This window comes from Python bivittatus, unplaced genomic scaffold (assembly GCF_059951505.1).
Source record: "Python bivittatus isolate LINGU-HERP-01145 unplaced genomic scaffold, Pbiv_v1 ctg000020_np1212, whole genome shotgun sequence".
Taxonomy (NCBI): domain Eukaryota; kingdom Metazoa; phylum Chordata; class Lepidosauria; order Squamata; family Pythonidae; genus Python; species Python bivittatus.
Genome location: NW_028277030.1, coordinates 113,342,239 through 113,592,253, shown reverse-complemented (window position 1 = coordinate 113,592,253; position 250,015 = coordinate 113,342,239). Strand labels below are relative to the sequence as shown.

Below are 250,015 nucleotides of genomic sequence, written 5' to 3'. Positions count from 1 at the left end.
GCAAAGAGGCAGGCCCAAGAAGGTGCCCCAAAGTTTACAAACATTTATACTTTAGGAAAACGCTAAAATGGGATATTCTGCAACAGTTAAGTGAGGAATTAGCATGTACCGACAGTTGTTTGGGGCCATAATACAAGGACATTCCGAAAGAGGCACAACTAGCTGGAAACCTGAATACATTCTGTATTACAGTCTTAATTTTTTATGTGTGAGTCCATATGTAACCAAAACAACATACTTGCATGATATTCTGGGACCATGATTAATTGAACTAAAAGCATCTTATGCAACATGGCCACTGTTTTACATTTATATTTTCTTATGAGAAATTGGGAGATGAAAAATCAGAGAGTGGCTGAATTAAGGTGGTATGCATACAATGGCGCATAAAGAAAATCAAAAGCAGGGATGCAGATTTTCTGTTTCTTCATGCCAGGACCTGAAAGAAGTGAACAAGACAAATTTTATTCAAATTAATTTACATACATTAGAAAATTAAAGTTAATATAAAGACTCCACTTGTATTTAATATTTTCCCTCTATCAGATTCAAATTAAATTTGTGGCAACTTTTGGAGGGGCTCTGTGGTTTCACCTAAGGCTTCCAAGAGCACACGTGACTCTGGAGTGTCAAACTATACATCCTTGTATTAGAATATATTAAAATTCTTAAGTCAGTTATTTAGGTGCATAGTATTGTATTAATTTGGCCAGGTGTACTTTGTAAAATTATTATTTAAGTCATGATTTATATAGCATTTTAGCAAAGTTAAATGTTTAATGCTTCACTCTTTGATAATCATTTGGACTGGGTCTGTTATATCATTGGAATTTCAAAATATGTTTAAGATCAACACCACATGCTGCTAAAACTTTTCAATTTCATATTAGATAGTTTGGACAAATATCATAAACTTCGTAACCAAACTCCTTGATTTGTTCAGAATGTTATAGACAAATATGTGATTGATGTTTGTCCACGAGTTCTAGCTAATGTAAAAATTATTAATCTGCTTTTGATAGGATGATGAATCACATCATGATGCTAAATCACTGTTATACTATGGTGTCAACCTCCACAGTGACTAGGTTATCACATCACAATTTGTTGGTTATTAAATAAACTACAGTTGACTGGGATTGAGCAATTTGTTGAGCAGTAAACAATTATTTACAGTCACAGCAACTGAGTTTACACAGCATACTAAACCGTAAGTAAACTGGCCACATTACATCTAATGGTTATGTATGAACCATTAGATGTAAGCCCAATCATTATTCAGTAAGACCTGGCTAAAATAAACCATAACTTAATACTTTATGCAAGTTCATCCATCTTTGTGATTCCCATAGTCAGTCAAGAATTATCTGTCAATAATAATCTTTATTCAGCAAATCTAAATGCCACAGAACATAAACATTTTTAGTAGGCATCCATAACAAAGCACTATGACATCAAAACAATGGTGTGTTTACATAAGCAATGCAATTATGTACTTCCATCCCAACATGACTATCATGATTCCATGCAAAACTCTTAGATTCAATCCTTGTGTTTCTAGAAAGGTTTGTTCAAACAATATTCCTAAGTACAAACTTGGAACCATTACTGATCAGTATAGTCAGTACTGGGCTAGGTTAATTGATTGTCTGAGTTTGTATAAGGTACAGTACTAATAGAAATGCTACTGTATGATTAAGTAAACAGTTTGCTCCACCACTGGGAACTTCCAGTACTAAAACATCAGTGAAACTTTCTTCTCCTTCTATGGTTATTTTACACACATTTAAATGACAATTTTCAGTTACAGCTATGGGTTTCAACGTTATGTTGCACAACACTGATCTTAACAGGCCTCGTATACACAATACTTCAATTATTTTTAAATTGAAAATAAGATGATGATGATGATGATGATGATGATGATGATGATGATGATGATTACATAGAGTAAAATCTTTCATTTGTATCATGTAAGATAATGTGTTAATTACTCCCTTCTACATTTCAGCTTCCAGTAAGTGAGGATATTTACTTCTGAAGAAGACAGACATTGTGGGACATCATTTGACGTGAACATTGCTCATCTATGGCCCATCTGTCAGTTAATATGTTTCAGGTTATTTAGTATTTGACAGTTAATATTTAACTTAATTTTTCTAGTATCTTGGATCAAATCATGCTATTCAAGAAATTTCTGATTACAGTACAGTACACTACACATAGCATGTTTAATACTTTTCTATTGGCATCTTTCCAGTCAAAACTTCCCCTTCCCAAATTGATCACATCTGATGAAAGTATAACTATCAGAATTCTCATCTGTCATGGAAATTTCTAATATATCTGAAGGTCCCCAGTTGGGAAAAGCTGATCTATATAGATTGGCAGTAGCTGTCCAGAAATTCAGACAAGCAACATTCTAATCCCACTTGAAGATGATGATCTTGTCCACTAGCTCAGTTTCTCCATTATGCCATTGAAAAAAAAAAGTGATTTATTTTGCTATAAATAATCAGACACCAACTTGAGCCAGTGAGTCAAAATGTGAACATGGAAGAACTAAGTCCAGACCCTTGTCTACCTGTATGTGTAATGCAAGATTGTGGATAAACTTCTCAGTTGCTCTCAGTCCCAGCTCCCAATGCATAAAATAAGAGCTAAACATTACCTAATTATATACTCATGAAATTTGCCCTTTGTGTTGTGCACTTCCCTATTCAAGTTCTACATCATTAGCTGCAGGAGGGGTGGCAGAGAAAGAAAAAAACTTGATGCCATACTAAGAGTTTCATTTCTGCAAATTGCATGAGAAAAGAGGGAAATTAAATACAAAATAGCTTTTCAGCAACAGCCCTAAATTTTCAGTAAAATTTAATTCAGAATTTTCCAAGTGACTGCACTCCAGATTTACTGAACTTCCCAAAATTTCCAGCCAGTGTAGGTATCAGGAAATCATCTTTCTTAATCTGGAAGGAAGTAAGTTGGGAAAGGTTGGTCTAGTTTAATTCATTGGGTTGGTATGAGAATAGATAAAAACTAATTAAAAGGATAAATAGAGACAGTTTTAAAAATCTGATATGTCTGTAAGCAGGAAAATAGAAATATAGAATTCCATAATTAGAAACCCATTAATGAAATATCAGATAAGTGTTCAAATTTACTGATGATAATACAGAAGACTTCAGTTGGTATTGGTCAAATTTGGCACAAAGCGTACGCTAAGACTTACTTCAGGAAACAATTTTATTCAATGAGCAAAATACCAGCATGAAACAATTATCAGATTTGTTTACTGCAAGTTAATTGTACAGCTGCTGAAGTACAAGTTCCAGCTTGCTAATCTTTTAAAAAGAGAATGAGAAAGAGAGAGTGCATAATGCAAAAGTACTCAAGTAGTCATTTGTATGTAGATTAAATCTAAATCTCACTCAAACTTTGTGGAAATCCCAGTCAGAGTGGCTAGTGTATGACTTCCTTTGTTTTTGCATTTCTGAATGGTGCAGGCCTATTAAAATGAAGGGGAAGAGTCAGCACTTACCACGTGTCTGTTAATTACTCACTATGGTTATTGAGAGTTAGTACTTATTAACCAGGGAGCAAATCATTATTTATATATAATTATTTCCTCAGATTTTACCCTCTTTTCTTGTATAAATAAGACTGTTAAGTCAAATGGGATGACAAATAATAATAATGACACTAAAAACAGTGTAAGGTTCCACCAATAAAACAGCTTTATGACTCAGAAAAACATGTATTTGAAAGACAGAAACTTAACTCCTTCAACAAGGAAATGCTTTTTCAGTCTATTTTTAGAATAGTCTACAAACTGAAGCAGGGTGTTTCATGAGAGAGTCATAAAAAAGGCAAGATGGCAGCCATGAGTGAAGAATTGAAGCCCCACCCTTTTTTATGTGGCTCACATCAATGCTATCATTCTGATACTGTGGAGGGAAGAAGGAATGGCCTTGAGGGACAGGAGAAAGAGCTGCTACCAAGACAACAATCAGATAAAAGAGGACCAAGTCCAGGCAGGAATGTAACCTGAGTAAATGTCTCAGACAAGACTGTCCCTCATTCTCACAAAAATAAAAAAGGGGGGAGCCCATTCAAACTTGCAAGATTCTGTTATTGTAGCTTTGCAATAAGAGTAGTATGCACCTGCATGATATTGGATTCCTAGTCTGATCTATTATGAAGGGCTGACAGATACCAAGAGATAGTGCAGAGGTACAAAAGTTTCACAAACTCGTCATATTTAATACTTTCAAAAAGTCATGGAATTCCATTTCTCTAAAAAAAAAAAACCCAGTGAAGACTAAAGGCATAGGGAACAGTACAGAATATTGCCTTTAAGGAAAAAATGTACAACTGGATATGGGAGAGGGAATTGCTGGCATCCTGAATAGGGAGTATCTGTCTGTCTGTCTGTCTATCTATCTAACTATCCATCAAATTTGTCACCGCCCATCTCACTGAAATGACTCTGGGTGGTTTACAAAATGGTTAAAATCAATTATAATTACAACATATAATAATCTTAAATAAATAGAAAATAAATAGATACAAGGATAAATATAAAATTGGCAGTCACTTGGGGAGCATCATCAAGGTGTCAGCCGCCCCCAGGATTGGGTAAGATTGTTGTCGCCCCACGTAAGCTGGCAGAGCCAGGTCTTTAATCCTTTCTGGAAAGCCGGGAGGGTAGGGGCCTGTTGCATCTCTGGGGGAAGAATATTCCAAAGGGTGGGGGCAATGGCAGAGAAGGCTCTCCTCCTGGGCCCTGCCAGTTGACATTCTCTCGCTGATGAGGTCTGCAACACACCCTCTCTGCCTGACCGGGTGAGACTGGTCGATGTATTTATGTTGCAGTATTTTGTTGTATACCACACTGGTAAGTATTAAATATGCTGTGTGATGCTGATTTATTCATAGCTGTTCCTACAGGCTCTAAAATCAATTGATCTTGACTTCAGCCACTGAAGCTCTGTACTCTAGTAGAAGTCATTGTCCTAAGGTTTTCACAAATATACAAATCACATTTCAGAAAAGTCCCACACAGGGTCCCACACAGGAACACAAAAGTCCCACACAGGAACACAGCTCCTACAAGGTGGCAACAATATCTCAAGAGTTTTTATGAATGATTTTTGGAAAACCCTGGCTTTTCCACACTCCTCTGTCACTGTGACATCAACTGACTGCTAATCTCCCATGTGGGATGTTGGAATAGTAGCCTTCCCAGTGGCATTGAAATTTGGCTTGAGTTCAGAAGTTTGAAGGATGGGATGTCAACAATTGCTATGCTTGCTGGCAAAGAACCATTGCCCCAAATGATTCCTTTTGAGGAACAAAACAGTAATAGCAATAATAGTAGCCAGATTTTATTTCAGGTGAGACTACAGTGCATCACATGATGGAATCTACATAATGCACAACTGAAGAACGTTTTAAAAGACATCATCACTTCTTTTTGGTAACTAGTTTTCCTAGCTTGCAAGTCCAGATTAATTCAGGGATAAGCAACTTGGAACGCCTTAGACATAAGTACCATTCAGCCCCATACAGCATACCTAAAGGTAGGAGATGGTGAGATTACCTACCCCTACTCTCAAGTAAATCAGGTTACTCTTGTCTACATCTCTCCCTGGTCTTTTTCTCTCTTTTTTTTTCTTACAATGAGATGCTTCTAAGTCCAGTTTGCTACAGAAAAAGGGAGGCAGATAGATAGGAGATGTCACAACTGCTGAGTGCCAAACTAAATATGATAAGATAGTCAGTTTCTACACATGCTTAATATTGGGCTGTTCTTGTAAATAAAAGACTAGGTGATGAAGCAAGTACCAACAATTCTGGGCTATTTCATTAAGAAAGAGAAGGTAGATTGCAAAACTCTAAATAGTCATATGCTAGCTAGCTACACTCCTTACAGCAAAATTAAATCTAAATTAAGTTTAGAGGATGACTTAATTTTCAGTGCAGGAATAATACTAATAAAAACAGGGTCTTTTTATTAGTATTATATATAAAAGTAACTCTTATAACTATATATATAGGCAATGATTGTTTTTATATATTTATTGTTTTGTTTTATTGTACACCACCCAGAGTCACTTTGCGTGAGATGGGTGGCTATATAAATGTGATAAATAAATAAATAAATAAATAAATCCTGTAATCTTTACCTTTAAGCATTTCCAGTAACCTTTACCATTAACCATTAACCAGGAGTTTCTAACCCCTGAACTTTGCGTGCCATCCAATTTCATTTTGAGCAACTAAGTGCATAGTATCTCAACTATGACAGAAAGCACATGCTTCTGCACCCTCTGATTCTGACCCTGTGATACTCTTATCATCTGCAAAGCTGTTTATCTGCATTCCCTTCTTCCTGATTAATTAAAAAAATAATTTTGAACCGTATCTTTGCATTTCAAAGTACACAAGAAATATGTTCCTAGGAACTCCGATTTGCTAGCTAATTAGTCTCTCTGCACATGTTTCAGATATGCAAAGGTGTTTTGGCTACATCCAAATGGAATGGAAATAAAAATATGGAAGGCCACCCTCTATTGCAACATGCAGAGTGGTCCCAACTACCTAAGGCCAACTATGGAAAGCCAGAACACTAAGACTCCTTTTGCTGCATGCCCAAGAGCAGAGCCAGACATCTTGACCTATACCAGTGTTTCTCAGCCTTAGCAACTTGAAGATGTGCAGACTTCAATTCCCAGAATTCTGGCTAGGGACTTCTGGGAATTGAAGTCCACACATCTTAAAGTTGCCAAGGCTGAGAAACACTGACCTAGACAGTTATATCGTGCCTTACTTCTAACTAATAGGTTGAAAAAATGCGTTTGGCATGATTTTGATCTGAAACATTCTTGTCTAGGGCAATATATCTGAATATGATTATCCTGTTATACGTTTAATAATCCTTTCTTTAGTACCTCTAAGCTTTTTAATTTCAATGGTATTTTAAGGAGCCTTTTTTTTTTTTTACATGTTCCATTTGCTTTAAAGAACCCGCCCCCCAGGCAGCACACATTAAGGCTACCTATTCTCAAAAATGATTTGGAAGCAATGCTTCTGACCTCACATAAAAGTAGCACCTCTCTGCTATTCATTTGTTCCCTGTATTTCCAGTACATGGTTTGGAAACCCAGAAAATAGATTTGTGTAGCACTCCACCTAAATACTCTTTAGTTGTCTGGACTTTAAATCCCAGAATTCCACAGCATAGTCATTGCTGAGAATCCTGGGATCTGAAGTCTACATGTGGTGGATTTTCAGGAAAGGGAAGCCTGCTTAAAAATGTATGTGGAATTGGGCACATGCGTGTCTATATAGCCAGCTGGGGTTGGGGGAACAATCTCAAGAAATGGAGAAAATCCTTCAAGCAATTGGAATGCTGAATGGAGTACTTCACATTCAACATTTTGTAGAGGGCCCTGCTCATATAAACTATTTGTGAATGCAATTATTTAAATGTCTAGCCTCCGGCAGTTAAAACAAGACCATCCCAACCCAAGAAGAAGGTTGAAGAGAAGTTCTGCCAGATTCAAACATTTACTCACAACTTTTTGAAATGTTGGGTAATTTTTAAAAACAGTATTGCTTGGTGGCTAAATCTTGTTTGGTGGTATAAGCCCTGTTTCTCTATTTTCTCTCCAAAAATAGCCACATACAAGCTTTACATCTGAAGGTGTAAAATATTGTCTGTGCTTTTATCAGAACTCTCTAATTTCAATGCCTTAAACTACCCTCCAGCCCCACCATCCACAAGGTGTGTAACTTATAGTAGGTTCAAAGAAGGAGCAAAAGTAGGTTTGAACAAATGTGTCAGACTGGCCGGCCTTTTAATGTTTTGTATTGTTTGTATGGGTGTTTTATTTTTTGGATTTTTACATTGCTTATGTTTTAATTGGAAGCCTCCCAGAGTCACGAATGTGAGATGGGCAGCTATATACATTGAATTCATCATCATCATCATCATCATCATTATCATCATCTTAGAATCCAGGAGACCATAAATTCTAGTCCCACCTTAGGCACGAAGCCACCTGGGTGACCTTGGGCCAGTCACTCTCTCTCAGCCCTAGGAAGCAGGCAATGGCAAGCCACTTCCGAAAAAACCTTGCCAAGAAAACTGCAGGGACTAGTCCAGGTAGTCGGCAGGAGTCAAAAACTGATTCAAAGGCACACACAGATAAACATTACTTTGATGTGTCCTGAGGTACAAAAGATCAGATGACTCCTGCATCTTTAACTGTTGTAGTAAGTAAAAGATAATGACTTGCCTTTTTAATTCTGAGTTAGCATTAAGCCATAATATATTCTTGCAATGTAGGAAGCTGGAAAGATAAAACAAAATGTGCCTTCTGTTTCTATGTGTGAAATACCTAGAGAGCTAAGGCACATGCAAGTTGCAACTGCAAGAAGATAGCCTGCTTTATTTATAGAAACGGTTGAATGTATTTCTAAAAGTTGCCCATGTACTGAATCTGCAGCAAAGACCATTCCCCCACATACCATACAGTTGTCTTTCCAGAAAGATCAAGGCAAACGGGGATTAGGAACTTGAGTTCATATTAGAAAATGTAACAAAAAATAAAGATGTACAGTAGTGGGTAAAAATAGACGTAATCCAACAAAATATTAACCTGAGTTAATAAGCAAACATCTATCAGATGATGCACCCTTTGAATTTAGTTATCTGTACAAAGATAGACCTGTTAATTGGGAAAGTAGAAAGAAGCTTTGAGTCCAGTTGTGCTTTTCATTCTCACTGTAGGTTTTCAAAGCTCTGAATATTTCCAATCGTGCCAAAGTAAAAAGAGGAGATTAGTCTTTTCTAGCATGGGACTCATAATCAAAAAGCAGTCTAATTTCAAGCTCAGGCATTCTCCAGGTGTTTTGGGCCTCCATCATCACTGCAAAGCTATCATTGGGGCGTTATAGGAGGTATAGCCTAACACTTTGAGGAAGCAGTCCTGTTCTGATTGATGACCGAGAAGGAAAAAAGAGAGAAAGGCTATATCTTGGTAACAGATGACTGTTTCAGTAACATCAGGTGCATGGGACTGGCAGGTTTAGGGGTAGCCCACCTCTGAATGTTAGGTGCTGAGCTTATGATACTCCAGTGGCCGTCACCTTCATAAGCATTTGGCTAGCAAGGAATGGGAAGGGTGAGTTAGGTAAGCCTTTGGTATGATCCATCAAGGCTCTTCTTAAAATAATATTATGGGGTTTTGCGTTAATGGACATCATTCTTTATCTTCCCATTATTGATTTCAGTTGAAAAGTCACTTATGTTAATTTTTATTTCATTATGTATAGTTGGCTTCAATATCAAGACCTTTTGGCCATGGCAAAGTTTAAGCACTCTAATGTCAAACAGCTTTTCACCACTGTCTTTTTCTAAAAACTTCAAACCTCCCCCCCTCCCCCCAGAACGGAAGAAGGGATCCATGGGCCAACTTCAAACCATCTCTGAGCCAGCTCTTCCCAGCCTTAAGCTACCCAGATGTGTTGAATTGCCTTAATTCCCAGCCAATACAGCCACAGGCTATAGGAGCCACAGAACAGCTTGAAGACAGTATTGTACTGTCAGTATGAGATGCAACATTTTTGTTTTTGATTATCTTTTTCTTCTTTCCCTCTTCTGCTCAGCCAGAATGTAAACTGTAAGCCCTTTGGATCTCTCTTTTTTCATATACTCATTCAACAAACTACCATATATTGATGGTGATTAGTAAAAAAACCCAAAAAACAAAAAACCATACCCTTCCCCAAACCATATAAAAAATCTCACAAATACATATCCTAAAACTGAAACTGAAAAATATTCAGGAAGAACGAAACATTTTTATAAAATTGCTTGGTAATTAGGTAGCCGTAGAGGGAGGGAGGGAGGGAGGGAGGAAGGAAGGAAGGAAGGAAGGAAGGAAGGAAGGAAGGAAGGAAGGAAGGAAGGAAGGTTTTCAACTGTGTAGTAATGTAGGGTAAAAATGCTGATCTACAAAAACCAGTAAATTAATTACATTGATTGTAATCCTTATCCACAAGCATCAATAACTGGTCATTATTATTCATGGTAGAACCTGATAATAATTTTATTTATTTATTTAACAGTTTTTAGAGTCTGTCAAAATCAAAAGACTCTGGGTGAGTTACAATACATTGCAATATAAAAGCAACAAAAATTATAAATGAAATTATTTTTAAAAATTGCAATAAATCAACTGATAGTAAACGAAATAATAGATTAACTTTCCCCCAAGTTGGACATCAGTCAACTTAATTAGGTTTGAAGATCTGGTGAAATAAAACTGTCTTTAAAGATCTTCTGATAACCATGCAGCACGGGGTTACATGGACCTCTGGGATAAAAAGTTCCTAAGTGTGGGGGCCATCATCGAGAAGATATTTCATCCATGCTCTCCTGAAACCCAATAAAAGGGACAGCTCTTAGCAAGTCTAAGAGATGTTCTCACCAGATATTTTTAACAGATGGGCAGATTCAATTCTTGCAAGGCAGTGCTAACTCAGTGCTATACCATGGAACTTTATAGGTTGTTATCAGCACTTAGAATTGGGCCCAGAAGTCTAGTCGTAACAGGATTTGAGGAGAGATGTACCCCTACAATGACAGGATTGACCTAGCAATAATCTCATTGCTGCATTCTGGAGAGTTCTACCTTCTGGATCATCATCCAAGGCTGTCCCACTAAAGCATATAACAGTAATTCAACTGCATGGTGATCAAGGCATGAGTTATTGATAGTAAAGTATCCTGGTCCAGTTAGGGCCATAATTGGCATACCAGCTGAAACTGAGCAAAGGCCCCCATGGCCACAGCCTCCACTTGCTGCTTAAGTGATAGCTGTGAGTCCAGAAGAACCCCTAACTCACACAACTCCTTCAGAAGAAACACAACTCCTTTCGGAGTAAATACTGGAACTGATGTTCCTGGATATTTACTAATATACAACAACTCCATCTTGGAAGGATTTACAGTAGTTTGTTTTTTTCCCATTGTAACCCTGCCAACTTCCAGACCCCAATTCAAGCTTTCCATGGCATCTCCAGCTTGGTCTAGGGCATCAGTATACAAATGAGTGTTACCAATAAACTGCTGAGAACTCACTCCAAAATGACTGATGACACCACCCACCAGCACCTTCATATAGATCTTAAATACCATGAGGAAAAGCACAGGTCCCTGAGTAATTCTGCACTGGGGTAACCAAGGCCTTGAATGCTGTTCTTCCATAATTGCAACCTGAAACTGCCCATTCAGGTGGGAAGAGTACTACTGCAAAACAGTCCCTTCAGCTGGTTATTGTTGTAAGCCAGCAAGTGTTTAATACCTCCACACAAACTGATTTGGGTTTCTTGCCTAATTTATCCTTACTGGGTACTACTAGTTACTCCTATTCCTAAGACATATAGTATGCTTAAAAGAGGAAGGTATTCATCTTACCATTGATAAAATCTGTAGGGCAAGTAGCTTTATCCATCCTTTGAACTGATCCTTGCAGAGGTTACAATAACTGGATTCATACATTGCACTAAGCCATAATTTAGCTTGGTTTTAGCTTAGTGTAAATATATGAACCCAACCATTATGGTTTATGGAGTGTATTATATAATCATATAGTTCATTCAACAAGCAATGGTATATTTAATCATGCAGTGCACAACCTGAAGCCTCCCCAAAGCACAGTGTCTTCAGAAGATGCCACCAAATTGTAATGTTTAATGTGACAAAAAGGGAAATTATTAAACATGTGGGGAGTAACTGTATTAGCTGCATTTAATTAAGTCAGATTCTTTTTTTGGTCTTGCCCTACTTAGTTTTTGGAGTCTAATACTTGGACTGGAGAAAGTTATATAGCCTTGGGTTAGTATAATGTGTGAATCTAGTCTAAGTGTTCACTTTCCCATTTAAAATTAAAATTATAGATAATTCATTGTTATCTGAGGGACTGCCTCTCCCCAATTTCATCTGCCTGTCCTACCAAATCCAGCAGAGAGGGCATGTTATGGGTTCCATTGCCTAGTGTGATAGAATGTATCTACGAGGAGAATGATGTGGGAGATCAAGGCTATCGGGAAGGAGGGGGTGGATTCCAGGAGAGAGGAGGAGGCAAGAGCCAGTTGAGTCTGCAACAGGAGCATGGGAAGTGAAAGAGGTTCAGGATAGCCACTCCCTAGAATCTCAGAGGGTTATATCCACTAGTTGCTGTAGTATAGATTTAGTTTGGCAAAATTCTGTCTATAAGGTGTAAGCTAATAAAGGAACTGGACTGGACTGGCCTGTTTCATCGTTGTTCTTGGGTTGGGCCTGACACCTGGGTAGCTACATCTGGTGGACCCTAGGTGGCGGGCCTTTCTGCTGAGGTGAGGTTGGCCTCATCACTGTTGAGCTTTTGGAGGTCCCTCAAGACCTGGTTACACCAGCGGGCCTGGGGACCCCAGGGGATGGGGGAATTAGTGAGGTGGTTCCCTTATTTTTAACATCCTTTTATTCTTGCCCTATTTTGATTTTTTACATTCTTAATGTATTTATTTATTGTTTTTAGCTTTGTTGTACGCCGCCCAAAGTCGCCTGTGGTGAGATGGGCGGCTATATAAATTGGTTTAATAAATAAATAAATAAATAAATAAATAAATAAATAGATAAATAAATAAATAAATGTCTAAGACTTAAGGGTGCTTAAGTTAGGTTATTTCAAGTTCAATAAAAGAGAATATCTGTAGCTCAGGGTTGAGCTGTGGAGTTCTTGGTGTTCTCTGAGCTTGGTTGTTTACTTGAAGACATTTTGTTACCTGACTAGGTAACATCTTCAGTGCTAGAAGGGTTTGCTCTCTGTTTATATACAGTAGCTGTTACCTAGTCGGGTAACGAAACATCTGCAAGAAAGCAACCAAGCTCAGAGAACACCAAGGACTCCCCATTTCAAGTTCAGCTGCTACCACAGTCACCAGATGGATTTCCTTGTGCGTATTCTTCAGAAACCTCACCTAGAGCAAATAAGAGAATTACTAAGGCTGTAAACAATCACCAGGGATTTCCATTACTTTCATTCCATGCCACAAAGCTGTTTGTACCTCAAAACATAATATTTTTGTTGGTTTGATTGAGTGACAATTACGGTCTGCTGACCTTATTGCTTATGAAAACAAAGACATGGATCAGATGCATGGAAGACCACCAATACCAAAGCAGTTCTCTGTTTGGGTTCAAATAGTGCTGCTATTATCTGATCACTGTACACTATTCCTTCTTTGATTTCATATAGCACTGACTGAGTAATTGTAGCACTGTTTGGCATCTCAGGTTTCTGAAAACTATACCAGGCTTGTCACTGATATCCCTTCAAGGCTTTAATATTGCATAGGGGTACAAATGAGTCATAAGTCGAAGCCCCATTCTGTCCTTTGGACATAAATTATGCACTTGTTTTGTTTAATGTGAAATAAAATAAAAGGGACCAGTTTTGCAATCTATTGAATCATTTTGCTGTCATGTTAAAACTACAGGAATTGATAAATTATATATTTAAAAATTTCAAGTTATTGTTTTTATTTATATACTACTCTTGCTCCCAAAGGGAGCCCTGTTTTGAATTCCATAAAGGAAAGTTTATTTTTTCCTTGTAAATAGACATTTTTCCCCAATTTTTTTACATTTTCTTATATTATAGGTAATCTGCGAATGTGAGATAAAGATTAATTAATGAGTATACATGCAGATCCTTTGTAGAGAAAAAATAAAATGTCATTCAGATTAGTTCAATGGAATCAGTTCCCAGCGCTGGTGTCTGGAGGGGGGCTCAAAAAAGTCAAGATGGCAACTTCATTTATCCAATAGCAGCCAATATCTTTACTTTTTTGACACTCTTCCCCTCCTCCCCCAATAGGTTCTTAGGTAATTTTGTAGTCCATTAGGGAGTAGAAGACATGGGGGTCAAAGTATTAGTCAGAGCCCTTAGTGTGATTACTATTTGTTTAGTCTGATCTGGTTCTTCAGCTTCTCTTATACGTAATTTTAATTTTCCTCCAATCCAGTCCACTCATTTTCCTCCAATTCAGCTTCCCTTAATATATATATAGGTTGATTAAATAAGTGGATAGTATAGAGCCTTGTCTTGCTTATTTTCAGCCTGGAGCCAGTGTGTTTCGCTATATTCTTTCTGTACTGTGGCTTCCTGACCTGTATGTAAGTTTCTTATGAGGACAATGAGATGTTCTGAAATTCTCATTTTTCTAAGCACATTCCACAGCTTGACCTGACTGACACAACTGAAGACCTTTCTATAATCAATGAAGCATGTAGTGACTTCTTTTTCATATTCTTTGGCTTTTTCAATTATCCATAGGGCATCAGCCATAATGCCTCATATTTCTCAGCCTTTTCTAAAGCCAGCTAGAACATCTAGCATCTCCTTTTCTATGTAGTGCTCTAATGTTGGTTGGATGATCCTAAGCATTATTTTGCTAACATGTGAAATTAAGGATATTGTACAATAGTTGGTACATTCTGTTAAGTCTCCTTTTTTTGAATATTGAAATGTAGATCAATCTCTTCCAATCTATGGCCATTCTCCTCTTCTCCAAATTTGCTGGCATAGCTTGGTTAGAACCTTTACTGATTCCTCCTCTGTTGCTTGCCATATTTCTGTGGGTATTCCATCAATTCCTCTAGCCTTCTGACTTCATAATGACCAGAGTGCAAACCTAACTTCATCCTCTAGTACTAGAGGCTTTTGTAAGTAAGGCATATCTTGTAAGGTATCTTGGATGTTGACATCTCTATTGTATAGTATTTCTGTATACCCCTTCCATCTATGTTAGCTCTTCTTAGACTCAGTTACTATCTGTCCATTGGGGGTTTTTAGCATACCAATTTGAGGTTGGAATCTCCTTCTGAGTTCAGAAATCTTTTGGAAGTCTTTCCTTGTTTTCTTATATCTGTTTCCATCTTCAGTGTCTTTACATATGTTGTTGTAATACTGGTTCTTGTCTCTTCTAACAGCTCTCTGAAATTCTTTTGTTAAGTTCCTTCTTGAGATCTTTGTCCTTTTTGGGTGTTGGCTTCTCTTCTTGGCAATTTCCAACATTTTTTATGATATCCAGTTTACTTTCTTCTGTTTCTTGATCATTAGTCATCTCTTTTCACATTCATCCATAACAACGTATTTACGTTCATTCCACAAATAGACAATTGGCTTAACCATATGTGATTGAATAAACCACAATTGATTTAGCTTTGTTAGTTATATCATAGTAAAACCATAATATATCATGAAACATCTAAGCCATAAACAATGGATTACATACCATAACAACAGGTCTTATACAACATTTTATGCTATAATGTGATTTAGTTCTTTTTTGTTTAGGGTGATGGCATGAGCTATTGCCAAAAAAAGAGAGAAAGGATATAGTTTGGTTCTGCCCCAGTGTGTTGTGTGAACCCAGACACTATAATTTGTAATACATCACCTATGTCATAGCATGTTGAGGGAGCCCAGCAAATTGTGGTATATTCAGTAAGTCAGTGTGACTAAAAAATGTAGTTGTGTGTCATAGGCTGTTGTCTGGCCTTGGGCCAGAACTGCTTCTTTTAAAGACTTGAATGCCTTGTGGAGTCTTACACATACACAGTATGTGAGTGTAATGCACTCTACTATATATGAAATATATGTTATATATAATAGTACAAAAAGAGTCCTGATTGCCAACTGATTAAAGATACTACAAATTAACATACAGTACTATAATTCTACAGCAATAACAAGGCTTTATGAAGAGTGAAACTAATAATACTTATTTCAAATGCTAACAATTCCTACCCACTCTTATATGCTAATGAATATAGTGCTGGATATGATTCTGTTTTTCCATTCAGAAAGACATGAACTTTCTTTGTTACACAGGAGAAATGTGTCACTGGAGTCTTTAAAGAGAAAGCTCTCCAATACTAACTTATATTATATAGTTTCTTGCATTCATAAGTAAAAGCATTTTGTCTTCTTTTTTCATTCAAGAGGAGGCTAATGTACCTGACTTTATATTATAAAATATTAGACATACCATGACATACCATGGACCCCTGATAGGATATCTAAAAGAGATACATAAAACTTTTAAGGATGACACAAGGGTCAAAGTGGTATTTTTAAAAACACTAAATTATCACTGAGGTAATCTTTTTCCACTTTACCTGACTACAAACCGTGGGCATCTGTACATCTAGTTTTTCAGCTACTTTTCCAAATTAATTAGACAGCAATTATTGCTATAGCTCTTATTGGTCCTAATGCCACACTTAAATTTTAATGGTCTGCACTAGAAATGTGCAAAACTCACCATCCCAGAATCAAAACTTTCTGGAAAACACTGGAATTAATTTTTCTTCTGGACCATACCAGTCTGGCCATTCTGGACATGGATCATTTGTTTTCTGGAAGTAAATCTTTTAGAACCGGAAGTAATTTGCAGTTTTCTAGATATTGTCTGGCCCTGAAATGGATTACACAATTTACTTTGGATCCCAGGTATGCTGCTTCAGGGTGGACCACAACCAGCACACCACAAGCTACTTATTGTGGAAGATTTATTTCCAGAAAACAATGGAACTATGGTCAGAAGGAACAAATAGGAACATTCTGGAAGGAAAATGGTCTATATTAGTGTCCACTGGAATGTTCTTGTCCTGAAATGGTGAATTCTGCAGACAATTTGTCTCCACCATCAAGAAGGGGTTCTTATACTAATTTAAACTATGTAATCATCAGCAATGTGCACCTGACCTTGCTGCTTGGCTAAGTAAACCAGATAGATTTCTTGTCAGACTCTTGGCAGAATTAGAAGTAATTCTTACAAGCAAGGCTTTTACAGAGCCTTCTTTAACAGGATTTATTGAGATGAAAGGAATAGGATTACAAGATGTCATCAACTGAACTACTTCTAATTTAGAAAATAAAATATCCCCCAATGCATTACTGCAGAAACCTTTTCAGTTTCTTTCTACAGTAATGGCTTCTGTGAATGAAGAAGGAGGTGGTTCTTTTCACTGATAATAGAGGAGTTTGCAGGAGTTCACAAAACTGTCTCCTGAATCCTTATCAGTTTGTGAATTAACTTTTACATGTCCTCTAGTAATCAGTTGCAACTGAGGTAAAGCTGGTTGGTAATCTCCAAAATGATCTGTTTCTGGTGCATCTAAAAATCCAAATCTAAATTACATTTAGGGATAGCTAGTAATAATATGATTAAGTCATGGCTTACCACAATGTACAAGCCCATCCTTCTCTCCCTGCCATGGTCTAACAAAAATTACTTCTCTGAAACTCCTATTTGCATTTCAAAGGTAGCTGCCATTGATAGTAATGCAAAAAGGCTTAATAAGGATTAGATCAGAACCAGATTAGGGTAGAATACAAACTTACTTTTTAAAAATCAGATATTATTTTAACCATTTTTGCATTTATATCTGGCATTGTTCACAACAGTTTTCAAAATTCACATAGAACAGGCTTGTCCAACACCCAATTATTATTTATGGAAATCAAACTGAACAAAAGACAGTAGCAGGAAAGATACAGAGACAGACTAACTTGTCTAGCACAGGACAGTCCTAATCACCAACCATAGGATTAATGCAGAGGTGTGTCTCCACACATTTTTTTTGCTTATATTCAGCTGGCAACGTTTTGCTGTGCCCAACAAGTAGAGATTTGACTGAAGAAAATGGCTAGTGCTACCAGTTCTGAAGGTCAGTTACAGTACTAGCTAAACACAGACAAACCTATCATTGCAACATTTAGATCAGTGTTGCACAAAGGAATGTTTTGTAACAATTACACATGAAAGTGCATTTTAAAGGCTTTCCATTGGAACCAAGCAATGGTTGTAAGAGAAATGGGTCAGATGGATTGCTAAAATAAACAAATATACCATTCAACACCCTTTTATTTTATTTTATTTTATTTTATTTTATTTTATTTTACTGTTTGTTAGAAAGCAGAATGCCCATGTTTATCCTGTTGGGCAAGTCTCTGTTGAATACACTTCCAACTTATTTACTTACTCATTCTGCTTTCACTGTCCTTGTGCAACTTCAGGATTTTGTTTAATCAGTTGGGCTATATGTATGTGCATACAGCATTTGAGCCATTAATCCCATTAACTTTTGTCTCTCTTGTTCTTCCACATATAGAATTCAAAACCTCCACAGCCCTACCCTACCCCAAAAAAGGGAGGGAGGGAGGAAGGAGAGAAAGAAAGAGAAAGGGAGAGAGAAAGGGAGAGGGAGGGGGAAGGAAGGAAGGAAGGAAGGAAGGAAGGAAGGAAGGAAGGAAGGAAGGAAGGAAGGAAGGAAGGAAGGAAGGAAGGAAGGAAGGAAAGTCATACTGTGGTTTTGGGTTAGTGCATCGTGTGAACTTGGTCAGCAGAATTTTTTTAATAAACCAGAGTTAAGCAAACCAAGGTTTAGGCCAACTTGTGAATCCAGTAATTAAGTAACTGCTATATCATTTGAAATGTACATCCTGACCAGATAAATATGCAAATTTATATGTGGTAATACTGCCTCAGGCTTATTTGTGTTTCATGGAGGATTTGCCCTCCCCTTGTGCATAGAGCTTGACACTGATTGTGCAGCAAAACAGGCCTGTCTAGGCTGGGTGTCCTGAACTGCTCCTAGGAAACACGGAAATTAATTACTGATTCAAGAATGAATAACTTAATTAGTGAGGCAGTAATCATATAGCACAGAACTATATAGTGTTCAAAACTATTATGTCTTATTTTGTAAATGTTTGGACATATTGGCTGGGAATTCTGGGAGTTGTAGTTCCATCACAGAGAAGGATGCTCTAGGCTAGACTGTTTGCACAATGCATAGCATGGTTCATTCAATATCCTGGGTTCACACTAAACGATAAACAAAGCCATATGAGTTGTCTTTGTACAACGCTGCCTTGTGCCAGCAACAGCAACTGTAGGAAGTCAGAGTTCCTTATGGTGACTATAAATCTCACCACAATGCAGGAATGCAAGAGCTCTGGAAAACAATAAATCTTACTTCAGAAGCCAATGTTCCAGACAAATCCAAAATCCAGTGTGGTCTTATACCAGTCCAAAGGTCACCTAGGGAATCTACTTTAAGGAGGTCAGGTCCAAGGTTGGAAAGTTGTTTGGCAACAGAACTCAGACTCCCAAGACCATTTTTTATAGCACTGACTCAGACATGTGCATTTTTCTGAATCATGCTTTTTTATTTTGAGGAGCCTCATTGAACATCTGTTCTTCTCACTTGGTCTTTCATGCAAGGGCTGAGGATTTTTTCTGGCTCAGGTTCTAGGTCAGGTGACTCAGCCTGCTGCTATACTTCTGCAACAGGTGGCTGATTATCTGACTGCTCCAGACTTACAGGCTCATCTTCTGTCAGCCTTCCCAGGTAGGAACCACGACCAGATGAGCTAATTCTACTTTATTGTAAGGCTACATTAACAGAATCTTGCAAGTCTGAAAGTACAAATCTCCCGCCATCTCTTTTACAGCCTGATAAGTTAGGGAGGTTCCTTTCTGAGTTTGTTTCTCTTGCCATTATGCAGCTATGGGCTATGCCTCCTCTTATCTGATCATTCCCTAAGTAGCATCTCTTCTCCCCATCTCCCAAAGTCATTCCCACATACCGTTACATCTTCCAACAGGACCTGCTCTTTCTGAGCTTCATCTGCGAATACCTGAGAAGCATGCTATGCTAAAATGTGGTTGGCTTATGAGTTATATTCATTTAGCTATGGTTGACTATCATTCAACATGTTATAGGTTAATTAAGTGCCATCAAGTCAGTGTCAATTCTTAGCAGCCACACAAATAGATTCTTTCCAGGATGATTTATCTTCAACTTGGCCTTAATGCGTATCAAATATAAATTGCTGTAATAATTGAATCCATCCAACTTGCCACTTGCTGTCTTCCTTTTTCTTTCAACTTTTTTCAGGCATGATGGACGTCTCAAGGGAACTGGATCTCTGCATGTGTCCAAACTATGATGGTTGGAGCCTAGTCAATAGTTTGTCAGATGAGAATTCTCGCTTGGTTTGTGCTATGATCCATTTGTTTATGTTCCTGACTGACCATGATATCCTTGAAGTCTGTTCCAAGGCCAAAGTTCAAATGCATTGATATTCTTCCTATTTGCTACTTCTAAATCCAACTTTCACATCCATAGAGGGCAACAGAAAAAAGGTGGTTCTGCACAGCCTCTGCTTAGAGAGTACAGCTGGAGGTTTGCTTGCAAATATGCTAGCAATCACAAGTACTCAATGCAAATTAAATTTAGAATGAGGGTTGGCATCATTTTTCAGCAACAGAGATAATGGCACTAGCTTGCTCGAGAAATCTTCATTATATGCAGTGAGAATACATCTTATTTATTTACATAGCTTAAATCTTGCTCAAACTATTTATTTAAAAGATTTGTATGGCCGCCCACCTTAGAGCACCACTAAGATGTGGTTCAAGCTACATGAAACTGATGTGCAAAAAGCCTTGGCTCTTCTTTTCCAAAGGAAGTAAATTTCTAACCATAGGTGCTCTATGCCTCAGGTGTCTAGCACTAACAAAACACTTGTTATCAGGACAAGCTGGGCAGTGGAAAGATTGGAAAGATGATGGACAATTAAAAGTTGCATTGTATTAACACAGTGATCTATTCCAAATGAAAATGGTCATCCACATTTTCAAATAAAGGGTATTCCCGTCACCTAAGATTTCTTTCAGCTGATGATGGCAAGGACTGAATTTGCAACTTTCCCCAAGGATGAAAAAAGTATTTAACTACGTGGTATAGGCATGCCCCAAAATGAAGAAAGGAAGTTTGCAGGGCTAGCCCTACTATTAGGCAGTGTGAATGACTTCTAGAGGGCGCACGAGTGGGGAAGGTTGGTCTAGTCATGCCACTAGTGACTTCTTGTCCAGCTACAAATACTGTAGGTGGAGTTCACTAGAGCCAATCAATCCAGGAGGATAGAAAGTGAATTCCACGTGTGAGACTTACAGTAGCATGTTATTGGGTGATCATGTTGAACATTCCACTCAGCCATCCATGGCCTTTCCAAGCATGCTCCATTCATCTCTATCCAAGTTCTCTGCTTTTATACCTGAAGAGACTTCCGTATTCAATGATATCTGAGTGTGGTTCAGTCTCAATTAAACCTTTTCTTTCACTGGTGCTTTTCTCTCCCAACCCCCCAGTAATTTTTGTGCTTTTGCTAAATTTGTATATTTCAGGGGGTCATTTTGTACTGGTCAGTTTTGCCCAGTTTAGTCAATATATCACAATGTAATTTTACCCCAAGCATACTCTCAATATTCCATGCAAACTATTTTTAATCCAAGACTGCCTTGCAAGCCAACATAGTGCTGCCAGCATTCATCTGATTAGGGGGCATATGCAGTGCATTGATGAATACTTAGGTCACTCAGTGTACTGACATGCGCTCAGGCTATCACTATCTCTAATATATCCCTTTTTCTTTCTATAAAAGAAATGTATGAAAAGGGGGTAAATGTTTTCTTTCAGAGTTTATCTTTTGGACAGTCAGCATAATTATTCTGAAGGGTTTCTTTACAAAACATTTTGCAAGCTTCCTATAATAACATTCTTCTAATATTATGAAAAAGTAATCTTTGAACATGTTATACAATAAAATCACAATTCTAAAATTTGGTAATCCTCCTACGTATATTCATGAAGCAATACTTTCCTTCAGTGAGCTTGTAAAGAAACATTTAAATAGGTCTTTACACCTCTGCTAGATTTATCCCCCCGTCCATGACTAAGGATTAATAAGAGGATTGCCAGGATAAATCTGTCACAGGAAAGAGCTTCCATTTGTAGGTAAAGGTTTTCTTTCTAATCAAAGAGGATCTAGAACAATCTTGCTGAATCTAGTTCCCTATAGATGCACTGACTATAATTTCTACAGTATTATGTTCGAAGAGCAGTCTCATGGAGAGCAGAGATTTCAAAAATTATGTGTTCAAGACAAGGTACCTTGATGAGAACACAGTGAACAAGGATGGAGAAGTCTGGATCAGTTTACACCATGTGTGAAATAGCACATTAGGCAGAATTTTCCAGTGACTTATATATCATGTGCTTCTTTTGAGGCAATTTCCACATTTGGCAGTGAATCATCATGCTGAGGAATCAAGACTCGAAAAATAAAAAGAGACATATGTATCACAGGCAAGGTTATTAATGATCTTAAGCTGGTCAGATGGCAGCCTGGAATTTATAAGGATCAGCACTAGTAGCTCTGGGTCATCTGAAGGAGAAGTCAAAAAGATCAAGATGCCAGGCACAACAGTGCAGCTGAGGTCCCACCCTTTTGTACATGTGTGGGGCATCAAATGCATACAAATACCAGGGGAGTTAACAGGTGGGGAAGACCAACATAAAAATAATCACTTTTAAGACACCTAAAACACATCCGTTTTATTTCATACAGAAGGGAGGGAGTTTCATGGAACATGGGAGCCTAATGCAGTGGCTTGCCTCTGTGATGCCACCAGGTAACAATCTGCAAGTAATCAGTTCTACTGCCAAACTGCTCTTCCTGTTAGGAAGTTTTTGTTTTTTTTTAATTGGACTCTGCCTTCCCTTTCAACTTGCTGAAGCTCATCCAGTCCATCACTGCATTCAAGCAACTATTTAGGCATCACATAACCTTTCTTCTAATGTCAGAGCTGGTTGTCATCCACAAGTCTAGACCCAAATGCCCTCACCTAACAGTATGTACCGTTCTGCTGTAAAGGCACTGAAAGTGGTTTACCAATAATATATTAAGTTAGCAAATGTAGAGAATTTGCTTTGGAAATTTTCAGACAAGAATTTTAGTGAAAACCTCATGGGTAGAATGTGGTGTTCATGCCCTTATTTAATTACAACATGGCTAAGAGGTGTGTGAATGTTCTTCCTTCCGCTTAATCTCCCCAATGGCCTGTAGCCTCCCTTCCCACTCTTCAGTCACTCCCAAGGGAAGACTGCTTGGGGGAACCCCTTTGTTGGGTTTAAAAAAAAAGATTGTGCAAAAGCCTCCTCTTGCTGGGTTCATGGAAAAGGAGGCATGAAAGTCTTCCCGAAACACAGAATGGAACTCAATCTAACACTTTTTATTTTATGAACCATCAACAATGCTTTTCCATACACTAATATGCACACCCTGGGAGAAATGTGTTAGAGACAAGGAGAAAGGCAACCAATGGATCTAATATAGTGAATCAACATAGTATAATGGTTAAGGAGTTGGACTAGAACTGGTTGATCCAATTTCTAGTCCACCCTCATCCACAGAATCTCATTGACTTTGGGCCAGTCAGTGTCTTTCAGCTTAACCTACCCTACAGGGTTGTTGTGAGAAAAAGTAGGAGGGAGCACTATCTATGTGCTATAAGCTTCTGAATGAAAGGCAGGATATTAAATAAATAAATAAATAAATACATACATACATACATACATACATACTGGATTTCAAAGCAATCATACCAAAGCAGAGTTTTCCTGAAGCTATGAAGATTAGGACTGCATTGGTCCTGTCCAGACTCACAGTTCTTAGAACTGCAATATGTACCGGGATGCGATATTTATTGCATTATGATGGTGTATGTACAGATGTGTTGACTGGATAATGGGTACGTGTGTGTGTGATGCCTTTTTTCTTCCCAAAGAATTCCATATTTTATAACCAAATGAAAATTGAAAACAATTTAGTTTATTAGACTGGCATGTACATAAGAAAAGGCCATGTAATAATTTAATTAATAAAAACCTATTTGACTAATTTCCATACCATCAATATAAAAGAACCCCTCCCGCTAAAAAGCAACTACCACACAAACATACCCTAACTCACTTTAACTGAATTAGGCAGGGAGGATCTCCACAAGCATGCTTGTACTTTCCACAACTGAACAAATGATTGGCAGTTGAAAAGAGGTTTAGACGCATCGCAAGGGCAATTCCTCCTTTGTTACTATGACATACAGTCCCCAAACCATTTATGGTATATGCCCATCAGAATGGTTCAGAGCCACTGACTTCCTTTCATATCTATCAGCTAGTTTTTATTAATGAAGAAGCTAATGGGAGAATCTTCTCAACAGGATACTTACTGGGCCTGTATGAGGAAGGGACTAATAACAGCATGCAAAGTACATCCCTTTCAGATTACAGGTTACCAGTCATGCATTGTCCTTCTATCACTATTAGAATATATTCTCTCATTACAGCAGCAGTGCCACCTTCTCAGTGTGGATCTTTGTATCAGAATACTCCCATTTTTAGATGCATTATGTTATATATTAACTTTCAATCCAGGTAGTATTATTTTGAGGTATGGAGGAGTAAGTGTAACATTCAAAATCATAGTATAATATTCAAAATCATATTCAGCAGGAAGTGGGAACTGGTTGATTCAAAGAGCTACTATGACTGCAATCCAAACAAAAATCCTTACAGATCTCCTTGCTCACTCACCGAGAAGGATTTCTCACAGGCAGTGCAGATGAAGATGAATGAATTGGGATACCAATTAAAACTATCATTATCCCAGGCTCCACAGTGATCTTCATAAAGAACTAATTCAGATAAAGTTTTCTTTAAGTAGAACACAGCTTAAGAGAGAAGGGGATGAAACTAGACTAAAGCGATTGGCTGGGTTATGCAGTGCAACTAGACTCCAGCTCATCACATAAACTGAATCTTGGTTAGATGAGCTGGTTTGGCACAAAGCTACCAGTAAGCAGTTTCTAGATGAATTCAGTCCATCCCATTCTTCTAGTGACTGACAACCCTCTACATGAAAGACATCACATGAAACTGGGTTTTTTTTTTAAAAGGCCAACTAAGACTTATACTACACCACCAGGGCAAAATTTTAATGAAGTGAGATGAAGATGATAACTGGAACTTCAAGCAGAACCACTTTGCATAACCAGTTTGTCACATGAATTGCCTTAATCCACCGTCATATTAGTGATCCCACAGCATTTCAAAGATACAAATTGCACTTAAAGAAACAAAGAAGAATTAAGACTGCTGCTGTTACAGAGAAAGAAATGTGAACCCCGGGGAAAGGACAAATTTCCAAATAAACTGGAATGCTTTTGACATAGGCCCTTGATTGATATGTGAGAGCTAAAAACGGGAGTATGCTGTCCGTGGCTGTGGTTGCAGCTGCTGTGGTTGTTGAGACAGCTGCTGCCCCTGCTGTTGCTGAAGTCGAATCTGCTGGGAGTATGGATCTTCAAGAGATTTAATCAATAGTGTGGTTTTTGGCCCTGTCTTCCATATAATACCATTGAGATCTTGAACTGAGGACTCCACTGTGATGCTATGGGTACCAACAACAATGAAGTTCAAGAGGAATTGTGTGCTGAAGTAATCATTGTGAGGCTCCACCATCTGTTCCATCTCATTAGTTAGGTTGTCGATGGGCATCTGTGGAAGAAAACAAGCATCAGGCAACTGAGTGTTTAAAGGAATGCTGAATGCTTCATTTCACCTATAAATACAGACTAGGTTTTCTGAAGAGACTATTAACCAGAAGTGAATCAAATAAGCAACAAATACTCCCACATTCACTTAGCATGTCTAAGCAAAACATATGAAGCTATTTACCTATTTTTTCTGAGTTATAGTATTGCAAAATTGCTGAGCTGTCCCTACTTCTTCTTGCCCATCCCTAGTGAACAGCCCTCTTTCACTTGGCAAGATTTGTTTCTTGTTGTCAAACAGCTGCACATTCTTAAGCTTGTTGGAATACTAGGAACACTTCGATGTTCCTGCCAACAGAGCAAGTGAAGACAAGGATTATCTTCCCAGGGATGTGATGCTCATCATGGGGATATGAACTTAGTATCAGGATCAGCATCTTATTCAAGTGTCTCATTTTCAAAGGGACCAGAATCATCACAGAAGCTTGCACTCATGTTAAAAGACAAGCACGTACTTGAGGTGTAAAAAATTCTTGCAGCCTAGTGGAGTGAGATCCCAGTTCTAATTCTGTATGGGTTTCATGAAGCAGAAGAGTTGACAGTTCATGTTGTCATGCTTTTTCTTACCTTGTACTCTTGTCCAGGTTTGCTCTGCAGGGTTGATGATACATTTAGACAGATGGATTGAATTTTACGAAAAAGGCCTGGTTTAGAGCCATGTTGAACTACTCCCTCTATCTTTAAGGCCAGTTGTTGGTTATTCTGAACCACAATGGGCTCAGCAGGGTTACGTGGAGAGGGTGACAGGGCAAGCTGAAATAGGCAACATTTATATTTATTAATGGAAATTTTTCAGAGGAAAAGAAAACATACAAAGGCTACTACAAATTAACTAGAACAAGATGAAAGGAGAAGAGAAGAGAAGAGAAGAGAAGAGAAGAGAAGAGAAGAGAAGAGAAGAGAAGAGAAGAGAAGAGAAGAGAAGAGAAGAGAAGAGAAGAGAAGAGAAGAGAGGTATTGCAACAAGTATTGGTCAAGAAAAGGGCATTGGGGACCTGTTTTATTATCAGTGCATTCACTGCATGAGTAATGTCCTGTCTGAAAGAAACAGAAGACTCCAAACTGTCAAAACTTTAATCTGAATTTCAATAAGTTTCTCTATTTCACTGAACATTATCTCAGCCCACACAGATACTGGAGTTAATGGGATTTGTAATCTAGCATGGCTGAGGAGTACTAAGTTTGGAGAGGTCTGCAATAACTACTCCATAATTAATATAATCTGATCAAATCTATTTCATGAATCTTTTGTTGTAAGTCCATCAGGAGACCACTGTATATATCGAAAATTAGCATGACAGGGAAAAGTATCAAGGACATTCACTTTGGCTGAGATATGAAAAAGAAGGACCTTCATATCAAACTTAGTGTGGCCCTCTGATCTTGCCAATTTAAAAATTATTTTTTAGAAAGTGAGAATTTTGGAAAGAAAGGTATACAAGGCAAATATATTCAAATTTATGTTTCCATAAGTAAAGTATGTTATTATATCTTGTCTTAATTTTGTACAACTCAAGGCAGCATACATAATGCTCCAGCCTCCTCTTTTCCACACAAAAACAACCCTATAAGGTGGGTTGGGGTGAAACAGAGTGACCGACCCAAAATCACTCAGCCAGCTTTCATGCCTAAGAGGCAACTTGAACTCATGGCTTCCTAGTCCAGCACCTTCACCACTACTCCATCTTGATTTCCCCTTCGCCCCCCGCTTTTTTTGAACAAAGAATATATAACCTTAAGACAGATAAGCAACACAGGCTACTAGTGTCAATTTGTATGCTGTGGACAAAATAAGAAGTAAATCTATTGCCTTCTTCACATCTTTTCAAGAACCTAGCAAAGCTTTATGACACCAGCATGGGAATTGCATGTGCATGGATTCCTTCCACAGTATTTTAATGTTGAATCTTTTAAAAGCCCAGCACTACAAGGCTGGTCAACTGCATGGACCTCTCGTCACCTAATCTCCATCAGACAGGCCTATATGCATGTGAAATCTGACCTGTCCATATTGGAAGCTTTAAATATTAACTGCAGTAACACGGAATAAAGCAGGGAGGAAGCCAGTGTACTGCTTCTGCTCTGTATAAAGAGTACCTCAAGAATCTCAACTGCAGGAAAGACTTGTGCTCTTAAACATGGCGTTTGCAGCATTCTACAAGGTTTTAAGTAAGCTTCCTCAGTTGTCAAAAGCCCTTAGGTTTTGATTGCGATAATCTTAAGTAAACACATTCCAAGCAAATCTAAACAGACATGAACTGATTGCCTGAAAGAGGCCTAAAGATTTTCTTGCCTCCTGCAAGGAGAAACTTTTCTGCTTGCACCTGTGCTCTGGAATTATTTTCTTGAGAGATTTATCAGGTAAACTTCTGCAGCAGGGTGAGAAGAGCTGTCCATTTAGGGAATCAGTTTGAGGGAAATTCTGGATTTTTCTGCACACTGCTTGATTACTTTGTTTTGCATAATCTTTTCAGCATATGCACTGATTTATTTTAACTTTGATTCCATTTACAATACTGAAGTATTTGTACGTAACTATCATGCTATTCCCTTTCAGGGTAAGCAACATTATGCAAAACACAAAAAATGAATAGGAAGTCAAAAACAATAAATAAATAAAGGCATGAAGTAAGAAAAAGAAAAGGAAACATGACTAAAACTAGAGCACACAAATACTATTCACTGCACCTTTCCATTCCTTTCTATTGTTGCAAACCCTCATTGTTTCTACCATGTCCATATGCTGCTTCATACATCTCATCAATTCCATCCAACTTTCTCAGATCTCCTTTTCCTCTCAAACCATACAATTTTTCTTCAAGTATTTGCTTTGTGAATCGATCCTCATTCATTCTTTCTATGTAACCATACCACCTCAATTTACTATTTTCATATTGGTCAGTTGCTTTTGTATTCCATTCATATTCATTCATCATCCATTCATTCTTGACCATATCTCCTCCTATTTTAGCAAATATACTTCCAAATACCTCATTCTAGTGCATTCAACTTTCTTTTGTAACCTGCAAAATTACAAATAAATAGAACACAGGAAGATGTCCTTTGCCACCCAAACTCATTAACCATCCAATCTTATTCTCTACCTTGACTGGCAATGACTCTCCTGAGGGATATGCAGAAGTATTGTATACCATCTGCTACCTGTTAGGGAGCGAGCCTAGAACATTCTGCATGGAAAACTTGCCATCTACTACTGAGTTTATCTACTGCATAAATTAAACCAGTATGCAAAATGTATTACAAATGTTCCAAAACCAAACACTACACAGATTGTTTACACATAGTTTTTATGGGTATCAAAGATATCTGTTAGATCTGCTTTTAAAGAAACTTTTTGAATTCACAGGCAGTTGCTTTTAAAAACATAACTAAAAACATTCCTAAAGCGTCATCCTCTATGCAGCACCAACCCATGTGCAAGTGACCTATTTATTGAAATTGTAACAGAACCACAATAAAAGATATTTCTTTGAGAAGGCAAACAGTTTTGCTCCTGTCTGCTGTCTGCTATTTTTCCTTCACCATCCTAATGAGACCTGTACACTGCCACATTTCTCTCTCTACATATGCAAGCATCACAGGTACCACAAAATTTAGAAAGAAACTGAGAATAGGAGTCCTTAAACTGGATGTTAACATTTACTTACTTACTTACTAGTACACCTTTTATTTAGGAGAAAGATTGCACTGTTTTGCATTAGAAATAACTTATACCAAAGTCCAGTAGCACAGAGCAATATTCCGCTGTGTAATGTTGGTAAAATAAAGCGTGGAGAGTAAGCAGAACATGACTTCAGGATTTCTTTCCAAACCTTTGACACAGTGGCCATGAGTTTGTGTGTACGTGTACACTGGGAGGCAAAGGGTGGACTGCATATATTCTGCTCTGGGTCATATGACCAAAACAGAGGAGATGCTGCTTAGAATGGAGCAGCTGCCAACATTCCAAGCTGCTGGCCAACTGTCTCTTCCACAGGGATGCACTCTGGGAATTTTTCAAGAATTTTTTCTTCGTAGCCCCTGGCCTGATCTGGTCCCATTTTCAATATCAACCATTCTTTTGCCAGCCTCTCTCCCCACACCCATTTGGTCCTCTTTTGTTCAGTATTCAGAGAGGTATTGTGCTGACAGAGAGTTCTAACCCAACATACTTTTTGTGCAACCTCATGTTGGGTTGGGAAAAAAAAGCATATAACTGCATCTTTTGTATCAAACATTGTTCATAGAGAAAGATATGCTCTCTCTATGACAAAATTACAAGGTGGCTAAGGTCTCTACAGAATGTGGAAAACAAGCATACGTTGACATTGGGCAATAATTGGTAAACATTTTTGGCTATATTGTGTCCAGATGCTCTTCATCGATGAATGACTGCCTTTAATGTATGATCCATTTATAGAGAACATAAGTATATTTGTCTAGTAGCATAATTATTTTATAAGCAGGATATATGGTTAATAGACAAGAGGCATCTGAGGCCATCTTATACCAAATGGATAATCGATAAAGCAACCATTAACATGAAGCAGGAAAATAAAGCACAGTAAAAGAGACCACAAGAATTTAAGAGATTCAACACAAACTATTGAAATCTGTCAAGCATCTAAAAGATTGTACAGCAGGCAGAAACCAAAATCATCTCAGAAATGCTGCCAGAAACCTGTGGTACTCAAGGATCAGGGAGGGAGGGAGGGAGGGAGGAAAGCAACAGGAAGAAACTTTGATTTCCTCATGCATTGCCTTTAGATCCTCAACATGGATAGGAATACAGAATAAAGAGACATGATTCAACACCCAATATTAGTTCTGTCACTCCTAATTTCGCAGCAGTCACTACCACATTCCATCACTTTTTCTGCACACCTACTTTCTATCCTACCTCCTTCCCTCACCATAGTTTTCCTGCCATCATCAGCTTGGAATGACAAAAAGCAGAGAGAGAGAGAGAGAAAGCCAAAACAGTATTTCCAGTCTGGACAAAAGAGAAGCACAACACTACTGATGTCTCTCTTTCTCTCTGCTCAGCAGTGACACAGCCTGATTAGCCTTCTGAAACTATTATTTTCCCTTAAAATCTGCTACTAATTCTATGGGATAAATTATGAATATTATATTTTGCATAGACTTCATTCACTGTCTGCTGGCTATTACCAGAATTTTAAAAAACAAAAAACCACAGTAGGGCAACCCCACTGCTTAAAAAATCAAGTCAGAGAGGTGGGCTTGAGGTACTCATCCAAGCTAGAGAAATAAAGTTCCAAAGTGCCATATTGGTATATTTATGTAAGATAGTTTTATCCTGTTTTATCTCTCCATATAAAGCTGTCCAAATAAAAAAAATGATAAAATGCATTAATAAGCTAAAGGAAGCATTAAACAAAAACACCCCTCTACACACACATCAATACATAAAAGAAACAGCAAATACTTGCTTCAAAAGAAATACCTTTATTTGCTAGAAAATGTCTTTGTCCTTTAAGCCACGAGGCAACACTGAATTAAAAAAAGTAACCAAGGCTCTTCATAAAATTGTCTTACAACACAGAACAGAACACACACTGATTTAAAATTATTTTTTAAATCAAAACTTTATTTCAGATATGAATTTTAGCTCAGATACTTAATAAAAAATCTAATCTAACATCATTAATAAATCAGAGCTTAGGCAGCAATTGGCTGTCCCCACCTCACTTCAGCCAATTCTGGCAGCCTGCCTGTCTAGGAGTTATAAATAACATTTTTTCCCCCAAACTGCAATTATAATTCAATGCAAATATAGTTTACCTTAATACTAGTTGATTGTAGCTTCTGGAAAAAATACCTCTGAAATGACAAGGGGACTTTCAGCAAGGCAATGACTGCACTGCATAAACAAGCTGTATGCTAGAACAAAAGAATGGCAAGTCAGATCAGAATTAATAGTTTACAACAGGGATATGAAACAGCATGAACTTTGGGCATTAGCACTTCAGTTTGTTTGTTTATTTATTAAATTTATCTCCGCCCATCTCCCCCTAATGGGGGACTCTAGGCGGCTCACAACTCATTAAAACAATAAATAGATATACAATTACATAAAACCTAAAATCTGTACAAAGCAATTACTAAAAAACAAAGAGTCCAAGAGGCCGATGGTTCAGAGCAGCAGACGCCAGGCCTCTAAGGGGCTAGCCATCCCCATACTTGATGTCTACCCTCCCCACCCCAGGCCAGATGGCAGAGCCAGGTCCAAATCCCTCCAGAAGGCCAGGAGTAAGGGGGGCAATCTCACCTCTGGGGACAAGATATTCCAAAGGGTGGGGGCTACAGCAGAGAAGACCCACCTTCTGGACCCCACTAGACGGAGCTCTTTTACCGAGGGGGTCTGGAGCATGCCCTCTCTGAGTGATTGGGTGGGACGGGTTGAAGTCATGGGGAAGAGGCGGTCCCTCAGGTAAACCTGGTCCCATGCCATGTAGGGCTTTAAAGATGATAACCAACACCTTGAATTGGACCCGGAAGCAAACTGGTACCCAATGCAGCTTGTGGAGCAATGGTGTTATGTGGATCCTTCTTGGGGCTCCAAAAATAGCCCGCATGGCTGCATTCTGGACCAGCTGTAGCTTCTGGATACTCTTCAAGGGTAGCCCCATGTAGAGCGCATTGCAGTAGTCTATCTGGGAGATAACAAGGGCATGAGTGACTGTTCGAAGGGCATCCCGATCCAGGAAAGGGTTCAAGCACAAGTTCCTGGTGCTTAGGAAGCCAAGACACAACATACTAAGATCAAAACAGCTCCAGGATAGGAAACTGGAAATGGAAGAAATCTGGAAGGAAATTTACAACTCCTGAGAAGAACACCCTTGTCCCTATACCAGACTGGGTACACAAAGGACTATCTGATGTAACAGTCACCACCAATTTGGTGCTCATCTTGACTTAATTCTACTAATCCTCCAATTAGCAAAATCATTTTCTAGCGTGGCTGGAGTATTATAGGAGCTGAGGTCCAGCAGATCTGAAGGTAGCATTCTGGCAAAGGCTGCATTACAGTCAACAAAGTAGCCAGCAAGAGATGGACCTGAACAGAGACTAGCCCTGCTGGGTCAGACCAAAAGTCTAACTGGTCCAGCATCCTGTTTAATCAACCTGATGCCTTTGGAAAGTATGCAAACAAGCCTTGAGGCAATTGTCCTCTCTTCCTGCTGTTCACATGCTATTGTCATTTCAATTTTTCCTCAGAAGTGTATGCCCATTTCCATGCATATAAAAATTCAAGTCTATCTGTACAACATGCAAATAAATCTCAAAATCTATGCTATCTTTTCCAAGAGATCAAATAAAAATGGCTTGAAGTCAACAACTAAAATCTTGGTTTTGTTCCAAGTATGGACAATAGAATAAACTAAGTGCAACATGAATTGTTTGCTACTTTGTTTTTGGAGCAAGTATAAATGGCACTTGTATTCATGGATGATTGAGCCAATAAAAGAAATACTAGACTAGTGAAAAGCTGTGCTAAAACTCAGTCAGCATTACTGAATAAAGCAAAGACGGGAGAATTACATAAGGTCTCTACTATGTTCTACAGATAACTTTTTGCACAATGTCCACCACAGCATGAAAGCTTGAAGTGTATTTTAAAAATTTAAGTTCTGAAAAATGAGATAAAAGTAAGACAGAATAGAGAAACAGTTTCAGCTTTTCAGTTTGGGGATTCTGTTCTCTTATCTCAGGCCAAAAGCTGGAGTGTTTTATATGTAAGAAACAGACACTATATACTATTCAGCCTTAATGCAGTTTCTTCTCTAGTTTGTATCTTGAACTGAATATTAATCCTGATTCTTGACACTTTTCTAATCTACTTTGACTTGCCATTGTTAGAAATATAAAGTAAAAGTATCCCAGAAGCGTCCACAACAAGACAGATATTACTTGCCATGTAGGATACTGGTGCATATTTTCGGTTCAGCGATTCCACTTCTTCCAACACGTGGCCAAACACAGACATCATTCTCCTTTCATATTCACTTGCAGCATGTGCCACTCCAGCAGAGCCATATTCCTGAAAGCTGTAAAAGAATTTAGATATTTGGTGTGCAATTATTTTATCTTTCCTACACAGCACTGTGTGTACTTACACATGTTTGGAGCCTCCCAGCTGAAAGAGTAAGCAGAATAAGGAATACAGTATTAATAGTATTATTTATGCAAAATTAAATGTAGGAAACACAGTATATCAAACAGGAAGCTAACATAACTCATCAAATTTGCGGATGACACAAAGCTGGGGGGAATTGCTAACATTTCAGAAGATAGATTCAAGATTCAGAGGATCTTGACGGGCTTGAGCATTGGGCCCTATCCAACAAGATGCAGTTCAGTGGAGAGAAAAGTAAGGTCCTGCACTTAGGCAGGAAAAACCAGATGCACAGGTACAGGATGGGCAGTACCTGGCTCAACAGTAGTGCCTATGAGAGGAATCTAGGTGTCCTGGTGGACCATTGCTTAAGTAGAATCAGCAGTGTGCTGGAGCTGCCAAAAAAGCCAACACAGTCCTGGGCTGCATCAACAGATAGTATCAAGATCAAAGGAAGTGATAGTACTGCTCTACAGTGCACTGGTGAGGCCACATTTGGAATACTGTGTCCAGTTCTGGTCACCACAATACAAAAAAGATGTTGAGGCCCTAGAAAGAGTGCAGAGAAGAGCAACAAAGATGATAAGGGGTCTGGAGGCTAAATCCTATGAAGAACGGTTAAAGGAACTAGGTATGTTTAGCTTAACAAAGAGAAGAATGAGGGGAGACATGATAGCAGTCTTCCAATACATGAAGGGCTGCCACAGGAAAGAGGGCATTGATTTATTCTCCTTAGCACCTTAGGGCAAGAAGCAATGGGTGGAAGCTCATCAGAGGGAGAGCCAACCTGGAAATAAGGAGGAATTTCCTGACAGTAAGAACTATTAAGCAGTGGAACAGCTTGCCTCCTGTAGTTATGGGTGCTCCATCGCTGGAGGTTTTCAAGATCGGACAACCATTTGTCCAAGATGGTATGAGGACTCCTGCCTTGTAGGGGGTTGGACTAGAAGAGCTCCAAGGTCCCTTCCAACCCTATGATTCTATGATTCTTGGATAGTTTCTTCTATTCTCTCCAATACTGAAGCCATTACACTGCTTAAATCTTCATAACAGTTTTCTATTTCATAGTTAACATCTTAATTTTCCTGAATATATAAACATCTCCAAAATATCTGGGGTATATCTTCAAGTCCAGCCTTTTTAACAATGCATTGAATACATGGTGACTGTCCTCCAAAAAGACAGAAAAGGCCAGGAATATCTGCTTTTTCTAGTTTGGGGAGGATGGGTACAGGGGGAGTTTCTTCCATTTGTTTAATGATGCTGATTTTAGGTTTTATGTAATAGTTTTGGTATATATTTCTTGCTTTAAAATAGCAGAAATTGTGGTCCAAGGGGATTCTGGGGGCTAAAAAAGGTCTCAGCTCACCACATTTTAGGCTGAGCATTGGATTCATATGGACTGATGGTGAAGCCTAATAGGACTAAATCAATGCTGAATGTGGAGCCTCAAATGTGCTCCAGAACTCTTCATAATATTCAATAGGAAATATGCAAGCATTTGCTAGCAGAAGATAGTGTGAAAAGCATTTCCTGAAGGAAGACACTAGGGATATGCTGCTCTTTGGATTCAAAGCTGAAAAGTTGCTTGTATATGTATGCATTTAGGAAAAGACAAGGCCCTGGTCCACTCTAAAGCATCTGTATGGCTTTAGATTCAAAATGCAGCACGTCCCTAAAAGAAATATTCATGTAATGCAGCTGTTTTTCATAAGTGCAATATTTTCGCTGCTTTCATAAACAATTCAGGAAGTAGCTGATGTGAGCTCTTTTACAGCAACTTTGTATAGTTTTATTTTATACCAGAACTGCCTGGGTAAGCCTTCCCCAACCTGTTCCTTCCAGATATGCTGATTTTAGTCCCCAAAATGTCCAGCCAACATATGGAGGGAACATGCTTATTAGTGAAAATGTTAGCAAATAAAAGGATGATGAAAGGAAATCTGCATTACACATACCTTGCAGATTCAGGATCTAAAATCAGAGCTTCAATTGCATGTGATATTAATAAACAACTCTGCTGCTGCCTGAAGTAATGTTAAGGAATATTAACAAAGAAAAGCTGCAACATCTATTTTATATCATCTGATTCATAAAAGAATTTGAATAATGATGGGAAATGGAATTTGTTACACACACACGATATACTTTGTAACGTTACTGAGAAGTCAAACTATTTATTTGAACAAGCCACGGGTACTCTTAACCTGGGAGCATTTTTCTCTTGTAACTGTGCAACAAAACCTCAGAAGAAGCTGGCAGTTGGTGCTACAAGACATAAAAGGCCTGAAAGAACAGTTCGCAGGATATGGCTAGCAGCCCAGGGCAGACATATGTGCAGGCAAGAGAGATCTATGCACAGTTGGAACTTCACTTGTAGCAGCAGTTCCCATTGCGAAAAGAATAAATGGAGCAAATGAGAGTCTTAAACAACAGAGTGGGAGAAATGGGTAGAGTCCTGCTTTCCCGAAGCAAAATTAAACATGCAATCCTGTAGACACTGCCTACAAAAAAAGGTAATTTTACACTATATCCCATTGGGTAACAGAGAGCATATTTTGCCTATACAAATTTGCAAGTACAATTATTTGCATATGTAGCTAAGGAAAAAAAAAATCCTGGGTAGCAAAGCTAGGAAACATGTATCTGTGGCCTGCAACTAGGAGTGTGCACAAAACGAAAGGAAAAATTAGCCGTATTTATCGGCATATAATACACACGGGGTATAACACGCACCTTAATTTTAAGAAGGAAGTTTGAGTAAAAAAACTTAAATTTAAAATAAATGACTTGGAACCAAAATAAAGGGAGCTCTGAACTTTTTGTTTATTAATATTTATACCACTTATAGGGTAAATACATAATATGAAAGAAAAGCACTTCTTTGAATGAAGAAAACTGGCGCCCCCCATCGCTCGCGTGAACGCCTGAGCTCCACAAAGCAGGAGGTGAACGGCAAACGAGCAAAAACCAGCACTCCCCATCACTTGCATGAGCACCTGAGTAATGGGGAGCCCCAGTTTTCGCTCGCCCGCCCGCCCACCGCCTGCTCTGTGGAGCTGCCCCGGTTACAGCCCTGGTTCAAATGAAGGCTCCACTCTCCCAGCCCTGCCGCTTGAGTATCGGTGTATAACACGCATCTAAGGTTTCAGCCCCAATTTTTAAGGAAAAAAGTGCGTGTTATACGCCGATAAATACGGTAACGTCAAACATTACAATGGAATGTTCTGAGTCTTCCATGTTCTGACTGACTAAAATTCAAAACACTTTTGAGTATTCTTACATAAGGTATAATGGGAACTCTCTCATGCTCTCTTACTTTTTGTCCTGGGGCTACAACAGTACTTAGGATGGGAGCTATGCTATGTTGCCTATCAACTATGTGCAGAAAAGCTATCCAGAAGGCGACTTTCTAAAATAACTTCAACCTTTTTACAAAATATCCAGCCACAAAATGACAGATTTTTTCAGATTCCCATGCAAACAGTCACTGAGCTGAGCCATGAAATAAAGCAAGCAACAATAACGGATTCACTTTAACACGTCTGATAAACAACAGCAAAAATATACTTCCCTGGTTACTGGCTTGTGATTTTTCCCCAATGTGGTACATTCCCTGAGCATATTTCTTTCTTTTCATTTAGCAACTCATCTACAACCTATGCGCAACAGCACAGCAACAGGAACTATCTGTTAATGCCCAATTTTTCATTTGGTAACTTGTCATCAAAAACCCCAACACATAAATGAGCAGTGTGGTTTTTGTGTTTGGCAACCAAAAGGGAGAAGAGGTACATGGTTTGATATACATGCACAAAGCACATTTTTGCTTTCAGCAACTTATCTGAAAAAGAAAGCATGACTCACAGAGAAGATACAGCAAGAGCATTGCATTACAATCTATGAACTATTAACTTTTTCATATCAGTGATGGAATTTGTGTCTGCTGCTTTAATGGCTTATGCACTCTCCAACCTTTAGAGAAATGAAAACACAACAATATGGAACGGAATGTCTTGTTTGCTCCCAGCTTGGTACAAAGCTCTGAAGTACAGAGAATTTTGTTCCAGGCTTAGAACACTTACTTGTTTGCACAATCTTACCATAATTAATAGTGAGACAATGTGGGATGTACTATATTAAATAGGACAGAGCTTAAATTTGACTTAAAATAAAAGGCGTACTCTCAGTGATGAATTCTGGCACGCCAACCATAATTATGTTCTTAACTTTAAAAAGGAACTAGCGTGTTCAAACTATAAATGCCCAAGAACTCCCCGCACAAATTTTGCCCTTCCTAAGCTTCCACAATAGATTCAAGGCATCCTCCTTTGGGGAAAAAAAATCCAGGCTCTGTATTTGAAGAAGCAGGATAACCAAATTCAAACAATAATGACTTCCATACATACAACACATCATGAAGCGAGGCAAATACAAACACCTACACCTACAGCCAGCATGGCTGGCTGGGGAATTCTGGGAGTTGAAGTCCACACATCTTCAAGTCGCCAAGGTTGAGGAACCCTGACCTACAGTATGGTTTTAAGCGGGGGGGGTGTGTGTTAAATGTTTATAAACACCGCAAATTGGTCAGAGTACAGAGAAGGGAAAAGTTAAGGCACTAAATACCTATCTACTTTTTCCAAGCAGCTCTCTTTTTTCCCTCTTTTTAATATTCATAAATAATAATACAGTGGAGACTTTAGTATTAAGCTCAAAGATTTAAACTTTGTTTGTATTATAAGAAGCAGGATACAGCTCCACATTTCTCAGAGTTTCTGAGTCTGCATCAAAAGAAGACTGATAGAGCTCTCCATATCTTGCAGCAAGGTTTCTGAATTCTTCCATGGAGAGTTTCATCTGCAGCAGCAAAAAGTGGAGGGGAAGGAGAAAAAGGGAAACAGAAACAAGACCCTGGTCATAATTGAACATTATACATAGAGAATTCAACTAAGGTTTTTACAGTATATTGGCATGTCCTTTTTCCTATGCTTTCCTATTGCTTATTTACCATTCCAAATTCCATTTACGGGAGAATACCCAGCAGGGTTTTATTAAACAGATCTTTAAGTGGTGGTGGTGGTAGTGAAGTATCTGAAACAATAATACCTAAACAAGGATATGATAGCTTTCTTCAAGTACCTCAAGAGATGTATCACAGAAAACAACTAAGATCAGTTTTCTACACTCAAAAGTCTCGGATATAGAATACTGACCCTAGGTTACAGGAAGGCAGATCTCAGTTGACCTTAAGAAAAATCTTGCAAACAAAAAAAGGAATTTTATTACCCAACTACTCTTGAATGTGTTCAAGCAACAGCTAGCCAGCCATCTGTCCAGGATTCTTTACTGTGGATTCCTAGACTGAAACTGATAATCTGCAAAGCTCCTTCCAATTCTGTGATTCTATGAAAAAGAGCTGAATCCTCTGAATAATCACTATTAATAGCCAAAAACCTCATTTTAATACATGAATCTAAGCAAAAAAAAAAAAAAAGGATATTTATCTGGAACTACAGTTAAAAAGTGTTAATCTGTGGATTGCCTGCACAGAGCCTTGCTTGGAACCTTCTAAAACTTACAGAATTATCAAGAGCCCCAGACCCTCCCTGGTGCACCAAATGACTGGAAATGGTTCCTATAAAACTGCTTCCCAAAGCCAATAGTGAGGATCTAACGAGAGTGGGTTTATGAATCCATAAATGACAACATGAAGAACTTACAGGTAAGTAACTTCATTGTGGTTTCTGTGATTCACACATATGGGTGAATAGCAAGCTTCTTGTCTGGGGGACAGTTTGGTCACATCATATAGTGACTGAATAGAGGATGGCTCTCCTAAAGGTTGTACCTTTCAGGAAATAGAGATCCAGTCTATAGTACTGCATGAAGGTGGAAAATTGAGCCCACTTAGCAGCCAGCATAACTTCAGTGGGAATTAACTATGCTGCTCTGTCATTCTAATGAAATGATTGGAGATCAAAAGGGAGCAGCGCTGTTTCGCCATCTCAAGAAGGGTATGGAGTAATACGTGTAATGGATTGGCACGCTGTATCTTGGGATGTTCTTGTGAGTATAAGGTCCACTGAACTGGACTTTAAGAGAACCAATGATCTGCCCTAGAAGAGCAGGACAGCAAGAAACTGACTGAAATTGGGAAGTAGCATCTTCAGAAACAAAATGGGTGTAACCAACTACTCAGAGCTCTCAAGGGAACTGAAGAGAAAGGTCTCAGTTTCAACTATTTGGATGGATAAGAGAGGGTGGTCCAGATAGTAGATCTTAGGAGACATCTATCTTGGGTCCCCCCTTCTAGGATTGATTTCTACGACTGAAGAGAAGCTGATGAAGACTTAGACTCCAATAGTGGTGAAACTGGCAGTTACAGAGTTGGAGAATGCCATTGTGGGGAGGAACTTTATGCTGCTAGAGCTGGATTGGAGGAGTGATAGGCTTTTATCCCTTTTTTTTCATTTTTCCTTGGTCAGAATCAGGCAAAGCAGGCCTCTTGGAATGTTTTGAATCCTCAATGTGTCATTTCCTCAGTACCAATAATGACAGCACAGAGACCTAAAAATCTTCGGTGGGCAATGGAGCATTTATTTATTTATTACTAGTTTGATTTATATAGCCACCCATCTTGTGGGGTTAGGGTTAGGGTACTCTTGACTGATCTCTTGAAAAGGTATGGAAGCTGCCAAACAATTTCTGGGACATGGCAGGAAGATGAGGGGGTTACAATAGTTTTGATTCTGCTACCCTTAAGGCTTGGTCCCAGACAGTGGCTTACAAACTAGAAAAAAAATTATGATAACCTTTTTTAGTAAACAACTAGCAATGCTCAGGTAACTACAATATGACTTTCAGCATGGAAAAATACTGTTAAGCACACACCCAAGGAAGAGAATTAGTTCCCACAATGCGAACTTGTGAAATGGGACTCTTGGAGCCAATAGGGTCAAGGATTAGACAATTGCAATGGGAAGACACATTTTCCTTATGAATAACTCAAGGAACCAGAAGAAGAGTTAAGAAAAAAATAGGAAAAATAAAACAAAGACAATTTATTTTAACAGGTGTGCTAACACTGTTGTGATCTAAAATAAATTTAAGAGGTTTAGCAGGAACTATGACTAGTGATGTGAAACTTGTAGGGGTGGAGCTACCACTAAACACAGGCAGTCCTCGTTTAGTGACCACAATTAGGACTGACAACTTGGTTGTTAAGTAAGCAACTGCTAAGTGAAACCATGACTGTGCTTGCTTACTTCAGTTTTCCTTTGCTTTACAGACCTGCAAAGGTTGTAAATATGAGGATTGGTCGTAAAGTTACTTTTTCATCACTGTAGTAACTGTGACTAGTCACTAACGAGGCAGTCACTAAACGAGACTACCTGCAATTCTCTAGACTCTAGAAGGTTCGAAGAGGGCTCAATCCATGTGAGTAATCACAGAGATCATGATAAATTAGTATATTCACACAATGACAACACGGGCAAACTAGGACACTTGCCTGGTTGGAAATACGCCCACATCGCTGGAGATCACTACCTGAAGCCATGGCAATTGTTGTGGCAATAGCAGGTGGAGGACTAGTCTTCAGACTATTACAGGTGCAAATGAGCTGAGAGAAAGCCTGGAGAAGGTCAATCCTTAGTTTAACAAACCCACACTGAAAGCTCAAAGGGTTAAGTGGTGTGCTGGCAGCCTGGGAGGAAAAAAAAAATAACAATAAGGTAAAGGCATAATTTGGAGGCTGATAATCTGAGGCAAAAGTAAGTAAGTTAATAAATAACAATCTAGCAAATGGTTGGAAATAATTTTCCAAACAGGAAAGAAGAGCTTGTCTAGATAGTGAGGGATTATTTATTAAAAGCAGCAAACCACTTATACAAATGAATGTGCAGATGGTAGCTTCTGCTTATGTTTTGAGGTTGTTGCAATTTGTACTAGGGGGTGGATTATATTCAACATACAGATAACCACACAAATATCATTTGGATGCTTCCTTTGTAGGAGTTACACAATGCTCTGATCATGGTGACCTAGTGCAGTATCTTCAAACATTTCACCTACCTCACCGAACCAATTAAATCATCTCCGGAAGAGAAGAGGAGGGGGGAAACAGAGGCCATGTTTTCCAATAAGAAACCAGCAATCAGTGAATGTAAGATTTCAAGGATAGGATGGTACAATGGACTATTGTCCCACTGTTGTGAAATATGTTAAGATACTATGGTTTTGTAATATTGTTAAACTCCAAATACTTAATCTGTTTTTTTTAATTATCCTTTGAATTCAAGTTAAAGGAGGCAGGATAAAGGAAAGGGAACACAAGGAAGGAGAGAAAATGCCAAGAGGGCACTTGTAAAGAACACACAGGCAAACAGATAATGTGCTTTTTGCAGCCATAGCATTTTTCCATAGCTCTGTTGATGCTGATTACAAGGCTTTGTTTATTTGCCCAGTTTTTTAATATCCTCTCAAAGGGCAGAGCCAAAGACACGCAAAATAACCAAACAAACATTTGCCCAGCGAGATTAATAAATTATATCGCCACATTTTTACAACTTCATCAAATAAGAAGCTATTGCTAGGTTAATAAAGGTTCAACCTGAGGCATAGACATTTGTAAAAGCCTCAATTTTCATATATTCTGAGTTTTCTATTCAAATTGTCACATTTTCATAACATTAAGCAATTAAATACATTTTCCGCTCTATATAAACTCTTTTATTTCTGCTTGGCTGAGTTGGCAAATTGCCTTGTTCTGGGATCAGAAATGCCCATGTTCACATTGTATAACACAAGAGTACAGGAGTTCAGCAAAACTGGTAAGTAAGCCTTTTTACCCATCCTTTTCTTTTTATCACACCAAGTGACAAGATACAAACTTCTGTATTCAGAAAATCTGCAAAATAAGTATGGACAATCTATGTCCTATAATTACAAGCATCCCTTTTGTAAATGCTCAAAAGGAAATTCTGATGTTTGTATCTACAAAGATGCATTTGAATATTTAATCATCACATCATTTTTCTTTTAGGAAACTTAGCGCACAGTAAAATAGCAATATCACATTTTAACATCACAGTAAACCTGGGAAGCAAATAATAGGCCAATCCTCAGAGGTGAGACTTTGAACTTAGGATTCTCTCATTCAAGATCAATGTTCTAATTTATACCAAATTGGCTGATAAGTCACTTTATGAATGAAGCTTTAAAGAAATGTTAAAACCCAACTTCATTCCTTTTCCTCATCTCAGCTTCCTAACCCATCTCAAGGTTATGTGGCAAATATAGCATTTCTAAGATGAATAATTGGCTATTCTTGCCACCAAAATATAATTCAGTTGCAAATCCTCTGCCTCCTTATAATATATGCAGCAGGCAAGCTAATCTCTCTTTCTGAATACTTCAGGAATGTGGAATGTAGTTCTACTCCTGCAAAAGCCACATTTTAATTAATTAAAAATAAGAGAAGCATATGGGAAGAAGGGTCTCTCTTTCCAGAAGGGAACTTTGGCACTTGGCTGATTACACCAGGAACTCAAAGACTGCTCAAATTGCAGCCAAAATTGTTAGTGTTCAAACTTTGCCTCCTCCATACTCACTCTTGGAGAAAAGTTAATGGATGCATGAAAGCAATTCACAGTGAGCTCACACCTACACTCCATACAGCAGCATTTTATGGCTGAAATTACTGTGGGAGTAAACTAGCTACACAATAAATGAAGTTATTGCCAGAGTAACACTCCTCCCTTCCACATTGCCCACACTGCTAATTCAATGAAGGACACACCATTGAGTTTACTTCTGCAGAAATAAAGAATTTTATTGCCAAAGGTGCCAAGGTAGGGATTTTTTTTTAATCTTTTTTAAATAGTAGATGTATCTGGCCTTCAAATGATCAAGGTATAGATTACAGTCTCCAAACAGGCCATCAGGCTTCCTAGCTTGGCCAGGTTTTGGACTGGGGATAAAAAGGAGGGCCACAGGAGCAGAGTTGATTTTCACATGCACCGCTAGAATGCCCCACTAACTGTATCTGGGTCTTTTTCAGAAAAGGAGGAAGCTTATGGGAGCACCTGTCCAGCTCTAGGACTAGCAGAGGTCTAGGAAAGGATCCCCATCTCCTAAATAAGGGCACATTGAATCACTGGTGAAACCATAGTCCCAGGCATTCCTTTTTATGAACCATGAGATATAAACCCTCACTGGTTTTCCAAGGACACTGAAGACTATGGCTCAAAACAGAACAAATGAAAAAGACCGTTACTTTGACTTACAGCTCTGCAATAGAAAAAAAAAAAGCGCACTGACCGTTAAAGATGCTATTCCTTTGTGATACGATTTTAGTGACTCAGCAATGCAAGAAAGGGCAGAGCTGTAATCATCCTCTTGTAGCCCAGTTAGGCACTGCTCTGCATGGGAGAACTCCTTCAGACTGTTCAGCCAGAAGTAGAAGTGTTCTGAAGCTACCTGAGTCAGTAGGCTTTGATAAAGCTCTCTGGCCATGCCATGATTACCCTACAAAGGGCAAAAGAAAACAGAAGCAACTCACAGAGAGGCAGCAGAAGATTCTCTGTACTTAAACATATGGTGAAATAGTAATAAAGATGCATCTGAAATAAAATTCTAACAATTTCAGCAGCCTTGTAATATATAACTTGAATATAATTAAACTTGCTGGCAATCTTCCCTTCCATGCTGTAACAGTGCCCCTGCTCAGTATATATACATTCCAATCAAATACACATACATGATATTGCACTGTGCTCTCAGTAACACCACCTAAGTTTCACGAAAATAATTGATTTGCCAAGAAAAGGAATTTTGACTAACAGGCACTGTTGCCAGAATTTAATTTGGCACGTTTAAGTCAGAATAGCTTCTAATTGCTTAAAAAGAAGATGAGACAGTACAGCAATGTTGAATGAGACTTACATTCTTCCTTGAAAACTGTCTTCAGTTTGGACCTGCTTCTGAATGCAGCACTGAAACTGAATGCTAAGGTTTCAGCAAAGGTCAAGAGGGCATCTCCCCAGGGAAGAGTTAGAGTGCCAAATGTGTCTTTTCCAGGATATGTCAAATTTGGCCATGAGAGCACACGCCTTAGTTACATTTCAAGTGGATCACAGCTGGACTATCTATGTGAGATTGCCTCTGGAAACTATTTAGAAACTTCAGCACGTTCAAAGGCTCTGCTCACATTATTGCCTCACACTAACAATTTGTTTCCAGCCAGAGTTATTAAGATTTGTAAAACATTACAAAACATGGGACATGGCTGTAAAAAAAAAAATCATGCTCCTATACAGGCTTGCTCTGGGCCTGCTGTCATTAAAGGTATATCTGATGGAAATGTGAAACAGAACTGCTCTTCATGCTGTAGCTGCTCCCAGGCTCTGAAAGTCTCTATCATGTCTCTTTCAGGCCAGTTCTGTCTCTGTTGCATACTACCAGCAGACAATTTAGGTAGGTCTCTGACACTTACAAGTGGGTTTTAACTGATGAAGCTGAGAATGTGCACCGAGCTTCTGTTGTTTTTATCAAATATTTAAAGTGTGTTTATTGTGCTTTTAATTACATTGTTTTATTTATTTCTTAGCCCATTGAGCACTATCCATTGAAGGAAAAGAGGATTTACTTTATATAAACTATTTCACATATTTTAACTATTTTAAATCCTTTTTCTAAAATGAAGCAAGAGACCCCAATTCATCAAAAATGCAGCTACCTTACATCACAAGGGTGGGGCACCTGCCTCTGCTAAATGGCTTGCTCTATATGACTTGCTCTAAAAGCAACATTTTAAAAAGTTTAGCTATAAAGAATATAAAATAAAAAATAAAAAAACCTTAGTGTGTTAAAAAATCTGATTTATAACTATGGACCACATACCATTCTTGAAGCTTGCCTGGCTATCCTATAAGCTGTCCATCCATTCGAGACATTTTCAAGCTGTTGCTTGATAACAGTTTTCACTTCAGAAGATAACGTCTTTTGACTGGCAACAAATATCACAGTGGCAAGAGAGACCTAATGAGGGAAAAATCAAAAGCACAAGGCTGAATGAAAAGTAACCCACACAAAGGCTTGACAGAATGCTGAAGTGGATGAGCATCAGCAATCTGATTATCAATCCCTCCTTCAATCCCTATTAATACTTCTCTAATAGGCAATCCTCATTTTCAGAGAAACTATGATAGATGCAAACCACAATTTTGCTACCATAGATGAAGCAGAGCCAGATGCATTTGTTCATTGCACAAGAGGGGACAAAGTAGAGAAAGGGAAAACAGAGCCTTAATGACAGAGTTATTTGCAAAACTAACTTGCATGACCATGCTAAACCATGATATCTGAATGTACTATATTGACCTCATACATACATAAACTAAGCCAAAATGAATAAACCATGCTACATCTTAGTGCAATATATGAACACAATCTTTCTCTATGCATCATTTAAAGAGGTTCAGCCTTTTCTTTCAATTCTGAACGTTTTCTTGTAGAGAAACTATTTTACTCCCTTGATCATTTTGGCTGTTCTTGTCTACACTGGTTTTCAATTCTACTGTATATTTTTTGAAATACAGTGCCCTGTATAATTTTCAAAGTGTAGTCAAGCAGAAATCTGAATAAAATCATAATAATGGCAAACATATTACTATTTCCCCTAATGATTCCTAGCATAAAATTTCCCCACTTTACAGCTGTCATACATTAGGGCAATTTTTTAACTGAATAATCTCTTGCGATCCCAAGGTAGGACTGTCTGTACCAAATGTGCACTCCTTTACTTTGTGAATGAACCATATTATCATTTGTTATCCAGTAAAGTAACATTCTTTGTACCCTATTTTCATTTCCCACACACTGCACAGTTCAAACTTACAACCTAACTATTCATTCTTAAGCTAAGCCCTGAGGTAAAAATTTCCAAAGAATATGGGACCCAAGGAATAAAATCAGTTATAAAGGAACCTGTAACAGAGATGTGTATATTTTTAAGTCAGGGTCCACAGCATGTTGAGAAGAGATGGAAGAGTCAGCAACAGTGTAAAATTCTTATATTTTCCACTACATTTGCTGAGGCCAGCCCAGGCCAACCATGTAAAATAAGTGCCATCTACAGGGCAGAACAAGGACTGGGAACAGTGATACTGTTGCTCATCTTAGCAAAAATGTATACTGAAAAGGACTTCTATATTTCCACTGTTGGCTCAGTAAGGAAGTTCACTTAACTGTCATTTTCAACACGGGCATCACTTTGTTACCTTCGTTTTAAAATGCACTGCAGGATATTATTTTTATTTTAACCATATTCCTGATTACATTATTTATTTTCCCATTTGTAAAAACATTCTCAAGATTATTTTTTTTCTTACACTTTCTCAGATTGATTTTCTTACACTGGTTATCTCTTCTTGGGCTTCACTTTGCTCTCTCCTGCAGGCAGAGGCAATCTTCCAATGGCCAAGGCTATCTAATATGTGAGGGGTACAGAGGAGTGCTGCAAAATGGATGGGACCATGTTACATTTTTATTTATTTATTTGAATTTATTAGCTGGTCAGCTCCACTGGACATATGTTGGCAGGGCTGGGGTGTGTATGTCTCAGTTGTTTCCCAATGGTGATTTATTTCTTATAGGGATTGCACTATAATTTTCATCTGTTTTCCACCTCTAAAATGTAGGAAAATATGTTTTCAGTTTTCACTAATCACTGTCAAAGGAAGGGTTCTCAGGATGCAAAAAGGAGACTCAGGAGCTATAAGTAGCCTTTACACAGTGATATTCCTTCTCCTCATTTACTGCTTCCTCCCCCGTTATTCTCTTTCTTCCTATGCTGTAACTTTTTTTTTTAATTATGTGCCTCTGCATGTAGGACCTTTTGGTTTAGTTTGGTTTGGTTTGATTCAATCACAAAATCTCCAATCTGTAGTCACTATATAAATAATATAGCTTTTTCAGTGATCTTACTTACTTCATGGCATTTCAAAGCATCTAGTGATATCATTCGTTAATTTAAATAGCCACTGCATCTCCTATATTTTGTTTACTGACTAAGGGAGATGACCTCTGGACAGTTCAGCACAAAACAAGCTGGTAATGCAATTCTTTGCTGTTAGCCCCTCCACTCAGGTGGTAAGGATTGGTAGCTCTCCAGATAGCCCTAAGTTAAAACACCCTGTATCCCTTAGTTTCTTTGAATGGCTGTGCTGGAAGTTGTATCTGAAAAGCCCTAGATTCCTCATGCCTATCAGGTTTGGAAACAGAGGTTGTACTTTTGAAGCTCATGGTTTGTAGGAATCATTGGTTGATCTATAGATGTGCAGCATCACTGTTTTCATCAGCAAAGATCTCTCAATTTTCTCCTGGGAGAGCTGGGGAATAGAAACAACCCAGTAATGGAAAAGAGATGGTAAAAGACACCAATTTTATAAAGATGTCATGCTTTCCACTCCACTTACCAGTACAACAACTTAAGTGTTACATGCACTATCAGGCAGCAACTAGTTCTGCTGAATGTTCATTAAATGTTTATTCACTCTGAATCCAAACAGATTCACCTGTTATCCAGAAGAACTATTCTGAATCAGAGTTTCTTACCAAAAGCTCTTGCTGTTTATCAGAAGCAGAACGTCCAATCACTTTATAGAGCTCCATTAGGTCACCCAGCATTCCATCCCCTAAGACAGGTAACTGCATGGCAATGGCTGCCAAGCAATGGCACATGAGGATCCTAGCAGCATCCTGAGCACTATGCAGCTGCGTCAGCAAGGACTCCACAATGGATTGGCTCAGGTGGGGGCGACTCTTGGCCAGCTTCACCATGCAAGTGAGTGCTATCTGCATGAAAACAAAATGGCACTCCTTCAGCACCCGTGGCACACCAGCTGTTTTTTTCAAAGGTACTTATTTGTGGTCACAGTATTCATTATACAAAGAAAGCTGCAAGACATGCAGAAAGTACAGAGGACTTTTGCCAAATCAAAGCTTCTAAATCAAAGAACGTGCAACAGAGATTCACCAGAGTCATTCCTTCTACCATATCGTAATTTTTATAACTCATAAAATAGTCTGGAGCAAATTGCTCATTAATCCCTATGTAACTGGTATTTGGGTATCAACGTATCAATTTGGGTCTAATTTTAAACCAGAGTTTAGTGTTATGTTACTAGCTACAAATTGCTATTTCCCTTTTTCTCTTCTGGCTAGTCAAAAGGCGATTAGAAGAATCTACTTCTAATGTTGGTAGAGCAGATAGCAATGTCTCTGTAGATATTAATAGGTAGGAATGTCTCTGTAGACACCTCCTTGGGCATGCACAAACCACCTTTCTGATCTAATCTTTATTTTTTAAAAAGATTATTCCACATTTTAAAAATAAATGTGAAATTAGCACATTTATTATGCCAACTTTTAGCATCTCAGGTGCACAGAAACGTCCTAGTTATTCTTGGGGGGGGAAAAGGATTGGTGTCTGTTGTTTAGTGTTTTGTTTGGAAGTGGGCCTGCTTATTGAGAAAAAAATGCAACACTAAACTGGAAGCACTGAGAAAGAGGTGAGGTAGGAGGGGAGCCACTCCACCATTTGCTTTCTACTGAATGGATATTTTGTCATACCCACCATGGCAGCCTTGGAGGAAATCCCCTCTTATCTCTGACATCTGTTTTGTGAAAATGCCTATAACATGCCCACTGGCCTAAAGAAGCTGCCTCTTTTACAATAATCTTAAATATTTTACACCAACTTTCACTTTACTTCTGAATGTATAACAAAAAATTACAAATCCCAACTCCATTCTTTTCTCTATCTCCTTCATTTTTACGTGCGCCAGACTCAGATTACATATAGCCAAAGCACCAAACCTGACCTAATCATTGTATTCAATGCCTAAAGCAGACGAACATTCAATTACCGCCCTCTCATTTATTTGTCTTCCTGCCATCAGCCCTTGATTATATAGGCACGGCAAGGCAAATGCTGTGACAAAAGGAGCTACTGAAATATTGTCTTAGCCTATCAAAATTCCAAAAGATGGTGGCAGCTTTCATCGTTTTGTTATTTGGACTAGGAGCAGACCTGATCTGGAGGTTACTTCAATGGAAGAGCTTATTAAATGATATGCCCTGGCTTATTAAAGATTCATATCTGGTGGATTTTCTTTGGGTTTCTTCTTTGCACAGAACACATAGAAAATTCACCAGTCAAATTCTTCCTGAGCCCCTCTAAGGCTCTATATTCAAAGCTTAAATTCTTATATTGATTTTGTACTTATTAACATACATATAACTTGGGCAGGGTACAATAAGCAAAACTAACCAGAAAGAGTAATAGAACAAGAAAAACACAAGTTCAAAACCACAGATTCTGCAATTCAGTATTAATAGAATGTACACTGATGTCAAACTGTAAGACCCAAGAACTTGGATGAAGAGCCAGAACACTTCTTGGCACCAAAATAAAATCAATATTGGCACCAATCAGAGCATCACCACTAACAACGCTTACTCTTGTGTCTACATAGTATGCTACTCCCATTCGCAAGACCTGAAAAAGAACTTCCTTCGAAGATCCTAATGCTTGGGCCACTCCGTACAATAGGAAATGCACACTCTAATATCAAGGCCTCAAAAAGCCATATCTGAAATCTTTATCTGGAAGCATATTGGGAATAAATGCAGTTTCTAAATTTTGTTCCAAACAAGTGTCATTGCTCACTCGCTAGCTGCAGCTTTTGTGTAATCCAGGACAGCCCCAAATACAGCATATTGTAGTAGTCTTCACTTGCTGAGCACCTGAATCGTGGCATTGTCTATTTCCATTCTTAATGTGAACAGTAATCATAGTACAGTGGTATCTCTAGTTACGAACGCCCCTCCTTACGAATTTTTCAAGATACGACCAGCTCCGGCCCCAAAAATTTACCTCTACTTGCGAACTCTGCCTCTACTTACAAACCGGATCTACGGCCATTTTCTCTGCTGCCACGAGGTCGCGGCTTCCTGTGGGCGAGATCGCGGTAGCAAGGAGACGTTCGGTGAGGCTTGTGGTGTGTTTTGTGGCGTTTGGAAGGTATTTGAGGTTTAAAAATAAAATGCATATGTTTCAGAACTGTTTAGCCGTATTTACATTGAACCTTATGGGGGAAATTTACCTCGGGGTGCAACCAAATTCGGAGGGCGGATTAGCCGTATTTACATTGAACCTTATGGGGAAATTTGCCTCGTGGTGCGACCAAATTCAGAGGGCGGAATGGATTAACCGTATTTACATTGAACCTTATGGGAAACTTTACCTCGACTTGAGACCAACTCGAGTTGCAACCAGAGTCACGGAACGGATTAAGTTCGTAACTAGAGGTACCACTGTAGTGTTATTTAAACAAATCTCAAAGACAACATCTAAAATAACAAATAACAATTAAAATAACAGATAATAATAGTAAAACAAATAAACAGGAAAAACACCTAAACTCTGAAATCCTCTTACGTAAATTAGTATAAGAGACAAGATGAAGAAAAACTTACGATTTACCTTTAAGGTTGCTTCAGGAGATGAACTGTTTTCTTGGCTACAGAGAACAAGAAGGGATTCAAGGCCAAAGACTGCATCTTGCTCCAATGGCAAAAGTTCTATGGGGGGAGAGATTATTATTCCTTCTTCTTTAGATACTAATCACTCAAGTCACTATGATACTCCTGACTGTGGAAGATAACATTTACCACAATTGTTTATATTAAGGCTTTGCCCTGGAGTATTGAGCTCTTCTTATCACAGCAATAGAGCATAGCCAAAATCACTCCAAAAACAAATAAATTCTAATCTTATCAGACTTATAGTATCCATTGGCTTGTGTTTCTACCAAAACACAATCAATTCTAGTTTGTAAGTGTTTTATTGTTTGGCAGCCAGCCAAAGTGGTATTAGATTTGGTTATGAATTGGAAAGCAGCACCATCCTTTTGTGTCTTTTTGCTCAGGTTAGCAAAGGGAAAGAAGCAATAGAAAACAGTGGAACTTAAGATCATTTATACTGCACTCTCAAATGAGAACACAACATGTTACACTGAGTGTCAAAAGCTGCTCTGCAAACCCCACTCCATCCACACCTTTCAGAATTACCTTTTTCTTGATAAGAAGCAGCTATATTTGTCAGAACTCGTACTCCATGTGCTGCAATATTCTGATTATTGTGGTAGCAGCTCTCCTGGGCTAGCTTGACTAGATCAGATGACCTTGCTGTAGTAGATGTTATTCCTAAGTGAGAAAGGGAAACTTTTAAACAGCATGGTATCATTCATTACATGAAGCAGGTTTTTTTCCTGCAGTTTTCAGAGGAAAGGGAAAATTAAGATGTTGGTCATGTTAAAAATACTGGCAAATCTCTAGGGGTGAGTAGGTGGAAACACCCAAACTACAAAGAGTGTCTCATCTACAAAGAAGTGAGAACACTGTGTAACTTCCAAAGCAGCAAGAATGAGAAAAGACTGCAAGAGGATTTTCAAATGGCTGCTGTAGATTACACAGAGGATTTTGAGGGAAGATCCAGTATGAGTACAAATAATGCCAGCTAGTATCCCTGTATAATGGTACTAACCTGTTTCTTCAAAATAAATTTAATTAATAATAACAACTGTATCTAAAGAAATCTCTGTCGCTAAACAAGTTTTCTGGACACATCCTATCTCTCAACTATCAAAGCTTTGATCATTTGAATACATAATAGATTTACCCAACCTCTAGAGAACAGCTATTTTTCAATCTCTGTGGCCTTCCAAGCTTGCAAGGCTAAAATGATACTTGGTAGTTCTCTTAAACAGCATTCATTTAAAATCAACCAAGTGTCCCAATGATTAGTATATTGAAATCAATACATCTTCACATGAACTAGGTCAGGATTCAGAACATGATAATCCTTAGCACTCTGATGAAAGAAGACTTGGGAATTACATCTAGCTCACTCCCTCACACCACTTAAGTGGCGTCAGAGGTGAAGGTGGCTTAAGTGAGCTCTTTACACTGATGTGCTTGAAGAACATTACAAGCATGCAATGGTTGTATGTATATAAGAGATAGATACACATGCATCCTGAGTGTGTGTCAGTACTCTGCATCTACCACCTAAGTGGTAAAATGTAGATAACAATGTGGTGGCTTGCAGGATAGTCCCTAGATTAAAAATCCTAGCTTGTTTAGTATAGCATGGACTTACTTGGGGGGAAATTGGACTTGGATTGCATTTGAGTACACTGCCCAAAATTTGACAAAACTGACAGGTACAGTCCTCAGTGATAGCAGCAAGTACATGTGAAATGGGTACAACAAAGGGTGGTAACCTACTCTTGGTTACTGACATGAATATGAATTGAGGGAATGCTGGAAAAAGTATTTTAGAGATTTGTTTGGGAATAATACTGAACGTAGAAGAGTGGAAATAATGCTATCACTCTTAATGTCCAAGAAAAAATAGATAAAAAAAGAACATTGTGTTTTAAGAATATAGAAAAATGCTAATGGCACAAGTGTGGATGTTGTAACTGGAGAAATATTAAAATATGAATATGGCTTGCTTATGGATTAACTGTATAAGTAATGGGAATATGTGCATGAAGTCTTCTTCTATGCCTGGCAATTGGAAGAATGTTAATTTTTTTATTCTCCAATATAAAGGGAAAGATCACCACCTACGGGGAGCAGCTTGTTCAGAATGCCTGTTTGGTAAAATTCTGTCTGATAGGGTACAAGAAGTGCAGGGGGAACCGATCTGCTCAAAGAACATATTTCAATACACCCATAGCTTTTCCTATAGTTTGTTGACTGTGTTATTTCTAATAACAAACAGTGAACCAAAAACTCAGCTGAAAATTTCAGTCATGATCATGGCTGAAACACTCCAGTATGATTAAAATAAGCTGGACTGTTTCAGTACTTTTCAAGAAAAAGGACTGCTCACTAACAGTATGTTTCTTTTAAAAAGCACTACCTATGTTAATGCCAAAGATAAATACATAAATAAGAAAAGCACCCCAAGATTAGGCTGATACCTGGAGCAATGCTGAAGTACTGCTTGATGGCTATTGTACCTGACAGGGTAGAAAGTACAGATAGCATGCCTAGTTTCAAGCTGTCATAAGGAGTTTGAAGAGCACATTCACAGAGGGCCTAAAAGTCAGAAAAGAGGAAAAAATGGGTTTAAAGGAAATAAATTTTGTCTCAAATCCTGGATGACTTACATATACATATCTACCATCTGACAATTCACAGCTCAGTCAGTGAACTACCTCCACTGTGTTGACAAGCATTTTTATTACCCACCTTAAACAATACTACCCACCTAATTTCTACAATCTACCAAATGAAGGAATATACTTCTAACTTTGAGGTTATACAGCATCTGGTGATCAGAGCCCTTCCTGCACCTTTTAATTTTTTTTTACAGTTACCCTGAACAGCAAGGCAACATTGCAGTCACAGGCAAAAGTGAGCAGAGCAAGAAAGTATGAGTGTATTTGTTTGATAGGCATAATGTGTTCTTCTCCATCTTGGTCTCCTTCAGAGATATTGGATTACAACTCCCATTACAAGCTATATTCCATTACATCTGGAGTACAGGAAGCAGGTTACAAGAGACTGACATGCAGGGTACAGTCAGGGTTTTCAGCAAACCCTCCATTTCCAAATCTGAACTCTGCACAGGCACAGAACTCATAGGTGAAACTTTACTGAAACATGAAGAACTATATAGGCTGAAAGCAAGCCACAAATAAATACCCCATGGTTGCTGCATTTTGGCAGATTTTATGTGAACATTTCAACTTCTTTAGTGAAAAAGCTTTTAACAACACTAAAAAACCCAATTGGGTTTAAAAATCCCTAAACTCTCATAAAATTCTGGTGGTTTTTCATGCTCTGCTCATTCAAATGCCAGAGCACAAACTCTAACATTCTCAAGTACTGCATTTTATTGTATATTACTAATTATGACCTAATTTCTACAATCTATCAAATGAAGGAATATACTATCTTATTCTCCCTGTTCTCCAAATAAGGTAAGGTAAGATTTCCTTTCTCACTGCATGCAACTGGTCCTTTCAGGTACTTATTTTTCCAATCCTGGAAAGAATTGGTCTCAGAAGGTCAAGAGAAGGGTTCCAACAGTGGATACCTCCCTTCAAGGCCACAGCTTTCTCCAGTTTTGGAGTGGGAAGTAAGCCAATACTACTTCCAGGACCTTCAGAAGCCTTATGTTTTAATGATCAGCTGGATAGTTTTAATTTCTGCAGCAACATTCATTTCCACAGCCAAAATAAATCTCATGGGAAGCTTCAAGGTTTTCATTCATTTTATATCTTCCCTTCCCTTTGGTTTTATACCAGCAAACCACATTATAGATATTTTGCTAGAGGGCTATAAATACTTAATAAATCTTCAGTATAGTGCTCAAAAGGCACAAATTCTGAGGAATCTGAGTTACTGAGATGACCAAAATGAAGATGATACCAGATGGATGTGTTTTTTATAAAATTGATTCTGATCTACATAGTGATAACTTCCTGTTCCTCATTATTTATCGTCACAAGAAATCAATTTTCAGCTTTGTTCCAACAAGCATGCTTGCTTCAAAAATTGTTATCTAATTTGTAATCCTTTTCTGACAACATTTTCCTATTTGAAGCCCATTTGCCTGCAAATTGAAGTTACTGGAGACATATCACTCTGTTAGACAACACAAATGAACTGAAGAACTAACACAATGGACCGGCAAAAAGTTCTATTAAAAAAAAAATGACTAAATGATATTGGCTAAGGAACAGATTCTTGAACTAATGAAACCTTCTTGGATCTCTCTATGGATAAATTATGGGAAAACTATTTTAAACAATTGACTTCTAAAGAAAAAAAAAGGGAGGCAGTAAAGCATGCTAGGTAACCCTGCACTTTACTTCTAAGATCTGTTGGCTATGGTTGCTAAGTTATGGAAGAACAAGCCTATGAATTTGTGATGGAATGGAATTATGAAGGCCACACTCAGGGAGGGAAACATCCTCTTTCGTCTCCTGAGAGGCGAGGAAGAGATAAGAGGATGAGGCTGACACCTCCCTGAGGAATTCACTCTGTTTTCACTGGCTGACTGTGGGAACTAAATTTCACTCTGGGAAGATTCTTGCTAGAGGTCGTAGCTAATAAACATTGCTGAACTGAATCTGCATGGTCTCCTGGAGTTCCATGGGCTAGGCCTGACATCAATTATGTTTCCCTCCCTAGTGAATTCCTCAGGGAGGTGCCAGCCTCCTCCTCTTATCTCTTCCTCGTCCCTCAGGAGACGAAAAGAGGATGTTTTCCTCCCTGAGTGTGGCCTTCATAATTTCATTCCATCACAGAATCCTAGCTGAAATGCAATCTTAGGCAGCACTTTCAAATAAAGCAGGCCATACACATCTAGTAGACCAGCCCTAAGGTTTTTAGTCATCCATGATTTGCAACACCTAAATGTGTTGTATTGAGAAAGGTCACATTACATATTTTCCTCTAGTTATGAGCATAAAATAAATAAATATTCAATGGTTCTATGTTTCAATTTCAAATGCAATAATTAAATATACTACACAAACTATATTTAGCCTGCTCAGAGAGCTTAGGTAGAAGGAATTAGTGGCAATCTAAGTATACAGAACAGTCCCTCTCAATATCCCTAGCCTATCCAGGCACTTAAAACTTTCAGGTGCCAGCAATCTGGCAGTTCTGGATGGCCATAGCAAGGACACAAGGTCACCTGAGGAGTATCTTATCCTGAAGATTAAAAATAATAATAACAATTCAGTGCAACCATAATTCTCTTGGGTACCAAATTCAATCCATGGGTTTTGAGAATGCTCATATTAGCTATTCCTAATAACTCTTACTAATTGAATTAATTCGCACTTGCATACAAAATTTACGAAGCACACATTAGGACCTGCATGATGAAGTGTTTCTTTTCAGTGTTTTAACTGAACACATCTTCCTCCTCTATAATACATTTTCCACTATATTCTATTCTCTCTCCTGCTGCCCCCCAACAGGAGTCAATTTTCTGTAACTCGTGAACTAACTCTTTAGACTGTTTGACTGGGAATGTGCCACTTCAACTGTTTTCCCTTTAACTTTTTATAGTTCTGCAAATCTGGGGATTCCTCCACCCCAACCCCATCTTCTGATTATGATTCTTTTGTGTGCAGACAGCACCTTTTTTGTTACATGAGTCACAGTTCTTACAGCTTGAGCTGTGGAAATATTAAAAGCACATTCCACACTTAAGATTGTAACAGGTAAAAATAAAAAATCACTTCAGAGCATATAAGAGTTCAATCAAGGGGAAAGGAACTATCAAAAAGTTCTACATAATAGTCTCAGAGTTTATAGAATATTGTCAGGAGCAAGGGACCACAGAAGATAGCACATTTCTGATTATTGTTCTCTAAGTTTGCAACTCTACAGTGAAAAAAAATTAAAGATTTAAAATGGCACTATTTTTCTCAATCCCTAAATGTCTTAGTAGACCTTTTCAATGGAACATGGCTAAAACCATAAAGAAAACCACATACATAATACTGCAGCTAGAAAACACCTTTGATTCACATTACTAGCTATGAAAGAATTCAACACAATGAAAACACTTTGCAACAAGTAGTCTGGCTTAAAAATACTCTGATGTTTACTACTGTTTAGTTCAAATCATACATTCTGCAGCAATTCTTGATTCTGCTATCCCTATGGATCTTTGACCCAATGTTTCTCCAGCTTACAGAATTACCTTCAAGAAAACAACATTTACAATATTTTCTATGTTTACATTTATGCTATTTTATTCATTGATCTTTTCTACCTTCACATAAGATGCCACAGTACTTTTTTTTCTGAATTGATGATTTAGAATAAAAACTCATAAACCATTCAGGAGGTATCAGCTACTTTTAACTATTAATAATTTAAATATTCATTTAAACTTTTTTGTAGCTGTCGTTAGTGTCAACAGTCTGAGCGATCAGAAAGGTGAGCTATACCTAAAGAATGAAATGCCAGAAGGGAAACAACCTACACAATGAGGAGCTACTACTTTACAAGTGATGAAATGGTATATTACAGGTAGTCCTTGTTTAGCGACCACAATTGGGACCGGCACCTCGATTGTTAAGCAAAGCAGTTGCTAAGTGAAACCATGACTGTGCTTATGATCTTACTTCAGCTTTTCTTTGCTTTACAGACCTGTGAAGGTCGCAAATGTGAGGATTGGTTGTAAAGTTACTTCTTCATTACTGTTGTAATTGCAAACAGTTGCTAAGTGAGGCAGTCACTAAGCAAAGTCGACCTGTACTTTCATTCTACTAAAATAAATAAAGTGTTAATTGGACACTGAGCCCACCTACTCACAAAGTTGTTGTTGTGGGAAAAATGGGAGGAGAAAGCATTATGTACATCACCTTGAATTGTATGAAATAAAAGTGGAATAAAAACCTAAGAAAAGGTAGACACTTCCTTATACAGGTAGCCCTCATTCAACTGGGACTGGCAACTTGGTTGTTAATCGGAGTGGTGGCTAAGTGAAACCACAACTATGCTTATGATCTTACTTAAGCTTTCCTTTCCTTTATAGACCCGAAAAGGTTGTAAATGCGAGGATTGGTCACAAAGTTACTTTATCATCATGGTTGTAACTGCGAACAGTTGCTAAACAAGGCAGTTGGTAAATGAGGACTACTTGTAAGTCAGACAGGACAGAAAGCTAAGAGAACTTGGAAAGAGATTGGTGAAATGAGAGAAGAGAGGGACAGAGTTTTAAAAAAAGGGGGAAAGGAAAGGAACAGAACACAATTCATATACAGAAAAGAAAAAGAAAAAACAATGGTGATCATTCTGAAAAGAGTAAACCATCATTCTGTAAATAAGCATGGATTCTGAAACTTTAAACAGAAACAAGTTATATCCATATTACCTGTTCTTCCATTGTTATTGCTAAATAAAGTTTTAATATTTATAAACAACTGGTTCTCTGAGTAAATAAGGAACAAAATATAATACACCTGCCATGCCTCAGATATTACATTACGCAGAGAAAAACAATTGAGAAAGAAAACAAACAGAGCTCATGTATTGAAGTTATCATTTTTGGATGGCGCTAGCAAGATTTTAAACTGTATTTATTTACCCCCAAAATAAAACTGTGCCACTTTTGATCAAATAAACTCAGTTTCATATGCCATAGCAACGTTGAAGTTGTGCCATGCAGGACATCAGAAGCTTAATTGAACAACAATAAAATTTTAGCTATGGATCAGCCTGAATAAAAAAAATAAAAAGATATGTCTCTTTTTAAGAGAAGACCTACATCAAACATGGAAAAAGATATCTAGAATATGTTTATGTAGCAAGGCAAACCAAACCGCAACATGATGAAAGAGCACACAGATGTTTCAACATTTATATTGACTTGATATGTTAAGCAAAATTTCACAGACACAATTCTATGCATATTTACTTAGAAGTAAATCAAATCTAGTTTAATGGTCTTCCTACCCAATCCAAGTGCTTAGGACTGCAGCTTTTGTTGGTCAATTCCAAAGCCAACATGTGGGCCTTACTAAGTAGACCAGACAGGAAATACAGTGGTACCTCTAGTTATGAACGCCCTTCCTTACGAATTTTTTGAGATACGACCAGCTCCGGCCCCAAAAATTTACCTCGACTTGCGAACTCGCCTCGACTTACGAACTGGATCCGTGGCCATTTTCCGCCCATTCCACGTGGACCGCGGCCATTTTCCTGCCCGTGGCACGTGGTCCGCGGCCATTTTCCACCCGTTCCACGTGGTCCGCAGCCATTTTCCCGCCCGTGCCACGTGGTCCGCGGCCATTTTCCGCCCGTTCCACGTGGTCTGCGGCCATTTTTCCACCCATTCCACGTGGTCCGCAGCCGTTTTTCTGCCCCTGACGCGTGGTCTGCAGACGCCGGAACGGATTAACGGTAATTGCATCGAACCTTATGGGAAAATTTGCCTTGTGTTGTGACCAATTCGAGTTGCAACCAGAGTCACGGAACAGATTAAATTCGTAACTCGAGGTTCCACTGTACGACCAGATGAGCTAATTCTCCTTTATTGTAAAGCTACATTAACAGAATCTTGCAAGTCTGAAAGTACTTCTCTCCCACCATCCCCTTCACAGTCCAAAAACTAGGGAGGATCTCTTCTGAGATTCTTGCCCTGCCCACATTCCTGCTGTGGGTTCATCTGCCTTTTATCTGACCATGCCCTGGGTTGCATCTCTTTGACCTGTCTCCTAAGATCACTCCCACATACCATTACAAAACATGATGCTATTTGTATACCTCAATATTCTCGTTGCTCCAAGTATGTGGAGTTTTATTTGCAAGCAATTTTAAATCTTGGATAGCAAGCCTCTTTACAGCCTCTCTTGGGTCATTCTTCATGTACTGCAGTAAGAGTTCTATCTGTAAAAAAAGACTTTAAAATGAAATTTAATTTTCACTAGATTTCTTAATATAACTGCAAGTACAATCAATTAAAAAAAGAGGACTAAAAGTATATGTTGCGAAGAATAGATAAAATTTCTTCAACTTACCCAGGATAAATGAATTTCACTTATTTTGTGCATCTAAAAACTATGTGCTTTCAAAAGAAAAAACAATTCAGCAAAAATTGATGGCATTACCTGCTTGGGGATATCAACCAGAGAGGAGGCAGCAAGCAAGGTAAATGTGTGCAAAGTTACAATGACCATCTTAGTAGATGGATAAGATGTCACCAGTTGTTGGAGTAGTTGACGTGCACTGGAAGCCAGGCTGGCATCATGGTGCATATGCTGCAAAATGGGGATCAGCTTCAGTTTCAAGTCTACCGGAGTGGCTAAACCTAGTATGTTTAAAGAAAAGTAGCTTCCTGAGTAAATCAGAATCAAATTGGGGGATGGGGCATTCAGAGGTATTATAGCGTACACCATAAAAATTAGAGATGTGGGTAGTGCTATTAATTCAAGACAGCAACTACAGGGCAAAAACTATGCAGTTCAATTTTTCAACCCACTGCCTCCCTTCTACATTGGTGAAATTAGGACTACAGGGCTGAAACAACAGGTCTTCAAGGACATGACCTACATTGTTGCTTGTATCAAGCATAATGCACCATGTATATACATTTTGATATATAAAGCAATAATAATGAGTAATATAAACACCTAGTCTAAACTGAGGTGGCAGACTCAGCCACTCAAAAAATAATAGGTCAATGTTTAAACAAAATATTCTAGCTTCTATGAACCCAAGAAATTCAAATGAGAAAGCATTCCTCCTTGGATGCCCTCAGGCTGTGTTTGTATTTAAATACAAGATGAAGTTACCACATTCCTATTGCAAGATTTGTTATGCAGAGTGCAGCTATAACCACAGTTCATGCCAAAAATACACACCAGCGTTAGAGAGATTTAAAGAATGCAATGTCCTTATCTTGTTCTCCAAAGAAATCCAGCCAGAAGTTATAAAACATAACTGGTTGTTTATTGAGAAAAATGAAAACTACATAAAATACAAGTTTCATGCAAGACATAGAAAAAATCACTTCTCATATATGTGGCATCCAAGACTTATCCAATACACAAGTTTAACAAAGTCTCTAGCCAAACCACTCTCAGAGAAGAGGTACACTACTTAGTTATTAGTTACTACTACATAACCTATAAAACTGATTACATGATGACTAAAAATCCTACTAAGAAATGAGGCATACCATCACCCACAATTTATTGACACTATGCACCTCCCCTTAGGTAACTAGCATACAAACGCCAATAGGTGGCAATAAATAGCAGTATACGTGCAAACTACAAAAATAAATGCAGATGGCCTGACTTTTGCAGTCTAAACAATGTTTGGAGATAAGCGAGTTGCTTTTCTTCCCATGGGAATATCCTAACAAGATTATCCAATAATTATTTTATTGATGTGAAGCAATAAGGCACATGCCTTCAAAGAAACAATAATGTCCACCTAATTTACTTTTCCCTGGTGTGATGGTAGAGACAGATAATCTTATCTGTAATTTATTGAAAGAAGCCAGCTTCGTAAGCCATGCTTTGAAGTTTAAAATTAATCCCAGTTTGTTCAGATGAAGCAAGAACCTAAGCTTAATCAAAAATGGACAACCCTCCAATTTCTTCCTCATAGCCATATTGGAGGAAAAGTGAGCATGTGTGAGCTAATTTCCATTATAACTAATTTGTGGTGGCATCTATATCGTAGCAAAATCTCCTCCTTTTTCTATGTCATGAAACTAACTTTTGAAGCATTAATAAATATAGTTTTAAAAAAGGGTTCCAACTGTATACCTAACTAAGTGATGAGAAGGTTTGTGAATCTTTAGAACTATCAGTAATCAATATCACCATGACCAACAATGTCCTTGTCGGCCCAAAATACCTCCAAGCTGATGTGTGGGATTGAGTAACAGGTACAGGAAACATTTAGTTGAAACGCTGTGCTAAAGGAGGTGCCACAAGTTACTAAATCTAAAAATGTTGTTATAGTAAAGACAGTAAAAGTTGGCTCAATGGAGACAAAGTTGATAAATAAGATATGATACAGTATACTGTTTTTAATGTTCTTTGTTTAACCAGAATCTACCAGTTGATAGGATTTAGATGAAGATATGATCACATTGCAGGAACAGCACTGCAGGATTACAGTTTAGATTTATAGTTCTAAAGAGTTCACAAACCTTCTCTCACTATTGTCATCAACTTTGGCTGATTTCAAAAGACTAGCAAGGCTGGACTAGTTCGTGTTTGATTCCTGTTATATCAGCCTGCCCTACTCGGACTCCACTAGTCAAGGAATTTCGACTGGTGGGATCTAGGAAAAGGGCCTTTTCTGGCGTGAGCCCCGCTCTGTGGAACAACCTACTACTCGAAGTGCAATGTGCCCCCACTCTCATAGCCTTCAGGAAAAGCGTGAAATCTTGGCTATGACAGATGGCCTGGGGGCTGACACCAGTGGACGTGGCTTGGGGGGTAATTGATTTCACTCCTCTGTCATCTTGAATGTTTTTTAGTTTTTATGTATAGGGCTTGTTTTTGTAGTTTGACTTTTTAATTAATTAATTTTAATTAATTAATGGGGGTATTTATTTTTTAACTGTTTGTGGGTTTTACTTTCATTGTGAGCCGCCCACTGGGGGAGATGGGCGGCATACAAATTAAATAAATAGATAGATAGATAGATAGATAGATAGATAGATAGATAGATAGATAGATAGATAGATAGATAGATTGTAGGTTAGACTGAAAAGTTACAAAGACTTTCCAGAAGAATGCACTGCCAAACCACTTCTATTGTGGCCAAGAAAACTACTTGGATATGTCCACAAAGTCACCAAGAATTCAGCTCAACTTGAAAGAAACTATACTTTTTTGCCATCTTTTTGTAGCAATAAAATACAGATTCCCTTTAATCATAAGGAATCTTTTCAGACTAACATATTTCATTAAAATTTTATTCATTAATAAATGTATTTATTGATTTTATTAATTTATTTAAAATTTAATATTTTTAATCTGAAAAGGTGCTATCAGATTTCTGATTTTTGGTTACCATAGACTAGCATAGCTGTCCTCTCACAATATCTACAATGAGAAGCTCCCTTAAAATACCCAACCTCAGAAATACTGTGTGTTACAACCAAAGAAAACCCAACTATATGATTAGAATGTACAAAAACTTTTACCCAGCAAACCTTCACACTAAGTTTAATAAACCAGGCATTTCCAAAATTTTAGTTCAAAACTGAAATGTTTTAAATAATAGAATTACCACTTTTTAAAAAACGATTTCAAAGGCACTGACAGAAATATGCAAGAACAAAAACCAAAGGGCATATACCTTGAATCATTTCACTGATTTTGTTACATATTCCTCCTGCAAAATCTCTGTCAAGAAGGAGAAAAAATAGTGAATAAGAATAAACTGTAAAAACACTGGCAGCTTGATATTATTGGAACAAACTATTAGATCTGTTATTAATTATCTGACTGAAGTGTGTATCTTTCTTTACTAACAAAATCAGCGTATTGCTTTCATAAAACAATGGATACACCAAGAGCACTGAAGAAAATGGTAAGCCAACCACACAAAACTGTTGCATGAACTAGGCCTTTGCATGTAATGTTCCTACATTAAGGCTTAAAAAATAAACCAGTTGACTATTTAATTATATCATTTTCTCTTTCTCTCTCTCTTTCTGCTTGACCTGGAATAAAGATAGTCAGATATTACCAAGCTCCCAGGAACACTACCGTATTTCAAGATTTGTACTGTTCAACCCTGAGCTACATATATTCTCTTCTATTGAAACTACAACTTCTTTGTTCTAGAGTATAAACTTAATATGAACTATGCACATCTCTAAATGTCAGGTAAGAACTAGTGTTTTTCTAAGAAATTAATAAGACATATCTATTCCTGACTCATCAGAAATATGTTTCATGAAATTCAGTGGGCCTTAGTTTTAAGTAAGAATATGATTCAGGCAGAACCATAAGGTTCCTGGTTCATATCTTGTCCATTTCCTATGTGTGACTCAATCTTAATTAGCAGTGTAACTTACAGTAAAATATTTTAATCACAAAACAGTCTACAAAACAAAGCACTGGTGATATCCAACATATCACAATCTGTTAGTCCCCCCCGCCTCTAAAATACAGGGGATAATAGCAGTGAAAAATCAATACTGACATTTTTGCAAAAATTCCCAAAATAATGTAAGTAAAACCCTATTTAATTTAGGATTTAGGATTTAATTGCTTGCAAACTTGGGAACAATAAATACACATTAGGTGTTCTTACTTGGACTGGGCAGAAAAATTAGCTGCAGCAAAAATGGCAGCTTCAACTTCAACGTTGTCATGTGAGTCAAGGCTTTGGCGAATACTGTGATGAGCATTCTTCCTCTCAGGGATTATTGAAGCCATGCTGCCTAACATCCTGGAGAATAAAACAGAAGAATGTAGTATAAAACCTTTATAACACTGGCAATATTGGGAAAAAGGTCCTTTCTTGAAAAACAGACATACCTTAGTGTAATCGCTCGAGCAACTGGATCATTGCTGTGAATAACTGAGAAAATTCTTTTCACAAATTCATCTACGTTCAGAATTTTTTCCAAGTGCTTCTCACTCTGCTGGGTCACTTTCAGAACACAGAGCCTCAGGAAGTTATTACTGTTTTTAAAAAGATATTTAATGTGTTTAATTGACAATAACTGTACTGTTCCTTCCCTTATCAACTCCAAGTCAGATAGCAAACAGAATGAAGGGTGTGTGCATCAAATAAAACAGTTTCAGAATTAAATACCATATTTAAAAATAGTCAAAATTACAAATGCTCAAATGCGAAAAAACTGCATAATAAAGAAAGGGCTTTCTTCAGTTGCAAACACCTGCTTCCTCGTCCCATTCAAAAAAACAACACAGAAGTCCATGAGACATAGAACAGGACCTCCATTGATAATTTTAGTAAGTATGCAAGACTCAAAAGGAAGAAGCTAATCTTCCAGGAATCCTGATTCCAAAGGGCCTGGGAGAAGATCACCAGTAGTCGAATAGAAAACAGTGCAGTTACTAGGGCACTAAAATTAAGAAACAAAAAATATGTACTTACCCAACTCTGAAAACGTCAGCTAGCTTTAAAAATGCTGAATTAATTAAAATTGGGAATGGATATTTCTGAAAAAGTCTTGGAAAACGGACCACAGCCTCACATTGTTCTCCCAACTTGCCAGATCGAAGACCTATGACAAATAATGGGAGCACAGCACTATGCTACATTCTACAGAATCAACAAAAGGACCAAAGGAACCATAGAATGATACATAGCATACAAAACTATTTGCCCGAGGGACAACATATATGACCTGAGCACGCAATAAATTTATAAAGCAATATACTCAATTCATTTATTTTAAAAATTCCACACCATGCAGTTCATTCACTGAAGAATCCTGCACAGGACACAATTATCAGCCCCATCCCCACTGGAGAAGCCCCACTGGGGAAAATACTGCACCACAAAGACCCTTCTGCTACTCCTAGAGAGGCCTGGAAAGAGATTCAGTGTTTCTCCAACTGTTGCCCAACTGGATTGCTGCCATTAGCAGAAAGGATACAGATAACAGAGTTGCCTCTGAAGGGGTAATATCAAAAGGGGTTGCTCCTTTGGATGCTGCTAAGGCTGGGGGCATACCATTGTGATCAGTTTGTTCTAGTTGATGTGCATGTGTACTGTTGCTTGTTTGCTGTGTTACTGTTTATCCTGCTAATTTATTATTATTTATATAGCTATGAATTTTAGTCCAGCACAAGGGCATCCGCAGGGGGAGTCAAAATCTGCAGGTCAAAATCTACATATATGTGATATCACTGCACATCAAAAGGGGTGGAGCAATCACAATGCTGTGCCTGTCATCTTGCAGATTTTGATTCCCCCTTCCCCTGCTGATGTTGCTGCTCCATTGTATCCTGGGAATGGGAAAGAGAGAGAGAATTAAAATGAGGTGCTCCTAATGAAGTGATTTCCGATAGGGGTAGTACAACAATGGATAAGCACTGACCAGATATGGAAAAGTGGGGTTAGATGTTTGAAAACTATCCTGTTTATTGTTTATCCTTGGTGTGATGAAGGGGAAAGTCATTTCTTTATATATTTTTCTTTTCTTTACTATATTCTTATTTTTTATTTCTTTGCTATTTTTCTTTTTTAGTTTCTGCACTTTCTATTTTTTATTTTCATTGTTATTTTTCTTAGTTTGTATTAGTTTTTTATCTTTTTAATTGTAATGTTTAATAAAATTGTTATAAAAAAAGGATCCTGTTTATGTTCTATTTCATTTTAAAGACTGAAGCTTAAGACTTTTAAGAGTGAAGTTATGACTATAGAGAAGTAGTTCATAAACAGAAGAAGAGTATGTATCCATAATTCACTTATATAAATTTGGAGTAGCTCTGTCTCTCCCACACTGAACAGTGATCTTTTCTGCTACTCTCCATGCTCAAAGAATCTACAACTCTTTGTATAATGATAAATTCAAGTTTCTGGTCTTAGCCGGTCTGTAGCTCAAAAGGTCAAAAATATACTGATCTTCGTTATCTATATAACTAAAGTAGAGCTGGCAAGGAATGGTGTGGTAAATTAACTACTGCATCCAAATTTATTTATTTATTTATTTAAAACATTTGCAACACCCGGCCCCCCAGTCATGGCGGCCACCTGCTCAAATAGGAACTGTGAGCCTAGTAGTCAAATGTTGCCTGTTTATGCTCCCTAGTGCAAAAGATGGGGTGGAGAATGTAAGTACCTTCTGAGGTAAAAATATAAATACAGTCTTTGGGATAAGACGGCACCTGCTTAGTTTTAGCTATCAGTGGAACCGATTATGCATTTCAACGAATGTGTTCAAATACAGGCCAGATAACCGTCCAAGAAGTTTTAATCTAAATTCCGTAACTGAACAGGGGGGTTGGAGTTATTGGCTAAACAGCCCCTTGCTGCTTCATGGTTTTAAGAATTCAAACACTCAGGAAGACAGATGTGACCGAACGTCGCTTGGGTATTGCCTTGGAATAATGGGAATTGCTGTGATGGCGAGCGCTACGTTGAGAAAGTTGACAAAGAAGCGTGTGGCACCTTAAAATACACAATAAATCTGCTAATTTTAAGAAATCACAAGCCTTCCTCTGGCTCCAACCTAAAGCAACTCCATCCTTCAGCGAATCCACCCAACGCGCGGACACCGCCCACAGCAAAGCGAGGAGGTGGGACTTCCTTTCTTTTTTCCCCCTAACTGGAGTTAGTACATTATACGCGCATGCGTACATCGTGCCAGCGATTTTTTTTTTCTCTTTTGACTTACCTTTATCCAGTTCCATGAGTGCGGAGTTGGCATCCAATTCCTGCTCTCCATAGCCGGCATCGGCGAGGAAGGATTTGGAAACGGAGGCCATTCCCCGTTATACAAGAACTCTCTGACAGGAATTGGAGAATAACGCTTTATTACTTTTTATTTTGTTTTACACAAACACGAAAGCTCTTATCCTGCCTCTTTCCCGTTTCAAACGGTAATTAACTGCGCTTGTGCAGATGCCCCACGCTTAGGCGCCTGCGCGCTTGCGTTCCCACCGCAGCTTCTGGTACGCATGCGAACTACGCTTGCTGAAGGTCGGCTCTCGAACGACCAGGAGGTTGTTACGCATGCGCAATTCGAAAAAAATATGCACTTAGTTTGGTTTTATAATGGGAATCTGGAGGCATATGGGCGTGGCATCATCTTGCTGTGGGATAGGAGAAGCCAATGGAAAAGAGGGGGTGTGGCCCCTTGCGCCAGGCTAGCCAATAGCTGTAGTGAAGAAACTTTGGCGCGGACTTCGGGCTGGCGGGAGTTCTCGTGGAGAAGCTGTTCTTTCCCCCACGGGCTCAGCGCGCGGCGGCAACAGGGTTCTCAGCCGCCAGAGTTGTCGTGATGCTTTGTCGTTCTTTCGTCCGTCGCTGCCAGGCCGGGCCTCAGGGTGAGTGTTGGGTGGCCCCTCGTTCCTGGAAAGAGCCATTTTGGTGTAGCGGTTAAGGTGCTGGCCTAGAAAGCAAGAGACTGTGAGTTCCCGGCCTCCCTTAGGCATGAATGTTGGCTGGGTAACTTTGGGCCAGTCACTCTCTCTCAGCCCAACCCATCTCACAGGGTTGTTGTGGAGAAAATAGGAGGCAGGAGGTATATTCGCCGCCTTGAGTTATAGGTATAAGAAAGGCGGGATAAAAATATAATAATAGCAACAACAACCCTCATTGCTCTTCCACTGGCCTTTAAGTGGAGCTTTCTTTTAACTCTTACGCTTCCTCGAGGGAGTGAGGCTAGCGTATGTGGCTCTTTTTTGTCCTTTTTTTTCCCTTGCGGATATGCTGTCATAAACAAATAATCCCTGATCCGGGATCACTCGGCTAAATGGCTCAGCAGTTTAATGCTCACGCCCACCCCCTGCCCCACTGAAATGCAAGATAAATAGCAGGCCGAAATCTGTGTTGAAGCTTTCCTCTGCCACTTTCTTCTTTATGTTGATGTCTCAACCCAGATATATTGTACACCTTGTAAGGCATTCCAAAAATACTGTACAGTGTTTTAGAGATGGAGGAGCGTGGTGGCTGGATGGGGGGTGGATCAGAGGAATGTGCTGTTCAACAAAGTCATATTTGACTGAATAGTGGGTGAGCTAACTTGGCCCACTGGTGGTTTTCAAACACCTTAGACTACATTTACCATCATTTCCAGATGACATGAACAGTGGAGACTGAGAGTGATGGGAGCTACATAGCCAATATAATTAGAAGGCACCAGATGGTTTAGGAGACATATTCAGGGGGATATAATATCAAGTAGCGTTTAATGCTGATACATGAAGAAATGTTATAAACTTGTTTGCAGAATTCTGCTTCTTAGCTTTTCAAACATTTATCCCTTAAAAAATAAATTTGCCCTTTGGAACACCCTTTCCCCTGATATCCAGCTGACAACAACCCCCCCCCATAACCTTTTTCCTTCCAAAAAGCTGTAAAGACCTGGCTTTTCCCACAAGTCTTAGCGTAATGTGAGGCTGGAGTCCAGGGAAGCTGCACAGTTTGTTTGTACATGTGGATATGTGTGGTGTTGGGAGGGGCACTAGGAAGGTTCTTTGTTGGTTTTTATGCTTTTTACTGTTTTTATTGTTTTATTACTGTCTGTCAGCCGACTAGGGTTATGTTACATAAGATAGGCAGCTATACAAATCTTTTAAATAAAAATAAATAAATAAATTTTGTTGTGTCATAAACTTCTTTTTTTGATAGGTTTGGCACCAAGATTTTCCTTATACCATCTTTTAGGGCGCTATCAGTGTACTAAGGAAGATGACCATCATTCCTATGGAGAAATGGGAATTCCAGTTCCTCCTTTTGGCTGTAGCTTTTCAACAGGTAAAGGGATGTCTCATCTGTAAGATCTGTCATTATTTTGATTTAAAGGTAAACTTTTCTGATATGGTGACTTCTAGTTTTATTTTACTTCAGTTCCTGTAATGCAAAGCCATCACGGCCAATGGAAAAGTGGAAATTTTCTGAGTTGTAGTCCAAACAAACTGGCACATGCTAGGCTATGAAAGACTTCCTATACATAAGGATGAAACAAAACACACTGGTCAACTTTTGCTAACATTCAGATCATTTGGGCCTAATTTAGATGAAGGCTAGTCACTTTGTTGCATTAGGGAATTTAGGATGAGTAGTAAATTATATAGAGTTGATTACCTTTTGAGTGGAAAACATCCCTACAGTTTTCTTTGCAGCAGTACTGAAGTAGTTCATCATTACATTTCTCTGGGATGCTCTTTGATTTCTCAACTAGCCTGCAGACATCTATATATGTAAGTATTTCCATGACAAAATGGAGAAGATATACATCATCCACCATCCTCTCAAGTGACCTCCCAGACATGCAAACTGTACTTATGGATGTTAGTCTGAGTCTGGGAAAAGATTTGGATAAGGGGTTTTCACAGACTGAAAACCTGTCTCATGGTCTCATGGGGGGAAGGGGAGTTGAAGTGGACTAACAGGCTGGTAGGAAGTTGGTGAAGGAGAGAAAGAAGAAAAATGGCCAGCTAGCAAAGCCACCCAGTGTTGTTGAGAGTCAGGCACATACAAGTTTAATAAATTGTTATTTATTAATGGGAATTAGACAGTCATGAACTGCTGAAGAAATGTAAGTTCCAAAGTGGTTTAAGTTCACTGTGAGGAATTGGCACAAAAATCATTATGCAAGGAGGAGGATGTAGCATGGGATCTGTCTACTCTGCACAGATATTCAGAGGGAAAAGAGAATTTAAAGGGACAATAGGTTTTGCTAGCTGTGAGAGCTGACTAGTTAAGTTTTAGCTGGAGCCCTTGATTAACTCTTTGGGAAATTTAGTAGCAACTATATTGTATGATAGACACACTGTCATTTCAGCAGAGGCAGAAAGATAAAGCAATTAAGGCATAAAGAAACTGACTGCTCCATCCTCTTTTGAAGGCAGGTATCACAAGGATGCAGAGAGGGAGAACTTGTTTATGTTCATTAACTGAATTCCGTTTGCTTAGTTATCTGTCAATCTTTCAAAGTAGCTGATGTTTGTCTACTCTTGTTATGATAAGAATAAAGGAAAAAGTTAATATAGTTTACAAGAAGGCCCTTGTATGCTGTGTTTTGTTTGATTAATCCTGAGAATATATGACACAGTTTTCTGAAGCAGATAAATTGTAGAGTATTATCAAAAAGTATAAAAAGGTTTTAAAATACAAATATTACTGCATTATTTTTCAGCACCAGCTGTGCAGCATGTACTTGGTGTTGCCAACGAAGAAGGATTTGTTAGGCTGTATGATACTCACACACAATCAAGCAACAAGAAAGTTGTTAAAGGTAAAAAGTCTTGTATTTGAACTATGTAAATTGGATTATTTGATAAAAGCAGTAATCTGGAGGGTTTTTTTTTTTTTTACTATGTTTATACTATGTTTACAGTGTTGTGCTACTCTTGTTTTATATATTTGATGAAGATAATAGTCTTCATTTTTCATATGCGGATGTTTTATTACAAAGCAGTTGGTTTTATTTGGATCTAATATATTCTACTTTCACTTCAGAATGGCAGGCTCATTTAAATGCTGTATTTGATCTTGCATGGATGCCCTACGAACACAAAATTGTGAGTAAATCAACATTGTTTCATTAGATATGGATGCCATCCAACCTTGGGATAATGCTATCCCATCCCTCTTTAGCTATTTCTGTTACTTGTAATACATTTTCATGCTTTCTTTGGCTCTTAATACTCTAGCAAGATCATTAGTAGGCCTAGTAATATACTACAGCTCAGAAGATAAATGATATGACTAGAATCTAGGGTGTGCATGAAATACAAAAAAGGTTTTGTTTTCAGCTCAGGACAAACATTTTGTTGAAATATCTAGGTTCTCTGTGCTCCAGTGGAACAAAACATGAAATGCCTTGTGTTTTCTGAATTTAACACAGAAAAGTGTGATAGGGGACCAGTGGGAACTTGAAAGTAGCCACAGGCTTGCTTACTTTTCATGGAGGTTCACAAAAGCAGGTAGAGGGGTATTCCATGCTGAAAAAAAAGCCAGGAAATAATTAAAAAAAAATTGACAGTGTTTGAAATTTTAATACACAATAAAACAACAAATAAAGCACGCTTTTCTTAGTCTGCTTATATAGACAGAGAAGTGTAGCCAAGAACAACACAGAATGATTCGTTTCAACAAGTGTGTATATGTGTGTATACACACACATACATACATATGAGTTGTTTTATTTTTACTTTATTCCATTTTTAAAAAGAAATACAGAAAAACAATATACAAAAAGAAAAACAGTGATATCCAACAAATTAATTAGTTATTAAATTGTTATACCAAAACAAACATAAATAAAACTTAAACGTAGGAAAAAAGCACTAAAGGCATAGTAAATTAATATAAATCACCTAAATATATTACATATTCATTTAATCACGCAATAGCAATATATCAAATTATGCATAACAATTTTTCTATTCTTTTGGAGTTGAAATTTACTCAGGCTAAAATTGACTACAGACCTCCCTTTAGGAATTTTTTTTCAGCCTTAGGTTGCAGTCCATTGCACAAAACATTTTGTAGCAAAATAAGACCATAATTTTCCCTCTTTCAATGTACTCTTCTTTCCAAAGTATTCATTTCAATATCTTGATTTGTTTCCTTCTGGGGAGAATATTATTGTCTGATTGCAAAATTTAAAAAAAGCAGAAGACACATGTTGTTTTGTACAAGATGAGGGTTAAGTGGAAGTGGCTTCTAATTTTTGCTCCTTTTTGTGGGAGGGCTGGGAACAGCTTGGGTGCTGTCTTTGTTCAGCCCCCTGACAACTGATTGCCAAGCTCAAGTGCACATCTTCAGTCTTGGTGGTATGGTTAATTGCAGGTGCTTCCAAGCAGTGACTTTAGAAAGAAGTGAGTTAAGTGGGGATGCAGCTAGTGCTGTTCTGGCTGACAAAAGGAGTGGGTGGGTAGTATTCTCAGAGACACTTCTTGAGGTGCCCTCTACCTCTCCTTTCCCTGAATGCCTTAGGCATTGCTGCCAAGCTCTCCATTCACCACTGCCTCTCCTTTCACCTCTTTTGTTGTGCTTGGATTGATACCGCTTCTATGACTGCTTCAAGCTTGGGCTATATTGTTTGGATGGAGTATGGATGGAGGGGTTGGAGACTCATAGACAGAGCCCATCACCTGTCTGTTGTACCTGTTGATCTAATCTGTAGAAAGCGTCTGACAGATATGGAGGGGGAAGGAGAACTGGGTGATAAGTGCTGAGCTGCCTTGGGTTCTGCCCTTCTTTGCAGGCTGGCAGGGTTTTGTCTGACTAATGTGCCACTCTCTTGGGCTCCCACATGTCCAAGCTCTTTTAAACTTAAATATTTAAGGTAAGTGTACTTCTAACTCCTCTCCACTGAATACAAATGAACTCTTGCTAATCAGGATGGGGCTCTGTGTGTGTTTCCCTTCCTTACAAGTGGAACAATAGCTGGAAGGAAAGTGGTTTTGAAGGAGAAAAGCTGTGGGAAGTAGAGAGGAAAGGGGGAACCAGCATTTAATGGAGTGCTATGAGTGGCTAGCAATAGGACTAGCAATATCAGAGTTCATCCACAAAGAGATGTTGGAAATGAACATTCAATCTCTGAATGCCACCCTGCCACAAGATCAGGACAGTTTGGTTTTCCTGCCAGGAGGTGACACTGGGTGAGATGAGAAGGGATGGCTGGGAACCTCTCAGTTGCTGCCCTGAAAGTATCATGTTACATTCTCTGAGGGCAGCAACACTCCTAGCCTCCTTGCAGAGGTGTAGGAATCTCAGGGATGGGAAGACAGCACATTAATGTAGCTCTTGGATGAACTTAAAAGCTTTGCTCACATATCATGCTAAACCAAGGCTTGCTTTAGTCAAAGGTTATTGAATAAGCTGCAGTTGGCTGTATTCATATAAACGTTTAAGCCATAGACAGTGCTTTAGCAATAATAATGACTGTGTTGATACAATGTGTTAAAGCTAAAAAAAAATCACATTGTGGTTTGGTACTATACTATATATGAATTTAACCTAGATTTACATTATTTCTAATGCAAAAGGTAGAACTAAAACCAGCGGTCCATTTGGTGTAACAGTGAATTTGACTTCCTTGAGAGTTTATCAGCTTTCCTTCAGTTTAGCGAGAGAAGCAGTGGCTATAAACGAGCCTTTCTCAAACTTTTGACCCTGGAGGAACCCTTGAAATATTTTTCAGGCCTCAGGGAACCCCTGCACATTCAGGCTCAAATATCAGCAGAAGTTACAAATTTATTATATTTGTTTCGTGTGTAGGCCTGTATATGTGCATTAACAGTTTAACTAAAAGAATCAAACTTAGTTCTTTAATGTGAAGCCTGTGCTTGTTTTTTGCTGCACAAATACTCAATTCTGGGCCAAACTTGAGATAAGCACACACAGATTTCATCTTCAACTGAAATAAGATGATTTCTGTCTTTACTTTTGATGCTTGCTAAATAAAAAAAAAGCTTGCTCACACATGTAAAGTTGAAAACTGTAGCAAAATGTTCAGTGCCTTTCTATGAATGGCAGGATACTCTTCTATCACAGAAATCCAGAACTTGTCCATGGGCAGATCAGTGAATCTCATCTTGAGTGTACAATCAGACTCCAGCTCACAAAGTTCTTCCTCTTCCTTCAAAATGATGTTCTCAAGCTGAGCAGAAGATGCTGGGAAGGATCCTTCACCTAGTCATATATTTGTGTTGAAAGGGAGGGAAAGTACTGATCAATTTTGTTCTGCAGTACTTCCAGGTAGTTTTCAATTAGATTTGAGACTTTTTTGGTATCCTTCCTCACTCTCAAGTCCAAGCAGCAGTGGAAACATTTCAATATTTCCTTTTGCAACATGATTTTTCCAAACATTCAGTTTTCTTTTAAATCCAAGAATCTTGTCAGTTGAAGTCAAAACATTTTCTCCAGTGCCTTGCAGAGACTTGTTCAGCTGGTTCATGTGATGAAAGATGTCCACTATGTATGCTAGTTTCTGCAACCATTCTCCACCTTCACCCAGCAAAATGTGGAATACTATTTTCTTGAAAATATTCTTGCAATTCTGCCTTCATCTCAAACATCCTGTTGAGAACTCTTCCTCTGCTGAGCCACCATATTTCTGTGTGTAACAGGAGAATTATGTGCTGTTTGTCCAGTTTTTCACACATTCTTAAGTGAACTGGTCTTTGTTCAATAAAATTAACCATTTTTGTAGCATCATCCGGAACTTTTTTCATTTCATCTCCAAGAGTTTTTGACACCAACACCTCTCTGTGAAAAAAAGCAGTGTGTTGTGACAACATTAGGATTTTCTTTTCTTACAAGAGAAACAAAACCTCTCATGGAGCCAACCATTGATGGAGCACCATTGGTACAGATGCCAACACAGTTCCTCCAAGACAGACTTTTTGTTTACAGATATAAAGACAAAACATGAAATATATTTTTGCCTTTGCATGTTTCATTTAGTTCTTTGCAGCAGAAAAGGTTTTCTTGAATTTCACCACCATTTACAAATCTTACAAATGCCATAACATGACATTTATTGGTGAAATCTTGGATAGAAGATATTATCAACTTGGATAGAAAAGCTGCTTCAGTTTATGTGATAGAAGACTTGAGTGAGGAGGTCCAAGGTCATTGGGAGTCAGAGAGGAATCTCAAACATCTCCTCAGCCTGTAGCCTGAGCATGTGAAAAGTAAGAGGATAAGACTGGCATCACCCTAAGGAATGCAGAGTGTTTAGTTGCGGTTGTTGGGGGTTAAAGTTAGTCTGGCAAGATTCTGTCTAGTAGGTGTAAGCTAATAAAGTAACTGAACTGTTCCTGAATTGTCCTGCTAAGTTTCTTGGGCTGAACCTGACATCAATCTTGCCAGACTAACTCTAATTTGCAAAGCCTAAGAAACTCTGTAGTTGGCACCAGGTTTTCAGCGCTTCCCACGCAACTACGTCACGGACCTTGCTGGGGTCCATTTCTACCCCCCAACTAGAACTCCTATAGCCCAAATAGTCAATTTGTTCTTAGTGGAATTCACATTTCGACAGCTTTGCATACAACTGCTCCTCTAGCAACCTCTGCAATACCTTCCTCACTAATTGTACATGCTCATCCCATGTTTCAGTGTAAATCAAGATGTCATCCAAATATATCAGCACCCCCTTGTACAAATATTCATGTAACACCTCATTGATCAACTGCATAAAGACCCGGGTGCCCTCGATAATCTGAACGGCATCAACGCGGTACTGGAAACAATCTATGGGGCAACGAAATGCTGTTTTCCATTCATCCCCCTCTTTGATCCGTACTCTAAAATAACTGTCCCGCAAGTCCAGTTTTGTAAATATTTTGCCCTTTGCTAAATGAGCTAATAAGTCTTTCATCAGGGGAAGCAGATACTTGTTCTTTTTGCAAATGGCATTTAGTCCTCTATAATCAGTACACAGTCTTAACGATCTGTCTTTCTTTTCCTTGAACAGTACCAGGGCCGCTAGGAGGGATTTAGCAGGTTCTATCTCTGGCGCAGGTTTTTATCAATGAATTCCCAGAGCGCCGCCGTTTCCTTTTGAGTCATGGAATACATCTTCGAGGTGGGGTATTTCGCCCCTGGCTTTGGTTCAATTGCGCAGTTTGTCGGGTGGTGTGACAGCAGTTGGTCTGACTCGGCTTCGCTAAATGCTTTTGCCAAATCTTTATATTGCTCCGGGATCTGGGTGCTCTCTTCCCAGTTCCTGGAGTTGGGTGCTAATGGCTGCCAGTCCCGGTTCTACTGAGCTTAAGGTGTCAAACCGTTTTACGTCGCACACCCCGTCTGGGAAGGTTAGAGTCCTGGCACACCAGTCTACAGTGGGATTCCACAGTTCCAGCCAAGACATCCCCAGGATCAAGGAGTAACTCGTCAAAGGGGCCACTAGGCATTTTAAAGTCTCCCGGTGTGAGCCGACTCTTAATTCAAAAGCTTCCATATAATAGCACACACCTCCTCCTCCCGCTGTTGACCCATCAGTAGAAACTTTCAATTTCTTGTGCTGCATCTGGTCCTAGCATTTTTCCCACTATTATTTCACATGCTGACATGATTACTTTCTCACCCAAAGTGTAACTTTTCCTTTGTGGTGCAAACTTTGCAAGTTCTGCTACTAAATAACTTGTTTCTTGGGCTTTTTTATTGACTGTCATTTTATTAACAAAAGCTTTACTCTGTTCTGTGATTCCAATAGCCGTGTAAAATAATCAGAACGTTTACTTGTCAGCTGTGATTTGTAGTTAAGTGTCTTTTTAATTTTGCTGGAGCCATTACTGCATTTGTAAGTTGCTTGCCACAGAGGAAGCATAACAGAATAGGACAACTTGAATCACCAGTTCATGTAAAACCCATTGATAAATAGCTTTCATTGTAAAAATAGACTTTTTTTTGAGTCCGTTGATATACCACTGCAGGGAAATGCCTGAGAAGATTTAAATTCTTCATTATCATTATCATCATTAAACTTATTGGTATTGTCCGTTCTAGAATCCTCCTCTTCTCTCTCACACCTCCTTTTCAAAAATCACCACATTGGACTCTCAGACATAATTGAATAAACATGTATGAAATTTATTTTAAAAAGGGGGATAAAATGACTACAGGAAAACCACAGAGAAAAGATGCGGGAGGGAGAGACTGATGTCACAGACTAAGTTGGACAAGTCCATTAATTTCTTGAAAAATGCGCTTCTCCCTCCCCTTCCTTCAATATATTCCTCCCTTCCTGCAATATAGTGTTCACCTGTTATCAACAGTTTCCCCCATCTCCATCAAAAATTAAGACTGGATTTAACCAAATAAACACAACCCTACAGCGCACTACCAGAGAGCTCAGAAAGAGTTGTAACTAGATTTTTGTTTGGTCTCTGCTCATTACTGTGAAAGCACATTGCCCAAATCTGAAGTAATTTTTTAAATAAATCATGATCTCCCATGGAACCCCTAGTGACCTCTCACGGAACCCTAGGGTTCCACGGAACCCTGGTTGAGAAACACTTCTATAAACTATATATCTGCAACGTTGTAGTTGTAACTTACATTCCAGATCCTGCTTCAAAAAAGTTATTGAACCATATAATCTTCCTTCCAATTCTGATTCTTTAATATATTTGTTTCTGCCATATCAGTTGTTGGGACGCATTATTTATATTTTCAATCTTATATGTCTGTAACCATGTATGTATCTGATGCCTTCCAAAGCAGGAATCCTATGCACTTTAACTAGGGACTAAGTTTTACTGAACTTACTGGAGTTTATTTTTGAGCAAATAACGTAAGATTGAATTAGCACTTTGTTTCATGTATCTTTTGAACAATGCTTTGTCTCATAAACTTATGTTAAAGGTACCATAATTTTTTGTTTCCAGTGGTAAACTGTTGCATTTATTTTCTCTAAGGTTACTGCTTCAGGGGATCAAACAGCGAAAGTGTGGGATATAAAGACTGGTGAACTACTGGGAGTGTGCAAAGGACATCAGTGCAGTCTCAAGTCAGTTGCTTTTTCTAAATTTGAAAGAGGTAAACTTTAATATTCTGTTCTTTAATGAAAGTTTTAGGGGAAATTAGAAACAATGGAGCATAGGAATTTGGGACTTCCTATGTGCAAAATACATACCATCACAGTGTCATGGTTCTGCCAATGTTGATAGATCATACATTGTGAAAAAGCTGTGCTGCTGTCATTGGGGACCTTTTAATGTTTTTAGATGAACTAGCAAGAATAATTGAAGTAGAAATTCCAGTCTAACACTCCATCTTCATGTTTACAAAAACAATAATTTCTCAAGGTAAATTTTTGAAAAGCTCAAGGTACAACTGAAAAATCTCTTCTAAACTGCAGAGGAACGTGTTTAGGCTACTTTGAAATCTGGAACAGAATGTCTGCATTTATAAATGTAAAATATGCTTAGCACTTGAAATGGTGAGTGTTACAAAAAGGAGACAAAGAATTAGAACATGGTTTCTCAAACTTTCTTCAGTTGTGGAAAACTAAAGAAATATTAAGAAAATGAGGCAACCACCCACTTAAACAAATAACCCCTCCATGCTTTTGTCTTTAAGAGCGTGGGAATTAACATTTTTGGTGAGTAAGATAATTTCTTTCCATTCCTTCTCCTTTTAAAGATTTTCTAAATTAAATTTTGTACCAAAATGTTAATCCAACAATAAATATTAATATTTATTAAATTATTTTATGTACCCCAGGCCCTAGTAACTTTCATTTTTAATACAAGCATGTCAGTCAAGAATGTTCTTCATGAGAAATCTGTGGATCTGCAGCCCAATGAAATCCTTTTTTATATATAATTTTATTGCTTTTTAATTATTAAAAAAACAAAAATAATAATACACTATCAAGAAGAAGGAAAAAACATTAAAAAGTGCTATTGCAGAAAAATGACAAAAATACAACAAAGGAAATAAAAACTTGGCATAGTATATCATTATAACAGTAAATAGTTACAAATCTGTATATCTTTATCTAACGCAAATATTGTTCAGACGCATATATATTTCCAATACATTTGGAAAAATGACTCATTTTTTTTAACCTACTGTATTTTGTATAAAAGTCCCATATTTCATTATACTTGTCCATACAAAGTCTATGTCTGTAGGCAATCCACTCTTAAGTGGCAAGTGCAATCTGGTCTTCAATCCATCAAATAAATGAGGCCCTATATTTATCTTTCCAGTGCTGCAGTATCAGTCTTTGGGCCATAGTAAGGGCATGGAGAATCCATTTATGTTGTCCAGATGTCAAATTCCATGTACTAGTATATAGTTCAAAAGAATATTATCTTCTGAAAATGTTAACTTTTCTCACACAGTCATATTTATATAGTCTGCTACTTTCTCCCTAAACTTAGTAAGTATAGGACGTTGTGAAAACACATGCTTTAAAAAGGCGTTGTCCTTATTACATTTCCAACCAAATGCTGTTTTTGACAATTCTTTTCTATACAAATGTAGTGGAGTCCAATAAATTTTAAATATTATCTTTTGTTTTATAAGTTGTAGTTTAAGGTCCATTGACACTCTTGCTATAGAAGTTAAAATACTCTTACCATTGTCTAGGCAATATAGAAACCTCTAATTCTTTATTTCACTCATCCTTTAATATCTGCATATCAAAATGATTTATTGATAACAAATACCTATAAAAGCTAATCGTTTTTTTAGTTATAAAGGATTTAACAGATTGTTCTAGTATCTTGGGTGTCTTGGAAGCTGAAAATATTGCTGATCCAAATAATGTTGTTAACAAATATTGTAGCTATAGATATTGCCATTGGGATATATCTTATAGATGATATCTATCTCTTAGCACAGCATATGTTAAAAATTCATCTTCATCATGTATCAATTGGACCAAAGTCAATATCCCTGCTTCCATCCAACTTTTCCATATCACCATCTTTTTCCTGATTTTTAATGTTGGGTTTCCTCATAGAATCAATTCAGCATGGGAAATGAAATCCAATTTTTATACACTAATTGTATTTCTTATTCATGCTTTTCTTTTGGTGATCTTCATGTGAGATCACTGTTGTTTTTATTACAGCATACTGTAATAACTGCATTCAGGATCTGTTACTGTAGTTAGTTTGCTTAATTTTAGTAGTCATATTGCTATCTGTATTTGTACTAGGGATGTGCCAAACATTCCATGCATGGAACAGCTGACTTGGAGTGATATGTGCTCCAACTGAAAGATACGTGTTTTGGTCTGTACATGGAATAAACCAGTGTTATTCTCCTGTAAATGGACTAAAATGTAATTATTCTGCTTGGAAGTGAGGGAGAAGGGTATGAATGGGAAAAAGCCAATGCTAAGGGGGTCTTCCTTGGCAAATAGGTGTACAGATGTTAATGCACTAATGGTGAAGGAAGGGAAGGTTCTGAGAAGATCAGGGGCAGGTGGGCCAACAGACAGGTTGTGCAATGGAAGAAATGGCTGATCCAAAACAGTGTGGCAGCACTTCTGGAATGTAGTGGTTCTGGTTTGAAACAAAACAATTTTGTTTCATGCATACCCTTAACTTCTTTATTTCAATGAACCACTTTTCAGCCACTAGTTCATTCTTGCAAACCAGCTGATTGTCAGGGGATGCAAGAAGTCAAGGATGAGTAGGTTCTTCTCAGTGGACTGTCAGTGCCTGCAGGGAAGTGAGGCTAAGGTGGCAAGTGGGCTCTGGCCCATAAATGTATCAAGGCTGAGGTGGATTTCTGTGGACTGCTATTGGTCCAAGGAATGCATATTGAATGTTGTTGAAAGTTTAGGAATCACTGAACTAGGGCTTAATCTCTTTTTTCATGAAGTATTCTAATTCCTTATTTTATAGCTGTGTTCTGTACTGGAGGAAGGGATGGAAATATCATGATCTGGGACACTCGATGCAATAAAAAAGGTACGTGATATGTCTGTCTATTCTCTCAAATCATTGCAATGGTATTATGAGATAGCAGTGACCATTGGGTCTCCTTGTTTTAATTCAAGTGCTTTCCATTACATAATACTTACTAATACTAGGTAAGATATTCAGCTTTCATAAAGCTGGATGAATTTGCAGTATGACTGTAGGTCATTTATCATATATGAACACGTGACAAGGGAAGGTCCTTTAAATAGTGTTTCCTGAACCTGTCTTTCAGATGGATTTTACAGACAAGTTAAACAAATAAGTGGTGCCCACAACATCATAGATAAGACACCATCCAAACTGAAGAAGAAAAAGCAGAATGTGAAAGGACTTGCACCCTCAGTGGTAAGAATCTGGAATTTTAAGGCCATATTTTGTCATGTTCTGTCTTGGCAGCCGCACTAGCTTGAGGTCTATTAGGGAGGTGGTAGATATTGGCTATGTCATCAGGCCTGGGGGTCTCGGGATCAGTGAGATCTTGAGATGGCTCCCTTGCTGATCTAATCTCATGCATGTTTGTGTGTTTAATATGACTGTGTTTGACATGTTAATTGTTTTATATTTTTTGCTGTACACCACCCAGAGTCACTTCTTGTGAAATGGGCGGCCATATAAATTTGAGATAGATAGACAGACAGACGAGGGAAAAGAACTGAATGAATTATGTTAATTCATGTGAGCTTCTAGTAATATCTAGGAAGTTATTAGCACATAAAGGGAATGTGTGCATATACCCAGGCCTATTTTTTTAAACAAATATAACTTCTTTTCATATGCATTCTTCTGATAGAAATATTCCTATGTTGGGATACTTGTTCATCTTTGTTTATTTTGCTTTGTCTATTCTGATTGGTATTGTCTCTCTGGATTCTTAAGCAAAAGTGCTTTAACTCTAAGGTTTGAACCAGGTCTCTACTGCAGATGGTACAAATACGAAAGTAATAAGCTGCCTTAAACTGAGTTAGACCCTTGGTTAGTTCTATCATATCTGGGCCACAAAAATCTAGCCAGGTATCAGATGGCACCTGTGATTTAATGGTTTATATCTCAGATACAATAGCACTAGCTATTGCATGCACAAAAGAGAAAATGTGTCCATGGAGCAAACATGTTGAGGCTCAGGGTTGGCTTGTTCCAGGGAGGTTGCATCCTGATCAAATTGAAACCCAGAACTTTGTGACTGATCCAGTTTCATCCAAGGGAGGGTGAACTGAATGAATTTGTTGTGCCTCATCTTTCTCTCCTCTGCATGCCTGTGTGTCAGCTCACCCACTAATGATCCCAGTAGCCTTCTTTTCTTTCCTTTTGCTGCTGCCATACATAAATGGAAACACAACTTGACCAACTGGCCCAAACTTTCTTACCCCTTTTGCTGATCATTCCAGCATCTTTCCTGTTATTTTTCCCTTCCCTGCTGTAGCACACTATTGTTTTTGTCTTTTCTTGTTATGTCCTGTCCCAGAATACACACATTCTGGGTCAGTACCTAGAACAAATACACTTATTCTGAGTCCAGGCAGAATATAGATGTTTTGGTCAGAACATGGGCCACCCACACCTGGCTATTCCATGTATAAAACAGTTTGCAAATCCCAGGATAGTCCTATCATGGGTCCATCTAGCCAGATTTCAGGAAGATGTTTGTCTAGCTATTCCTGGAGATAATAATTTTCTAGTGACTTTATGCATGCAAAGAATGTTCTCTGCTACAAGAAGACTTGGTTTATAGTTACTTACCACTAAAGTATTCATCCCTCTCTACCCTCTCCACCAACCCTCAGACTTGGTATATTTTCTTATATATTATCACATACTTGACCTGGCTGATGTCAAATGCGTGCTATGTCCATTGTATACTAGTTTCAGATAGCGAATTCTGAGCATCCAATTTTGAATGCATGGTGCATTTATACAAGACCATCTGAAAGCTACAACTGGTCCAGAATGCAGTGGCATGGGTAGGCCCACGTAACAATACCACTCTGTGAGCTGTACTGTCTACCGGTCAGCTTCCAGGTGCAATTCAAGGTGCTGGTTACCACCTGTAAAGCCATTCATGGCATAGGGCCAGATCATTTGTGGAATTGCCTGTTTCTAATTGAACAATTCCAGGTGTCATACATAATGCTCCCACCTCTTATTTTCTCCACAATAGCAACCCTGTGAGGTGGGTTGGGCAGAGAGATCTGAACAACATCTGACAAGCTTTAGGTCTCCTGTATGAAATAGTGCCATATAGTGGGACCCAGAGGGCATGGCTTCTCTTCTCTGTGAATAGCATATCCCTGAGATTCAGATGGTCCAACGCTATTGGCCTTCCCTAAGGTGTTGAAAACCTGGCTTTTCTCCTGGGCACTGGGCCAGGGTGTTGGATGAGCCTGTTTGTAATGGGAATATGATTGTGTTAGCCTTGTTTGCTCTATGCCCCTTGTTTTTATTTGTCGGTTGGGTTTTTTTCTCTCCCTTTTAGTCATAGTCCAGAATCCCAATGTGCAAGTGGGTGGACATATAAATTGATTATATAAATAAATATTTTTCTTCACTTTCCACAGCTGTTAGGCAGCTGTTTCCTAGTTACATTATGGCTGTCCTTTGGAAGGTAGGCTTAGAAATAAGTGCACTGGCTACATCATACTTCACAGCCTACTTCACAAGCAATGACTTAGGGAAGGAACTTCTGAAAATTGAATTGCTCTGGTTGCAGTTGCATTCTGCATCCAGGTAGGTATGAATGATACTGAATCTTGAGGAGCTAGTTTTAATAATTTGCAAGGCATGCAGTGTAATCTCAATTATGCTGATTTAGAAATCAGTATATTTGTATTCACTGGGTCTCACCAATAGATAAATGTGAGTACAACAGTATTTGGATTGCCCTACCTTCCCTTGTGTGCTTTCTTTTATACACAATTGTTATATCAAACATCGAGATACAGCCACAGTTTTGAAACTTCAATAAATAATTACTAACTGGGTCAAAAGGGAAGCTGTTTACAGGGAATGTCCAAATCAGTACTGAAATGAACTTTGTTATAGCATTAGCCTGTTCAGAAATGAACTCCTTTCTTATTTGTCTTCTAAGGATTTCCAGCAGAGTGTGACAGTGGTAATACTTCAAGATGAACACACCTTAATCTCAGCAGGAGCTGTTGATGGGTAATAGTCAATACTTATATTCACAACAAATCTTTTAAATTCTCCTTTTGAGAAGCAATATAGATTTCTAATTTTGGACTGTTTGCTCATGTGAACATTCCTGTAGTGAAACTTAATTAAATCTTCAGAGAATGACTCTTATCTAAGGGCAAGAACTTTTTGGGAGAAAAAAAATCAGCATATTTTCCTATTTAGTTGTGTCAATATAAGCTCATCAGTTTCTCAAATAAACATCCATCCTGTAGCTGAATGGTAGCAGAGCATGGTGAGACACACTCCCATTTTGTATAGGGCTCCAAAGGCATGATGTAGCTGCTGTCTCTCTTAAAAAGTTAAATAAAGTGAGAAGACAATTTCTCAGTCTTTGGGCACTTATTCTAGCTGGGAGATGATGTCCTGACAACAGTGAAAATTAAATAATATTTAATATATTGACATTATAATTTATTAAATCCCTCCAAGACTTAGTTGCTGTACATCAGTACACATCCAGGAATATTGGTCCCTAGACAGGGTCACATTCTCCCATAGAAGGTGGTGTGTGCCTAGGGGTGTTCTTCCTCGACTCACAGCTGCTACTTAAATAGCAGGTGGAGGCCATTACCATGGCACCTTTGCTCAACTTTAGCTGATGCATCAGTTGCAGCCCTCCCTAGACGAGGATGCACTGGCCTTGGTAATTCATATCATGATCACCACCTGCCTGTAGTACTGTAATGCACTCTGTGGTGGGAGCAGCTTTGGAAATGACCTGGAAACTACAATTTGTCTAGAATGTATCAGCAATATAATTGATGGATCAATTTCACCATTGCAAGATAACACTTTTCCTGAAGTTGTGCTGGTTATCACTAGACTTCTGGGCCCAATGCAAAGTGCTGGTAATGACCTATAAAGACATAAGTGGCTTAGCACTGGATTGCATCAGACATTGCCTAATCAGAATTGAATCTGCCCATCTAGAGAGAATATCTTAGGAAGGACTATTAAGAGTTCTCCTCTTGAAGTTAGAGAGACATGAATAACACAATAGGCCTTCTCTGTGGGCAGACCCCACACTTTGGAATAACCTACCCCCAGAGGTTCATAAAGCCTTTTCCCTCATGGCATTTATAAGATTACTGAAAATAGTTTTATTTCACTGAGTCATCAACCCTAGTTAAATGTTAGTGGTGTCTACCTTGGAGGATTTTTTTAAAAAAATTAATATCTTGTAACTCACCTAGAATCTTTTGATTTGGGCAGACTGTAAAAACTGTTAAATAAATTGGTAGATGAGTAGACAGACGTTCATGGTATGCTTCCTATTATAATTCTCAAATTATATTGCTCCCCAATCAGCTGATCAAATATCTTGATTAAAGGTATATTCTGTCTAGCAATTAGTCTTTTATTCTTTGTCTGAGTATACATATGAGACTGGGTTATGGCAAGCTTCTTTCACATGTTTTGGGACTTATTCACTGAATTCGCACCAACTATTTTTGGAGAGCATCAAACTGAAGCAGGCTTGATTGTGGTATGGAATTTTGAAGAATTCTTTTTCCTTAATTTTAGTGTGATCAAGATATGGGATCTGCGGAAGAACTACACTGCATACCGGCAGGAACCGGTGCCAGCCAGAGTTTTCAGCTATCCTGGAAACAGCACTCGTAAACTTGGTATGGCATAATAGAATGTTCAAGAAGGAAGAGAATCAGATCTTTCTTTGCTTTTGCTCTGTTTTGTATTCATACATTAGAATTACACTTTGGGCCAAGGCCAGTTATCAAGATCTATCTCAGCCTGACTTCAGGACTAGTTTCAGTGAAACAATGGCATTAGTTACCCTGTTTGGTCACTTGTTTTGAGAGAATGGGCAGGATGAGCTAATTCTCTAGGTGTCAATGGTATTCAGTGCTGCCACATTACCCTTTGGGATGGTCTGTCTAAACTGGGGCTTAAAGACACAGTGCTTCTATGATCCTGGAAGATGATTTTTAAACAGGTGGTGTTTTCTTTTTTGGAGAGGCATTGTGGTGGTCATCTATGCTATGAGGGTCTGTAAAGTTTATTTTCTGGCCCTTATGAGTTTCAGTTTTCCATGATGCCTCTCAGGGAGGTCATTAGGAGTTAATTAACACACTGACAGTATCCAGCTCTTTTACATCTGATTTAGTTCAGGCAGTTGCCATGCTAAATTAGTGTCTGCATTAGTAAGGAACTAGATGAATGCCAGTAGACTGAAGCTCAGTCCAAATAAGGCAGAAGTTCTGTTGGGAATGACCTGATTTGGTAATAGTCAAAATCATTTCTGTAAAGTAGTATAAATATGGCTTGCTAGGATGTTAATTACGATTGAATAACATGAGCCTGCCTATATGCTTGGGTCTTCTCAGTGCTCTGCCCCTTCCTTCCTCTGAGGTGAGGTAGGCAACAACTGGAGAGAGGGCTTTGTTAGATGCAATTTTCTCTTGGGGAGTACTTTTCGGACACTTTTTTCCCCTGATGCCAGGTCATTTTCCGTTTCTCTGGGCTTTTAATTTTTAAGCAGTGATGAAACTACTTTTTAAACTACTGATTTTTATCTATTTTTATATTTTCTATCTGGCTTACATAAGCTGTTATAGAAATGTTTTTACACTGCAATATGGGGTATGCTAAAATATTTTTTTAAAAATCTTGTTTCCTTTTATCAAAACCCTTACTAACTAAATAAGCATAAAAGTTTGTTCCCCTACTTATAAAAAGAATAGCATTTATCAAAACAATGAAGAGATGCAGGCTGTTCTACCTTCACAAAAGAGGCAAGCCTCCTCCCCTCTATATTGAAAGAACCCAAATCAGGGAAGAGTTTCACCACCTTATATTGGTTGTACCTTGGTTTCTTATTTGAAAGCAGTGTACTTCCTTGAATTTTTGTGTTGTAACTTTAACCTTCCTTCTAATAAATACTATTAATCAGAGCTTTTAGATTCCTGCTCCTAAAATTAGTTGTTTCCTATCCAGCCTGCAAGGAGGGAAGTTTGATGACCGAATCTTCTGTCTTCTAGGATATTCCAGCCTTATTTTGGATTCCACCGGTACCAATCTATTTGCTAATTGCACTGATGATAATATATACATGTTCTGCATGTCTGGTCTGAAGAACACTCCAGGTAAGTACTAATACTTTGGGATACAGCTTATCTATACATTTAGATACTTAACAAGTTTAGAAAGCTATGGCAGATACACTTACTGTGTCTGTACCATCCCTAGCAGTAGTACCGTATGCATTTCCAGGTAAGGTAGTCCTATATTTGATAAGGCTCATGCCAAGATAAGCGCCCATAGGATTACAATGTGCAGTAGGTTCTATATTATATACAAATCTATCAGGACAGCTTCTCTGAATGACAGTATAGAAGTTTATAACACCTATAGATGTCTCCATACTCTGTTTTCCTTTAGACAAACAAACTCATTTTGCTATGGTTAGATTGTTACATAAATATTTACTATCTTAATCCTATATACATTTTACTAGTATGGAAAGAATTCACATAATCTACTATATGATACAATATACTCTACTTTCCAATCCATTGCAGGTAGTCCTCGTTTAGCAACCACAGTTGGGACTGGCAACTTGGTTGTTAAGTGATGCAGTTGCTAAATGAAACGACAACTGTGCTTACAATCTGACTTCAGCTTTCCTTTGTTTTACAGACCTGTGAAGGTCATAAATGCAAGGACTGGTCGCAAAGTTACTGCCTGTATATCTTTTTCTGTATACTTATATCCATTAACAGCCTTTTACATTAATCCAGAGTAGAACCATTACATCATATGCTAGTGAATTCATTTGTTAATTGTGCTTATCTCAAGAAGCAAGTTTTTTTTCCTCTGGCACCTTGTTTAGTTATCACCTTTTCTTCACAGTCTGCAGAATCTCTTCTCAGGCCACAAGAGAGCAGCAAATACTGAAAGGTTGACTTAAATATGTTTGGAACAGTGGATGCTATTAGGTTTTCCTTGTGGTCTTCCTCTGATTTTTTTTTTTCTAAATGATTGCTCTTTTCCCCCTTTTTTGGAGGAAATGGAAATAAAATGAACTGTTCATGGAAATTTGTCTACATTCCAACCATCTAACTTAATGCGATATCCTGTAATTCTGCAAAAAAGTTTTTAAAATCTATAAAGATTACATAACTACTAATTTCTAATGCTTGGATTGTAATCTAGCCTGCATAAATTGGTTGATCTTGGTAGTTCTTTCCACCTATTTCTCTATTTCTGTTCAAACAATATTGTCAAATGCTCTATGTCTCTTGTGAATCATTAGCATCTTGTTTTATAATAGCCTTAGAAATATATCCACTTGCTTACTATATATATAACTTATAATTATATACAACCATTTGTAGCAGAAAAAGATGTGGTTTTATAAAACTGTCTTCCTAGCTGTTTGGAGATAATTCTGAATTACTATAGGTGAATCAGTATATTTGTTAGATAACAAGATGATTTAGATATCTTTCCTCAACCCAATGTTTTCCACATATATTGGGAGTGCAATCCCCAGAATTCCCTGCCTCAATACATCTAGCAGGTACCAGAATAAGGAAAGTTGCCCTAAATGGTCAAGTTGGTTCTTAGTTCTGTCACTTTGCTCCTACTAGCAGAAGATTGTCTTGGATTTCAAGGTCCATATGCAAGAGGGAGAAAAATTAACTTGTGTCTGCCTATCATGGTCCCTTCCAACTCAGAGTACTCAAATACAGAACAGCCTGCTCTGGACAAATGTCAGCCTGAGGAACTAGAAAGCAATTAACTACGTGCAGCCACCTCTGCCAGTAATCATTTGGGAGAAGCAGGGGATGAATCACAAGCAGTGCAAACCCTGAGAACATGTCACAAACTCCAGAGAACCAAGTACAGATGTTCTCAGAGGCACTCTGCTCAACTCATTGAGCAATGGCTTTAATTGAGCCTACATCAGTGCAACTGTCAGCAACTGACTTCTCCATTGGGAACAACTGCTTCAATCTTTGTTTTGTACTTTCATGATTTTGAATCCCCTGTGCTACCTGAATCTTAGTTTTTTCATTCCAGAACTGATTACCTATCCTGGAACTTTGAACTGCTTCTGGAGTTCTGGATTTACCCATGTTCTAATTTGACTTTGGACTCTTACAGGCAGGACTTTGTTTTCCTGTTTAGCATTGCTGGGGTGTGTGAGCAATTGCAATATGCCAACACTCTGCCTGCTAAAGCCTGTAAATGTTTGCAAACTTGAAAGTAAACTTTATACATACAACCCAACACTGTGTGTGTGCTAATTGTTCTGACAGATGACAGCAAGAAGGGAGATCAGGCATGTCTCTCTTACGCTTTCTCTGGAAAAGATGAATAGGCAATTCTCAGTGTTATAAAACAGTAGCAAAATATTCTGCTGAATTTGTATGCCAGAAAAATAATTGAATTAGTGGCCAACCTCCAGAACTGTTGGATCAACTCTTAGTTTTCAATTACTGATAGCTAATTCTGATGCAGGCTTGATATAATGTGGTTTGAAGTCAACTTGTTTAGACAGCACTATATTGGAGAAAGTTGGATTGCAGTATTTACATCTATAAGCAAGGATATACCATAATGGGTTTTCCTTTCAGGACTGCTCTGAAGTTCTCTGTAACTTTCTGTGCTGAGTCTAGGAATCAGACTTCCCACTTCTAGTCAGTGCAAAGTGTGCATTGCACATAACTCTCTTCTCAAGTGATACCTCAGAGTTTTTTGGGGCAGTGGTTTTAAAGCATAACAAATCAGGTGAGGCATCATGGTGTTTAAAAATAGCCACGTAACTCATATCTCTGTGTCACTGCACATCCTTCTTAAGAAATAAGATACCGGTTGCAGGAAATGAGAGAAGCAGCAACTTCCCTGCTGGATACTGAAGTTTCAGTGTCCACCTCAGAAGTGCAAAATGTGAAAAGTTTTAAACAATTTACCATTACCACTAGCCTCAGAGACTAAGAAGGAGTTCAGAAGTTACATTCCTTGAAGAGAGGAATTATGGGCATAAAAAGCCATTTTAAAAAAAATCTTCTCTGGAAATCTTTAGGATATGGTTGTTTTTTGGCAACATCTTAGAAGTTCTATGTTAGCACTGGACTCCACAAAGTCATACAGGAACTCACTGAGCATTCACTATATTCATGAACGCTTTCTTTTTCAGAAGTTGGTTCTGACTTGTATAATCAGCATATACACACAATATATGAAATAAGCCTTAAGTAGAATCTAGTATATTTAAAAAAAGAAACAAAAAGCACAAATTACAGTTAGAGCAGTAATGGATGTCAATTGTGTTTGGCCTGAAAAAATGACAAGGGCATTTGCTGATTTCATTAGTGGAAAATAGAGGTGTGTAAAACATTTCAAGCAATTTTGATCTCCCCAGGGGGATCTGATATTGTTTTGACCTTATAGAAGTGTTCTAGGCTGAAAGTGTGGTCATTTCAAGAATGAGCACTTTAAATTCAAACTCAAAATAATTTCAAACAGTTGAAACCTGAAACATTTTGGGCACCTCTTGTTGCAAGTTTTATTTTGTTACATTGAGTAAATTTATTCTATATGTCTTACCTGCAATTTTTCCTTTCATTTCAAGGATTCAGTGTCCCTCCAGATACAATAATTGCAGGTCCCAGCTCTTTAAGAAAATTGCCTGAGCTGAAAAAAAGTCTCTGCATTATTTCTCATATTACTTAACTGTGACTATATTTTTAGCTTGTTATCTTATCATTCCTCTTTTACTTCAAATGAATGTTTGTTCATTGTTTAAGATATTATATACAAGCACAGAATTGGAAGAGAGCCAGTGTAGCCTATGGTTAAGGTTCCAGACTAGAAACCAGGAGACTGTGAGTTCTAGTCCTGCTTTAGGCATGAAAGCCGGATGGGTGACTTTGGGCCAGACACTCTCAGCCCATGATGTCAGGCTCGGGTGACATTGGTCAATTCCTGTCACAACCAATGGATCAACATTTGGTTGATCTGAAAAAAGTGGACACTGCACCTGCAGTGAAAACACTAGGAAGAAAAATACAAGCATAGAATTGGAAGCCATTTAGGCCATTAAATCTAACGTGCAGCAGTGCAAGAATTCAAATAACAGCTTTCAGATGGCTGTCTGGCTTCAGCCCGATTACATCCAGCGAAGAGGAACCCATTAGCTCTCTGGGTAATTCATTTCACTGTCAAACTGCTCTTACTGTTGAAAGTTTTTTCTAAGATTCAGTTGGAATTTGTCTTGTAGCTTAAGTCCATTATTCAGTGCCCTGCAGTCTGGAGTAATAGCAAAAAGATTTTGGCCCTCTTCTGTATTTGCTTGTATTGAACATATGTAAACATCTCGCTTCCTTCAATCTCTTTTTAAAGGTTTTAGTTTTCTAGTCCCTTGGGCATATCATTAGTCTTGAACTTTTTTTAGTTTTTCTAAATTCTTAAATATGGTTCCCAGAACTGGACAGCGTTCCTGAAGTTGGGATGTGACAACACAGAATAAAACAGAAGCATTATCCTGGAATATAAAAAGTATACTTCCATTGATGCAGCCTAAAACTGAATTTGCATTTTTGTGACTATATCAGACTGCTGGCCCATATTCAAATTTGTAGTTAACCACTTTTCCATTTTTCCCTAAGTACTGTTAACACATCAAATGTCCTTCAAATTGTACTTCTTTATTTGTTTCCTAAGCGAAGAAATTTTACATTTTTCTCTATAATTTAGTTTTGAAATTTATTTCTGTCCTAAGGTTTTAGATATTCCATGTGATTTTGTCTCATCAACACTTTTGTTAATTGTTTTCTATACCTCTTCATCCAAAACATGAATAGAAATATTGAAGAGTACAGGGCCCAGGGCTGAACTTCTGTAATCACATTCAATAGTTTTCTACTTTGATGAGCACTCAAGTAAAATTTCTGAGGTAATGGTGTGTCCACTTAATTGTCATTCCATCCAGCCCACATTTAACCAGCTAGCTAATCAGAATGCCATGAGGTATTTTGTCAAGTGCTTTGCTGATACCAAGGTTTATCCTGTTTGCGATCATTTCTACAATCTGATCAAAATAAGATTAGTCTGGTGATGCTTGTTCTTGAAAAACACGTGCTAATTTCTGGTGCTTACTTATAACTTTCAAAGTGCTTAATCTCTTTATGTTCCCTAGAGTCTTCCCTGTTATCACTGTTATACTGACTCGTCAGTACTTTTCTGCTTATCCTTTTCCATTCTTTTTGAAGTTAGGCACAACATTTGCTCTCTTCTACTCTGACACTTCATCAGTTCTCCAGGATATCTGAAATATAATACATGAGGATTCAGCCAGAGGATCAACTAGTTCCTTCAGTACCCTAGAATGCAATTAATTTGCCACTGGAGATTTATATTCAGTCAAAATTCAGAGGCATTCTCTCACCGTGTTTCTATCAACCTCAAAATTCATTCCTGCTCTTTTCTTCTCTCCCTTGCAATTTCCTAATAGAACATATACTTGCTCGTTGGAGAAAACTAAACCAAAATAGCTGAGTTTCTATGCCTTTTCTTTATTGTTATGCATGTTGCCTTCTTTACTGAGTAGCAGGTATGCTGATTCTTTACCTTTATTTTGAATATATCTAAATAACTAAATAACTTTTCTTGTTAATTGTAATATCCTTTGCTAAGCTCATTAAAGCTTTCAGGGCTATTGTCTGTGACCTGCCCTCTTTCCCTCATCTGTATATGTCCTTTTTATTTTTAGATCTTCACTAAGTTTCTTATGTATGGACATCAGTGGCTTCTGCTAGTCTTCATTCTTTTCCTCACTGGAATTGTTTGCAGTTGTGCTTTCAATATTTCTTTGTATAGGTTCTCTGACTTATTTCAAGCTCCTTTTCCCATTAAGCTTCTCTTGCTGCAGAATTATTGCTCTAAGTTTCTTATAATCTGCTTTTTTGAATTCCTAGATACTTGAATTGATTGATCATACTTGCAAAAATTATTAGACTGTAAAAAAGATAACAGCCCTATTTAGATATTGTAATTATAGTAAAATTTTGATTTAACAGACCATTGAGGGGAGGGGTATCTATATTTGAATATCCTGAAATCCCAATTTATGTCATTTGCGTAGTTATATAATGTATGTCAGTGTTGTCATTGGCAATAAAACCTTGACTATGCTGCTTGCTAACTAGGCTTTTCTTCCTAGTTCAGCCACTGTGATATACGCTGACAGTATAGAAATCTTGGGTCATGGAGTGAGAGAAATGTTGCTAAATGGTTTAGAACCTCGTGCATTGTTATGTAAAAGACTGTGTTATGTAAAGGATTTATCCTCAAAACTCAGTTCTAAGTTATATATGGTTGTTTGGTTTTGTCTTTTGTTGAACTGCAGTGTCAGTTTTCAGTGGACATCAAAATTCCAGTTTCTATGTCAAATCCAGCATCAGCCCAGATAACCAGTTCTTAATCAGTGGTTCAAGTGACCAACATGCCTATATCTGGAAGGTAAGCAGCCAAAATGTTTGTGTTAGCTGTGCCTACAATACTGCTATGTTATTTCTGTGTTCACTTTGTGCAGGAAAGACAGATATAGGTACAGAGGGGAGGTTATGGAGAATCACTGAGCCATGTTCCCAGCATACTGTGTCTAAAGTACACAGCTGTCAAGCCTAAATACAAGTCCTGATATAAAACAGAGCTAGCTTCCTGCCTCTACGGTCTCAATATTCCTAGTTGCTGATCTTAATCTGGCTTTAACAGGCCTTTAAAAGTCTCTTTTCAGTTCTGTTTTTTCAGCCAGCTACAACAAGCTGAAAGTTCTTGCTTTATATTTAACAAGAGTCTACATTAGCCAAAGTCTAATGGTCGTAATTGTTTTGACTTTTTTTTAACCTATCATTTTCCAAAGTTTATAAACACTTGCATCAGAGTTATGTTTCTTTTTCTTCCTCCTCTTTCCCTGTCCCCAGGATCCTTAATTTTCAGGAGTTAACATTTTATTATGATAGCTCAGCCAACACCTTTAGTAACATTTGCCAGTATCACCTGGCAGCACAATAACTTAGTTTACATGCTGAGGTCTCTGTAGAGAAATGCATATGTTTCAGTATAAATTCTTCACCCAATGACACAGCATTTCAGGTTAACCCATCTAGTATAAACTAAGCAGAATTAAATGCTTTCTATTAAATCACATTTCTAACATGATCCATCCAATAAAATAAAAGCTCACTTAAACAAGGAGTGGGAATGTTTAATTTTAGAGCAACCTCCTTTTGTTTTCCACTTGATTCTGTTGACTTAGTATTCAGGAAGCCTAGCTGAGTGCTCCTTAAACATTTTGGGTGAACCCTAAGAAGCTGGTCTCTCAAAGTTTGTGATCCCTAGGCTTTCAGAACTTGTGTATTAAAATCTTAAATGATGGTGCTAGGATTCTTTCATCACTTAGGTACCAACATTACCAACTTTCCTACCACACTGTTCCCTGCTCAAAACATTTTCCTGAAAAGGTTGGAACTCTCAAAAATATAAACATTCAGGGTAAAGTATGAAGCATGGACTGCTTCATGCTAACATCTACATAATTTTTTGAGTTGTACAATTTATTTATTTAAAACATTTATATAGCCGCCCATCTTAAAAACAACTTTGGATGGCTTACAACCAATAAGCCATACAAACATATATGTTATAAACATATAAGAAGGTAGGCCTTCTCTGCCATGGCTCCCTCCTTGTTGAACATTCTCCCTCTTGAAGTTAGGCTCGCTCCTTCCCTGCTATTGTTTAGGAAGTCCATCAAGACCTCCTTATGTCATCAGGCCTGGGGGTCTTTGGGAACTGGAGACATTCTCAGGTGGCTCCAGTATGATTGATATTCTGCTCTCTCCATGGGGTTTGTACGTTTTAAAATTTTTGATAATATTTTTTATTTTAATAATTATTTTTTGTCCTTTTATAATGATTGTTTTCATCTATTTGCTGTTTTATTTAATTGTTGTATGCCGCCCAGAGATGCTTTGTATGAGATGGGCAGCCATATAAATGTGACTAATAAACAAATAAAACTAACAGCAATAAAACTAAAAACAGAAAAACCTGGCACCACAGCCCCACTTTTCTGATGTACCCACAGTCTCATCCCACCCTGACTCCACCCTATCCCAAAGTCTGGGGAAAGAGCCAGATTTTAAGTGCTTTCTGGAAGGATTGAAGGGTAGGGGCCTGTTGAATCTCAGGGAGAAGGGTGTTCCCTAGGGCAGGGTCTGCAATGGAAAAGGCACACTTCCAAGGACCCACAATATGGCAAATTTTATTTATTTATTAAATTTGTATGCCGCCCATCTCCCCTAGGGAAAGGACCTAAAGCATGCCCATCCTATCGGTTCTGGTGGAGGGGACAGATATCCTCAAGGAGAGGCAGTCCTGCAGATACCTGGTTTCATGCAATTTAGGGCTTTAAAGGTAATAGCCAGCACCTTAAACTGCACCCAGAAGAAAACTGGGAGCCAGTGCAGCTTACACAACAGGGGTGTAATATGGGTGGACCTAGGGATGCCCAACACTCTGCATCCCACTGCATTCTGGACCAGTTGTAACTTCCTGGTGGTCTTCAAGGGTAGCCCCATGTAGAGTGCATTCCAGTAATCCAAAATTAATCAGAGGATGGGAAGCTGGGTCCAGACAGTTATGAATGTCTCATTACAGGGTGGGGAGATGCTGACATCCTTAGCATTGGTATGACTTCTGTTTAAGGGGCTGATTCTATAGCCAGCTATATTGGACAAACATTGCCCAATGTTTACACTGCCTTTCTTAGGGAAGGTTATTGAGAAGATGAATGTCAAGTACAAAGGACTCTGTAGGAAATAGATTATCTGGACCCTTTCCAGTCAGAGTTCAGACCCTTTCCAGTCAGAGTTCAGAGCTGTAAACTGCAGTGGTCACTCTTGCTGATGACCTATGGTAGGGCTTAAAGGGGAGAGTAACTTGCTCCTATCATTTAGATTTTCTGGGGGACTTTGATATTATAAATCATGGTATGCTTATGGACCATTTAGGAGTTGGGGGCACAGTTCAGCTCCTTCCTGAGTGGATAGTTCCAGTCACTGTGTTGTGGGGAGGAGATGCTGAGCCCTCAAGCACCCTGGTATGGGGCAACCCAAGGTTCCCAGTTGTATTCAACATCTGTTTGATGCCTCTGGGGTAGGTCATCTGAAAGTTTGGGATCCAGTATCATCAATATGCTGATGATACTCAGTTATATATTTCCCCTGCACTAAGTGATGCAGTGGAAGAGTTGTCCTTTGTGATAAGGGCCTGGGTGGAAAAAAACAGATTGAGACAGAACTCTAACAAATTTAATTCTAGACAGATAATATATCTGTCCTCCTGCCAGGTATGAGATCCACATTCTAATATTTAGGAAACTTAAAAACACAGCTCTTTCGATATGTATTTGAAGAGTGAGGCAAGGATAAGCTGAAGTACCTAAGTATATTACAAGTTTTATGTTTATCTGATGCTGATTGTATTTTTATTGTTTGATATAGCAAATAATTTGATTATTGTATTATGCAGTTATGTTGATGGTTGAGATTGAGAGAGAAAAATGATTGAAGTGGCATAAAAACATTCATAATAAATAAGTTTAAAATAATATTAAGCTCTGTCAAGCCCTTGCTCAGAAATAGTGAGCATCCAACTTCCAGTTCTTCTTTCCCATTGTATCCAAAGAGATTAGATGAAAGAAAGAGCATGTAGTCAAGCCACACTCTGCAAGGAGATGAGAAATCAAAGGGGTATCTCTGGACTGTGCTTCTTGTCTTGTTTGAAAGCAAGCTTTGATGGAAAGCAGTCTTGATAACTGTTTCCAATGTAAAAGTACAATCTTCTAATTTGATGTTGACTTGAGAATTCTTTGCTTGCAGCATAATTTTGATTTCTTTCCTGTAAATAAGCTACAGCTTTCCCCCTCCTTACCTTTTTATATTTGCTTTCATTAAAATTCTGCCATTAACTTGGACTTTTGTGCTTATTTCTTCTGCTTGTCATCTTAGATACTTTAAAAAAATCCAGTTCCCTAGATTGCACCAAATAATTGATATCTTATTTGATTGCTTTTTTTCTGGCATTTCCTTATCTTGGAATTTAAGATCTTTGTTAAAAAGCATATTTTAAAGATGGTATTTTCCTGGAACTTAAAATACAAGCGCAATATTGCTAATACCTAATTCTGTTGCCACTGAAACCTACTAAATTCTTCTGAGGAACCCACCGGCGGGGCATAAAGACATCCCTTCTTTATATCTCTCTGATATTGGGGGGAATGCATTAGTATTTGGGGCCACTTTTTCATTCCTTTTTTGTGAGCCCAGTCTGTTAATTCCTACTCTCTGCTTTCTATTCAGCTACAGGTCGTAAGAGGGTCCTTTTCTAAATTTTCTCAGGAATCTTTGATCAATGGTGTTGTCAAAAGCTTAATTTCCCCTCTTCTTTTTTCCTCATATTTCCAGATAAACTTGCAAATATAATGTTGTGCTTTGATAAACCTTTGTTATATATAGCAAGTGCTATGTTTATACTGGAATAATTATTCCTTATTCATGAAACCTATCTTTTAATAAGCAGAAGGTTTTTAACAACTTCACAGATGGCTGCTTTAGACTGACGCCAGTGTCTCTATAGGGTTTAAGAGGGGTTTTCCTAACTCAGTATGAAGATGCCAGGGTAAAACACAATAATCTTTATATATGCCAGTGAATTATAGTCATTTGCCTAAATTAAACTTCAGAGTTGAAGCTACTTTACACTAATAAATAGTCATTTAGATATTGTTCCTTGAATAAACAGTGAGAGCAGCAATTATTAGTGCTAAAGTATGTGGCTATATAAAGAAAACACTTAGCTCCATCTTCACTGCATGCTGCTGCCATTAATATGACTTTGCAAAGAGAAAGTCCTGCCAATTCTCACTAGTATTACTTGGTTGCAACTTTACTTTTCTTTGCAAATTTGCATTTTGAGAAAGTGCTTTGGTGGCTCAGAGATGTATTGAGATGGCTACATTTGCACTGGATTAAATCTATAGCTGCCTGTTACCTTGTGCCAAAGAAACATTGGTAATATGAAAGGTAGTTCAGTAGTTTGCATGCTCTGGTGCCTGTTCTGTGGGCTCTCCAAGGGAAAGAAGGAAGTTAGCAGTAAAATTAAGCTTTATTGCTACTTTAGTAGTTGGGATATATCTGTGAGATACTCCAGAGGAAGTCTCCTGGGTGCAGTTACTTTGATTGTGATTGAAGACTGTGATCGTCTCTGCTCCAGAGAAGAACAAGAACAGGGAGCTTAATACCTGCTATCTATATATGTGCATATTCTTGTGCATTCTGTGTACCTTGCTTCATCAGCATCCAAATATGATCAGTCCCATAAAGACTGATTATTTCTTAGGAGGAGAGAAAGAAAAGTGATCACAATTTGAGGTAGAGTTATCTTAATACAGAAATGTTAGGTGTGTTAGTTACTCTCCCTCATAATGGAGACATTTCTGTACATAAATAGTGTCTATTGCATTTCCAGATAGGGATTGACCTATCTGGACAGGGACATCTGTTAGCATATCCTTATGCAGTCCTTAAGTATAGGCTGACATTCATGCTTAAGTTTCTTTCAGCAGCTGCTCGGGTATTTTGTTTGTGTGGGGTTGGGGGGAAGGATGGGAAGGCTGATGTAAGTATCTTAGTTGCTAAGTTAAAGGTGGGCTTTTAAATGTTCATTCTGCCTTGTGGTCGAAATAGGTCTGAGATGGATATTTTCACAAAAAATATAATAATGGGTATCTTGGCTCCTGAATGACAAGTTATTTGTTCAGATGCTCAGAGTGTTCTTATTCCTTCCCCAACCTGGTGCTGACCTGATGTGGTGGGCTTCAGCTCTTATAACTCTCCTGTTGGCATGACCAGCGATCACATTGACATATGACTTCTAAACTGAAGCTGAAAACATAATGTTGTTTGCTCTCAAATAAGGGATCAAAAGTTCTTGATACATAAAGTGGAGCCAAAATCTGCTAAATAAAATTAAATATATTTTCCCTACCTTTATCTGCCTTCCTTTAAAAGGGCTTTAGTTCCATGGTACTGTCTCTTTAGCAAAAGTCTGGTTTTTAAACAAGAAATTTTAAAAATTCATAGATTAGAAAGTGTCCTAAATTTGAGGGGTGTGTGTGTGTGGAGAGTCTTTTAAAAGGAAATGATCTTCAGTATTGTACATTTCCACGCTGCCAGGAGGAAGAATTGACTTCAGCAGAATGAAGTATTCTTAGTTTCTTTCTTTTCATATATCCTTTGTAACTTAATTAAGAGACACAATGAAGAATCTATTAAATTTGCTTAGTCATCAATGAAAATCTCCACTAAATACCACTTTAGTTCTGATGAGTCAAAGCTTCAAGAAGAATATGACACAGAAACAGAAGGGAGCATCTGAGAGGCTTTTGCTATTGCCTGAGGTCAGCCCAGGATGCTCCCTATTCACTGAGAGCTTAATGAATTGGATTAGGTGAAGTGTCATTATACCATGTATTCCCTCATGTGTGCTACAACCAGAAGATGCTTCTGGTATTCTAGCTCAGTTAGTACAAAGAGAAGACATGATTTTAGTTGTTTTTGTTTTGCCAAAATAGATTTTTAAATGCATTACTTTTCTGTGTTACTTTCCAAAGAGCAGTTGCAAGCTTTAGAAAGAGGAGGCCCCCATACCATGTGTTCTTCCCTTGGCTTCTTAGTCTATCTCCAAAAAGCAGATCTAAGTAAGCAAGGCTGAATGGCATTTTTCTTTAAGTGTAATCTATTTAGCTGGCCTAGCAGTGGGAAATGGTCTTGGCCCACTATGTCAAGTGCTGCCTGTTATGGCATCCCTTGAACTTTTGCCACAGAAAATACATATTATTACATACAGTATTAATCCAAACCAGCTACAGGCTTCTCAATAAAGTTTATTCATGGGAAGTTGCAAAAACATCCTTTGTGATGCCAATCAGATCATTTCCTCATCAAACTGCACATCACAGACTTCTGCTTGGTGGCAGGACCCTTAGAATATTCTGCCTCAAACAGATCCAGAGGGATTTCACAAGGTGCTTGGAGGCCTTCTGCCTCAGGTCTGTTCAATTATTGGAATATGGAGAGTGCTGGATGACATTGCTCCTATAAGGTCTCTGCCCAGTCATCAATCCCAAGTAGGTCCTTGGTTTGCTGAGTTGTTGAAAAACAGAAATGATTAGAAAGATATTTGGGAAAAAGTAACGAAATCAGAAATGGATGTGAGTACTGGTAACAACTCACATTTGAGCCATCAATAGCAATAAGAATGACAAAGCATCAATTCTCTGCATTTATTGCTTCTTCCCTGTGACCCTGCTCAGAATTACCTGGCATTTTGGGGAAAAATAAGAAGGAGAAAGTCCCCATAGAGATGCCAGATGAGTTTGCAGGTTTCTTGTTAGATAATGTTGCTCATATTTGCCTTGGGTTGGACACCAGTTGACAGTCTACAGTAATGAATAGAGTGAGGTCTTGTGATATTATTTGGGATTCTTTTTCTCTTTTAGAGCCCAAGGAAGCATATAGGATTCTCTGGTGTCAGTACTGTTACCTATGGGCTAGGTAACACTTTTTGTGGTGAGGTGGGCCTAAAGTAGGGGATAGTTAATTTTTTTTGTGAGGGAGGAGGTAATGCTGCCTACATTGAATGAGGCTATAGCAAAACCTCTCCTAAAGAAATCTCCCTGGATTAGCTGTTTTTGACTGGTCTCCAACCTCCCATTCTTGGGGAAGGTTGTTGAGAAAATGGCAGTAATCCAGCCACAGAGGATCCTAAATGAAATAGATTGTCCGTATTTCTGTCGGTCAGGATTCAGACCCAGTCATGGGAGAAGACAACTAGTTATTCTGGCGGGTGAACATAATCAGAACCTAGATTAGAGGAACATACTTCTCTTGATTCTATTGGACCTCTCAGTGGCAATTGATACCAATCATGGTTTCCTGCTGGACTGTCTGCAAAGATTGAGAGTCAGGTGCACCATTTTACAATGGTTCTGCTCCTTAAATGGGCAGCTCAAATCTCTAAATATTGAGGAACTATGTTTGAGCTGGTTTTTGCAGGGAAGCTACTAGAGAAAATTTGGGGTAGGGTGTCATCAGTATGCTGATGACATTCAATTATATATCTACACCCCAAGTCAAACCAGAGATGTCATGGAAAACTTAACACTGGAGGCTGTCAGGGTCTGGATGAGGCAGAACAAGCTCAGGTTAAACCCTACAAGGATCAAGTTGCTCTTTGTCAACAAACGTTGTGATAATTCAGTAGCATGAATTTGGGTAATTTTTCTAGATGGGGATATGCCTGCACTGAAGGGTTTGGCTCTTGACATGGTGGTCCTCCTGGACTCATGGCTCCTAACTAAATAGCAGATGGTGGTCATAGGAAGGGGGCTTTGGCTGATATATTATTTACAACCCTACCTCAACTAGGACATTCTGGTAACAATAACTCACTTCTTGATCACCTCATGATTGAACTGCTGCAAAGGCCCTCTTGGGGCATCCTTTCGACACAAGCCAGAAGCTGCAATTGGTCAGGAATGCAGCAGCCAAACTGCTAGCAGGGGAACCTTGCTATTGTAGGCAAGTCACTGATCTGATTTCCAGAGGGCTTCTGAGCCCATGGCTGGCTGGGGAATTCTGGGAGTTGAAGTCCACATATCTTCAAGTTGCTAAGGTTGAAAAACACTACTGTATAGCATCAGATAACCTCCTTGCCAATATTCATTCTGCCCATTCAGTCCAAACATCTCAAGAAGGACTGCTGAGAGTTCCCCTTCATAGGAAATACATGGGACTTGGGATGGGTGGTGGACCTTTTCTGACATCACACCCATTCTCAGAAACATGTCTTCTCCAGATATATGTGGCAATCTCTGTCTTTGCATTCTTTTTTATTCTATTGTGCTTTTGATCTTAACTGACTGTGGATGTTCATCTTGGTATGTATGTATGTTTGTTTTAACTGTTTTGTCTTTTCTATCTTGTACACTGCCCAGAGTCTCATGATTGGGGCAGTCTGCAAATATTGTATATGTAATTTAGCTGACAGTACATCTCACCAAAATAGAATAAACTTTTTTGATTCTGATTTAAGAGAACTTGTATGTAGAAATGTACATTTGCATGCATACTATGTAAAAACCTAGTTTTGTATGAAATCATATTTTCTGTTTATATTATCAAGCTTCTCTGCTTCATGTTTTTGAAAAAAGGCTTAAATCCACGTTCTCAAAAACTCATAATCTTCAATATGCTGATATACTGAATTGGTGGAGGGAAATTTTGCACTCTGTAATTCCTGTGCCCTTTATGACTCAGAATAGTCTGAAGGCACATGTTTAGAGAGCTGAAGATAAGCAGGTCTAACCCTATAAGCTCTTTGAGTGGGAGCTGAAAGTTGAAAGTTAGAAGTAAACTACTCTGAACTGTGTAGAGTTACAGCAGGGTTAAGTGTGATTGAAAAATCAGTACTTTCTCTTTCGCAACCCCCTTTCTTCTCTTCTTTGACTAATGCTACTTCAGATTAAATTACTTGAAAATGGAAATATTACACTTGAAGCAAAATTAACTCATTTGCGCTATTATGGTTTTATGCTGAGTATTTGAAGAAAGGTAATCACAAATTCATGTTGATCAAGGCTGCTCAATGGACATCACAAGAGATCTCTGTGTGTATTTTAAGTTTATAGGTTAAAGAAAACAATACAACACTTTCTAAAGAAAGTTCATCAGCCTTATATGTCAAGATATGTGTGAAAGAGCATGGGAAAAGGCTTTAGAAATCAAGATAATGATCTAGAATGGCAAAACTTGAACCATATTTCCAGTGCCTGGAAGTAGAAGTTCAGTGTGCTGCATAATTCTTCAACTTACCTTACAATGAAGAATTGGCAAAACTGTTAACACTTAGGAAAAATTGTTCAAAATTTGGACTGTTCAGCATTGATCTTTCTAATTTTGCGCACAATCTGGGTTTAGCTTTTGTACATTTTGTACACAGAGTTTAACTTACAGATGTAGCTACTACGTTTATACATTTCTTAAGGATGTGTTTGGTTTCTCTCCTTCCTTTTGTCCTTTAGTCAACACTACGTGATAGAAGTCATATTTTGATAACTTTGCATCAGCCTTCTCTAACCTGAATTCTCTAGGTATGTTGAACTAATTTGCAGCTAAGAATGACTGGAATTGAAGTCCAACCAATCTGGATATCAGCTAGGGATGGTTGCTATAGCAAAAAGCCAGAGGATAGTGAGAACTCTCAGGTGGGTGAAATTGATGGCTAGATGTCTAGAAGCTCAAGTGTCCTACCTTCCCATTGTGTCCCTTGTGCAAATCATAAAATGAGCAATAATTTTTCCTGATTTTTTTTTTTAATTCTTGTATTTCCATAGGTATCTGAACCCCAACTTCCTCCCATGGTACTTCATGGCCATCTGCAAGAGGTCACTTCTGTTGCCTGGTGTCCATCTGATTTCACTAAGGTTTCTTTCTGGCATTTTGTTGTTTTGTTTTGTTTTAGTTCTGTTCCATTGTATTTCTTTTTCCAAAAGTAAACATGTGACTACTTTCTCTTGTTTTTAAAACATGGATGGCTGTTTTTTAAAGGTTCTTCATTCCAAATATTTTTTCTTCCTGATTTCCTATACCTATCTCCATACTTTCCCTAGAAGTCCTTGGTCCCCAGTTAGCTTCTCATATCCCTTCTCATTATGCAGATTAAATGTGTATATAAAAATCAGTTCTTGCAATATTGTAAAGAATAATGCAATGAAATTGATATCTGATCAGAAGTAAGGATGGTGAGTTTGATACGACTTCCTAAGTGAATGCAGCCTGGCTGATTAGCTTTTTTTAGGCTGAGGCCTGCATTTACTCTGTATATAGCATACATGGGGCACACTATAAATATGGGCAAGATTAGAAAAAAAAATCACTAGGTTTTCAGCTTCATTTAGCAATATTGATTCCATTAGTCAGTCAATAATGGGATAATTGGTGTTATTTAGGAGTGTTCCTAGAAAGGGATGTATGAAAATATCTGCTCCACCCAGTCTGGGTACTACAAATTAGATTTCAAGGGCCATAGGCAGCCATAAATTGCCTACTCCAATCTTTTATATTCCATATTTTAAACAGTGCAATATTTGTCATGCTATTTTACAGATTTCCACCTGTTCAGATGACAACACTGTCAAGATTTGGCATTTGAGGCAAAGTACCGAAGAAGAGACCTGGATAGATAAAAGCAGCTTGGTTGGTTGGACTGATCAAAAGAGAGTGGTAAAACAAAACGAGATAGGTAAGTCCTTGGAATTAATGACAGCTTTTGTCTAATGTGGATTTAGATCTTAGAAAACTGTTATTCACAAAATAAATCATAAAAACATAATTTATCCCTATTTTTTTCTAAGTTCAGTCTGTATGAATCATGCAAATAAAGAATATCAGTTTTACGTTGCAGTATACACTAGTAATGGGAAGAGCTTAAAAGGTGCATAGGCTCTATTGCAATTCTCATACAAATTTGGTCCATGAGTACATTTGCCAAATGTAAAAATTAAAAATATACAAAACTGAAAGGGTAATAGAACTCAAAAGAATATACAGAATTGGATTTTATAATAAAATATGGATATTCCAGAAAATAGAACCTATGTTTCAATCAAAATCAAGGTTTATGAAGTAGTTTTTCTAGAAATAGGCTAATTTAATAATCAATGCAATATTTCAAGTTATTTTAAATCTATCTGAAACTGAAGATGTTATAGGTTGTTTCCAATATCCTAAATATAAAGATTTTTACCATTAGTTATCAGTTGGTTCTATCTAAAGGAATTCATTAATTTCTTCCAAGAATAGAACAGTATCTTTTGAGTTCAGCTTATCATGTAACAAATGAGAGGATATTTCTCCAGTATTTTTATTTTTTAATAAATAATCATACTTAAAGCATGCTTTTAAAAAAAAAACACACACACCCAAGATTTTGGGGATATCAACTCCCCTTTCTAACATGGAGTTCATAAAACAATGTTGAAGGAAGGTACCATTTCTCCAAGAACAAAGTGGTTTCATTTTATTTTATCGAAAAGGGAGAAATACAGTGATCAATTAAAATTAGTCTTGGATAACAGTTGGAATTATTACCTATAAAGAAAAAAAGAGATCTAGGATTTTCATCATGAATAACTGAAGTTCTTGTTCTTTTCATCATAATGCAGAACTTGCAAGCTGTGGTATCCCAGCCTGTTGTTAAACTTAGTTTTATAAGAGGGCCTTCAGTTCTATTCCCTATCCATCATCTATCAACTGCAACTCACAACACAATAATACGTGATAGTTTTCTTTTAAAAAAAGTCAAAAAGTCATATGATACACTTACAAGGAAGTCCCAAATAAAAGAATTATGGTGGTATCTATGAGTGAGTTTTGCAAATGGCATATTTCTACTTGTAGGAATGGCAGTAAGATTGTTCTGTAAACATAAAATTCCTATGCAGGAAACTTGCAGAACAATAGGAGGGTATGTGCCAGTTCTCGTTCATGCTATGAGTATCTCACATGCACATATACGTCATTGTTCTCTTAGGAAACTTTAAAAGAATCACTTCCTATTCCCATAGATAAAGAAGAGGGCTATTTAATCCTTTGGTTTGAAAACTGCAAGTGATGTGCGTGCTGCATCTTTATTGGCAGTAGTGTTATATAAAATGTCTTATCTCCTTATTCATTTTCTCCTGAAACAGCTTAGAAATGGAAAAGGAAGTCCATGAACTTCACAAACATAAGCAGGCTTCCTTTTGAGACCTTGCTTCTTAAACACAAAGCACATGCTAAATGCATAGAATAGTTATTTGCACTGAGTCATTATTGCCTTAACCCAAATTCTATTTCAGGGCTGTCTGGATAAAAACATGCAAGCTGTTTGTATATCCCTCCCCCGCCCCCGTTCCCCTTCATTGGCACAGATAGTGGTGCTTGTGGCTGCCCAGGAATTACATATGCACAAGCTTTGCTAATAAGCTTGCTGAATACTTGAGATTTTAATACAGTAGTGTCTCGTTTAACCGACCTTCACTTATCCGACATTCCGTCTTATCTGACGCCCCTAAAAAAAACACAACAACAAGCATAATTCGGCGACAAGAAAAGTGTGCCGCTTGTTTGTGAGCGTGAGTGTACTCTTTCTTGTTGCTCCTGACGGTGCGGCGTCGCAACACAAAAATCGATTGCAACAGGCGCAGCGGATCGGGTTTTTTTTTTTTTTTACCGCACTCAATCGTTACTGTGTGTTATCTGACATTTTCGCTTATCCGACGTTCTGCCGGCCCGTTTATGTCGGATAAGCGAGACTCTACTGTATTTGGAAAAGATATAGAGATGCTTACCATTTATTTTTATGCTTAAGATGCATAAAAGTTGAGAAGTTCTGCATGCAAAAGGAATTCCTCAAGCAGGGCCGTTGTGCTTTGTGCAACTACCTGATCACTTCAGACATTTTGATTAATTTATCATTTTGTATCTTTTTTTTCTTTTACCACAAAGGCCCTTTTCAAGATACATAGAATTTTTCAAGAAGTAAAGTATTTCTAGAGTAACTTTATACACAATTTCCTAAATAGTAATTCTCAGGATGCCTACTAAGAAACCACAGAAAAATCTCTTCAAATCTGAGTCAATATACTACATATTCTATATATTCTATATTCTATATATTCAAATATGTCTAGTGTGCAACATTGCTTTATTCTTCCCTCATGTTATTTTATCTTCATTAAAGCTGCTTTGTTTCTCTTTTAGGAGTTCTTAGCGGCAGGCATGGTACTCCACCTAAATTTCTTCCAACAGGCAGCCCTCTTATTTCTTCACCACAGCCAGCTGCTTGTGCTCCAACTTATACAGGAGATCTTCCTCTTCCTACCAACACACCAACATCATCTTCCGCCAAGACACCAACCATCTCAATTTATACCTTCACTCCTGCAAAGCAGAAAGCTACTTCACGTACCGCATCCAAACTAGTGCTTCCTTCAAATATGTCCATTCAACAACGGGTTACAAAGACTCCAAATTCATCTCCGACTATGAAGGAAACAAAGATACTTTCTCCACAGATAGCTGTAGCAGAAATTCCTGACACTGCCTTTGCTTCCAGGTCACCACATCTGAGGTCAGAAACACGTGCCAAGAGAAGGCTAGAATCCAGTAGGGAAGAAAATATGTTGTGTCTCAAAAGCTGTAACTGTGTAACTGAGCTTCATCCAGAGTCTAAAAAATCCAGACTGGGACAATTCACTTTGGCAGCAGGTTCAAAGCCTTGTAGAAAAGACTGCCTGACTCTTAATGGACAAGTGCAGGATATTCAAAGCCTGAAAGAGCCTTTTTCTCCTGGAAGTCCTTGTTCTTCTGCTACCTGTCTAAATTTTCCACATCTTATCAAGTCATCTTGTGAGAAGATGGCTGACAAGGAGAATGGTTCTCCTGACAGAAGAAACTGGCTGTCTGATTTGGGAAATAAACTACGAACTAACAAGATGAATAACCCAAGTGGGTCATCCCCATCATTAGGGAACCTAAGCACAAAACGAATGGAAACTAGGACAGGAGCTACATCACCAGGACCTGTAAGTAAATTAAGCATGGTTACTATAACACCTTTGTTAATGTTGATTCTTCTTACAAGTATTACATATTATAGTACAGTAGAAGCAATATCCATGCTACCCTCTAGCAAAACCAGTCTCTTTGCTACAGAAAAGTAGGGAGAGAGTGCTGAACCAAACTTCCACTTCTGAACTTTAAAGATAGTACAAACACCTCACTTAAATGCATCACCCAATACAGTGTATTTTCAAATGTACTATATTTCAATATCAGATGAAGTCAATATTGTATAGCCAAAGAACCTCACTATGGTACATAACACTGGAAAAGATGGGGGAAGTGGTGCATCCTTGGAACCACAGGCAGCTTGAAGAATCTCAAATACTGACTTTGCTGGACAGCTTATTTTAATATATAACCAATAGATGTCACAGCTCAGAATAAATGTGCTTTTTTTTCATATGCTGTCTGCCTTCCTTGCTATCCCTTTTAAAGTCCTTAATGAGCCTTGTTGCTAAGAACAGGAAACAACCCAGGGAAGCAAGTCATCCATTATTATCACAGTTTCCTTTCCTCTTTGGGCGGGCAGGGCAGTTGCATCTGTGAATTCTGTACCAGAAATGGAAATACTGATAACAGGCTCCTATCTTCAATTTGCTAAAACAGAACTAAAGCGTGAATAGAACTGCCTTCTGCATAACCCAACTTGCTGTGTAGGCCAGTTTTTCTATACAGAAGATGTTTGTACATATCTGAATGAATTTTATGTTTGCTGTCTTTTGTTCTGTTCTAAAACTGATGGTCAGGCTTTATAGCATAGATCTATAATGGAGAAGAGGTCTATGGAGAGGATGTGGGTTTTTTCCTAGATGTAAGGCTAGTAGAGGATTAATACACATCCTTTGGTTGTTTTTTTTAAATCCCACCCATGCACCCTAAGCAGAAAAGCATGCTACTCTGATTTGATGGTTTGCCCATTGCCAAAATTCCCTAATCCCAACGGCTTTACAGCACTGGGTTCAAATCCTTGTTCAACTTTATGTAGTGTTATGAGAATAGGCAGTATACAAATAATTGTGTATGCATAAGTGGCTAAATATGTGTCTGTGTACACATACACATACATATGTATGTGTACACATAGATAGGTATGCATAGATATATAGTACCTATCTATCTCTGTCTTGCCAGGTAATCTAGGAAGAGAAAAGTTAGACTGAAATAATGCAATAGAGATAATGTAGATATACTCTCCTGAGATCTATGGGGTAGGATGAGATGTAATAACAATTTTAAAAAATATGCTAGCAAAAGAAGTACCGTATTTTTCTGACTATAAGACAATACTTTTTTCTAAAATCCTTATGCTAAAAATTGAAGGGCGTCTTATGCAAGGAAGTAAGCCGAGGAGAGAACCACACAGTTGCAAAACTGCCTATACTTTCTCTCTGCAAACAGGCTTCCTCCTATTGCTAGCCTCCAATCACGAGTGAAATAGCTTGACTCTGCAAACAGGCTTCCTCCAATCACGAGCCTCCAATCACGAGTGAAGCTGCCCATACTGTCTCTGCAAACAGACTTCCTCCAATAATGAGCCTTATGTAACTGACGTCAGCTGATGCTGAACAAACCAATTGGAGGAAGTCTGTTTGCAGAGACAAGCTATCGGCAGTTTCACTTGTGATTGAATGTAATCAGTTATGCAAAAGAGCATGGAAATAGAGCTGCAGAGAGACGGTTTGGACCTCCTCCCGCCAAGTGTATCAGGTAAATGTTACCTAATTACTAAATAAAAATGTGTTCTGCACTATCTTTAAAATATTGATTTCTTAATTTTGGGTTGGAAAAGTGGGGGTCGTCTTGTACATGGGGGTGTCTTATTGATGGAAAAATATGGTATATGACATGCTAAACAGGAACTTGATTTAACTATTCAATACAATGTGTATGTGAAGTAGTGTTGCTTAATATGGATGCATATTTGTGATGGACTGGAATGGAGGAAGGGGGGTGAAAACGGTGCTCTTGTCTCCAGAGCAACGCTCTGGAGATATACGGAGAAAGCTGGCGCAGCTGCCCTAGACATTCCAGAAGATAGTAGAGACTTGTGCCTGGGAACTACTGGTCAGTCTGAGAAGAATCTGTAATCAAGCGCTAGCTAATAAACCTTGCTGATTGAACCTGCACGGTCTCCAGAAGTTCCTTGGGCTAGGCCTGACAATATTAGTCCAAAATATCTGGGAGGACACAGATTGGGAGAGCCAACAAAAAGGAAATCCCAAGTCAAGAAATCCTTTATAAAACAAGGTGTGAAACATCCATGTCTTAAAAGTTGTTATACTGGTGAAACAATATTATGAACTAAAAGCGGAAGCCGTACTGTTGTGTGTTCCTGTTCAGGCAGCCAGTTAAGCCATCTTCCAGGGTAGTGTAACTCAGCCCCATAATCCAACATTTCAGCCTTCCCCCTTGTACTATTATATATTACTTTTATTATTATTAGACTGTAACCCTTTCAATAACTGAAGTTCTCCAGCAGATTACAGAGGTTAGTTAAAAATATTAATTTATAGAAAAGCAATTAAAATGCAATTGAGAAATACCATTAATCAATAATATGGGGGGGATATAAAAGAGCTAAAAGCCACAATCCCAATATAATATAAAACTTAAAATCAAAGTTTAAAAAGTAAACAATAAATTTCCAAAAGCACTAAACTCAGATAAGTAGGTTTATTATAGAAAAGCTGTGAATCCATTATGAAAGAATTCCAGTGATTGCAAGCAATATATACTGAAATCAAGATTCTAAATTCTTGTGTTTCGTTCTCCTCCCCAAGTGATTCAAATGGGCTAGATACCCCTTCTTTGGAACAGGAGGCCTAGTTTCTGTTTGTCTCCTTTCTGATAGTGCATAGATCTGGTATCATGCTGTTTATCACACTCACATCTTATCACTAGATGTGTACAAACAAACAGCCATGAGTCTGTGTTGCTTTAATTTGGATTCCTGCACTGAGTAGGAAGTTGGCCTCAATAGCAAAATCCAATAGTGAAATCCATTGTTTAAGCCTTCTTAAACTGGTTTAACCACCCTACGCCTCAGGGTAAGTGTGTTTACTATCCTTCTGGCTACTTAAGAATTCATGTATGATAATTAGTTGGCTGTTAGTGTATAGGATTTGACTAGAATGACTGTGGAGAGGACAGAACTGTAAGAATGAAAGCTTTTGTGCTGATAATTATATCTGACTAGATTCCTTTTGTTTTTAATCTCACAGATTATAACTACAATAACGATGAGGAAGATTTGCACATACTTCGAGCGAAAGTCACAGAAAAACTAAAGAACTGTGCTTCATGTTTACCTTATTGCTGAAACGTACTTTATACTACTGCAGATGGATTTAGTTTTCTCCACAAAAAAGTTATCCATACATCTTAATTAAAACTAACACTTTCTATTTTTTTTCTATTTACCCTTTATTGTATTTAATTAGGGCACTGACTAATGGAGAAACAGGCTCAATGAATGAAACAGAGCTAATCCTTTTGATTTTAAGATTTAAGTTTGTTTCTTTTACAGTAAATTGCAGCAAATATTTTTTCAAAGCCTTTTTGAATATACTTTTTGAATATACTGTTTGAATATACTTTTTTCAGCATCTGCTTTTTAGCAAAGAAAAATTTAACTGCTAAATTAGCACATAATGCAAAAGGGAAAAGGAACCATCAACTCAAGAATGGTTTACTTGATCTTCTGCCTTATACTGAAGGAAATGCCTTTATTTTGTGCTTCACAGTTTCCCACTGTTGTATTGGTGTCAAAATGTTGTTTTCTTATAAAATACACTTTTCTTAACATTGCAATTCTTTTTCTTCTTTTGTAATGGAGCAGATAATAAGCAGGAGGGATAAAAACCTACTGTGCACTCTAAGAGGAAATCTGCCACTTGTATTCTGAGGCATGAGAATCACTCTGCAGTTCAACGAGGTGGTGAAAGCTAAAATTTTTCCTAAATGATTGTTTTGTATGAGCTTTTACCCTTTCATAGATCACTCAAGTTCCTAAAAATGGCATATGTTGTCATGTACATCACATTAGTAATATATAGGTGTAGTTAAATGTCTACAAAAAAATATTACTGTAATTTCATATCAAGTGATCATATAGTGTTTCTCTTCAGTTCTTCCCTGACATACAAAGTAATCAGTTATGTGATAGCTAAACAAAAGTATATGCCTGGTGAAAAAAGGGGAACTTTATTTTTAATCAGCAATTTCCGAGGTCAGTCACCTCGGCTCACTACAGAAAGTAATTTGATCCTCTTTTACCACATTTGTTTTAAAATATCTTCCTATATGTACTGACTGGTGATTGCTAATTCAGGTCATATCCACATTAATAATTTGCATGGATGTGATGAAATTCTGTATTCATTTGTGCTCTGCTTTTACACAATTGCCACAATTATTTCTGATTAGCATATCTTGATGTTTTCAATCATTTTTCCTTCTCAGTATTTGGTATACATACTTAACTATGTAACGTATGTACTGTAGCTGCTTTCTTCTATAGATTCACTTGGGCTGCAGAGTATTAGAATTGCAGATATCAGAGGACCCTTGTATTTGCTACAAGTGGTCTAACACAGCTGTCCCTCTGAAACTTCATTTCAGTTTTGCTGCAAGATGTATTATGTAACTTAGAGCTGTGCAGCCTGTTTCTATCCATGTTGACTTAAAAGCGCATCTTCTACTTTGTCAATGAAGCAGTGGGACATCATCTCTTTTTCCCCTTTTTCAGGCAAAATGTGGTGTCAAAGATGATTAAATTAATTACAGAGAAATTTGACACAATTGTGCTGTCGTTTTACATTTGGAGTCTGGAAGCACAAAAATAAACAAAAAATGATGGGGATTCTATGTGACACTGTCAGGATTAGGTCAGCATCTACATAGAAAGAAAATACAATCTGCCCCAAATGCTTAGATTTCTTTCACACATGTAATGAACAGTTTCTCATACTCCTAACATATAAATATCAGAAAATTAAGACAAAAGTTCCTCTGCCTTTGTTGAATGTTTGGCTTGACAGGAGTGTGCTAGGCCATACAATCCCCATTACAATTGCATTTCTGCACAGGTTTTGTTATATTTGTTTTCCATTTCTCCTATTTGTTTTCTATTTCTCCTCTAGTATTATTCCATTAGTATTATTATTCAGTTAAATTGCTTAAGAACTTAATCTAAACACTGTTTGACATTAACAGTGCCAGTCCTGCACCTACAAGGTAATCAGGTATGTAAACTTAAACTGAGTTACGTTTTCTCGCATTTTCTGTGTAACACTGTCTCTGTGGCAAATTTTTAAGGGCCCTGCTATAAGGCCTGGTGTGATCAATTTTAAGGGAAAAAAATGGGATATATTTCTACTGTCATTAAAAAACTGTCTTGAAGCATTGATTCAACCTTATATTTGCCTGACATTCTGCTAGGCATATTAATTTGTCTACCTAGGACAAATTGCAATTTATGTAGGCCAGAGAAACCTAAATTGCAGTCAGCTGGAATTTTTTTTTAAGATATATCAATAATATAAGATCTGCTTCAAAAGACAAAATGGAAAATACATCTGGCGTGTATGTCAATAAAGGACATATACTTGCAAGTTGGTGGGATACAGGCAACAGTACGTTAGCTTGCAAAGTAATCTCAAGATTAGTAATCCTAGTTTACAATGATGTGAGCATGCTTGGAGTAAAACTGGTCTTTGACTGTGCTTCTGATCTACTGGCCAAAGTGTGGCAAAACTGGCTGGTGTTATCCTTAAAATTAGGAAGGAATGCAAGGTATAACTATAGTTAGTAACCTGGTGTTAGTAACCTTTTAAATCTTGCTAAAATGTATTATGTGATACTCTGATTTGAGCAAAGTCAAGCTGATGATCTTATCTGGTGATCACTATGACATATGAAAAATTGTGATTTGGAATGTATGAAGAGTTAATATAAGGAGCTTGCATTAAACAAAGGAAGGAAAGTTTCCTTTGTGAAACTAAGAAAAAGAAAAAGGGCATAGTAGATCTGAATGCATGTGGCCTGATCTGGTGCATGCAGGGAAGTGAAGGTATAGATTTAATTATGAGAGAAGAGGATATATATACATACATACATACACACACACACACAAATATTAATTGTTATCCTCTAAGCTGTAGGTGTATATGACAGTAGGAATTCATAGGTTGTTACTACTTGAATGTTATGCTCCAAGGAATGTTGATAATGGAAGCACCAGATACTGCAACATTCTGAATCAATATAGTCTGGGAGAAAATTTATTCTGTTAGGTGACTTGAATGAATGAATGGGAAAGAGGTGATAGAGTACAGAAAAAAATATTGGGCCATTTGGAGACCCAAGAATTAATAAGAATGGTGAATGTGGTTAAGCATCTGCTTAGAAGAAGGTCAATTTCAAATACATGGTTTAAGCATAAGGCTGTGTGTATATATGGAAAGGAATAAGGAATAAATAAGAATGATTGATTTGGTAGTTTATAATGAGAGACTGTAAGAATTAGTGAAGGATACGGGGGGGGCAGTGACAAAATGTGAATGTGGAACAGACATTGTGAAGAGTAATCTTGGGAGAAAAAGAAGTGATAGTATCTGAAGTGAAAGCAAAATGACTGAAGAAAGTATGTATCATGTATGAAAAAGTAGTTGCCAAGAAGATTTATTAAAAAGGAAGTCCTAAATGCTGTGAGAATGTTGAAAACTAATAAGCATGCAGGTATAGCTGGAGAAATGTTAATACAGTGGTACCTCGGGTCACGAACTTAATTTGTTCTACGACTCTGGTCACGACCTGAATCAAATTTTCCTGTAAGTTCAATGTAAATACGGTTAATCCGTTCTGAACCATATGTATTTTTTTTTTAAACCACAAAAATATGAAACAAAGTACAGTACAGTATGAAGAGAGAACGCTAACCTTGCTTGAGGCGACTTCTGGCATGGAGGACAGGAAGGCGGGTGGGGAGGCGGTTATTGTTTGGAGAGAGAGTCCCCCTCGCCTACAGGAAGCGACGACCATGTGTCACAGCAGGGAAAATGGCCGCGGGTCGTGTTCGTCACCCGATGCGGAGTTCGCGGACGGAAGCAAAATTTTGCGAACGGTGCTGTTTGTGAACCGAATTGTTCGTGAACAGAAGCGTTCGTGAACCGAGGTACCACTGTATATGGATATACTTTGCTTAGGAAGTGGTTGTGTGTGATGTCTTCATCTGTGCTACTGGAAGAATACCATTATTGTTTTCTTATATAAAGGGAAAAGTAGCACAAGTGATACAAGTACAGGGGGATTACTTTACTAAATGTGTCTGGGAAATTGTTTGACAGAATTCTGATTGGAAGGGTATGAGAGGTAAGCAAAAGGAGGGAGGTAAAGTTTTATGTCAGATAAGAGATGTGCAGACCAGGTTTTTGGTCTTTAGATGGTCACTGAGAAATATACAAATATTTTATTGTCTGTCTGTGAGTCAGAGAAAATGTATTCTAACTTTAATAGGACTTAATTCTGGAATGTTTTGCATGAACATGGAGTTGGTTGGTTGCTGAATGCAATAAGAATGGGATATGATTGAAGTAAAGTATGCAGGAATGTTAATAAAATGCTTAGTGAATAGCTTAATATTGAGGAGAGAATAAGGATTGTGATGTCCTCTTGTTTTAATGTATTTATGGATAAATGTACAAGGAATGCTTGTAGTAATGTTAGGGATGTTAGCTTGGGACATGAATATATGTATGCTTTTTTATGTAGATGATACATAAAATGTACTTTTTTATGCAGATAATACCATGGCTGAGAATCTGAATGATTTGCAGTGAATATTACATTTTATGATACAAGAATGAGAAGCATGGATCTGAAAATTAATGTATCAAAGACCAAGCTCATTATATTTGAAAGAGATGGTGGATAGTATATGGTCTTTTGTAAGGAATAAATGTTGAAAGTGCAAATGGCTGTGTATGAGTAATGTTTGGAAGTAAGGGTTAGATATGTTGGGGAAACAAAAGTAGGGAATGAATCACAAAACAAATACGTGAAGAAAAATCAGTAGGATGAATGAAAGAGAACATTGAGAGTCATCATTGGAGTTGATGAGCTCATCAAAAGAAAGGTGAGAAGTTGAAAGAAGCTGCAATGTACAGTATGTGTGAATTAAGTTTATGGATCTAGTGGAAGCAAAGATAATTCATAAGCATGGAAAGATATGACTGGCATTGGTGTTAGCTATATTTCCTTTCCTTTTTCTTATCTCATGCTTTTCATTTCTTTTTTCTGCTGTTTCTTACTCATTTTCTGTGTTTCACATAATGTTGCTTATTCTCAAACGGAACAGAATAATGGATATGTTAAAGTTTGCAACATAAAACCAAGCTCTCAGAAATGTTCATTATGAGAGATAAAAACATTTTTTGCAGATCAATATTGTCTTTAAACAATAATTTATGTCATAAGAACAGCAGAGAACTGCAACATTGCATCAAAGTTTCATGAAATGTCTAAACTAATTAATTTAAAAATGCCATCAGTATTCATTCACTACTTCAGAGTACTGAAAATGTTAATGTTAATTTTTTGTTAACCAAAATTTCCTTGCATATGTTCTCTAGAATTCGCTTATCAACTTGATAAGTAAGTAGTAACAATAGAAGAAAATATATGTAGCTCAGGGCTGAACTGTGGAGTCCTTGGGGTTCTCTAAGCTCGGTTGTTTTCTTGCAAACGTTTCATTTCATTCAGTACTTCAGAGTACTGAAGATGTTACCTAGCTGGGTAACGAAACATTTGCAAGAAAACAACCAAGCTCAGAGAACCTCAAGGACTCCACAAGTAAGTAGTAATATGTAAAAAGCTGCAACTTGTATGGTTGGAAAGTATTTGTCCCCCATATTTGTTGGATTCAGTTCCAGTCAGCATGAATTTGCCAGAGGAACTAGAGCGCAGGAACATGTGGAGCCCCACAGTTGCCCAGTCTCTTGTTTAGAGTTTACAGGATCTAGGCACGTAGGCAGCTCCCTTACATCAATATGGTAATATTGTCAATGCCTTTCAGCATTTTCTGTTCCAGTATTCCCTAACCATTGGTCTTCCAGATGTAATACAAATCAGTTCCCACAATTCCCTGCCAGCCTAGAATTATGATACTATTTTATGCTGCCCAGTCACTTTGTGTGAGATGGGTGGCTATATAAATGTGACAAATAAATAAAATACAATCTAATACATGTATAAGGCACTAGATTGGGGAAAACTACCCTACTTCAACAGTTAGAAGCTCTTCAGGGTCTCAGTAGAGCTCTTCCCCTTACCTGTTGTTTGATTCTTTTAATGAGAGGTTATGGAGATAGGACGATGGCCCTTGAAGCATATGCTTCACTGCTGTTTCTCCCCAGTCAGTTTAAATAGTCTGGTGGTCTAAAGACTGATTTGTTTAGTCAGAACTATTTTTTTAAATTTATCTACAAACTGAGTTTATACTTAAGTCAGACTCAACAAAACTTATAGATATGATGAAATGTCCTTGTATATTACAACATCGGGGGGGGGGGTTGGCAATCAGTATCCTACTGAACCTTTGCTGCCACTGACTTCAATGGAACTGTAACTCCTATGGCTAGTCTAATGCTGAACTTGGGTGGTGTTTGCCAGAAGAGGAATTTTCCAAGGGAGGCTTCAAAAAAGTTTCCAAGAATGAACAATAGGTATTTCTACAATTGGGGAATAGGGCAGAAGAGAGAGGTAAGCTGTTAAATCTCTTTATGGCTATGTATTTTGGGGGGGAGAGGGGGGTATGATTTGTAGAGGACAAGATTGTAGCAGATAAAATAATAGAAAACAGTTGTTCACTAGTACTTAATCTCTTTCCTAGAACCTACATTTTTATCTGGCCTCAGTCCTGTGAGATTAAAAACATTTCATAATAAATACCTCTGAGCATGTGCAAAGTATTTGGTGTGTTTCCCTTGAGCTAGGAAGATCCAGCTTCTAATATAGCTTTCCTTATATCAGGCTGATGTAAAATACATGTTGGAATCTGGATTAGGATTGTGATAGTAGTTTCCTTTTCATCCCAAAATGGAGAACAGAGTATTTGGAATAAAAGGTGAGATGAAGTTTATGTTTGCCTTGCATCAAGACAAATATTGCATCTGATAAAAGTTAAAAGAAACAAAAACCTGGCACTAAATCCCTCCATGGATATAACGTTGTGCATATATACTTTCATGTCAAGGAATTTCATGTTAGGAATGTTGTCCCACCAGCCAGGCAAGACCTTCTTACAAGCCAAACTATGCAAGTTTGGGTGTTGTTTACAGGCTCTAAATCTTACACTCCATTTGTGTGGCCATACCCTGACATGCCCTTTTTCACTTGCTCTTATCAGTTTTTGTCCAGTGTTGCATGCTTCTTCAGAAACAAGATCAGCCTCACAAACTTGGGATTTTCTCTCCCCTTAATACATTTTATTGGCAAAAGTTTCTTTGCTAAGCTGATGTTAAAGTGTGAGAAACCGTGCTGTGCATCTGGTCACCCTAGCAAATAGCTCTTTCTTTCCCCCCAGCTTGTGTGTTTTTATCTACTTACTACTGTGGAGATGATATTACATATTCCTTCCAAAGCATTGCTGCTTTTGTTAAAAAGAAATCAAAGTCAAAGTTTCAATATGTGTGGTTTCATGTAATGTGTAATTTGAATGCTGTTGTGCATGTAGATAATTATTTTGACATTTAACTTCACTTGTTCATAAATACTGTATGCTGTTTGTTTAAAACATGGATTTTAAAAATCACAAAAGCAACATTATTGAAGTAGATCTTGAAATACTCACATTTGGTATCTGAGATCAGAATGAGAATTCCATGTAGCTATTTGCTCACACAGCATTGTAATAACAACAACAATAGCCATTTTTTGTATGCAGGAATTCTAATCAGTGGCACATATTCTCAATTACAGTAAGAGGACTGAGGAACAGTTTCTTCCAGAATAGTCCTTAAGGAATTAATATTAAATACAGAAGTTAGAACTGGGTTTCATTAATTTTGGCTATGTTGTCTGTGGATCATACCATGGCTAGTAGTTATCCTATTATTATCTGGCTGATTTTATATGTAAAATCCTAGCAATACCTGCTCCACTCAATTTGTCTACAAGTTTACCTAAAATAATTGTTCCTTGCATATTGGGTAAAGTATCTTTTGTTTGCAGTTGCTCATTGGGGGATTTCCTTCCGCTCCCCATGTCTATTTGCAGAGGCAAAAAAATGGCTTTAGTTGGCACTGAGGTTATCCAGATGAACTGACTTTCCTTGAGTGGGACCAGACAGATGGAAAAGGAGTGGGATGTGTTATGTGGATAAGCTGTAGCATCAGAAGGAATTCTAGGTTCTATTTCTGGCTGGTTCACATATGAAGAAAGGATCTGGGCTGTCAGTGTGGTCTGTTGTAGCTTATTCTTTTTAATGCAGATTAATTTGAAATAATAGCTTCACAGTGATTCTATCCAGCCACACCTATATATTCACCTCTTTGGTCCATCAGTTGCATAATATGAAGATGGCCATTTTGTTTATTGTTCAATTCAAAGGTAAGTCAGCAGACAGTTCTCTGTTCAAGATATCCTTTATTTCAAGAGTTCCTTGTCTGAATATGGTATAAAGAAGCACAGGGAGGGTAGGCAACAGCTGTGATATTACCCATCCCCTAAGCAACAGTCTGAGGAGGCCTGTTATTTTCTTGTGACAATCTTACCCACTATGGTGAGATGCATATTTCCATTTAAATTATTTCTAGCTGTGCTTCTCTAAAAATTACCATTGAATGTATGGGTGTGAAGAACAAATAGATGATTTTTTTTGTGCCGTGCATTTCTAATTTTTAGCAATGTGTAAGTAGCTACAAATTACACCAAGTTACAGTGGTTCTTTTTGTCCATGCACTAAATAAAATATTGCTTCCTTCTTATCTATGCCAAGGTGCTTTGTAGTGCATGGGGGCATGCACATACCTGTCTGCAACTCTAAAGCAGCTATTTCTTTTACTTTGGTATATTGGCAGGTTTCAAGATTAATCAGAAGACAAAGATGTTAACAAAAATATGAAATTAGAAGATCAAATAGGAAACTGATGGAGAAAACTGGTTTTAAGATTGAGAAAAAAGTAAAATACTTGGGTATTACTATGACATATGAATTGTATGTTATTTCAAAATAATTAGGTTAGGACATGGACTGAAATTAAGAAGGACATGTTAAAATGGGAGAAATTAAAATTGCCACTGCTGAGGAGAATTTCTGGGATAAAAATAAATGCTTTGTCAAGAATGATGTTTTTGTTTCAGATAATGCCTGTTTTGACAATGGATATACCATTTAAACAATGGCAAAAAGATATATCTAAATTTATATGGCAAAGGAAAAAAACATGAGTTAAATATAAAGTGTTACAAGGTACTAAGGAAAGAGGAGGATTGGGTATACTGCATTTGAAATTGTATTTTGCTGCTTATTGCTTGGTCTGGATGAAAGGATAGATGTTGCTGAGAAACGAGACTTTTACAGTTAGAAGAACACGACCTGAGGTTTGGATGGCATGGATATTTATGGTATGATAAAGTTATAATTAATGTGGACTTTAAAAATCATTTTATTAGATGTGCCATATTGAGAATATGGAATAGATATAAATCCAAGTTGTGCCCGAAAACACCTTTATGGATCTCAGCTCAAAAAGCATTTCACAGAAGAGAAGTGGCAGACAAAGATAAATGGTTGCCGTACAGGGACTTATTGGAAAACTATCAAGGGAAATTTAAAATCAAATCAAGAGAGCAATTAACAGCAGAAGAATATACTTGTCAAATGGTTTTCCCATTTACAGTTATCTGAAAGATAAAAAGACGTATGGTATAGAGCAGAGTTGTTTGAAATACAACTTTGTACTGATGATGAACATGTAACTGCTAAAATGTACAAACTTTTGTTGAAATTTGAAACAGGAAGAACAGGTTAAAGAATGTATGATAAAGTGGGCTAAGAATTTTTTGTAATATACAGATGGATCAGTGGGAAAATATGTGGTTAAAGGGTTGAAATTTACATTGCGTTATGATCTCAAAGAAAATTTTTGTAAAATGATTTATCACTGATACATGACACCAGAGAAATCTAGAATGTATAAAGGCATTTCAAATGTATGTTGGAAATGTGAACAACATGAAGGACATTTTATTATGCTTGGTGGACATTTAAAAAAGCTTTAAAAGTTTGAATTCAAATACATACTTTGATACAGAAGATTTTAAAGATCAATATTCAGTTGAAACCAGAACTTTTCCTTTTAGGATTAATGGGATAAACAAAAAAGTCATGGAAGATTATTTCAGTACATGATTATTGCAGTGAGATTATTATATGTACAGAGGTGGAAAGATTTGACACTACCCACTATGGAGGAATGGTTGAAGTTGACAGATTTTGCTGAAATTAATAAATTTACTTCTTTGATTAGAGAGAAGACATCTACATTTATTGGTGACTCTTACAGACTTTTTGCGTAAAAAGGAAAAAATGAACTTGTGATTTATGCTTTGATGATTAGATAGGATAGATTATAGAAAGAAGAGTAATACGTAACATGAGAGAGGGTAAAATATATTTGTACTCATAACTGCTAGGAAGAATATCAGAAGGTACTTCTTTATATCTTTTTTCTTCGATTTTTTTCTTTTCTTATACTTTTTTCTTTTTTTCTTTTTTTTCCTTCCATACTTTATATTAGTTTGTATTAGTTTTTATCTTGTTTAAAAGCTTTAATAAAAATTATTGACAGACAAAACCTTCATGACAATAATTGCTGTCATTTTTATTGCATCACTAAACATTCAGTATATTTACATCATACTTTTATTGGCATGCAAATATAGCAGATTCTTGCTCCATTGCCATAGTTGTCTCATGGACCCAACCTACAGGCATGGGAAAACTATTCCCAAAAGATCCTGGTGACAGTATTAGAAATCATTTGTCAGGCAGCCCTGACAAGAGCAGCCCCATAAATATCTACCAGGCCCCAGAACTATAAAACTAGCATCCTATGATCAATAGCCTCTGTAAGATCAACAAAACCCTATTTCACAAGCAATAAATTACATTTATGGCTGAGAAATGTGATTTTGCAGGTGACAAGTCTGGGCTCTGCAGCTGCAGTTAGCAAGGACTTGGCTTTCCTGGAACGAGGTTCAGGACATGGCAGAATTGACTGACTTCTAAATCCTGTTGATTGGTTTTCTCCTTGGTCACCAACCTTTCCATACTAGGTGAGTTTGGGTGAGTCACCATGTTTCAGTCTAGCCATGCTTCCCAGAATTGTTAGAATAAAATGGAGGCTGAGGGAGCCCTGCATGACATTCTGATCTCCTTGGAGGAAGGGTGGCCCAGATATTTGTCTCTTCCCAAAGGGGGTCTTCATGAAGTGCTGCAAGAAACAGCCCACAGGGCATTGTAGGCAGGCTGCAAAACGTTTCATCTGCAATCACAGGCAATATGTATTTTGGTCAGGGCAAATTCAGCTCTCCCACCCTAAAGAGGCTTTCCTTTATCTAAGGCCTGCCTTGCTTTCCAATACATTTCCTCCTTGTTGCCAGGCAACCATATTTGTACTGTGCTGAGTGAATGTTGTGTAACCTCTCCAGTTCTGCTTTTATTAGAAGAATACACACCTTGGCCAAAAATGGATTTTTTTCCGTTTCTGCAGGCAAATGTAGCAGAACATAAACTCAGAAACAAATTCTTTTTTAAAATAGACCCCAAACATTTTAAACAATTGCTCTATGAGATTTTATACTGCGGAACTATAGTCACACAGCTGGTGACTATCGGAAGATTTCTTGGTTACTCAGAGGCCTTGGTTTCATGCACTTTTTGCCTTTGAATTTTCATCAGTCCAAAAGGAGATGTGTTTTTCCTAGAATCTCTGCAACTGCAAAACTTTTTTCAGCATGACATGCCGAGGCAATGTGAAAGTGGACTAAATAGGCTTAAACATCATAGGTGTGTGCTTGGGCTCTACCAGTGTATTGCTGATAGAGGATATCTTCCCATTCAGTATTAGATGATTGGCATGAAGGAGCAAGTAGGTATGCAGGTGAGTCTTTTAAGGATCTCTGGAAGTTTTGGGACAGGGAGAGGAAATTATTTCACATTAAGGTTGTGCTTGTGGAACATCCTTGACTAAAAAGTTGGTTAACAAGCATGCGCTCCAACTTTATACCACCCATTGTGCACAGATTTTTAACCAACTTTTTGCTTTACCACATCTGAATTAAATTAAAAATAGCTACCATTTGGAGTTGCTAGAAGTGGAGGACATGCAACATATAACAAATATGGGGTACAAGTCTCAGTTTCCAGGAACCCAAGATGGTAGTAATTCTGGCTTAGACAACATGATAGCCACAATTACATGCCCCTTACCCAAGGTTTTTAGTGCAACATTGTTAAAACCATTTATTTTAGGATGATAATATATCTTCTGCCAAAGATACATTCAGGGAATGGAAATCCTAGTTATGGCAGCCTTAATCATTAGGAGTTGCAGAGAGTGAGGAAGATGACCTTGACAAAGATATGCAGGAGCTGTGGCTTAGGAAAAGGGCTGAAGCATTTTAAAGTCCAAAACAGATAATACAGGTAGTCCTCAACTTATGACCACAATAGGGACTGGAAAATTTGTCATTAAGCAGTGCAGTTGTTAAGGCATAACATGACTGCATCCAATTTTACATTTTTGACAGCAGTCATTAAGTGAAGCACCATGGTCATTAAGTGATTCATGTGGTTCCCCTTTGATTTTGCTCGTTGGAAGCTGCCTGGGAAGGTCACACATGGTGATCACGTGACCCCAGGACGCTGCAACTATCATAAATACATGCCAGTTGCTAAGCACCAGAATTTTGATCACATGACCCTGGGGATGCTGCAATGGTTGTAAGTGTAGAACCAGTCATAAGTCACTTTTTTCAGCACCATCGTAACTTTGAATGGTCGCTAAATGAATGGTCATAAGTTGAGGACTGCCTGTACTGTACTCAGAAGCAGCTCAGGAAGGTATCTCTCTAATTCACTGAGGTATAAGAGGAGGAGGTACAACACAATCAGATTTCCAAGATTCTGTTGTTATAGCCAAATAATGTAATAGTGTAAATATAGTTTTAGCCTTTAGCCTTTAGAGTTGATTTCCTGATGTGATCCATCTACTGGGACTGACAGGAATCTATCTAGTAGATCTGTGGTGGATTCTGTGATCTCACATTGAAGCCTGTAAGGTACGAAGGATGCAGACAGTGTATACTGTCAACTAATTATGTTGATATAGTTATGTGCTATACATTGACATAATAGTAGGAAATATATCCATTATGTCTAAGAGGGCAGTTAAGTATGATGCTAAAATACACCATTGCCAAGCTAGCATTTTTTTTCACAGAGATCTTAACTCAAATGACAGGATGTAAGACATGCAGCTATTTATTCGTCTCCTTATATTGTGCTCACTTAAAATTTAAAAAGCTCTGAAAAAGAAACTATGACAAAAGGGCATTTTGTACAATAGGATGTTACAGTGATGTTGGTTATTGTGTGTGCTGGGAAGAGGGACATGATAACCACATCTCTAATTCAGCTGTTGTAGTTGACTTCCTCTGGATGAAAGACATCTTCAACATAACCTTTTTTGATTAATGGATTGTGGCCAGAGACAACAGAAGCATGGCTGGCATTTTTGCAAGTTTTAAAGTAATTCTTTCCATTTGCCTGCTCCTTCCTGGAACAATGACCATACCTAATATGAGCAAGTTTATTCCAAGCCCAGTGGATTTTAGAAAAATTCTTCAACAGCGCATTTCCTATAATAATACTCATTTTCAGAATGTCATTGTATTGCATCCCTTGGAAATAAAATCGCTGTTCAAAGTGTCTCCCTGTGGAAGGATTTTTTAAAAAATACATTGGACTTAGAATAAAACTCTTTTTCAGCATCTAGATTATCTTATTTTTGGTATGTAACTGGTGGTATCTCATTTTCAGGGTTGTCTTTTTAATCAATTTAGGACAAATTAAAATTTGGAAAAATGCCAGTTACCAATGGAAAGTATCACTGTCCTTAATGATACTGACCAATACTGAAAACAATAACTCTGAACAGTGGGCTGTGGTATGTGGTATACAGTAAATAAAGCAGTTTCTACTCTATACCGTCCATCCAGTTCAATATATTTTAAAAGCTCTTGTGGGCAATGCGGGTTTTCATCTCCAGTCTGAATTACATTTCTTTGTACATGACAAAACTAGTCCATTGAGTGACTGATAGTCAAATAAGATCCCACATACTTCCTAGCTTTAAATTACAAGTGGGAGGAGGCAGCAACTCAAATGATTGTTGTGTGTTGATGGAATGGCCTATTAGGCAGCTTGTATTTTTATTAGCTCACTAACCGGTTCCATTTGGCCATTTTCAGTTGGGATTTTCCTTCTTTAATCTCCCTCCACCCACTTTCTCCTCTGATTGCTTCATTAACTAGCATTATTTTAACATTTTATTTCATGCTGCATGAATTACAAACTTATACATAAACAAGGTTTAGATTTTTTAAAAAGTAGATTTCTAATTTTTTGCCATTTAATTGTGCTTGTCAGATGCCAACACTGGTTATCAGAGTAACTTACTGAAAGATTTAGAGAACTTTAGATTATTAATCTTCTGCCTCAAAAACTAAAACTACTCTCAGCTTCTTAAAAATCCTTAACAGATATTTTGCATTGACACATGCTCCCTCTAGTTTGTGAGGATTTCTTGAAACAGTGCTCCTTAGATCGAGTTCCCTATGTTTATGAAACAGCACTGGATCTCCTGAAGCTGACTGTAATCAATGAAATAATATTACTGATCTGTAGATAAGAATTCTGAGCTCTGCCTACCAGCTAACTTAGATCCATCTCTCTCCCCCTCATTCTAATTGCAAACCGTTTCTAATTGCAAACTATGGCTGAGTTCATAACCAAGCTTTTCCAAACCTGGTGCCCTCCAGATGTGTTGGGATCTCAGGTTCTATAAATTTCAGTCACCTTACCACAATATATGAACCCAACCATTGTGATACTATATATAGTTTAAGGTTTACAGCTGGGTGGAATCTTAAAGGCCACCCCACCAAACCTGTTTTATTTCTTCCAGAGTTGCTTGTAAGTTCAGTTGCCATAATTTGGTGACATGGTTCTCTGCAGGAAATACACAAAGAAATAATGAAATTCTTTAGCAGGCTTAACATCTTTTTAAAAACATAATGTAAGCTCCCTGCAAAAATACTAGGAGCAAAAAAAATCCTGGCTGTACCCACTGTAGGATGTTGTAGCCCTCTAGAATGTTGTGTGAACTTGGTCACTTGTGGTTTTGTTCACTCAACTCAAATATCATAACCAACTCTAGATGTGGTGGCCCAAGTAGTAGAGAAGGAATTGGGGCAGGAAAAGGACAGAATGCTTGAACCTTCTGCATCATCCCAAGGGCCAAATTGAGGTTTGACTAGGATCTCTGAACTGTAATGCCTTGTGGAATTTTATGATATCCATGGCTTGTCATAGCAAAGGTAATTTAGACTTTTCTTTGCTTATTACATTTGCAAAGCTTCTCAGCAGCTTAAGGAAGGGATTGATGTAAATAGATTATCAAGTCCTTTATACTAACAGCTCTCTAAGTGGATGAAGGAACATTCACCTTCCCTCCATTTTTAAAACTGAAGCACCAGGGTTGCAGGTGGCCTCCAAACCCCCTTTTTATAGCCCTAGAACCATCTTGCACAGTTGCTAAAAACAGTTGGCATGATTTCCTACCATTTTGAAGTGAGAAATATCTACAATTGGTAGCTTAAGTCCTAAAATATGCACAACAAAATATGCCTAACAAAAAACAAGAACATCCCTAATTTTTCCCCAAACCATGAAAAACCTCTACAGGATCTTGGCCAATAATTTTGCATTGGGAGTCCTAGCCCTAAAAAAAAAAATTCAGTTGGCGGCTTGTCAGGGGTGTCTTCAGGGAATTGTCAGAAAATCAAGATGGAGGCCACAATGAAGCAGTTGAAGCTCCATTTGATTTTTATGTGTATCATGATTGCACTGTTGTGGCAGCCATCTTGCCTTTTTTGCTATACCCTGCAGACACATCTGCTGATCATCAAAAGATTGCTTACTCCTAGTCTGTGGCCTCATGCTTTCTAACAAACCATTTCTCTAAACCATTTCAAAAGCCTAATGAAATAGTGTTAGAAACACATCTATTCTTCTGTGATTTCTCTTTTACAAACAGTGACAACTGCAAAATAGCACAAAGACATCCAGGGAAGAAGGGGATCAACTGAAGCCCCATATCTTTTCTATATGCACATATGAAATATGCACAAGGCTTTGATCAGGCAGTTCACAGCTGCCATTTTGACTTTTTTGACAACCTCATTAAAGCACTAAAGATTTCCACCATCTGTGTAATAAAATTACACAGCCCCAAAGCAACTTCTATCTTGTCTCCCTAAAAATTAAAAAAAACAAACCCTCTTTAATAGGCCAGCCTACCAAACAAATGCATCTTTTCAACTTTCCTTACCCCCTTGCTCCCAGACTAGTTAGTCCAGTTTTAGTTGCACCATTCCCTAAAGCAGGGTATGATTTAAGATGCCGGTGGCTATCTGAGCTTTACTTAACCTTTTTACCTTTTACTTTGTGAAGGAAAAATATTATTCTTTTCTCTGCTAAACAGAATAAACACACACACAAAAAGAGTAATGGCATACATGTTCCCTGCTTCGCACAACTGTTAAGTCATCTCTGGAAAGGGTATTGGAATATCCATTATACTCTATCTAGGACATTTATAGGCACAAGGACAACATAATGCATATTGGTATAGAATGTGGAAAGCCAAATTAAACAGTCAAGGTCACAAATATACGTGTAGGTTTTCGAGTTCTCCAGAATTCTTCCCCAGGCATCATGACAAATAAAGGAAGGTATTTGCACTGGAGTAGCAGGTATCCATGAGAACTACACAAATATTAGAAACATATTGTTTCTAGAGCTCTTTCCTCAAAAAGCAACTGATCCTATAAATCCATACCCATGTTTTATTTTAAACAAGGTTTATTCAATAAGGTCATCATGGAGAAAATCTATGTGATCACTAAGAGTCAACAACAACTTGATGGCACATAATCAAACAATTATTCAATAAATCACAATGCCTGTGTTCATAGATCTTACTAAGTCAAAAGGAAGCAACCATACTATGTTTTAGCATGAAGTATGATTATAATCTCAAGTCCTCACTTATATAATACCCACTGGATTCATACATCATGCTTAGCCATAATATGATTTGTTTCCTTTTGGCTTAGTATATTGTGTCACCCAGCCATATTAATTTGTAAACTCTGTTTTATAGCTTGTTATGCTAACGAACTGAGTTTAGTTTATTCAGCAAACCATAATTAAATAGACACCCTCATGTGCATGCTTGGTCCGGGTTCAGAGATAACAAAAAGCCATGGTGTGTTTTGTTTGGCCAACTTAGTATACTGTGCAAAACCAGCCATTGTGATATATATACCATGATTTATATTTTTGCATATTGAACCAGCCAATTGCAATTTATTTCACAAAGTATAGTTAAGCAGACCATAACTTTGTGTAAAGGGGGACGTGGTGGCGCAGCGGCTTAATGACGCTGAAAGTTGCTGGCCAGAAATGGTCGATGCTTCAGTGGTTCGAGTCCAGCCTTCACGTTAAACAGGGTGAGCTCCTGTTTCCTCCCCAGTTCCTGTCAACCCAACAGTTCGAAAACTTACGTGAGTAGATAAATGGGGACTCTCACTCCGGTGGGAGGAAAAATGCTGGCGGCGCCTTGCAAAAAAGGAGTTGGGAGCAGTTGCCGGTAAGTACGAAAAACCGTGCACGCCCGAAAAGGGCGCGAAGCAATGGAAACCCCGCCTCCTACGCTCACCAGCTGGGCTCTGCCCTAGGAAGGAGGCTCTGGCAAACCACTTCCGAAAAACAGTTGCCTTGAAAACTGCAAGGACTCGTTCAAGCAGTCACTGCAGGGTCAGCAATGACTGAGCGCAGATAAAAAAAAAAACACTTTGTGTAATGTATGGGCCCAGTTATTGAAGCCATGTCCAAATGGGAAAGGTAAGGGTGAAGTAAAGTGCTGAGTTAAGATGCTTAGAAAAGAGAAGGCAGAGTAAAGTCCTTCCAGTGTCTCTAGCTGGTGACTTCCCATGAGCAGCTTCCACTGACTTCTTTATGGGCTGAATGGAAAGTCCTCAAAGACCTAATAAAATCCAAGGACTGAAAGTCTCCCCAGGTCTGCTTGAGTGTATCTGCCATTTGAGGAATTGAAGCAGGGATCCCCAAACTCTTCAGCTCATTGACCCCTTCATGAAGTTTCAGATTGTTCATCGACCCCTGGGCATTTATTATATGAAAATAATTTAATAAATGCTACTTTAATAGTACTACAAATAATAACAACAGCAACAACATTGACCCCTTGGATAGTCCCATCGATCCTTGGGAGTCAGTATTAACCACTTTGGAGAAGCCTGAATTAAGAGGAAAACAATATTATTTTTGAAAGTGATTGCAACCCCCACAAAATAAACAAAAAACCCTATGAGAAAATAAATGTTCATATTTTCTATGGAAAAGAACTCAGTACGCATGAAAGCACATTGTGGCATATATTATATTTATTTGTGCTTCCTGGTTTTACTTATGTATCCCTTGTCATGGCCATTGCTTTTTAACATATTTTTAAAAGTTACAGTTCTAGTTGGGTTTAAACTAGAGAAAACTAATATTAACTTGATACTCAGAATGAGTGGTTACATTAAGCCTCTGCTTCATTTAAGGAAGAGTTTATGGCTACTTGTGTTACAGCTGAATACAGCCCACGATACAAATAAGTTCTGAGACTGGGATTCGACTTGTAATTCTACTGCTTTGCCTCCATTATTGATAGTTTAATTAAGATTTTCAGAGTTAATATTTTTAAAACTTTACTAAGATTAGAAATACCTTCTCACAAACTTAACCAAGCTTCATAGCATTTGAACCATAGCAGGTATGTACACAACCAGGCATTGTAAACACTCTGGATTGAACAGACTAATGGATATTCCTGCATGCAGTAGTTCACATAAGTAATTTTGCATCTTCTCAGCTTATAGCTGACTATTATTTCAGTGTGTTTAGCTGAAGTCTGTGGATATGTGTAAATGACACACATCAATTTGTGTTATAAACTTCTTCATAGATTTCTCTCCTATGCCATAATACTTAATTGTATTAGTAAATGTGTGATATGCGATGAAAAAAGAGGGGCTTTTACCTGAAAAGTGCAAAACGTTAAGGATGGCAGAAACTTTCAGTGGTGTAGGTACTCATTCAAAATCAATTTTATTGAGGCAAAGGGTAAATCATAACTATGTGCTTATGTTCATATAATGCAACAAACTTGATTGATTTTACCTTGTGGTTAGTTTTATTTTTTACAAGTCAGTCAGGTATGCAAATCACACCAGTATGATTAGTATATGGTTCAGTGTGTTGTGCATACCCAGCAAAGTGTTTTATTCATTAAAGCAGGGTTAACACTATCCAAGCTTAATAAAGTGTATGAAGCAGCCAGTAAAAAGCTGGGGGAATGTTGATTTTTTTTCTTCCAACAGGTCAGGGTCACAATGCAGGTAAAAAAGGGCAGGGTTTCAATCATATTATTGTGGTCTCCCATCTTGACTATTTTAACCCCCTCCCTGCAGACACCCCTGCAGTAGGACAGTTGTCAGCTCACTTCAGGCATACTTTGGAGAGGGATCATAGCTTTGAGAGCATATTGGTTTCCTTGTAGATGTTCAAATTTCAATCTCAGGTGAAAAATAGCAGTTAGGGAGTGCCAAGAACTATCTCCAAAGAGTTCCTCCTGTCAGGGTAGTAGACAATACTGGAATCAAATGTTTTGCCTCCCCCCATTTTATATAGCTTCCTATTGTTTTTACACATCAATTCACCAATTCTATAGAAGGCAGCGGAGGATTACTCATCATCTCTTCTAGCAGAGAGTGTGTTTACGCTGCATATATTTGAAGTTCAAAACCTGTTTCACAGCACAAGGCAGCTAATCAGGAGGCATACCTCATCTTCATGAACTGTGAAAGCACCACTTAAAGGGAAAAAAAGGGGTGGGCAGTTTACTGGATGTTGCATACCTTATTCAATAAATATCCTTCTAAACAGAGATAGTCTACAATCAATCAAATCTTTATTTCCGTATAAAGCATAAAATGCAAGCAAGAAAAATTATATCCACTCCAATAATACCATTGAAACTTATAAAAGATAACTAAAAGCTAGTATTGTTAACACAATACTATAAAATTAGAACACTGAAATATCTCAATAAAATTCTTAATATTAATATTAGAACTATAGACTAAAGGAAGGTCTCTGAAGGCCACCAAAAGGATGTAAAAATAGACAGTGGTCTATGATATACCTTATACAGTTATACAGTATTACTTCATTCTGCTTAGTGTCTTCTATAAGTCAGACTCAGTAATGCTTATTATGCTTCAAGTATGCAGGTGCAGGTTTAGGAGACCTCTACATTTTGTCCCCAAACTCTCGTCTATCTTTCTGCGCAAGTTTGTTATTTACCACTTATATTTAAAGTGTGTTTTCTGTAGTTTTAACTTCTCATTCTTTAATTCTTTTTGTTTTCATTATTAAACACTACTATAGTGTTTCAGAACGGTTCCATGTTCACAACAAACTTGCCTTTCACTCCTTGCTAGTTGAATGAGAGCTAAATTCCAACTCCTTGTTGGCTGTCTTTGTGTGATATCTTGAACCACAAACTAGGCAGCCACATGTTGTATAGATTTAGCCTTAGCTTATTCCTGCATATACTAGAAATAAGCTATGTGTGTGTTTTACATATATGTGTCATGAATGACTGTCTTCATCACAGAGGATGACTAGTGGGAGAGGGAAATAGAGGAAAAAGTTGCTCTTCTCAGAGTTGCATCTGGCCCCTTCCATTTATTCAGAGATGATCTCCCTGTTACAGGAGAATCTGCTAAATTAACCTTGTCAAACTAGTTTCACTCATGTCTGCATTTCCTGTTACAACTGCGGAATTACAAAGCTGCAAGGGATTCACATAGTCAGTCCAACTAATGTCAAAATCTTAACGAACATGTGTTGGCCTATTGGCTGAACATTGAGATATCTACAGTAGTTTGATCCTTGCACCATTTGATGACAGTGACTTTTGTATTATTTATTATATATTTATAATATATCAATTTATATTTCACCTTTATGCCCAGAGGGCATCAGGTTCACACACTGTTTTAGCCTATGATCTGGATAACAATGTTTTTTGAATAAACCACAACAGCTGGTTCACACAGCATATTAAGCCAATTAAAATTAGTACAAGTTTTGAACCAATGTGTCTGTAGCCTTACCTAGTTGGGAAACTGTTGAAGTTGGCCTCATCTTTTTCCTCTTCATTGTTGTGAAGGTCCTTTAATATTGCTGGTTCTTGATCAATCTCAGTCATAAAATAACTGTGTCTGTCTCTATACATATACATATACATATACTTCAAAAAGTAGATACTGTATAATGATGTATTTGAAAAGAATCAACATTAATTAGGGTTAAAATCTGCAAAGACAAGGGAAGGAAGGGAAAGAGATGCAAATAGAAAAGGAAAGTGTCAACCTTTCCCAAGGGGGTAGCAAGACCTTGGCTGTATCTGTAGAGAAAGACTGCTAGTGTAATAATCAAGTAGGAAGAAACTTATCCAAAGTATTCAAAAGAGCAAGATACTCTGAAACTCATCTGCATTGCAAAAGCAAAGAAGGCTCAGTGAGTTTCAAGCAAGGGCTATGCAGCAGGAAGCAGTGGAATTGCAATAACATTATGTCACCTCCACTTGTTACTACTTCTACCTTTTGGCTGGCAGCAACATTCTTTCTCTACCCAGGCTCTGCATCTGGAAGTGAGCCTTGCTGGGGAGAAAAAAAGTCTTAGCATAGGGTATTAATTGTTCAAGAGAATCAGTGGGCACATAGGCTGACCATAAATCAGATTGAAGGATTGTGTAGACACATCACACTAAATCATAACTTAGCCAATCATATTTCAGCCAAGCATCTTGTGTCTGTTTGATATGTGGGCCCCATCCACCAGATTATTTCCTTCATGGTGGAGAATTCAAAGGGATCATCTGGTGTCCTATTTTATCTGTTTATCTGTTCTTTTATTGTTATGTACAGAAACGGGTTAAGGCTGGAATAACCAAAGGCCACTCCCTTTCAGATTGACCATGCTAATTACCCACTGTAGTATTTCCAGTGGCTCTGGAAAGTTCCATGCTTTTTGATATGTTGCTGTAGATACATAGATAATGTAGGTTTTCAATATTAAGTCCTCTGTCCTTGTTCTGATGTTTATTTATGCAAGCTCAGTTATTGCATGTTTGGTATATCTTGGAATCTGTGCAGCAGAGTTTCCTATATCATTGGCAGATACTTTCTGTCATGTAATCTACCCCAAAATTATATTATCCTCTGCATCATTCCACAGGAAATTCTTTTAAGATGCTGTCTGTGATTTTAGCATTCCATTGTATCTCTTTGCCACTGAATATATTACCTGTGGACAACTGAAATCTGAAAAGGAATTTTTATGTTTTCTAATAAAGTAATTTCTTTTATCACCTGTGGACTTCTGGGAGAGGATGGCCTCACCTTCTTCCTACAGGCGCAGTCCTGCCACTACAATTAACTTTGACAAGGGTAGTCAGGGAGTGGAGAGCCAGTTTGGTGTAATGGTTAAGGCACCAGGCTAGAAACCAGGAGACCTTGAGTTCTAGTCCCACCTTAGGCACAAAGCCAGCTGGGTGACCTTGGGCAACTCACTCTCTCTCAGCCCTAGGAAGAAGGCAATGGCAAACCACTTCCAAAAAACCTTACCAAGAAAACTGCAGGGACTTGTGTAAGCAGTTGCCAGGAGTCAACAATGACATAAAGGAATAAAGTAAAATTAAAAAATCAGGGACAATGGGAATTGTAATCCAGACATTTGGGACTACAACTCTCATAGACCCTGACTACTCACAATGCCAGCTGGTGCCAAGTGAAGTTCTACAGTACAGATTCAGATTGCATTAGGTGGGGAAGGTTTATTTAGTTCATGTTCTCAGGCCAACCATTTTGAGAGTTACAAAAATTATTAATTATACTATTATGTCTTATATGAACCCAAACAGTATTCTTCCATCTTACCTTTAATTTTATTTTCTGGAGGCCACAACATGATGAATTATCCTTTAAAAAGACATCATCAACAAAATATGTGAACTATTTATGTGATTACTGTGAACTGAGTTTACATTCTTTATGTTACATTCTTAACCATAATAGTGTTGAAATGTTATTGCTTGCTGACACATTATACCTAGACAAAAGAATGAATCTTCTTTGGTGGTTTCCTGTAGTAATGTTTCAACGCAGAGAAACTAGAAATTCAACATAAACAAACGCTTTACACAATCCTGTGGTTTTCTCAAAAGTAGTTGAGAGCCAAATTAAAACAGTAGTTACACACCAGTGTTTAACAAAGCATCCCATTATACTGCAACACCCTTCCTCATCAGTTAGATCTACATACACTAAATAGATTTTTTCTTGAACAATTTCTCTAAATTGTCCCATACATCCTATTGGGGAGGCTAGAATGAAATGGGTTGGTGTCTTCATACGAGGTGATCATATCATGTAGGTAACCTTTTTTTTTTTAAAAAAGTATTATTTCAGATATTGTAAAATATATTCTTATTTCAACATCAGTTCTTACTAATGTTGATGTGTATTTTTATGAAATACATATCAATGTAACAAATACAGAATATTACTATGCTTCAACCTGCACAGTCAATGAAAATACAGAGCAGGAAAACAGATACTGAACTTGCTGTAACAGATTGAATGGACAAACTATGGTACGTATTATAATAGGAAAAAAAAACCTGGACCCACCAAAGAAATTCCATTCCAAGGTCAGTCCTATGTTGACATGTTTATTCTGACGTGTTCACATTCTTCTTCCAGCTGACAAAAGGAGGGAGAGAGGGAGGTGCAACAGTCCTGTCACAGCAATAAGATTTCTTTTGAAAGGACTTAATAGATGTTACCTGATAAAACTGAGGACATTAACAGACCTGACTAAAGAAGAAATAGGAAAGAGCTAATACAGAAACATCCTAAGCAGCATTACATTTTTACCAAAATAGATAAATAATTGTGGCTTTATCAGGAATATGCATGCTGGATAGAGGCAACAGTATATCTGATAATAGAATTATTGGAGCCGTATTGTGTTACTGGAAAATAGTCCCATTACTGTGGGCACTGTTAAATCATATTAAGGACAATTAAAAAAAAGATGTGTTCCTGTTTAAACTCTTGCATTAAAAGAGGATATAAGAAATTAATTATGAAATATTTGTGCAGCAAGAACTAAGTATGTCTACTTAATCAACACAATGCATTTTACTTTTGAGTAAACATGCAGAGGATGCGTTCTAAATCATATTATGCAGAAGAGTAGGAAAGGCCCACCCTGCTGATCACTTTGTATATGAAATTTCAGCTCCTGATTTGGAAGATACTCATAATTTACAAGTTCAGAAGAATTTAGATACAGCAATTAGCAGTCTACATTTTGAGTGTTCATTTTTGAAAGAATAGCTCCCAAATCATGTATATGATGACTAAACCTGGAAAAAAAGCAATAAAGGCATGATTCATTGATAGTGATGTGACTCATTTCCAATTCAGTTATATAAGCTTCTGGGAAAAAAAGGTAAGCAAATATTTGCTTCTGAAATTTGTCATGCTTACAAAAGCTTTATCTGGTATTAATATTTTTGGGGGGATGCAAAGACCTTAAACATGCTTAAACCATTAGAAGAGGAAGGACTTTTTTTTTTCCTCCAGGAAACTATATTTTTTTAAAATATCTTTTTAGCATCTGAAGGCCACAGGGGGACACAAGCAATGATATTATGACAAGGTTTATAGATATGACATGGGATATGGGAAGAAGAGATAATTTGTTGTATTTTAAGAGGAGGTGATAAGTTACTAACATTGTTTATACTTGTGATAAAGATGGGAAGTAAATTCTTTATATATTATATATTTCTTACTTTTCTTTCTTTTCTATTTCTCTTTCTTTTTCTTTTCTGCACCTTCTACTCTTTCTTTTTATTCTTCTATTTTTCTTTTAGTTTTTATTAGTTTTTACTATTGTAATTATAATCTTTAATAAAATTATTATTAAAAAAAGTTCTGCCTTCTCACCATCACCAATTACCAATTCTTTGCTTTCTCCATCCACTGGATCTACTCTAAGAGCCCTCTTTTATTGTTCTTGGTATCTTTTGCAAGCCTTGGCTCATTCTGAGTTTTAGCCTTTCTGAAACGGTTCCTACAGTTTCTGGATACTATTTTGTACTCTTTTTTAGTTATGTTCCTCTGGTTCCATTTCCTATATAGGTCTCCTTTTCTGCTAAGCATGTTAGAGAGTGTTGCATATATCCATGCTAGCCTCTTTAGATGAAAGCCAGCTGGGTGACTTTGGGACAGTCTCTTTCAACCCAACCCAACTCACAGGGTTGTTGTTGTCGGGAAAATAGTTGGTGGGAGCATTAGGTAAGTATGCTACCTTACTTGACAAAAAATAAAGGCAGAATAAATCAAATAAATAAATAAATTTCTCCTTTTTTCCCCCTTCTTGTGAGGATTGCTACCTTCAGTGGCAAATGTAATAGAATTTCCTGTCTTCCTGGACATTTTTCTCCTTAAGGATTTAAAACCATTGGATTTTACCTACTTTCCCTCTGAGTTCATCACAATCTGCTTTTCTGAAGTTGAGTGTGCAGGGTTGACTCTTCTCAGTTTCTCTTCCTCTGGGATGTCAGAAATTTAAGGTTAGCATGATCACTTTTCACCAGATTGCCTTCATTTCTACAATGAATTCCTCCCAGTTTGTGAGGATTGGATCTAGGATAGCAGACCCCCTTGTTTTTTCATCCATCTTTTGACAAATGAAGCTGTCAGGAACAGAGGACAAAAATGTATTGGATCTCTGACAATGGCATAGTTACATTCTCAGCAGATGTCAAATTAGTTGAAATCCATTGTTGTTGTTGTTGTTGTTGTTGTTGTTGTTATATTTATATAGCTGCCCATCTCACAGATGTGACCCTGGTTGGCTTGTTATTGCATGTCTCTTTGAAAGGCTAATAATCTGATGCAGAAACACTTCATCTCTATCTTCTGCCTGCATTGGTGCCTATTCTAAGCTCCCACAACAGTATAACTTTATTTCTCTCTCCTTTTATTCTTACTCAGATACCAAAGGGGGCAAATATATGTAGCTCAGGGTCCTCAGGGTTCTCTGAGCTTGGTTCTTTTCTTGCAAACATTTCATCTTACCGGCTAGGTAACATCTTCAGTGCTGGAATGGGATGGGGTTTGCTCTGTTTATATACTATGGCATGCCCTGCCAGTGTTGTTGGGGGTGGGGGTTTTGTTTTGTTCCTCTGGTAGTTCCTTGATTAGGGTATTGTTCACTGCTTGAATGTGTGCCTGGTGGTAATTTCTGCTTCTCTGGGTGGTGATTGCTGGTGAGATGTCCTGGTCTTTTGTTTTCTTTTCTATTGTCTCTTCTGCATAGTGTGTAGATGTTGTTTATCTCTATGTGCCTGTTGATGGCTGCCTTGTGTGAATACCAAGCTTCTAAGAATTTCCTTGCATTTTTGGATTTAGCTTGGTCTAAAATGCTGACAGTTTCCCAGTTAAAACTATGGTTAAGTCTGTCAATGTGTTGTGAGATTAAGGAGTTTTCATCATGTCTTCTGGCTGCTAATTGGTGTTCATGGATGTGCTCTGCCAGCCTTCTGCCTGTCCATCCTACATAGTGTTCGTTGCAGTCCTTATGCTGTATGTTGTAGATGACTCCTGTTTCTCTTCTTGTGCTACTGGGTCTTTTGGTTTACTTAAGATATTTTGGCTTTAGTTGGTTTGTGTGCTACGGAGATGCCATGTGGTTGTAACAGTCTGTTGGTGGTTTCTGAGATGTTTCTGATGTATGGCAGTGTGATCCTTTTCATAGCTTGTGTTGGTCATGTTGTAGTAGGTTGAGTGGTCAGGCACATTTTGATAAAGTTGCATGGATATCCATTTTGTTGGAAGATGTTGTATAGGTGGTCTGTTTCCTTTTTCTGCTGTTCTGGGTTGCTGCAATGTGTTTGTGCTCACTTGAATAATGTTCTTACACAGCTCCTCTTGTGGGAGGTTAGGCTGTTACTTTGGTACTGGAGTACTTGATTAGTGTGGGTTGTCTTCCGATAAACTTGGATTTCTAATTTACTGTTGTTTCCTCTGCTGATGAGGATATCCAGGAAGGGTAGCGTGTTGTTGTTTTCTTCCTCTCTGGTGAATTTTATTCCTTTGAAGATGTTGTTGATGGTTTCATGTGTCTTCTCTAGTTGTTCCTTTTTTATTATAACAAAGGTGTCATCTACATATTGGATCCATACTTTAGGTTGTACGTGTGGAAGTGCTATAGCTTCTAGGCATTGCATTACAATCTCTGCTATGAGTCCTGACAGTGGTGATCCCATGGGTGTGCCTTTGATTTGTTGGTATATTTGTCCATCAAACTGAAAACAGGTAGTGAGGCAGAGGTTGATGAGGTCCATGATTCTGGGTATTTTGATATGGATGTATTTGGTTAGGTCGGGTGTGTTGTATAATACTGCTGATATGGATTCTTTCGCTAGTTCTGGGTTTATGGATGTAAAGAGTGCTGTGACATCAAATGAGATCATAATTTCATCTTCATCTATGTGTACATCTTTGACTTTCTGGAGGCATTGTAGTGAGGAGTTGATAGAATACTCACTCTTCTCGGTGAGATGTCCAAGCTCTTTTGTCAGTTCTTTTGTTATGTTGTATGTTGGAGTCCCTGGTAAAGATACAATTAGTCAGAGTGGTATGGCAGGCTTGTGTATTTTTGGTCATCCATAGAAGTGTGGGAGGATTGGTCCACTGCTTTTCATCCACCACTGTTCTTCCTTTGTGATCTGGCCTTTCTTGGTTAGGTCGTTAAGGCTTCTCCTGATTAGGTTGTCTAGTTTCTGTATTGGGTTGGTGTTAACTGGGATGTAGGTTTCTTTGTCCTCTAATAACTTTTTGGCTTTTTGCAGGTATGATGATTTATCCATAGTAACTGTGGTTTGGCCTTTGTGTGCTGGGAGGATGATGATGGTTTAGTCCTTCCTTAGGCTATTGAGGGCTGCTCTGTCCTCTGCTTTGAGTTGGTGTTGATACTGTGTTCTTCTGATCTGTGATATGATTGTCTGCCTTATGTTTTCTTGGGTCTCTGGGTTAAGTCCTGTAGTTCTGAATGCTGCTTCTAGGGCTGCACAGAATTACTCAGATACTTTCAGAAAGATTTCTATGCTCTGATTCTTGTATTTCTGTGCAAGTGTATTTTTTCTTCATGTGTAGTGCAATACTTCTACCCTATTTGGTCTCCTCCTTTTGAACAAATTGTAGGCTTCCAGTGCTGTGTGCCAATCATAGTACCATCCTACCAAGTTTCAGTGATGTCTGTCATATATTTGTCTTCTCAAGTTAGGATCTTTAGATTTCCCTGTTTGTTTCCCATACTCTGTGCATCTGGTGTAGAAACATCTGAGGTTTTAAGCAGAACTACCTGCTGACATCTCTTTTATAGAGACCTGCAAAATTCTAAGTCCCCACAGTGACCTCTTGCTTCCCCCTTTGTGTTTTGCTTTTTAGGACCCAGTCCTTGGCTATTGATGCTGGACTTTTGCCACTGATCCCTTTTGTATTACTTTAACACCCTCCTAATGAAACTATCAAAGCACCTATGAAACATTTCCTTCCCAGTGTTTGTTAAGATGTATCCTGTCTTTTCCCAGAAGTCCTTCACAAAGGTAACATATGTCACTATCAGAATCCAAATGCTTTTTTGGCAATATTATCTGTGCAGCCAGTTGTTAACTTCCAGGATCCTGTCTGGGTTTCTTGTACCATGACTATCAGTTGGAAGGGTTGATTAAAAACAAAACAAAACAAAACAAAACCCTCTGCGCTCATAGTTTATGTTTTTATTTGTGTATTGACTTGTAAGCCACATCAATCGCTAGAATAACTCTAGGAAGCTTCCTTCACCTTCCTGCCCAAGAGCTTGTAGAGATTAGAGGTAGTACATCTTGATAACTGAGGTCAAACCTTTCTCCACACATTATCTTGTCCTCAGCTTCATGACTTCTTAGGGACACTCCAGGACATTCACATATACAAATCTTGGCTAAATAAATAACAGCATACTCCACCCATTAGAGTTTTTTTCAAAACTTTTTTCTACTTTGAAAAAAGGTTTAAAGCATTCTCTTTTATCATATTGAATGAGAACTGATAGATAAAAGTGAAGGACAATTTCTCTTCCTGGGATTAATTTCCATTTCTCAATCCAATCACCACATTAAGTATATCATTTAAAATCTATTATAACATCAGTGCCCAAGAGCTATGTAAATTAGCTCTTTCGAATAAGAGCCATAACAAATCAATGGAATGTATATTTTATTTGTTTAAGCGTAGACAATTGTCAATTTATTATGGTATTAAATTCCAGTAGGATAAGCTACTCTAAGCCTAGGCATCTGAAATGCAAAATATACAGCATATTTTTGTTTCTCAGAAAGGCAACATGTGTGTAAATTAATGTAAAGTTTGAATAAGGAAACCAATATTGAAAAAAGGATGACAGGTAAAAGAAAACCTGATAATTTTTTACCATACCTTGAACAAGATTTAGGTCAGAAAGAAAACAAAAAAATACTTTAAAAATTAAAAGAGATTTTATGGGCTGGAGTATCAAATAAAAGTAGCATTGTCTGCTTGTAGATTAAAAAAATACTCTTTGCTTCTCTGTTTTGAACAGAGTCCCAGTGATAACACTGTGGTCTCTTGTTTAAAATGAGAAGTGATGCTGGGAGACACAATGAAAGGCAATCAGTCTTCAGCAGAGCTTAAACACGCTGGACCTGGAACAAAATGTCCTAAGACATCTCAAAACAAACCAGCCTCGTTTCTATAAACACTGACTGGTTGTAACAGGTGAGACTTCTTTTCAGTTAAATGAATGCCTGCTTATTAATAAAACAAGGAACCAGCAACATTTGGATTAGGAATCAAAGATGCAATATTGGTGGCTTTTAAGATTTGCATTTTGAGATTCTCTAAACATGGGGATTTATAAAAACTGCAGACATTAATGCTCCTGGATTACAGACCTGTCACATTTTAGAAGGACACGAGAGTAGAATGACACAAGAGCTAGAAGGAGAATGCAAAGGAGATGCAAAGATTCTGAGGCCAGACAGATCAGTTAGAAAAATAATGCATGGATGTCAGTCATTCCTCCCATAATCAACCAACTTTCTGTTTTGGCACAGGAGAGCAAAAGAGACTTAAGAGCTGAACTTGAGGATATATCTCTAGCTATCTAGCTTAGTGCTGACAATTGCTGTTGTTTTGCTCTAATTATGCTTGTTTCAATATCTGTAATAAAACTAATTTATCAATGAGCTATCTCCTTGAATCTCTGTCTGCTCTCTGAGTTTGAATAATAGTCTGGGTGAAGCCTGACAAGAGATAGGTGCAGGTGTTTGGAACTAGATTCCTTCAATTCTGTTTTTGAAACAAAACTTTTGCTTTTGTGGAGAACTGGGTGGCATTTACAGACAAGGTCTAATATGAATTGTCATTCATGATGTTGGTGATGATTTATTAATTGGATTTTTACTCTGCCTTTTCACCAAAAATAAGGATCAAGGTGTTAATTATAGCAAAATACAAAGAAGGAAGTCCACAACCAGACTAGATACGTTTGGCTCTTCTTTCAGAGGGGAGAAACCAAGTGATTATAGTGGTTCAGGCATTGGACATGAGACTTTTCACTCTAGCCTCATTCATATTGAAAAGTTCACTGTCTCTCACCCAGGCTACCCCACTAGGAAAAATTGGAGGATGAAATGCTATATACACCACTTTGACCTCCTGAGGGAAAGGTGGGAAATCAATCAATCAATCAATCAATCAATCAAATTGTGCATTTAAGTTATAAGAATGTTTAAACTAAGAACTAATGTTTTTTTTTTCTATCTTCCCAACCCCTTTTTTTTGTATATCATGGCAGGATCTGTCTCATTACTAAACTTTGTAGGCTTTATGACAGAATCTACCATAACTAATCTTATAAGCCTGTCTGGCAGCTGTTTTCAAAAAGTGAGGTAGGAATGCTTTAAGTAAATATATATTTTAGGTTTGTTTTCCCAGTCAGTTAACCATGTTTATATTGCAATAGCGCTTATTCAGAATAACTTTTTTTGAGTGCATGTGTGTGTGAATAAATCGGTTTAGACAGAAACAATTCTAATAATAATATTCTGTCAAATTTGCCTTAAAGCATAGATGCAGTTATGTAAAAAGCTTGTGTTATGTGTAGTTCAATAAACAAACAGCTGGAAAGCAGAAGTCAGAGGAGAAAACATTTTCTTTTTTAAAAAAGTGTTTACTACTCTTGTTGATTTCCTTCAGACAAATCTCAGCCGTAATACTTTTTTTTTTTAAATCCAGCCTAGGCTGTTTCTAAATGTTGGCTGAGACCACAGCAATCTGTTATGAGCAGTTAAGTGCCAATTAAAACTTCAGTTTATTTAATTTGCAAGAAAATACATTCAGCAAGGACTTGAATTTCTTGTTCAGTATTGTAAATGGAATTTTACAAATAAATCCAGTGAGAGAGAACACTTGTTTAAATAGCATTAAGACTGAGGTTGCATGTGGCCCTTTTAGTTAAAAAATCAGAACCAGAAGGTTGAAGGGAGGTAGTTATTATGATTGTTGTATTTTGGCTAAGTGCAAACCCTCTCTGTATCTTCATACTAACCAATGAAGAATTAAGATATTAAAGACATAATTTTAAAAGTCTTTCCAAAGAATGGTGAAATACTGGCAAATGTCCATATTCTGACACCTGTAATATAAAATTAAACACAGAGTTATCATTGGAGATTATAACTACTTGTGATAACACAAAGCAATGCAATAAGAAAAGGGCACTTCTAGAATAATGAGTGGAGTTTAATAATGGATAAGCTTCTATTTTTAAAATCTTCATTTAAAAATGTGCCATAGCCTATAACCTTTCAAACTAGAAACTTAGATAGGGACATATACCCAAATCATGCATCACTTAAATTACTTATTAAGGCTGCAGTCAGAAATGATTTATTATATTTACATATATCAACTTTTCTCCAGGAGCCAAAGCAGCATACATCATTCTTCCTGTTCATCCATCCATCCCCTTCATCCTTACAACAGTCCTATGGGGTAAATTAGATTGAGAGATAATGACAGCCTCAACTTTACCCACTAATGAAACCACCTCATTACAGTGTGGGATATTCTTGTCAGAGGCCACTGAGTTGAGTTCAGTGCATAGTGATTGTGTGGACATATGCCCACCTCAACCTGACTTGGTAAAAACCTGTATTTTTCTAAAAACATTCTAATAATTTCTTTGACTCTGTCTAGTTTATCCATTCCCATCTTCTGCTTCCCTCAATCTTGCCAAGCATATTTTTTTTCTAGGCCATTATCTGCTCACATCACATACTCCAAGTATACTTGCTGATCTTTGCTTCAAGGAAGCAATCAGTCTTTATTTGTTCCAGTATTAACTGATTGGTTCTTCCTGCAGTCCTTGTTAGTCTTAAGAACTACCTCTAAAACCATAATTAGTACACATCTATCTTCTTTCCCTCACTCCTTGTCAATGTCCCATTTTCACACTTACTATTGGAAAGACCACTGTTTTAAGTATTATGATCTTTGTTGCCAGTGACATGTTCTTATTCTTCATGATCTTGTCTGTTTGCCTTCCTCTGTAGAATTAATCTTCTCTTTACTTCTCCAGTACCTATCTCTCTTTATCTATTCAAGTCCCAGAAACCAAGCTATCTACCAGCTACACAGCTTCACCATCAACTTTGAGTTTACCAAGCATGCCAGTGGATACCACCTTAGTCTTCTTAATATTTAATAATAACCTAGATTTCTCACTTCCTGTTTTTACTTTCATATTGAACTCTTCTTAGTCTTTCCTGTTTTAACTAACAAGGTAATATCATCTGCATATCTCAGATTGTTAGTGTTTTAGTCTCCAATTCTGATTCCAATTATCATCTTTTCCTCTCCTGCCATTCTTATAATATATTCACTGTAGAAATCGGAGAACAAGATTCATCTTTGCTGTACTCCCTTCCCTATTCTGAATTATTCTGTTTCCCCAAATTCACAAGTTAAGGAAAGTGATTGATGGAATCCCCTAGCTTTGTTTGCCTTCTGCCAAACATCACCTGCCAGGAAGAAAGCAACCACCAATCATTCTCTGTAATGTAGGGTAGGGCAAGTTTGGATCAATGGGTCATTAAAATGGCAGGTTTAGCTACCTGTCAAGTAGCCTGATGAATAGGTCACAGGGGTGGAATGGTGTACAAGATGAAATGGAAAGGACCATCTCCAATGCTTCTTGCAATCCCTCCTTTATACCTGTGACACATTGGTCAGGCTACCTTTAAAAAAGTGATAAACCCATCTTGAAAAAATAGCTGACACACAGGTTCTTGAAGCAAGAGCATTGAGAGAGCTCCCTCCTGGTTCACCCTGTGGCCTTCCTCTGCATGTGTGACAGGTCACCTGGGCTAGCTTTGAACATGACTTGTCTTTCAAAAAAAGTTAGAACTTTGTTCAGGAACAGCCTGACTGAGAGGCCACAGGCACAGAAGAAAGGTTGAAAGGAGCACCAGATTTCCCTGGGTTTCCTGGGCAGAGACATAGGGTTTTTCTATACTGTAGCCTTAAGCTGCTACACTGTCAGTGTAAACCAGCTGGAAATAAAGCTGGTTGGAGAAATCCCTTTCTGAATTTCAACCCCTTCCTCTGTTTTGGCTACTATGTGGCCTGATGTTCTGTCCAGGCCACATTAACTGTGGCCCTGATTGGTAGCTATCCTTTCTATCCTTGCTGGAAATTGCTTTAGTTCCATGTGTGGGTTTTTGAGGTTATGTGGTTTCTGTTGATAGACCATTTGTCTGAACCTCCCTCCATTGTTTCCCCTTGTAACTGGCACATCCACTGGTGGACTGGTAAGAGGGAGGGAGGGAGGGAGGGAGGGAGGGAGGAAAGACAACACCACCACAGTTTTACCATTCTTCTTGTCATTTGGGTTATAAGAGAACAATGAATGACTGATTATGTGCCATCAAGTTATTGTTGACTCTTAGTGACCAAATGGATAGATTTTCTCCATAATGATCTGCCCCTAACCTGGTCCTTCACTGTTGGTTCTTCCAACAGCGCACCCATTGCCACTGTAAGCAAGTCCATCCATCTTGCTGCTGGTCATCCTCTTTTTCTCTTTCTTTCCACCTTTCCCAGCATCAGAGCCTTCTCTAGAGAGCTAGATCTTTGCATAATGTGTCTGAAATAAGATCATTTGAGCTTGGTCATTTGTGGCTTGAGTGAGAAGTCTGGGTTGCTTTGTTCATTCATCTTTGTTTTCTTGGCTGTCCACCGTATTCTGAGGAATCTTCTCCAACACCAAAGTTCAAAAGCATCAATACTCTGCCACTCAATTTCATCTGATTTTAAAAAAGAAAAAAGTCCACAACTGTATCAGTGAACTTGTAAAAAGACAGAACAAAACCTAGACTTCCATTATTCCATTGATGAACATGCTTTGTTTTTTTTTAAAAAAAAGCCATGGAGGGTGATGATCAGGAAAGCCATGGAGGATGAGGGAAAGGAGCTCTCCTTCCACATCACACAGTAGCCATTTTATTTCCTTGTTTGTTTATTGTTTAATTCAATTTAGGCATCTCCTGATTCCAACTGACTTTGGCTAGCTCATAATATAATACCATAAAATAAAATACCATAAAATCCTGTGAGAGCAGAGGTGAATGAAATGAAACTCAGAAGATGAACCACACAGAGCTATCTGTAAACACAATTACAGATGTGGATGGAAGTTGTTTTTCTGCTGCAGTGGGGTTGGGTAGAGGAAGAATTTGGGCATTCCTGATATGATCGGTGGCCTGTACGTGTGGTGGGCCAAGTTAGCCCTTTGGATGAGTCTGTAAGGAGGCATTCCACTATGCTGCTGTAGGGAAGCATGGGAAGCCAAGGGACTGGCAGCTGCCAAAGGGCTCCTACCCAAGCAGCACCATTCTATTGTGGTTTATCTTTGTCTGGAATATCCAGTGAGAGAAGTGATGGTGGAAAAGAAGGACAGTATGATATCAAGGAGAAGTTGAATTGCAAATACCTTATATTCTTTCTTGCTTCAGACCAGTAATTCGTAAAAAGGTACACTTTGTGGGAGTGACTTAAGGAGCAACACTGATGCCTTAAGCCTTGCAGAGATTTAATTAAGTTACCTAGAGCAGCTGTTAGAAAGCCTTGGAATCCTTTATGAATCAGGCTAATTTTCCCCATCTGTAAGTCTTAAGGTATCTATTTCTCCACTGAGGATGCCCCACAAAGTCCTAGGCCCAGAAATAGGTGTGGTCTCACAGGAAGAACTAGAGCTCCATGGCCAAAAAAGGATGCCCATCCCTGAGTTGGTTTAATAAACTACATCACGCTCAGCAAGGCTTTTTTTCTGAGATGGCACTGGACAGCACTCAGGAAAAGTATCATATAAATCACTAGACCGCTGGTTTCAGTTTCACATTCACTGTATTTTCTATAACTGTTTCTTTAAGACAGAGAGAGCGAGAGAGATGGATGGATGGATGGATGGATGGATATCAGGTGGGCTGAGCATGTAAGAAATGACAAATTTCTAGGGCAGAAAGCCAGCCCATCATATCAACCATGGATGGTATTTAAAAAAAAGTATGTTGTGAAAGCTCATCTTTTGGGAAGTGACTGATGGATTTCACATAGCATTCTAATTTGGGTTTAATGATGCTCATTAAAAAAGCATAAAATATGTACCAATTTCTACCAACAATTGTGCTTATTATCATTCATATAAAATCACAGATCCTCTGTTTTCTGGAACATTTGGGGTTAGCTGTCAGAAAAGAAATGCTAAAAATAAATAAATAGATGACAAAGCTAGAGAATGTTGATCTGGCTTATTTTTGTTTTAGGTTATTATTATGCAATAACAAAATGTTCTTACTATATTTACCAGAGAGACATTAAGCCAGCCTTAATTAAATATCACTTTCTTTTTCTTTTTTGCTATAACCCATATTAATTCTATAAAAAGAAAGAACTATTAAAAGGAATTTGCCATAAAAGGAATTTGCCATCTGAATTTATAGGGCCATTTTCAAAACAATAAATTCGGAGGTTAAAAACTACATTATTACAAAATTATGCACGTGTGACTTCTGGGGAAGAAATGGTGAACTGAAAATGGCTCTGCTAAACGTGGAGCCGATGATTGCCGCGTATTGAAGAGCCGGCAAGTAGACTGGCTCTTTGTAATTCCTCTCTGGACAGAGGACTTGAGATTGCCCACAGTGCCCACAAGTACTCCAGACAGTTGCTCCTCATGAGGAGACTGCAAGACAGTGGTCTCCAGTGGGTTTAGAGCTCTGGGAGACAAGGGAATAGCTATCTTGTTCAACCCACGGTTGGCACCTTTAAGGACACTAGGTTTGCATACTTCCTTTTCTAATCAGTTTTGGAAATTGCTTGGTAACTGCTTTTCAGCTATTAGGAACCTTTGAATCAACACATTTTACAGCACCAGTTGAGTTTCCTTCAATCCTTAGCGAAAAAAGTTTTAAATACAAGTTTAAGAACTTAATTTTTTTTTCTTTTGGAATAAGCAGCAAAAGGGTGATTAGAACTTTGATTTTGGAAAGTTGCAAACAGACTAAGGGTCCATTTGGATTTGAAATAAAATTTTGGAATTAATTATAAGAATCCTTCCTGTGGGAATATGCTTTTGTTTTGAATTCTCTTAAAAAAAAAACATGATAGGATGAGACTTTGAAAGTTGGACAGAGGAGGGAACCAGAAGGAACTAAAGATTACAATTAAAGGAGAAGAACACTTAAATTTGACTTAATACAGAATGGAGCAAAGGATAATTTTCAATACAGGATGTATTAATTTTAAGAGTGTCTGCCTCTATAGACAGACTATGTTTAAAAGATGTTATCGGAGAGGAACAAGTTTTACCCAACGAGATTGAGACTGATCTGAAAGTGGACTTAAAAATGAATGAAAAGAATGATATGGAAAAAGATGCTACACTGGATATACAAATGAAACTAGCTAATGTCTTAATAATTAAAAGGGATATCCAAATAACAAACCAAAAGAGTGACCTGGATAATTTTCCTATATTGGATGTACAAAAGAGACTTGTTAAAGCTTTGAAGAATTTTGTGAGAAGGGACAAAGAAAAAATGAAAAGAAATCAAGTTTTAGGACATTATTTGAAGGGATTAAAGATCAAGACTGTTAAAAGTAAAAGGAAGAAATATAAAGTTGGTTTATTTGATCAAAGTTAAAATAGGTATGTTGTCATCTCTGGTATCCTTAATGGACTTTTGTTGATCAGGACTGAACGAGACTTTAAGGATTTATTTATAGATAAGAGATGGGATATGGGAAGAAGAAATCATTTGTTGTATTTTAAGGGGAAGTGATAAGTTACTAACATTGTTTATACTTACTGTGATGAAGGGGAAGTAATTTCTTTATACATTTATTTTCTTTTTCTTTACCATGTTCTTACTTTTTTTTCTCTATTTTTCTTTCTATTTTTTCTTCTTTTCTGCACCTTCTATTTTTTTCTTTTCTTTTCAGTTTGTATTATTTTTATCTTTTTAATTGTAATTTTTAATAAAATTACTATAAAAGAAACAAAATAAAAGTATGCATGTGTTATTGCTGGTATTTTTTAAACAAAGTGGTAATCATTAGGTTCTTAGAAGAATTATACAAATGCTTCACCAGATTTGACCTCTACAAAGGCATCTTCTGCTCCTGTATGATGGTAATACATCAAATTCTTAGAATGATTTATAATATATAGTTATAAGGGAAAGAGCATTGGTTGAATATGAATTAGTTTTAGAATAGGGAAAAAAATCCAGGTCAATGGCCTTTTTAAACAATCCATTCCCCGGTAATATTTATTAGATAGCAGAATCACATGAAATACAAATGGCAACAGGTGAAGGCAGCAAAGCCAAGGCTACAGATCAAAATGCAAAGTGCAGAGGTGTTTATTGGAATGGATTAACTAAGCAACGCTGTACCTAATTGAGCAATCCTATACTCTAATTATGTTGGATGGGAGCAGTGTGATATATTGTCACTATGCTAGCAGAATTGCCATTGTATCTTCTCATTCATTCTGCAAGAGGGGAGAAGTGTACAGTGCAGAATATCAGAAGATGGCATTAAAATGACAGAGATGCACTAGAATAAACACCATCATTATAGTGCTGGTGTCAAGGTCCCAGCATTCCATCTCACCCCATATGCGGGAGTTAAATTGGGAGCTAGAACATCTCAGGGTAGAAATGTCAGTCATGAAAACAATCAACAGTCACCTACCTCTAAGACTCAAAAACACCTGTCATCATCATCATCATCGTCGTCATCATCATCTGTGGCAATTATGGGAAAAAGAAGCATTGGATTTAAACTACACTAGATATAAGGGTAAACTGCACTCTCACATTGAGAAAAGGCAATCCATTATTTAAAGAAGTTTCATTCTAATATGCATTAGACTCAAATTTGCTACCCCCTGAGTTTGAGCCAGGGAGCTTGACATCATATGTAAAACATAAGACAATCTAAAAAATTCAGTCCATCAGTCCAACTGTCACAGGCAGTTATGACTCTGGATTTTGCCAATTTCCAGGGGTACCTCCAGATAGAGGGTTGGCATGGAGGAATATTGATTATACAGGATGTGTTTATCCCATGTTCTGTCTCCCTAAAACTGCCTTATTTTGTCAGTTTTGTGGCATAATTTGGCAAGCAGAGCAGACCTTCTGTTTTGACCCCACTCCTGTAGCTCTCCTGCCTCTGAGACAAACTGTGATATTTGATGGCATACACAATATATCATGAGGCCTGATTTATATATATTGCTGGGAAAACTTACTTATTGGGAATTCTGGGCAGTTTGTCTATCTTTTAATCAAAGCATATTGCTATGGCTTACAGTGCAGCATTGGGAGCTGTTCTGATGTGCCAACAGCACACTGGTAGCTGCTGGAGACATGGTTTAAATGAAGCCCTAGGGATGCAAGAATGCGATTTGTGCATGTTTTTCTTCCATGCCCAGCACCCCTATTAAATCAACCTATGATCAATTAATTGTTAAAAGTCAGTGAAAATGTGAGATTTAAATTTTACAAATCAATCAATATTTAATGTGTGTTACAGCATTGATATTATATATTAACTAGGCAATTTGCTGCTAATGGATGTGCACTTGTCTCTCATTCAGTTTGATTATCTTTGCTAAGTTTTAATAATCCTTTTTAAAGACTCATGTTTTCTAGCCTTTTGTTTGCAGATAAATGTCTTATTTAATAAATGTAGTACAGTATAAAAATAAGTGATGGACAAAAGGCAAAAGAAATGGGGATTTTTAAACAATAGTTTCCTCTTTGATATAATATGTTTGTTTCCTCCTCATTTCAAAACTAAACCATTGCATCCATACAGATTCTGGGGTGGTCTTTGACTTCTATGGATTAGTTCTCAGAAATAATATGAATTTCACCAATTGTATATGAGGTGACAACCTTGCATCAATTAAATTAAAGAAGGGGCAAATCCGTTTGTTTCTGATCCATAATACCTATCTGTATTTACATGTCTATATTGTGTTAGCACTAATGTTTCCTTTCATTGAAGAAACAAAGTATCAATACAAAACCTAAAAGAAATACAGAATTCAAAAGAAAAATTAAACCAAGACAAAACCAACAGCAAATTAAAAAAAAAGGAAAGGTAATCTAGGATATTCTAAAAATAAGCACAATCAATATTTAAAACTTAAAAAAAAAAACTCACTTTCACCATGTGCATTTCCAAACATATTTTCTCAAAAGGATTCTTTGTGTTATTTACATAAATACATTCTTTGAACCATCAGATGAACTGGAACTTTTGGGAAATATAAAGGGCGTCAGACAATTATGATCTGATTTATACATCAGTTCTGAGATACAGATCACAACAGTTCACCAAGGAATTCCTCCTACATCCTACTCTGGATTATAGTTGAGGCTGACTGTAGTGACTGCATTCAGAAAACTAGCACACAGGATGTTTTCTAGAGTCCTTGGCCGGTCTGCTGAAGGTCTTGACAGCCATTATATGAGGAAGGTGTTTGTGGAGACCTTGCACTCTGAAATGGTATACAGCACTTTTTAATAAATGAAATGGTCTTTACTTTAAATTACTCTATATCTCTGATTCAGCATTATGGCTCTGAATGACATTGTACATGTACAAAAAAATTGAATTGTTCTGAAGCATCATTTTATATTATTAGATTTTTACCCCACCTCTATCTATTTGTCTACCTATCCATCTCAAGCTGGCAAACATACCTAATTCTCCCACTTCCTATTTTCCCTATAACAACTCTGCGAGGTGGATTGGGTTGAGAGAGAGAGAGTGACTGGTGCAAAGCCACCCAGCCAGCTTTCATGCTTAATGGAGGCCTAGAATTCATAGTCTCCTGGTTTCTAGGACAGCACCTTAACCACTACACCAAACTAAAGGAGAAAACTACACCCCCACCAAGAATGGCAGGACAAGCTACTGTATATAAACAGGGAGCAAACCCCACACTCACTAGCACACTCACACATTACTTAGTCAAGTAATGAAACGTCTGCAAGCAAACAACCAGAGAGCACCTAGGACTCCACAGTTCAACCCTGAGCTACATATACAGTATTCTCTTCTATTGGAACTGGTATCATTGTTGAATCACACAGGCTTGAGCAATCAGTAAGCAGAAGTTTTAGATAGATGCCCACAAAATAGGGCATGGAAAGTCACATGACAAAGAGACTGGATTTCACCAGCAAATTGGGACAAATTAAGTGGAGAACAACACTGGAAGACAAACAAACTATTATTAAGATTAATGCCAACTAAGTTTGGGATAAGATATTATTTTCTATATCTACATTACATAATTTTCAGAGTAACTCCCTTGACAAGATGGCACTGATCTTTTATTATAGTCATTTCTTCAAGGTGAAACTTGAGGATTTAGCATAAAAATTCTGGTGAAATAAATGATGAATTGATTTAAAGGGAATGTGACAGATACAGCCTTTTTCAGTTTCAGAGAGTTACTTTAAGAAGTGTTCCATTGGTGCAACTTCATTGTGATATATTGAATAACAGAATATATATCTGATCCAGTGTTCTTAATGGATCTAGTCCAAGTTAGAACCTGAAATAAAGTAGAATACACACACACACACACACAGAGCAAGATATATTTCCCGACTCCAGGATAGATTTTACTGGCTCTGCAGGACTTTTATCTTTCTTTCACTTGCTGCAAACAATATTGATATAGATCGTACCTTCCAATACTCAACTCAGCCAAGATGAGAGGCATAGTTGAACCTTCTCATCATCTGGGGCGCTGAATGGTGTATGGGACTAGATCTCAGCAAATAAATGTCAGTAGAGATCCTTGCCAGAAATAAAAATAAACGTCCACAGCAAGCTACAATGACACCGTGCACATGGTAACATCATCACACAAGTGCCACCAAATATACTCGCATCTTGGTGTCTGATTCAAATACATGTCATGGCATTTGCATGATTATGTCAATGTTTATTTATTTACAGGGTTTATAGGCCGCCGCAATAGTCAACCCCAAGCTGCCTACAGCTTCCCAAATCTGTAATTTGGGATTAAAAGCGAACAGGGAAATAATCACATTTAATATGCACACTTCGTCATTTAATCCCCTTGACGGACACTTACGATCGCATAGCAAATGTAACTCTTTGCCGCTACTGTTCTACTGCAGAACATGCAGGTGGTTGGTTTCCCTCTCCCCCCCCCCCCCGTGTTTAGGCTGCTACACGGCAGCGAGGAGCCCCGATAGGGCAATCTTACCCCTCTCCTCCTTTTTACTTTGAGTCTTTGGAAGCAAGAAGTCCGGCGAAGTCCGTGCAGGGATAACGCTGGCAGCGATCATACGGGGCGTTTAGCCAGGCTGAAGCGAGCCACGGTTTACTCCGTCGACCCAATCGTCTAAGCCATGTTTCTCAATCTCAGAGCCTTTAAGCTGCGTGGAGCTCAACTCCCAGAACTCCCCAGCCAGCCACACAGCTTAACGGCTCCGAGACTGAGAAATACTGGTCTGAATTCCAGCCTCCTGCACCCTAAACTCAGCGCGCCGACTGAGCTCGCCAAACAGGCGAGGCTGAAACGTGGACTGGGTGACTGTATAATGGCTGTAGGCAGCCAATACATGGCCGGAAAGGGTTCATTGCGAAACAAGGGAAGGTTCGGAGTACGGAGCATTCCACAACAGGCTCAACAATCGCGGAGGAATCCCACCGAGGCCGCTCCTTTCCGAAAGCCGCTGAAAGCAAGCCTCCTCTCCCCCCGCCCCCTTTCCAAACTCCGAATTGGCAGCCCACTCTTCCCGCCCCCCGCTGCTTCAAGACCCAATCGCTTTCCTCTTGCGACACCCACCCTCGCTCTTCTCACGTTGGGCCGTTCTGCTGTCACTCGCTTAGTCTCCTGTAAAGCCGGCTGCCTTCTGTTGTTCCGCCTTCTACGGTAATTCGCAGGCCCCGCGTTTCTCAATTGGTTGCTCGCTCTTGTCAATCGTACTTCGCCCGGCCTCCTTTAACGGTTGTTCCAACCGCTTCCTTTTCCCCTTGTTAATCCCCTCCCCTTTCCGAGTTCTGGCGCTGCCTCTGGCCCCGCCTCCGCTCCAGAGTCGGAACTCTTCCTGTCCTTGTTGCTCGAGCGTTTCCAGCAGGTTGTGCGCTGGTTCTGGAGTGGGAGTTTCGCCCCGTTCGCGGTTACGTTGCGCCGCACCGCGTCGCGCCGCCGGGGCTCCAGGAAAGAGGAAGCGGCGTCTCCCGAGCAGGAGGAAAGCGGCGCGACGGGATGTTGGCCGGAGAGTCCGAAGGAGCTCCCGATGGGGGCTGAGAGGCTGCACCGCCCGGCCTCTCTCTGGCTTCTCCCCCAGCCCTTTGTTAAGCTCCGGCTCATGCCCGCGAGCTCCTGGCAGGGCGGCTCAGGCGGCAGCTGAGGGAGCCCCAGCGCGATCTCCGCGCGCACCGCTGCTTAAGTTTGCTGCTCGCGGGCGGGCAGCGAAGGGGAGGCGGTGCAACTGCGGGGGGAGAAGAGAGTTTCCTCTGATTCTTGTTGCTGCCCCGCGGCTCCGCGGACGGGGGAGCCTGACGCGGCGGGGCATCTTCTGCCCCGTCTCTCTTCTCGGAGGGCATCGGATGTGGAGCCTCCCTTCGCGGCAGCGTCAGATTAGCGGCCTCCCGTCGAATCGGAAGCCCTCCCAGGAATCTCCGAGTTTGGACCCTCACACGCCTCTCGGGCATCGGCTTAAGCGCCTCCTTCCCTCCCCTGGGGAGATGTTCCATTAGGGGCGACCCAGCGCGCCGCCGCCTGTTTTGCTTTGCCTTCAGTTCCGGGAGTGGATTTTATGCTTCGAGGGAGGAACGGAACCGCCTGTGTCTCCTGCGAGCCCCGCCATGTCGACGGCGATCACCGCCGCGGAAAAAGTGGATGGCTTCACCCGGAGGTCGGTGCGCAAGGCTCAGAAGCAGAAGCGGTCGCAGGGCTCCTCGCAGTTCCGCAGCCAGAGCAGCCAAGTGGAGCTCTTCCCGCTGCCCCAGCTCAAAGGTAGCTCGCCTGGTGCGGGAGGCGTCGCAGCGCGCTTGGCCTGGGGCTACAGGTGCTGCGGAGGGAGGGCGGCTTCCCCGGGCCTGTCTCGGTGGGCGGCTGCTTCCTGGCGGAGCCGTGTAGCCTCCTGTTTGGCGCCTTCCCTGCCTTCCCTCCTCCGTACCGCGTTCCCTCTTGGGGGGAAACTTCTCCACGTGCTTTCCCACTTTTTAACCTCCTTTTCTGCCAAGAAAGAGGGACAGCTTTTCTTTTCAACATTTTGTGGGATGGGTCTCACCGAGACATTTCACTGTTTTCTCGTGTTTTCAGAACCTTGCATTTTCTGTGGTTGTGATTAAGCGCTCATGTGGTCGGGTCTAAAGCATCAGCATTTCCACGCTGCTTTTGATGGTTATTCTGGTGGATGCTATACAAGTGGTTATTCAGGTGGGTTGGGGAGAAAAGAGGAACTGGAGACACACTGGATAGATTCTCTGCAAAACTTTGTTCAGAGTTCAAGCTGTTCTTTTTCTCTATTCTCCTTTAGAGCTCTTGTGCTTATGGCTTTCTTCCTGATCCTGCTGAGCTGCTGCTTCTGTTTGCTTTAAAAAGACACACACACACACACACACACACAAGCTTATTTCTCTTTAAAACTGAAGCACTATGCTAAATTTGTTGCTAGAATTCATGTTCAGATAATCCATTAATCTCCTACAAGCTCATACAACGGTTTATTATATATTCCTGCACATCTCATTATTCTTCCTTTGTGGTTTATAGCTTGTGTATTTGCAAGCAAGCCACAATTCTATACAATTATAGGCCTAAATTTGAGATTCTACCTCCAAATCCCAGCACACATTTTAACTGAATGTTGAAGTAATTTTAATAAAAGAAAGAAAATGTAAATTGGATATTAAGTATTTAAATAGATGCATGTGCCTTGTGATAATGGCATGTTTGTATAGTTAAGACTCAACTCTTAAATATTTAAATATCTCAAGTACAGGCTTCACTCTGTAAGACTTTGATATATGAAACTAATACAGATGCTGTTGTATTTCATGAATTGAAACAGATTGTTTTGAATAATTGCTGAATTATAATAGGTTATCTCCATTATGATGTACATAACTTATATTTGCTATCATGCATTTTATATGAAGGCATATATAATGTATGCATATACTGACAGTTTGTGGATATGCACTACATGATCTGCAGAATTGGCACAGTACTAAAAGCTGAGTAGTTTTGATTTGGTAATCACTGTAAGAAGTCAGTAGGACATCAGTTTAAATTTCATCAGCACTGGTGGTTTTACAAAATAGATTGTGTTTCCTAATGGGCACTTGGAAATTTCCATTTGCTGTAAGATGATTTTGTTTTTCCCTCCATGCATTAAAAAAGTGGTCATGGTAAAACTTTTAAAATATGGGGTTCATCTCTTTGTAGTGTGGGGGAGGGTGCCTTCAAGTCAGTGTTGATTCCTAGCGACTGCCTGGATTGCCTGCAGTTTTCTTGGCAAGATTTCGGAAGTGGTTTTGCTTCCTTCCTAGGGCTGAGAGAGAGTGATTGGCCCAATATCACCCAGCTGGCTTTATGCCTAAGGTAGCACTAGAACTCACAGTCTCCCAGTTTCTAGCCTGGTGCCTTTAACCACCATACCAAACCGGCTCTCTCTTTGTAGAGTTTAATGTAATTATTACAGGATACATCTCTGATTTAAATCCTGATAACCTTATTGTGGTATGTTTACACTTTAATGCTGTGTAATCTGTTGAGGTGCTTGCACATTAATAGCAGTTTTGTATTGTGTGTGTTTTTTTATTTTGGAAGCTGGCTGTTTATCTATTATATATTGGCTACTGATCCAAAAAAACCAAATGATTGAAGAGTAGACATGGAAGACATTTAACAGTTGTACCCCACTATAATTTGTTCACCTACCAGTAGATTTTTAATTGTTATGCTGACTTTCTTCTCTACCCAATGTCAGTTTATGCCAAGTCAATCTATAATAACCAATGAAGGGGCTAACTTTAGGCATATTACTGAAAGCTGAGTGAACCAGATCTAATCAGCTCTCTTTGGTGGTTCTTGCAACAGCATCAGCATAGATTTGAAGGATATGGGCGTTAGTTTTCTCTTTAATCTGAATCAGATTAAACAACATTAATATTTTTGACTGATTAAATATCTTTGGATATATTCTGTTGGAAAGTCTCTAGTATTCTTTCAGTTTATACGCTAGTTTACAATAGAATAAAAAGTAGTGTTTGTAATATATGATTATTTAACTTGTCAACTGTCAACATTTCTTAATAAATATCTATTTAAAGAATGCATGAAAGGTGGTAGCATTGGAGACTGGCATGCTACAGAGGGAAGGTAATTTTACAGAACAGATATTACTGCAGTGAAGCTTATCTTAACATCATAGACAAGCTGTGGCAAGGATTTATGCTTTCACCTCAGTTTTCGAACTCTTCTTTTTCCTGAAGTCCCTCAGTTCATAGAAATCCTTAGAAGAGATACCTGTTTCATTCTCTGTAAGTTTCTTTGAAAGCAGCAAGATGGAGGTGATGTTGATGCTGCTTCTGCAAAATTGTTCCTTCTTCCTAAATTCTTTCTATAGAATTCAAAAGAGAGAAGCTGTTAGTGGTTGCAAACAGTAGCTAGAGATTAAACCAAAGCAAAATTTGTTTCACCTGAGCTTGTTTTCTGTGTATTGAGGAGTCCACCTAGAACTTTTGCTTAAAATACGGCATGATGGTATCGTCTTGTCATTCTGAAGTTTGTGCTATAATTAGTCCCAATTGTTTGTAATGTATTATATAAGCTGTTTGTAAAGGAGTGTCTTTACAACATTAACTCAGTTTCTGTTCTCTTTAAAAAATACAGCTGGAAAGTAATAGACATACCATTATAAATATTACTGAACTGAATCATTATAATGGATTATAAATCATGCTAAAAGGTAATGGGGTTGGTAAAATGCCAGGTAAGTTCTGCTCAAAGAACGATTTTTTTCCATAGATGCAAGGGAAAGCCATGCAACTAAGCTTTTCTAATCTGCAGTTTCCTGTAACAAGTGACGTATAGTTTAAATATGGAAAGAAATCCTGTTTGTGTTATGATAAGACGTCACAATTTATGACGTACCTCACCAGTCTTACATAAGGCCTTCTGCAAATGTTTCATATTGTCTTTTTGCAATCCTGAGAAAATGGCAAAATCAGGAAGATTATGAATTCTGCAGTTAGGGTTGCTTTCCCTCACCTGGTGCCTTCCAGGTGTGTTGGAATTGCAGCTCCAGAATTCTAAGCCAGACTCTGCTGGCTGAGAGTAATTAGTAGTCCCAACATATCTGGGTGTACCAGGTTGATGTAGATTGACCTAAGGAACAAGGCAGGGCATCAAATTATATTTATACTGAATAGTTAATTGGCACAGAGTTTGGTAAAAATGGAGGAAATGAAATGGGTGTGCATGTTATGGACTGGTTACATTGGAGGCTAGTGAGTTTCCAAATATGGCTTTATTTTGTGATCTTGAGTTGACTTAATAAGGGTTTTGCTCTATTATAGATTTTGTCCCATGATCAATATGGCCTACCTTTTTCTTTTTATGTTCTTTAGAGAATGCTGAATTTAGCTGGTGGGATTCTGCATTGAAAGGAGAGCATTTTATATCAACTGGAACTTTATTCTCATAGGGTACATTTTCTCCAACCTCTAAATAAAGCTAAACTACTCTTATCAGGTGCATCACCTAACATTTTCCAGTTGTTTAAATACAAAAACAATAATCACTGCTGTCTGGAATGCATGTTTGAACAACCAAAATGAGTACTCTTCTTTCTGGAGAAAAAAACCCTAAATAATGGTGAAAAGTATGCTGTATTTTAAAAAAATATTTCTGTCATGGAAACTTAGTAGCATATTCCCTAAGCAGTTCTGCCCCCACCCTCCATATGTGGCATTTTTCAAATCCAGATGAATTTACCTTAATGTAAAATCTTGCTACTTGTAAACCGCGAGGTGACATAAATTTATGGAAATAAATTTGCAGGCTGCTTGATTCTGAGAGCTAAAATTGGGCAGAATTGTCTTTTATTTATTTTCCTTAATGTAGTCTGTGGAGAACTAATTAAAACCTTGGAATAATGTAACTTACTTTGGCCAGTAAGATACTAGTATTGTTGAATAATGAATTTTTAGATATAAAAAACTTGTGGAAATTTTTCTGGAAAAGTTAATGTTAGTTACGTGCTGGGACCTATTTATGTGAGTTGAATTTTAAAAATATGTGATGAATAAAGAAGTGGAATCGAACTGAATTTTCATTCTCCTGTTTCATTCTGCATGGTGCATTAATTGGTCTCTGTAGAGGAATAATGCAGACATAAATATAGGATATTCATTTTGCTTGTATAATGGTTAAAAAAATAGAGATTTTAAAAGATGTAGTATGAATATTGGTTTGTAGTAGAATATATGGTAGCCGTTCATCTTGACCAATTCTGCACTAAATTATTGCTGTTTATTGGAAATCCACACTATATCATTCATTTGAATTGTGGTCATTTAGTGGTCCTTCATATAAGTATTTGTTTTCAGTAGATTCATTTTACACTTCTGTGGTATGTAATCAGGACAGTGTAATTTGGTGCAACACGTGGCAATTCTTTTTGACAGTAGAATGTTGTACACTAGTTGAAATGGTGGCTGAGTGATGTCTGCCATATCATAAATCTTATTTAGAAGTCTGACTTTGCATATACTCATGGGATTACAGTATCAAAACAGTGAGAAAATGACTCCTTGCTTCTGATTTTGGCCAGCTGTTGAATGCCAGTTTTGTTTTCCTTAAGAATCTAAACCCGTTTGAAGCAGATCAGTTGTTCTTGCTCTAAGGAGAGCCTCTCTAAGGAAATGGGATAATTGCCATGTAAAACCCAAGCCTTTCCTGACAATTTTTGATCAAACAAATTGTACAAAGTCAGTGTCATATAGCAGAGCAAGTTTGAGGACATCACTAAAGAAATTACTTTTCCTAGTAGATCTTTTAACTTTCATGCTGTGGCCTTATACAACCCTTCTCTCTCTCAGTATATAAATGTATTTAAATTTGTTTTCAGGAAAGCAGATTTTAACAAACTCCACATACAATGCCTCAAAGTCCTAAAAGATAAACAAGCCCAAGAGAGAGAGAACGTGATAGAACACAGGCACAAACAATTCACACACACACAAAAAGGAAAAATGGGAGGAAAAACCTTAAGAGGCCTGTGTGGATGAATAAAAAGCCGAAAAACTAAAAAGAAATGTACAATATAGGAAATGGCAGTTAGGGCTAATGATTAAGGGGGAATACAGACTGGTAACTTGAGCCACCAGGGATAGAGGAAAGGAGGCTAACTGTTAAAATGAGATGAGTCTGGTGAGGAATACAAAATATAATAACAATTTTGGGGGAAATATATCCAAAATAAAAGTAAAGTCAAGGAGGGTGTTGGTCTGTTGTGCAGGAAAAATGGGAAGTAATAACAGGAAATAGGAAGAAGGTGGAACTGTTTTAACACTCTTTGGATCTGTCTTCTTTCAAGGAGAGGGGGAGAGCCACTCTTAACATTCTTGAGGCAAAGAGGAGGGGGAACACAGCTCAGAACTGAGAAAAGGATTCTAGGAACTCTCCTTGCCACCTTAAATAAACGTATGTCTCCAGTGCCAGATGAAATATATTCCAGGTTGTTGAAGGAGCCAGTGGAAGTGTTCTAAGAACTATTATCTATTAGTTATCTTTGAAAACTCCTGGAGAACTGGTAAAGTGCTGGAAGAATGAAGAAGAGAAATCTTAGTTCCAATGTTCATAAAGAAGAGGGAAGATCTGGAAAACTACTGACCAGTTAGGTTAACATCTACACTTTGAAAGATACTTGAATGGATTGTTAAGTACATGTCTGTTAGGAAAAGACTGGTACTGTTACCAGGAGTCAGCGTGGATTTTTCAAGAGCAAGTCTTGAAACAAGTACTAGCCTTATCTCTTCTTATGACGGAGTGAATGGTTTGATAGACCAAGGGAGTGCTGTAAGTGTAGCATACCTTGATCTCATTTAACAAAATCTTTCATAATATGGATATCCTAGTTTTATATATTGTATGTTGTCTACTCATAGACAGCAAACAAATTTGATAAATATTATATTTGTGGACAAGATGGGTAAATATGAGCTAGAGAATGAATCTACATACCCAAAGGAAACTTGTAAATGGCTTTACATCGTATTATTTGAGATCCCTTTAATCATTTGTTATTCAAGATCTTTTGTAAATGAGCTAGAGGATGGAATGGAAGGGTTGCTTATTAGTTTTGCAAGTTACACCAATTTTTTTATTACTTTTGCAGGTTACACCAAACTAGGAGGATTGGACAACACTTTAGAGAAAAAAATCATAATACAAAATTCTCTTAGAGAAAATTCTCTTCTATAGGGATCATTATACAAAATTATCTTGACAGGCCAGTGATGTTCAGTGATGTCAGGTATGTTATCCTCCACAGAGACAGGATGGGATAAATAGAAAAAATCAAATGCATAGGGGATAGGAGGGGGGGGGGCGGAAATCTAGCTGAGCAACAGTATATATGAGAAATATGTAAGAATATTTGCAGACCATCAGCTGAGCCTGAGCTGGCAAGTTGGTGCTGCAACTAAAAAGTACAGTTTAGTTTTAGGTTGCAGAAGCAGAAGTACAATACTGCATCTAGAGATGGAAAGTAAAGCTTGATTGTACTGTGCACCTGTTAAATGGCATTTGGAGTTTTATCACTTGATAAAATAGATTTAGAGCTCAGTATTATTAAGAATTTCCTGAAAAATAGAGCAGGTAAGCTGTGAAACAGTCTTCCTTGAGCAGTATAATAGTATGTGCCCCTTGCTGGAAATGGAGATCGTTTAGTGGATTCCTGTGCTGGCCAAGTAGGGGTGCGGACTAGATGTTTTATAAGATTCCTTCCAACTCATTTATCATATGAAAAACAGTTTGATTCAAACATTCAAGTTTGAAGAAAAAACAGACAACATAACAATAGACACTGCTTAATGAATCATATGTCATTTTACATTGCTTTATAGAACCATAAGTGGGTCTTATCTTCTGGGGCCCCATTATACAAAAAGTATTAAAACTGGAATCCAAATTAGATGCATTTTGCTGTCTAAGTTTATTTTTCAGCAGCTTTCAATATCGTCAGTCACGGACTCCTTCTGGGCTGATTGCAGGAATTGGGAGTGGGAGGCACTGTGTTCCAGTGGTTCACTTCCTTCTTCATTGGATGGTTCCACTTGGTGTTGATGGGAGGGGAGAGATTGTGCCCACAGCCCCTCACTTGTGGGGTGCCCCAGGGTTTGACACTTTTCCTCTCCTGTTTAACAACTACATGAAACTGCTGGATGAGGTTATCTGGCAGTTCAGGATTCAGTATCATCATTGTGCTGGTAATACCCAGCTTTATATTTCAACCCTGGGCTGCACAAATGAAGCTGTCAAGGTACTGACCCAGTTTCTGGAGGCTGTTCAGGTCTAGATGGAGAGGAACAGACTTCAGTTCAATCCTGACAAGGCTGAATGGGTTGGGGACATTTCCATTCTTGGATGGGATTGCACTTCCCCATTCAAGACTTGTGCTCAACGTGGGGGTACCCCTGGACCTACAGATACTGCTTAAAGAGCAGGTGGCAGCTGTGGCCAGGAGGGCCTTTGCACAAGTACATCTTATGTTCCAGTTATGCTCTTTCCTTGACCGGGTGGTTCTGTAGGTGGTCATTCATGCCCTGGACACCTCAATGGGACTACTGCAATGAGACTACTGCAGTGTGCTCTACATGGGGCTGCCCTTGAAGACTATCTGGAAGCTACAGCTGGTTCACAATGCAGTAATGGGCAGTTCTCGTACCCATGTATCACCAGTGCTATGTAAGCTGCATTGGCTATCAGTTGGCTTCTGGATGCAATTCAAGGTGCTGGTTGTTATCTTTAAAGCCTTTCATGACATTGGATCTGAGGGACTGCCTTTCTCCCATTGTTTCTGCCCACCTGGTACAATTGGGTAGACTGGGTGCTCTCCAGGTCCCTTCTGTTAACTGTCACCTTAAGGGGCCTAGGAAGTGTGCCTTCTCTGTTGTGGCCCCCCCCTCTGGAACAGCACCCCCCCCCCCGGAGATAAGGATGGTGTCCTCTCTCCTGGGGATCTTGAAAAGCCTTGAAAACCTGGCTTTGGTCCCAGGCCGGGTGTGTGTGTGTGCTAATTGTGCTTGGTTTTAATGGTTGTTTTTAGTCCAGGCTGTTTCATTTTGTTTATGTTTGTTAATTTTATTTTGTAAGCTGCCCAGAGTCCACTGGAGTGGGTGGCTGTATTAATTCTAAATAATAATAATAATCCCTAAATATTAAATATTGAAAATGATTGATACAAAAATCTTATTGGGTCTAAATTCATGGTCATTAATAGTCCTAAAAAACAGCATAGCTTCTCAAGAAAAGAACAACTAGTTTTAAAGCCAGACTTATTTCTTTACTTTAAAAAGCATATGCTGCCCTTAGGAATATGCTTTCCGGTGCAGCTTCCATAACAGGCATCTGCAAGACGGGCAAAGGGTCCAAATGATGAAGCATGTGCAGCAATCTCATGCAAATGCCACATTGTGTCAGATGTTAGGATGCAAGTACAGAAGGGTGGCATTTGTGTGATGCCACTATGCCTGTGTTGCCATGTTGGCATCATTGTGGTTTGCTTCAGACACCACTGGTATTCAAATCACAGTATAAAATCAGTTGTTTATTTTTACAATATTTGTAAATGAGGTTGTCGTGATGAAAAACTATGCCGTATAATAAAGGAATTGGAATAATGCTAAGGTATTTTAAAGTTTGTCCGACATTATTAGGACTATTTCTTCTAGTTTAAAATTTTGATATCCGAATATGGGAGAAGTGCTCTCTCTTTTCTCTGCTCTCAAGGGGGATAACTCATTTGCATTCACATCAGAATTTTTTAAACCACAGAAGCTATTTTTTCCCCAAAAGCTTATTGAATTTATTTGACACTGAGTAAATTCTAAGTTGTAGAATATTATATTTCAGTATATCAGTTAATGAAACTATATCCCGCCCCCCCGGCAAAAGCATCCATCAGCCTTATTTAAAGTAAGATTTTATTTTATTTATACGATTTATGCAGCTGCCCATCTCACAAAGTGACTCTGGGAAATTTAAAAGATTAAAACAACCGCCCCCCCCCAAGCAGACCACCACCATCACCCCTGGTGCCCAAGGATAAACTATTAATTCACCCACCATCAATAGTAACAGAACTCATCTACCCCCCTGACCCAAATGCCTGGGGAAATGCTTTCTACATACAGATGGATTAATTGCAGATTTTCTTTGTTCTTTGCAGCAACTCCTTTGTCTTACTGAACTTCCGGAGAATTCCTTAAGCTTGGTACTAATTTTCTGGGATACGTGGGGTTGCTGTTCAGGAGGTGGAGGTTGAAAAAATACCTGTGGCTCTGTAGTGACTCTGTGTAGCTCTCTTGATTCTGTTCCTTCAAATTAAAGCCCCAGTAGCTATACTGAGTACTGGAAATGAATGTTCCATATTGTGAACATTCCCAGGAGAGGTACAGACAGTATTTGCAAGGAGCATTGTAGCTTTATATCTTTATAGCTCTGTCAGAAGGCCACGGTACTGGTCACTGTTTCTGTGTGATTATTTTAATATACTATGTCTTATTTGCATAATACTTAGCCAGTTTTGGCTGGTCTCAAAAAGCTAGGCAAGGTCAGTTCAGGTTAGCATTTGGAAAGGAGATCCTGGCAGATACCAAAGCTTTATATTGGGAAGTTTGAAAATAAACATCAAAAACCAACCCTGGAAGAAGAAAATGACGACTTCCTCATTATTGCAAAGAGAATTACATGGAATCTCTGTAAAGTCACTTGGGAGTTCAATTCAACATAAAAGAGATTTTATCTTTTTCTGTTTTTTAGTAATTGGTTATATTACTCAATGTGAATATTACCATCTTTGTTTCTTTGGAAGAGAAAATTATATAATTGTTTAGAAATGAAAAGAATTGTACTTTTATATGTAATGTTTTAAGAGATGAGTCATTAGAACTGTTTTTGTACAGCAGTTTTTTTTCAGAGAGACTCTTCTTAACATGCGTTTTTCAAGAAGTGGCCTCCTTAGAACACTTGATTTTTAAAAAATAAATGTCAGTGAACCTTAACAACTAAGTATAGTAGCTGTCCATTGGCAATCTTCATATTAATAACTTCTATTTAAATCTTCCACATCTTGTGTGGCAGCTTAGTATTATATTTCTTTTTCCATGTTTATGGCATTCAAGTTGAGTTACAGTCTAACTATACAGGCGTAAAATTGAATCGCCATAATTCGTTGAGTAAGTTGGAAGTTAGCATCCAAATTTACTGGCTAAAAAGTTTATAATATTTATAGGCTTCTTAAATTGAAGCCTAGGAATAATTGCGAAATCTGACCTGTCAGGATGTCCTTAGATATCTAATAGCTATAAACTGTATGCAAGTCTGAGTGTTAGCACCTATATTATTCCTCTCTGTCATTTATTATGTTATTTAGTTTAGTTATAGTTCTATTTTTGCAGTTCAGTTCAAGTGGAGACAATGTAACTTGCTATAAAATGTTACTTAATAACAAGAACACTTTTTTTTTTTGGTATTTTTAAATAGATGAGTTGTGACTATTGTTCTTAAGCCTAAAACCCTCAGAAGTCTGCAAATGCAACATTAGCAATAAATTGTTTTCTTCTTTCTGTTTTCCATCCTTTGTTAACCTGCCTCCCCATCTTAGTTTCTTAGCAGTCCATAATGACCAAGATGAAACACTTGATGTTCCTGGCAGGAGATATATTTTGGCATTTTGTTCCTTTTTCCATTCTGTATTGCCCCACAGATTATGCTACTACTGCTGGTAAATCATGCTGTTACAGCACCAAGGTTGTTAATGGGAGCCCAAATCCAAATCATCTGGTCAGCATCATTTTACCATCACTGGCTCAGAAACTCTAGAAGTAACCTGTTCCATCAACATTATGTGTAAAATAGAAATCTTGAATCCCCAAGATACCACTTTTTGTAACCTTAAAATAGAGTATATTCAGGAAATTCATTAGGCAGAATACTCCAAATACATGTAGACTTGGTTATGTACTTATCTAATATATTTGAAAATAAATATAGGCACAAATATTAGAAAGTTAAAATTAGTATGAAATTAAGCCCAATTCTTTTCAGTAATATTTAAATTATGAATAGGATGCATATTAAGATATTTCACATTAGGAACTTTATTATGCCCTTATGATTTATGTTGACTTTTGTACTTCTAGAACTTGAGTTTTAAGAATTAAATACTCAGAACTTTTTCTTACTAAGTTTTGAAAATGAATAAAAATAATAGAGAAACAAAATGTTAGAAATATGCCACAAATTGTTCAAATTTCTGTGAAAAGGATAAAATGGCACATACATTATTTAGAAATCAAACCATAAATGAATATAAGAAGTATGTATAATTTAGCTAATTGGACAAAATCAAACATCCATAATCTGGAATAGTTAATGCCTTTTCCAACACTTTTGCCTTTGTTGCATTGATCCTGAGGCTATGCCTGATACGCTTCATTACTCTGATAAGTATTTATGAAAATCATCAGCATTCTGCAAGCCTCTTTCGATGCATAGTGGCATGAATACTTTCTAGGTGCAGCGAATGTAACCCATAGAATTGTGTTCTTTTGCCAGCACTTCCTTTTAGATCTGAATTTATTTATGTGAATGTAACATAAAGATGCTCTGGAACTAAGCATCATGTCAGGTATTCTGAGCCAGTTAGATTTTGCTCTTGTGCTGGAAACCACAGTGTGCTTACCAAACACGCACAGCTCAAAATAGGTCATGTGTTGGCAGCTTGAGGGTTGCTTTCAGTCACACTGAAATAACCTTACTTTAAAAATAACCTGTTTCCACTATAAGGTTCTTCTATTCTTTTAACATACTCATTTTTGCATATATTTGTCCTGGCTGGTAGATTCAGTTTCATCTAAATTTATAATGTTCATTGTTGTTTATCACCTTGGGATACTGGATTTCAGTAATTAGAAAATCAGCTGTGATGTTTTAGTCATGTAGGATAAAATGCACTGTTTGAGTGTAAGGATTGTCATCTCTTAGATTGTCGGTGTGATTTTATTTGTTCAGTAAAACTTCCTTGCATATTTATATTTTATAAATAGGTCAAGTGATTATTTCCTTTTGGCATCATTCTCTGTTCTGATTTCCCAGCGAAGTATCTATTTTTATATTATTTCTAGTCTGTTACCTTAAAATCTGATGTTTTAGGGCTTGAGAGTGGCCACTGTCTAAGGTACTAACTGAGGCCTCCCACAATGCAGATTGTTACAGGCGATCTTTCATTAACTAGATTCATTTTGAATCCCCACACCAAAAGTGAAAAACGAAAAGAAGTAGCTGTTGTAATGAATGGTCTTAATTCATGTTTTCTTGCTCTCTGTTGAAGCAGTTGAGAACACAGAAGACAATATGCCTTGCAGAAACTTCTCCAACATAATTTTTCCAGATTTTCTCAAACTGTAACTTGTAAGCTGCTAAAACAAGCACAATGGGGACATCTTTCATTTGGCAGGAGTGATAAGGTCCTTGGGTGTCATTTTCCAATTGCCTTGGCATACACACTTTATTTGCTACCCCAAATAAAGCTTGAACAAGCAGTCTTCCTTTTTGCCAAACTTCAGTATTTACAGTTGTTTATTTATAAAATGTATATGGTGCTGAATCCAAATGACCTGAGGTGGCTTACAATCAAAATATAACATTTGATTGTATTTTTGTACATTATGCAGCAATGTACATAAAAATACATATATGCATGTAAGCTAACAATATATACTTTAGAGTTGTATGCCTATTTTAAAGAGTGCAAATTGTTGAGTAGACATTATCTCTGTGTACATTTGAAATCTGGCAAACATGTTTGGAGAAATTTTGCTTATTTTATTGTGTGTTATGTCTGAATTGGAAATATGTACTGTATATTTCAAAGTTTTACTGTCTCATGTAGGCATACAGAATCTGAGGCCCTCCACAATTGTTGGATTTCAGCTCACAGCAACCCCAGCCAACATAACCAGTTGTGAGCTGAATCCGATTCTCTACCCTGTTTTGTTGCTTATGGAGGATTTCACTTCATTTCTAAATCTATTGCTATAATTGACTTCAAACGATCATTTGAGGTCATTTACATGCTAATTTTAGCCCACAGCCAGAGTACTTTTCCAAATTTAACTTATATAACCAAGACTGATGGCAAAATTCAGATTCTTTTGGTCTCTGATTGAAGTTATTCTGCTAATATGAATAGTTATTAGTATTCTGAAATGCTGCAGAAATAAATCTCATATCTAACTGACTGCTGATCTAATTTATAAAAGTTCTGGCAATGTAACAGATTTGTTTATACAACCCCATGAGATAGGTGAGAGTGAAAGAGAAAGAGAAATATATTGCTGATTACATTTTGTATTGGCACTGAGATTTCAAACTGTGTATCTAGTTGTGGAATTGGAGGGAAAAGAAAGAACTAAACTTCTGAAGAAGCCAGGAAAGCAAGAACAGCAGAGCCAACAGACTCGAGGCATGAAAATGTTGAGCCTACAGTACTGAGTGATCAGCTGAAATTCTTTTATTTATAAGCTTTGCTTAGAATTGGGAAATAGTCTAAACTAGATTAAATAGATGCATTTTCTCACCTTTTCATATTGGCAATTAATTTTAAAATAATTTATGCCTGAAAAATTCAGCCTACATGTAGTCCTTGTTTAACAACCATAATTGGGACTGGCAACTTGGTCGCTAATGACATAGTCGCTAAGTGGAAAATCGTGTGGCCGTGACTGCTTCTGATTTTACTTCAGCTTTCCTTTCCCCCCACTCCCCTGTCCTTTGGAATGCTTACCTCAGGGCTGGGATAATTAACAAGAAGGGAGTTAATGTTTGTATTTACATTTATTGGAGAGGAAGGGATTACAAGAGAGTAAGCAGGCACATAACAGGAAATGCACATCAAAAGGAATGCACAGCCCCAAGTGTGCTAGGCAAACAGCTTGTGCTAGAACATTCCTTTCAATGTGTATTTCCCATTGTGTGCCTGCTTACTGTCTTGTAATCCCTTCCTCTCCAATCTCTCTGCCCTTTGGGTGGGCGGAAGGGTCAGGCACAGGACAACACATACTGACTGCAGTAGTGAGCATGTGACTGAGAGAGAGATGCTGCAAAGGTTGTAAATGTGCACCTTGGTTGCAGAGTTACAGTGGAACCTCGGTTTACGAACTTAATTTGTTCCGTGACTCTGGTCGCACCCCGAATTGGTCGCAACCCGAAGGAAATTTCCCCATAAGGTTCAATGTAATTACCGTTAATCCGTTCTGGCATGGAGGACAGGGAGGCCGCTATTGCTTGGAGGGAGAGTCCCCCTCCCTACAACCACGTGTCAGGGGCGGAAAATGGCCATGGACCACATGTCAGGGGCAGAAAAATGGCTGTGGACCATGTGTCGGGCAGAAAATGGCTGCGGACCACATGTCAGGGGCGGAAAAATGGCCGTAGACCACGTGTCAGGGGTGGAAAAATGGCTGCGGACCACGTGTCAGGGGCGGAAAATGGCTGCGGATCACGTGTCGGGTGGAAAAATGGCCACGGACCGTGTCACAGGAGGGAAAATGGCCGCGTATCCTGTTTGTACCCCGAGGCGGAGTTCGCAAACCGAGGCAAAATTTTGCGGCCGGAGCTGGTCGTAACCCGAAAAGTTCGTTAACAGAGGCGTTCGTAACCCGAGGTAGCACTATTGTAACTTTGAATGGTCACTGCATGAGGCAGTCGGTAAGCAAGTTCTTCCTGTAGTAACAGTACTATTCAAAAGCTTAGTAATATTAATTGGTATAAAAATGTGTATATACCCTCAGTTTACTCAGTGTAAGTTTAATTCTGATTTTCTCTCCAAGAAAGGACAGTCACTTCCTATGTGTGAAAAACATGCTGTTTTCTTCTCAGAAATTTAATTTTTTTTGTCAGTACCAGGAATAGCATTTTAAAGATTAGGCTAGAAGACTAAATTTAAATTCAGTAATGATAATGCATTTTTAGTACGTAGTTTTGTTGATGTTGCTGAATAAGTATATTATGTATAGAGTATACAAAATATAAGATGGTATACATAGATAAGATGGTTTCACTATATATGTGATAATGAAATATTAGATCAGTTGTTGGATAATTAGCATTAGTTTAGGTGAGATTTTCTAAAACAGTTAAGGTGTTGGAATAAGATGTCCTACTTGACCACAGAATATACTGAGTAAATTTGGGCCAGTCACTATCTCTCAGCCCAACCTATCATGTCCTGAGCACAAAATTAGATGAGATTCTTGTGTCTGCTACTTTGAACTCCCAGAGGAAAGATGTAATATGAATGTGATATTAAATAAATTACGTATTTTGATGTATACACTGAATGTTATAGAACAGTAAATTCTAATTCACTTTTTTCTTTTGTAGATGCCACTTCAAATGAACAACAAGTCCTCTTCTGCCAGAAATTACAGCAGTGCTGTGTATTATTTGATTTCATGGACTCTGTCTCTGACTTAAGGAGCAAAGAAATTAAAAGAGCAACACTGAATGAACTAGTGGAATATGTTTCAACAAATCGTGGTGTGATTACTGAATCAGCATATTCGGAAATTGTAAAAATGGTAAGTCAGTCATGTGAAGTATAACTCCTCCTTTGAAGGCATTTGGAAATGAAATTTATTAAAGAGTCGTTTGTCTTCTGAATTGTCTTTTCATGGCAGTTAGAGTGGTGCTTTCTCTGTTAATCTCCTGTAGTTAAATTTTAACAGATTAAAATTGGTTGTGTTCAGTTGCCATCTAAAATTAAGTATTGAGACATGTACAGTTCTGTGAAAATGAACCAGTCCCCTTTGGGAGTTTCTGAATTCTTGCCACTGAATAAAATTAGAACTTCATGTGGGTCTTGCTGATATATGAAAGGTGTCTGAGCAAATAATGCCAAAGTTTGGTGCTTGTTTCATTTATTTCATAAGCAAAGTAATCAAAGTATGCAGTGTATCAATGTGAAAAAGTAATCACCATTCTTATCCAATCAATTTAACTAAAAAGATAACCAGGAGCAGCAGTGTTAATACTTTATTAAACAGTCAGTGAATTGGGACAGCTGTGCACCATATAAATCTCAAATTTTGGTCCTTCATCACAGTGAAATTCTCAACATACAGTTCCTAGAGGTACACAATGCCCTGCTTAAAGGCTGAAGACCTCCACAAAAAGTTGCTGATACCTATCAGTCTATAAAAGATTACAAAACCATTTGTAAAGATCTGGGGCTCCATTGTTCCAGAGATGTAGTCTTGAAATTGAGACAATTTGACAATAGTAAATCTTTGCAAGAGTGACTGTCCTATCAAAATTACTCCAAGTGCATAAAGACACAGCATAAAATTATCTAGAAAGTCACAAAACCTAAAACAACATCCAGGGACATCACTTTAGATTAAAGGCATTTTTCATGACTCTATCATCAGGAAAACACTGGGTAAAAGTAGGATTCAATGAAGAGTAGCACAGTAGAAGCCAGTGCTCTCTAAGAAAATTGATGCTCACCTCAAGTTTGCCAGAAAGCACTTGGATAGCCTGCAGACTTCTGGAAGCATCTGGATGACCCTACAGATTTCTGGAATGTTTTTGTATCAAGAGATGGAAAAAAAAAACAACTTGGGGACTATGTGGTTTTTGTTAACTTCTGATAGAAACCAAATTCTGCATTCCGCAATAAGAATTGCCTACCAAGTGTTAAATATGAGGTGGTAAAATTATTGTTTAGGAATGGTTTGCTATCTCAGGATCTGGACAATTTTAAACATTAAAAGAAGCATGAGTTTTGCTTTAAATTGGAGAAATCTACAGGAAGATATCAAATCATCTGTCCATCAGTTGAAACTGAAGTGCAACTGGCTCATGCAGCAAAACATGATCCCAAATATACAATCAAATCTACAAAAGCATGGATGAAGAAGTATAGAGTGAGTGTTTTGGAATGGCCAAGTCAAAGTCCAAGCCTGAAGCCAGTAGAAATTTTTTGATAGGCCCTGAAAGAAACAATTCATGATAGAAAACTATCAAATGTTATTGAGTTGAAATAGCTCACCATGGAGAAATGGAACCGTGATGAGGAACTGATCATCAGTTATAGGAAGTATTTGATTAGTTACTGCAGCTAAAGCTGGTGTGCCCAATTACTGAATCTAAAGGGTGATTATTTTTTCACACTAACTCATAGCTGGTTGAATAACTCACGATATAAATGAAACAACTTTCGTACTGGTCTTATTTTTTCACTCAGATTCAGTTTAGATATCAATAGGACCTACTGGAAGCTCTGATAACATTCAGTGGCAAACGTATGCACACATTCAGAAAAACTGAAAGAAGGTGAATATTTTTTATGTAAATGAATACCCTCCCTCAGTATTACTGTACTGCATTTTAGTTCCTAGCTTCTTTTCACGGCATCACTTTGGTTATTCCTTGTGACATCCAAACCTCTCTGATTGCACCGTCAAAATTTGGCAGTGCAATGGATAAAAACCAGTGATAAGGTTTCTTGACATTTTAAGGAGGAAAACAATGACAGTTTTATTTTAAGGCTTAAAAAGGCTTACTGTGGTTTAAACAAACAAGGCCCCTTTGTATAATTTGGAAAAATGAAAATCCCTAGAACTCTCCAGTTCTGTAATATGCAACCTCTTATTTTCCATTATCATACTACTTATCAGTCTTTAATTTTACAAAAAACAAAACAAAACATCCCCACTCCCCTGCCCACAACATTTACGTGTGGCTCTTAGCTGTGAAAATGTTGCCCGCTATGGTAGATATTAAAAATTTTTAAGGACAAGATGGAACCTTGTCAAAACCCAGAATTCAGTTCTCCTCTCTGGGAGTCTGGTGGCTTAGAACTTGAATGAATGAATGCATGCATGCATGCATGCATGCTAGCTTATAGCTCTGTCCCCAAAGCTGGTTCAGTAAGTGACCATTTTGGAAGATAAAATAATGGAATGGTCAAAGAAAATCATCATGATTGCACTTTGCTTATCAGTCATCCAACAGAAGCTAAACCAGAATTGGCAGAGATATAGAAATGGATATTAGCAACCTGAAAAGATTTCCTGTCAGCCGCCTGTGTCTTTTAGATCCTAAGAATCTTGATTGCTATATTTTGTTACACTAGCCAAATCAGTTTCTAAAGGTACAGCTGACATTCTTATTTGAAAGCAATTGGCTTTCAGTAGGTAAAACAGCTGAAGGAGTATGTATGCACGCATAGCTGTGTATGTATTATTCCTCTGCTAGTGGACTAACTGGCAAAAAAAGAAAGTGGGGGTTCACAGCCCATTTCTAGCTTGGGGTTTCATATATCCCCCTGCACAGGTTAATCAAATGATCTGTTTTAAATATGTAGTGACATTCATTTCAGCAGTTGAAAAAGCAAGTTCTTGATCGATTCTAGCTTTAGTAAACTACACTTCTGTACTGAAATTAATGGTAATGTTTTCATTTACTTAAATGGCTGTGAATTGTAAACATATTTCACAGAAATCCATAAAAAGTATATTTGACTATTCTTAGACAAAAAGATGTTTAAGTGTAACAGCTGATAACAGTCATAAGATAGTCTGAGGAAAAGTCCCTTTTTTGGCAATCATGGCAGTAGTCAGATTTCATTGTCACTCCTTACCAGTTTCTTTACACTGAAACAGATGTGGAATTGTGTTCTCTTTCAATAAAGGTGGCTATTTTGAAAATGGATATAAGCCTTCTGATGGGAATAGTTGTTAATATACAGTGGTACCTCTAGTTACGAACGCCCCTCCTTACGAATTTTTCAAGATACGACTAGCTCCGGCCCCAAAAATTTACCTTGACTTGCGAACTTGCCTTGACTTACGAACCAGATCCGCGGCCATTTTCCCTGCTGCCACGCGGTCGCGGCTTCCTGTGGGTGAGATCGCGGTAGCAAGGAGACGTTCGGTGAGGCTTGTGTGTTTTGTGGCGTTTTGGAAGGTTTGGGAAGGTGTTTAGTGTGCTTGTCAGCATGGCTCCAAAGAAAATGCAGAGCAGGCTTGGCAAGAATAAGGCTTTGAAGAAAAAAGTGACGATCGAACTGAAGAAGGACATTATAGAAAAACACGATCGTGGTATTCGTGTGACTGATCTGGCCTCGGAGTACAAGATAGCGAAGTCGACCATCTCGACTATTTTGAAGAATAAAGATGCCATTAGAGGAGATGATGTGGCAAAAGGAGTAACGATCTTAATGAGGAAGAGGACACAAGTGGTGGAAGAGGTGGAAAAGCTGTTGTTAGTGTGGCTGAATGAGAAACAGCTGGCAGGTGATAGTGTGAGTGAAGCTATCATCTGTGAAAAAGCCAGGAAGCTGCACAGTGATTTACTGCGGGAAAACCCCTCTACCGGCACAGCAAGTGAGGAATTTAAAGCCAGCAGAAGCTGGTTTGAGAAATTCCGAAAAAGAAGTGGCATCCACAGTGTGGCAAGACATGAGGCTTCCAGTTGAGGCTTCCAGTTCTGACAAGGCTGCTACCAGAAAGACTTTGAGGACTTCATGAAGGCGGAAGGATATACTGAGCGATGAGCCAGGGCTCTTCTGGAAGATGCCAAACAGAACCTACATCACGCAGGAGGAAAAGGCATTGCCAGGGCACAAGCCCATGAAGACAGATTGACCCTTTTGCTGTGTGCGAATGCAAGCGGCAACCTGAAGATTAAGCCGCTGCTCATGTACCATTCCCAGACCCCTCGTCCATTCAGGGAACACAGTGTGAACAAGGCCAGACTGCCTGTCATGTGGAGGGCCAATGCGAGAGCGTGGGTCACAAGGCAGTTGTTCATGGAATGGCTGTACGAGGTGTTCACACCCACCATTAAAAAATACCTGTCTGACAACCAGCTGCCTGAAAGGTGCCTTCTCCTGATGGACAATGCCCCGGCACACCCTCCAGCCTTGGTGGATGACATGGACGCCGAGTATGACTTCATAAAGGTCAGGTTCCTCCCCCCCAACACGACACCTCTTCTGCAGCCCATGGACCAGCAAGTGATCTGCAACTTTAAGAAGTTGTACACAAAGGCGCTCTTCACCAGGTGTTTCAGTGTCACCGAAGAAACATCCTTGACTCTCAAAGAGTTTTGGAAAAAACATTTCAATGTCCTCCACTGCATCAGCCTAATTGACAAAGCCTGGCAAGATGTCACCTGCCGGACCTTAAACTCAGCCTGGAGGAAACTGTGGCCAGAATGTGTCGCTGAACGTGAGTTTGAAGGGTCTGATGCAGAGGTAGTGGAGGAGATTGTGTCCATGGGCAAGAGCGTGGGTCTGGCTGTGGATGATGCGGACATAGAGGAGCTTGTTGAGGACCATAAGGAGGAGCTGACCACGGAAGAACTTGCTGAGCTCCAGAGTGAGCAACAGAAAGCGCTTGGCGAGGAGCATTCCACTGAGGAAGAGGAGGAGGGGGAGGAGGTGAGCAGTGATGCGATAAAATTCATCATGGAGAAATGGAATGAGTGCCAGGATTTCATTGAGAAGCACCACCCCAACAGAACTGTGACAAGAAGAGTGCTGAATCTTATGAACGATAACGTGTTCTCTCATTTCCAGAGGGTTATGCAGCGCAGGAAAAAACAACTGACTTTAGACAGGTTTTTCCCCAGAACTGAGCCTGCAGCTAAGAGGCAAAGAAGAGAGGAAACCCCTGAAGGAGATCTCCCTGATGTCCTTTTGGAGGGGGACTCTCCCTCCAAACAATAACTGCCTCCCCACCCCATTCTCCCTCTTCATACTGTGCTGTACTTTACTTTTTTTCATGTTTTTGTGGTTTAAAAATAAAATGCATATGTTTCAGAACTGTTTAACCGTATGTATTTACATTGAACCTTATGGGGGAAATTTGCCTTGACTTGAGACCAAATTCGGAGGACGGATTAGCCGTATTTACATTGAACCTTATGGGGATATTTGCCTCGACTTGCGACCAACTTGACTTGCGATCAGAGTCACGGAACGGATTAAGTTCGTAACTAGAGGTACCACTGTATAGCCCTTTTTTCTTTTGGTTGTCCTCAAAACCTTCCAAGAAGCTGCTGCTGGTGAAATACTTAGCTCACCAAAACAATATCCTTACTCTCCTGAGCCTCACTGGAAATATTTGTAACTTGAGAATGATGCCTCTTCCTGAAGAAGTAGACAGAGTCCCAGTACAAAGACCTATTTTAGGCACAGGTAGATCTTCCAAGCAGATGTACTTGAACTCAGAACAAACAAAACAGAATAGGTAACATAGAATAAAAGAATAAGGAAAAGGAGAACCATCCTATTCTTGGGAGGTCTCTCCAGACATTCAGTGACTTATGGCATCAGTTCTCATATTCTCTTGCTTAGTTTGGGGGATTTTGTTAGTGTTTCTTTTATCCTGGAAGAGCTATTCCAAATGCCTTGGTGATACTCAGATAAAAGAATTTCATTCAAGAAAATTTCAATTTTCTCATGAACCTCATGGGGGACATTTGTAACTTTGGAATGTAACAAAGTAGTAGTAGTAGTAGTAGTAGTAGTAGAAGAATAGTAGACAGAGTGCTTCCAGGAATCAAAAAATTCTTAGTAGAAAACTGACAGACACTACATTTGCATATCTGTTACCAGATAAGTCTGAACCAGTCTGCAAAATATCAAACTTGATATAATTAATTATAAAAACAAATTAATGTCATTGATCCATGTTAACAGCTATAAGCATATATAATTATAATTTTTGACATAACAGTGTTGGATAAAATTCCTATGATTGCTATCAATTTTCAGAATAACGTAACTTTCTTCTTGAAGCACCAGGGTCATTCCATGGTTAGAAAATTTTAAATCTTCAATTAAAAGATCCCTAAAAGTAATAACAGAAATTACTAACAGAACAAAAGAAATGTTTAAAGTTTCTTGTAAAACGTCTTCTTGTGGAGGTTACTGCTACTGGGGTTTGTTCACCAGATTCAAAGGCAAATAATGCATCTCTCTCATAGGAAAAACTGGAGATTTTTCTGTAGTATCCATGAAATCCATTCATTAAGATTTCAATAATAATTACTGTTAGCCTAATTTGAGACATTCTGTCCATAGTTACTTCCTGTCATAGTACTGTTGATATCAGTGAGTCTTAACAAATTCAAGAGTGTTTCTTGGATTTCCACGTTCTACTCATTATTGTAATGGACATCACATGAATACTCCCCTGCATGAGACAATCAGTTGTTTTGACTGTTTTGTTGTTCGGACCATCTGTATACAAGTTCTTGCTATTATCTACAACCAATTTTTTTGATCATCACAATATTCCTACCAGTGTAATTTTCCATCCCTGTTTTTGCATATACTATGGAGTTATCTGCATGCCACAACCTGTTACTTCCAGTAATAGCTTTCTTTTCTGTAGTACTGAAGTCAGCAGTACTGCTGATTTCTTCAGTCACTGTTCTTGCCTTGATATTATTGTCCTTTGCAGAAATATAGATATTTGCTCCTGCAGTCTTAAATATTCTTCCTTAGCAGGTAGTTTGTGATACATCAGGGCATGAAGATGGTGACTCCAAGATTACATCCTCAATTTCATCATCCATTTCATCCTCAGATATTGGTACTCCAGTTCCACTTCTTAGGTGTTAATTAATGCTCTTTTGATGAGAATACATCCTTGCCTACAATCTTCTGGCTTTTCTAGAGATGCCCAAAATGGAATTGAAAATCTGCCTATCAACAGAGGGACAGAGCTATTTAGTTTAAAAATGGATCATTAAATGGATCACATCCAAAAATGGAGAAATATTGCCTGTAGTACATTTCCATAAACGTATCTTTTCCCCTGAAACTGTCAGTGGTATAGTGTCATTGATCAGTGAAATTCACCCATTCATTCTGCTTCAGGAAGCATTGTTTTTGAGATTAGCTAGAGCTCTGTCAAAACATTTAAGTTGATAATCGTATTTTATACAGGCACAGTCCTTTTCTGGCTAGACCTGACTAGATCTCCTTGTTACCTAAAATAGTTTTAGTTCTATATGATTCATGAAATTGCTCTACATATCCTTTTTCCATCATTTCATTACCACTAGTATCTTCCTTAAAGTTCCTCTTTATCAGGCTTGCTTTTCACCTGAGAAGAACTTCACCTGAGAAGAACCTTCTGCCTGACTCTTCAGCTCTAGATTTACCATCTAGGCCTAAAAAGGGACAGCCATTTTCATCTTAGGGTATCACCTGTTGAAAGGCTGATGCGCAAATTTGGTGCTCAAATAGCAGATTTATCCATATTGCAGAGGAATGATGCTTACTTGACTAGGATTGTAGTTGCTTTTTCTGCCTGCTTTGTAGGATTCTTGCCAAACATTTCCTGAGCCACATCATGATCACAACCATTGACATTCATTCATTATAAGTTGAATACCAAAGCAAAAACAAGGTAGCTTTTAGGACAGCAATTTTACCTTGCATCCTTCATTGATTGCCTGCCTCCTATAACTACCATTTGTGTGCTGCATGAAGACTCGGTTGAAGAAAATCAGGTTGTGTATTTGCAACTAGTTCTTCAAGTGACCATGCATGCATTTACACAACTTATTCTCTGGCCTCTTGACAGGTAGTTCTGTCTTGAGGTTCTGTGTTGGCTCAAGGAACTGAAGTAATTTCTTTAGGCGTGCACAGAAATAAAAGGTGGGGTTCACTTTTGGTCAGCTAGAGGATTCCAAAGAATATATTGCATCGTGTGCAGATCCATTTATTTGAATGCCCAAATGAATGTTAGAAAACTCAGTAAAGGAAGTAGCCTGCTGTCATTTTCTGTCCCTTAATTTTTCAATACTTAGAATCTGGAATTCCACATTTTTAATGCTTTACTTGTCTTAGATATATCTATTTTCAGAGATCATAGCTGAACTGTAGAGAGCACACATGTTAAATATGAGATTCAGTTCATAGTCTGCCAATTAGATAGCAATGTTGGGAGATGAGTAGAAACCATACTGGACTAGATGAACCAATGGTCTTGAAAGTATTTTGCAGTTGCACGTGAACTACCTTATGATTGTGTGTATATGTGGTCATAAATGTACTTTATGTATTGCATTAAATCAGATTGAATGTAGCTTTTAAAATGTGACTATGTTCCCTTAGATTAGCTCTAATATCTTTAGAACACTTCCTCCAAGTGAAAATCCAGATTTTGATCCAGAAGAGGATGAGCCTACATTAGAAGCTTCATGGCCCCATATACAGGTAACGTTTTCAGGTTCGTCTGTTAATATTCATGCCAGCTTTATTAGGACTACAGATCTGGAATGCAGAATCTAGACAAACACCTGAAAAAGTAATGTTTTCTATATCTTGCTGCTGTACTAGTGGTCATCTGAATTTCTGTGGTTCAGATCAGGTAGCCCTAAAATTGCATGCTTGTCACCCACCATCAGTTCTCTGAATGCGACATACACATTTTCTGTGTGCTCTTGAATCCCAGTTTTCAAACCATTCCATATGGTCACCTGATTTCTACCTTCCAGGGTTCTGAAATGTTATTTCTCCTGTTTTGATTTACATTTTACCTTTTTCTTCTTCATTCAGTTTTACCTTCTAAAATGTAGAAGGACCTGCTATCAATAAAGTTACCAAATTAAACCCTGTTTCTTTGTCCTCATCCTATAACTTGCTCCTGCCTTGGATGCTACTGATTATGCCTCTGGTCTTAGCTAGATTTAACTTGCATCTAGTGTTGGGCAGGGTCAGAAACTATTACTGGAGGCAAACTCACCTCTGCATAATAAGGGTTTGAAATAAAACTTTTATTGGCACCTCTAGAAGTTTTTTATTTTTTTTTATGTGTAATTGCCCTGAGGAAGGTTGGCAAGAGGATTGTGGCATTTATATTGGGGGATGGGGGTGGGGGTATGCTTCCTTTGGCTCTAAAGAAAGCCTTTAAGAAGCCTACTTGCCTGAAAACAGTTGGAACCATGAAGCTACCACTGGTAATTAATCTTTTTTAAAAGTCCTTCCTTACAAACACTGTTCAGAGATATTGTAACTGGTTAGTGTTGAACTTGGTACAGTTATAATACAAAAAATAGCACTGAAAAAGGAAGAGTTGACTACATATTGAAAAGGAAGAGAAGAAAAACACAAAAGACCAAGTGGGAGAAAATAACGTGGAAACCTCAGAGTCCTTCTGATTTCTTAACCATTTTCTGCACCACGCTTGAGAGAAACGTTCTTGCAGCTTGAAGATAATCGTAGTGGGCTAGAGAATGTGTGGTCTTAAGAGCCTGAACTGTTGAGGAGTTAATATGCTAATACTAGCATGCTGAATTTTACTAAATGAATTTCTGTTATCTTCTGATGGGCTTTGCTAATATATGTGAAATTAATTGCATATGAAAGTGTTTTTTTTTTAAATTTTTTTTATTTTACTCTTTCATAGCTGGTGTATGAATTTTTACTAAGGTTTTTAGAAAGTCCTGATTTCCAGCCTAGCATTGCAAAACGTCATATTGACCAGAAATTTGTACAGCAGGTAAATATTCAACATATATAATATACTATTACTTTTAGCTCAGATTGATTTTTTGAATGTAGATGTTTCTTTTGTGGATGGAAGATCCATTTTGTTTCTCAGGAATATTTATAGTTGAGCTTATTCATACACTATAGAAAAGGAAGGAATGACTTTTTTCTTTTAAGATACTCCTCTTTTTGAGCTGTCGCATCCCCTTTACTCAGAGTGTTGCACAGCAGTTGCACATCTTCCTTCCCATGCTGTTGCAGAGCACACAAGCATCCTGCTCCCACTGTTGGAGAGTGTGCACACATTTCCCTTTTACCTGCTGTTGCAGAATAGTTTCCAAACCGTCTGCAGCACCATTTAGGATGTTACAGGAAGAGTACAAGTGAAAATTGTCAGCCAGAGTGACCCATGAGCAGTTTCCCTCAAATCAGAGACGAGCATTCAAGCCAATATTCCTTATATTGTTAAATAGAGGGAGAAACAAAACAGTGATGCATAAAGCATTTAATATTGCCACTGTTGAACTGTCACCCTGTGCCATGTTGAAGTGGTGTGGTTTTTTAAATTATGGCAAAGATAACTATATAATGGGATTTGCATATTCTATGTAATCATTATTGAGGTATAGAAACGCATTATGAAATAATATTAGTTCGTTTCTTATTTTTAAGGTGAGGCTATACACAACGCATTTGTTAGGAATAATTACAGTATCACACAGTAGTTGTGGTTCAGCTAGTCCTAGTTCAGCATTTCCTTCTTACTGAATTTGTTTTCCTATGACCAGTAAGACTGTTTGCATTTCTATCTAAGCGCTTGCTAATGTTGATTAATTTAGAAAGGTTTATCCTGTGAACTCCCTGCTGCACATTTGCAAACTGCTTATTGCTGGCACTGTATTGTTGAAGCCATCCTGAGCTTAGTTTAGGTTTTATGTGGGAAGGTGTGGAACAAATTTGGTTGAATTTGTATGCCAATTAGTGTTTATTCCATTTAGTATTTTGACAGCAGAGAATTGAAATAATAAACAATACTTTATCAATAGCTGTTGGAGCTTTTTGACAGTGAAGATCCACGAGAGCGTGACTTTCTAAAAACAGTACTTCATCGAATTTATGGCAAATTCCTTGGATTAAGAGCATTCATCAGGAAACAAATCAACAATATTTTTCTCAGGTATAATATATATTGTTGTTTACAAATTTACTACCAAGTTTTGCATATATATTTTAAAAAATACAAAATTAATAACCCACAAGTTGTTCTTAATGAACTAATAACATATTTGGAGTTAAACTCCTCCACATATTGTTAAAAATATTGGGTATAAAATTAGTTGCTTTTCAGTTAAGGGGTTTGTCCCAAAAGTAATATTTTAAAAAAGTTTATCCAGAGTGATATGTCTAGTATGGTACTCTTCTGTGCACACTTAAAGAATTATTTACTTCTAGATAAATATGCATATATATATTTTCCTGATACGTACATAAAGGCCTTGATTTTGACCTCGAGCATGCAAGAGTCATCTGCAGCAATTGCAGTTTGTAAAATAAAGCAAGCTTTAAGTGTGCAACTGGAAATTCATACTCAGTCACTGATCTATGGAAAGCTCATTTGGCACTGGGAAAGGAGCACATGCAAAGGGTTTCTTTTCTTTTTGAAGAGACAAACTTCAAAGGCAAGCTCCTGAGGAAAGACTCTATTGATTAGCCCTAGACAGCTCGGGAAAATACACATTTGCCTCAGGAGTTCAGTGAAGTAGCACCTTGTAAACCACATTTATGTATTTTGAATCAGTCACCCGTTGAGTTTGGTCACATTATTACGTGGCCAAGAATCTATGACAGATTTTTGCAGATAGCAACTGGACTTGTTAGTAATATAAGGTTTCATGAGCCAAAATTAACTGGATGCATTTTAGACAGTTGCTGAAAGCTATTCATTGGACAAGGGTAGCCAGATGTTATTCTGTGGGGTTCAAATTCCCTACCAGGAATTGAACACACAGACCGTTGCACTTTAGAAGACTCTTATGCGACGCATTAGCTTTAGGAGCTATCCTGGTGCTCAGCAGTGGCAGTAAAGGATATCTTAAAAGTGCTATCAAAAGGGTATATACAGAGAGATACAGATGTTATATTATGTCTTGTCATTATGTCAGGTTTTAAGTTACTTCCTCCACCACCCCTCTTGGGGGGGATTTGTCTATTTTTACCCAGTGTGTACTCCTAGTGGTCACTGTAACTGAAAACACCACACCATTCTGATGCCATTTATTGAGCAAGGAGGAGCCCAGAAGTAAGGTGTAGTGAATGTTTGAAATGAGCACAGGTATCATGCCTCTAAGGATTCTTACCATTCAACAGGATGGTTATCTACTCATACACAAATCAACTATTGAAATACTGGAGTTTTAGTAGAAAATAAAAATATTGGAAGGTACCATAAGTATTACTAGCTGTTTGAAGAGCTGCTATTTGCCCTATGAAGAAACACATATTCTTAAAAGCCTGCATCATACCATGTTCTATCTAAAGCTTGTAATTTGCCTGCAGGAGGAAATCCCCAAAGACTTCACTTTAGAACATTCTTGATAGCAGAAAGGATGAGGGTATCTGATCTTTCCTTCCCTTTGCAGCTCTTAGCATCATCTCCCATATTGCCCTAGAAGAACTGCAACATTTTCCTGAGATCAGGGAGTCAGTAAAGATAATACTTTCTCCAGCTACCTGTAGAAATGCTTTGTTGGGAAGGAAGCTTTCCACAGATTGACAGAGTCCTTCTATTCACAGAAGGGAGACATTAGATCCAGACCATATTACTTGTGTAACTAGATAAAAACATGATTACATCATTAATAATTTCAGTGTGCTTAATTTCTAAAATTGCACAATCTAGTTATCTGCTTTACTGTGGAACTGCACAAAATTCAGGGTCCCTAGAACCAGGGCAGAGAGGAGCCCCACATGCTTTGAAAATCATCGCCACTTCCTATGCTGGAATATTAACATCTCTTTGTGCTTATTTGTCAGACCTTGGACGTTGTTTAAACTATAGAGAAAGAATTCTGACAGGTAAAGAAAGCCCTGTTGGCCCATGTCCTTGGTACTGAATCCAAAAGAAAATCAAAATAGGCCCATTCCTTGGGGATTGATATTTCATTGTGTGTTTCCTCCATGGCTGTCATCCTTTTCAAATCTTGGAAATGAATTAGGCCTAGTTGTTGACTGGGGAAATTTTAAGCTTGAATTGAAAGGAACATTCTTGACAGCTGTTTGAAGTATAATTGGTCTTTGATACAAAATGCCTAGATGTAGCATTGTATCCTAACTTTCCATTTCTAGCGCTAGGATTACATAGTATGGGATTATAAATGTTTCTTTCATAAAGCAAGGATGGGCTTGGAGGTTGCACTTTGCTCTTGTTCCCTTCCTGGGAGGAATGCAGAGCTAAGGGTGGTATATGTTATCACCAGAATGGATGTAGCCTAGATGTCTCACCTTTTTCTTCTGCATTGAGGAAGTGAGTGTGGAGGTATTATGGTACAAAGTGGGCACCTTAAACTTCTGAAAGGCTTTGGGCAATCAGTTTGTCCTCAACTCTTCTGCAGGAAAAATTGGCTTAATTACTTGGGGTTTTCTTAATTCTAAAGGTTGCAAGGGATTCAAAAGCTTAAGGCATCCATTTTATGCCGTGATTCTGAGGAGGTTCTGGAGCTAGAAATGGGGTTCTCTGGGGCCACATTGCTCCTGTCTGTTCTGAAGGCTTAGTTTGATAGTTGTGGTCTGCTTTGGAACTTCCCCAATATTGCATAATACCTATTTTAAGGCAATCCTCTTACACCAATGCACTTCAAATGTAAGGTGCAGTTCTGCTAAGAATTTTCAAGAAAAATAATAACAACCCCTCAACTGTCAATTGTAGAACTTTTAAATATTTAATTGTATTTTCCTCTTTCCTTTTTGCATAAATATTAACTGCAATTTTTAAAACAGGTTTATATATGAAACAGAACATTTCAATGGTGTTGCTGAGCTACTTGAGATACTGGGAAGGTAGGTTTATTTTTTCACTGCAGTCAGGAAGGACAGAGGTTTGCATCAGATTTTTTTTTTTTTAAATCAGTGGTTACAATTATCACTATCCCATTTATTTTTAGGCCTGCAGGGGAGATAATGATCCTGTAACAGGAATGAGCTCTTGGGATTATTATACTCTTGGGAGGACCAAGAGGGTTGCAAGAAGACTCCATATGGACATTGATACTGGTCTTAGAAAACCAGACCCTTGAGTAAACAAGCTTCTACAAAACATTAAATAGGGGTACTGTGAAGTTCAGATGACTTGCAGAATTTCTGTATGGGGACATTGTCTATAAACAAACAAAACATGTAAGATAGTATGCAATGGTACAGTATATGTCTACAGTAGAACAGACACTGCTAGCCTGATGGATTCCTTTCCCCCTTCAAACAGGATTTGGTGGATTTGGAGTAGAAAAGAAGGGGAGGAAAGAAAAGGAAATGAAAATTCTATGTTAGCGGAAATCCTCTTGCATAAAGTTGTATGAGGTCCATAAACTGCATGTAATTAATTTTACTTCCATGGAACAGTTACAATATTCCTGCAGCATAAATATGTTTTCTTGATCTGTAATCTTTCTCATATAGTTAATGAAGTGTTAGAAATGACCCCAAATTGGAATCTGCTCTGTTTTAATTTCTATCATACTTAAAGCACTTTTTTCTGGTTGGTAGGTTGTACAATTGGTGCTAATATAGGGAACCAAGCTTGATAAGCAGCACTTAGGAGTTGCTGGTTTGTAGACACTAATTTTGGCAACAAGATTGGAAAAGTAACTGTTCCTTACTGCCCTGTGGAAAATAGAGCTGGTCTAGTTTCATGTATTTATAGAAGTAGTGTTGTTCAGAGTCTTCAAAATAAAATTTCAATGTAATATACATTTATTACATGTATTGCCATACTGTAGTAAGTGTTCATGTCTAATTCGTTTTTTTCAGTATTATCAATGGTTTTGCATTGCCACTGAAAGGCGAACATAAACAGTTCCTTCTGAAGGTTCTTATTCCCATGCATACTGCAAAGGGATTAGCTTTATTTCATGCACAGGTATGTTGATCTGAGGGAATAAAATATTATTGCATGTTGAAGCTCAAGTAATGTTGTGGCTAAACAGATTTAATTGCGCAGATTGATTTTTTGGGGACAGAGGTCACTATTTAAAGATACAAAGCTTTTATTTTATTTATTAATCAAATTTATATGGCCATCTCACAAAAAATGACTCTTTTTAATATATTTTAATGTATTTCACACAGTGGAAAATCAAAATGAATATTTACTTGTACTCTGCCTAGGGTCTTTATGAACCAGCATTGTAAAATAAACAAATAAATGTTTTTCCTCAATTACTTGATCTATTCTTTTGAATTTACAGTATCTATTACAGTATAGATGATCTGTACATTGTAATTTTAAAAATAAATTACTTGTATGCACTTAGAAGCATAGCTTGAAATCTCTGCTTCCTGAGGTGTTTGATACAAGAGTTAAGTAGGGTACTAGCCAATCACACTAAATAATAAGTATCTGCCTTCTGAGGGTCATCTGATGATGTTATCAGTGTGTGGCACTTGAGTAAGTGTTCCCTCTTTGTGCTTGACAGCTGAGTTGGTGTTGTCATTCATTGTCATCCATGAGCTACATGATGCTAACAAGAGTCTTTATCCTTCAAAACTGAAGATTTAAAATGCTAGTTTAATATATAATGGCTTGAGTATAGAATCTTCAAGGATACAATTATAGTGATTTACAAAATGGATTGCACTGAAGAAATGAAGAAATAAGAATCCTTCTAATATAATCTTATGAGCTAAAATTAGGAAGAAAAGTGGTAATGAGGGAAGCCATTTCAACATACAGTCATTTTGCCCAGTGATCAGATCTGGTGGTAGGTACTAAAAATGATTGGACAAATGTTATTAATAAGATAGTAAGAAATTTCTTGGTTACTTTTATATTATATTAAAATATGTATTCTTCTAGTAAATGAATAAATTGCAACATATTGGGATCAACATACTGAGATATTTATCTCAAACATATTGAAATGGTGCTGTTATATTGATGAAGCTCAAATTCTTCCTATTGGATTGTTCCTCTGGATCTTTTTCTCTGCCCTATTCCCTCAAATTCAGTCCCAGCTCTTCCCAGAGAAAGACTGAGGACATACCTAGAGTTTGCATGAGCAACAAGACAAGGAAATATTCCATTTATCTGAATGTGAGAGGATCTTTGAGAGTAAGTTCTCTTTAAATAGATGCCTCTTAGATTAGTTGTTCATTTCTAAATGCTGTGCAGGGAGTAGATAGTATATAAACCCAAGGACTGAATCTGAGTCTTAGGTCATAGTATAATAATTTAACTAATTGAGCCACACTTTATAGGTTTATAATCATGTATATACTGTAGGTCTCATATTACACCTTAGTTGCTTCTTCATCATGGTCTCTGTGATTCATGAAAAAGGGTTTTGCTCCTGCATTAAATTCTGTTCAGAACCTTCTAGATCTTAAAGGATTTTGGCTAGATTCTTATCTTCTCTATTTATGTGCTTATGTGTAGATCCTGATAATTCCTTTAGTTAGCACTGGCATTTTGTAGATTCAGAATGTTCCTTTTCTTCACAGATACTTTCTTAGAAAAAGTTAAATGATGATGACAAAAAATATCAAGGAAGGAGGGAATAGAAAGAAGTAGGGCACAAATAAAAATGAATGACTGTAGCTTTCCAAACTAAATTAAAACCAGTAGAACTAAGTAGCAGTGCTTACTGGATATCCAAGTTCAATCCTCAACAGCGGTAGCAACTTTTGGAGCCTTTTGCCAGAGTTCTTTTGGGCAGCTACATAGTCTGAACTTTGGGCATTTCTTCAGTTCTGCTGCTTGAATATTTAGTTCCCCTCTCCCACCCGCAAAAACAGCATTTGATAGAACAATCTTCACTTCTCTCATCTTACAAACATCATCCCAATGAAAGGCTGCTTATCCATATGTGTGAATTACAGAGATCACAGTGAAGAAGAACTGGTGTAACTGAAGTTAATGATAAATTATAATTAAATTTGTATGCTGCCTCAACCCAGGATGTCATACAGTTGTCATAAGTTCTTTGAGTGGTCATCTGTGAATTCATACAACCAGCTCTCCAAACTCATTTATTGCCAGGTGACATCAGTTTTTCTTCTTCATCAAAGGGATTGGTGTACCAGTCTTAGAAACTAAAAGGGTTAGCAGGGTTCATGCCTAGATATGCTTGCTTTACAGAAAGGATGGGACTCCCATCAAACATCTATAAAGTCTATAAGGTTCCAGAAGAAGCTCAACGCAGGCACAAAACCATACATATGAATGACAGATGACCACTAAAAGAATCTGTTACAGATAATCTCTTTTTGAAATTATAGAATTTCAGAATTTAGTAATGCTGTAATAACCTGTGAATTTTTAAAAACTTTGTTTAAGCTGGCGTACTGTGTTGTTCAGTTCCTGGAAAAAGATATGACATTAACAGAGCCGGTAAGTATTGTTGTTTTTGTCTGTCTTTGAACTTTTGCAATATAGCTCAAACTTTCATTAACTTAGCTCTAGCAGGCCAGTGAACAGTGATTATCCAAACCCCTCCACCAGTGTGGTTCAGCAACTAGAGTTTTCAGCAGGAACTCATAATTCATACGCAGCCTATATTTTTATATATATATATATATTTATATATATATATTTATATATATAAATATATATATATATCCTCCCATTATTTATAATGCATTAATAGAATAAGAATGGGGAACTTCACCATGCATGTATCCCAGAAATTAATGGAAGACACTTGTTTAGTGTCCATGACAAACCCTGTCCTGAATCTTGGTGTCTTCATTTGCCTGACTTTGCTTCTAAAACAAGTCATTAGCTTTCCACTACTGTTTATAAAGTGTGTTTTAACTCTAGAGATATTCCTAAAACCAGTCCCTTCGTTCCTTGTGCTGTCATACTGAATCTGCTTATCTGGTAACTGTATTTATGAGTACAGTAATTGCCTATTATATTAATACAACATATACATTCAAAATTTGAAATTGTTTAAATAGATAGAATTGGACAGATGTTTATCAGAACTGTCCCTTACTTTAGAATGCTGATAAAATAATATGTAATAGTGGGATGAGTAAGAAAAAAGCTGAAGATACTGTACCAGCAACTTTAGAACAAAGAATATTCTAATGCAGCCTCCCCCGACTGATATCATCTGTCATCAGTTCCAATCAGCAGAAAATTATTCTAAAATGTAATTGAGTTCTGTAGTTTATTTTTATAGCTCTGTGAATTGGTTACATAAATTTTGTGGCTATTCATAACAAAAGGGAAGACTGCAACTGTATAAACATACCATACACTTGAACATATTTAACATATTATTGTAAAGTAGACTAGAATAATCATATGCCTGTTTACTAAAAAGTAAGTTCCACTGTGTGCAGTAGTTTATTCCAGATAATTAAATGTTCATTACAATTGCTTAAAAGCTTGCAAATTGCCATTTTATCAAATAATCATTTTTATTGAATATATTACTTTAGGGCAACAGGGTTTTTGAACTTTTTAATTTTTTTCCTGAAAACTTTTACATCTAATATGTATTTCAAGCATCAATATGTGCTATTTCTTCTCCAGGGGTAAATTTCAATGAATGACTATAGCTGTGTGCTTTTTATTTGAGTCTATCCCATTCAGAGTGAAAGTGTAAGAGCAGAACTTCTATAATAATATCGCATTAGGTGAGAGAGGTTCCCTTTCTTATTTTACCTCTTTGCTGTCTTGTCCAAAGAAGTATTTTTTTCTATATCAGCTTGAAATATAGGATGAGGGAGAAGCTGTATGAAACCATAGAATACAGGAGATGAGATGTGATATAATCTCCTTTCACCAGTGTGGCATTTCCTAATTTAAAAATCACACTGATTTTTATATGTAAATGTGGCAGATATAAAAAGAAACAAACATTGCTGCATCACATCTGCACTCTAAATTTCTACCTAACTCAATGCATACTTTCAAAAATTAAAGCTTGCCTTTGGCTGTATTTTACTCTTGCTTTAAAAAGTTATGTCAGTTTAGCTATTAACCTTCTTAATTAAGATAGAGAGGTTTGGGGTGAGTTTCACAGTAGCAGAACTGACAAACCAAGTTTGTTTCCTGGGCCATAAAAGGTGGTGGTTTTAATTCAAAAGTTATCCTATTAGGTAACGTTTCTTTATACCACACTGAAGTTTAGAATACTGTGTTAGGAGGTAGTTGGGTCAGTCCCCATATGCTTCCTATAGATCTGGGACTGGTCTAACTGCATCTCCTCATTTGTATGTGTATTTGACAGCAAGGAGGGAATATTGGAATATTTTCTTTAACAGAAAATGGAGTTGTCAGGACTGCCTCCAAAGACCATTCTGATATGAGGAGAAAGTGATGACTCTTCTGGACCAGGGCTTTTGAGAAATTTAGGGAATCATGGCCACATGTCAGAGAAGAGCTGGAGATGAATGCTTCTGCAGAAACAGTTGGAAATGAAGACCGTTTAGAATCCATGTCCCCTCCCCACAATCCTACAGAGCAAAGATTACTCAGGCTATGACACAATGAATGGCTGTATTCTTCAGCGGCTGGTGGAACTGAAGGGCATGCAGCATTTTATACTGAAAAATAATATATAACTATACATGAATAATAGTAATTAATAACTTATTTTCCATGAATTGGATGTTTTCCAGGAAACTCTGGTTAAGGAATGACTGAGAAATATATTTAAAAAGGAAGGGTCAGGTGATAGAATTTCTAGAGAATATGCAAGGATCTTTTTTTTTTAAAAAAAAAAGTTATATGGAGGCATATCTCACTAAGAAGCCCTAATGTGATGTGTTTGTTTGCATTTGTTGTATAAAACCAGTCAGTTACAGTGGGGCAAAAAAGTATTTAGTCAGCCACCAATTGTGCAAGTTCTCCCATTTAAAAAGATGAGAGAGGCCTGTAATTTTCATCATAGGTATACCTCAACTATGAGAGACAAAATGGGGGGGAAAATCCAGAAAATCACATTGTCTTATTTTTAAAGAATTTATGTGCAAATCATGGTGGAAAATGAGTATTTGGTCAATATCAAAAGTTCATCTCAATACTTTGTTATATATCCTTTGTTGGCAATGACACAGGTCAAACGTTTTCTGTAAGTCTTCACAAGGTTTTCACATACTGTTGCTGGTATTTTGGCCCATTCCTCCATGCAGATCTCCTCTAGAGCAGTGATGTTTTGGGGCTGTCGCTGGGGAACACAGACCTTCAACTCCCTCCAAAGGTTTTCCATGGGGTTGAGATCTGGAGACTGGCTAGGCCACTCCAGGACCTTGAAATGCTTCTTACAAAGCCACTCCTTCGTTGCCTGGGCGGTGTGTTTGGGATCATTGTCATGCTGAAAGACCCAGCCACGTTTCATCTTCAATGCCCTTGCTGATGGAAGGAGGTGTTCACTCAAAATCTCACGATACATGGCCCCATTCATTCTTTCCTTTACACGGATCAGTCATCCTGGTCCCTTTGCAGAAAAACAGCCCCAAAGCATGATGTTTCCAATCTCATGCTTCACAGTAGGTATGGTGTTCTTTGGATGCAACTCAGCATTCTCTCTCCTCCAAACACGACAAGTTGAGTTTAGACCAAAACATTCTACTTTGGTTTCATCTGACCATATGACATTCTCCCAATCCTCTTCTGGATCATCCAAATGCTCTCTAGCAAACTTCAGACAGGCCCAGACATGTGCTGGCTTAAGCAGGGGGACACATCTGGCACTGCAGGAGTTGAGTCCCTGGCAGTGTAGTGTGTTACTGATGGTAGCCTCTGTTACTTTGGTCCCAGCTCTCTGCAGGTCATTCACTAGGTCCCCCCCTGTGGTTCTGGGATTTTTGCTCACCATTCTTGTGATCATTTTGACCCCACAGGGTGAGATCTTGCATGGAGCCCCAGATCGAGGGAGATTATCAGTGGTTTTGTATGTCTTCCATTTACTAATTATTGCTCCCACAGTTGATTTCTTCACACCAAGCTGCTTGCCTATTGCAGATTCAATCTTCCCAGCCTGCTGCAGGTCTACAATTTTGTTTCTGGTGTCCTTTGACAGCTCTTTGGTCTTGGCCATAGTGGAGTTTGGAGTGTGACTGTTTGAGGTTGTGGACAGGTGTCTTTTATACTGATAACAAGGTCAAACAGGTGCCATTACTACAGGTAACGAGTGGAGGACAGAGGAGCCTCTTAAAGAAGTAGTTACAGGTCTGTGAGAGCCAGACATCTTGCTTGTTTGTAGGTGACCAAATACTTATTTTCCACCATGATTTGCAAATAAATTCTTTAAAAATCAGACAATGTGATTTTCTGGATTTTTTCCCTCATTTTGTCTCTCATAGTTGAGGTATACCTATGATGAAAATTACAGGCCTCTCTCATCTTTTTAAGTGGGAGAACTTGCACAATTGGTGGCTGACTAAATACTTTTTTACCCCACTGTACCCTTAAATTCAAGAAATCATTGTTAAGCTACTATGGCTTAATGTGATGAGTGAATCCAGTAATTCACTAATCTGTGGCTTCTCATTTAAAAATGTATAATGAAAAAACTTTGCAATATAGTTAGAACAAAATCAATTTTTGAAGATATATCAATATCAAATACATTGATCAAAATTATTGAATTAAGTAAATTTAAATGTGGTATTGTCATCACTGAAGTATATAAGCTTCAGTTTTCCTAGATATGTTCTGATGAGGTGGGTTTTTTTTTTTTTTTTTGGCAACCCAGGTTATCAGAGGATTGCTGAAATTTTGGCCAAAAACATGCAGCCAGAAAGAGGTAAGTTTGATTATTTTTAAACTCATTATACTGAAATTAATCTAGTACAGCTCAGTAGGTCTGAAAGCTGTTTATCCCAGCTGTAATATGGATAACGTATAAGGGCTCTGTTTATATCTTTAGAAAATTATCTTGGCACCCCAAGCAGGACCTTAAGCCTGGCCCTTCTCTGGAGGAATACTGTGGGGTTTAGAATTCTTAGGCACTTACCCAGAGTCACTTGTCTGTGGTAAGACAGCATGATGGATCATTATAGAGAACATGAGTTCTCTTGGTCCCTCCTGCCAATGCATACTTCCTGGGCTGACACACTTCAAACTATGCTTTTGAGGGTAGTTTGCAGAGTTTTCATTCCTTTTCTAGCATGCTGCCCATTTATGGTCCTTGAGAAAAAAGTGAAAAACAGATCTGAGTCTTGAACATGAATTTCAGGCAGGGAGGAAATGTACCCTGCATATTCTTAAGAAATTAGCATTACATTGTGTTAAATCAGAAATAGTTAAAAGTTATCTTTTAAGAATAAAGTGACTGTTGCAATCCTGCTGTATCTATTTATAAGATACTTATTTTAGAGAATTTGTACTGCTCACATGACATAGTAGTACCGACACTATGTATGTCACTAGTGTTATGTGTAGTAATGCATTGGAATATATAAATAAATACTGTTCACATTGTGTTTTGCAGAATTTTAGTCATGTTGTTGAGTGTGGATTTTCTGAATTATATGTTGTTTTCATCATAGTTGCTGCAGAATATTTGTGCTTAGAACTGCTTAACTCTGAATCATAGCCTAACTGGGTATCCATGTAAACCTGTATATATCCATATAAAAGCTTAGGCATTTTTTATTTGGGTAATTTTTAAACCATTTACTAGAACATCTCAGTAGGCAGTTCTAAGAATATCAGATCTGTAGCGTTACTGATATTTAAAGGATGAGGAATTTGTTGGCAATCTGAGTAAAAGACTTCATGTAAGAGCAAGATATACATACTAGTATTTTGTTACAGTAATCTGTATCAGATTAAGGAAACTTTACATATGTAAAAACCATGTGCAGATAGAATTAGCATAGATTATAGAAAATCCTAGAAGAAAAAATTTATTTTTCAGACATTTGTCTTTCTGGCTGCTAATGATGTTACTATACAAACCTTTCTTCCCTAAATGCTTTTCTTTGTAACAGGTTATGTTTTTAGGTGAAATTGAAGAAATTCTGGATGTAATAGAACCAACACAGTTCAAAAAAATACAAGAGCCTCTCTTTAAACAGATAGCAAAGTGTGTGTCAAGTTCACATTTTCAGGTATAACTTGAGATTTTCAATATTTAAAAATTGACACTATCCAATCTCATTGTCCTGATATTTTAAAATGTGTATTTCAGATTGCAGAAAGGGCTCTGTACTTTTGGCATAACGAGTACATTCTTGGTCTGATTGAAGAGAACATTGATACAATTTTGCCAATTATGTTTGGCAGTTTATATAAGATCTCCAAAGAACACTGGAATCCGTATGTACTCCTTACTGTTTAGTATTTTAAAATCCCTTTGTATATTGTGGATTAGTCTCATCTTAAATATTTTGGTTTGTAGGGCATACACACCATTTTAAAAGAGTGCACTTGTGTACATAGTGTGATGAAAATGCATGTAAAAACAACTCTGCACAGAACTGCAAGTGCTAAATCATTGATATTGCTATTTGTAAGATGTGTTTTGAAATGATTTATTATGCATTGTCATAAAATCATAAAGTTGGAAGTGACCTCAGTTCATCTGGTACAACCCTCTGCTCAGTGCAGGATCCCTTAGAGCATTTCTGATAGATGACTATTCAGCAGCTGTTTGAAGACCTCCAGTGAAGGAAAAGATGCCACTTTATGAGGCAACCTATTCCACTGATTGACAGCTCTTATGATAGGAAATTCTTCCTCTTATCTAATCTGAATCTACTTCCCTATACTTTCACCCTACGGCAAAAGAAGATGCATTTCTAGATATTATCTGATTATATTTGTCCCCCTCAATTTGCTTTTTCACAGGCTAAATCTATCCAGTTCCTTTAATCATTCCTCACAGGACTTCATTTCCAGCCTGTATCACCTTGGTAGCCATCCTCTCAACTTCTTCCAGTTTGTGGGTATCCGTTTTAGATTGCAGTGCCCAAACTGGACACAGTGTTGTGAGTGGGACCTCATCGAGGCAAAATAGAGTGGGACAATTACTTGATCCCATGTTCTCTATACTCCTGTGTATAAATTCCAAAATAGCATTTGCTTTGTTAGCAGCTGCATCAAACTCTTAGCTCATGTTTAATTTGTGATCTGCTTGAGCACCCAGATCCTTTTTATGGTACTACTGCCAAGCCAGGTCTCCCCCATTGTATATTTGTTTCTTTCATTTTTCTCCTTAGATGCAGGAGGAACTTTATTTGGTCCGCTGTTTAGGATTGGGTAGATGTTTGTATCTTCTCTTTCTCTTCTGAAGTTTAGCCATTCCTAGTTTTGTGCTATCTGCAAATTTGGTAGTCATCCCCTCAACTCCTTCCAGGTCAGTAATAAAAATGTTGAACAGTACAGGGCCCAGGACAGAGATCTGTGGCACTCCACTTCGTATTTCTGTCCAAGTTGATATGGAGACATTTATGAGTGGTCATTCAGCCAATTATAAATCCATCTAACAGTGATATCATCTAGCCCATATTTTACAGTTTTATCGAGGATTTCATGAGAGGCTTTGTCAAATGCTTTGCTATGGTCAAGGTATAACCTTTCAGCCAAAATGCAATAAAACTTTACTTGTAGAGGGCAGTCAAAATTATGACAGCAACCAACTACTTAAAAATCTACATAAAACAGTTTAAAAGCTCAGTGTGGCTTGCAGGGTTATGTATGCAGATTTCAAGTCACTTAATGGGATTCTTCTCTGTCTTCTCCTTGCTGTGTCCCTAAAATCTTATCCACAGCATCTGCTGGTAGAGGTTTCTGCTGAGAATAAACATCAATAGATTCATTCTCAGAGTTAAAAATCTGGTGGTGCCCAAGGAAGCCTTCCTAGGAGGGCATTCTATAATCAAACTAATGTTAAAATTAGTCAAAATGTTTATTATAAGTCATAAAGGAATTGATAGACATTAATGGCTACTCTCAAGGAAATCAGTATTTAACACATTTTACTAGCCAGATAATCATATACCTTAATTTGATTTTTCATTTATTGCTAGAGTAATTTTAGCTGAAATACTAAACATAGGAGGCCCTTAGGAATATATTCTTGCATTTTATACTTTGTGTTAGATTTGTGCAGCACCCTTTGCACATACAGTTGTCTTTGATTTATATTAGATTGTAACTTTGTAGCTATTTACTATGATAATCAATAATTCAGTCACCCTGTTGCTTTAAGTTTGGTTGATTAAAGACAAATAACCGTAATGTCCATGCTTGGAGTTTGCAGACTCCATCGTTTCAAAACTAATTGCTATTGTTTATTTTAGATAAAATGGTGGCAGAATGCAAGCAGAAGCTAGGTAATCACACTAGATGATAGAATATATATCTTAATGATACTTTTGCAACTTACCCTGTTGTTCTAGGACCATTGTAGCATTAGTATATAATGTGCTGAAAACACTGATGGAGATGAATGGCAAACTATTTGATGAACTCACAAGCACTTACAAAGCAGAAAGACAAAGGTACATTTTTCCAGTTTGATTACAGATAATGTGCCTGAAATCGTCTTCCAGAGTAATGCTGATTTGACATTATAATAAAGCAATAGTTTTGCAGCTGAATGACCTCTCCCCACTATTCATATTAACAATGTTTATCCATTTCTACTAAATAAATACATCTCTTCCTTAAACCCATTTCTTCTAAGGAGCCTTGCTTGGGTTATTTAGGCTTGTCTTGTACTTAGCAGCTCTTCCTGCTCCAAATTCAGTCCTTTCCTTTTCACCTTTGCTTTTGCAAGCATTTCTGCTTATACTTGAGGTTTACTTGAGTATTAAGGGCTGTTGCAGTTTTTTGCTTTCCATGCAATAAGGTACAAATTTAAAATTTATACCCTGCCTTTCTTGTTACTAACAGACTGATTATAGTTAATCTGCTGAGATTTTTCACCAGGGGCATCTTAACAACTGCATGTTGAGATACCAGCTTGCACATCCATATAAGTTGCCTGCATCAGCAGAGGCTTTGGGACACCTTCAGCCGCTATTAGTGGGGTGACCAGCAGGGACATGGGACACAGCCTTCTTCAGAGCCTTCGCTTCAGCATGATTTGATTCCTTTTGCTGCTGAGATTTTGTTGCTGTGTACAGCAATGTGCTGCTGTTAGTTTGTTTTTACATATGTACATGGGTGCTTCCATTGAATGTATGGAAGGAATTTTTGATAGGAAAGTAGCCTAAATAATAATACAGAGCTAATCTATTCAGGATGGATCTTTTCTGCAGTGCAGAAAAGTAGCTTCTTTCCAAACCGTTTGGGAAGCTGTAATCACCTAGTTTAACACTGCCACTTATTTTCTCCTCTGTCCCTTAGCAAATTCTCTGTAAATTAAAGGAGAACAGGAACATTTAGGGTTGTGTTAGTAGAAATTTATTAGGTCAGTACCAGTATAGGCTTCATTTGCAGGAAGAAATGAAATACATATACCTAGAGATGTTTCCCTGTGGAGGAAGACTGGAGCAGCATGTGAGCGAGATGCTATAGAGGAGTGCTCCTCAACCTCAGCAACTTTGAGATGTGTAGGCTTTAATTCCCAGAATTCCCCAACCAGCTATAGAGGATGGACTGGTATAGGCTGCCAATCTGATCAGCCCTGATCTAGAGACACTTTGGTTAAAAACGGATACAGGTAGTCCTCTAGTTATGACCACAATTGGGACTGGAACTTCTGTCACTAAGCGATGCAGTCGTTAAGTGAGTTGCACCTGATTTTATGACTTTTTGGCTGTGGTCATTAAGCAAATCACTGTGGTGGTTAAATGAAGCATGTGGTCGTTGACTTCACTTGTCAGAAGTCCCTTGGGAAGGTCACGAATGGCAATCATGTGACCCCGGGATACTGCAGCTATCATAAACACATGGTGGTTGCCAAGTGCCCAAATTCTGATCACGTGACTGTGGGGACGCTGTGATGGTTGTAAGTGCGAGGACTGGTCATAAGTCACTTTTTTCAGCACTGTTGTAACTTTGAACGGTTGTTAAACAAGGTCATAAGTCGAGGACTACCTACATCTTAAATTAAGGGACAGCTTAAAAGGTTTTTAATGTATTCAGATTATCCTTTTAAAAACTTTCATACATTGTTTCCTATTAAAAAAAAAATCTCAACTTGGTCTACTGTTAGCATAGAGTTCTGCAGTGCTATGGATTAAAGGCAAAAAGGTGCTTTGGAATGTGTGGGGGACATGCATGTAGTCTTGTCTGCAGTTCCTTAAACTGAACATATCTGTTCCTGGAATCATGGTATAGTTGCATGTTCCTGAGAAAAGATGCAGTTACAGGTAGACCTTGCTTACCGACTGCCTCATACAGTGACCATTTGAAGTTACAACAGTACTGAAAAAATAACTGACCAAGGCGCACATTTGTGGCCTTTGCAGTGTCTCTCTGAGTTATGTGTGCGCCACCACAGTCAGTTACTCTGTGTTGTCCTGAGCCTAACAGGTAACAATTAGTTTTATGCTTTATTTGTGTGTGTGGAGGGGTGTGTTTTTGTGATCTGGAGTTGGTGTTCTGGTTGGCTGTTTTTGGTATTTTGGGATATATGTTGTTGCTTTTTAAAATTGTAAACTGCACAGAGTTGTTGAGGAGTTCGGCAGCCCTGGTACATACATACATACTGATATGGCTTATTCAATGAGACTAACTATATTTTAGCAACAAATTCAATCTTTTGCAAAGGGAATCTTTTCTCTTGCACTCAGTGCATACTGTTATTTCTGGTTTAAGCTTGAGAGGAGTATTTAGAAAATTCAATACTGTATATAGTTTTAGTAGAAGCCCTAGAATTAGCATTTGTTAGCATACAGGTAGTCCTCACTTAACAACCACAATTGGGGCTGGAATTTAGGTTGCTAAGCGATGCTGTCATTAAGTGAATCATGTGACCAGACCCAATGTATGACATTTTTGTGGAGGTTGTTAAGTGAATCACCATGGTCATTAAGTGAATCATGCAGTCGTTAAGTGAATTGTGCAGTTTCCCAGTGATTTTTCTTGCTGGAACCCAGCTGGAAAGGTTGCCAATGGTGATCACATGACCCCAGGAGACTGTAACCATTGTAATTGCAAGCTGGTTGCCAAGCACCCAGATTGCGATCATGTGACTTGCAGGGGAGCTGCGATGGTCGTAACTTTGGGTACCGGTTGTAAGTCACCTTTTTAGCACTGTTGTAACTTTGAACAGTTGCTAAATGAATGGTTGTTAAGCGAGGACTACCTGTAATTGGTTCCATTCTTTATCTGAGCTATTTTCAGGTAGGAAGATTGGGTAACAATATTTAAAAATACCCAAGAAATTGCTGAGAAATCCAGCCATAAAGGCTTTTGATATATTTAAACCTGATCTGATTCTAGCATCTTGTCTAATATCTGTTTTGGACTGGACAAGACTATGTGAGCAGGCATCTCATGACCATTTCAGACAAAAGGATCTTGATAGCAGGACACTGCCTTTTTCACTTTTTAAATTCTCAATCTTTTGATTTTAGTTTGAAAGAGTAGTCTTGATGACTACCAAACCTTATCTTCTACAAGCAGTCTAGACATGCTCCAATTGAGAAGCACCCCCCTTTATACTGCCAAGAAATTGTAGCTTCCTTACAATTGATAGTAATGGCAAAGGACAATTGTTTGTATTATAAAAGGAAACTTATTTCAGTACTTTTTGATTAGCATATTTTATAGCACTATAATATAATCAAGGTTAATTATTCATTCACATAAAGCTTTAGTTATATTCTCCCATCACCTTTTTTATCTTTCTAGGCTCTTGTGAACATAGAGACTGGAATGATAAAAACGTGTTTTCTGTTGAGTGAAACCGTGACATTATCTAGCTCAGTATTGTCTGTACTGACTGGTACCAAAGAGGCTCATGCTAGGAAAATCAAGTTAATTTTTATGATATCTTTAGGATTTCTGATAATCTTTATTAGCTGCTCACATGGATAATGGATAAAGAATCTTTCACATTTTTTTACAGAGAGAAGAAGAAAGAATTAGAACGTGAAGAATTGTGGAAAAAGCTGGAAGAACTCAGACTCATGAAAACATTGTCTGACCAGATGAGTAATACCTCCTCCTCTGTGATAAATACACCAAATGATAAAGTAATACCTCCTTCTCTGTGATAAATATACCAAATGATAAAGTGCCAAGTGAGTGTGAAAGCCTCTGTTTGTGAGGCATCCCTTTTGTATACAGATTTTTAAAAAATATGTAAAAAATGCAGAAGAGAAACCTCATCAGTATCTTTGAAATGGCCATTTTCCCCCCCTGGCAAAATGTAAATGAAATTTTTTGAACTGAAATACAGTAATTGAATGTGATATTATTTACCATAGCATACTGTAAATTTGTCTCTAATCATTGCTATATTGTCAATTCTGACATCTCACAGAAAGGAATTTTATCATCCATGATGTGTGTGATTTAATTATGGGAATGGTGAAATTTTGACTTGAAGTTTTCTTTTTCTTTTTAATTGTGTTGCATTTAGGCATAGATGTCAGGCAACTACATTTTCTCCCCATGTGCTTCTCCTAGTGCTGCAGGCTTTGGCTGAGACTCAGGAAGAGACTTGTAGCTTTACTGTATTTCCTGAAATGAAACTAAGATGATAATATAATATCCAGTTAATGGGATTGAATCCCATGAGGCTTGGTGGGGCTTGCTTCTGAGTAAACATGTATCACTTGAGTTGAATCTGCCCATTACAGTATCACAGGTCAGGCTATTGTATAAGAATGTTCAGTTTAGAGAGGTCAAGATTCAAAATTATACGAGGAACCTTCTCAAGTAGAAAAGACTTGTTACGGATATTCTCTACTTAATGTGGTTGAGTGGGCTGTAGAAATGGATAGAGACATGGAAGGGAGTAAGATCAGCTCAGCTGAGTTGGGCTTCTCCCTCCAACAGTTGTAATTGTGTGAGGAGAATGCCTGGACAGGACTTATACTACATTATGTGTCCTGCTTAAGCAGTTACATGAACTCTGAATGAGGAAAGATTGTTAATTTTTAATCAAGGATTATCCACATAGTTCTTATGCCTCCTCTTAGGAAAGATTCAGTAATCATGTTTCTGTTCCCATAACTAAAAATTGGAACCTATCAATTACACTCTATACTTTGACAATTTTTGTAGAACCTAGTTGTACTTGCTTTCAACCTGGCCCTGCAGGGTGGCCCAGCTGCTCCATTTAAAGCTTGGGCTGTGCAATTCCTACGCAGACATGCAAGACAGCTCTTTGTGTTAAAAGAAATACGATGCTTAAGATGGCAAAAACTAATTCTTGAAGTGTTGTCTGTTTTTACTTGATCAGTGGGGTGCTCTTTTGCAGATCTTTATATCAGAGTATCATTCCAATCTCTTAAATTTCAATTGTGTGGAAAATGGTTTTGTATTGAAAGACTGAGGGATTGAGCAGCATTCAATAAAGTCTTTATGTTTGTAATTAGTGCTGTATATTACCATCTTTGTAATTTAATTATTATAAAATAGCAGAATGGTTATATTGACGGGCTATTTTCAAGCCAAATATTCACATGATTGTAACATTTAATTAACAGGTTTAAATAATAAGAACAAGATTAAGGCAGGTAGCAGTTATCAAACTGAAATGAAGATAGGTTGACACAATACATGTAGATACTCTAATTTTAAGTTAGGCCTTTTGTAAAAGAAAAAATAATGGGTATTATCCAGTGTTGCATGGACAGCTATACAGTATACTTTTTGGTGGGGTTTTTGTTACTCAGATCTGCTCCAAAGGGTCCCCCAATATTCTGGAGTAGTTTTCAGGAGCATGGGATAGGGTGGGGAGTTACAGGAGAAATGCCAATTCATTCTACTCAATGGACATCATTAGATTTCACCGAACATCAAACTGTTCTAATATTTTATGGCCCTCAGTCTCCTCTTCACTTTATTGACTAAACAAAACAAGATTCTATCTTTTGGACATGTTCACACTTCAAAATAAAATGGATGCCTAGTTCATACACATCTTTATGTCTACAAATCCCTGGAATTAGATATAATAATGGTATTTGGATTTGTATGGCAACATTCCAAACCTACAAACAGAATCTTGGATTGTCATGCTTCACATATTTAGAAGTAGAATACTATGGACTTCATATTCTACTGACCCATCAGAAGGGGGCTGAAATGTAATGCAGAACAGTTAACATAATTTTAAGTAATTTTCATCATACTACCATACTCTGCCTGAAAAGATTTAAACAGGAGAAAAATGTTTTAAGTAAATATAAAATGAGTATTTCTTAAGAAATAATAATTATCATTGTAATATGTGTTTTCTCTTTTTATTACTTACGGAATTATGAATAAATTTGATATCTGTAGGTTTTGGAAGAGGTCTGAAGGTTGGAGAACTTTATCCATCTATTATGACAGTACCAATATTTTAAGTACAGGTAAATCCTTGACTTACTACCACAATTGGGACCAGAACTTCCTTTGCTAAGCGATGCGGTCATTGAGTTGTGCCCAATTTTATGATCTTTTTTGCCAGGGTCATTAAGCGAATCACCATGGTTGTTAAGTGAATCATGTGGTTGATAAGTGAATCCAGTTTCCCCCATTGACTTTGCTTGTTGGAAGCCCCTGGGAAGGTTGCAAATGGCAATCATGTGACCCCCAAGACATTGCAACTGTCATAAATACAGTGGGGCAAAAAAGTATTTAGTTAGCCACCAATTGTGCAAGTTCTCCCACTTAAAAAGATGAGAGAGGCCTGTAATTTTCATCATAGGTATACCTCAACTATGAGAGACAAAATGAGAAAAAAAATCCAGAAAATCACATTGTCTGATTTTTAAAGAATTTATTTGCAAATCATGGTGGAAAATAAGTATTTGGTCAATATCAAAAGTTCATCTCAATACTTTGTTATATATCCTTTGTTGGCAATGATAGAGGTCAAATGTTTTCTGTAAGTCTTCACAAGGTTTTCACACACTGTTGCTGGTATTTTGGCCCATTCCTCCATGCAGATCTCCTCTAAAGCAGTGATGTTTTGGGGCTGTCGCTGGGCAACACGGACTTTCAACTCCCTCCAAAGATTTTCCATGGGGTTGAGATCTGGAGCCTGGCTAGGCCACTCCAGGACCTTGAAATGCTTCTTACGAAGCCACTCCTTCGTTGCCCGGGCAGTGTGTTTGGGGTCATTGTCATGCTGAAAGACCCAGCCACGTTTCATCTTCAATGCCCTTGCTGATGGAAGGAGGTGTTAACTCAAAATCTCACGATACATGGCCCCATTCATTCTTTCCTTTACACGGATCAGTCGTCCTGGTCCCTTTGCAGAAAAACAGCCCCAAAGCATGATGTATCCACCCCCATGCTTCACAGTAGGTATGGTGTTCTTTGGATGCAACTCAGCATTCTCTCTCCTCCAAACACGAGTTGAGTTTAGACCAAAACGTTCTACTTTGGTTTCATCTGACCATATGACATTCTCCCAATCTGCATCAGCATTCTCCCAATCTGGATCATCCAAATGCTCTCTAGCAAACTTCAGACGGGCCCGGACATGTACTGGCTTAAGCAGGGGGACCCGTCTGGCACTGCAGGATTTGAGTCCCTGGCGGTGTAGTGTGTTACTGATGGTAGCCTCTGTTACTTTGGTCCCAGCTCTCTGCAGGTCATTCACTAGGTCCCCCCCTGTGGTTCTGGGATTTTTGCTCACCATTCTTGTGATCATTTTGACCCCACAGGGTGAGATCTTGCATGGAGCCCCAGATCGAGGGAGATTATCAGTGGTTTTGTATGTCTTCCATTTTCTAATTATTGCTCCCACAGTTGATTTCTTCACACCAAGCTGCTTGCCTATTGCAGATTCAGTCTTCCCAGCCTGCTGCAGGTCTACAATTTTGTTTCTGGTGTCCTTTGACAGCTCTTTGGTCTTGGCCATAGTGGAGTTTGGAGTGTGACTGTTTGAGGTTGTGGACAGGTGTCTTTTATACTGATAACAAGGTCAAACAGGTGCCATTACTACAGGTAACGAGTGGAGGATAGAGGAGCCTCTTAAAGAAGTAGTTACAGGTCTGTGAGAGCCAGACATCTTGCTTGTTTGTAGGTGACCAAATACTTATTTTCCACCATGATTTGCAAATAAATTCTTTAAAAATCAGACAATGTGATTTTCTGGATTTTTTTTCTCATTTTGTCTCTCATAGTTGAGGTATACCTATGATGAAAATTACAGGCCTCTCTCATCTTTTTAAGTGGGAGAACTTGCACAATTGGTGGCTGACTAAATACTTTTTTGCCCCACTGTACATGCCGGTTGCCAAGTGTCCGAATTTTGATCATGTGACTGCAGGGACACTGTGATGGTCCTAAGTGCAAGGACCGGTTGTAAGTCACTTTTTTCACCACTGTTGTAACTTTGAGTGGTCATTAAAGGAAGTCAAGGACTACCTGCAAATGTAGCACAGAGGTATATTTTACTGAAAAATCTTCAGCGTAAGTATTATCTAATAGGAATACTTGATAAAATGCCAGTGTTTTCAGTGTTCCGTCTTGTTTCAGTTAATAATAACTCTTGCAAACACAAGAGCTATTTTTAGGTTTATTGTACTATATTCTGTTAATAGAGGAGTAGGCAAATCAAAACAGGCACATGGCACTACAACCCCAAATCTGGCAGTACAGTATATCATATCAACACAATCCCTCCAGTGGTTATCAGAGATCAATTGTTCTTTTTATAAAAAAGATTGTTCCTGCTTTAGCAAATACAAGTCCAACACACAAAGAACTGAAATCCAATACAGAATTATTATCTCAGGTAGAAATACCAAAAAATCAAACTCTTATGCCCTGCAGCCAACCAATATTGATTGATCAATCTCTGTCGTGCTTTTTGGGTTAGCTGTTAATCAGTGGTATGTTCAAAATACAGTTAGTGCATACTGTTTTAATAATGTGCTTTCATCCCTTGGAGTGTGTTTGTCAGAGCAACAGTTGGAATATAAGTGATACTTAATACTGAATCAGACTCCAATAAAGTACTCTGATGACAGCATATCCAGCTGAAGGCCTTGGAGCAAAAGTCTTTGTCCCTGAGTTGATTAGCGATCAGACTCATTGCTTGGGAACAGGATTAACTAAACTATTACTGGTAAACATTGTATTTTAAATTCCCCCCTATTTTTAAAAAAAAATATCCTACTTCATCCATACAAATTGTTTCTTTTCTTACAGAAAGTTAAATACCTACCACTAAGTAGCAGTTTGTAACAGAAATGATATTTTTAGAAAAGAGTATGGATTTATAAAGAGTCAATCATTTTCTAAAACTTCCAAGTGTTAAATTCAATCCAGTTAAGCAATTTGTCCTTCCATTAATGCAGTTCTCTTGTATAAGACAGTGGTTGTATTGGTTTAGTCGTCCTATTTGTACTTCTCAGTGAAACAGAAATCTGTGAAGCACACTGTTCTCAATTTATATGGTTTAAGGCTTGAGTTTTTCTCTTGAGATGCCGTTTTCTGATTTTTATCATCCATTTCACACTCAGTTTGGCAAAATCGGCTGCTTTAAACAAAGCCAGGAATATACCACACAAAAGAGCAATCATGTTCCAAGGATTTGCAGTGACAATCTATGGAAATAAATTAATTTCATCATTTAAACTGTTGATTAAAGAGCTACTGTTTAATTTTTATTATGAAATATTTTGTAATAAAACATTTGGTTTATAGTTAACACATTGAAAGCTCCTTGTACTTTCAGTTACTTCTCCAAACAGACCAAGAGAAAAAGTTGTATTTCAACGTCATTTTCCTTGTTGCATATCCACATGGCTAAGATTGAGACTTGCTGTCAATAGAACAGTATCTAAAGCTGGATTATTTGTCCTATCTACAGTGGTACTCAAAAGTTTGTGAACCATTTTGAGTTTTCAATATTTCTGCATAAACATGACCTAAAATGTGATCAAATATGTAGCTTTGGATCACTTTCCTCAATAAATAAATGAACAAGTTTAATGTTTTTGACTCATTTGTTTAATCTGGTTCTTTTTATCTGGTTTTAGGACTTGTGCGGAGATCATGTTTTAGGTCATACTTATGCAGAAATACTGAAAAGTCAAAAGGATTCCCAAACTTTTAAGCACCACTGTAATAGCCCTACTTTTAGGCTGTAATTTGATATAAATTTCCCAGGGAATAAGCTGCCATGAATGCAAAGAAACTTCCTTCTGAGTAGACATGTTGCTGCTAAAACGTTATGCTTCTACGGTTGTTATTACAGCTCAGAGAAGTCACAGCCTGCAGCAGCAATCACGTATTTTCTGCCATACATCGCTCTTTGATAGACCTTCATCTGGGAATCTATACACAGAGTGACAATTTCTAGCTATTCTGAGTACATTCCAAGTATGTCATCTTGGAAATAGTGGAAGTCCTATTTATTCTCCTAATCTATACTTAGGCTGACAGCTTACATCAATGGAAAATGACCCAAGTTTACTCACATCTTGAACTTCCTGAATAAAAGGATCTTTCCATTCAAACACCACAAAAAATAGCTGGTCAGTGCCAGCTTTTGTCCTCCGTTCAATGTAGTTAACCACACTAATCTAACAATAAAGGAAAAATACGTGATTATTCATATATAACATGCCAAGACACACTTTTTTTAAAAAAAAGCCTGAGAACCTAAAGTGCCTTAACAATAAGAATAAAACTGACAGGCTGCTGTGGGGCTAATGGTGAAAAAAAATGGGGGGGAAAATCAACCTTACTAGGATTTGGTAGGAATGAGGGATGCAAACAACATGGGCTTCCAAAAGGTAAGTAAAATGGGGGAAATGCCCAAAATGGCTGATGTGTGGAATGCAGCCAGCAACAAAACCTTTATTTCTCAAAAAAGCAAAATGGGAATGCGAAAGTCACACAACTTGTTCAAGAATGGCTGCATTTTTTCTTTTACAGATAACTGATGGTGGAAATACTAGAATCATTTCTTAATGATCAGTAGTTGATAGGCCTAACTTCTCACATACAGCTTTGAATTTTATTATGAGTTTAATGCATTTCTTAGTGATGGAGCATTTCTTCTTTGCCATCTGTTGCCTTTAGGGTGCAGAAAAAGGCAATGTGCCAGGACCAGTCTTACCATTAAGCAAAGTGAAGGAGCTGCCTTAGGGGGCAGATATTGAGGTGTAAGTAGGACACGTGCTGGTGCATCCGAATGGGGGAAGCCCTGTGTGCTATGGGCAGCCTGCCTACTATCCCAAGCATGGTGAAAGATGTCCTGTCATCAGTGCTGAAGATTAAGTTGCCAGTTTAACTAATTTGCGTACTCAGAATTGGAGAGGACGTCTTGACTTTGGTGCCAGGCATAAAAGTGTCTTGGGAAATCCCTGGTGAATTCCCAACCAGCTCTGGTTAAAATTGTGATTTAAGAATCTTAAGGCAAGATTAGGAAAAAATTACCTACCTTAATACTTTGCTGGTTTCTAGTGTGTTCTCGCTTACACTTATAAATAGCAAACAAATTCTGCAAAGTCTTCAGTGTGTACCCTTCCGCTGTCTCTGATACACCTTTAGTGTTTCACTCTTCGACAAAACTAAAGATGGTACTACAGCCAATAGCAAGCAGAATCCCAACTATTTGTACATCAAGAAAAAGCTCTGTGGTCAGAAAGCCTCATGAGAAATTATTACCTCCTGCCTGAATTCAACTGTCGCCATGCCATTTTCTTCCTTTGTTTTCACCAAAGACATTTTGACCCAAGTTCGGAAACCTCCAGAGAATTTCCAACTGGAATAGGAGCTCTCACATACTTTCATAAATTCTGATTTGTTCGGACTGTAATGGGAAGAATGTTACATTTAGAAACATTATTGTGGTTTATTACAAACCTTTGTTATCTTGGGGAAGAAAATAATGTGTACTGCTACTGGTTTACAAACTCTTGCTTTGGCTATGATTTTGCTTCATAGTCTCTCATTTCAGGTTTCCCAGCATGTTTATAAATACCTTTCTTGGAAACTCTTAGGTTCCTTATTATCACCTGATTTTTTTAAAAAAAATAGATATATTATTACTGTTTGTGTTATTTGGGAATCTAAATAACACAATAATAATAAACAATGAATGCTGTAAAGCTTTTCAGTTTTAGCTTTGTTTCGATTATATGGTTCTTTAAAGTGAATAAAATGATAATTTTGGAAGCAACTTGCAGCAACAGTCTTAAAATCAGGTCAGTATTATTCCCACACTGCAGGTGCAAAAATGAGGCCACAGGCATCTGTGGGAATTGGGTTGTAAGGCAGCAAATAACAAAAAATGCATTGCAAGGCATATCACAGGACTTCGTATTTGTGTCTGATGTCAGGATGCAAGTACAAAAGCCTGGTATTTGTGTTGTAATAACACATTCTGCCATTTGCTCATCTTTACAATTTGTACCACACATTTATGGTGAGGAGCTGAAGCTAAGAGAATACTGTCTTGCCCTAAGACCAGCTACTGAGGTTTTAAGCGAAATTCTGAATATTGCATTATTTATCACTTAAACTATAGTTATGCCTTACAGTGTTTCCTAAGGCTTGCCAAATGTTTTGGTCCTGCGGTTCCTCTTAGTCCCAGGCAGGATGACCTCTGGTGAAGAAAGGCTGGCCCCTTAGCCCAGAACCTGTGGAGGAACCCAGTCTGGGAAAAAGCTGCTGTATATATTTATTTAGATGTAATTCCCTTGGAGTCAATGGGATTGTTTTCTGAGTAGACAAATAGTGTACTTTGGCTGGTATGCAGCATCAACACTTAGGTCTAACTAGATGATTCTTGAATATTATGCTGGCCTGCTGGCCTTTGCCTGTTCTCCACACATAAAGCCTATTCTGCTATTGTTTGGAAAAATTAAAATTCCTCCTTTGCAGGATCATATTAAACATTCCACTGGAGATAACAAAGCAATAATTATTTTAAAAAACCACAGGCACACATGGATTGAATTTTTCCAGAAAAAAAAAAGTGGGGGAAAGATTAAGCCTTCCAACTCCATGCAGAGTATTTGCAGTCTAGATTGGGCTATCATGTATTTAGAGTAGAATAAATAAAATCTGGAAGTGGAGCAGCGTGATAATCAGTTTGCGTAATACCTAATTTAACCTTTTGTTCTTTTGATCTTGCTGAATATATATGTCAAGAAACATCACACAGAACTTTACAATCTTCCAAACTCACATCAACAAAATTAGCTCCGACCTCACCTTGGGAGGTGCAACCTAACCACGAGACTAACACCAAACTTGAGCTTTTCTTATGGCTGGGTAGCCGCAGCCAGTGCCAAATGATATGGAGTGGGAAGCATGCAGCTATAAATATATAAAGCTGCCTTTCTGAATGTGAACTTGCTGCCTGCCTGCAAAAGCATGTCCACTGTAATGATATACAGGTCCTTCCTAGTTTTCAACCCCTGCAGATTATGCTGGTCCCTAAAAAGACATTTAGGGACAAATTTAACTGATATAGCAGCAATAGCAGGAAAATTAAAATTGTGCTATACAAACCTTCCATCTGAAAGTTTTCCACTCTATTTTTGACAAGACATTTAATATAAACCCCACAATGGGCCTTTCTGGGATGGACACACACACCCTTACTGTATAGTCACCAACAAATCAGATCTCAAATATCATAAACTGCAATAGCTACAGTTGGAGTCCTCAATCTGCTGCATCACCTCTCCTTGTGCTGGTACTACAGAAGAGGAGGGGTAAGGATATAGGCCAGGGTTAAATGCTAGCTTTCTGCTACAGTGACTTTCTCAACATTATACAGGCCCATTGCTTGCACTAGGAAAACTCCAGCCACTTCTCCAGGTCAAGAGAGGCACAGAAAAGATTCTTTGGTAGATCCCTCGTCTGGGTGCAGTCTGTAGAATCCTTCCCCCCAAAGCTGCTACTGTCCTAGAAGAGGGAAACTCTTCTACATGTGAGTTAATTTTAATTTGTCATTAATAACATGACTTTTTCATTTTTTTCTTTTCTAGTATTATTCACTCTTTGGACTGTGCCCTTGTACCAGTCACCAGTAAAATATAACTAACTCATGCACCCCCCAATAGAGTGCCCTTGTTTGACAAGGAGGAAAACTTGGGGCAACACTCTAATTTCTCTGCCTCTTGAACCTTCTGTATAAGAACTCTGCCAGCAGTTCTGCAAAAAAAAGAGGGCCCAGTTGAAGCAGTTGTGATCAGCAAAGGTTTAGCATTTTTATGTTGTTTTTTAGACAGCTCCCATGAGCCTATATGCCAAAGGATTCTGGAACTGCCTGAAAAATAAGAAATGTTTCAAAACAATCAAATGCAAATCGATCAGAGCAGGATTCAGATTAGTAACTCGATATGTGCATGTACATGTTTAAAAGTTTTATGTGTTTAAAAATAAAAGCACTAATGCTCTGAAAGTGGGGGAATGAAGATTGTTAGCAATAGGATTAGTAATAATTATAATAATTTATTAAACTTGTATGCTGCATGACTCTCATTACTCTGGGAAGTTAATAAGAAAACCTAAAGGATACTCTAGTGAGATTTAGGAAGATGTCCTTGTGACTTTATCCCTTGTTACATAGAGAAGATTCTTTCTGAATCCTTGTTCCAGGCAAATTACTGAGTTTTTCTTTGTTTTTCGATCTTCCTGCTCTCCCTCTTGTGTTATGTGTTCAATAACAAATAAAATTAACTAGCTAAATGGAATGTGACATTGCCAGAGATTCAGATTGCAGTGTTTTTTTGATGTTCAGAAGTGGAAAAGAAAACCAACATTTAAAAAAAAAAAAAAGCTAAATAGAAAAAATATGTTTCATAGCCTGAAGGAGAAGACTAAGCAAGATTTCCCCTTAAAGAGAAAAGTAAGCAAGACCTCCATTTAAAAACTGAGTGAGTTAAGGTGAATTGGTCAGGTTGAGTGGTACAACAAAAACAGCCCACTTTCAACATTTTGAATACAGTAGAAAAAGTAAAATACTTTTCAAACTAGACTGAAGAGTGCAGCCATGAAGGAGAGCAGTGTTGCTTCACTGGTCTCAAAGGTGAACACATTAAGCTGCCTTGACTGTACCCAAAGCCTTGGTTTGACTTGCTCAGATATTACAAGCTCTCTCTCTCAGACAGCCCTTCCATGGACAGCATTCACAGCCACTTCAAAAGCAACAGCCTCAGCTGGAGGCACAATGGATTGCATTTGTCCAGCACATAGCTAACCTTTCTGCAACCAGCCCTGCCAAAAGGAGACTTCCAAATGCCTGCCCACCGCTGACTCATCACCACTTGAGTGAATGTGCATCAGTCCCTTCTGATAACTTCTCAGGGCTCCCTGCAGGGGTGGGCATGTAAAAAAAGGATAAAGCATGGATCATATGGCCATGACCACCATCTTGACTTTTTTGACCCCTCCCCACCCCCACAGTTACCCCTGTAATGACTACTTGTTTTTTATTCAGGTTCCTCTTTCTGCCTTCCCTTCTACAAAAAATGTTTACTCGGGCTTTTGAAGCAGATATGACTAAGCTGGAATGAATGGTTTCCACAGAAGTCTGCAAGGGTGCTTTTGCTCTATTACCAAATCTAGCTGGGACTCTTTAATTTTTCAGTCTTACCCACTAAGGTTTGAAAATGTTCCTGTATTCCAACTAATTGTGGGGTAACAAAGCAATTATACATGCCTGGAGACCCTAAAAATGAAGTGTAGGTTTTTAAGGTACACGATTCACAATAAGCTAAATTTATATGGAAAACATCTCATAAGGGAATTACTTGGATTTACTCAAAATACAGCTTCTCAAGCAGATGCATTTGCATAGATTCATTAAAGGCCCATTTCACAGTCTAGCTGAATGGATCCTCCGCTGCTCGGTTTCCGAGAAGGATGGCATTTCTTACCTGCCCAGGACCCCAGAGGACAAATCCTGCTTAACTTAATGGAGTAGGAACAGATATAGTCATGAATTGCTCTGCTGTTTTTCACTGGACACAACTCACAGAATGGAACTTGTGCTCTTACGTTATTTATTTTTTAAAGCCTACTTTCAAAAAATGATTTTATCGTTTTCTAACAACCCCTTCATTTGATTGCACTGCTTTATGATACACAAAAACACAGGTAGCAAAAAGGCCCTGACTGATCTGTCACCACTCCCGCCCCCCATTTTTACCATCTGCACACCTCTAGATTAAGGACGGACAGATTGAATTGCTATGCGCCAACTGCATCTGTAAGATGCATTTGATTATAACCAACCCCAAATAGAAGACACAGTTCAAAAGCATCTGAAGGGCATCAGGTTGGGGAAGATGGTCTTTGGTAACTAGTTTTAGATACAAGCAAACAACAAAAACTCATTTCTTTGAGAGACCGATGCCATCTCTTGCCAAAATGATGCCTTTCAGATATGCTGAGCTATAAGTCCCATCAGCCAGCCAGCCAGCCAGCATGGCACTGGCCACACTCTTGGAAGGGGATGCTGCTTGTAGTCCAATATACCTGGAGAGCACCTGCCTGGAGAAGATATACATTTAAAAATGTTAACATACTATCAGAATTGGGAAAGATAGCCAAGGAAGCAAAAACTGTTGAAAAGCAATCTAGTTTGCTCCTAGTTTGGAATAAAAAACTGCACGTTAATGCAGCCATGTAATTTATTGGAAATTGAGTGAAACAATGAGCGCCCTAACAGTTTATGGATAAATTAAATTACAGTAATATTATTTGGCTATTTAAGGTTAAAGATTAGGCACAAAGATATGAAAATGAAACATGTAAAATACTGATATTTTATGGATAAAATATAAATATAAATAAATATAATATAAATTATAAATTTATAATATAAATCTAATTAGTTTTGGAGTTTAAACGTTTTTGAAATATGTTCAAACAAGACCACATAGGAGAAGTTAGAAGCAACTTTCTCTTTTCACACAGTGATACTCAAAAGTCAGCTGTACAGCTGACAGAGAGTTAACCTCACTGATGCATCTCACCTCAGAAATTTTTCAGCTCACTTATGGATCATTCAACATTCAAATTCAACACTGTCCCCATTTTGTGATTTAAAAATAGAAATGTTTCTCCAACTTGCTTATCTTGCTTCTGACTATCTTCCCATACCATATTAAGTAAATGTTTTTTTTTTGTTCCTATTCTACTGATCTGCCCACTTACTTCAGGAAATGCTAGCAGGTTGGAAGCAATACATTTTATTTTGGGGTCCTGCTATTCTTCCTCCCTCATCCATCTTACAAACTGTTATGCCTAGGTTCCTCCAAAACAAGAGATTAGTAGGAAGGGAATTAAGGTGACTTGTGTTTCTTCCTCCTATTTTATATCACAATACTATAAAATTGGGCTGAGACATGATTTGCATAACTGGACAGAGTTTTAGATTCCCAACTATTCAACTATACCAGCAACTTTTTTTTCCTCTAAAGTAGATTATAGAAGAAAAATAGTTGGGAGCAAATCAGCAGTGGATTTGAATTTGAGTAAGGCCACTCAATTCCTATCATATCTTTCCCTAACCTGAGTGCCCCATGATGTATATGATTATTGATGAGGATTGTGAAAGTTGAAGGCTACAAATATGGAAGGCACCCAAGCTAAGGAAGACTTAGTGTAAGTAGCTCATGAGCTATTTGATCTACTCTTCTGTACCTGACTCTCTTTGGTGAACCTTGGAGTTTTACTAAAAAAAGAGGTGTTTACAGTCATGAAGTTTGCCCAATCTTTTATGTCATTCTAGTCCTAAGCATACCTCTACTTCCTGATATCATTGAAAGTTAAGGAGGGCCACACCTGTTGAGAAAATCTTGGAATGAAGAAAAAAGAAGATAATCTATTGCACTGAAATCCTGCTCAGTCTCATTTAGGTGAAACTGCATGAAGACCAATTCCCGTTTCTTCACATCTTGGGGTCCTTTCACAATCACAGCATGTTTCTACAAGTGCAAGGAACAAAAAATTGACATATGAGAAGTTCTGCCTTCCATACAGAAGTATATATCATGGGATTAATCAGGACAATTTAAGATAGTGCTGACTCCAGAATCCTTTCACTTATCAACATATTTTGTTAGCTGCAGAAAAATAATATTCCAAAGCATCCTTAAAGAAAATAGGCATGCTATTGTTTTCTATTAATTACAATAGGCTAGATCTAAATTTAGGCAAATGAGGACTGGCAGATATGGATTTCCCCTCTTGTCTTCCTTCCCTCCCCATAGTAATCTTCACAATCCCTTCTTCCTAAATGTAACATGGGGGTCAGAAAACTGTGAAGAAAGAAAGGGACAGGGGATAAAAGGCTCCTTCTCTCAACTGAGTGGTTGTCTCAATAAGAAGATCTGCCTTCATTCATTCCAACATCATCTCTCTCATTTGACAGCAACCCCTGATTCTTTGCACAGCATTTGGAAAGAGGCTGCGATGAGAACTTCTGAGATTGGTAATAATTACTCATAGCTATTTAAATTTTCAAAGCCCTGCACTTCCATTGCTGTGGTAAGATTTATAACTGGGCTTTAAGATAGGCCAGCATTATAGGAAGATTCACACATGCCTGCTCATACATGGAGAGCATGTATGTGAAGTGGCACACTAGCTAGTCCTATTCTACCTGACAATGTGTTTCCAGACCACATCCATTGTGCATATAACACTATACAAACAGTACCAGTAACAGTTTCTGCACCAAAGAAACCTATTGTTCCAGGCTTATTTTAAATATTAAACACACAGCTGATGGAGGACATGGCCAACAAGCCCAGCTGGGGAGGCACAACCTACAACAGGCGCTAAGGATGCCTTTATGTGAATACTTCTATTGCTACAGCTGTGAAACTAAGAAAATGTAAGTTCTTATAGCTGCTGGCTATTTGCAGTAGTGAGGGCTGCTAAGACAAATGTGAAATGACGTGAAGTAGTGACACGAATGAAGTATTACAGTAATGAAGGCCGCTAAGACCGAAGACTGCTAAGAAGGGATTCAGCTTTTTATTCCCTTCTTTAGAAATCCAGTTTTAATTCCAAAGAGTATCTTTTAAAGCATATATACTAACCAAGGTGTCTGCAGGAGGGGCCAAAGAGGGGCAAATAACAAAAGCAGCGTTGTGCCATTGTGATAAAAGCTCCACCCTTTTGCACATGTGTTGTGACTTCACACACACAAATCAAAGGGGTGGAACTTGTGTCACAATGGTGCAATGCTGCTTTTGTTGTTTTGAGGGAAGTGCGGTGTCCTGCAGATGCCTCTGAATACTAATAAATAGATGCACCATACAGACCAGTGGGAAAGGGCTTTGTTCGTCTTAGCCTTATTCAAATTACTGTAATTAATTAGTCTGAAGCATAAAATAATCTTTCAAAGTTGTTTTAAACAACTCTAATGCTTGGCAAAGGACCACAGCATCAGGAGCATGTTATGCCTGTGTTGAAAAACTGTCAGCTGCTTTCCAGATACAATTTAAACTGTTGGTTTAGGGCCTGACATTTTGAGGAGTTGCCTAACTCGATAGGAACCTGTCTGGACATTAAGGCCAGCAACAGAGGCCTTCAAAGATGCCTTTGTGTTCTGAGAGCAGATGGAAAAGTGCCTTCTCCTGCTTTCCTCCTAGTTATGTGCTCTGTGAGTAGAGAAGTGCAATATAAATATCATAGCAGCTCCTGCTTTGTGCTGAGACATCTCCACTATGCACACAATGGACTTTAGTTCACATTTCCTTTAATTATTACCTTGGTTTCATTAGTAAAAGGATCTATGTAGCTGATTCTCTGAGTAACACATTCAATTTTCCCTGGCTGGCCTGGGTTGACCAGAGGTGGAATGTAATCGTAGAAGTGATGCTTGCAGGTTAGCAATTCAGCCTTGCCTGGATAGAGGGCAATACCTATTTTGGAAAAACAGTTTTACATTTGAAATTTATTTATTTATTTATTTTATTTATTTAATAGACTTGTCCCCGCCCATCTCCCCACAATGGGGGACTCTGGGCGGCTAACAACAAACTAAAATCAAAAATACATAATTAAAAGTTATAAAAACCAAACTTACAAAGATAAAAAGGCTAAAAAATCCAAGAGGCTGGTAGAGGCCACACCAGGCTGCTAAGGGGCCAGCCAACCCCATTTCTGATATCCTCCCTCCCCGCCCCAGGCCAGATGACAGAGCCAGGTCTTCAAATCCCTTCGAAAGGCCTGGAGTGAGGGGGCCTGTCTCACCTCCGGGGGCAAGATGTTCCAAAGGGCGGGGGCTACAGCAGAGAAGGCCCGCCTTCTGGACCCTGATAATTGAAGTTCTTTTACCGCGGGGATCCGGAGCATGCCCTCTCTGTGAGATCGGGTGAGACGGGTTGAAATTGTGGGGGCGAGGTGGTCCCTCAGGTAACCAATCAATGGTACCAGTCCACAGGCCATGCCAAGCCCATCACATGCTAAGCAACTGTATCACTATTATCCATAATACAAAGTGTAATATCAAAATCAAAATGGGGAGACCTTTAAGCTGGTCCTAAGGATCATAGTACAAAATCCACTCTTAGCCCAAACATTTGGGAGGGACCATTTAGCTCAATAGTACAGCCCAGGCCCTATATAAGGAAGGTCCAGAGATCAACCACCTGCATTTCTAGATGAAAATCTCTATCCAATATCCTACAGAACTGCTGATATCAAAAGGGGAGATAAATGAATAGTACAATAGTATAAAGCTGTAGTTTAAAAGCCCATTACTTGTCCCATAAGTGAAGATGTCAACCAGTCAACCATAAGAGAGGAAACAAAGGGGTGCCCCGAGGACACTTTCTGAAGTCAAAACCTGCTCTCTTGTCACTAATGGCACCAGCCACTGAGACACAAATCTGCTTTTATCTATATAGCCCTGTCCAAGATTCTATTGGGTAGTCATAGTAAAGTGCAACTAGTCAGGTTTTCACATCCAAGTGAATAAGGATACCTGATGGTCTGGTTTGCCCAAAGCATTACATTATAATAAAGATTTAAACTCAGCTATGATAGCCAGATCATTATGGCTGGTTCAACAAATGCTGATGCAATGCTGATGGGGATGCATTCACAACAAGAACATGGACTCAGTGCAGCATGTCAGTATCCCTTTATGCTGCATATATGTCAAAGAACTGTATGACTATGCAGATCAATAACCTGCGGATATGTACATAGTTTCCACATACATTGAATGAAATGTGAATACCGTTAGAACAAAATGGAGTAAATGTTGGGGATGGGTTTTTCAGACACAGAGAGAGGACCAAATATTGAGAATTAACTTGGAGCTTGCATTATGGGAAGCTAATGAAATGGGATTTCACCACACCACCTTCTGGAATAGGTAAGATGCAAACTTTACTAAAAGCCCTCTCCTCCCACCCTACATATAAACACACATAAACTGGGTTTACACATTATGCTACTCTATGATTTGGTCTATAATGCCCTTGCGTGGAGTGGGCAAATGTCAAGCTTTTAGGAGCTATTTTCTTTATTTTTAATTAGAACCTGGAGACTCACTAGTCAAATTAGAATTAAGGAACTCTCAGCCCAGAGATTGGTTCTGATTATCAGAATTGAATGGAGAGGACAGATAATCCACACAAAATTGCATTACTGGTTAACGTCAATCCCTATGGTTTAAGATAGTTATTAAAACAACTCACACATCTTTACTGTTCAACTAGAAATCACCCAGGGATCTAGTAGATGCCCCAGACACAGCTGCTGCCTACCCCTTTAATACAGGCACATTAAGGGAATGGCTCTGGATCCCACCACATCCAATGACTCCTCATCCAACTCAGACTCAATGCAGAGACAACTCGGTAAAATTAGCACAGAGGAGTACTGGAGGCTCCACTGGTAGGAAGATGAGTTGGAACAGTCTTCCCACTTCGCAAGAAACCTACACTGAATGAGAATAGCCAAACACAAAGCTGATGGAGAAGAATCATCTCTTTCTCACCAGTCCTGCCCTAGAACAGGCCCTACAATACATTCTAACTCATCTTCTATAAATCTGTGGCATTTGTTGTGAATTGTTGCAAAAAAGTTGCTATGACCACAGTTTCATTGCCATGGCTCCCTAAGGTAAACAAGTCTTTATTAGACGTTTCTGCTAAATGGTCTCTATGCTATTCAGAAACACAGCTTGTGACTTCAACATGACTTTAATCCAGCAACCTTAGCACAGAGGTTTCTATTAAAGAATTGTTGCACAGGGAGATAGCATGTACATGGTTAATTGTTCCTCACTACTGGCTGTCTTGACTAGGATTGATGGGCATTAGATTTCATTAATTTTGGAAGGTGCATGGTGCCTGTCCTCAAATAAAACAATCTGCATGACCTAAGGAAGGGATGGACAGCTGTATATGGCTCCCAACCCATCCTACAGCCCCTGAGCTCCCCAAGATCACCCTACCAAAATTCTGTAAAATTCCCATTGAGGGTAGGATCATTTATCCTTCGCTCTCTTTAATGAAAAAAGCCCAGAAATAGGTGTGTGAAGTTTCTGGCAGGATGAACAAAAGTACTTCAGTTTTAACACAGCAAAACATGTTGAAAATTTCAGCATGTTTGACATCCCAGGAAATGCCATCTTACTGCTCCCGTGTTCCCAGGAAACAAAAATTATGTCTACCCCATTGCTAGAAAAAGTTGCACAATTCTGCCCTAAAATCATCATAATACTTCCCTATAGTTAACACTAGTTATGATTGCCTTAAGCCATATCAAGATAACAGCTGTACAGTAAAGCCTCCTTGAGCCTTAGGAGAAAGGCAGGAGAATTGTCTTAGCTCTGGTTTGATCAGTAACACTACAAATATATATATATATATATACACACACACACACAGACACACACATACACACACACACACACATTTCCAGACTTTGAAATTAATGTATTTACAACTGCACAACTGAAGCTGAAATACAGTAAGTACAAGAATGTGCATTAACTTTTTTTTCAATACCACAGATTTGTGTTAAAGAACTGATCAGGGCTGTTGTTTTAAGTGGAGTTAAAGGTTGCCTTCGTGTCTCCTCCTCTCCACTGCATGTACAGAGGAAGTCCTGAAAGAGCTGCTCCTTTCAGAGAACTCTCCCATGTAACTACAAAACGTGTTGCGTGCGTGCACTGAGAGTATACCCCCTGGAGATTAAAATAGGGTGGCAGTACAGTTGAGGAATAAAACTTCAACATAAAGTGAACTAAAAAATGCTGGGATAGTGAGATAAAGTTAGGCTGGATTCACACAATAATACTAAGCCATAGTGTAATCTAGGTTTTGGCTTAGTTATTATTGTTATGATCCATCAAGTCAATCCTGACTTCTGGTGACTACAGGAACAAGTCCATGTGCTTTTCTTGGCAACATTTTTGGAAGTGATTTCCCCTCACCTCCTTCCTAAGGCTGAGAGAGTGTGACTGGCCCAAAGCCACCTAGCCTAAGGCAGGACTAGAACTCAGTCTCCTGGCTTCTAATTCAGTGCTTTTAACCATTCCACCAAAGTGACTCTTTGACTTAGATGTGTAAAATCAGCCACTGTGCTTTATAAACCATGGTTTGCGTGTGAACAAAGCTATTATGGCTTGTTCAAGAAATCATGATGAAAACCATAGCTTAACATAATGCATGAACCCAACCAGAGATTTCTGCTATGAAGTACACAAGTGTAAGTTTATACAACATTGCTCTGCTCATTTTTATACCCTCTACCCAAAACTTCTGAATTTCCAAAGCCTTCAACAGAATTTGCAGAACTACAGCTCCCAGAGTTCCTTCAGAGAAACTTCACCTTTATAAAGACAGTGTTTGTCCTGCACAAGTTTAAGAACAGTTAAACTGAATGACAGTCAATGGCAAACTTTTAATTCAAAGATAACTGCAGATGCTACCTGATTCCCCAGAAAACATGATGTCCATCCTCCGGTCTTACCAGGGGCATCATAAGAGGGCACTTCCTTGAACGAGACGGACATCACAGGATGCTTGAGTTTTTCTCTAAAGTCAGCAATGGTTTGATAGGCCAAAAAAATGGCTACTGACATAAGCACCAGGTATATGAAGAGAAGTATTACAGAGAAGACGTTCTTCAGGCAGGACTTGCTGAAACGCACAGAAGGGCTGCTGCCATCTAGGACTGAAGGTAACATTAACTTGAAAATGCAGTTCATAATGGAGAATAATTGCCTCTTGTTAAAGAGGACAAATTCAAAACTCTGGAAGTAGAGTCATTTGGAAAGGCAGAATCCTATTTTCTCCTTGCATGGAAAGGATGTAGAGGAGGATTGAGCAATTGTTTTGCTTATTAACCAATGGTTTTAGCAGCCAAAGGCCATAGGGAGCATGTCAGCGGAGCAATGATATCACTACAGATGGTGGGGCTGGAAGATTTAGACCTTCAGTTTTTGGAGACTTGGAGATTTTTAAAATGTTGGGTTTTTTTTTTTTTTTTTAAAGTGATAAGCCTGTCAGAGGCTTCGTTCTTTAAATCTATGGAAAATCATGCCCTAGCATGCTGAAAAAAGGGATGGGGGCAGAGATGAATTGAGATTGCTTACTAGGGCTATGCAACACTTCGGATTAAATTCCAAAAAGGTGTTTCTGACCACGTACAGTGTGAACAGAGAAAGTGTCTACAACGATTTAAAGCAGCTACATCTTTTCATGGGATAGCATAGCTGCCATGATTCTAGGAAAAGATGCAGCTGCTTGAAACAGTTGCAGACAGCTGTTCCACTTGGGTCCCCAAATGGTCCAAAGCATTACATAACACTATTATCTATCACTGGTGTAGTGATCAGCTTTCCCCACATTTCATCTGAGTGCCTGACTATAGGTATTCTTGGTGAGTGCGCTACCACAGACAGAATATTAATTGCATGGGAAAGCCTTCCCTCCCCACCTTATGCCTGCTGAATACTTCAGCCAGCTACCTGTCCCTTGCAAACAGCACACTCTCTTGATACTTTGGGGAGATATCACTGCTTTGAGTGTTTCTTGCCAATTGGTAACAGTATCCAACAAGAGCTCAGGGTGCTCCATCATGAATTATTCAGTTTGACAAGATTAGAAGCCCTCACCTGGAAGGATTGTTGAACTGGTATCTTCCTTATCCTCTTCATCTAACTGTTCATCTGTTGGTTCAGAATTTGCAGGTGCACACTCCATATCGTCATTCAACTGCAAACAGAATTACTGCTGCTCAGATTACTGTAGCTGGCACATTACTGGGCTCAAGTTTAAACACAAGCCAATTCAGCAAGCCATTCTTATTCTAGCCACTTCATATCTTACAGACTTCATGTTGTGGCTGTTCTGCACAGTGCCTAAAACATGTAGAAGGCATGCATTACAATCAGTTTGTTGAAACTAAGCAAACATGGGATGGGTGATCTTGAATTCCATGATGGATTAACTTTGACCCTTAACAATAAAGAAAAGCTTCTCTCTGACTCTTAGGAGGAGCAAGTCTGTCTTATTAAATGCAACCACCGTTATGAAGAGGTAGAACTAGAAAATATTTGGAGTTCTCAGATGCTACAATTGAGTCCACTTTAACCTAATGATATAATGGCTACATCCCAAATTCAAGTTCCTATTGAACTCCAGAGTTCACAGGGTGACTTTGGCCCAGTTACGCTCTCTGTATGCCATTGCTTAACTATATTTCATTTCAATGGACCAAAACAAATGAATGACCAAACACTTTCTCTTGCATCAGTACAGATCAGATGCTTTCTTGCTCTGTCCTTCAAAGTCTATGGCCCAAGCTGCCAGGGTAATTTTTGTCAATGTCTCAAGCTTGTCACATCCAACAGTCCCTACTATTGCACAGTGTATAATCCCAAGAACTGGATGAAAATAAAGGAAGGCATCTCAGAAAAAAATCTAGCTTTCCTTTGTTCCTTGTCTTCCTTAGTGTTCTAAAACAACCAGCTGAATCATAATGTAGAATTTCCTTTCTCTCATTCCCCACTGAAAATCTGGGGTGTGTTTTTTTAAAAATGTTGGTTTTGCAAATTTTTTAAAAAGTCCTTTTCCAGGCTCCACTTACTACCACATTTCCACTTGATTTTCCATGAGACAGGAATACGAGTTTGCTATATGGATGAGCCTCACCCCAGAGCAAGAGGTACCAAACTCCAATAAATGCCCCATAAAATCTCCCTTTCCAGGCTGCTTGCTGGGATTGTACTACTTCTGAAGGTTTGTACCTTGTTCAGGTGAAAAGAGGGATTCTGTTGATGTAGCAGATGTTAGGCTTCCCAGTAAATCACATCTCCTCAGCAATTCATCATTTAGCTCATCACCTTGACTTGAGCTGACAGAAGCCTCACAGACACAGAGGCATCAAGGCATAAACATATCTAGGAATCTGATGGATTTCATAGTTTCTGGGGGCCATAATCAGATTGTTTCAGGAACTGTCCATGAGGCTGGCCATACCTTCAATCTGGCATTTGTCTTGGAGTGGAAAAGTGGATATATAGGAGTCCCAGAAGTGATGTCTTGTCATGAATGGATCAGTACCTTGTGAAATAGGGTGCTCCTGGCCAATGTCCTAGTGCTGTTTTATGAAGAATTCCCATGGTTCTTCATGAATAACACTACTTCCACACTGGGCTTGATAATGCCTAAAGTGTCCAGCATATCATCTAATAAGATCTGTGTGAATCTGTTTCACTGTTGATTTCTAGAGGAAATGAATAAGGTCCTTCACACTACTATACAACTTGCATGTTAAATTCCCTCTATAGCTTGACCAATTATCTCTTAGATTAAGATCCCTCTACAGCAAGAAGAGTTCCCTCTTTCCTTAAAAGAGGAGGTGGTGAAGACCTTGCTTAAGAAACCACCTTCAGGCCAGACTGATTTTAACAACTATAGGCTAGCACCCAATGTTCCATACATAGGCAAGCCAGTGGAAAAATCAGCCATCCTCTCTAGGAACTTTTGAAGGGTATGGATTACCTAGATCCTTTCCAGACTCTGTTCAGACCTAGATGTGCCACAGAGATGGCTTTAATTATTCTGATGGATGATCTTTACCAGAGAGAGATATGGCAGCATGTTCCTATTGATATTCTTGGCCTCACAGTGGCTTCTGATACTATTGATCATGATATCTTTTTGGAACTTCTGTGGGAGCTGTAGGTTAGAGATCCCAATTTTGTGATGCTTTCACTCTTATTTCCCTAGGTATTTCTAGAATGTGGCACAGGGAGACAGCTGTTCAGTTCCAAGATTTTATCTTGTCTTCCGTTATTCAATAAGGGTATGAAGTTACTTGGAAGGATCATACTTGATTTGGAATCAGTTGCAACATGCATGTTAATGATACCTAGCTGTACTATACCTTTTCTACAAACTCAATATTGATGTTTGAGCACCTTCATACAATGTCAGGCTATAAGGGACTGAATGGGGGAGAACAAGCTGAAACAGAATTCAGTCAAGAGAAGTTGTTGCTGATTCCAGGATTGGACCTCAAGCTTTAAGTGAAATACCTGTTTTGGATGGGTTATGGAACAGGTTTGCAGTCTAGGAATCCTCCTGGATCCAGCATTGACTTATGTAATATTTGTAGGAAGGGAGTGTCAGGATCTACGCAAACCAGATTCTTCAATTGTTTTAATATGCTTTAATTACTAATTATACTTTTGCTTTACTTGCTAATCATAGAACAATAGTGTAATGCTGGGAATGTTATTCTAACCGTTTGCTTGACTTGCCATAAAGGGGGGGAAGGAGGAAGCCAGGTGCCGTTATCTCTATCTTGAGCCAGACATCCAAGGCCAGGAGGTGTGAGAACTGGAGCAAGGCACGAAGAGCTGCAAGTGGGAATAGAAACCTAGAAGGGGGGGAAGTTGGGCTTAAAAAGACAAGGCTTTGCTATGTTGAGGCAGACTCAACAAAATATGGTGCTGTACGCTTCTCCTGAATAAAGAAATCTGTGATGGAACTCTTTGGACTCCAGAGGATTTACTGAACTTTGGGATTGAGTGTGCAGACTCTGACATGGAGGACTGACGTCCATGACCCATGCACTGGTAGCTCAAGATTGGATTATTACAATGAGCTTTTCATGTCTAGCTCTGGAAGACAGTTCAGAAATTGTAGCTGGCCCAGAATGCAACAGTGTATATGGTGAGTGACCATGCTTACTTGTTGCTTTCCAAGCCCAACTCAGTATTATCACTTTGCCATACAAAACCTTACATGATTTAGATACAGAAGATTTGCAGAACTCCTCACACTTATATTATTCTTCCCCCACATGGTTAGGTCTTCCACAGCACATCTTTTGAAGGTCCTGCTACATCAACATGGTGGGCCTTAATTGTATAACAATCTGCCCTTAGAACTGAGGTAGAACTCCTACTTATTACAGGTTATGAGGCATAACATTGATCTTTTAACTAAGGCCTTTGAGACTTGTAGAGATCTTTTTTAAGTTGTCTTTTAGTGAAAGACAAAAAAGAGTAAGCTGCCCAGAATCATTGAGTGAGCAGCATATATTGTATATTTGTTAAATAAATCACTGCCATGAGGTGTGGCCCACAGCCATCAAAATATTGCTCAGTAATGCTTTAATGCATGAGCAATGCTTGCATCCAGCATGTCGTTCATTCTATTCCATTTCCCCTCACCATCGGGTTTCCTGTTTCCCCTCCTGGCCTGCTTGTGAGATGCATCTGGTTAGATCTAGTCTTGCACAGAATGCTGGAATTCTGCCCTCAGCATCACTCAGAAAAGCTCTTCTTATGTTCTTGTAAGGACTGCTGAGGAGAAAGAAATGCTGATTTTTTAAATCTTTTCAGGAGTCTGTGGGTTCAGATCAGCACTGTAAACTAGACAAATAACTACTGGCATTTATATCATGAATGTTATTTATTATTATTATTAATTGCCTATGAGAAGATCTAAGAGTGTGCTCTGTAATTTTGAGAGTTTCCACTTTTTAATTCTCAGCTTCCATGGAAGACAAACTGGGGTTTACTGTCAATTAAGTATAGACTGGTATAAGACTGGTGTTCTGAGAAATTCATAGGAAATATATTCTATGTGACTTGGGAGGCTTACTTTATTTCTGAATAAATGTGCACTGTTTCACTGGAGCAAATCTCAGCCCACTTTCCCATCTACAAGCATGTGAGAATAACACTGATCTCCTTTTATCTTTAAAGGTTTAAAGGGAGAGCAAAAGTTATTTCTTTTCCATCCATCTCTGCAAAAACTCAATAGCGTATCACTTCCCCATTCCATTTTTGAACTATGACTTCTTTTTTTAAAATATTGCCTAACAATACTCTCTGTCTGCTTGGCCCATCCCCCCATCCTTTCAGTGATTTTGTTGGTTAAAAACTTTAGATGAATTCCAAGTTAGCTCTCTTTTTTGCAAGTGTCCAGTAGCTCCTAACCTAACCAAAGTTCAGAAAATAATGATTAATTTTAGACCACGACTCCCTTGACTCTTGAAACTGACAATGGCTTTCAGTAACCTCTCAGTCTCTGCTCCTGATGTTCATACCACTGCTTCTGTAGCCAAAACTTGGGGATGCCTCAAGATTTACAGATGTTCACTCAAAAATCCAACTCTCCTCTGGTGCTCTGCCCACCTCAAAGAGCTCAGTGAAGAGGGATTCAGAGGAACAAAATAATGATGACTGTTGGTGAGAAAACCAAGGATGAAGGAGAGAGGAAAGTCTCCTGGAAGATTCATGGCTAGTCATATGGAATTCCAAACCAGAATGTTCTACAATGCTGGCTGGGGAATTCTGGGAGTTGAAGTCCACCCATCTTAAAGTTGCCAAGGTTGAGAAACACTGAGCTAAAAGGTTGCCACAGACTTTCTAGCAGCCTTCCCTAAGTTGATGCTATCCAGAGACACTAGACTACAACAACTCCATCATCCTAGCCAGTCTGCTGACTGACCGATGGCGTGGTAACCCAGTACACCTGGACAGTATCATCTTAGTAGAGATACTAAGTAGCAGTAAGAGATACTGCTCTTCAGGCCTGAAAGAGAAGCAGAAAAGCAAGCAGAGTTATGAATGCAGCAGCTGGTTTATTGATATGCAAAACAAGAAGCTGAAAGCTCAGACTCTGTCATGGTGACCAGCAGAGAATTTGTCAGCACAGCTCAGATAGTTTGACCAAACCAAGCCAAGCCAAGTGAGTGCAAAGCACACAGCCCATTTCCTGAGCTTTCTAAAAATGCATTTTAAAGTGTGTGTGTGTGGGGGGGGAGCAGGCTTGCTTATCTTGACAGCCAGCAGCACCCCCCACCTTCCCTTTCCTGCCTATTTACTTGTGCACAAGTCTGCCAAGCAGATAAGCAGTGCAGCAACTTAAAAAGTTGTTCCATGCAAGAGGCAGCAGAATATTTTTTCTTAAAATATGCTCAGGGAAATAAAACCCTAAGCAATCATTAGAATTAAAAAGAAAACTGAAATTAAAATCTGTCTGCTGCTTTAAGCTAGCTTCTTTTATTCTGAAAATCCAAAGGAAAAGAGAGGTGAATTTCAATTCTGTGGGAATCAAGACTGAAACTGATATAAAACAAAAGCAGCCCCCCTATGTTAGATAACATGCTGCAAGATAACTGGGGTGACACTCCCTTGCAGAATTACTAGAGTAGCCTTTCCCAGTCCAGTGCCCTTCAGGTGTGTTGACCTATAATATTCATCAGTCACAGAAGAGGGTAGATGAGTATAAATTCCTTAAACTCATTGGGGACTTACTTCTGAGTAAACAGATAACAATAACCAATGATAACCAAGATCCTGTGGTACCTCAGAAACTAACATATATAAAGGTCCATGGCATCCTTGAATTATTGCCCTATGTTGGCAGTTACATATAATTTCCAAAATTATTCTCAAAATGGAACACGTGCAGTGCCTAATGAAGACAAATTGGAATCTACTTGCTGCCTTTTACATAAACAGAACTTCAATCAGCCCTTGCTTTGTTTACTGTCTTTGTGAAGCTTTAAGAAGAGTTCTGGAGGACTCTAAAGCCTGGATACTAGTCTTATTTCAACTGCATAATAAAAACTTGCTCTAATATGAATTTTGAGTTTTTCCTTATATTTTAAGGTTCTTCCTGGAGCAGCAAATGTGTTAGACTGGTATCACAAGGCAGCAATAACAACAGAAACCTTGGGGCATCTATAAGACTAATATTTACTATCACAGAGAACCCTTTGTAGATCAAAGTCTGTAAACTGTAAGCAGTGTTTTTCAACCTTGGAAACTTTAAGATGTGTGGACTTCAGCGCCCAGAACTCCCTAGCCAAAATCCTGGGAGTTGAAGTCCACCCATCTTAAAGTTGCCAAGGTTGAAAAATACGGCTGTACACTATATCTTTGAAGCAGGGGTGCAGGAGGTACAGCTTGTATTCAAATGCACCTCACCGCACTTCTGCAGCTCCCAGAGCCTTTAAAAGTGTGTGTTGTAGGGAGAGAGGTACAGCCTCACACGGCCTACGTCTGACCCCTTGCCATCTTGTCTGAAAAACGCTTTAAATTCTGGAGGGAAGGAATAGCCGAACACAGCCCAATCCTACTGGCCTTTAATTAGAAGGAAGGTCCGCCACATAATTCCACATGCACAGGAATCCAGTCCACGGCCAGCTTTTCCAAGGCATTTCTCCGCCTGAATGGACCTCTGCAAGGCTTTCTTTCTCTTTAAGCTGCCCGAGCTGGACTCGCTTAAACTCAGCCTTCCGATGGATTCCTGCATCCAGAGCGGCGGTGCCCGAACGACCAATTAATGGGACAACGCTGAGGATACACACTCACAGCTGTAGCGTAAAGGGGCACACCTACTGCCGGAATGTATCCCTTTGTCTAATATAACCTGCACAGGATTGCACCGCTACTTCGGAGTAAGTCTCGTTGAACCTGGCGGGACTTACTTCCGAAGTTTATATTATTATTGTCGTTGCTGTTATTTGCTTGCCAGTGAAATTGCAAAGGCACTGTCTGTTCGGTGCAGGCGAATTGTTTCTCGACGCTGCCGAGCGGTAACATTACGCGCGCCGACCGCTCACAAAGCCGCGCCTGCAGGGACCCCGCATCAGCAGAATCCAAGGACTGCGCCTCCCTCCCCGCTTTTCTCCCAATACCTCTTGGTAAGATGACGAGCTCTCTTGTCTAATCATGGCACCGGCGAAAAGAAGCGAGCAGGGAGGACCGGATCAAGCAGCGGCACCTTATCAAAATAAAGCGGAGCGCGGGGGCGAAAGTTGGGAAAACAGTCGCCGAGCAAGGAAGCGCCACTCCGCGCGCCGCGTTTCAGTCTTTACCAAGTGCACGGACATGATCTGCCCAACAGCGCAAGCGCACGTAACGCATCATCTCCACTAGGTGTCGCTAGTTTGTCTTCTTCGACCGCTCTGGCCATTTCTACTGTAATCTGGGGCTGACCGGTTGGGGACAGATGTCGGAGCGGAGGGGCTGCTGGGGGATGTAGTTTATTATCAAGCAGCGCTCTCTGGTGTTTTAGGAAGCTATATCCTTAACCGGATACTCTTCAGCCGGATTAGCCCGTTCAGAAATCGGGCTGAATGCACGAAGAGTGTAAGTGGGAGGTGGGGCTACTATATCGGAGCTGCAACAAACTGAATGACCGGTAGCCGTTAATACAACGTAACCACTACATTTAACACAATTTAAGTAATCTGTTAAATGGGATTTGTTTTTATTCATGTGCACGAGGTTGCAGATATATTCGGAAGCATGCTCCAATAAAGGGCCCAAACAGGATTTACTCCAAAGTAAATACGTGCAATTATTATTATAAAGAAAGTTCATTTAAGAGGCTACTTAGAGAAGTTTACCATTTTAAACACATCACTTACAAGAATTGTAGATAGCAGAAGTTATTAGGGCTCTCATACCCTAATAGTAACATACCAGGGCTGCAAACATCCAGATGAGCGCTACATGGCAGCAAAGAGAGTTTCATTTAGTACAATGTTTCTCAACCTCAGCAACTTTAAGGTGTGTGGACTTCAACTCCCAGAGTTCCCAGGAGTTGAAGTCCACACACCTTAAAGTTGCTGAGGTTGAGAAACACTGATTTAGCATGACACAGGTGGACTCTGGAGGGTATTCTCAGTTCTCTGATTTTAGTATCCATGCTTGCAGCAGTAGTAGCTGCTGCTTTATTATTACTTGTACACCTCACTGTACAAGTAATAATAAAATGACTCACTTTAAAAATGTTTAATCAGTTAAAGCCATTTACTACACAAAGATCTTCTGTGTACACAGGTGGATGGCTTCCAGACCAGCCAATCTGCTGCTTTATAGATAAAAGAAGATTTGAGCAAATACTGTACTATAAATGGTTGGACTTGGTCTGTAGTGGCATTTGAAGAATTAATGAGAGACAACAAACAAAATCACAGCACATAATACTTGAAGAAGGGCCAAATGTCTGTTGCACTGTTAGGGGAAAAAATGGGCATTTTAATATTATATTTCCAAAATCATAGGAGTGCTAATTGGCAGCAGTTTTCAGCCTTAAATCCTACTATTCGCTTTATCCATGTAGCCTGTTTCCAACATGGTAGACAAAACCCAAACTTTTTCCAAGAAGAAAATGTTTACAGTCATTTTTAAATATTGTTTTCATTTATAGTATGTTTTAATTGAACATTCAGTCTTATCCTGAGGTATGCAACCTTGAATCCAGAACCAAGGGCGGAAGGCACCATCTGAGTGTCCCTAGTCATTCATTCTAAGTCAGCAATTAGAATCTCTATCAATGAACCTAACTAGAAATTAGCGTTGCAAGTTAGAAATTGCTTTAATCAGTCAGATAATTAATCAAATATCGTTCTTTTCTGCCCTCCCGTCCCACTCCGCCAGTGAACAGGCAAAATCTTTTCCTTTCCTTTCATTTTCAATGCGTGAATGACCCTCACATCCGAGAGTTATCCACACCTCGTTCGAACGGAGCAAAAGGAAGTGGCAGGAAGGATTCTAGAGCAGTGTTTCTCAACCTTGGCCACTTTAAGATGTTCGGACTTCAACTCCCCAAATTCCCCAGCCAGTATGGCTGGCTAGGGAATTCTGGGAGTTGAAGTCCAGACATCTTAAAGTGGCCAAGGTTGAGAAACACTGCTCTAGAGTTTTCGGGATGGGGCGACGTACAAACCAAGGAGGTAAATAGGTAAACAACGCGAGCACGAGGAGCCCCGCGAAGGCGTTTCCTTCGCCAGCCTCCTCGCCCCGTCGGATCTCGAAGCCGTCCGCCGCCTGAGAGCCATGGCCCACGGCCGCGGACTGGCGCTTGCCCTGCTAGCGTTGGCCCTCGCGGGCTCTCAGGAGGCGCGGTCCGAGCAGGAGCTGCGCTTCAAGCCCGCGCCCTCGCAGAGGCCGGTGCGGCTCTTCACCGAAGACGAGCTGGCCAGGTACGACGGGCACAAGGTAGGCGAAGCTTTCGGAAAGGCTGCCGGCTTGGGACCTAGCCGCCAGCTTGGACCGGCTTGCTGCGCCCTGGCGATTGCTGGGCCGGGGCTTCAGGGCAGCAAAGCTCGGCCCGGGCCGCTTGTCCGGATCCGCGGGTCATTTCTCGGCCCGGGCCGCTTGTCCGGGGAGCCGGCGGGTCATTTCTCGGGGTGGTTTGTCTTTGTCGAAGTGACGTCTGCGGAGAGAGCTGCGCCTCTGCTCTCCGCTGCAACAGCAGGGCTGAGCGGCTCTGCGCGTTGTGATCTCGGCTTGGACCTTTCTGGCGGGATGGCCCCGGTTATTCTGCGGAAGGCGGGTTGGGGAGCTGCGGGTTGTAATCTCCTTGGACTCGGCGAAGTTTGTTAGGCCGCATATTTTGCGTTGCAGTTAGCAGCCTTGATGACCCACAAGAGCGGTCGTACGTGGAAGAATTTGTAAAGCATAAAAACGTGACTGTCCTAATTCTCTCTGGATGGGGTGGTGCGGGTTAGGACAAGGCAGTGAGAACTTTGTGGTAGCACATTTCCCTTAGTGTTTGTGGCACTGGAAATTGCGTGCACGCTCTAGTTTATGTACAGTTGGACTGCCCTGCAAAAATAGGTGTGTCTAGGTCTGTTTTGGGGAGTCCTGGCGTTTTAAGGGGAAAATGAGTGCCTTTAATCCCTGCAGTTTTGCTCCTGAAAATGGCAGAAGACTGAGATTAGGAGCCCCTCTAAATCTAGGGGTGTTTGGGGCCCTCAGAAGGATGCTCATGGCAACATGGAGCTTTGGGCTGTACTTTTGCAACACTGCAATATGGGAAAAGCAGCTGGCAGCATAGACACCCCTGTGGAAAACTGGAAAGGCAGTTTCATATGCTCATAGGAACACTTAAAGGGAAAAAAAAAGAGAGAAAACCATGGTTGATTCTAAATATTAAAGGCATTTCATATTATATGCAGATAAAGACTTAAAGAATTCTTCGTTTGTGTTCCTCTTCCTTTAAAAAAACGGGGGGGTTGTACAAAAGTTAATAATTGTACCTTTGTATTTCAGAGCTTTCATTTGCACACATTATATATCATATAATGGAAACGGGGCAACTTCCATTATATTTATTTTATTAACAAAGGAGTTTGATGTAGAAATTTTCAGAAGCAGTGAAACCAGGGCCTTCCAGCTGTTGCTAAATTATAACATTGAGCAACCCCAGCTAGCATGGCCAAGAGTAAGGAGCTTTGGGTTGTAGAGTTCATCAACCTCTGGAGGACCACAAATTTCTCACCGCTATTAGCAGCCACTCTACATCTAGGATACTTGGTGCTATAGGCTTTCCTTTTTATGGACATCCATCAGAGATTTCTCAGGCTGAGTTTAGTTAAAAAAAAAAAAAAAAAGTAGATAGACTTTCCTTTTACAGCAGGTCTTTATTGATGTGAACCGGCTTTCTTCTTTAAAGACAACCTTCAAGTTGAAGTAGGCCACTTTTGGTTTTCTTGGAAAATTAAGAATGACCAGGTAGTGCTGTTGGTGTTTCTTGAGTATCAGTACATCTCAGGATAAAGCACATAAATTGTATTTTCAGGAGGATGAGCCCATTTACATAGCTGTGAAGGGTGTGGTGTTTGATGTCACTTCTGGAAAAGGTAAGTTCACATTACAGAGAGTTCCCCCCTTCAGCGCTGTCACCTCAACCAGATGGCCGCTTTAAAGAGCAAGAGCGACTGCCCAAGGATATGCTGAAAAGATGTTCCTCTCATTTATGAATGCTGCCCTAGGATTTGTTTTGATTTTTCAGGTCTGTGTATTACTCTCAGTTCCCAGAGCTGGGCAACCTTTAGCTCTCCAGATATTGTTGTATTTTAGCTCCTATCAGCCCTAACTAACATAGTTGGTGAGGAATCCTGGGACTTGTAGTCCAGCATCAGCTGGAAGGCCACAGATTGATCATACCTTTTTAGAAGAAGGACAACACATGTGGATAAAGCCATATTTTATCCTTTCAGCAGCCTTCTGTGCTAATTTCAGCTGAAGAGTAATCTAGATCTTCTCCTATTGCCTTTGCTTTGTGGAAAGCTTGTGTATATGTAGCAATAGTTTCATATATTCAGCAGATTCATAGGGGCCATGGCCTCCGGCTGCTGCTGCTTAATGCCAGGTCAGTTAAAAACAAGACCCCCTGAGGATCACTGAGGAAGGGGCGGACCTGGCATGTATTACTGAGACCTGGCTGGGGCCCGAGGGGGTGGTCCCCCTCTCGGAAATGTGCCCAGCTGGGTTTACGGTGTGGCACCAGCCAAGATGCCAGGGCAGGGGAGGAGGGGTGGCTGTTGTCATCCAAGAATCTCTGGTGGCTTTCAGGGGCATTGCTCCACAAGTCTCGGGCTGTGAGACACTGTTCTTTAGGTTGGGTCCCCGCGAACAGTTGGGAGTGCTGCTACTGTACCAGCCTCCCTGCTGCGTGGCAGCCTCCCTGCCTGAGCTGCTGGAGGCTGTCTTGGAGCTGGTGGTGGAGTTCCCCAGGCTTATGGTTCTGGGGGACTTCAACCTGCTGTCCCTGGGACAATCCTCGGAGGTGGCTCAGGAGTTCATGGCTACCATGGCAGCAATGGGCCTGTCTCAAATTGTGTGGGACCCAACCCGAGACAGCGGCCACATGCAGGATTTGGTCTTCGGAGCAATGGCAAAGTGATCTGAGGGGAGATTTACAGCTTTCCCCATTGTCATGGTCAGATCACATCCTGGTGACCCTGAGTTTCTCCTATGCCACCCCCCTCTGCAGGGAAGCAGGACCCATATGATTGATCCACCCCCAGTGCCTGATGGACCCGTTGGGATTTCAGAGGGAGCTGGGGGATATTCCCGCGGATCTGCTACATGGTCCAGCGAAGGCCTTGGCTGCTGCCTGGAATAGGGAGGCAGCCGGGGCCTTGGACAGGATCGCGCCTATGCGCACTTCCTGTGGTTTATGGATCTACTTCCTGTGGTTTATGGAGGAGTTGAGGGTTCTGAAGAGGGTTAAGAGCACTGCTGGAGGAAGACAAAGACCGAATCTGACCAAACACAGGTAAGAGCCGCTATCAAGGCCTACATTGTGGCAATAAGGGCGGCAAAGCGCCAACACTTCTCCGCCCTTATTGCATCCGCAGAGTGCTGCCCGGTGGCCACTAGATACCACTATCACTAGATACCACTATCTCTCAGCGGCTTTCGATACCATCGACCATGGTATCCCGTTGGGACAACTCACAGAATTGGGGGTGGGCAGCACGGTCTTGTGCTGGTTCACCTCCTTTCTTCAGGGCCGATCCCAATTGGTGGTGATAGGGAGCAAGAGGTCCCATCCTCGGCCTCTCCTTTGTGGGGTGCCACAGGGTTCGGTTCTCTCTCCGCTTCTTTTTAACATCTACATGAAACCACTGGGTGAGATCATCCGCCATCATGGGATGAGGTATCATCAGTATGCTGATGATACTCAGTTATACATCTCTATCCCAGGTGAGGTAAATGATGCCATGACCGCCCTTTCACGGTGCCTGGAGGCTGTAAGGGTCTGGATGGGGAACAACAGGCTTCAGCTGAACCCTAGTAAGATGGAGTGGCTGTGGGTTACTGGCCCCTCTGTATCCGGGACTTTGTCATCTTTGGTGCTCGATGGGGTAGCACTGCCCCAGATAGACCCAGTGCGTAATTTGGGGGTCCTCCTGGACTCACGGCTCCTGCTCAAAGAGCAAGTGGCAGTCATGGCCAGGAGGGCCTTTGCACAGCTTTGGGTTGTGCATCAGTTACGCCCTTTCCTGGATCGGGATGCCCTTCGAACAGTCACTCATGCCCTTGTTATCTCCCAGATAGACTACTGCAATGCGCTCTACATGGGGCTTCCCTTGAAGAGTATCTGGAAGCTACGGCTGGTCTAGAATGCGCCTGCGCGGGCTATTTTTGGAGCCCCAAGAAGGACCCATATAACACCGTTGCTCCGCGAGCTGCATTGGGTACCAGTTTGCTTCCAGGTCCAATTCAAGGTGTTGATTATCACCTTTAAAGCCCTACATGGCATGGGACCAGGTTACCTGAGGGACCGCCTCCTCCCCATGATTTCAACCCATCCCACCTGATCACACAGAGAGGGCATGCTCCAGACCCCCTCAGTGAAAGAGCTCTGACTAGCAGGGTCCAGAAGGCGGGCATTGGCAGGCTTACCTGGTTGGAGCGAGGCTGTGTACCTCACTTGTTTCTTTACACCCCTCTCCCTTGCTGGTCACCACCCACTGAACTAGCTTTTAGATGACTGGCTGTTTGCCACCTGCCAGCTCTTGTGCATTGCTGTTAAGGTTTCATAATGTTGGAGGATTTCCAGTTGTTTAGAAGGTTTATATTATTGTATTAAAATTGGTCCAAGACAATCTGAATTGTGGACATGCTTCTATTGTTGCACGATTGAAGGTAAGACAACATTTCATGCTCACTAGTTTTAGAACTTTTTAGGCCCTGACATCATGCAAGGTCAGGTTAAAACAAACCAATCTCTAGAAGTCCCAAAATAAAATATACCAACATTTAATTCTAGGCTTGTGAACAATGAAGCCCTTGGGTTGTAATTTATGGATAGTTATTCTTAAAAGAAGCATAATCTTTGAAGTACCTGAGGCAGTATATATATGTATATATGTGAGCGTTCTTAAAAATCTTACTTCTGCACTTAACTACTCTTTGTTTTATTTTTCCTGAACAGAATTTTATGGGAAAGGAGCACCATACAATGCACTAGCTGGCAAAGATTCAACCCGAGGTGTTGCAAAAATGTCCCTTGATCCAGCAGATCTCATTTATGACACAGTAAGAAAAAGACAGATCTTTTCACCACAGCTTGGGCTGAAGCCAGTAACTAAGAAATTGACTTTATTGGTGCTGGTGATTTGATCCAAGTGCAGGATCATTAAAGACAGTAGGATTCGGGAGGGATTGAAAAAATGGAAAAGTTAGAGAACTCTGAAAAACTTGGTTCAGTGCAGTTATAGTCCTCTGCAGTCACATTACGTAGCATGCAGGTTTTCAGTAATCATTGTTTTTGCTCTCTCTCTCTACCCTGCCTTTCCTTCCCATCTTTCTGTCTTTACACAATTGCATTTCATTGAGACGGGACTCACAGAAGAGGAGCTGCGATCTCTGGATGAGACCTTCAGTAATGTTTACAAGGCCAAATATCCTATTGTTGGCTACACTGCCCGAAGAATTCTCAATGAAGATGGCAGCCCTAACCCAAACTTTAAACCTGAAGATCAGCCACATTTCACTATTAAGGATGAGTTTTAACAATAACTTGGCAATCCCATTACTATACTACCAACAACCAGCAGAATATCTAAAAACGGAAGAATATAATGTGCCTAAAATGGTTGTTTTCACATCTTTGAGGATGATTGTTTTCTATTTTATCATGCTCTTACCATTGGTTAACCAGTAATATTATGATGTGTGTGATAAAACTGTAGTACACATCTTGAGACTGTTTTGACTAGCAAAGTATTCTGTATCAGTGCTAATGGAGAAGTAATTAGTTGTCTTTAGCTAATATTTGGCTAACTAGGAAGGAGTCCCATGTTCAGTCCCATGCATTGAACATTACTTATACAAAATCCTCATGGCTATATAAACATACATGTTGATAAACTGCCCTGCTAATAATTGGCTATTAGCAATATCCAGTTGAATCAGCGTCCCTTGATTGATATTACCAGGCAGCTGTGCCCCCTTCCAGGACACTGGGTTCAATTTCCCTTGTCTGTCTATTTCTTTTACTCAGAAGTCAGTCTGAATTTTGGGGGGGTTCTCTCTGAGTTTTTTTTCCCAACTGTGTATTATTTCCACAAACTTTGTGGTTCTCTTGAGCATGTTGGGGCCTTCCTCTTGTGTCTGGATGGTATTGACTTGGCTCTCGGAAGATAAGTACAGAGAATGAATTTACTATCAATATATACTAGCCTTCACTTGATACTTCCAGTGAGTGCCATGGCAAACTAATGTCCTTCTGGCAGCAAGACTGCATTTACAAGGAAAATTGCAGCTAGATGCTGGATCCAGACCAGAGGAAGGAGAGATCATTGACATAACCCACATGACTCTGGACAGCCGCTCTTCATGAGTAGACTGCAGGAACTGTTGTTTTGCGGTCAGCTTATGAGTTGAGTGGCTAGGAGTTGAGGGACACCATCAAGCTCATTCTTGTAACGCAGCCTTTAAGGACATAAAGCTTGACCGAGCCTCATTTCTTAATCACTTTTTGGATTATTTTTTTATTGTACTGGAAATATTAAGACCCTTTGGATCGGTGAGTTATCTTCTCCTTGGAGAAAGATGTTTTTAAATGTGATTTTAAAAGCTCTGGAAAAAAACTTTTTTTTTGGATTAAACAGCAAAAGGGTGCTTAGAATATGGATTTTGGAAAGTTAACAATGGATTAAAGGTCCAGATGGACTTGGAATTATAGTTTTGAATTAATTAGAAGAATTCCTGTGGGAAATGGCAATTGTTTGGTCTCTTAAGAGGAAACATGATAATGGGACCTTGAAGGTATGACACTAGAGGGAGCTAGAGGATAATAAATTTGTTTTGTTAACAAAGAAATAAAGAATGAAGCATTAAAACCTTAATGGATGTTTTTGAATATTGGTCTTCAAATTAATTGATGTGATAGATCATGTGTCAGTGTAGTTACAGAAGAAGAACAAACTACAATGGATAAGTTTGAAATTAATTTGAATGTGGACTGAAATGTGTCAAGCAATGATAAGGATATGGAGAAAGATGTACTGGATACACAAACAAAACTGAGGAATGTTCCATTGCCTAAAGGAGATGTACAGTTATTAAACCAGAAAAGCGATTTGGGTAACGTTTCCTCAATGGATCTACAGGAGAGATCTGTTAAGGTCTTGAAGGACTTTATGAGAAGAGATTGAAAAAGGACAAACTTTACTTACTGGATGTACAAAGGAAGTCTGTTAAAGTTAAAGATTCTTCGGTTAAAAAAAACAGATAATAAGCTCTGGGACTATCTTTGAAGGGGTTAAAAATTAAGATTGTTAAAAATTCAGGAAAGGAATATAGAGTTGGCTTATTCAATCAAGGATAAAAAAGAAAATTAGTTATATCTGGTCTCCTTTACTGGACTTTTGCTGACAAAGAACGAAATATGAGGCTTTGCAATCTGTTTTTTAGTTAAAAGATGAGTTATGGGGTGAAGAGAGTAAATGTATTAAGAAATGGTGATAAGCTATTAAAATTGTTTTTACTTGCTGGGATGAAGGGGGAGGCTACTTTTTTTTCTTTTTTCTTTTCTATACTTTTTTTCTTACTTTGTAATTTTCTTTTTTGTATTTCTATATTTTTTTTAGTTTGTATTAGTTTGTATTCTTTCTACTTCTAATTCTTAATAAAATTATTTGGAAATATATATATACTAACTTTCACTCAACTAGTGCTTTTCAGGTGTGCAAGATTTCAGCTTCCATCAACCAAGCGAGCCTGGCCATAGGGCCTGATGGGCAACAGCTTTGGGAAACATAAAATTATCCCTTTTGAAGTCTGTCAAAAAGCAAAATCAAGGCCCCAAGGAGGCCTTTAGAGAGCAAAATTCAGCACAAACCATCAGCTCAAAGACACAGGCTTACAGAGGCCAGTGTGTAGAATGACAGTTCAGTGCATTTAATCCCATCTCTTAATGTGAAAAGATGCTGATATTCCTTGAAAACTAAATATCATGTTTAAAAATCCTAGCATCAACTAATTGTGCGGTTTTTGTGGTCCAGGAATGATGACAACGATGAGAGTTATAACACCATACACTTTTCAATCTTCCCAGTCTGGTGTACTGGGGATGATGGGAGTTGTAATCCAATTTATTTGGCAAGTGACAGGTTTTTAAAAGCTGCTTGTTTTGTGCTTATACACTTGGAACTCAGTCTCGGTAATGAAAAAGAATTCAAATCATCTTGAGCCTGACATACCTTGCATCTGTGTGTGTGTGGGGGGGGGGCAAGAGCATGTGTTTGCAGCTAAACCATAAACACTCTAGCAACGCTACATTTTAGCTGTTCTGGAGGAATCCCGAAAAAATCTTTCAGGCTCCATCTTGCTAGATGGGAAGAGGTTATTCTCTTTTCAGACATTGGGAACATCTTAGAAGTTATTACATACACACAATGGCCTTTTGCAATTCTCCATAAGTTGGGTAATGACAATCATTTATTATTTTGGAACCATTCATCAGAATCCAAAGCAGCATTTATCTTTTGGAGTAGGTTGTTGGTAGGGTTTTGTTTTTGGAGTTTTGCTTGAGATCTGGTTAGGGCCACTGAGCCAGGTTCTAGTTGAGGTGGTGCTTTAAGGATTACCGGGGCTACCACCTGTTCTCTTTGGCTGTTATGCTGAGGCAATCTTGATAATGCATCAGCTAAAAAATTTTTTCCCCCTGGTATGAATTTTAAAGTGAAGTTAAAGCGACTGAAGAATTGGGCCCAGCGTACTTGTTTAGGAGACAACTTTCTTGGAGCTGTAAGAGACTCCAAATTCTTGTGGTCTGTCCATACTTCAAATGGCTGGGCTCCTCCCTCTAGGAGATGCCTCCAGGTCATAAGAATTTGGACTCTGACAATGATTTCTCTGAATTTGTCCAAGAGGAGGCATCTAACAGTTAGTCAAAGGCAGCAGTGTCTCTTGGTAGCGGCAGTAGAACTGCTATTGTAAAATTTCAGTGGAGGAGAGGTTTCCTACTGATATCTTCCCGTGAGATTTAACAGAAGTGTGGGAAGCCAAAGAGCGTATGATGAAAGTGCAGTGAAAGACAGGCTGTTCACATGTTCTTCTTGGCTATCTCATAGTAAATGCAGTAACCTCACGCTCTACTCACTGAGAATTTCATGGAAGTGCTCTTCTAATCTGAAAGTAAGTTTGAAAGCAAATTTCCTTTTATCTCTTTTATCCAACGGAATGAAAACTGGTAAGAACATATGCAGGAGAATGTTTTTGTGATTAATATTTATACTGTTTTCAATCTTCATTTTCAGAAAGTTAAGTGAATGGTAGTGCAGCAACTGTTGCATGTTGTCTATTCCCTAAACCCATATCTTCTGTTATATGCATTCTCTAGGCCCATTCACTTAGATCAAAAAGCACGATCTAGGGAAAATTGCCTGTTTTTACTATACTCTTCATGGATTTTAATACTAAGGATTATCAAACTCAAGCAGGCTACTAATATTTTACACTGGATAGACGAAAACAAGTTGGAAGCAAGATGAGAGGGACTTGCTACATCTTATTGACTAAGTTAAGCGCTACCTCCTTTTTAAAAGCAAAATAAAACACGGAACATTATCTGTGGCTAGGAACAAAGTGCCTGTATATTCATGCCACTAGAGGGCAATGCCGTACAATTATTACAAACAGCATTATAGCTGGCGAACATAGGAATTGGCACTTGGTAACTGGAAAGACACAAATATCTTCAAGTGTTCTGTTAAAACTGTAGAATGATAATATCTAAAACTTTTAATAAATACTTCCTTGGAGTAACCTAACCATCACAAGAAATATACCAGAAGAGACATACTTGCACCGTTTCAATTTATAGTAGTCTTCTTTAACTTGGAGCCCTTAGATGTATCCCCGTGACCAGAGTTGTAGTGATATGCATCTGAGCCACATAAAGTGCAACAGAAGATCTTACAACTCAGTGCAATTTCAAGAGCAAAAAGAAGCCCAACAGGGAATTGCTGGAATTGCTGACACCATACCAAAGGGTTGCCCAACCTCCTTACAACTTAGGCATGTTTACATAACATAACAAAAAACAAGGAAAAAGACTCAAACACTTGGGCACCCTTTACCCAGCATTATCTAAAAATGTTTCTCGATAATGAGAAATAGGAAAATAAAAATTCCTTAGTTACTGCATGTTGCTCCTGAGTGTCAAATGATCTCCATCACACTGTGCTGAATCACATCTGCTTGCCTTGCATTGGAACAGACCACAGGGCAGAAAGTTGTGGAATGAATAACTTTCCCCAACTTGCATGTTTTCCTGATCTGGGACTTTAACTCTATTAATCCTTCGCTGCTCTGCTATACCATGCAAGAAAAAGACAAGTTCAGAGTGATCAAGGAAATAAGGAGCAATGCAATCATTACAAAGATTCTTAATATATAAAGGTTTAGCTGCGTCTATACACCAAATTTAAATGCTCATAAACTTATTTAATCTTATGAATATTTGTGCATTTTCTACATACATACAAACACATATACACACATTGACTTGTACTGCACTCAGTTTGCACTGAGCAGGAGTCATAACTCCATAGGCTAAAGAACTCTTTCCAGCCCTGTGATTTTATTCAGCTGTATAGGAGCCAGGCTAACCACCCTCATTCCCAATCTATTCATGATTTTGTCAACCCCATTCAAATTCATTTGCCTGGAATGAACTTTCCCACTCTGTGCAACTTGAAAATGTACGTGCTCCTCTGCACAAATATATTACTTTTGACCAAGCTAGGAACACAGGAAGCTGCCTTATCTATGGATTGTTTGGTGAGTGCAGGAAGGCTCACATCACACATAGTGATCTTTACAAGGGGGCAATTCTAATAAAATATGTTCATAACAGCATTCCTTCCAAGTCAAGTCCATTGTTCACCCAGCTCAGAAGTACCTAGGGCAGAATGTAGTTCTGTTCCCAGTCCATTTCAGTGTCACTTCTTCCTCACCAAATTAATCAAAATACTCTTTCCTCACTTAACCAAGTAGAGAACTCAAAAGTAACTAGGTCCAGGAGTTACCCTTTGTTGGAACAACTGTATATTCCTGTACATAACAGTTTTTCGATTCAGAATACTTTATTCTCTGAGAACTCTTCCTCAGAACCAAAGGTTGTCCTCGTGTAATGATGGTAATTGAGACTGAAATTTCCATCGCTAAATGAGAGGGTTGTAAAGCTCAATGTCATGTGACCCCGCTGCTTAGCGATGGTAGTTCTGGCACTTCTGGTTCCCGTTGCTAAGCGAATCCTGCAACATCGTTAAGCACTACATCATATGGTTGCGATTTGCAACCTGCTGCCAACTTCCCCACTGACTTTGCTTGTTGGAAGCCAGCAGTGAAGGTCGGAAATGGCAATCACGTGACTGCGAGGTGCTGCGACATCATAATTGTGAGCCAGTCACTAAGTGCCCATATTGTGACCATATGACTTCAGGGACACTGGGACAGCCGGAACTTTAGTAAGTACCATTCATTCAGAGCCATCGTAATTTTAAACGGTTGCTGAATGAGTGGTTGTTAAGCGAGGACCACCTGTAGTGCTATCCATCAACCAATACAAGTAAAAATGTGCTGCCTCTCTTCTGGGTGGCCTCCATCCCACTGGAGGCATGATGCTGGTAAATGAGGCTTTCCTTATATTCAGTGCATGAGCCCTGTTAAGGACAATACATGGCAGATTCTTTCAGTTTTGTTTTCCTTTCATCCACCAAAGATTCACCAGCCAGTCTCCTTAATGTGGATTGAAGCATGGGCTAAGGGAGAAAACAAGTTTTGACAGATGGTTAAATTAGAAGGTCTGAATCAAATGTTTTGGCCCAGTTCAGCTGAAAGCCAAGGTTCCTGTGAACAAGGGTTAAGCATTATTCAGCAATAGTGCTACCATGGAATTGCATACTTTTGGAATAGTGCTAAACACATGTCGAAAAGATTGAACTGACCCATGCAAAACATGGGTTGTGCCCAACCAGAGCTGGCTGTCAGCCTCTTTTTGGCCCGTTTGGTGCTATTCCAGCTAAATTTGTGTAAAAAGCAGTCCAAACAACACCTGACAGGTGTAGGGAGAGTTGACTGTAAAAAAGGCAGAGAGCAAGAGTGCCGAACAGCTTGCTTTGTCCTAGTCCACCACACAGCCACTGTTGCTTAGCTGCTGCTCAGGTTGATCCAGATCTCTGAGTTGATCCCTGGCAGGAATTAGGAGAGAACCTGGTGTGAAAGAAATGGACTGTCCTCCTGCCCAAAACAGAATGGGCTGGCAATCAGTGGCCAGGGCTAAAGCAGAGAAGGTGTGCCCACCACAGCCTAAAGTGGCCAATAGGTGCCAGGCTGATCCTGCCCTTTAGGGGTCAGCTGGTTGCCATCAACAAAATGGCTGGTGAAGCAGCAAAGCTGCCACAGCTTGTTGGCTGCTGGAGGGAGAAATCCATAGAATCAGGCAATTCTAAGCAGCCTCAGACGGGTTAGGGATGAGATAAAGGCAAAGTTCTGAAGATGTGGCTGAAAAAGAAGTTGTCACGGCTTGGCAACATTATGCTGGGGTGAGGTGCAAGTGGGAAAAGTCCTGGCAAGGAGGACAGCAGTAATTTCTGTTATAAAATGGGAAACGTGTATGTATGCATGAGAGAGAGAGAGAGAGAGAGAGAGACCGACTGCGGTCCCCCAGCGGAATTCTTTCTACTGGTCTTTCCTACTTAGTTTGATTGCTGAGCTGTTGAAAGAGTCATGCAACAGGAGGGAATGAAAACCTGACGAGAGATGCAAAGTCTGATGCAAGGGGATGACTCGCAGCTTTTGTGTTTTCCTTTTTAAATGCTGCAATATGTACCAAACGTGCAGAACAGATGTAACCCTGGGCAAGACTTTAGGTTTGGTGAAAGGTTGATAATTTGAACTCCTGCTTCAGCACTGAGTCACATGGCACAAGGGCCTTCCTCAGGAGCTGGGTGTGGGCGGGTGTGCGTGCTTTAGAATGCACAAACACACATTCACACATGCCCTTCAGAAAATAGTCCATCCTGACTTGTTAAGAAATCTAATCTTGTGATGGTAATGTTTATTGTTTCTTCAAACTGAAAACAATATAACTTAGATTTTGAAAGAATAAAACTCAGGAAGGCAGAATTATACTTTCCAATTACAAGCAACCAAGGAGCTGAAATAAATTAAATACAGTGGAGCTGTATAATGTTGTGCAGAAAATGATAACAATCCTCCAGAACAAAGTGCTTCTGGCAATCTGATCCTATACAGTATACGCATTCATTCAGAAGTAAATCTCATTTCTTTGAAACTTATTCACAAATAAAGGTACATAAGATTTCAACTGTACTATTAATTTGGTATAAATACCTTGGTGATTTTATTACTCATAGGGTTTTTTTTTAAGTATAATATTGATTTATGAGTGAGGCTGATTGCTCATTACTGATCCGTTTGAGTATTTGCCATGCAAGAGTTAAGAGAACTGGAGGCTGACACTCCCCACTCCACCCAGCTAAAGTTGTAGGAGGTGATGTAAGGGCTGATGTAAGAGGCGTGTGTGCGTGTATGCACACGTATGTGTGTGTGGAGTAACGGCCTAACTACTTTTTGGAAATGAGAGAGAGAACTGCTAGCTGATTCCTGACCTTCACAATAGCATAGCTAAGAAATTTTAAATAGAGGGTGGTGAACATCTGACCTTCAGGCCTAATTCAGCTCATCAGCCCAGCCCATCCAGTCTGAGGTCTCAGACGAAGCTCTCCTTCCCTCCTTCACTATCATTGGCCATCTTGAATGAAGCCATCTGGACCTCAGAAGAGGTCCTGGAGAAAGCTCCTTCTCTAGTTTCAGTCTTGTCCCTGTCTCTGTTTAGACTGAGCCACTGAATAGTTTTATGGCCCTTCTTAGAGGATCAGTTGGCATTTCCCGCAGTTGCCACACTTCAGCATTTCTTTGCAGCTGGCATCATTGCAAATTCTGGTGGGATATCCAGCAGCAGCTTAGGGTGAGGCTTGAGTCAGCATGCAGGAACAGAAGAGCTTTATGTTTGGAGGGTTGGTTCTTTGGCAACAGCTGCTGGCTTTTTCTCAGAGATAATATGTCTCTAGATTTTTCTTTCCCTCTAGGGTCTATTTGCTGTTACTATTCTTCCAGAATAATTGGTAATCTGAGGTATCTGTAATGCAAAACACATTCTAATCTCTCTTACAAAACACGTGTGTTGCAATAATGCATACAGAAGCTGCAGGAGGATGATGGAAATAGCTTTTCTTCACAATGATATAGGTAAGTGGGATCTCTTTTAAGAGAATTACTGACATTTTTCTGCCCATCTTTACAGGAATTTATATTAAAATATGGTACTCAATCTTAATTATACTTATTAAGGAATAGTTGCAAATGACTCCCAAGACTCTCTAGGGCAGCTATGCACACTTAAACATGCATTGGATTCTGGGCATATTTCTACCCAAAGTAAACACTAGAGTCCCATTCATATTCAGTGAGAGAGATCTGTATTTATCCTTACTGAATGAATGCAACAGTTCTGTGCATTTAACTTTGCCAGCTTGGTGTCCTTGGGTGTCCTGGACTTCTGTTCCAATCACCCACAGCAGGCTTAGTTAGAAGATCACCCACAGCAGCCCAACAGAAGGGCAATAGGCTAGGGAGGCCTGTTTCAGAGGAGAGAGATAGGATTGTACTGCTCAATGAATTCTGAGCCAAATCTTTTGTCCTGGGTTGTGCTCGCTACTGCTGTAAACAGTTCACTACGGAAAGAGAGAAGGGAAGGTAAAGACACAGTGAACAATTCAGGGCTATCCAGTTTGGGATGCACCAGATTCAGCAATTTCCCTGCTGACACTGAGTGGCCATCAAGATTTTTGCAACCCAGAGCAGGTAGCCTAGAAAAGCCTATTTTGGTGGCATGGAAAGCTTCTGGGTTGTCAGCCGCTGAAAATAAAGGACGGCAGAGCTTGGTTGGCCAGAAGTGTTTGAAACAATGAGGCCTCCTTTTCTCCTTTTTAGTGCATAATTTCTGAAAGGCCATGTTGACACTTTTTGACATGCAATGTGGTAAAACAATGACATTCATCTGTGCCTTAAATAACTGTCACATGGATGCTCCTTCCTTATTTTAAACACATTCATGGGCATTAATAGAGTTTGCAATAATTCCTTCATTCACAGTGGCTTTTTCCTGACATATTTATAGATTTACCACAATGCTGATCTTTTTCCACTTGTCCATTGGGTTCATTATAATGTCTATTATAATCTCCTGCTGCTTTACAGGATTTAATGAATGACCCGTGGCAAGCGTATATTTATTTATTTATTTTATTTATAGATCAAACTTGTCACCGCCCTTCTTGTTGAAATGACTCTGGGTGGTTTACAAAACAGAAGCTCAGCCATGCAGACAATCAAAACACAGTGCCACCAGCTCTCTGCTGTCTACCTAAGTGACACCTTGCAAGGAAGAGATAGAGGACATTTGTGCCCCATGCTAATATATTGGGGACAAGGCTATTTTTCAACTTGTTTTCCTATGCTGGTAGTCAGGGTTTCAAAGTCTTCCAAAGAAGGCTGGATTTTCACCCAGTGTTGGTTCCTTGCACTCCAACAGGACTCCTTGTTGATATACTTGGCTGAAGCGCCTTTTAAAAGAACCCTATTTTTATCTGCTAGATGGCATCAGGCAGCAAGCCACTGATTTCATTTCTCACAATGCTCTCAGTGTAATCTTCCTGCAGGGCATTATGGGAGTGCTGTTGAGACGGCTACTGCTGGCCACCACTTTGACCAGATACTCCTGGAAATGGGTCTGCTCCTGAAGACCAACAGCAGTTAGTCAGAAGATCAGTAATGGAGCACTGATAGAGGAGGGAAGAACAGCTTCTTCACTCGTTACTGATCATCTCTTGCTTGTGTGGTTATGGGGTAGTTGTAGGGACCTCTTTTTAGAGTGTGCTCTAGATTTACACTGGGTGGGCATGCAGCTTTCCAGACGTTGGTGGACCAGCTCCCATCATTCCTAGCCAGTATGAGCAAGGGAAGAGATGGGAACCTGCTATCTTGCTATCTCTGGTATGCAGCCACAGCAAAACCTATTAAATTGGGCTACCTCTGTGAATAAAAATGGTAGAACAGTGTTTCTCAACCTTGGCAACTTTAAGATGTGTGGACTTCAACTCCCAGAATGGAGTTGGCTAGGGTAACTCTGGGAGTAGGCTGGAGCATTCTGGGAGTTGGCTGGAGCATTCTACACATCTTAACATTGCCAAGGTTCAGAAACACTGGTCTAGAATATGTCCATGTCCCAGAATGCTTTGCAGTACACAGGGATTCATACCTAGACATACTGGGTCCCTTCAGCAAATTTCCTGGGCAGAGGCCATTTGTAAACCATGTTGGTTTGCTAAGAATTCCTAAATGTTTGAGTTCTGTTTTGCAATATGGTACTGGATTCTCTACTCCTGGGGCTCATGTAAGAGTAAATGCAGTCTAGCATTCCGATTTGAGTGAACAGGTCCTTGGTGTGGAAACTGTTTCGAACCACAGAACTAACAGCCATACTGAGGAGGCAAAAAAGAATAGCTGCAGCTGAAACTCACAAGTGAAATACTCTATCTGGAGCCAGGGATATATACAGGCATGCCTCCTTGGGGCTGATACTGTATATGGTAGAAGAGACAAAAAGATGATGAAACTTGGGCCACGTTTATAACAGAATGCTATGTACTTTGTTTTTTAACAGGAATTTGAGATATCTCAAAATAGGGAAGAACAGCTAATTGATGACATTAAAATAAAACAACTCTCTAGCCACTAGGTTCTGTTTTGCATTTGTTTTCAGAATGTCTTAAAAGATAACAAGAATGTATCCCAGAATATGTTACTGGAAATCTGAGGAGGCAACCTGAGGATCAACAAATGTTGGGCACTGCAGCTCCCACAATTTCCTGCCATTGGCCATACTGACTGCGGCTGATGGGAGATGAAGTCCAAAACATCTAGAATGTATCAAATAGCCTACCCTTAGAATGGCTGTTTCATGTTGGAATCACGACTTAAATGGGTATCAAATTCTCAACTTCTGGTAACCCAAGATGGGGAACAGCAAGTTTGAGTAAAAGTTATAATAGTATAGTTTTTTTAAAATTTAGCATGTGCTTATACTTATGCAGTACAAGCAAAACAATACAAATTACTCTGTATAAATCAATATCAACAATATAACAATATAACTTGAAGTCCAATGCAATTGCAACATCTTATTCTGTGGATCTTCAAGAATCTAGTTCTGGATGCTCTTGAGGTTTATAGATCACAAAGAGCATATATAACATAGCAACAGTAATTCCTTTCTCTCCTGCTCTTCTACCAATACTGAGCAACTAATAGCATAATTCGGAAACAATGGTCATACTTTGGAATGCCAATAAGCAATCTCCAGTGTAAAATAGCATTAAAAAATTGAAAATCATAGTGAAGTTAAGCTACAAGAAAAAAATCTAAAATTCAGACATTAAATGCCTGTCTGAAAAGTAACATCCAATAATTTAAAATAACAATAACTACCTGCCTGCTTGAAGTCTCATAGCTACATTCTCTATATTCACTACCCAAGCATCACGGGGATTGCATTTTAGAGATTTCCAAACCTTACAGAACCAGGCTGCTTTAAGATAGACAGCTCCTAGCACTACAAATTAAAATGTTTCTCTCATTAATATATTAACTGTGGAAATAAAAAACTGCAAATGAGAGAACTTTTCCATGAGAGAAGCAGGGCCATTTCACAATGAAAATCTCACCTAGAAATCTCCTTTGTCTTTAGAGCTTCCTGTCAAGGATGAATGACTGTTAAACCCATTTAAGATTCTTACTAAAGGATAAGGTTCACTGGAGGATTGCCCTGACTTCTGTAGTGTAGACATGCCATAGCTCAGAAGTTTTTAGAAGGCAGTACGTGAGTTGTTCTCTTGGCCAATGTTCAGTTAGTAAACATTCGAACTGTACAGTAAAAGATAATCTCTGAGGGAATCATCTGGTTTGGCCATATTTGTGCACAGCCTCTTTTCTTTAAGATTTTTCTTCTGACTCCTGAGTGTCTTACCACTTCCTCCATCCAGAGCTCCCCAGTGAGTTGACCAAACTAACTGAAATAACTTCAGCTGAACTGTTCTCTTAAAATCCAGCAGACAAGGTTCTGCTTTCAGTCTTTAGAAACTGCTGTATTTTCAAGTTCCACAAAAAGTAACTGCACACTGAAGTAACTGGTCAAATTGATTGATGAACTGATTGATAAGGATTTTGTCTCTTAATCTTATTTTATTGCAGGCTATCACAACTGCACCTTGAATGCAGCTCTGGAATCCCTCCCAAAGTTGTTGAAGAAATTTATTATTTAATATGATGGAGAATATTATTACACTGGCAAAATCATATTAATAGTTGAGTTTTTCCTGGCCTGAAAAGGCTGCACTTCTCTAATGGCAGAGACACAGAAGTCTTTATGAAGACTTCCAGAGAAGCAGTTGCTCCTCATGGTCCAAAAGTGGCATTCCGGGATCCTGTGCAGAGGATGTTGGAGTCCAAAATCCAATAACGACCAGGTTGAAGAAAGGTACCTTATGGAACCTTCGGAAACCAAAGGACACTAGGACTGATAAGCTGGGCAGCTGTATGCTATTATAAACTCAGGATAATAGTATATACCCAGTCCTGTAATGTTATAATTCTGCAAGGCTATTGTTACCTTTGGGGTCTGAAAGAGTGACTTCTGCCCTCAAGTCCTTTTTTTCAAATAAGGCAAAAGACAAGGAAGAGGAACAAGAGGTATGTGTGAGTAAGCACAGGCTAAAGGAAGGACAAAGATTGCAGAAGGAAGAGCTTGACATCTGCCCTTTTGCGACACATCTTGTAAGTTCCTTAGTTGTATGCAACTTTCATAGTGTAATCTAAAGGGACAAGGGAAGTCCTTAGGTGGACATACATCATATTAATATATGAAGCTGTCTTAAACTGAGCTCGAGATATATGGTAGTACTGAGCCCATCTAGTTTTGAATAATACAGTAGTTCCT

General features: G+C 38.5%; 5 protein-coding genes and 1 long non-coding RNA gene across 6 annotated transcripts; 3 read left to right on the top strand and 3 right to left on the bottom strand.

The window, feature by feature from the left end:
- Positions 1 to 23,782: 23,782 nt before the first annotated feature.
- On the bottom strand, positions 23,783 to 67,949 carry INTS7 (integrator complex subunit 7). Its single transcript, XM_007426866.4, has 20 exons — positions 67,692 to 67,949; positions 65,444 to 65,573; positions 64,858 to 65,004; positions 64,631 to 64,768; positions 63,668 to 63,714; positions 60,451 to 60,650; positions 60,107 to 60,229; positions 53,788 to 53,905; positions 51,866 to 52,000; positions 51,279 to 51,376; positions 48,347 to 48,586; positions 45,632 to 45,769; positions 44,051 to 44,257; positions 41,241 to 41,435; positions 38,484 to 38,587; positions 35,686 to 35,754; positions 33,527 to 33,659; positions 31,393 to 31,491; positions 26,155 to 26,340; positions 23,783 to 25,531 (listed from the first exon to the last, which is right to left on the bottom strand). The coding sequence occupies exons 1-20, from the start codon at positions 67,780 to 67,782 to the stop codon at positions 25,229 to 25,231; spliced, it is 2,901 nt and encodes a 966-aa protein (XP_007426928.1). The 5' UTR covers positions 67,783 to 67,949; the 3' UTR covers positions 23,783 to 25,228.
- Positions 67,950 to 68,103: 154 nt separating this feature from the next.
- DTL (denticleless E3 ubiquitin protein ligase adapter) lies at positions 68,104 to 114,071 on the top strand. The gene is made up of 15 exons (XM_007426871.3): positions 68,104 to 68,343; positions 69,650 to 69,775; positions 71,160 to 71,258; positions 71,483 to 71,544; positions 78,397 to 78,517; positions 81,346 to 81,411; positions 81,656 to 81,768; positions 84,506 to 84,579; positions 86,137 to 86,240; positions 87,612 to 87,716; positions 93,986 to 94,098; positions 104,099 to 104,188; positions 104,871 to 105,006; positions 107,508 to 108,331; positions 111,593 to 114,071. Exons 1-15 carry the CDS (start codon positions 68,298 to 68,300, stop codon positions 111,656 to 111,658), a joined length of 2,145 nt encoding a protein of 714 aa, XP_007426933.1. The 5' UTR covers positions 68,104 to 68,297; the 3' UTR covers positions 111,659 to 114,071.
- An 8,145-nt stretch (positions 114,072 to 122,216) lies between these two features.
- On the bottom strand, positions 122,217 to 154,391 carry LOC112540480 (uncharacterized). The gene is made up of 3 exons (XR_015797297.1): positions 153,838 to 154,391; positions 150,273 to 150,325; positions 122,217 to 146,320 (listed from the first exon to the last, which is right to left on the bottom strand). It is a non-coding gene; the product is annotated as an uncharacterized LOC112540480 (long non-coding RNA).
- A 958-nt stretch (positions 154,392 to 155,349) lies between these two features.
- Positions 155,350 to 202,068, top strand: PPP2R5A (protein phosphatase 2 regulatory subunit B'alpha). The gene is made up of 14 exons (XM_088147002.1): positions 155,350 to 155,598; positions 171,265 to 171,461; positions 180,023 to 180,124; positions 181,317 to 181,409; positions 182,446 to 182,576; positions 185,396 to 185,455; positions 186,422 to 186,530; positions 188,946 to 188,999; positions 193,321 to 193,371; positions 194,561 to 194,680; positions 194,761 to 194,888; positions 196,973 to 197,074; positions 200,596 to 200,697; positions 200,742 to 202,068. Exons 1-14 carry the CDS (start codon positions 155,448 to 155,450, stop codon positions 200,794 to 200,796), a joined length of 1,455 nt encoding a protein of 484 aa, XP_088003128.1. The 5' UTR covers positions 155,350 to 155,447; the 3' UTR covers positions 200,797 to 202,068.
- A 2,779-nt stretch (positions 202,069 to 204,847) lies between these two features.
- PACC1 (proton activated chloride channel 1) lies at positions 204,848 to 229,031 on the bottom strand. The gene is made up of 8 exons (XM_007425634.3): positions 228,813 to 229,031; positions 221,761 to 221,860; positions 220,614 to 220,817; positions 216,390 to 216,544; positions 214,455 to 214,597; positions 208,317 to 208,461; positions 207,122 to 207,226; positions 204,848 to 206,245 (listed from the first exon to the last, which is right to left on the bottom strand). Exons 1-8 carry the CDS (start codon positions 228,846 to 228,848, stop codon positions 206,084 to 206,086), a joined length of 1,050 nt encoding a protein of 349 aa, XP_007425696.1. The 5' UTR covers positions 228,849 to 229,031; the 3' UTR covers positions 204,848 to 206,083.
- A 1,736-nt stretch (positions 229,032 to 230,767) lies between these two features.
- NENF (neudesin neurotrophic factor) lies at positions 230,768 to 238,614 on the top strand. Its single transcript, XM_007425635.3, has 4 exons — positions 230,768 to 231,123; positions 232,709 to 232,769; positions 235,856 to 235,959; positions 236,260 to 238,614. Exons 1-4 carry the CDS (start codon positions 230,962 to 230,964, stop codon positions 236,434 to 236,436), a joined length of 504 nt encoding a protein of 167 aa, XP_007425697.1. The 5' UTR covers positions 230,768 to 230,961; the 3' UTR covers positions 236,437 to 238,614.
- The last annotated feature ends 11,401 nt before the right edge of the window (positions 238,615 to 250,015 follow it).

What these genes read in the sequence shown, in the direction of transcription:
- INTS7 (XM_007426866.4), bottom strand. Translation starts at nt 67,782, where the DNA reads ATGGCCTCCGTTTCCAAATCCTTCCTCGCCGATGCCGGCTATGGAGAG. An exon ending in GGAGCAACGAGAATATTGAG is followed by an intron (nt 53,906 to 60,106) that starts GTATACAAATAG and finishes TCTGACTTTTAG; the next exon opens with GCCCTCTGTGAATGTGCTCT. An exon ending in ACTCTGAGAAATGTGGAGCT is followed by an intron (nt 35,755 to 38,483) that starts GTATCCTGCTTC and finishes ACATTACTTCAG; the next exon opens with GCAGCAGCAGAGTTGTTTAT.
- DTL (XM_007426871.3), top strand. Translation starts at nt 68,298, where the DNA reads ATGCTTTGTCGTTCTTTCGTCCGTCGCTGCCAGGCCGGGCCTCAGG. An exon ending in TGGCTGTAGCTTTTCAACAG is followed by an intron (nt 69,776 to 71,159) that starts GTAAAGGGATGT and finishes ATTATTTTTCAG; the next exon opens with CACCAGCTGTGCAGCATGTA. An exon ending in CACTCGATGCAATAAAAAAG is followed by an intron (nt 81,412 to 81,655) that starts GTACGTGATATG and finishes CCTGTCTTTCAG; the next exon opens with ATGGATTTTACAGACAAGTT.
- PPP2R5A (XM_088147002.1), top strand. Translation starts at nt 155,448, where the DNA reads ATGTCGACGGCGATCACCGCCGCGGAAAAAGTGGATGGCTTCACCCGG. An exon ending in ACCAGAAATTTGTACAGCAG is followed by an intron (nt 181,410 to 182,445) that starts GTAAATATTCAA and finishes CTTTATCAATAG; the next exon opens with CTGTTGGAGCTTTTTGACAG. An exon ending in TAGCTTTATTTCATGCACAG is followed by an intron (nt 186,531 to 188,945) that starts GTATGTTGATCT and finishes ACTTTGTTTAAG; the next exon opens with CTGGCGTACTGTGTTGTTCA.
- PACC1 (XM_007425634.3), bottom strand. Translation starts at nt 228,848, where the DNA reads ATGATTAGACAAGAGAGCTCGTCATCTTACCAAGAG. An exon ending in GCTCGTCATCTTACCAAGAG is followed by an intron (nt 221,861 to 228,812) that starts GTATTGGGAGAA and finishes TTCTGTTTGCAG; the next exon opens with TTGAATGACGATATGGAGTG. An exon ending in CAGTTCAACAATCCTTCCAG is followed by an intron (nt 220,818 to 221,760) that starts GTGAGGGCTTCT and finishes TGTTACCTTCAG; the next exon opens with TCCTAGATGGCAGCAGCCCT.
- NENF (XM_007425635.3), top strand. Translation starts at nt 230,962, where the DNA reads ATGGCCCACGGCCGCGGACTGGCGCTTGCCCTGCTAGCGTTGGCCCTC. An exon ending in TGATGTCACTTCTGGAAAAG is followed by an intron (nt 232,770 to 235,855) that starts GTAAGTTCACAT and finishes TTTCCTGAACAG; the next exon opens with AATTTTATGGGAAAGGAGCA. An exon ending in CAGATCTCATTTATGACACA is followed by an intron (nt 235,960 to 236,259) that starts GTAAGAAAAAGA and finishes CATTTCATTGAG; the next exon opens with ACGGGACTCACAGAAGAGGA.